The sequence below is a fragment of the Motacilla alba genome, chromosome 14 (genome assembly GCF_015832195.1).
Source record: "Motacilla alba alba isolate MOTALB_02 chromosome 14, Motacilla_alba_V1.0_pri, whole genome shotgun sequence".
NCBI lineage: Eukaryota > Metazoa > Chordata > Aves > Passeriformes > Motacillidae > Motacilla > Motacilla alba.
Window position 1 is genome coordinate 14414211 of NC_052029.1, and position 258709 is coordinate 14672919.

A 258709-nucleotide genomic window follows, 5' to 3' on the forward strand; every position below is an offset into this window, starting at 1 on the left:
AAAGAATGCCAGCTCAGGAGGTGTTCCAGGTGCAGCTGGTGACTTTGTGGCTGATCTTGCAGGGATTTCCCAGTGGTGGGGTGACATCCCCACGCCGTGGCCTGCTCAGTGACCGGTGCAGCAGAGACTGAGGCAGCTGGAACCAAACCTGGGTGTTTCAGGTGAAATCCCAGCGCTGCTGGCTGCGATGGGGACAGCAAATGGGACAGAGGTGAGCACTGAGCCAGCAGCCAGGACCTCTTTGGGTGTGATGGGAGATGGCCCAGATGGGTGCTGCAGTGTGGGTGTGTGGCGTGGCAGGAGCGTGTTGTGGTTTTGGCCGCCTCAGCCGCTCGCTCCAGGTGTTTTTATTGTGCCAGGAGATTTACAGACTCTTGCACGGGGTGTGTGCACTAATGATTTATTGCATGTGGGGTAAATGCTGCATCCCAGCCATCGTGTGCCGCCGGGGGCGGATTGGGGTGGCAGAGCCCCGCACCTGCAGCATCACCTGGATCCTCACCCGGGTCCCCATCTCCCCATCCCAGGGGTTTCTTCACCCCACGTGGTGAATTTAGCCCTGAACTGGGCGCAGCCCCTGTTTGCAGGCTTGGGCTGCTGTGGCTGAACAGGTTGGTCCTCATCATTCCAGGCGTCCCCAGGTGGATCCAGCTGGACAGGCAGCACCCGCTGCAGACACGGCCCCTTCCTGCGGATGGAAGCATTAATTACAAGGCCCTAACGAATTTTCCATTTTTAGCAGAGGGCCTAAAAGTGAGGCAGTGGGGTATGACACTGAGCTCTGCTCCTGGCTCGGGGGCTCCTGCTTCCCACTCACTCCGAGGTGCCACCAAGTGTTCACTGGTAGAGTTGAGGCCTGGGGCAGGCATTTCAGCTGGAATACAACACCCAGACACCGCCTTGCCCTTCGGAACGTTTTCCACCCTCCAGCCACTAGCGATTTGCATGGAGCCATGCACAACGTGGTGTTTTAGAGAGGGGAAACTGAGGCACGGAGCGCTGATGGCAGCTTTGCTCAGGGCTGCTGCAGGAAGGAGTCACTGGAGCCTCAGCGCTGACTCTGACCTCGGGGCTGAGTCCAGGCTGGGCTTTTTGGCATCCTTGGGATGTGCTGAGCACGGCCTGTGGTCTGCCCACAACCGAGTCGTGCTCCCAGCACGCCCCACGCTGCTGTGTGGAAAGTCCCAAGGTGTCACCAGTGGTGTTTGAGACAAACTGGGAGGCTGAGGGCTGTGCTGGTGGAGGTCACCAGGCAGGAGAAGCAGGGCAGTGCTGCCAGCCCTGTGCAGGGATCACCCGTGCTCGTCCCCGTGCTCCTGCCTGGGCGGGTGCAGCCCTGAGAGCCAGGCAGCCCATCCATATTTATGCCTGACATTAATTTCCATCCATTTCAATATTTTATGAGCATAACAATTAAAGAAAAAAAAAAAGAAAAAAAGAAAAGGGTTCAGCGCTCGTTGAGACATAGAAATAATTGGGTGTTGATGGTCCTGGAGCGGTGCCACGCAAACCCCAGGAGCTGCTGGTGCTGCCCATGCCCAGGAAATTGCCACAACGGTGCAGGAACCCAGCTGGCCCCGTGGGTGGGGATGGGCAGTGCCTGCCCCGGGGCTCTGCTGCCTCTGGCCGTAGCCCCGGGTCCTGGTGGGGCTCTGGAGACCCCCCCGGGGCAGCTGGCACTGGGTTGAGCTGGGAATGGATCCAACCTGCCCCGGGCTGGGGGTGGCAGCAGGGGGTGAGGGGTGGGACGGGTCCTGCAGTGGTGGAGCTGAGGGTGGGAGGAGTGGGCGAGGCAGAGGTGGATTTTCACCTCTGGGGTGGGATGTGCTCCTTGCTCCTCCAGCCGGTGTGCTGCCAAGGCGTGGGCATGGTGAACATGGCAAAGGCAGAGGGGGCATGAGGGAGGGAAGGGTGCAGGGCTGATCCCAACCCTGTCAGGGCTCTCAACACATCATTTTGCTCTGTGCCCCAGTCTCTGTGGCCTGTGTGGACCCTGAGGAGTGCACCCGTGAGTGTGGGGCTGCTCCAACACCACCTGCCCCAGGCTGGTGCTCGAGCTGATGCCCAGGGGTAGGTGGGTGCCAGGGGTGACCCCATTCCCACCAGGATTGCTGCACCCCGGGGCTGCTGCCAGGGTTTGGATGTTTGGGGGTAGCCCAGGGGTGGTGTGGGAGGGTCTGTGTTTGGGGTACCCCAGGGATGGTGTGGGAGGGTCTGTGTTCAGGGACCACCCCAGGGATGGTGCGGGAGGGTCTGTGTTCAGGGACCACCCCAGGGATGGTGTGGGAAGTGGCAGAGGGCAGTGGCAGAGGGCAGAGAGCAGTGGCAGAAGGCAGTGGCAGTGACAGTGGCAGAGGGCAGTGACAGTGGGCAGTGGCAGAGGGCAGTGGGCAGTGGCAGTGACAGTGGCAGTGGCAGTGGCAGAGGGCAGAGGCCAGTGGCAGCGGGCAGTGGCAGTGACAGTGACAGAGGGCAGTGACAGTGGGCAGTGGCAGAGGGCAGTGGGCAGTGGCAGTGGGCAGTGGCAGTGGGCAGTGGCAGTGGCAGAGGGCAGAGGCCAGTGGCAGCGGGCAGTGGCAGTGGGCAGTGGCAGTGGCAGAGGGCAGTGGCAGTGACAGTGACAGAGGGCAGCGGGCAGTGGCAGTGGCAGCGGGCAGTGGCAGTGGCAGCGGGCAGTGGCAGAGGGCAGCGCTGCCCGCACAGCCCCGTTTGCCCCCGGGGGTGCCCGCGGAGCCGCGCTCGGGGCTCGGGGCTCGGGGCGGCGCGCTCAGCGCTGGGGAATGCCCGGCACGGTGCCACCGGCCGGGGAGACAATGACAGGGAGCGAATCTGGGTCAGGGCTCTGAGGAGGCTTGGCTGGACCAGCGGCTGCGGGAGCGGCTGGTTCTCGGCATTTCCACGTCCAGAGGGTGGGAAGGGGATGGGGGCGATGCCGGGGAACGGGGGTCCCGCATTGTCCCGCCCGGGAAGAGGGGCGCCTGTCTCAGAGCCGGCTCGGCCCCTCCCTGGCGCTGGCTTCGCTGCCGGTGACAAGGGTGTGACAAGGCAGGAGAGCTTTCCCCGGGATGGATAATGAATGTTTGCCAAGGGCTTTGCCCGCCCGGGGCGGGAGTCGCTGCTGCGGAGGATCCCGGGCAGCTTCCCCAGCGCCGGGTGGTGGGTGCGAGCAGCACGCTGCGGATCGCAGGGACAGAGCCCAGGAAATGTGCTCGGCAGAGGGAAAAAGCTGTGGAAGCCGCAGGTTTGAGGTTTTCCTCAGCGGGGATCGGTTCTGAGTAGCTGTCAGGTGGTCCCAGCTGCCCCTGCACCCACCAGGGAGGGGATCCCATCCTGGGATCACGATTTGGGCTGGAAGGTTCCTTAAAGATCATCTCGTTCCAGCCCTGAGGAAAGAAAGGGCTTTGACTGTGGGGTGGCAAAGAGCTCCAAGTTCCCAGACCGGGGGCTTTGAGCTCCAGGAGGTGGCTGTCCCCAGGCTCATCTGTCCCCTACACTCACCCTGTTTCTGTGCCAGGTTTCTGCTCAGCCAGCCTGGACACCCACAGCCACCCAGGGACCCTGGCTGTGACCTTCGGGGACACCACAGAGCTGGGTGTTCTGGGCCTGTGGCATCGATGCCATTGTCCTGATGTGTGTCAGCATTTCCTGTTCTGCCTGTTCTGCCCAGCACCCTGACAGCCCCTGGGGTGGGGGAGAGGTGCTTGGAGAGGGGAAAAATGAGGATTTGGGTGGCGTTTTTTATTTGGTTGGGATGTGATGTTTAAATCCACTGGTGCAGTGATTTGGGTGTTCTGAGCACTGCATTCTCATCCCAGGGGGTGTGGGGGGCATCTGTGGGGGCAGAAAATCCCTGGAGGGGGTTTGGGACAGGCATTGGGGTGGGGAAATGGGGGCTGTAAGGAACTAAAACTGCAGTGAAGCAGCACCTGCATGAATGGAGGGATGGGACCACATTGGCACTGCTGGAAAAGGAGCAGCCACTCTCAAGGGCAACACCCAAACACATTTTACTGGCACTAAATAAAAAAAATAATATAAAAAATATAAATTTGCAGCTATGAAGTGCACCCACAGGGTGGAATCCCCCTGGACCAGCCTTCCCTGGTACTCTGAGTCCTGGAATTCCTCCGTGGAGTTGTGGATCTTGGTTGTGTCCAGGCTGCCTGCAGCCCTCCCTGGAGCTGGGGCTTTGCTTACAGGGTTTGGAGAGGATTCAAGGTTTGGGGTTTTGGGCTCACTCCCTCTGCTGCTGTCATCCCACTGGATTGTGCCTCTGGAAAAGGTTTTATGGCCGTGGTTGAACACTCCACGCTCCCTCCCTGGGGAGCAGAGCAGCCAGCCGCATCCCTGGGCTGGGGGTCAAGGACCAGGGGGTCAAGGACCAGGCACCATCTGGGGACAAAGGGACACTCAGACCATGTGGGCAGCTCTGGGGATAACGGGGCCGGGTCCTGCCCGGTCAGCGGTGGCGTGGTGAGGGTCACTTGTGGATGGTCACCTGTGGATGGTCACCTGTGGATGGTCACTTGAAGGTCACTTGTGGATGGTCACTTGAAGGTAACCTGTGGATGGTCACCTGTGGATGGTCACTTGAGGTAACCTGTGGATGGTCACTTGAAGGTCACTCAAAGGTCACTTGTGGATGGTCACCTGAAGGTCACTTGTGGATGGGGTGGACGTAGCTCCTGGGGAAGAGCCCGACACGGCCGCAGATCTTCCCCTGCCACCAGTTGGGGTCGGGGCAGTCCAGGACCTCAATGATGTCCCCACGGAGGAAGGGCAGCTGGGAGCCCTCCTGGGCTGAGAAGTCAAACTGGGCTTGCACAAATCGGGGTCTCTTCACCTGCAGGGAAGCTGAGGGCCAGGGTTGGTGGGCGGAGAGGGGTCCCCATCTGCCAGCCCCTGGCCTGGGTCCTGATGGGGATGCTGTGCCACCACGGGATGAGGACGAGCCTCGGGATGCCTGCTTTGGGGAGACAGAAGCAGGAAAAGGGAAGAGTGGAGTGCTGGGGGAACCCCAGGTACACCCCACGGCACAAGACTCCCTGTTCTTGCTGCTGGGACACCCAAGATGGGTGCCCAGGGACCCTTGGAGGCAGCTGGCACCCTCTCCTTCCCAGGTCCTTCCAGGTGCTGGAGCCTTCCCCATCCCAGCTCCCAAAGTCCAGTTTTGCCACCTCCAGAACCACTGCCCCAGGGCTTGGCTTTGCTGGAGTGTGGCTGTGCCCTGTCCTGCCTCTGCCACCTGCCCTGGGCATCACCCCTGGCCCGAGGGACAGGGATGTGTGCCCTGCCCTGCCCTGCCCTGCCCTGCTCCTCTGAGCTGCTTCAGGAGCTCTTCCTGTCCCAGGCTGCTGCACCCTCTCCTGCTCCTCACCCTCCTGAGCCAAAGGGTGCCAGCCAGGGATGTCCCTGTCCCTCTGCAGGGACACTGAGCCTTGAGGGGGCTCACGCAGGGGTTTGGGACCCACAGCCCCATCCATGGTGGTACCTCCTGGGTCTGGTCCTCGTCCCACAGGAAGATCTGCCGCTCTTTGGCGACTGTGGTCACCCTGTAGAAATCCACCAGCTCGTTGAGGGAGTTGAACTTTTCCTCCCAGAGGAAATATTTGCCGTTCCTCTCCCTGAGCACCTTGAAGTGCTGGACGTGCTTCCCGTAGCTGCAGAAGGAGGATGGATGGATGGATGGATGGATGGATGGATGGATGGATGGATGGATGGATGGATGGCACCCTGGGGACATCCCGGCAGCATCCCCTGAGGTGGGTAAAGCCTGGGGGTGCTGGCAAGGTCGGGGTGAGCCCATGGGTCTCACTGCACCCCTCCTACCACGGTGGGGGTGATGGTGGCACTGGGGTCATTCCTGGCCCCGCAATGAGGACCCACAGCTGAGCCCTGCTGCAGCTCACCCCACAGGCAGCCAGAGCTCGGTGCCCAGCCCTGGCACAGCGGGGACTCAGGGGTGGCAGCGTGCCAGCCACGTGGAGGGCAGGTGGCTTCGTCCAGGGCCACATCTGGGGAAGGCGTGGTGAGAGCTGCAGGGCTGGGCACAAGCCAGGGGGCTGCAGAGGCTGGCACTGTGCTCCTGGGGACCCCTGTGCTGCAGGAGGATGGGGCAGGCAGGATGTCCCTTGCTGTCACCTTGCAGGGTGTGCCTGGGGTGACAGGTTGGGGCGCCCCGGGCAGGGGCAGGACCTGGCTGTGCTGCTGGTGACGCGGCAGAGCACGGCTCCCTTTCATTAGGGGCAAGAAACGTTCAATTAGGGATTAAAAGTGTGAGAAAGTGCCTGGCTGGCCTGGGGCTGCCCCCTGCTCCCCAGGCCGGGGCAGGGCAGGCGTGAGATCCCCTGGGACAGGCTCTGCCTGTTGTACAGCCAGGGCCAAAGTCCTGGGGATGCTGAGCCCTTCATCCCTGGGGATGCTGAGCCTTTTGTCCCTGGGGACGCTGAGCCCTTCGTCCCTGGGGATGCCGAGCCCTTCATCCCTGGGGACGCTGAGCCCTTCATCCCTGGGGACACTGAGCCCTTCATCCCTGGGGATGCTGAGCCCTTCATCCCTGGGGATGCTGAGCCCTTCATCCCTGGGGATGCTCCGGGCTTTGCTCCCTGGCCCGGGGGATGCTGCAGCTCGGCCCCAGCCCCTCCATCACCCACGGGGCTGTGTTTAGGGGTGTCCCTGCGAGGGCAGCGGTGCAGGGAGCAGGAAGCAGCGGGGATGGAGGCGGAGCTGTGGAGGAGAGGAAGGAGGGGAAGGTCCTGTGCGAGGCCGTGCTGGATGTGCCGGGACCCTCCTCCCTCCGAGGAGGTCAGGACAAGGCAGGGCGCTCAGCCCTTCCCCAGCACACACGAAGGTGGCCCCAGAGCGGGGGCTGCAGGGACCCTTCCCCTCCTGGCCGCTTGTCCCAGAGGCACTTACCTGACGGACAGGGAGAACTCGCCCGGGGCGCTCTCGCTGTCGCGGATCAGGAAGGCTCCCAGGTGATTGCGCTGGAGCAGCCGCTCCTCTGCCAGGTGCCGGGAGATCCTGCCCGCGTACCACCTGCGAGGGGCACCGGGCTCAGCACCCCCGGGCACCCCCGGCCACCCGGGGACACCCCGGCGCCGCATCCGCAGCCTGCGGGGTGGAGGCTCCGAGGTTCCTGGTGGGAGAGGGGTCTGCATCGGGCTCCTCAGGGGGCTGCGACCCTCCCCCGGCAGTTCCTCCCTTCCCTCCCCCTCGTGGTTCATGCCGGAATTTTCGGGGTGCACCGCGGGGTGCTGTGGGCGCGCTGCCCCCTGCGCGTCACCGACAGCCGCCACCGCATCCTGTCACCTGCGCTGTCACCCCGCGCCTCGGCCCCGCTTTGCTGCCTGTCCCCTCCTCCGCGTCCCTTGGCCCCTGGTGGGAACAGCCCTTCCAGGCGCAGAGCAGCAACCCCTCGGAGCCAGGACAAACCCGTCCCGCTGCAGCCGCAGCTCCCAAGGAGCGGCAGGAGCCGAGTCCCGTGTCCCAGCCCTGTGCCCGGGTATTTCAGGTCCCTGGGCCGGGAAGATTCTCTGCTGCTGTGAAAGTTGCCCGGTGAATGATCAGCCACGGAGTTTAGCACAGAGCCAGCCCTCCGGGTGCTGCACGGAAGAGGCTGTGTCTCGCCCATCCCGGTTGTTATCCCAAGCTGCAGAAGCAGTGGGATGCGCCCCGGGCTGCCCCGAGCCCACGCGCTCGCTCCGGCATTTAAATGTGATTTACCAGGGGCTAAGGATATATAAAACACAGCTTCAATCAGCGATGGATTAGGCTGGGCTTTAATAACGTGGTAATAGGATTGTGTTTAATGCAGTCATAATCCCAGAACGCTTTGTTGTTCCCCAATTATCATTTATTTAGTGGCAGCTCAATGTGAGGGTTGGATTTTTGGGGGTACGTGGGTGTGCTGCTGCCTCCTGTCCCCTCAGGCTCTGGTGACACTGGCAGACTGACCCCCCCATCTCTGTGACTCAGTTTCCCCACGTGTGGGACTACCCTGGCTCGTGCAGACCTTTGGGAGTTGGGATTGCTGCCCGCCTGGTGGGATGGTACTTACGGGTGTGGCTTGACCTTGATGTAGTTTTTGGGGACAAAGCCCTCGCGGCCGAACAGCTCAGCCTTGTACCAGTTCTGGTCATCTTCCATGTTGAGGATCTGAGGAGGGAGAGGAGCAGGGTGGTGTCAGCCTGGCTGCCATACCCCTGGCAGAGGGGCTGAGTGGGACCCCATTGCTGCCCCAGACCCCACAACACCCCCCAACCATCCCCTGGGGAAAAGGGGGCTCTGCCAGTGCTGGCACCCTCTGGGGGCTTTGGGGTCACAGAGCTGGAAGCTGCCTGGTGTGGTCCCAAACCCCTGCCCAGGGAAGAGGGTGGAATCTGTCCCTGGAGTAGCCAGGACACGAGCCAGGTCCCCGCGTCCCCCGGGACGGTGGCAGTGGGTGCTGACACCGCTTCCGTGTGACAACATTTTCCAGCCTCCCCCGCAGAGGCCCGGGGCCGGCACAGCTGTGAAAACAGGATCCGAAACCCCGGATCAGGGCACGGGGAAAACACGCCGGGAGGCAGGGATGGCACGGCAGCTTTGGGGCTCTGGGTTCCAGCCAGGATGTGCCCCCGTCCCCCCCGGGGGGCTACAGGAAGCCAGGGGTCTGGGAGGAGCCCCAGAGGGATGAGCACATGGGCAGGGAAGGGCTGCCCTCACTCCCATGGCAGGGCTGCTGCCCCCCAGGGATGTTCTGAGCCCCCCTGGAGCTTTTTGGGATTCCCAGGTGGAATCTAAGAGCCGACCCCAATGCCAGTGCCTGGGTGGGTGTTTGGGCACGTGGTCCCCGCTGCTGGATCCCTGGGATCTCCAGTGCCCCCCTGGACAGGGAAAATGTGTCCCAGTCCCGAGGGGCTGCCACAGAGCACAGCTGGTGGCACTACAGCCACGCAGGCCACATGCCATGTCCCAGCTGGGGTGTCCTCCTCTGAAGTTGTGCCTGGTGGCACAGGCAAGCAGGGAATGCTGCACCACGCTCCAAAATCCTCGAGGCTGGATCTTTATATCCCATGAGAGCCCCAGAAGCATCCGAGTCAGGGACAAAGAAAGCACTCGGTGTCACCACGGGCCCACTCTGTCACCTCAAAGCAACACCATCCAACCCCCCCGGCTGGCGAGCGTCCCCCGTACCTTCAGGGTGTCCCCTTTCTGGAAGGGCAGCTCGTCCTCCTCCGTCGCCTGGAAGCTGTACAGAGCCACCGACTCCATGGCCGCGGGGGTCTGCAGGAGGGCTCCGGGGCCGGGGCTGCGCGCACGGAGCGGCGGAGCCGGCGGGCAGGAAACCGCGCTGATGTCAGCGCTGCCGGGGCAGAACGCGGGCCCTGCCGCGGCCACAGCTGCCCAGATGTGCGGCGGAGGCGGGGGGGGAGCCGTGCCAGCCCACCCTGCTGCCAGGGGATCCATGTGCCCCAGGATGGCAGAGGGATTTGGCGTTTCCCCCGCGGTGAGCGGTGGCAGCGGCCGGGGTTGGATGGGAAGGGGATGGTGATGGGCTGGGCACGGGGTGAGGATTTTGGGAAGGGTGTTTGGAGAGCAGGGGCAGCGCTGGTGGGGGAATCTCTTCTTGAGGGGCTCGGTGGGAATGGTTGTTCCAGAAGCAAGAGAACGGCAGAGGCGGAAGGAGGTGGGTGGATGCACACACCTGGATTCTTTGGAATTCAGAGAACCCTCCGTGGCTCAGCTCTGAGCATCCAGCTTTCAGCACACCCGATATTGTCTCTCTGGGCTGTGGCCCCTTGAGCGGGTTGATTTTTTCCCAGTTTTCTTCTGCAGGGCTCAGGGAATAAAAATCCCTTTTAGACTAAAAGCGAGCGCTAAAACTTCCAGCTGCTCCCGTGGGCGTCAGGCACGGAGTCTGCAGGGCTCGCACGCCGGGATCATTCCCAGCGGGAAGGCCTCCGGAGCTGTTCAGCCTTCCTGTGAGTGGGCAGGGGCAGGGAGCGCATGGAAAATCCGCCAGACACTGCCTGGCTTTGCTGCGAGGAATCAAACCAGGGACATCTGCGGCGCAGTCCCTGCCCGTGGGTTTGGGCATTTTCCAGCGCTGCTGCCATCTGCCCGGGGTGGGACGAGCCACGGTGCTTGCAGGGCCACTGTGGGGACACGGGCTCGGAGATTCGCCTCTCCCAAGCCTTATTCCCACTTCCTGACTGCATCCGAAAAGCAAACACTCCCTAGCACCCCACTGAGGCCGCTGGCAGTGCCCGTGGGGAGCAGAGAGGATGTGCAGGGTGTCACTGGGTGTCACTGGGTGTCACTGGGTGTCCCCACACACGGCGAGGCACAATCCCCAATGGTTATCCTGGGACGTGCTGGGGACACGGAGGTGCTGGGAAGGCCAGGAGGGTCGGGGAGGCCGTGGGAAGAGGCTCCCAGTGTGCTCGGCTGTCACGGGGAGGAGGGGACTCAGCAAATCCCCACATGCCAGAGAGACCCAGGGCATGGGAATGCAGCAGGAAATCATCCTGGGATGAGCCTCCTCTGCCCCTCAGCAGCCCTGGGGAGGATGGAGCTGGATGTTCCCCTAGGAAAGCAGCCCAGCAGAGCTGCTGTTCCCCCTCCGCTGCAGCCGAGGGCCTGATGCTGTCCCTGATCCTGCCAAGGGATCCTGTCCCTGATCCTGTCCCTGATCCTGCCAAGGAATCCTGTCCCTGATCCTGTCCCTGCTCCCTCACCCCAAATGGACGGTGCAGAGGCCACTCCAGGCCACCCCACGTGCAGAACAAGAGGGCAGGGAGGGGTCTGGGAAGGGGTCGGTGTGGAGAAACCTGCAGCCCAGGAGTGGGTTATGGGGGTGACAGTCAGCTGTGCCAGGGGGGACCCCGGGAGCGGTTCCGGGGTTCGGATTCTGGGGCAGCTGGGAGGCTTTGGGGGCACCTTGGGGTGTCCGGGCTGGAGCCACACGGGGTCCCACAGTGCCTGGGAGGGGACACAGGACAGTGGGGTCACAGAGGGTCCCCAGGCAGGCTCAGGACCGGAGCAGGATGGGGTGCTGCCAGCAGATGGCAGCAGTGCCCCAGGGGACACTGGCGACACTGGGGACACCGGGGACACTGGGGGCAGCGCCTCCACTCCGCCTCTAGTGAGGCAGGCAGCCCCTTTGACACCCCTGTCACATCACAGCCCCTCCCCGGCCCCGTCCCGCTGCCCCGGGCAGGGCACAGGTCCCTTCTGCTCGCTGGTGGCCGCTGGTGGCCGCTGGTGGCTCGCTGTCCCTGGCTGCCAGCTGAGCACGTGTGCTCACAGTGGGGGTGACAGCAGCACCTGCCCCCCAGGAGAGGCTGGGCTGGTCTGTGGCCCCTTTTCGGGGTCGGGAGCCAAAGGCTGCAGCGTTCAGCTGGTCCCCGGTGCCCATCCCAAGTGGCTGTGCCAGCCGTGAGCCGATGCCCGGCAGGGTGGGATCCTGGGGGATGTGTCCCCTCATCCCTGTGCCCTGCACGTCCCCACTGCCCAGAGGGACACAGGAGGTGCCACGGGGTTGCTGTGGGTTGCGTGTCAAAGCTTGAACTCTGGGGTTCGGTACTGAGCTCAGCTCAGCCTGTGAGGAGATCCCAAGGGATCCCAAGGGTCACCCAAAGGATCCCACCCTGCCCTGGGTTGGCCACCAGCCCATGCTGCCTCTCCCTGTGAGCCGGGGACTTCTGTGACCCTGGGGACAGGTGGAGGAAGGTGCCAAGGGCTATGGCACAGGTGGAGGAAGGTGCCAGGAGCTCTGGTACAGGTGGAGGAAGGTGCCAGGGGCTCTGGCACAAGCGGAGGAAGGTGTCAGAGGCTCTGGCACAGGTGGAGGAAGGTGTCAGAGGCTCTGGCACAGGCAGAGGAAGGTGTCAGAGGCTCTGGCACAGGTGGAGGAAGGTGTCAGAGGCTCTGGCACAGGCAGAGGAAGGTGTCAGAGGCTCTGGCACAGGTGGAGGAAGGTGTCAGAGGCTCTGGCACAGGCGGAGGAAGGTGCCAGAGGCTCTGGCACAAGCAGAGGAAGGTGCCAGGGGCTCTGGCACAAGCAGAGGAAGGTGCCAGGGGCTCTGGCACAGGCGGAGGAAGGTGCCAAGGGCTATGGCACAGGTGGAGGAAGGTGCCAGGGGCTCTGGGGACAGGTGGAGGAAGGTGCCAGGGGCTCTGGCACAGGTGGAGGAAGGTGCCAGGGGCTCTGGCACAAGCAGAGGAAGGTGCCAGGGGCTCTGGCATTGCCCTTTCCCAGCTGCAGGGCCATTCCAGGCCTTGGGAGCTGCCTGGAGCTCCTGCTGACTCCCGGCTTGCCCAATCTGCCCAGCCCTGTTTCATCAACATCCTGTGTTTACCTGGCTGCAAAATCCCCACGCGGGAGGGAGGAAGAGGAGGGAGGGGAGCCTCTTCCCCTTCCTCTGCGGCCTGGGGAGCTTTGTTATGGACACCACTCCGGGCTCCCCAGCTCCTCTCCAGCTGCTGCCTCGGTGACCCCTTGCTCTGCCCATGGAGGGGGGTCCCAAGCCTGGCCTTGCCTCCCAGGGGGCTTTGAGCTGGGCCTGGCTGGGCAGGGAGAGGGATGGATGCTGCCCCAGGACACGGCGCCGTGCTGGGGGTTGGGAGTGCAGCACAGCTGGGATTCAGGCTCCTGCCTGGGATGGGGAACATGGATGAATCCTGTAGGATAAAGGCTGCAGCTGCCGGTGTGCCCAGGGATGGAATCAGCCCTTCCAGTGGGGACCCGGGTGTCTCTCGAGCCCCACTGAGGCCCCGTGCAGAGAGGAAGTGACATCCTGGGCTAGAAAATGCCACATCAGGGCTCCCTGATGACAGGATCTCAGCGTCAGCACTTTCCCCCCAGAGCAGAGGCCACGCTGGTGACTCCTGAGCATCAGATCTTGTGTGTGACCCAACTTCTCAGCCCACACGGAGGAGCTTGTGTCACCATTTACACCCTGGTGGAGCTCAGGACAGGGGATCAGACCCCTCTGGATCCCACATTATCCCCCAGGACCTGTAGGAAAACATCTACAGGAGGAGCAGACGCAGGGATAATTTGCCACTCTGGGTCCAGCGTGGCCATGGAAGGCCCCTTGAGGTGCTGGTGGTCTCCAGACGTGGAGCTGCATCTCCTCAGGGTCAGCAGGGCTGGCTGGGGCTGCTGTTGGGGTTTTTGAGCTGGTAAATCAGAGCAGGGCCCGCCTGCCTGTGATGTAGGTGGGTTGGGAAGTGGGACCGTGCTCTCATGGGAGAAGCCTGAGGGCAGGGGACTGGTGGTGGGACCTCACTTTCTGCTTTTGGTCCCAAAAATGGATCTGGAAAAGGACTGGAAGTCATGAAGGTTCGGGTGTGGAATTCAACCCCAAACCTACAAGAAAGGATCACTGAAGGGGTCATCCCAAACAGCCTCCCCAAGAGGGACACAGGCCTGGATGGTGGCTGGGATTGGCCTCCTGGGAAAGGCCAAAGCCTGCTTTGGTGAGGAGGGAGAGCCCAGAGAGAGCAGCCACAGGGGAACCAACAGTGGGGGCTTCCTGGGAGTTCCCAGGACTCCGTTTTGGGCTGCTGGATGAGGTCACTGGCAGTGCCTGGGCTGGGATGGGGGCTCAGGCCGGGATCGTTTACAGAGGTGTGAACCATTAACAACTTAATCATCAGCTGGAGGTTATTTGCCTCCCTGGGCTCTATAAAAGGACCTGGAGTCCATTTCTTGGCTTTGGAGAAGGGAGTGTTTTCTCTTGTGGCTGTGTCTTGGATTACTCCTGAGGTCCTGCTGTTCCCTGGGATGCACCAAGAGCAAAAGGTGAGCTGTCCCTCTGAATAGTGGCTGGGTCTTCCCTGGTGTGGCCTGGAGAGGATGGAGCTGTCCATATCCATCTGGAGCAGGTCCTCGGTGTCCAGCTGGCAGCAGATCTCGTGTGCCCCACGGCTGTGGTGTCCTAGTCCTTGGCTCTGTCCTGGGGCCTTGCTGTGGTCACTGACACACCTGGGGTAACTCTGGGACCTGCTGGGTGCCCTCATGCAGGTCAGGCCCTGCTCTGAGCTGTGGGAGGAATGTTTTCTGCTGAATCCTGCTGTGGAAATGTCCGATGGTGACTCCCGGCATGAGTAACTGTGTCCGGCCTCCAGCCTCCATCCCTGGTGCTGGGCTGTGGAGAAGCCCAGGTCCCCATGCTGAAATCTCCCAGATGTGCTGGTGCTGCAGCTCGGATGGGAGCTGGGAATGCTCTGCCAGCTCTCGTGGGTCCTCAGAATCCGTTCCCAGACAGCTGAAGCTGGAAAACCCCCCCGTGCTGCATTCTGTCAGCGCAGCACGGAGGTGCAGAGGGTCCCAGCACCGCTTTGATTCGCACAGGACACAAATGAAAAGGGTGCCTTTAAGTGGAAGCTCCACAGAAGCAGGCAGGAGGCTGGGATCTGGGTGTGGAGGCTGTTTGCTGTCGGTGTTTGCCGTGGGGGGAGGCTCCTTGCCCTTGGCACGGGCTGGAGGAACCACCCACGGGCAGGGGATCTCCACGGCTCCCGCAGGGCTTGGTGGAGGGGAACCTGGCTTTGGTCACAGCCAGGCTCAGCCTTGAACGGATTCCAAGAATCTCCCCCTCAACAGGAGCATCTGTTATTTTTCTAGGAATTAGAAAGAAAAGCCCACCGCAGAAGGCTGTGCCGTGTGCGTAGGTGAGGGGACGGTGCTGTCACCCTGCTGTCACCGCCGTGACTCACCCGGGGGGGGCTGCGACTCCCTGGAAAAACAACAACAAAAAAATAAATGTAGGGAGAAACTGTGAATGATCGCCGGCTGCCGGTGACGGAGCTCGCCAGCGGGGTAGTCAAATTTCGGTTCCTCCTTAGGGCTGGCTGGTTAACAAAGAAGTTATTAATAACCAATTAAGCCACAGCTCACGTCATGCCTTCCTCTGGAGTGTGGCAAGAGCGGCCCTGGTTCCTCCTTCGGCTCCGTACCCACCCTGCTGTTTGGGGGGACATTCGGGCTGCTGGGGATGGGGACGTGCCCAGGTGACACCTGCCAGGGCCACGGTGACACCTGCCAGGGCAGTGGGGGATGGCCAGCACAGAGGTGACCTGAGGCTGGGGCATGGCTGAGCTGCTGGTGGGAGAGGAACGGCGTGCGGCGGGGATTTGGGCAGTGCCAGCGCAGATGGTGCCAGCCGTGGGGACACGGACAGAGGAGGAGGAGGAGGAGGAGGAAGGTCCCTGCTGGCCAGCGATGTGCGCGGTGCCACATGCCGGGCAGAGCCGGATGCGCAGAGAATCCGGGCACTGTGCTGCTGCTGAAACCGCCTATTCAGGGCACGAGAGGGAGGAAGCAGAGGGAAGAGGGAGCACTGAAGGCCTCTCTGTGTGTGGCCGGACGGATGCAGGTGCAGCTGTGGGTTCCCTGGATGCTCCACGCTGCCCTTCCTCTCAGGGATACACTCCGGAGTCCCCCAGAGTCCCCAGCCCTGCTGTCACTCTGATTTATTCCTCTTGCCACACTGTCCAGTGCTGCCTTTTTTTTTTTCCCCCTGTAGGTCTGTGTGGTTTCTCTGAAGTGTCACCCAGGGTTGGGCTGTCCCTCATTGCTCTGACCTGTCTCCTCAGCTGAGTATCTGCAGGAAATGTTCAGTAATTAGGTAGCTGTGAAAACTCTGCCCAGCCTGTCATCAGCCCCAAAGGATCCATGGGAGAATGGATTCTCTGTCCCAACCCACACCCTGCTGTTCCCTTTGGAAAATCGAGCTGAATAAAGCTGCTGCCCTGGTGGCAGAGCCCTCTCAGGGCACTTTTCCTGAGTGGTGATTTTCACCTGTGCAAGGCAAGAGGAAAAACTGAGTGCAGTTTTTTTTAGGAAGCCACAATAAAACTGATGAATTCCTCCCAAGGGCTGTGTTGGGCTGTGATTTCTGACACATCAGCTGTGGCAATCCAGGGTAATTCCACTGAAGCCTCTCCAGATATCTGTGCATGCATGAGAGCAGGATCTGGCCCGTGTTAAAGGAACACTGCCCAGGGGGTTGCTCCAAGATGTGTGTTCTTGCTTTCTGGTCTCTTAGCAAATGCAGCACTCCTAGGAGGCAATTCTGCATCTTAAATAGAAAGCCAAGGCACTGCTTTCTCTTGAAGTGCTCCTGCAGAGCTGGAAACAGCATTTGCTTCAATGGAAGAGTTTGAGACCCCCAGGAAAACGGGGCTGAGCCCCCTCCCTGTGAAGCTGATGGCAAAGGAACAGCATTGCTTTGACAGGGCTCGTGATGTGAGGCACTAACGTTAGCACAGGTAATAAAAACCCTCCCCATGTAGGTGTGCTTGGCACAAGATGCACTTGCAGTAGCAAGCAAAGCATTTGGCAAAATCCTGTAAAATATCTGTTTCTACACCGTGTTCCTTTCAGCATCTGAAATGCAGATTTGTCATCTTCCTTCCTCCTTCCTCCCTGCTCTTCCTCTCCCAGGCTGAAAGAGGAACTCTGGGTTGTGCTGGTTTTTGGGCTTTGCTGGGAGGGGCTGATGGTGACCACAGGCTGGGCAGCTCGTGGAGCTGCTGCTGAGGTGGCAGCAGGGCCCAGTGGTGTGTTGTGTCCTTTTGTCACATTAAAGCCACATGGTGATGTCCTGCTGTGCTGGAGAAATGGCCCTGCTGGTCCTCCCTGCTGCAGAAACTGGGATTTCAGTGCCATTGCGTGTCAGGGAGGGTCAGGTTGGATATTTGGAAAAGGTTCTTCTCCAGAGGGTGCTGGCACTGCCCAGGCTCCCCAAGGCTGCCAGAGCTCCAGGAGGGTTTGGACAGCACTCCAGGGATGCCCAGGGTGGGGGTGTTGGGGTGTCTGTGCAGGGCTGGATGGTCCCTGTGGGTCCTTCCCAACCAGGACAGGCTATAATTCCACAATTCTGTTCTGGGAGCCAAACTGGAGCCTGTTCTCTGCAGCTCAGGGGCAGCAGGTGCCCAGTCCCCTCCTCGCTCCTCTCTCCCTGCCTTTGCTGCTCTCCCAAACTTCTGCCCTGCCCAGTTCTGCACCCCAAATGTGCCTGTGGGGTTTTTTTAGCATCCCCATGGAAACCGCTTTGGGGTTGTGGAGTGCAGGGCCTGGAGTTGGATCAGTGATTCCCTCTGTCCCCCAGCCCAGCATAGTACAGGCTCTGGCAGTGCCTGGGAGCAGGGGGCTGGAGGCACCACAGGCACAGGATGCCCTGGAAGGGCTCAGGTGAGCAACAGGGGCAAGAGTTTGATCGTGGGCAAGCTCCAGCTCCAAGTGGAGGGGACAGTGTGGAGGGTGAGGTGGCTGGAGGAGCTCAGGGAAAGCTCCTGTTTCTCTCTGAAGCAACAGGAACAGTCTGGACTGGGCACAAAGGATTGGAATCACTTGTGGGAGACCCTCAAAAACAGCTTGGCAAGGGGCTCCAGCCCCTCTGCAGTGTGGGCACCTGTGCCTTCTCCCTCTGGAAACCAGATCAGCACAAATTCTGCATCCCTGCCTGATGCCTGCTTGCTGCTCCCTCAGCTGGGATCAGGAATGCAGCCTCCAGTGGTTTGCAGCTGTGCCGTTCTTGGCTCCCCGGGGCAGAGACAGCTCAGTCAATCATTTTAGCATCTGTTTAAATCTCCCTGAGCACCTCTGGGTGCAGAAGGATTAGGGAATGTGCCAAGTGTCTGCGAGGCTCAGGGGAGGCTTTAGGCTTGAGGGTGCCAGTCCATGGAGAGTCTGGAGAAAGGAGCTTCCCAGGGATGGAGCTTTTGGGAGAAACCCAGGAGAGCTGAGGAAAACAGCACGTGGGTGCTGCTCTTGGCCTCTGCTCTGAAGGATGGTAAACATGAAGGTCTGGAGCTGGGAGCCAACGTGTGGGAAGATAAGAACATCCATCCTGTTTAAAACCAGGTGTCCAGTCCAAAATCTGAGCACTGGCAGTGTTTACAGCAAATGTTTGAGGATATAATTGGAGAGGGACTTTTCACAAGGGTGTGTAGTGATAGGATCAGGGGGAATGGCCTTAAACTGAAGGAGGGCAGAGTTAGATTAGGTATTAGGAGGAAATTCTTCTCTGTGGGGGTGGTGAAGCCCTGTCACAGGCTGCCCAGAGCAGCTGTGGCTGCCTCTGGATCCCTGGAGGTGTCCATGGCCTGGTTGGATGGGGCTTGGAGCAAGCTGGGATAGTGGAAGGTGTCCCTGGCCGTGGGTGAGGGTTTGGAACTGGATGATCTTTAAGGTCCCTTCCTACCCAAACCAGTCTATGATTCTCTGATAAGAGGGATAAGGGAGCGAGCAGACAGAATTCCAGGCCGTGTTCTCCTTGGATTCAGTAATTCTGGGCACCTCCCAAACTGGAGCTGTGTGTGCAAGATGCATCTTGGAAGAGGCACCCTTGAGTGACAGCATCTCCAGCTCCCTGCCTTCCCCCAGGCTCCGATCTCAGAGCAAAACAAGAGGTCCTGCCCTGCCTGGAGGGAAAACACGGGAGTCTCACGTTTCCCTCTCAAGTGCAAGCTGGAAGAGCTGATGCAGACACGCTCTGGAACCCTAATGAAGAGCAAGGCACGGCGTGCTTTTGTGGAAGTGCCTGTCAGTTTTCATTTAAGGGTCAGCTGGTGGCTTCTTGGAGGAAATGGCCTGCACAGCCCAGCCCTTCCTCCCCAAGTGCTGGAGATCCTGCTGAGCGCAAGGAACTTCTCAGCCGAGCTGTGCAGGTGCCACAAACCCTTCTTCCAGCCCACTGGTGACACATGAGGGGTTTTCATGGCATCGGGCATTTTGGGCTTTTTCAGTTTTCACCCTCCTGCATTGGATTATTCAGCTGATGTTTCACCAAAGGCCACTTTCAGTACTGCTAAAATCTGTCGTGCTTGTGCGTGCTTTGCACCCCGTGCCCCTCCCAAAATGCTCTGAGTGACGTGGAAGCATCTTGAGGGACAGAGGAAACTTGCTGTCTGTAGCAACTTGCTCTGCAGTTATTTTTGGTTGAGGTTATTGTGGTTTGTGTCCCAGAAAAGATGGGGCCGTGCACAGCCAGTTCCCAGCAGCACTGGTGTTTGCCTCTCACCTTTTCCTATCAGAGATGTTTGATTTCTAAAAATCAGAAGGCAACAGACCCCTTTGACTTCCTCTCGTGTTCACAGGGTCAGGGAGCAATCCTGCATTTCTCCATCTCAGCCCATAAGAATGTGGAAGCTCGTAGGAGTATTAATTACAGCCAATTATAACCTGCTTGACTGGCTGAGGTGCTCAAAAGGCTCCTGAGACTTGCTGTTGTTGAAGAGGAACATTTTTCCTTCCAAGTTTTTGAGGAGCTCAGAGCAGGGCTGATCCATGGAGCAGCTTGGCTGGGTTGTGCTAGGATTGAAGATGTTCTGGAGGAATTCTTGCCTGCAGTGCTGTGCAGTTTGTTTGCTTTGTGGAGTCCTGATGGCTTGTCATGAATCTCTTCCAGCCCAGCTGGTGAATTTTTTAAATCTGCTTGTTTATCACACAGGGACCATGTATTTACAGCTCTGCAGCATTGTTTAGGGTTTTTTACGGAGTGAAAGTTCCTGGGGAGCCCTGTTGAGGATGAGATGGGGCAGCGGGGACAAGTTTGGAGTCACAACTGTGTGTGCAGATATGAAAGTTTCAACTGGCTCTGTGAGCCTGGGAATGGAGGAAGTTACTCGCAGAAGTGGGAATCAGAAACCCAGAAACTGGGCCAGCTAATTAAGTGACTGGCTGGATGCTGTGCAAACACAAACCAAACAGACAGCTCTCAGTTTTCCTCTGTCAAGGGGGAAAGCTACCAGCTTGTCAGTGATGGGCATCCAGCTATAATCCAGGGATATTGCAGCGATGTTCCAGCCTCTCTGTTTAAAAGACACAAAATACCTGCAGCTTCCAGTACTTGCTCTGCTTTGGGGGGTCACATCTTTGTGTCTGAGAGCAAGGCTCTGAAATTTGAGCCCAAACTGGCTGTAGCTGTGCAGCTCAGCTGCCAGGGTTGGAGCTGAGGTGGCTTTCCAGGCACTGGATGCTCTGGGAGCAGAGCGCACGTGGAGGAAGCTCCCGTTGTCCCCATGATGCCCCAAATCTCTGTGAGCACCCCACTGGGGTGTGACAATGCTGATTTCAGTGTTGGCGCCCCTGGCTCACCCCAGCTAAGGGTGGATGGTTTGCTGCATCTCATTCCTGTGGGGAAGATGGTGCTTTCTGGGGTTTTGTGCTTAAAAATGAAACTCCTTGTGCTGGACTTCAGTGGCGGCCACAGGCTGGGTGCTTGGTAGGTACACATAATTTCCTCCCTCTTCTACCAGTGTACAAAGTCTTTTGCCACCCTTTCCAGCCAAAAATCCCTGTCCCAGCAGGAGAGAGGAGACCCGAATCCCAGAGGATTCTGCAGAGCCAGGAGCATAACTCATGACCTTCCTCAGAGCCAAGCCCACAGGGCGTTTTCCCTCAAGGTTAGAAACAGCTGGGAGGAGTGGGGATAATCCCTGGCCACGTGAGATCCTTGTGCAACTGCACAGGTCATCCTGCAGTTTGGAAGTGATTATGGAGCCTCTATCAGTCTGAGGATGGGCCTGGGGCAAAAGGGAGGGGCTGACTCTCCGGGTGACATTCTTTGGTGGCTGCAGGAATGAGGAGGAGGAATTCTGCTGGGTGATGTTGTCCATCAGCTCCATCCTGGCAGGAAGTCCTCTTGTTGTGACAAGGAAGAAGTCAAGAGGGATAGAACAAACTGTACCGAGCAAAAGGGAATGCTTACAGGCTCTGCCTTGGTGGCTTGCTCTGGGGAGCCAGATGGTGACAACAAATGAGCCTGACTTTGCTGGGCCTGAGTCTGCCACTCCAAGCTGTGCAGATGGTCCTAATGGGTGAGTGCTCCCAGCCTGGAAACAAGCAGCAGATCCAGGCTCTTTAGGTCAAATGCGTTCCTTGTGTCCTATAAACCCAGAAAATTACCTCCTCAGCAGTCGGTGTGGCCTTGCATGGCCCTGTCCTCTCTTTTCTGCTGATGTGGGTGCTGATCTGAGCCTCTGGTGAGCTGGTTCAGGGAGCTGAACTGGCTGAGGAGCAGCACTCCCCCCAAAAAAGTGATTAATCTTCACCACAGGTGGTATAAGCTGGTGCTGGTGGCAGGGAGGAATGAGAAGGGGTGGTGGAGGAAGGGCAGGAACCACAACACCCTGACTTAGGTCAATTAAAACTTGTGGAATTTCACCCCGAGGCTTCAGTGGGATTTAATGTAAGCAGCACAGTAGCCTTGGCTTCTTGCTGAGGCATGGGAGAAACTGCACCTCCGGAGCAGTAAGGAGAAAGGAATGAGGGAAGGTGCCCACAGATGAGAACAGCTCCAGCTTCTAAAGAAACACAACACTTGGTAATTACTAGAACTAAGCACATTTGAACGTCACTGCCTCTTGCACTGTCAGAGCACATTCATTTTGAGAAAATCAGAATGTGCTGGGCTTGCATTCTCCCTTCTCTTTTCATGAATCTGCCAACGTGTTCAGAAAAGGTCTGGTTTGAATACCCATATTAGAGGTGTATTAATTTTGAACTTGTCAAAAGGAATATTTGCATTGGAAACAGTTCTACAAGTTTGTCTGCATCACGAAGGGAACGAACCCCCTCCTGCTGGCTCTGTTCTGATTAGCTTGGGTTGCTTCCAGCTGAACTCAGGCACAGGCTCACTAGGCTCTACTCTCCCATCCTTCTGCTTTTCTCCCTTATTTAAAGATGTTTGAAGAAGCCAGGCTAAATATGATGGGAGCTAAACTCTTATTTTGGTTCTCCTCGCTTTGTAGACAAACTCTGGGAGTGTGGAAGGGCTGCAGACCCCGTGGATCCGTGTGTCTAATTGAAGCAGACAAGACTGTAACTCAGACTTTGCATATTTCAATGAAATATTCATGAATCCAGGAGAGAATAACCCGGGGTGAACATCAAGTTGTATAATCTGAATATATTCTCTATAACTGTCAGCAACACGCAGACAGCTCAGAAAATTCCAGGGAGGGTCTGTGCTTGTTGAGAAACATCTCGCTGCTTTGGATCTAAGGACAATGATGATTGTGTTTGCCCAGACTATTTAATTAGCAGATTTCCCAAATTGGGCTCTTAGGGACTGAAGTCCCCATTTACCCCATGTGGAAGCATGTGGCTTCCCGGGAAGGCTGGGAAGCTCCAGCTGCCACTGGAGTGGAGGGTGCCCAAGCTCCCGAGACACGAGGCAGTTCCTCACTCGGCTGCTCGATCCAGGCTGGAGCGCTGAACATTAAACACGCCTTCATTAGATGATGCTCGTCTCTATTTCTGCATTGATTCCTCTGAAGACCTGCAGGTTAGGAGTGGGAAGGAAAATCAGTAATGGAGCAAAATGACTGTGATTTAGAGATCGGATTGCACGCAGCCAGGGCCATGCATCAGGATAATGAGATTCAGTCTTGTTTGCTTACAAGCACTGGAGACAGAAGCAGAAAATGTGATCCACCAAGCCAGCTCTCAGGAAATGAGGAACAATAGAGTGAGGAAATCAAATTTCAAACGGCAGGGATATATTTATCGAGTTTTCCTTGGGATTTCTGCAGAGCTTTGGGGCGTTCTCTGGGCAGTGTTTTTTCGGGCAGCCGACATATGGCAGGAGGATTAGATCACTGCAGAGCACCGTTGGTTGTGACCTATTTGTTAATGCGGGGCTGGGGTCAGCGACAAGAGACAAATGCACTTGCCACTGTTTGGGGCTTTTCAAGTGCTGCTCCTGTTGTCCCTCACACCGTGGCCAGACATTTGGAGCAAACTCATTAGCTAATTAGTGGTGTGCTGAGCCCCACGTGGGCGATATTCCCATTATGGCTGTGGGACAGGCCCTCCTGAGGCTCCCTGGCAGCTGCTCTTCCCTAGGTTAGTTGGGAGGGCAGCTGGGGGAGGATGTGCCTTCCTCATCTTCTCTAGGAGAGCCTCCTGCATTCCAGACATCCCATTCCTTATCCTCCTGCTCCTGCTCCTTGCCTACTCCCACTTGCTGGGTCCACTGCCACCAGCTCGTCTCTGGTGACCAGTGACAGGACCTGAGGGCACAGCGTCAAGCTGTGCCAGGAAAGTTCAGGTTATCAGGAGAAGGGTTTTCACCCAGAGGGTGCTGGGGCACTGGATGGGTTCCCCAGGGATTGGTCATGGCATCAAGGCTGCCAGAGCTCCAGGAGTATTTGGACAACGCTCTCAGGCACAGGGAGGGATTCATAGAATCACAGAACAGTTTGGGTCGGAAGGGATCTCAAAACCCTCCAGTTCCACCCCTGCTATGGCAGGGACACCTTCCACTATCCCAGGTTGCTCCAAGCCCTGTCCAACCTGGCCTTGGACACTTCCAGGGATGCGGCAGCCACAGCTTCTCTGGGCAGCCTGGTCTAGTGAAAGGTGTCCCTATCCTTGGTGTTGTGCTGTGCAGGAGCACCAGTTGGATTTGATGCTCCTTGTGAGTCTCTTCCATATCCTGAGGATACCCTGGGAGTCTGTGAGCTGCCTTTTCCATGTGGATTGCTCTGCTGGTTATCAGGGTGGTGCCACAGCTCCTGGCTCCTGGTGCCCATCTCAGACTGCAAACCGTGGCCTTGGACTCTGGTTCTGCCAACGCAGCTGAAATGTTGTGGGCTGGGAAGGATCGGAGACGGCTCGGGTCAAGATCCAGGTCCAGCCTGCTCCAGAGAGGGACGGGGCAGGGCAGCAGTGGGAGGTGTTCTGCACCAGCTCCTGGCTTTAAAATCACAGGACACATGCAGCGACCTCCTGTTGCTAATAGGAAACAAGAGACATAAATCCACTGCCACGAGTCTGCTCAGGGGCCACCAGGAGGGAACATCCCTGTGCAGTTTGGGCAGAGCTCTGCTGGTGCAGCTCTACCACTCATGTACCTGCCCAGGGCAGCAGGAATGCTGCACTTGAAGCATTAACATGGATATAATAATAAAAAAATAATTTATTTTACTTGACTGGTTTGTTTTACTCGCACTAAGGGGCTTGATTTGGTTGATAGAGAAATGTTTTTTGGTGGAAATGTGCCAGCTGCAGGAGGTTTTTGCTGGGTTTGCTGATTTGCACACTTAATGATGTAGACAGACACCTGGGATGGAGCTGGGAATGGAGAGGAAGCTGCCTCCTGCTCTGGAGAGCTGTCTGCCCAGATCTGGAAGGAACACAGGCAGGAGAGAAGGCAGTAGGAACAATCCTGTTCTTCCCATTTTATTTTAACCAAGAGCTTTCTTCTCCTCCTTTAGAGCTGTCAGCACCTGATCATTAGGATTAATGAACGTGCCCAGAAACATTGGGTTTCCATCATTGCTGTTTTCTTGCAGAGAAGAAAAGGGGGAAGCATTCTTTCAGCTCCTGCTGATACCATCAGATGTGTGCTGATCCTTTATTTTTTTCACCCAGAATTTAATCCTGCCTAGCTCAAGGTTAGCAGCTAAGCCAGAATCACAGCTTGCTGCAGAAGATTCGGAGCTTCCCAGCTCCCAGATGGTGTTCAAGGCATTGGAATGTGCAGCATTTCTAAACAAGTTGCTTTTAATGCAGCTCACCCGGTGTTTCACTGCAGTCCCCGTTCTTCTGTATTTAAACCTCAAATCTGTGGCAGATTTGATAGTGGCTCCATGGGAGGATGGGCTGGGCTGTAAGTGGTGGATGCTCCATCCATGGAAGTTTCTAAGGCCAAGTTGGATGGGTTTTGGAGCAGCCTGGGACAGTGGGAGATGTCCCTGCCCCGTCAGGGTTTGGAACGAGATGATTTTTAAGGTCCCTCCCCAAACCACTGTGGGATTTGATGAAGTTTGCAGCACTCAGCCTGACCTTCCTTTCACTTAAAAGCAGTGACTCATAAACTGGATTTTGCTCCACATTTCTGTTTTCCTATGCTTTTGTAAGGCACGATTCCTCAGGATTTGGGGTTTTAAATAACCAGCAGCAGTGCCCTGTGCCAGCAGCGATCCAAGCAGAGCTCTGCTATCCAGCTTCTCCCCTGGCCCACACCAATCCCGACTGTCTCCCGAGCAGCCATGTCCCGTTTCCTTGAATTGTCTCCCGGTTTTTAGATGGGAACAAATATATTCTACATGGATGGAGGACTACAATGGGAGCAGTACCCTCCTCCAGCCCGCGTGCCGGACGCAGGTTTAGTCATTATCCCAAGGGGAAGGACGTGTGCTCCCACCCACCCAGACCATCCGGCTCCTCCTGCCACGTTCGTGCCTCTGTGTCCCTGCTGAGCTGCCCTTCATCACCCAGCGTGGTGACCCTGATCCACAAATGTGTCCGTAAAGCGTCCCCTTAGCCATAAATGTGGTTATTTTACACTGGCATCTGCAGCGGGAGTATCTGCGCTGTGTGAGGCAATGGGAGCTGTGCCAGGGAGGTTCAGGTTGGACATTGGGAAGGATTTTCTCATAGAAAGAGCGAATAAATATTGGAATGGGCTGCCCAAGGATGTGGAGGAGTCACCAGCCCTGGAAAGGCTGGATGTGGCACTCAGCGCCATAGTTTAGTTGACAAGGGGGTATTTGGCCACAAGTTGGGACTTGGTCATCTCGGGTCTTTTCTAAACCAATTAATTCTATCATTCTGCTTTGGGGGCTGCCAGCCCACACTGGACCTCGATTTTTGGGGGGCTACCCTGCGCTGAAATGTGTTTCTCCTGGGGGCTGTGAGTGTGGGGGGGGAGTGTGTTCCCCAAGCCTCCTCCTTCCATAAAGGCAGCCCCAGACCTGCTTTAAAGCGTACCCTGATCCATAAGTGTGGTTATTTTGTACTGAGAGTAATTAATTTGTATTTTTTGTCCCGGAATTTTGGGGGATCTCTAGCCCTGAACCCAGTTCCTCCTGAGCTCTGTGAGCACTGAGGGGGATCCCCGAGTGCTCTCCTTCCATCAGACCCAGCCCCGGACTCTCTCTCTACAGCATCCCCTGACCCATAAATCTGGTCATTCTGTAATGACAGACTTATTTTGTATTATTTCACACAGGTTTTTAGGGGGACACCCTGGGCGCTCTCCCATCCAAAGCCGCCCGTGCCCGGAGGCCGATCCTGCCTCGCTCCGCACCGGCGCCGGGTCCGGCTGCGGGGAGCCGCGCCAGGAGGGAGGGAAGGAGGGGAAAAGGGAGGGAAGGAGAGGAAGAGGGAGGGAAGGAGAGGAAGAGGGAGGGAAGGAGGGGACGGGCAGCGCCGCGTCCCCCCCGCCCTCAGCGCGGCCGCGCCTCGGGGCCGCGCGCGGCCGCCGGTTCCGCCTCCTCCCCGCGGCCGCCCCGCCATGTTGGATGGTGCGTGTGGGTGTCAAGCGCAGCCCGCGGCCGCCGGGCACCGGGACACCGGGACACCGCGCCCGCCCCGCGCCCGCAGGTCAGCGCGGCTCCCGCGGGCCGCGGGACGGGGAGGGGAGCGGGCGGGCGGCCCCCGCGGCGCCGCCTTTCCCCTCGGCGGGGCGCGGGGTGGGCGCGGGAAGGGCCCCCGGGGGTCCCCGCGGGGAGGGCGCGGGGCCGCGGTGGCCTTTGTTGTCGCCGGTGGGTGGCTGGGCGGGCGGCGGCGGGGACGGGCCCGGGCCCCCGCGGCCCCGAGGTTGGGCCTGGCTCCCGATGGGCCTCCCGGGGCTGCGGGGGATGGTGGGGCCTGCGGGCTCGGGGGGCTCCCGGCGGCGGCGCTGGGGCGGGGGGGCTCCGGTCCGACCCCCGCCCCGGCGTTGTTCACGTCCATCGTGGCGGGGCGGGGGATATTTTGTTGTATTTTCAGTAATATCGTTGTTTGGGAGGTGTGTGTTAATGCTTTTAATGATTTTTAAGGGTCTGTTTTATATAGGGGGTTGGAGTGGATGGTCTCCAGAGGTCCCTTTCAGCCCTAATAATTCTGTGATTTTCTGTGGTTCTGTAATATTCTCTCTCTCTATATATATATTTACACCGGTACATACTTATACGTATATTTAAAAAAAAAAATTACCTGCAGTACCTGTGATGCTAGAGATTAGGGTTGGGTAGTCAGAGAGCTGTATTACATTATTGCTGTGAAATATATTGAAACAGTAATTATCACAGGCTGCCCGCAATGGAAGTCCCCTATTTTAAAGCCGTAAGGCTTTAATGTAAATGTTAAAATATTCATGTTAAGATTTAAAGCTCTAAGGCTTTAAAACTGGTAGCGTTTGGTCTCAGTTTTATGGGTGTGTAATGCTTCCCCCTCCCCCATCTCAAGACACTGATCTGAAAAGCCAAGTGAGATTTTAAATTTACAGCAGTTGGACATATTTCTTGTTCTCATCTCTTAAGAAAATAACCTGAATTATCTACATGCTCATCCGTTTTCAACAGGAGGCCTAAAAGACTTGTTAGGATTGTGAAGCTGTTGCAGATGTTACAGGCTGTAGAGTCTGACTTGAGGAGTTCAAAATGCAAATCAGGCCACGAGATTAAGTTTTATTATTCTCCCCACTGAAATATGTGTTTTATGGTAATTCAGAACTCTTGCATAATTCCAGTGTGTTGCTGTGTTTGTGAGACACAAGGTCATAGGAAATTGTATTGCTGGGGTGTGAAATGTGGGATGAATGATTTTTTTAAAATCAGAAATATATTGTAATGGTATCTTTAGCAAAATGCAGCCTGTTTAGGAGTTACTTCTAAATATGTTTGTCTTGGCTGATTCTCAGATGTGTTATTTTTGAACAAACTCAAGTGTAGAGTTTTATCGGGAGGAATCAAAACTTTTGATAAATTTTCCTTTATAGGCTGGAAGTAATGGTAAACTAGCTCGACAGAATTTCAGAGATAATCTTACCCATATGAAATATTTAACCACGTTATCAAAAATTATCCAGCACAAATGACCCGTGAGTGTGCATTCCTGAAGGTGGATTCCGATAAGGCCAAATTGACTGTGGGCTCCATTTGAGGAAGTTTGACTTGGGGGTGCTGATTGTAACTTCCTCTGTTCCATCAAGTTACTCTGCAACATTACACCTGTGTCACAACAGCTCTCTGGCACGGCAGCTTGACTTCTGCATCTGCTGAGGAATGGAAATTGTTATCAGCCTTTCTGAAATGCAAGGTGGCACTCGCAGGATCTTTGAATCCCAGATGGGTTGGGTTGAAAGGGACCTCAAAGCTCATCCAGTGCCACCCTGCTATGGCAGGGACGCCTTCCACTGTCCCAGGTTTTTCCAAAATGGGTCCAGCCTGGCCTTGGGCACTGCCAGGGATCCAGGGGCAGCCACAGCTTCTCTGGGAACCTGTGCCAGGGCCTGCCCACCCTCCCAGGGAGGAATTCCTTCCCAAAATCCCATCCAATGCTGCTCCCTGGCACTGGGAAGCTGTTCCCCCTTGGCCTGTCATCCAAGCCCTTGTAAATAAATATTCTCTCCTCATCTTTCTCCACCTCTCCATGGACTTGTCTCCTGAGAAAAAGCAGACTTGTTCCCTAGGTAGAAGCTAAGCAGTGGTGGGTAATATTTGGGATTAAAAAATGCTGTTTATGAGTTACCTGATGGGTGTGGAGGGACCAGAGGAGAGGCCCCTGACTGTCAGGTGGCCTGGCTGGTGATGTTCATGTTGGTTTTCGCTTGCATTATTCCTACAGTCACATTTAATGAAGAGCTCACAAGCATCTGATGTCCAGTATAATGCAGGCAGCAGAAATGAATTCAGCTTGCACTGACCACATCATTATTTACATAACTGGTTAATCATGCTAGTTTTGTTCCAGCTGTCAGCCATTTGATTGCTTTAAAACTTGGAGCTTTTAAGAAGCCTCAAATCTTGGATCACTGCTGGGAAATGCCAAAGGCCTAATTTGTTACTTCATAAAAATGCTGATAGTCTCTCTTGATACAGAAATCGGGGTTTTGTTTCTGTGGTTGTTTTTGTTTTTTTTTCCTTTACAGAGACAGAGAGAGCAATCATTAAATGATAATCAGTTTAGGGGAAATACATTAAAGAGTAGTTATGATGTTCCTGATCTTGCTTTTCTTAGGTCTCATACGTGGGATGGGGAAATGACTCTGGCTTCTGCTTGGTGTAGAAGGATATAAGTTACTCTAATACCTTTCTTTAATGACTGGTACTCAGGAAGCAACTTCCCCGTCTTGCAGGGCCATATTTGCAGAGTGCTAAAGTGTCCCTTGGGATGTTGCTAATAGAAAATGAAATGTGCCTGCTTTGTAGGAACGCCTGTAATGTTCTTTTCCCACTTCGCCTTGCTCTGATCTGTGCAGGGAAAATATCGAAACGTACCAGCATCCTGCTGGCTTAAGTGCTTCAAAGAACAGCAGGTTTTTGTGTGTTTCAGTAGCCTGGCTGCTCATTAAGAAGGCAGGAGACTCCACGGTGGAGAACAACATGGATTGCTGTCCTCTGGAATAAAACCAGCCGGGGCTGATTGTAGGTCTGCTAGCGTTGGTGTGTGCAGGTTTGGTACAGGCTGGGCTGTGCTGAATAACAGACCCCAAAAAGCCCGAGTTAATCAGTTTAGCTGGTTGGTACAGGACTGCTTTCCTGTTCTGCATGGGGAAAGAATTCAGGATGGTTGAATGTGAGTGAATTCAGAGGCTGTGGGCTTCAGGATGGATCTAGAGCTCAGTGGCTCTTGGGCTGAGCCTCTCAGCGAGTGATGCAGCAGGTAGAAAGCTACAGAGAAGCTGGTATTCTTTATTTATCATTTTACAAATAACAGCTTTGTCTCTGGTTTCCAGATTTGGGGTTTGCTTGATTTTATGGTGCTGCTCCAGAGCATTGATAGAGGTGAAGCAGTGGGATCAGAAGGTTTTGTGGTGTTGTCTGTAGGTTACCAGTGGCTGTAGGCAGAGTTTAGGGAGGGTAGCTTAAGTTTTCAAGATTGAACTCAATGTGAATATGTAATAGTGGAGTTCGTATGAATGATGATACTAATTAGAAAATCAGTATAGAAGTACCTTGTGTTTGTTGGTTGCACTGGCCCTGGAGATGTCTGCAGAATTCAGTTTGTAATTCACTATTGTGCCTTTCTATATGGAAATATAACTTTGAGTTATGCTAGCAAGATGCTTTTCTTCTGTATAGATAATTTTCAGCTCATTTTTCTGGTATTGTTACAAAAATTGAACTTGAATTGATCTCAGAGCCGATACCCTGTGTTACATTAATTGTTAATAGTGTGTCTCTCTGTTTCCTGTCAGCCAGGGCTGTTAACATAAATGCCTCTAACTGGTGCCTCGAGCTTGTGTTCAAGGTCAGGCCTGGGCTGTTCACGCCTCCTGTGCCTTGGCTTGCCAAATCCAGCTCTGTGCAGGTGGGGTGGCAGGAGCTCAGGCTCGGACAGGTCCCCGCTGGCAGTGGGAGTGCAGCTGCCTCTGCTCTGGGGCTGGGTGAAACCAGTCCCAGCCCAGGCCTGGCTGCAGCTCCACCTTGCAGGCTCCCCTTATCTGTGTTTGGTGCTGGAGGTGGCTGGGGGAGGTTTGAAGGAGTCTCAAACACACTCTTGTTTTGTTGTTGTGATCCATACAAATTGTTTTCAAGGCGCAGTTTTCCTTCCACCATCAGGAGTGGAAGGAAATTAGCTGAGTATTAATTAGCTGAAATTTGTGCATGAGACCTCTGCAGTTTCCTTCCACCCTCTTCCTGCTCCTGCCTTTCCTTCCACCCTGCTCCTTCTCCTGCCTTTCCTTCCACCATGTTCCTGCCTTTCCTTCCACCCTGCTCCTTCTCCTTCCTTTCCTTCCACCCTGTTCCTTCTCCTGCCTTTCCTTCCACCCTCCTCCTGTTCCTGCCTTTCCTTCCACCCTCCTCCTGTTCCTGCCTTTCCTTCCACCCTCCTCCTGTTCCTGCCTTTCCTTCCACCATGTTCCTGCCTTTCCTTGCACCCTGCTCCTTCTCCTGCCTTTCCTTCCACCATGTTCCTGCCTTTCCTTGCACCCTGCTCCTTCTCCTGCCTTTCCTTCCACCCTGCTCCTGCCTTTCCTTCCACCATGTTCCTGCCTTTCCTTCCACCCTGCTCCTGCTCCTTCTCCTTCCTTTCCTTCCACCCTGTTCCTTCTCCTGCCTTTCCTTCCACCCTTCTCCTGTTCCTGCCTTTCCTTCCACCCTCCTCCTGTTCCTGCCTTTCCTTCCACCATGTTCCTGCCTTTCCTTGCACCCTGCTCTTTCTCCTGCCTTTCCTTCCACCCTGCTCCTGCTCCTGCCTTTCCTTGCACCCTGCTCTTTCTCCTGCCTTTCCTTCCCCCCTGCTCCTGCTCCTTCCTTTCCTTCCACCCTTCTCCTGCTCCTGCCTTTCCTTGCACCCTGCTCCTGCCTCTCCTCCCGGAGCTGTTTTAGCCGTGCTGTCTGCAGTGCCTGCGCCTCTCATGTCACCATACAATAAATCCTGCATGGTCATGAGGTCCAGGAGAGTTTGGAGGGTGGCCCAGGCAGGAGAAGGCCTCTGTGCTGTTTCTGCAGGCTAGGGACAGACCTGGCTCTTTGAGGCTTTTTTGTTTCTCAGAATGCAGCACTCCGTGAACAATACTTGTACAAATTAAGTAATAAATTATGTTTTTTTGAAAGTTCAAAGCTGCTTATGAGTTTAAAACCATGCCAGACACCTTAGTTAGAGATGTTTTACGTTCACCCTACCAGACAGAAATCTGAAGACTCCCTTGCCATGTTTGCTTTTCAGTATTGCAGGAGTTATGGCCGATTTTGGGGGCTGGAGTTTTAGAACAGATTACTTCAAATACATGGTGGAGTCTGGGGGGTCATGGCTAAAATTCAGCAGCCAGACACTGATTCAATCTCTCTCCAGTATAACCTCATAGAGACTCCCCTGCCCTTCTGGAGATGTCACTTACATAATGTGATGGCTTCTAAAAGCCACCTGGGAATTTTCATTATTTAAAAGCAGAAACCCAGGCAGAGCAAGCTCCCTACTTCTGTTGGCTGGGTTTGAGTTTTACCACCAAGAAATGCTACAACACCCGTGGTAGGGAAAAATACCAGCACGGGTGACAGGGTACTAATGATGGCTGGGGTGTTCTTTTACATTTTTATCTTTATTCTCCCAAATCATATTAATTTCTAGACCTAACATCAATTTAGTAGTTTCTGAACCTTTGCAAGGGCAATGGTCTTTCCAGAGCTTTGCTAGAACAAAGACATTTTAAGAATCTTAATAGAGAATCGTATAATCTTATTACAACTGCTCCTGTTTAAATCACTTCCTTGTACTTAAATAACAATCTGTCACCAGCTATTTCTTGATTGTAGTTTTTGTCAGTTGCAATTTATCCCCCTCCCTGGTTCGGTTGAACATTTTTTTTTCCCCCTGATTGTGCAACCTTTAGGTTGGCAAAGCTTCTTTCTCACACAGTTCTTCTGAGTCCACCGGGAGTAATCGCATGAGTAAATTGCTCACTGGTGTAAGAGCTGTGCACTTCACAAGTAAAACCTTTGTGGGACCAACCCCACTGAAACAACTGATCCAGACACTTCTGATATTCCTCAGGGAGAGACCAAACAAAATCTTTTTAAAGGTAACTTCCTCCCCTGAGATGGCAGCACAAAAGAATCCCTCAGACACGTTTCCCTCTAGGTGGGAATTCTGTTCCCAGGAGGTTCCTCGTGGGGATGAGCAGACCCCAAGCACCACCTGAGTTTTGTCATTCTGATTTTTATTTATTTCTTTCTTTTTAGCGATGAGGATTTCTTCAGCCAAATCTCTTGACCCAATTGCTGCTGAAGCTGCTTTTCCACTGACTTTCAGCTCTGTTTGGACAGGGATGAGGCTTGTGACAACAGCAGTAAGGCAGAGATGTTTGCTCTAACCTATGAAATCAGCTAGAATTGAAGATCATTAATTAATCCTTATCTGCAGAGCTGTTCTAACATGCCTGTTCTCTGGTGGGGATGGTCAAGCACAGTGTGCTCTGCCACGTGGTGCACGTAAAGGAAAGCACTTCAATTGTTAGCTGAAAAACAGAAGTTGAATATTTTTAATTATTCACTTAATTAATCAGAGAAACCCTCCCGTTTTGTGCCATTGCTGGATTGTGACTGGTAATGTGTGGTTAGAGGCTCCTGATCAGGCATTACCCTCAATATTCACATCCAGGGAAGATCTGATGCATCTTTAAAATGCCCCTGCCCAGGTATTTAATTATTTGATGAAAACCTCTTTCTCTAATGACCCCTGGAAAGCACAACCTCCCCTCTGTTGTATTATCTAATGAAATATTTGCCTTCTGAGCCCATCCTGCCTTATTGCAGGGGTTTGATTGCTTCTTGCAGTGTTCTGCTGCTTGCAGTGATTTTTTTTTTTAAGGATGGAATGCTTATTACCTATGAGAAGTGTTACTATATTTTGCTGCTGTTGTTGAGCAGAGTTCATGAAGTTAAACTTTGTCTACCAATTTAGAAGAGTTTCTCAGAAAGTCAAGATAATGCCTCTGTTGGAATGTTTTCAGATAAACAGCATAGGTGACACAGACTACTTTTCTTAGGACTGTACAAACATAGATCAGGAATCAATATTTAATTCTGTAATTTTTGAGAATATTTTCAATTTGTGTATATTTTTAAGGCAGAAATTTCTATCTGCTGCTCAGAAGGAACAGCATGACTCTCCTTGCACCAGGTTATGATCGTGGTATTTCATACTTTTTCAGCAGAGCTGCTGCTTTCTGAAGATTTTATTGGTACTTGGGTGACTCCTCTGAAAGATATTTATGTTTATATGTTTGCTGGTTCTCTGGGGAAGCTTTAATAAGGAAGTAAAATACAGGAATGTTGCTAATTGGTTTGACTTGGCTTTCAGAATTCTTGTAGAGAAGCTGAAGTATAAAAGCTCGAGTACAGCAAAATCACTTTTAAACTGCTTTATTGCGGAGAAGCACTGAGGTAAATCATCAAAGGATTTTTAGTCTGCAAAACTGCTTAAGTGTTGTGTTTCAAATTTACAAATCGCTGACCCCTTTGTGAGACACTGAGACAGACTGAAATGTCTGGCTCTTTTTTACGTTTGACTACCTAGTGAATAATCTGCTTTTGCCTGGCCTGCTGCTTTAAACACACTGAGTGCTGCCGTTGCCGTTCTGGTGTCTGTCTGCCAGCCAATAGTGGCTGTGTATATTTAATTTCATCATAATGCAGCCATAGGATGCCTCCAGGAGTATTTACGTGGGCTTTAAAAGCCAGGAGGTGTTTTATGGCCGGAGATTTGGAATTTTGGGGAGCGCTCTGCGTGATGGGAGCTCTGCTGAAACGCTGAGGAGTGAGGAGCAGCAGGAGAGTTTTCTAGCTTGTCTTTATTATCCTGTTTTTCATTGGCTTTCTGGGGGGGTCTGTTCTGCAGGGATCAAGCCAAGTGTGAGCACGTCTTTCACTCTTAGGGGTGAGGGACCTGTTGGTCTGGGGCTGACTGGGATCCCTGGTTTTTGGGGCTGTTTGCTTTCAGGTGTGAGCGCAGGAAACACGCTCCAACATCCTGAATGCTGGAACACTTTTGTTCTCTATGCTCTGTGCAAAATTGTGTCTGGATGCCTTGGCTTCCAGCCAGGCTTTTAATCTCTTCTTTTTTGTGTCAGCTTGGATAGTGTATATAATACTATAGTGCCTTTTCCTGTCCCTGGAAATGCTGATTTTTAGTTTTATTTTAAGAAGGGTTTTCTTTTTCTTATTCAGGAGAAGAATAAACTTTAAAGGAGGAGGAAAGTCTGTGCTGGTTTTTTTTCTTTTTAGTTTCTTGTTGTAGTTCATGCTTTACAGAAAGGCCTGAAATGTTCTGTCAAAGCTTTATCTCTTGTCTCACAAATTCAAAATTTAGAAACGGGGCAGGGCAAGGTGGGGAGCGGTCTCAAGGTAATTTGGAGTGAGAGAAGGGGAGAATTAAAAACACATTCAGTGCCCATCAGACACGTGAAATGGATGTGCCTTTAGATGCCACAAGGCTTATTCTTCCATCCAGCTTGGCCAGTCTTTTGTCAAAACTCCTGTTTTAACTATTTAAATAAAGTACGGGGACTGTGGCATTCTCTCCTTTCATGGGAAAGCCGAGTACAAGAGAATTTAGCCCCGCCTGCCGCTTCTATGCTAAACAGATGCAAATCAGAGCCCTCTCCCTCCAGTTGCCTCTTCTCTCCTCCTGGGTTTCATTGTTTTGATGAAAGCTGTTCTGGTGCCAACTCCCAGCCCAGAGGGCAGGTGAGAGGAATTAAAAAAATCCCAGATTCCAGCTCGGTGATTAACATATCGTTTGGAGCTTGTAATGTCATCCTTGCACACAAAACAAAGTCCCAACAGCTTCACAGAGCAGAGGTTTGTCAGAGAGGCAAACATCAAAGGGGCAAGAAAAGAGGAGTTTATTTAAAATATAGCAGAAAGACTTAGAACATTGGTGCTCACCTATGAGAGCTATTAAAAATTAAAAGAAAAGCCTTTGAAGGCAAGCATTAAAGATTTAATAGTATTAATTGAATTAAGCCGTGGGAGCAGAGGATATGTAGACACATGTGTGAGTGTATGTTCTGAGACATCCTCTGTGTTAGAGCAGCAGTGCTGAGACCTCAATTAGCTGCAGAAGGGCCACCTTAACAAACCCTGGTTATTCCTGGGGTTAATTAGAGAAACCATTAGAACTGGGGGTGTAAACACAAGGAGGGGACTTGGGGAGATGGAAACCTGCAGAGCCCACCAGCCTCGGCATCCCTGGGCAAGGCAAAGCACGCAGAGTCGTTTCCAATCTACATTTAAGGAAAATTTTGTTACTATCATTAAGGCTGATTTTTTTTTCAAGAATGGATTCCTTTTCCTTTGTTGTGAGAGCAGTAACTTAATACTGTTGTACTCCAGCCACAGGTATGGGCTTTTTTTGGCAGCTGAACTTCCATGTTACTTGATAATTTATTTTTTTTATTTTCTTTTAAGAAAATAAAATTTTTCTTTTTTTTATTTTCTTTTAAGAGTGGCTGATTTTGGTAGCTTTTTAGCTTTTCTTATGCATAGAACTTTCACTGTTAGGAAGTCTTCTTGCTGGAGGAAGAAGTTTGTCTGTAAACGGACACAAAAATAAAATCACAGTTCAGTGTGATTGCAGTAACCTGGTGTGGAGGGGTTTTTGTTGGTTTTTTTCAATTTGCAAATTAAATCCTCAATTTAAGGCTTAACATATTTGCACTGTACATTAAAAAGCAGGGAAAAAATCAAATCCTTGTATCATTTCTAGAAAGAAAGAGCACTGAAAGCTCCTTGCAGGCCTGCAGGTGGCTTGCAAGGGAGGGACACATCCAGGGGGAGCAGCTCCAGGAGGATTTGATGGCTCTGGGAATCCTGCTGTTTTCCACAGGATTCCCAGCCCGTGCAGAGGGACACCAGAGCTGAGGGAGATCCCAGTACATTCATTTTTCCTCCTTCAGGGAGGTGGCTTGGCAAGGGAGGGACTCATCCAGGGGAGCAGCTCTGGGAATCCTGCTGTGGAGAGGCACCACCAGCCCGTGCAGAGGGACACCAGAGCTGAGGGAGATCCCAGTACATTCATTTTTCCTCCTTCAGGGAGGTGGCTGCTGGCAGGGGAGGGCTGTGTGAGCCCTTCCTGCTGCAGATGTAGTTACCAAATGATTCAGCACGGTGCCGTGCCCACGGACTGGAGCAATATTGATGAATTCATTACTGCTCTCTGATGGATGTTAATGGGCCAGAATTTCTCCTGTGCGTTTGGACTGGCTGGAAAGCTCTTGGAAAAAAAAAAAAAAAGAGAGAGAAAATGGAGTGGGTGAGTTTTTAAGCCACTTTTGTGTTCTGCTTCTAAATCCAACAAGGGAACGTTTTTAATGACTTGCATGAAAACAATGGTCAGAACAACAATCACCAGGCAGCTCTGGGAGAGACAGGGAGGAGCAGTGCTACGCCAGGGATTTCTTGCATTTTATTCCATATATCCCAGGCCACAATCAGCTGCTTTGGAAACAGAGCCAGGTATTGCCTTTTCCATGTGGGTTCCTTAGGAGATATCTGGAGTCCCAAGGCCGTGATCCAGTTGCTGCTTGCAGGGTATCAAAGCTGAGGGGTAGAAGATGTTCTCTGCAAGAGCTGACTGGAAGAAAATGACCTTTAATGAAGGAACAGGCACAGATGCTTTTGAGTAACAAGTCTTTGTCATCCTCTTTGAAACGAACAAGCTGCCTCCCACTCAAATAATTTTCCGTCTAAATATCCAGAATAGATAAAAGAGTAGGTAGAATTTTACTGCTGGAGGATGGATTCAGAAAACTTGAGGAATTGTTATGCTGACAGCTGAAAATTTCTGTATATCTGCATAGCAGAATGTGGGATTCACTGGCATTTTCAAAGCAGATTTTTTTTTTTCCCTAATTCCACAAAAATCAACATAATAATAAAATAATAACAAATATTTTATATATTACAACAAGGATGACTCTTTTTTTGTGCACGAATGAAGGGATTGGAAAGTTTGAAGCAGAAAAATGAGGCAAAATCCTCATGTCAAATGTGCTGATATTTAAAAAAAAAAATCTTTAAGTGATTCACTTCCATCAAAGCTGAACTTAAAAATACAGCTCAGAATCAGGAACTGGGGCACCACAGAAGTTGACCAAAGAGAATTATTTTTATATTATTCAATATTTTTGAGTTCTGTTTCCTGGGAACCAGAATCCAGTGTAGATCCAGGTTGCTGGTGGCACAGCTCAGAGCTCTGCTCTGGAATTGCTCCTGCCAAGGTGGTGGTGCTGGACACGTTAGACAGGTCTGAGAGGAAGAGGGAGAAGAGGTGGGTTGGTTTGGGAAGGATTTTGGAAACTGTGGTGTGTGCAGTATGAACAGAGAGGAGACAGAAATGGAGGAGTCAGAAGGAAAGCTGAACATTTGGTGTTGCAGGATGGAGCTAAAATCGGGGTGGGAAAAGGGCTGGGCTAAATTTTTATAAAATTTGGTCATTTGAAGAGTGAAGGACCAAATTTCCTCCCAGAATGTGGAATTGCTTTGTCCCTGGGCAGGAAAAGGAGATTTCCCAGAAGCCCAGTCACCTGCTGAACCAAGTCCCAAACCTAAACCATCAATTCACCTCCAGTCTGAGCTTCCCAGCTGCAGCTTTGCCCGGTGAGCTGTAACTGGAGCCTGCTGTTGGAATGCCTCGTTTGGGGTGTTCTTTAGGGTAATTAGAGTGACCTTGGCATTAATTGCTCGGGTGACGTGGTGTGTGAGCAGCCCCAGCCCTGCCTGTCCCCCTGCCCGCCCCGGTGTGTGGGATCAGCCACTGGAGCTGCTCCAGCTGTGCCTCTGGTGTGGGGCAGGAGCTGGAGAATCCCATCCTCACTCCTCCTCTGGGCTGGCTGCTGGGCAGCAGGTCCTGCTCTGGAACCCTGGGCTTGGGCCAGAACGTTCCTGCAGCCGGGGGCAGGGAGGATTTTGGGATGTGTTTCCTACTTTGCAATCTTACAACAATCTACTCACAGAATCCCAGAACGATTTGGGTTGGAAGGGACCTTAAAGCTCATCCAGTTCCACACCTGCTATGGCAGGGACACCTTCCCCATTCCCAGGCTGCTCCCAGCCCCATCCAACCTGGCCTGGAGCACTTCCAGGGATGGAGCAGGCACAGCTTCTCTGGGAGTCTGTGCCAGAGCCTCCCCACCCTCCCGGGAAGGATTTTCTCCTCAGCTCCAATTTCATGAGCAGACAGCTCACGTACCTGGATTTCTGAGGTTTAAAGCGATCTGATGTTGGTACTCTGATAGCTGAATTAAGACATCGTGGTGATTTTTCAAGATGATTGTGCAAAATCTGGTGGCTGTGAGGGAAGGCACTTGAAATTTTATGCCCTGAATGGACATTGATGAATGTAAGCAGGATATTAAATCAATCTCTGATTTCTTTGCAGGCTTGTAGTTTGTGCTGGCAGGAAGCACACTTTAATTAAAATGGAAAAAAATAGTGTTTGGATCTATGGACAGGTATTTCTTGGCATCTTGTACTTCTTAAACAATCCTTTTCCTTAGAAATCAATGTCATAAAATAAAAGTATTAATCCTTCAGCTTCTGCCAGCAGTAACATGGAGAGTTAAACTGTTTCTCCCCCCTAATCTCGGTCATGGTGAGCATTTGCCTCTGGCCTACTGAGTGTATTAATGTGGTTTCATGTCTGGTGTGTGTAGGAGGATGGGAGAAACTGCACTTGGTGACGTTTGCTTCATATTAATAAAAGTGCAAAATCAGTTTAGTTAGTGAAATCATCAGGTAGTTTTAAGTAGCAGGTATCTTCCCAAAATATGGAGTCTGATACATGAGCACACATCCGGGTGAATATGAATTAAAATATTGCAGTTCTGTAGGAAAACACTGGGGCTTAAAGAAGGGAGCTGACATTTTGTGCTCTTGTAGTTTTTGCAGTTCTTCCTGTGTTCAAGCTGATGTGTGAGGCCTGAGCAGGTGCCTGTCACCCCATAACAGCCTGAGTGACAAGGCTGGGCTTTTCTAATTAGTGATAGATTCTAAGGCACAGTCTCTGGCAAGAATATTGGATATCCTTTTCCCCTCCAAAAGGAAAATGTGAAAGGAGAGAAGAGTCTCCTACTGCCCTGAATTCAGTTGAAAATACAATTCAAGTGCACTTGGTGAGCTGTATTTATTTCAGATTGTTACCTTTCAGTCAAGGCACACATTGGGTGGTCTTTTTTTTTCACTCAATTTGTGAGAAAACAGGTGAAATGCTTTCCTTGAAGCAGGTAATCCCCAGAGAACAAATTCCTTTGGGGAGTCTGGGGAGGTGTTCTCACTGCCCTGTTGGATTAATTTGCCTTTGGCATTTCTGCATCAGCGTGTAATGGCCTGACCTCGCACTGGTGTAATTCTGCAATATTCTGATATTCACTGCACACCTGCATGGAGCATAAACTGAGATGTGCCCGTGTCAGACAACACCCTTTTCCTGACCCAGACATGGGGCAGCTGAGAGGTGTTTTAAAAACTTCTATTCCATTTTCAGTCTCATGAGAAGGGTGAGACAATACAGATGTTACAATCCACACCATCACAATCAGAAGTTAACTATTTCCTAATTACAATACACTGAATTGTATTTTAATTACAATATGAGAGTTTCTTGGTCTATCAGCTTTAGCCACACCATGCCGTAGATGCCTTAAAGCCAATTATCTAAAATTACCCCTTTTGGGTCCTACTACAATGCATCTTTCATAGTTCTATTTCTCCAAAGTATTTAGTCTTTAATTTAGTCTTAATACTCTGCAAAGTCTTTTAGTCTTATCATAGAAAACCAGTCAGCCAATTTAGATTGATCAATAACGTCTGAAACAAAATAAAAATTAAATATTCTGAAAAAATTAGTAAGTGAACAACTACAAAAAAACCACATCAATCCTCCCAACATGCCCGCAGTGCAGGTGGCACTGTGGGTGACACCTGACCTGGCTGGAGCAGGAGGAATGTGTTATTTTTAAAGAGCTGTTGTCAAAGCTCGTAATCCTAAAATTAGATCCTGGTGCAGGTCGGATTTGGGTCGTGGTGGTGATCTGCAGGTCTGGCAGAGCTGTCCCCTCTCGCAGCCCTTCAGAGCACATTTACAGCCCCCATGACCATGATTCCAGCTGCTAGGGCCAGGGGAGCTGGGGGTGACAGAGCCCCACAAGGGCCAGTGGGCTGGGGGTGACAGAGCCCCACAAGGGCCAGGGGAGCTGGGGGTGACAAAATTCCACAAGGGCCAGGGGAGCTGGGGGTGACAAAATTCCACAAGGGCCAGGGGAGCTGGGGGTGACAGAGCCCCACAATGGCTGGTGGATCTGGGGGTGACAGAGCCCCACAAAGACCGGTGGATCTGGGGGTGACAGAGCCCTACAATGGCTGGTGAATCTGGGGGTGACAGAGCCCCACAAGGGCCGGTGGATCTGGGGGTGACAGAGCCCCACAAGGGCCGGCGGATCTGGGGGTGACAGAGCCCCACAGTGGCTGGTGGAGCTGGGGGTGACAGAGCCCCACAAAGACTGGTGGAGCTGGGGGTGACAGAGCCCCACAATGGCTGGTGGAGCTGGGGGTGACCGAGCCCCACAAAGACCGGTGGATCTGGGGGTGACAGAGCCCCACAATGGCTGGTGGATCTGGGGGTGACAGAGCCCCAGCAGCTGTGGCTTGGCAGGTCCCAAAAGGACGTGGCCAGGTGGTGCTGCTGTGTGAGGCAGGTTGGAGATTTGCTCCTCGCCCCCCTTCCCATCCACTCTGAGAAATGAGCTCCCCGTGGAGCTCAAATCCTGGGAATTTAAGGAGACAAGGAGTAACAAAAGGTGGTATGGAGAAAACAGAACCAGATTTGTGTCTGTAAATCTCTTTTACAGCTGAAAGTCTGCTCAAGCTGGAGCTCCTTTCCCTCAGTGAGGCTGAGACAGGACTGTAAAAGCAGTGCAGAATCAAACCCTGGCACTCATGAATATGCATACATTTGAAGGAGAATTATCTTTCAGCATTAACTCTTTAAATAAAGAAATAATTTGGCCACCTGCTGTCTGTGAAAGCTGACCTTGTTCTCTCATTTGTAAAAGGGAGTGGAAGGCTTCCAAAACTTTGAATTTTGAACCATTTCCTCTCCTCAGAAATTACACTGAAGACAAGCATTTAAGCTGTGAAAAATGGAACTGAAACCTTTCATCTGGAGTTAACCCTGTTCTCCAAACCCTTTGCCAATCTGTATTTGTAACTCGTTTCCTAAATAATTTTGAAGGTTGAGGAAGGGCATTGATGGGAATTTCAGGCTCTTCATTTTGCTGTTTTATTCCCATGAATTGCTGTTTTCTCTGCTGTAGAATAGCAAAAGAGAGCTAGTAAGTGTTCTGCTTGTTGGCTTTTCTGTGTAGTGCCAAGTGTCTCCTCTCAGTCCTCTCCTCCAAGTGGCCACGATGCACAGTTGCCCCTTTTCCTGTTTGGTTTTGGGATTGCAGTTGAATATTGTATCCTAGGCAGGGGAATGGTACCCTCTGGTCAGCCAGTTGTTCTCTGAGAATAATTTATGAAGAAAGAAAATGATCGGGGAATTATTGAAGTTTGAAAATCTGCCTAGCAGTGTGGATTTAGTATGAGAAAAATGGCTTTTTTCTGCATTATATTCCTGATTTTTAGATGAAGGTTTGTGCTTGGGTTTTTTTCTGGTTTCTGAGCTGTTTGTGGAAAATGAGACCTCTAAAACACAGTGGGCTTGGATTTAGACACACAACGAGCTGTCCCAGGAAAAGCAGGATGTGAATTTAGTGTCAGGCAGCGGGAATCCTTTTCCTTTGCCATAAACAGGAGCTGATTTCTTGTTGGGCTTGGGCTTGTGTGTGCAGGTGTGGTGTCAGTGTCTGTCTGTCAGATTCCTCAGTCAGCACATGGCAGCAGCTTCTCTGAGCCTGATCCTTTGCAGCTTGGCAAGAATTCCCTGATTTATCCTGGAATGCAGGTCCCTGAGCATCACCTGCCTCTGGCATTGCAGCCTGGTGCCAGGGAGAGCAGATCTCTGTGTATTCCCCCCTGAGAGGGGAGGCAGCAAGGCTGGGATATTTTTATGTGGATTGATGTTCTGCAGATTCAGATCACAGACTGACTGAATTAATAACTGTTTTCCAAACCTCCCTTTTCATGCATGTGACTTACAGTAAATGTCTAATCTGGGGATGTATGTTGTCTGTAATACTGTTAATTAGAATTTTATGCAAATGTCTGCTGAACTCCTGATGTCTAATGTTAATTTTCACACTTGATATTAAAAGCTTTTCATATATTTCTGGTGTGTGCTTAGCTGGGCTGTGCAGATCTTTACCTTCAGGCTGATACAAAGGGCATTTTATCAGCGCAGACAAATCCTGGTCGGAGTTTTACATTCCAGAGGTGTGAATTGATTCTGCTGAAAGCCTGTCTATAGGTGGATTTGTGGGGCTGTTTGCTTTGAACTGAGTTTATGAAGGACTTGGTGGCTTGGCCTTGGTCCTGTGTTAGTCTCAGCAAGTTAAAGATGTTTCTTCACGCAGATTTCATTCACTGAGCTTCACCTCTTGTGAGAGAGATGAGGAGTTCAGGCAGGAATTCCTTCTGTCTGCACGCTGTGTGTAGGAAAGCACCAGGAGAATTCATTATTTGTGTAATGGAACTGCTGGAATAGAGAGAAGGGCACAGGCTGCTTCCCTCCAGCTCAGCCCTGGTAACAGAGGTGAGCTTCACCTTGTCTGCACATCTGTTTGCTTTGCCATTTGGAGATACTTCAGAATCAGAGAAAATGGCTTGTAGGGACCAAGGGGCAAAAATGAGGAAGAGTCCCCGAGACTGAACTGTTCAACTTTCACAGAAATCTGCTCAAGCCTTTTTCCTGCTAACCAGAAACAGCTTTAATCAACTGGTCTCACTTTCTGCTTTCTTTGCAACTCTGCTGTTAAAAATGCAAACTCACATTTTTGCTGAAGTTGCAAGTGCATTGTGCTTCCTTGTGGTTTGTTGTGAGAAGTTAATTCACTGAAGGCTCTGGAAAAAAGAGAAATCTAAACTTTCTGTGTAAGAATTTATTAGAATGTGTTAGAAACTGTTCCTCTTTTATGCACTTGGGGTGGGGTGGTCGGCTTTTTGATCTGTTTTATGGTGGTGCTGCAAAATTCGGAATAATCCAGGAGAAGGCTTCCATTGTGTGGTGAGGGAGCAGAGTGAGTAGAGCAGGGACAAAACCTGAGCTCTTGGGTGAGGCTCAGTCCCACTGCCAAGGCAGGAGGACCCTGAACGTTGGTCCAGCTGCATTGGTGAGGGGAGCATCAGCTTTCCATCCTGTCACCCCCTGCGTGTTTATCATGAGGTTTAGAATAAGTTGCTTTTTATGGGCTGTGAGTAGAGTAAGATGAAAACATGTCCATCAAGAAAAGGAAAAAACAAACCTTAGTATTTCTCTCATTAAAGGCCTTGGTTTTCAGAACTCGAAGATATGAAAGTGAAGAATCCCTCAGCGTTGATGGATTGATGGGTTTGAGTCTGTTACAGAACAACAAGTGAAATATTTAATTTCCTGGAAGTGTGTAAATTGCTGGTTTCTCTTTACCCAGTGTGTTCTCTCCCGTGTTTGCTCTGGGATTGTTTTTCCAAAGCGCTCCTCCAGACTTAGAAGAGCTTCCAAAGAAATTCTTCCTTTGGTTTCTTCTCCAAAACCAAGTGCCTGCTTTCCTGGTGGGCTGTAATTGGGAGGGAATGAAGGCTCTTTGCTCTGTTTTTTTAGACCATGACAGCTCTGTGCTGCATTTAATCAACTCCAGAAGTGATCCAGGGTTGGGTTGTACTTGCAAAGCTTAAGAGACTTGGAGTATTTTTCCTGTGCTGTTGTGTGAAGATGGGTGGATTTGGTGTGAGAGAGAGAAAAGGGAAGCAGTCTTGTGTTGTAAGGGTGGTTAATTCTTCAGGGATTTTTACATGTCAGGTATTAAAATGATTTTTCCAAAAGCCTGTGAAGCTGTAAAGTAAGAAACTTGTCTTTGATACATGTGAGGCACTTGCTCCTGTGGTGTACTTGTAAAAAGATTTTGGGGAGGCCTCTTAGCCCTGGCCTTGAAAGAAATAAAACTTTCCTAAGGCAAGAATGTTTTTCATAGATTTGCAGTGGGTTAAAGGACAGGAAATGGGGTTAGGGGTAAATGTTGGTTCTCACAGGGAAGTGTCCTGCCAGAGATCAGTGCTCTTGCAAGTATTCCCTTTAGCAGATTGGCCTGGAATAATAAGGTGACTAAATTGAAGCAAATTAGTCAAATTTGGATTTAATCTTGAATTGAAAGGAATGATGAAAGATTGAGACCTACTGAGGGATAAGGTGGCAGGTGAAATGCATAGGGAGAAAAACTGTGTGTATCCCAAGAAATGGGAGTTTAATCTGTGCATGGAAATGGCTCTGTAGTAATTTGAAGAATTATAACAATGTCATGTTTGAAATCTGGGCTTTCCTTGTCTCCGGTGTCTCTGTGAGGGGTAAGGTTGGTTCTTGGAGTGTTTGGAGGAACATTAATAAAGGACATCTGGATGGGCATGTCTGTGAACGTGGCCAGCTCAGTTCCAGAGTCCTGCTCAGTGTTTGTGCCCCTGGTGGCTCTCAGGGCTGCTCTGTGTTCATGGAATGGCCAATCTGCCACTTTGCTCCAGTAATTTATTCCAAAGCTTAATAGGCCTCTGTTTACTCGAAACAGTGACCTTAACTAAAGAACTGACACAGCTTTGCAGCTCCACAGCTTGTCCTTGCCTTTTCTTGCCAGTCATTTTGGCTTTACAATTCCATTCTCATAGAATTAAGTATTTCTCGGTGCTGTGTGAAAGACACAGAGCAGAAAGTGTGGATCTGCTGAGCGTCGTCAAATGAACAAAGTAAATGCATTGGGGAACAAAAAAAATCCTTCTAATCTGCCACTCATGAAAGGTCACCTTGAGCTGGAGTATGTTGGGCCACAGGGTCTGTCCTGAGACTGAAAGGGCTTTAAAATACCCAGGGTTTCAGAAATGGCTTGGTTGATTTTTTGGAAATTTGCTTGTCCTGTCTGGGTGCAGATTCCTACTGTTAGAGGGCTGCTGGACATGGAATTCCTCATGTGGTTTCATCTCAGCTCTGTAATTTCTGTAATTTAAAGTTCTAGGTAGGCTTGATGTTGGAAAGTAAGTCTCCAGGTTGGACTTTGTTTCTGGTTTGCTTTTGAAATTTTCCCTTTGGATCAGCGTGATTTTCTTCTTGCTTTTGTTTTGCTCAGCACTTCAGGTTTTTAATCTTCAATGTTTAATGTGACTTGTGAGAAGAACAAATTGTTTTCAAAATCAGAAGAAATTCGAGGAGGAAGAAATTAATCTAGGAGCATTTCTCCCAAGTGTGTGTGTCTTGCTGGCTGTGCAGAACAATCAGCCCCAACTAACCCGCTCTGTTTTCTTTCCTCACTCAGGTCATGATTTTCATTTTCTCACGTCATTCTCTTGAGGAGAGGAAATGATTGTAGTGGAACGTGTCACAAGCACGCCACTGCTACGGAGCCTTCGCAGTTCAGAAACGTTCCTGGAAGAGCAAATCTAGCCCTTTGCTGTTTGTGGTGTGGAATCTGTCTTGGTAGAAAGGGAAATAAAAATGACGACTTCGTCTATCCGACGGCAGATGAAGAACATTGTGAACAATTACTCAGAGGCCGAAATAAAAGTTCGGGAAGCGACCTCGAATGACCCCTGGGGTCCTTCCAGTTCCTTGATGACTGAAATAGCAGATCTGACCTACAATGTTGTGGCCTTTTCTGAAATTATGAGCATGATCTGGAAACGACTGAATGACCACGGCAAGAACTGGCGACACGTCTACAAGGCCCTGACTCTCTTAGATTACCTGATTAAAACTGGCTCTGAGAGGGTGGCCCAGCAGTGTAAAGAGAATATTTTTGCTATCCAGACGTTGAAAGATTTTCAGTACATCGATCGAGATGGGAAAGACCAGGGCATCAACGTGAGGGAGAAATCCAAGCAGCTGGTGTCCCTTCTGAAGGACGACGAGCGCCTCAAGACGGAGAGGGCCCAAGCCCTGAAGACCAAAGAACGGATGGCTCAGGTGGCCACTGGGGTGGGCAGCAACCAGATCACCTTTGGCCGAGGCTCCAGCCAGCCCAACCTGTCCACCAGCTACTCAGAGCAGGAGTATGGAAAGTCTGGAGGATCCCCAGCATCCTACCATGGCTGTAAGTACAGCAAACACATCCCAGATCCCGTCCTTTGGAGGGCTGCTCCTGGGGGTGGCAGTGGAAATGCTGCCTGCCAGGGCATCTGGGAGCTCTGTGGATCTGCTCCGTGCTGTTGATGTCTCTGCAGATGCCTGGGTAAATATTTGCTTTGGAGAGGACGTGTATGTGTGGTGATGGAAATCGATTTTAGAAGCCCTGGTTTACTGTCAGTTCCAAAGGTAGCACTGCCAGGCTGCTCGTGTGAACGTGTTCCAGTGTTTGCTGTGGTGGGGAGGGTGTGAGGGGATGTTCTGTTGCTTTCTGGTTTTAAAATGAGTGCTTGAGGATGTGTTCTCTTTGTTCAGGATGGAATCATAGGATGCTTTGGGTTGGGAGGGAATCTCAAGCTGATCTCATTCCGCTCCCCTGCCATACTCAGGGACTCCTTCCACTAACCCAGGTTGCTCCAAGTTCCATCCAGCCTGGTCTTGGATTAAGAATAAATAAGAAATACAGAATATTTCCTGGATAATTTTGCTACTCTATGCTGCTCCTGTTGTACTTTGGCAACAATGCTGCTGTTTAAATTTCCTTTATTGCTTACTCAGCAGTTCTTGGAGGAGGAGTGCTTTAAATCTGTATTTAAATATTTAAATTCTCAGTATTTGGAGGGTGTGTGTGTCTGTCCTAAATACTAAATACTATACTTCATTCTTAAAAAATGAATTCAGTGATGTGGGAAGAACAAATTCTTTCCAGCACTGCTTGGTGGGACTCCCTGTCATGTCAGGAAGAGGCCTGATCTGGCACTAAATCCTCCTTAATGTAAGTAATGATCTGATGAAAGCTGCTTTGGCTGGGATGTCAGTGGTTGTGGTCTAATTCTGAAGGGAAATCTTTTCTTTAAATGAATGTTTAGAGAGTGTGGAGGGCTGTGACTGAGCCAGGGTGCAGGAACCATTGAGCACCAGCTTTAAGAATCTGAAGTTTGTCATGTCCTGGGTCCCAAAGTGCTTCTTAAACCATAAATCCATGAGTGGGGTCAGCCCTGCTGACATTTGCAGGAGGAGATAGCAAAAAATCAAACCAGGATGGAGAAAATCTCTGTTTAAAGCTCTGAAGACAGGCAGAAAAAATTACTTCCAAAAGGAAATTTTTTAACATAGAGGGTAAAAAAAAATGTGAGTGAAGGTACAAAAAATGTGAGAGAAGGTACAAAAAATGTGAGAGAAGGTACAAAAAATGTGAGAGGTTTCCAGCTATGAGAATTTTTGATCTTGGCTTTTAATTAGCAGTAGGATAACAAACATCTTAATTTTTCTGTAATAATAATTTTTCTATATTTATATAGTTTTTCTATAATAACCACGCTCGAGCAGTGTGAATTTTTAAAGAAAACCTCCTCTATTGTTACCTCAGCAATAACAACATTTTTCCTTTTCAAACCTATAGAATGTTGTTGACTACGACAAAAATTCTTGATTTAGAAATAGCTTGAAATACTGATTTTAACCTGGGCTGAAATAAGTGCCTGAGTTTTGCTGAGCACACCTTGGGTTTCACAGAATCATTGCTCCACCAGTCCCAACTTTTAATGAATGCCTGGAACTATTGTTTGGAATCCTAAATGCTGCCAGAGGCTCAGGGGATTCCTCCAGCAGGGCGTGTTCCTCGATTGTTGCTCGGCTCCTTTAGGAATTGGGGTGGGAGAAGGGGTTTGGCTGTTCCTCACTACTCCAAGGGTGGATTTCTGCTCCCTCCTCCCTCTGTGTGTCCTGTGGCAGGATTGCTTTGGAGGTAAAGATTCCTTAAGCTTTGTTTTTTTTTCTTCCTCACCTCCTAAGAAGCTTTAGAAATCTCAGGGTTTTTTCTCCTCCTCCCCCCTCGGTTCTTCCTCTCTTGCAGCTCTCCTGGACTTTTTTCAGCGTGGATCAGCAGAAATCCAGGTGGCTCTCAGGTTGTCCATGTCGGGTTTAAAATGTGTTTCTTGTCTGGTTTAATTGAGTGGAGCAAAGCAAAGCAGCACCTTCCAGAACAGCTGTGCAAAGTCCCTCTGATATTGGGAAACTGGGAAGAGCTTTATCCCAGGAAATAAGGAAGGAGTTTCATTAAAATCCAGACATTTAATCTGTTACATAAATGTAGGGTTATTCCTGTGCCTGCTAGATTTGATGGAAAAGATGCTTTTCATTATTTAAAGTGAAAGGGATTGTATCCATAGTGTGTTCTTTTTTTTTAAAAAAATTACATTTAAATTTAAATATATATAAAAATATAAATAAAAAAATTAAAATAAAATTTAAAAAGAAATAAATATATATTTAAATTAGATATTTATTATTATTAATGCCCTTCTTTTGTGCAGAAAATCTGGATTCAGAAAAAAATCTGTAAAAGGAATGAAGTTCTGCTTCACTCCTGGGAAATACTCCCCTTAGAACATCCCTGAGATGCTGTTGCTGCTCTGTATATTCTGGCAGAATTCTCTTTCGTTCCTCTGAGCCTTTGAAGAAGAGATCAGAGACTTTTAGATTTGCCATCTACAGCATGAGATTTGCCTCTCCAAAATGTCCAGCCACCCTCTTGGCTGAATGTCCGGCACGTCTGCTTAGCAGGCAGAGAGAAATAAAGTCTGGGAGAGTGGCAGAGCACTTTTGCCAGCCCAGGAAATGTTTCATCCCTCAGTGCTTTGCTATCAACACATTTTCCTCTTCTAGACATGCTGGGGGGGGTTTGCACAGTTCATTCCCCTTGCTTGCAGGATTTATGTTGTGTTATAAAATCTCATTTTTAGTGCTCTCTTGCAGAAACAAGAGCTGAGAGTTTGCTAGTTCCTGCAGGACAGCTCACCAGTAACTCCCAGTGGATGCTGGGCTGGATGTGAGGCAGCTCTGTCCCCTCCTTTCAGGGACTAAAAGTGCAGTTTTTGGTTAAATCAGTGAAGCCTTTTTGGGTCAGTTTGTTGGGAATGTTGAATCAGCTGCTCTGCACAGCCAGCACTGACTGAGCCCTGCTCAAACTCCTTCTCTTCTCCAGCTTCCCAGCCCGGGCAGGTTTGCATGGGAACAATTGGATTTTTGCTTGATGTTGAGCCACGAGGGGTTTTCTTCAAGAATTGCTGGTTTCTGTGTCCCAGATTCAACCTTTGTGACAAAACAAAAGCAGTATTGATACCCTGCGTAGTGAGAGAGAATTCAAGATGGAAAAGGATCTCTTGACTGATGGCCAATCATCCCTCCCTGCTGCAGGCAAATGAGGGTATTTTTCCCTGTTTTCTTGGGAATATTTTCACTTCATCTCTAAAAATCCTTTAGAAACTGTGCAAAATGAAATGGTGCAACTTGATGGTTTTTAATAAAATCCTTTCCCCCAAAGCTTAGCTTTAATGCCTTTGTTGGCCCTGAAGATCTCTGTGCTTGGATAATTCCAGGGAGCACATTATGGCAGGTGAATTGTAAAAGTATTTGTGTGGGTTTTTTTCTATCCAGTCTCATAACCTGGAAATGGAAGCCGTGAGAGACACTCAAAAGCAAAAAGCAAAAAGCTCCTCCCAACCTCCATCTTGTCAGCAATTTCTGACATACTGGGAGCAATTGGTTTCACCTTCCAGCTTTAAACCAGGGACAATTGATGCTCAGATTAGGAACTATTAAATATTCCAGGACAAAATGCATAATTTTAATTTATTTTGGAAAATGTGCCAGTTCTGTGGAGTTGCATCAAATCAGGTTTTATTTCACCTTAAGGAAATATTCTTGTATAGTGCTGAAACCAAACTTACTGCGGAGAGGAAGGGATATAAAGCAGATATTTAAAATCTTTTGGAGCAATAGTCCCTCACTCCTGATCTGCCTCTGGGTCGAAATAATTGGGTTTTTGCCTGACATTTGTCACCCAGTTTCAAAAACTTCAGCCTCTTGTTCCTGGCCTTGTTTCATCTCCAGCTGCCAGTGACCACTTAAATAGGATTCTGGATTTATGGCTGCACAGGGAAAAGTAGGATGTTCTTAATTTAGACCTCTTAAGCCTGAGCTGGGATGCTGCTGGTGGTGTTCTAAAACCGAGTTTACTGAGGCCACGCTTTTTAAGAGATCCAATCCTGTTCTGCCCAAGCTGGGATGTCCAGGGGTTGTTTTGGGTTGTGCCCAAATCCTTCCCTTTTTCCGTGTGCTCCAGGAGGGGATGGGATGGGATGATGGGATGGGAGGGATGGATGCCCTGATTTCAGTGACACAAACCCCGATTTCAGTGACACAAATCCCCATTTCAGTGACACAAACCCTGATTTCAGTCACACAAATCCCCATTTCAGTGACACAAACTCCAGTTTCAGTGAGACAGACCCCAATTTCAGTGACACAAACTCTGACTTCAACGAGACAGACCCCAATTCCAGTGACACAGACCCCCATTCCAGTGACACAGACCCCCATTCCAGTGACACAAACCCTGATTCCAGTGACACAAATCCCAATTTCAGTGACACAAACCCCCATTTCAGTGGCACAGACCCTGATTCCAGTGACACAAACCCCAGTTTCAGTGACACAAACCCCGATTCCAGTGACACAGACCCCCATTCCAGTGACACAAACCCTGATTCCAGTGACACAAATCCCAATTTCAGTGACACAAATCCCCATTTCAGTGGCACAGACCCTGATTCCAGTGACACAAACCCCAGTTTCAGTGACACAAACCCCGATTCCAGTGACACAGACCCCAGTTTCAGTGACACAAACCCCAATTCCAGTGACACAGACCCCCAGTCCAGTGACACAAACCCCAGTTCCAGTTACACAAACCCTGATTCCAGTGACACAAACCCTGATTCCAGTGACACAATCCCCAATTTCAGTGACACAGCTGAGTGTGACCTGATTTCAGCAGCACTGCCCGAGGTTGGCTCAGCTCAGCTCGCTGTGCTCAGAGCCTGCTGGAGAGAGGAGATGCTGAAAGAGGCACTGGGAAGGGCTTTTGTGGATCTTGGGAAATGCCAAGTCTTTAACCTGAACCTGGAAAAATTCTGGGAGCAATTTGCTGTAGCTGAGTGAATGAGTTTAATATTTGCAGTGATTGTTCACGTTAAGTTGACTCGTTATTTAAAACCAGTTTTGTGAAGCCTCAGCAGGTTTTTTTTCTGCTCATCTCTTTTGGTTTTTGTCTCCCCTTTTGCTCGGAGTAGAAAATGATTCAGAGGAATTGCTGGTTTGGTTTGATACAACAGGAAATTGATGAAATCCAGAATGGTTTGGGTTGGAAGGGACCTTGAAGCTCACCTCGTCCCAGGTTGCTCCAGCCTTGAACATTCCAGGGATGTGGCAGCCACAGCTTCTCTGGGCACCCTGCTCCATTCAGAACACTCCTGTTTTCAAAGGGTTTGCTTTTATTTAATAATTATTTCTGTAATAATCTGTCCTGCATCTCTGCAGGTTGGAACACATCCCTGCCCTTCCGTCTTAGTCAGGGAATGTAGGGAATATCACCCAGCAGTGAATCTGGCTGAGCAGCCTGGAGAATTCCTGTAGTTTGAGGTGTTGAAGGAATGTGGCAGACTCCTGTCAGATGTCATTTGACAGCTCGATTAAATCCTCTCATCATACATTTATTTTCCTGGTGCTGAGAGTGAAGGTGGGAGGTGCCGCTGGTGCATCCAGACTTTGTAGTGACACTGAATTATCCGACTGTGTCCGTTCACACGGGGGTTGGCATCACCTGAGAGGAAAATGCTCCCAACGAAACAAACCTGAAGGATTTGCTGAGTGTTAAATGAATTTCAGCAGCTCTCAGTCTGCTCGGTGCAGTCAGAATCCTGCAGGAGGGCTGAGCAGCTCCGCCTCGTCACATTCATCAGTGTTATCAACCCTCCTCTTGTACCTGAAGGATTCCTTCGTTCCCGAGGGAAAGGTGGATTACACAATTCCTTCCAGATTAAACAGCTCGTACTTGCCTTTCCATCATTTGGCTTTTTAAAATTATCCCATTTGATTTGAGTGGTTGTTCAGTGGCAGACTGACAGATGGGATCTCTGCCTGCTTCCCAAGTGAATTGCTGTTGGTTTCTGAGTCCTTACCTTGTTATTATTTCAATTTTTCAAGTCGTTTTTGGTTTTGCCCACCTTTGTAGGTTCACTGAGTGTGTGAGGAAGCAGCTTTTCTTCCTGAGCCAGTGTGACTGAGAGCTGAATTCTGCTCTTCAGAATTCCACCTGCAAATCAGAAAGCCTGACACTGCAGAAAAAACCCAGAAATAACAAAAACAGCCCCAAAGCCCAAGCACAGGGTTCTGAATGAAAATACAGTCTGATTTTTATTATTAATGCAGGCTCTGCTCTCTGTGTCCTGTATTTCACTTTAACTCAGCCAGATCTATAACCAGCTACAGAGGCCTTTTAATAGAGCCAAAATATAGGAAATTATCAATAGATGTGTCTGGGAGCTGTCCCAGCCTGGCCAGGCACAGATGGTGCAGCAGAATCCTGCTTTAGTGATTAATTCTTTGAGCAGCCAGCCCTGTGCTCCCTGCAGGAACAGATCCCACAGATTTGCTCCTGGAGGGACTGGGATCCCCAAATTCCCAACAAAGCAGGGCTTAGAGGTCAGAATTGATCAGTTGAGCCCCATCTTGCATAAACATCTGGGTTAGCTGTCATGTGCTGGGGATAAGGGATGCTTTGTGTGGCACCATCCTGCTCCTGAGGCCGTAACCTTTCTGCTGGGTGCTGGGAATTGTGACCTTACAGCAGGATGAGGCCCACGTGGACAGCAATCTTAGGTAAAACTTGGCAGGTTCCTCCCAAGAGTGGTGTTTTGAATTTCTCTTAATCCTTTTCAAAAAGAAAAGAAAAATGCTGGCAGCTTTTTAGTGTGGATGGTTTTATAACACTGCAGAGGCTTACATGGAAAACAGCAACATTCCTATAGTTTGGCTTTTTATTGAGGCCCAAGGGAGAACTTCAAATGGACGTTTTCCCTTTTTATTTTAAGTAAAAAGGAGCTGGAAACACCTTTTAGAGTTAACTGAAAGCCAGTAGAATGAATTGCTGGAAAGCCTGGCAGTGGGAAGGAAGAACCTGTGTGTGTGTGAGCTCCTGGTATCCGTGTGGGGATCCCTGAGCTGCTGCTCTTGGGAGCTCTGGGAGCTCATGCCAAAGCCAAGCCAGCCCTTCCCCTGCCTGGCTGGGAGTGCAGAGCCAGGGAAAGGCTTGGAGTGGGATGCAATCCCTGCTTTTAGCAGCTTTTCCAGGCTGGAGTGCACTGGCTGGGAGTTCAGCAAGTCCTTCGTGTGGAAATGGGAGGAAGAGCACTGGAATCGAAGCCACTTTGCATCATTTTGATTTTAGTGTCACTCTGCTGTCAGGCTCTTGGTTGTTGTGGCATGCAGGGGTGTGAGCAGAGATGGAAAAGCTGGGATGCAGGAAATGCAGGAAATCCCATTTCCCCCCCACAGTTCCAAGCCCAGCAGAGCAGAAGGTTCCTCCCTGCTCCTGGTCCAGGTGCCATCTGTTCTCAGGTGACTCTGCTGGTGTCCCATGTGTCCCAGGCTCTGTTTTTAAACCAGTTAGGACTCTTTCCTTCTCTAATCCCTGCTGCAAAACTGCTCTTCTCCATCTGCATCTCAGATCTATTCGTGGCCAGTTTGTACCATGAATTCTTGCCCCTTTATCTGGAATAGTTTTTCTCTCTCTGGTATTTGAGGTATTTAACACCCATAAACTGCTCCATCTTCTTCTGGCAAAGGTAAACCTTCTCTGGACTCCAAAGGGAAGTGTTTCCACCTCCATCCTGGTTTAAAATGATCCATTTTGGATTAGAATGATTAGAATTAGGGCTAATTTATCACCTGTATTAGGTGAGTGGCTGGGAATCATCACATGCTTTAATCATCATATTTTTAATGTAATATATTGGAAAGGCTGGCAGTGACTGTTGGAGCAGTAAGTACTCATCAACCAGGCTGAATTTAATTATTTTATATGAGAAGGTGTGAAAGAGTAATAGAATTGAGCTATGAGTAGCATCTTAATTGAAGTAAGGTTGGCTTGAGAGCTTCAGGATCAGCACAAGGTGGAAGAATCATTGGGGTGATAAAATAATTTATGTCTTTAGAAGCAGATGGGGTGGGAGGGCACCTCGGGGTGTGGTGGGAAGGAGGAAAGGCCATTCCTTGTTTATGGAGAGTCCCCTTCCTTCTGGCCTGCTGGATGAGAAAATTCCACTTGTTTTGTGATGTCATTTTGGCCTGAAACTTCAGGAGAGAGAGACAAGACTGGGAAGTGTGTGGAGGGTTAAAGCAGTGATGAAAAGGTGGTTTTCAAACCAAATTTGGCAATCTCATTTACACATGCCCAGCTGACCTGGGAGGAAGAAACTTGATTTCTTCGAGCTTGACACACTAGTTTGAAACATTCAATGAAATGTATTAAATGTCAGTATATATTTTGCCAGACTAATCATCATTCCAGCCACTAAATACAAACTTCTTGCCAAAGCAAGGTAAAATTTCAGCATGAATGATTTGGATGCTAAGGAATTGTCTGAGAGAGAGTGAGCACGAAATTGTTTAATTACTGTATAGTGCTAAACCTGCTGGTGGTGTAGGATGGGAATTTCACATGCTCCTGCAGTGAAAACATCACTGAAAGATGGTTTGTATATTGGGAAATTGCATATTTTAGCTGTCAAGGCTGACTGTTCCTTGAAGAGGAGGGGAGGAGATACCCCCAAAAAACCCCAGAAACCAACCAACACCCCCAACCCATTGACCAAACTCTTCTTTAACACAGAATGATCCTGTATTTGTGTAAACTTGGAGTCTGAATAGCTGGTTTGTTTATCCCCAAGCCTGCTCAGCAGTTAAGAATAGTTCTTTATCTTCCCATTAAGACTGTATTATTTTACAGAAAAGTGGGTGGTATCCAGTTTTACCCTGATATTGGCCCACTCCCAGCAGATCCTTAATGACACTGGAAGATGGAAGAAATACCCACAAATGTTTCCTTTGACAATGAATTTTTAAGTCAGGAGCTCTGATACACTCTAGCATGAGCTGGGAGTACTTCTTGATATCACAGCCCTGTAAAAAACTTTGATTTATAGGGAAATTAAGGGAACATTTTTCCCTTAAACCACCAAACTGCCATGCAGAGCTAAATGATCCCCCTCACCCTTGGCAGAAGCTTCACCTCTTCACCGAGGGAGCTTTGCCACCAAACATGAGGTGCAGGAGCCAAGCCTGCTCCCATCCCTGCAGGTTGCTGTGCTGAGCGTGCTGTGCCCCCCATCCCTGCAGGTTGCAGTGTCCCATCCCTGCAGCTTCCTGTGTCCCTTCCCTGCAGGTCCCAGTGTCCCATCCCTGCAGGTTCCAGTGCCCCATCCCTGCAGCTTCCTGTGTCCCATCCCTGCAGGTTGCAGTGTCCCATCCCTGCAGGTTGCAGTGTCCCATCCCTGCAGGTCCCAGTGTCCCATCCCTGCAGGTCCCAGTGTCCCATCCCTGCAGGTTCCAGTGTCCCATCCCTGCAGGTTCCAGTGTCCCATCCCTGCAGGTTGCAGGTTCCAGTGTCCCATCCCTGCAGGTTGCAGGTTGCAGTGTCCCATCCCTGCAGGTTGCAGTGTCCCATCCCTGCAGGTTCCAGTGTCCCATCCCTGCAGGTCTCAGTGTCCCATCCCTGCAGGTTCCAGTGTCCCATCCCCGCAGGTTCCAGTGTCCCATCCCTGCAGCTTCCTGTGTCCCTTCCCTGCAGGTTGCAGTGTCCCATCCCTGCAGGTTGCAGGTTCCAGTGTCCCATCCCTGCAGGTTCCAGTGTCCCATCCCTGCAGGTTGCAGTGTCCCATCCCTGCAGGTTGCAGTGTCCCATCCCAGCAGCTTCCTGTGTCCCATCCCCGCAGGTTGCAGTGTCCCATCCCTGCAGGTTCCAGGTTCCAGCGTCCCATCCCTGCAGGTTGCAGTGTCCCCTCCCCGCAGGTTGCTGTGCTGAACGTGCTGCCTTTGTCTCCTGACAGCGACGTCCCCGCGGGTGTCCTCGGAGCTGGAGCAGGCGCGGCCGCAGACCAGCGGCGAGGAGGAGCTGCAGCTGCAGCTGGCGCTGGCCATGAGCCGGGAGGTGGCGGAGCAGGTCGGTGCCCGTGTAGGTTTGCCAAAGTGTCCGTGCTGGGAGAGCTCACAGTGCAGCCTGGGTTGGATTGGATTTGATTTTGTTTTATTTTATTTTATTTTTATTTTTATATTTTTTTATTTTATTGATTTTTCTTGTTTTTTTTCTTGTTTTATTTTATCGTCTTTTATTTTTCTTTATTTTTATTTTTATTTTATTTTACTTTCTCTTTTTTATTTTATTTTATTTTATTTTTATTTTTGTTTTATTTTACTTTCTCTTTTATTTTATTTTAATTTTATTTTTATTTTTATTTTTATTTTATTTTACTTTCGCTTTTTTATTTTATTTTATTATTTTTTAATTTTATTTTTTCTCTTTTTTATTTTATTTTAATTTTATTTTACTTTCTCTTTTTAATCTTACTTTATATTATTTTTTATTTTATTTATCTTGTTTTATCTTATTTTTTATTTTAATTTTATTTTAATTTTTTAAAGTTTCATTTTAATTTCTCTTTTTTATCTGTTTAATTTTTTATTTTATTTATTTTTTATCTTTATCTTATTTTCATTATCTTATTTTATTTTATTTATTTATATTTTATTTTATTTCATCTCATTTATCTTATTTTATTTTATTTATGGCAGCTTGGCTTTGCTCCAGGTAGAATCTTGTGTGTGGGTTTTTTAAATTTTTATTATTATTCTTAAAATCTCTTTTTAAAGTAGCTTCAGCCTCCGAGCTGTTGAGCCTAGTGGAAGATGCCAGTCACTTTGAGAGAAGATTTGTGTGGGAGGATGTTAATCATCACATTACTGAAGGTGGTTTTAGTCAGGAAGAGCTGAAAACATGACTGCTCCTGAAATCTTCATCAATGTCAGGGAATTCTGATTCCAGTGGAATTTGGAGCAGTCTGTTCGTTTGGGGGGAGTTCTGGAACAGGAGGCTGACCTGACACAAACCACCAGAATGTATTAAAAAACGCTTTAAAGAAATTAACTCCTGATCTGTCACCTGGGTTATGTTACTGTGCTGATTCTTAGGAGCTTCATTCGGAATTTGGAGTAAATTTGGAGTAAATTTGCATTTTAATACATAACAGAGTCAGATCTCAGCTCTGAGGGGAAATTCACGTCAGCCATGCTGTAATGCTTCAGAGGACTCCTGTAATAATTTAGTTTACAGCTCTGTGTTAAGCAGGAGCGCTTGGAAGGGGAAACTATCCCCCAGTAAATTCATCATTATTGAGCAATAAAGGGAGCTGAAATGGAAATCAGAATCTAAGCACTTGAAGGAGCCTCAGAAATGACAAGCTGGGGGATTAGTCAACTTCTGAGAGACGTGAGGCGAGCAGAGCTATGTAAAGGAGTTGAATGTGGCACAGACATTGTAGTTACAGATGTTTGAACCTTCACATTACACCTGGAGCTGGCAAGGCTTGATTCCCCGCGTGCCCCAGCTGGAGGGAACGAACAAAAGCGAGGGAAATGTCACTTCAGTCCCCTGCAACCCTCAGTGGCATCTGAAAAACCATCGTGCCAGTTTAAAAACGGCCCGTTCGCTTGAAATTCCGTGTTTCTAACTGAATTTTTGGGAAGAATAAAACCCCAGCCGGCTGTTGTGGCCCCAGCAGGGTGACAGGAGGAGTCCTTGTGTGGGAGCTGCTGCGTGCGCAGCGCAGGGGCAGGGCTGGAGCCTGCAGGGAGCAGCGGCTCAGAGCAGGCTCAGCTCTGTGTCACCGGTGTTGGTTTCCTTTGCAGGAGGAGCGCCTCAGACGCGGGGACGATCTGAGATTACAGATGGCTCTGGAGGAGAGTCGCAGAGACACAATTAAAATTCCCAAAAAGAAGGAGGTAGTGCCTTCGCCTAAGAAATTCCCGGTTATGCTGCCAAAAGCTGAAATACAGTAACACAAACTTAGCTTAAAACTGAGCTCTTTTATGCTTTTGGGTTTGCTTTGTTGTGTAGCTTAAAGCTTCTTCCACGCGGGTTAAATTTGGAGCTAGTCGATGCAGGCGTGTAAAAGGCAAAATAATAGTAATAATAGTAATAATAATAATTGCTTCTTCACTCTCACGGGTTTGCACTTCAGCCTGGCGAGGCTCTTGAGTAAAGCTCGGCTTCTTCCTGCCCTCAGCACACCACCTTGTTGGACCTGATGGATGCCCTGCCCTCCTCGGCACCGGCCCCGCCCAAAAGCGAGCCCTGGGGACCTCCTGCTGCTGCTGCTGCTGCTGCTGCTGCCAACCAGACGGATCCCTGGGGAGGATCCACAGCTGCAGCCCCTGCCTCTGACCCCTGGCAATCATTTGGTGAGAGCAAACTGCCGGGAGCACTGTCCTTTCAAAGGTTTTGCTGTTGAACCGTGAGCATTTCAAGGTTCCTCAGTGTTGTGCTCGTGTGTGGGTCTGTTTTCATTCATTTCACTAAATTCCTCGTTTCCCACAGCAGTTGCTTTTTTTTTTGTTTAAGCAGTTGGGTTTCTGTGTGTGCAGTTGGAATCCTAAGGAAGAAGAGAGTGGCACTTCAGTTGTCTTTACAGCAAAACCGACTTGTCCAGCTCGTGTCTCACTGCTGGCTGTGTCCAGTGCCATGGGTTTAGACTGTTCCCAGAGTTTAATCTGACATTTAGGCAGGGTGCTGAGCTTAGGAAGGCCATCAGTCTGAATTATCATGTCCATAGTTGCTCCTGGAGAATTGTGTATGGTCGGAACAAAAGGATTAAATTACTTAAATGAAGATTTTTATAGCAGACAAAAAAAATTCAGATTGCCATTTAAAATACTTAGTGTTCCATAGGATTTCCATGCTAAATCCATGGAATATTTTTGAAGGGAGAGGTGCAGTGTTTCACATTTTAAAGAGCAATTAAGCCAAATTCTTGTGTGCTATTTTGGTTTTGTGTGTGTGTGTTGCTGCCTGTGTGGTGGGCTGATGTCTGGGTCAGCCACAGCCTGTCCAAGGAGGTACTCCTCTGAAAGAAAGTGGATGGTTTCTCACAGTGTAACACTTGGAACAAGAGCTGGATCTATTTTTTGGTTGGAATTTTGGACTTTTTTAAAGGGAGGGAGTTTCTCTGCGAATCTCGATGAAGCTTTTCCATGAAGATTGACAGCTTTGTTCTGTCAACAGAACAAAGTGATTCTACAGCCTCTGCTCTAAAATGCCTCCAAGACATTTGCAATCCACACACCCCCATCAGAGTCCTGATGAAAAATTGGAAGTTTAATAATGAAATGCCTTGTTTGGGCATTTTTCCCCTGCTCATGATGGCATTAAAGGCACCTACAAAGCTCCTGGGCCAGCTGCCAGGTCATCATTCCAAGTGTCACCTGGTTTTTTTGGTGATAGGAACTGAGAAAAAGCCCTAAGATTCTGGGCCCTAAGGCCATACAGTTTATTTTTCCATGGCTAAAAGCAACCAAAATCCACTTTGCTCACATCTCCAGCCTGATGTGTCACCCTCTGAGGGGATTTTCCTTGTAGCACTTCCAGCTGTAGCATCTCCTCAGTGCTTCCCAGCTTGCTTTCACCACAGGCAATCCCTGCTTCCAGCCTGCTGGATTCTCCCAGGAACAGTCTCAAAGATGCAGGTTTATGAATTTGCTGGTAAAAAAAATGACTCATGAGTCTGCATTTCCCAAATCCTGCCAGTGCTGTGGTGTTCCAGTGGAGCTGATGGAAGCTCCGGGAAGGGATTTTCCTCAGCATTCTCATTTTGAGTGCTCCTTTTTGGGAAGAAAGGACATTTTGGGAAGCTGCTGGTGATGGGAAATGCTGTCATTAGTGTGTCACTGCTCCTAACTCAGCACTGGGGACAGATAAAGGAAATGGGAGTACTGCTGTGGGAATAATGGGGCTTCCTTGGAGAGTTTTGGCATTTCCTGCTCCAGAGCTGGAGCGACCACGTGCCTGCTGATGAAACAAAACCCAAAATTCCAGCTGGGATTTGTGCCGCTGTGTACAGCATTCCTGATTTACAGGAATATTGGGATGCCAGGGGAGTCTGAATGGAGTTTTAAAAGCTAAAATAATTTTCAGTTGTGATTTGAAACCTGCAGGATATTGAAGGTCAGAGTTGTTGCGTGTGGGTGATGCTGTCCTGCTCTCTTGGGTTATAAAATCCTCATTTGGGAATTAAACCTTTGGTGATGGGATCTGTAGGAATGAAGAGTTGTCAGCATCTTCCAGTAAAAATGAGAACCCTGAACATACAGGCATGGGGTTAAAAATAATACAGGGGTGTCAGTGGGCAGCTTAGATGTGTGTCAGGAGTGCTTAGAAATGGGAATAAAAAAGCACAGCTGGCTCAGGGGAGCTGGTTATATTTTTATAAAATAGCAGTGGGGTTAAAAGACTTGGCAGACATTCCCTCTGAATCTTACAGATTCCTTTGTCCGAGGGTTAATTTGTGTATCTCCCACCTTTTACCTTTGGGCTTTTTATAAACTCACTTTCCCCTGAGTTCATAAATAGACCCTGTGATTTAGGTCACCTCCAGCCAGGGATTGTCACTTGTGGTGGCAATGCCAGCAACAAAGGCAAGTTTATTTTCTTGTTGGAGCTGCAGGTGTTTGTATCCAGAGAGGGGAATTGTTTATTCCTCTGCCTTGCCCAGAATTTCCTGGTGCTGTTGTTGGTCCGAGTGTGACAAATGCTGGGAGTGGCTGGTGCTGAGCTGCTGCTGCCATTAATGCTCAGTGTTAATTGGGAGGAAAGGCTCCTGGGAGGGGTCAGTTCCAGGGAAAGGCTCCTGGGATGGGTCAATCTCCAGGGAAAGGCTCCTGGAGGGGTCAGTGTCCTAGGAAAGGCTCCTGGGAGGGGTCAGTTCCAGGGAAAGGCTCCTGGGAGGGGTCAGTCCCCAAGGAAAGGCTCCTGGGATGGGTCAGTGTCCAGGGAAAGGCTCCTGGGATGGGTCAGTATGCAGGGAAAGGCTCCTGGGATGGGTCAGTGTCCAGGGAAAGGCTCCTGGGATGGGTCAGTGTCCAGGGAAAGGCTCCTGGCAGGGGTCAGTTCCAGGGAAAGGTTCCTGGGAGGGGTCAGTCTCCAAGGAAAGGCTCCTGGGATGGGTCAGTCTCCAGGGAAAGGCTCCTGGGATGGGTCAGTCTCCAGGGAAAGGCTCCTGGGATGGGTCAGTCTCCAAGGAAAGGCTCCTGGGATGGGTCAGTCCCCAAGGAAAGGCTCCTGGGATGGGTCAGTGTCCAGGGAAAGGCTCCTGGGAGGGGTCAGTGTCCAGGGAAAGGCTCCTGGGAGGGGTCAGTCTCCAAGGAAGGGCTCCTGGGAGGGGTCAGTGTCCTAGGAAAGGCTCCTGGGATGGGTCAATCTCCAGGGAAAGGCTCCTGGAGGGGTCAATTCCAGGGAAAGGCTCCTGGGATGGGTCAATTCCAGGGAAAGGCTCCTGGGATGGGTCAATCTCCAGGGAAAGGCTCCTGGAGGGGTCAATTCCAGGGAAAGGCTCCTGGGATGGGTCAATCTCCAGGGAAAGGCTCCTGGAGGGGTCAATTCCAGGGAAAGGCTCCTGGAGGGGTCAATTCCAGGGAAAGGCTCCTGGGAGGGGTCAGTCCCCAAGGAAAGGCTCCTGGAAGGGTCATTCTCCAAGGAAAGCTTTCCAAAGGGAAGCTGCGCTGACTTCTCCTCCTGCTGCTTCTTCTTGCAGGTGCCAAACCAGCTGCTTCTGTTGACCCTTGGGCAGCACCAGCAGGATCCACAGCCCAGCCTCTGGCCAAGAATGTGGACCCTTGGGCTCCTGCTCAGCCATCTTCTACTGCAGCAAAATCTTCTGTGGATCCGTGGGGGTCAGCGCCTGCTAACAAACCTCTCTCTACTTCTGGTGAGCAATATTCTCATCCCATTTCCACCTCATTTGAGTAATGAGGAGAAGTCCAAATGGTTTTCTTGCTTTGTGTGGCTCAAAGAAGCTGGACAATTGGCAGAATTGGCCTTCAGAATAAAAGGGACTTGTAATAAGCAGCAGGAAAAAGAAATTTAAATGTAATTATATGGACTTACAGCTCTGAATTTGTGGTGCTGCTTCCTGCTCTGTCCCTTCTACGTCTCCTCCTGGTATTTGTGGCTGCCTGCTGAGCACTTGGGACTGCTGCTGCTCTTGGGTTTTATCTTTAATTAGACAAGGACTTAATTTCTGGCAATGAATGATACTCTGATTTCACCTTTCCTCATGATAAATAGCTCTGCAGAGGGATGTCTCTGCAGATGTAGATTGACAGGTTGAGCAGCTCGGAGGAGACTTTTAGAGGTGCAAATGAAGGTTTGTTCCTTCAGACTGAGGGTGTGAAACCCTCCCTGAGCCCTGGTGAAGATGCAGAAGGTGCTCTGTAACTAATCCAGCCTTGATGACTGTTAATACCTGGCATTTTCACACTGGCACCGTGGCTACAAGCACCCAAAATGCATTTTCTGCTCCTCATTCGTCCCAGAATACAACAGACAAAGGAATCTGAGCGCTGCAAAAACTTCTCTAAGCAGCTTTTCCTGGGCAAAGGGCAAGAACTGGAGCATTGTGAAATGAGCCTGTAGCCATGGTGGCTCTTTGTTCTTGATAAATATTGGTTTTATATTCAATTTTCACCTTCTCTTGGGGTTTGTCATCTTGTGCTCTTCCTGCTTGAAATGTCCTGAAGGTTAACAGTAAACTAAGAAAACATTTCAGCTAATTAAAAATAGCCACACAAACCTTAAAGCTGTTCAGGAGTGTGTCTGCTGATCACTTAGGTGTTGTTTTTGTGCCTCCAGTCTGAGGTAAGAGCGTGTCCACATTTGGACACGGTGATGTTTCATTGATTGCAGGCTCTGGGTGAGTGCTGGTGCTTCAGCTAACGGGGCTTTGCCATCTGCACACCCTCTGCTCTGGCATTCCTCCTCCTTTCCACTTGGGAAGCAGAAATGAAATCATCCCTGGTGCTGTTTCCCTTGAGGGCCGATTAACACTTGATAGTAGAGGCTGTAAATCCATTTCTGTTCTCTCCTTCCACAGCAAGATCTGCTTGTCTCTAGTGCAGACACTCCATCAGCCAAACCCCAGCGTGCTCAGGTGTGCCCCAAAGCAAACTGCTCTGATTTAGTTGTTCCATGCTGCCAGAAAGGACAATTCTGTGACGTTCTCCTTCTCCCAGCTCAGAGTAGGAGCACTCCCAGCTGCTGCCCTGGAACCTGTGGTGGCTTCTTGGTGACAGGAATGGGTCAGGAATTGCTTCCAGGAGGATCAGCTGTGTGATGCAACTGAAGATGTGTTAATGACAGGGCTGTCTTGTTGTTTTGAACAGGAAGTACATCTTTTGACCTCTTCAGTAATTTGAATGGTACAGTTAAAGATGATTTTTCTGAATTTGACACACTTCGAACTTCCAAAAAGCCAGGTACGAATCAAATTCTTAGCATGTGGACAGCTTGGGTGAGAGTCACGGCAACAAATGTCTCTGGTCTTAAATTTGATTGAACAAAAAAAATCAGTTTTCACAAAGGGAAGGAAGTGATGATGCAGCAGTAAAAGCTCCTTGTTCCCATTTTGGCCTGTGCATGAACTCGTGGGGAATGGGCCTTTTGTAATCCATGGAATTGCACCGTGTGACCTTTTGCTGCACTGACCCAGAAATTTGTTGGACTTCCCAATTCCCAGTGTCCAGCCTGTTTGGAGCAGAGCTCACGCTCAGAGACTCAACCAGAACCATGCTGAATGTCTCAAATGTGTAAATTCCAGCAGGGAGATGAGAAAATCCCTTCTATCAATACTCTGATTTATTTTTTCCTGTGGTCAGTGGTCAGTAAATCAAAGCTGCCAGACCCTGCCAGTGCTGTGGTACCGTTGCTCTCAGGGTGGTTCTGCCTGAAGCACGGCTGAGCTTTTTGAGGAGACAGCCCTGGGTGGAATCCAGCTAGGAAGGGCACAGCAGTGGTGTAGGGGCAGGGCAGGAGCCCAGGCTTTGGAGTATCTGTTCCTTGGAGCCTGTGAGTCCCACCTGGAGCAGCAAAGCTGTGGGAATTCCAGCAGTAGAGCGCTGCAACTCTGACTGTAGCTTCTCCATGCTCTGCTAAAGGACACTGACCTGCTTGCATGCTGAGAGGGTGTAACAGCCTGAAACACTGAGCCCTGACTAACACAACCTTAGCATAGAGCATCTCTGCTCCCACACCCTTCAGGCTTCCCTCTGCCTGCCTCTGAGCATTAACCAGGAGTTCTGTTTGTCCCTTTGTGTTGTTGCAGCTGAATCAGGTTCCACTCTGCCCTCTCAGCACAGTGGTACCACGAGTCCTGATCTCTTTGAGTCCCAGCACTCGAGTGGGACATCAGGCAAACAGAGCACGGCCCGCAAAACCCCGGAGTCCTTCCTGGGCCCCAACGCTGCCCTGGTGAACCTGGATTCTCTGGTGTCCAAGCCACCACAACCTGTTACTTCTCTGAACCCATTCTTGGCACCAGGTTGGTTTTTGCTCAGTCCGTGTTTCTGTTTGAGCTTTCCCTTCCTGCAGGGAAACTGCACAGCTCGGTGCTGCTGGGGTTAAAGATGGCTGGTTTGGGCTTGGTTTTCTTGGTTGCTTCAGCCAACAGATCAGGAGGGTCTCAGGGAGGCGTCCTGGGCTCACCCAGCACAGTGACAGTCCCTGAAAACACAAAGTCTCTGCTCTTGGTCTGCAGCTGAACTTCATTCCAGCAGTTCCCCTCACTCACAGTTCTCTGGGTTAGAAGGTTTGGGGGTGGTAAAAATGGCTGAACTTCAGCTGGATTTTGTCAAAACAGGTAAGATTACCTTGGGAAGGGAACAGGCAGGAGTTTCCTGTGGAAGAAGGTTGGAACTGCCCTTTTCCTGGAGCTGCAGCAGGCACGGGAGATCTCTGACTGCAGCCTGAGGTCCCAGAGAGCAAACTCTGCAGGGTAGTTCAGGGAGCTGCTGGTTAGTATGTCTTAGGCTGCCACAGTGAGCCAGTTTTGATCTGAAAACACATTCTCAGTGTATTGTGGGAAAAAAAAAATTGGCTGTTGCAGTTCTCCTGCAAGCTGGGCCTGTTAGAAGTGAGCCCTTGCTTGGAGCAGACTGAAATGGTGACACCAAACATGAGGCAGATGTGTTTTTTAAAAGCTGGATTTGCCCTGATGTTTTCCTGTGTTGTGCTTAGGGTGCAACTTGGAAATGCTCTTTCAGTATTTTTTTTTATCACCCTTCCAATGGAAGAAAAATTCAGTTTATTAAAATCCCTGAGTAGGAAAAAAAAGCAGTGATTCTGAGCAGCCTTGGCAGGGAGCAGGGAGAGAGAGGAAATCTGTGGATCTGCCCTTCCCGGGTACTACAAAAAGTTTGTGAGGGGTCACTGGGCCATCCAAATAATCCTGGGCTTGTACACTAAAAGGAATTTGCAGGGCTGGCAGCAATCCAGGGAACCTCAGAGGCTGGGAAAGTTGTGCTCTGCTTTTTCGAGCACCGCTGTCATTCGGAAGCAAGTTGTTTACTTTGGGAATTCTTGTCCGAGCTCGGTGCCAGAAACACGAACATGGAGGTGGCTGCTGGGAGCTTGGAGCAAGCACACAAGTCCCAGAATCCCAGGATGGTTTGGAAGGGACCTTAAAAACCATCCCTGCCGTGGCAGGGACACCTCCCACTGTCCCAGGGTGCTCCAAGCCCTGCCCAGCCCGGCCCTGGGCACTGCCAGGGATCCAGGGGCAGCCCCAGCTGCTCTGGGAATCTGTGCCAGGGCCTGCCCACCCTCCCAGGGAAGGATTTCTTCCCAATATCTGATGTGAACTCCCTCTCTGCGGTACAGGAGCACCGAGAGCCTGCAAAGCAGCAAATAAAGCATGAAATCAGTGATGTGGATGTCGTGGCTAGGGCTTTTGCAGGGATCCAGATTTGGAAGCTGTGACTCCTTCAGGGCTGTCGGAGGTGGGAGCGGTTGGTCAGCGAAGGGGTGCTGCAGGCACTGGCTGCTTCCAGGGAGCACACTGTGCTCTGCCGGGGATCAGATGCTGCACGGGGTGTTTTGGGCTCGCAGGGGGTGTTCTTTGGCGGGACAGCTGCCTGCAGCCCCTGGCGTTGATGGCAGAGCCTCACTGTCCCTTCTCTCCCGTGCAGGCGCCGCCACGGCAGCGACTCCAATCAACCCCTTCCAGGTGAACCAGCCTCAGCCTCTGACCCTGAACCAGATGCGAGCGAGCCCCGTGATGGGCAGCAGCCCCTCCTTCAGCGCCGTGCCCCCGATGAGCATGGAGCCAATACCTCTGTCTTCCATGGCCCCCGTGCCCGTGGGCATGGCGCCGCTGCCGGCCATGGGCACCATCAGGATGGGCCAGGGGCTGAGCATTGCAGGATCAATGCCCCAAGCTCTGCACAGTACAGGAATGCCGCCAGCGGCCTCCCAGGCTGCAAATACAACTAACCCTTTCCTCCTATAAAGACCCGATTAAAGGAACTTTTCTTTTCTTAGTGTTTCCAGGCTGAAGTCTTTCCAGCGAAACGAACGTGGCCTGTGTGGACTGAACGGTGTGTGAGAGACTTGGAAGTAGATTTGCAGTTTACAGTTATGATCTTTGAAGAGTTGTCTCTACTTACCAGTTAATCTAAATCTAGTCTTTGCTACAGATGGTACCTTACTTTGGCTTGTTGAGCATCATGTGAAATGTTCGGACTTTTCACCAAAGTTAGATTCTGCCCATTTTTGTTACTTTGTTAATCATTTCAAACACACTTTCTAGGGGGAGAACCTGCCACTGGAAAACTCCCTTGGCTATTTTGTAGGTGTCAGATCATGTGCTGGATTCCTGAAGTTACTCTTCCCCTGCATCTGTCACTTCCTCTGCCCTGAGATAGACCTGAGATTCCGAGTGCTAGTGAATGTTTTGCACATAACTACACACAGTTCTAGACTGTTGGTTCACCCATAGTCCTTACTCTTAGAAGAGACCGACCCGGAGGGCCCAGGGGGGCTTGGTTTTTATGCATTAAACATTGCAAACTCGCACTGCTTTGGTATCTCTGAGGTGTGACTGACAACAGCAAGCTTGTCTCAAAAGGAGAATAACACAAAACCCCAGACAAAACACCCAAGACCATGCTCGAGTCGTGCTGTCGTGTGCAGTGTTGAATTCCTACACTACTCTAAGGACTCCTGGAACTCTCTGTGAGTGGCTGCACTCGTGCTGAGTGAGTGTCCTGCTCTGTGCTTGTCCAGTACCAGCTTCGTTTGGAAGTTTTTTCATGTGTATTTTGTTTTTATTTGACTTACAATGTGAGTTGAAAGAGAAAAAAAAAAATGGAAAAAACAAAGAAAAGCAAAAAAACGAAAAAAAAAGGAGATACAGTGGGACAACTTTGAATTCAGTTTCACCGGGGCAAGCTTTAAAACTAATTCAGGCTTAACCTTGCTATATGCAGTTACTCTTGTATACTTTTGCACATATTTTGTTTAGTACAGTTTCATATTTTGAGTTTGCAGAGTTACCTAATAGTCCTTTTTTTGCTAATTTTTATAATGTGGTTCTTATTTAACTGTCTGGTTTTGATAGATTTATCAAGTCTGGCTGAAAAATTAAGATATTGGCAAATGTCATTTTTATGGTTTTAATGCCCTCTTATTTATGGTTTTCGCTCTTCGTTTCTGTAAAGAGAGTTTAAAAGGGAAGATTAACACTAAAATATTTACTTTTAAATGAAGTATTCATAATGCAAATCAAAAACAAATCCTCGTGACTAATTATTTTTAGATGAATTGAATTTGAGCATAACATGATTTAAGACTACATTAAAAAGAAAAAACACTAAAGCCGCCTTTCCCTTGATTTGTTCCCATTTCCCAATCCCCAGGCTGGACAGACTTTTAGCCTTGATGAAGATCCCAGGAGAGGCTGTTTGGTTTTATTTTCCTTGTAAACCTCGTGGAGCTGTTAGAAATCCTGATGTGCAAGCAGAACGTGTTTGATTTTATCCTCTGATTTTAACTCATGGAAGGTGCACTCCGTTGGATGGCTGCTTCCGTGGCCAGCCGTGCCCTGGGAGCTCAGTTATCCCTTGGCAGGGAATTTTCATCTCCTCACCACACTCGGGGCTTCTGCTGGAGCTCCAGCCTCTCCCAGAAATCCATGGAAAGGGATTTTTCCTGCTGCAGGGCACCTCTGAACAGACTTGGTGACCTTTCCTTAATTTAAGAGGGGGAAAAACCAGAATTTGCCAGAGTTGTGTTGAGGTGGAACAGTTCCCTGTGGGGCTGGAGAGGGGCTGGATCCCATGGAAGGGGGGATCCCATGGAAGGGTGGATCCCACAGAAGGACTGGGATCCACCTCCTGGTGGGAAGAGGAGGCTGAAGGATGATCAGATTGAGGGGACACAGCCCCAGACTGGAGCTGTGCGGGTCAGGGTAGCTCTGGTAGCGGGTGGAATGCTCAGTGGGATCCTCTGGGATCCTCTGGAACTGCCAAGGAACATTCCCAATCCTTGTTTTTATAGAGGAGGGAAGAGGATTGCTGTCCACACCCAGCCTGTCTTTAAAAACAAATCCAAACCCCGTTCCTGTTGCCTTTCAGAGCAAAGAAAAGGACTTTTTTCTGTTGTTGTTGAAGCTGTTGAGAAGTGTAGAGCAGGAAGGGTGTGATTCTTGCAGATGGGGGGAAAGTGCTTTTTTCCAGCTGATCTGTGACAAGATCCCTCCTGGGCTGTTCTCCCAGCTGGATTTGACAGCACTGGAATCAAGGTCACTCGGGGTTTGTCCCTTTGTCCCCTGAACTGCAGTGGGATGGGGCATTGTCTGTCCAGCCAAGAGTCCTGGCCACGTCCTGGGGAACTTTTTAGAGGCAAGATGAGGTTGATAAGAAAAATGTAAAGCGCTGAAATCGTCTGCAGTTGGAGCTGTCTCTGTAAATGTGCTCTGGGAGGGAGCCCTGGCTTAATGAAGCTGCTGAATGGCAAATCGTTGCTTTTCAAGTCACTGCCCCCAGAACTTCGTCCCTTTTATGTGAAACAGAAACATTTATGGCACCACAACCCCCAAGGAGGCTCCCTGAGGAGCCACAGCCCAAATTGTGGTGCTGGAAATCTTTAGGCTGAGACTAGCCAAGCCCAGATCCCAGCCTGGCCCAGGGCTTGTGGCAGGAGCCGAGTTCAGGAGGAGAAAGAGCTGGTTTGGTAAATGTCCCTGGGCTGGGCTGTGTCCCCAGGGGGTGACACGGGGGGTCACTGTCCTGGCTGGGGATGCTCTGAGTGGTCCAGCTCATTTTGTGATGATTTTCCTGCTCTCCGGGATAATCCTCCCTCCCTCCCACATTTCTGGAGGGGGTTTGTGTGTCCCCTGTGCCCCATTTCTCCATTTTCCCCTCTTCTCCTTTTTCTCACTTTGCAAATACTCAAAGTGCTTTTTTTCTTTCTTTTTTTGATTTTTAAAATGTTAGTAGCCCAAAATAGCCTTACTGGTCAAATTGACCAAAGAGAAAAGTGTTAAATATCTTGTAAAAAAATAAATTACCACACACACACACACACACACACACACACTCCTTGGCATAATTTCCCCCCCAGATAAGCTCAGTTATTTATTCAGTTTTATGCTCTAGAGAAACTCAGCTCTGTGGAGGGGGCAGGGAAGGGAAGCCCTGGGGGTTGTGGTGGTTTCAGTTTTTGGGAAATCCCGTAGCCAAGACAGCTCTTGTGCCCCTTTGCTGTTCCAGCTCGAGGTGTGCTCTGTGCCTGAAGGTGGGGAGAAAGAGGAGATTTCTTTTTCCCAGCAGAATCTCACACAACTCTTCCTCTCCAAGTGTTCCAGTATTCCCCAAAGTGCTCATAACCCCGGGAGCCAGCTGCTTTTTCTGGATTTGTGCTGACTATTGCCATTATTTACTGTATAAATAATTTATCATTTGTACTATTGTATCATAATGTCTGTATCTTTGTGTCATTTTCTTTTTCTCCCCCCCCCCCCCCAGCGATGTCACAGATGTGATATTTAAACGATGCCATCAGAACAGTGGAAAGACGAGGGGTTTGGAGGTGACTGGTCAGAATTAAAATTGTATTGCTTCTATTGCAGCCGTGTGGCTTTTTCCAGGCTTCTGCGTGGTGTTTGTTCTCCCATCCCCACCCAGGCCCTGCTTGGTGGAGGTTTGCAGGACGCTGGTGGGTTTGGGGTGAGCCGGTGGAAGGTTTGTGGCAGGAGGATTGAGGGATGCTGCGGATCCCTTGGATGCATCCAGGACTTTTCCCAGGGCAGGCTGGGAGAGAGGAGGGTTTCTGTGGCTCACCGAAACCAGGCTCAGCTGAGACCTTACTGACTCAATAAAAATGGAGATTTGTCGTGTTGCAGGTGACTGAATTCCTTCTTTCAACCTGGAACAGCCCCGTGCAGGGGGCAGTGCCTCGCTGGAGGCTCTGGGTTTGTGTCCAGGCAGGAATGTGGGAAGGCGGCTGTGGAAGGAGGGTTGGGAGCTGGGACAGGGGTGGGGACAGGGCTCACTTCCCACTTTCGCAGCTCAGCCTGGGCTCTGTGGCACGGATCACATGGCAGGGACCCTTGGAAGCCATCCCGGCCTCTAATCCCGGCTGCGTTAATTGAAGGGCACTTCATTAGCAGGCAGCAGCAGGAGCTGCCTCTCCAGAGCCCCTCCAGCCTCCCCGCCTCGTTTGCGGCCAATCAGGCTGATCACTAATCAATGATCACTCATTAAGCTGGAGATGGGGCTCTGGGAAAGGCAGCTTTGGGGAGCAAAGCCTCTGCTTTGGTTTCAGCTGGGGGAAGCTGCTGCCCCAGGAGGGCTCCAGGGTCCCTGGAGGGGCTGGGGCTGTCCTGGAGCCCTGGAAGAGCCCGGGGCCAGGCGGGGCAGGGCTGGGAGCAGCCTGGGGCAGGGGGAGGTGTTGGGGTTGGAAGTGGATGGGCTTTGAGGTCCCTCCCAACCCAAACCATTCTGGGACTCTCTGATTCTACTCCTGCCTCTTGGAATTGCACGATTTCAGCTCAATCCGCTCGTTGTGTGGAAGATGTGGGAATGGCTCAGGCTGGAAGCTGTGGGGACTCTCATCTCTTCCAGAGGAGCTGGGTTCTGCTGGGTCCTGGTGCATTCTGGTGCATTCTGCTGGGTTCTGATGGCAGTGTGAGCCAGGGGAGCCTGAGCTGCCCCAGCCCGTGGTGAGCAGAGCTGTGCCCGTGGTTGAGCTTTCCGCTGACCTTGCAGAGCTGCTCCCCCATCCCACATTTCCTTTTCCTCTTCCTCCTGAGGAGTGAGGAGCATTCATCTGCTCTGCAGAGGAAGAGGACTCTGGATAAGGATTTATCTTTTGGCTTCCCCTCGCCCACGCTGCTCTGAGGTTTTGCTGAGGTTTGTGTTGCCTCTTTGTGCCGGGCTGAGGGTGCAGCTCTGCCCCTTGGCTGCTTTTCATGGGACTGTGGGGAAAGGCTGGGCCCACCTCGAGCTCTGGCTTTGGCACAGCCTCCGCAGCACCCTGCGAGCTGCACTGCAGGGAGCCAGCGGGATCTGTGATCCCCTCACGTTCAAAACTCCCGTTCTCAAGTTAACTTGAGAGATCACCTTTCCCCCATTTATGAGTTGGATTTCCTGAGGTCTGCTGTTTGTCCTTCTTCCCCCAGAACCTGTGAAAATCAGGTCTGCTTTCTTCCTAAAGGGTTTTTTGTGGCCATGGAATGAAATCCATGGATTTTCCAAGCCCCAGGCAGCCAGCTCTGCTGTGCTGTAGCAGCCCTGGAGTCCGTGGGCTGCCTGGGGTTGTGTTGGGTGATGGTGGAGGAGGTTTTTTTTCTGCTTTTTTAATATCTTCATCAGCAAGTCTGGCACTAAATGGAGTGATGATATTCTCTGAGGTGAATTTGGGTACTTAAATATCCTGGCCTGAATAGGGAGCCAAAAATAGGCACCTTCAGCAGTTCCATGTGTCTGCTGCTCATCCCTCTGAAGGACAAGGCTGGATCCCTCAGATCCTGCTGGGAATGCAGCTTGTGTTGTTCCCTCCCTCCCTCAGCCCTGCTTTCCATGCCCCAAGGATGGATTCTGGGGGGTTTGTGCTGTCCTGTGCGCCCCAGCCCCAGGGGTGGGAGCTGCAGGTTTGGGAGTTTTTGCTTCCAAAAGTGGAGGTGGCTCCCGGGTTTGCAAATATCCACGAGTGTCTCAGGACCTGGGGCGTGAGCTCCCCCACGTTTGCCCCCCAGAGGACTCCTCAGCTGATGGAAAAAGCCCTCAGGGACCCCCTCTGCACCCCGGGGGTGGATGCTGAGAGGGGACAGGGTGGGATCGGGGTGGCCTTTGCCCAGCTCTGCTGGGGGCTGTGCAGCCTGGAAGATTGGCCTGGAAAACATCCCAAACCGGAGCTGGTGGCTGCTCCAGATGTGCTGCTCCAGATGTGCCTGGACCAGGGCTGGCTGCTGGGGGGTTCCCTCAGGGGATCTCGGGTCTGAGGGACACTCTGGAGATGTCCCGGGTGGGTTCTCCAGGGCCACCAGCCCGTCCAGCTGCTGCTGGGGCCCAGGGAGAGCCCCGGGGTGGGGGTTCCTGCTGTTCCCCAGGAACGGGGAATGCTCCACGCTGTGGGTGCCAGCCTGGCTGTGCCACTGTCCCACCCCAGCTGTCCTGTCCTGTCACCCCCAGATCTGTGTCCAGCACGGATCCAGGGCCTTTATCCCCCCAAATCTCCAGTGGCACAAATGGGAGAAAACACTAAAAACACATCAAGAACTGGAGCTAAATCCCCAGTTTTCTTCAAACGTGGCTGCTCCATGCTTGTTTGATTTTTTTTTTTCCTATTTTTTTTTCCTGTGGAGCATTTCACAGATCTCCTGCTCCCAGCCCCACACTGCTGCTGGGGAGAAGCTGCTGTCAGCTTGAATCCATCTCATTTTCAGACGGAGATAATTCCCAGCTGCCACAGAGCTGCTGGTGTAAGGCAGCCCGGCAGCCTCCTGTGGATGCTCAGCTCCCTGGCTCAGCCCCGGGAGGTGTTTGCCCCCTGCTCTGGGGACAAGGGGCAGTGCCAGGGCAGCCAGCACGGAGCGACTTCCACGGAGGAACGGGAAAAACTCGGAATTCTTCATTCAGCCCCGGAGTTAATTGCCATTAATCACTTCCAGCGCTTTCCTGACGGTTGGAGCAGCCACGAGAGGGCAGGAGCTGCTGCTGCTGTTCGGCAGGAAAGGCGGTAAATACCAATTCCTAAGGATTGTCCGAATGAGTCTCCTTTTTCTGGAGGGTTTGATCGCCGAGCTGCTGCTCAGACCCTGTCCTTGGCTGTCTCCCTCCCTGGGGAACAGCAGGAAAGCTCCCATGGAGTGAACCCAAAGCCTCTCCAGGCCAGGAGAGCTGCAGAGACCCCAAACATCTCCCAGGCTCCCTGGTTTGTGGAGCCCCTCCTGTGCCAGTTCTCCAGGAAGATTTTTTTTTTTCCCTGCCCATCTGGAATTCAGAGGATAATGACCAATTTCAGTGTCTGGGAGAGATTTCAGGGGCAGGAAGCAGAGCTCCAGCTGAGAGCCTCGTGCTGCTCTTGCGGGGCTGGGAGTTTCAGTGCAGGTTTGAAGAGAAGGGAGAATGGTTAACCAGGCAAGGAGCAGGGTGTTCCAGAGAGCGGGAGCCTCTGCTGCTGGGTTTTACTGGGATTTGGCTGTCCTTAAAGCACTGCTGCTTCTAGGCTTTAACTTCCATGAACCGCCAGGGATCCTAAATCACTTCCTTGTCGCTGCTCCCTGCTCACGGTGTCGTGTCCATCTTTATTCACAGGCTGTCCCCAGGTGCAAAGATTTCAAGCAGGAAATGATGAAGGCAGCAGCAAGGCCATTTCTGGGAGACCTTTCTGAGGGATATCAGTGGCACTGGGCTTGGGGAACTCCAAACATCAGCCCCTGGGTGATGCCCTGAGGGAAACACTCACAGGAAACGTAAGGAAACCTGCCCAGCCCTCGAGGAAGGTAAGCAAAGCTCTTAGATGTGCTCAAGCCATTGAGGAGTCCAAAACCACCCCAAAACCCAGCTAAACCTAGGAAAAAACAGGCAAAAACCCCTAATAATGCAGGTAGCAGTGTGGGATCTGCTTAGAGAGCAGCTTGGACACCTCAAGGTTCTTTAATCCTGTCTTAGGGAGTTTAGGATTTTTGCTGTTCACTGTTTTTAACCTCCCTTCCCCTCAGCTGTCAGGGGGAAGCTGGCTCAGGTCTGGTTGGTCCCCCTGGGGTGAAACAGCCCAGAGCTCCTTGGAACAGGAGGAATTCGGGGCTGGGGAGCAGCAGGATGAGGAGCTGGCTGTGAGCAAAGCCCAGAGATCTTTGGAACAGGAGGAATTCAGGGCTTTGGAGCAGCAGGATGAGGAGCTGGCTGAGCAAAGCCCAGGTTTGGGCTGTGCCAGGCTCCTGTGCAGCTCTGCTGCAGCTGGAATGTGGGCAGGAACTGCTCCAGGGGAAGCTGGGTCTTGGGCAGCAGCAGGAGGTTCAGTGTTTGCCTCCCAAGCCTTTCAAAGGCTGATATTTATTCTGCTTCCCAAACTGCTGAAAAGGAAACAAAATTCCTCGAGTCTCCTCTGAGCCAACAGGAAATGCTTCTGAATTTGGATTCCTTCGTGACTCAGTTCAGAGATTACAAATGACCAAAACAACCCCACTGAAGTGTGGAGTCAACAAAAACAAGGCAGGAGATGAAAAATTATCCCTAAAAACGTTTGGAAAAGTATTTCTATCTGATATAAAAGGTGCTGCTGCTCCCAGCAACGTTCCAGTGATCACTTTATGTTTTCAGAAATTAAATTTATTCCATCCCACTGCGGGTCAGGAACAATCTGTGCCCAGGTGTTTTGTTGAGCTGTGTCCTGGAGGGTTTGTGGTTCATCCCTGGGTGTTTTTCCTGGGATTTCTACACTTGGAGGTCTCGGTGATTCCCTTTTAGGGAGATGGTGCCGTTCTCCTGGGATTTGCAGTTAAACACAAGAGGTTACATGCCCAAAATTAAATAGGAAAATGACTCAGCAATTAGTCACTGCATTGAAACACTTCTTTTTCTCTTCTACCTTTAAGTCTAGCAGAGCTTGGATGATTTAGGGCTTAAAAACATCCTGGCACAAAGAAAGAAACTCCTTTAGCAGCAGAAAGACAAATGAATCTATCGATACAACAGAGTTTATTCAGCCTAAAAGAGCTTAGAGGGGGATGCATTTCACAGGACCGTTTTTGGAAGGTGCAACAATTTCAATTCCTCATTTGCCAAAAAAAAAAAAAAAAATCACTAAAGAGAAACTGGGTTTGCAAAGTTTTAACTGCAGGGAAACTGTTACAGCTGGAAACTTTCCGTGTCATTAATTCTATAAAAAGGTGTACAAAAGGCTGCTATAAAAATATTTTGTTACAGGAGGCCTTACTTTGATACAGTCTGACCCCTAAAAACACTGAATAAAATACAGTAATCATCAATAAAACAATGAATGTTACCAACAACATCAATTTCCACAACACTCCATCCTTCCTGAGAGGATCAGGCTTGGTCCTTACCCCGGATGCTCCCGGGCTGGTGTTTTATGGAGTCACTGAGTTGAAGCAGCTCCTCCCTTCCCTCAGAAGGGGTTGGGGGGCTCAGAAGCCCCTGTGCAGCCCCTGGGGCCCAGGGTTTTGGGGGGCCCAGGGCCTTTGGGGGGCTCAGAAGCCGTGCAGCCCCTGGGGGGCTCAGGAGCCGTGCAGCCCCTGGGGTTCAGGGTTTTGGGGGGCTCAGAAGCCGTGCAGCCCCTGGAGCTCAGGGTTTGGGGGGCTCAGAAGCCGTGCAGCCCCCGGAGCTCAGGGTTTTGGGGGGCTCAGAAGCCGTGCAGCCCCTGGGGGGCTCAGAAGCCGTGCGGCCCCTGGGGTTCAGGGTTTTGGAGGGCTCAGAAGCTGCACAGCCCCTGGGTTCAGGGTTTGGGGGGCTCAGGAGCTGTGCAGCCCCTGGGTTCAGGGTTTGGGGGGCTCAGAAGCTGCACAGCCCCTGGGTTCAGTGTTTTGGGGGCTCAGAAGCCGTGCAGCCCCTGGGTTCAGTGTTTTGGGGGGCTCAGAAGCTGTGCAGCCCCTGGGTTCAGTGTTTTGGGGGCTCAGAAGCCGTGCAGCCCCTGGGTTCAGTGTTTTGGGGGCTCAGAAGCCGTGCAGCCCCTGGGCTCAGTGTTTTGGGGGCTCAGAAGCCGTGCAGCCCCAGAGCTCAGTGTTTTGGGGGGCTCAGAAGCCGTGCAGCCCCTGGGCTCAGTGTTTTGGGGGGCTCAGAAGCCGTGCAGCCCCTGGGCTCAGTGTTTTGGGGGGCTCAGAAGCCGTGCAGCCCCTGGGGCCCGGGCCCCTCTCCCTGGCCCACGTCGTAGCCCAGCTTGTGCAGGTCCTTGGTGATGACGTTGAAGCAAACGGTGACGAAGCCCTGGGAGCGCACGCGGGTCACTGCACGCAGGAGGGGAGGGATCAGGACAGGGGCTGGGGCTCCTCAAAGGTTAATTCGGGGATTGAATCAGCTCTGTGGCACAGCCACAGCGGGACTCACCTTCCCGTCCTTCTCCCTGCGCCACCACCCTGGGGTCTGTGAACTCCGGGCGCCTCCCCGTGAACCAGCTTGGAGGAGGAAAATACAAATTAATGAATGCAAAATACAAAATTATGAATGCAAAATACAAATTAATGAATTAAAAATACAAATTAATGAATGCAAAATACAAATTATTGAATGCAAAATACAAATTATTGAATGCAAAATACAAATTACTGAATTCAAAATACAGATGATTGAATTCAAAATACAAAATTATGAATGCAAAATACAAATTAATGAATGCAAAATACAAATTAATGAATGCAAAATACTAAATACAAATTATTGAATTCAAAATATAAAATTATCAATACAAAATACAAATGATTGAATGCAAAAGCCAAATTAATGAACAAAAAATACAAATTGTTGAACGCAAACCACAAAAGAATGAAGACAAAATAGAAATTAATAAATACCAAAAACAACAAAAAAAAAAATACAAAGTTATGAGTGCAAAATACAAAATTATGAATGTAAAATACAAATGAATGAATGTAAAATACAAATGAATGAATGCAAAATACAAATTATGAATGCGAAATACAAATTATGAATTCAAAATACAAATGATTGAATACAAAATACAAATTATGAATTCAAAATACAAATGATTGAATACAAAATAATGAATGCAAAATGCAAAATAATGAATGCAAAAATACAAATGAATACAAAATTATGAATGCAACATAGAACATAATGAATACAAAACACAAAGTAATGAATTGGGTGGCTGAGATTGATGCAGGCCATGAGATGATTGTCAGTGAGTGCCAGGAGGGTTTTGAAGCCTGATTCTATTATTGATCTAATATTCTAATATTCTATTATTGATCTAATTCAATCAAAGGTAAGTTTTGCCTGAAGGAAAAAAATGCAACTGGTTTCAGACATGTTTTGTTAAATCCAGGTTTTTTTCTGGGTTAGAAGAATCTTTCTGTGGCAGAGATATTGTTGAAAAATTCTTCTTGATCACCCAGAGAACCACGGAGGGTTTGAGACCTTGAATTTCTTAAAAAAAAAATTGGATTGGGAGTTGTTTTTTCATGGGTTTGCTCTTCCTGTGGCTGTCCTTCCAAAACAGCCCCAGGAGGATTCAGGCAGTAATTTAGTGCACTTAGCAGTAATTAATAATGTTTGTTATTTTTTATATTAATATAATATATTCATATGTTTACAGCGTTATATTAATCTAATTAATATTGTTGTTAATAAGTTTATGGAAGCTTTTCAGAGGACCCAGACACCTGAAAATGTGATTTTTACCAGAGAACAGAGAGCTGCTTATGGCACCGAGCAGTGACACCTCTGCACCAGAGGGGTGCAAATGCCCTTGTGCCTGAGGACAGGAGAGAAATTAATTCCTTAATGAATGAAAGTCGTTAATTGTTACCTTGTGAGCTGCTGCAGCCTCGAGGTGGACTCTGGGACAAACATGGCAATGGTTCTTTTGTGCCTGAAACAGAGGAGAGCCCAGAACCTCAGCAATGAATAAAAAGCAGGATTTTTATAGTTATGAGGGCACAGAATTCCTGGCACGTCAGGAACTTTCCCTTCACACAGAAGAGGTTTGTTTGCACAGGAATAACAGATCTTCCTCCATTCCCAGTGTGGGAATGAGAATTTACTGTGTGAGGAGCTGAGCTTCATGTCTGGGCTTTTTACAGGCCAGTTTGGGCTTCACAGGATTACCAAAATGTATTTAACGATGGAAGAATTCTGCTAGAAAACCTCTGTGAACTGACAGGGCACCATGAGAAGGTTTTTGGCAGTTTTTTTTTGTTTCAGAAACAGCAGAATGTGGAGCAGGATGTGTCTGAGCCCTGCAGGTCAGGCTGGCACTCACCTGCCCGGCACAATGAGGACATTTTTGGCAGTTTTTGTGTTTCAGAAACAGCAGAATCACTGGAGCAGGATGTGTCTGAGCCCTGCAGGGCAGGCTGGCACTCACCTGCCTGGCACGAAGGGCACGTGGACAGCTCCATAACCTCTGACCACATCATGGCCAAAGAAGTCAGGCCCGTAGACACTGAGCACAATCTGAGGCCCTGCAAGGAAATGGGGGTCAGGGGGGGCTTTGGCACCGGGGCCAGACCCCCCCCAGCACTCACAGCCAAAAGGGTTGGTGCTCTTGAAGGTGATGTCGATGGGGAAGTTCCAGACCAGCGTGGTGGGCGAGACGCTGCTCTTGGAGGTGATCTGCGAGATCCCCTCCTCCAGGCCCTGCGGGGAGCAGCGGGTGAGCCGGGGGCTGGGCTGAGCCCGGGGGTGGGGACACGGCGACACGGGGTGGGGACAGGGGCGGTACCGCCGTGGGGACCCAGTCCGGGCCGTAGACAAAGGAGAACTTGCAGTAGAGGTCATCGAATCCCGGGAACTGCGGGGGAGAGAGAGAGGGAGGGTTTACTGGGAATTTCTGGGGGCGAGGATCAGGGTGCTGAGGGCAGCCTGTGCCACGAGACTGGGACTGACAGGCTGGGATGGGGGGGATGAGGCTGGGATGGATTTGGGGATGGGATTGGGATGGGTTTGGGGATGAGGCTGGGATGGGTTTGGGGATGAGGCTGGGATGGGTTAAGGGGGATGGGTTTGGGGATGGGGCTGGGATGGGTATGGGGATGGGATGGGTTTGGGGGGCTGAAGCTGGGATGGGTTTGGGGATGAGGCTGAGCTGGATTAGAGGGATGAGGCTGGGCTGAGTTTGTGAGGAGCTATGACAGGAATGGTTAAGTGGGATGAAGCTGGGATGGGTTTGGGGATGAGGCTGGGCTGAGTTTGTGAGGAGCCATGACAGGGATGGTTAAGGGGGATGAAGCCAGGCGGGGTTATGGGGGCACTGAGGGTGTGCGGGGTTGGGCGGGATGAGGATGGGTTTGGTTTGGGGCTGAGGGTGTGCAGGGTTGGGCGGGATGAGGATGGGTTGGGTTCCGGGGCTGAGGCCGGCCAGGATCAGGGGGGTCACATTCTCATCCCGCGCGGGCGGCCGCAGCACCGAGACCGTGCCAGGGCGATCCCCCCATCCCCCCGCGCTGTCCCGGTGTGTTTCCCGCGGTGCCCCCCGCTCTCCCGCACCTCCCCGCTCTCGATCTCGCCGCTCACGGCCAGCAGGAACACGCTGGGCGCCGCCATGGCGGGCACGCCGGTTGCCGTGGCGACGGACGGGGCGGCGCAGCGGCCAAACTTCCCCGGCGCCGCGCTTCGCTTCTCTCCGCGGGGCTCCCGGTCCGCAAAATCGCCCCAAAATCGCCCCAAAACGCGGCCACCCCACCTCCGGAACCCCCGGCAGGGGGTGTCTCCGAGCGGATCCTACCCGCTCCCCTCAGCCGCTGAGCCCGCCCGGCGCTGCCCCGTTATCCTAGCACCGCCACGTGTCCAGAACTTTATTAATTATTATTATTATTATTTAATATCAGCCTGAAACAACCCCAGCCGGGGCTCGGCTTGCCCAGGGGACGGGCACGGCCCCAAAGCTGCCGGGTTTCAGGGACAGCGCTCTGAGGGGCGCACAGGGCGGGGGTTTGGGGTGCTCGGAGCCGGGCGGGATCCCCGGACGGGCTGGGATGATCCAGTTCGGGATATTCCCGATCCTACAATTCCATGTGCGGAGGCCATGGCCGCTAGATGATGCTGCCGGGCAAGGGCCGGAGCAGGAGGTGTCGGCAGGGAGAAGGAGGGAAATGGTGGATTTTGTGCTCCCCGGAGGCTCGGCCCCAGCGCTGAGGAGAGCGGCGCTCCGGCCCTCAGCAGGGCGGTTCCGCCATGGAGAGCGGAGAGACGCCCTCACACCGCTGGTGGGGACGGGGCCGGGCAGAGGAGGGAACGGCACCTGCCGGGTTAATTATCCCGCTCTAATTAAAAGAGGAAAGGGGGAGCTGGGTGTGTAAATAAGGAGGATGGACGTGCTGGGGCTTTGCAAGAGCTGCACCCGCTGAGATGGGCTGATGGTGGCTTGTTCTGGTGGTGGCCACGGTGTGAGGGTGACAGGACGGGGCTGGACTGGTGACACGGTGCTGGCCCAGGGCTGTGACAGTGCTGGACTGGTGACACGGTGCTGACCTGGTGCTGTGACAGTGCTGGCCTGGTGCTGTGACAGTTCTGGACTGGTGACACGGTGCTGACCTGGTGCTGTGACAGTTCTGTACTGGTGACATGGTGCTGACCTGGTGCTGTGACAGTTCTGTACTGGTGACACAGTGCTGGACTGATGCTGTGACAGTGCTGGACTGGTGACACGGTGCTGGCCCAGGGCTGTGACAGTGCTGGACTGGTGACACGGTGCTGGCCCAGTGCTGTGACAGTTCTGGACTGATGCTGTGACAGTGCTGGACTGGTGACATGGTGCTGGCCCAGTGCTGTGACAGTTCTGGGCTGGTGATATGGTGCTGACCTGGTGCTGTGACAGTTCTGGACTGATGCTGTGACAGTGCTGGACTGGTGACACGGTGCTGGCCCAGTGCTGGACAGTTCTGGGCTGGTGCTGTGACAGTTCTGCACTGGTGACGCGGTGCTGGCCCATCGGGACCGTGGCTGTGCCAGGGAATTGCTGCCCACACACACGTGTCAGGGCCATGGAGGCTGCCCAGCCTGGCTGTGGTTCATCCTTCTCCTCCTTTCCGCACCCCAGGCCACCTTCCCCTCTCCCTGAGGAATTTTGGGGTGGTTCATTGCTGCCAGACCCTCTGGGGAAGGGTGGGAGGAGTGGAGGGAGCCCTTCCACATTTCAGTTGGTGTTTTCTCTGTCCGTACCTATTTCAACTCGGTTTTTCAGGCCAAACAAATTTGGCCAAGAGAAGAATGGGACGGGGAAGCAGGAGGGATGGGAGGGAATGCCTGAAATGTTATCCTTTCTCCACAGCCCTTCAGAAATGCTTCAGGGAAAAGAATTCATTTGAACTGAAAATGATCAGGGGTGGTGGGGGGGAAGTAGAGCAGTTCTGGAGCAGCTGTCTGGAGCAGCTAGTGAGGCTGTTTAATTAACACTGCTCTTGGCTACCAGCTACCTTGGAGCCAATTTCAGGACATTTTTGCTGCCTGGCAGGTGAAATACAGCTGCTGGAGGAGTTCTCCCAGCAATAGGAGACCTTCCCCATGGCAGAGAGACAGCAGGGGGGTTATTCAGCGGCCGTGAGTCATCTGTACCTGCATCTGGAAGGACTCTGTCCCCTCCCAGCCATAGCAGGACTTTTTATTCTTCCCTTCTTTGCATGCCAGCCTTGTTTTAATTAGCTGTATTTTTAATCTTTGTGAGCAGAGTGAAATCCCAAGCAAGGAAGTGGTTTTATCCTGCTGGAAAACTTAATTAATGCTCCATCAGAGAGTTTGATTTCCAAGCATGATGAAGGTTTGTGGATGGTGGTGACCCCGTGGGTGTTATTTAGCAATGCTGCTGTTTCTCCTGCCTGTTTAAAACATTCTCCTCTTCTCCAGGACTTGTCCTGGTGCTGTGATTTTCACGGGAAGCCTCCCTGGGGTGTTGGGAGCTGCAGTCATCCTCCCAGGGAGGAAGGACATGCTCCTGCTGATCACTGACTTGTCACCTCTTCCAGGTTGGATCCCAGCTCCTGGAGAGCCGTTCCCAGTGTCCCTGCAGCACTGACCTCTGTGCTGGAGGCACGGAGTGGAACAGCTGAGGGAATGATGTTTGCTTCATTCCCAGCAAGAGCCAAGGGCTGGAAAGATTAAAAAAAAAAAAAAAATTCCAAACTGCTGGGAGCTCTGTCACTGGGAGCTTCTGAATCCAACCCAGGCACTGTGACCTGCCCAGGCTCCGGGTCCAGGGGCTCCCAGAGAGGCTGGAGAGTTGTGCTGAGCCCTTTCCCTGGGTTTTACTGGAATTGCCCCTGGACGAGCCCTGGGGAGGGCTGCAGGGGCTCTCCTGCTCCCGGGCAGAGCTGCAGGGCCAGTGCGGGATACCTGTGGGCTGTATCTCCTGCCCATCACCCCAGCTCTGGGCTCAGCCACTGCGACTGCAGCAGGAGCAGAAAATCCCTGGAAAACTGAGTGGGAAGACAGGCTGTGCTGCAGGGAGGGAGCAGGAGCAGCTCCTTTGTCTCCATTACCTGCTCAAGCCCCACCAGAGCAGCCCCGGGGCTGATCCAGGGAAGGTGGGAGGAACACAAACAACACCACGGTGCCACGGCACAAAAGTTTATTTCGAATCCCAAATATTTATGATCAACACCCGGTAAATGGCCAGTGAAATACATTAGATGGTGTCATTCATCTGCAATAAAGCTTTTGTATTTTTAGAGTTGTTTGCACAGCATTGACTCATCCCTGCCTGCCAGGAGGCTGCGGGGAGCTTCCCTGCCCTTTGTCTTCCCTGCCTTTTGCTCCCGCTGCTCAAACCAAGCAGGAGGTGAGTGGGATCTCCCAGCAGCACACACAGCGGGGTCTTCCTGCTGTAATTCCTGCTGAATTTCCTTACCTGGTGGTGGGAAGGCACCTGGGTGAAGCCGGGTGGATTTTGTGTTGCGTGGCTGAATCCCAGAATGGTTTATGTTGGAAAGGACCTTAAAGCTCATCCAATTCCACCCCTGCCATGGGCAGGGACACCTTCCACTATCCCAGCTTGCTGTCCAGCCTGTCCTTGGACACTTCCAGGGATGATCCCTGTGTCCATGTGGCTGCCAGCCCCATGCCAGGGGCCCTGCTGGGCCCTGCTGTCGCTGCCAAGGAGCTGCAAAGTGCCTGGTCTTCCCTGAAGAATTAATTTGTATTGGAACTCGTTATCATTAGTGAGATTTCTTTTGGTTAACGAGCAAAATGAATTAATGAGCCAGTCAGAATAAATTGACACAGAGGCAGGGAGGGGAGAGGGTGAGGAAGACCTGGGGAGATGGTGCCCAGAGGGACAGTTGGATTTGATAGGGACATAAGAAATAAAAGCAGGGAGAAGGAGGGGATGGTAAACAAGCTCCTTCTCCTGCCAGGCACGGAGCCCTCCTGCTTGTGTCCACTGGCGACTGCATTTTTTGGGAATAACTCAGGTGGGAACTCTGTTTTCCATGCATCCACCAGACCCTGCAGACGTGGCCACGGGCCCTCGGCAGCTTGTGCCTCCACGTGGGGCAAAGCAGAATCAGAAGAAGCTGCTCCAGGGGACTTCAATCGAATATTCAAATCATGAATCTGGATCTTCCCCGGGGTGTGACTTAATGAGGGTCGTTGGCGTTTTCTCCCTTTCATTGTGAACAGATTTATTTTTCACTGGACAGTCCAACATCCACAGGTGGAAAAAAAACAACCCAATGCTACACGTGAGGGACACAGGTGAAGGGTCCTGGCATGAGGAGCAGCCCAAGCTGGGTATGGGGCACTCCTGGTGACATCTCTGCATCAGTCAGGGGAATCGTGGAATTATAGAATGTCCTGAGTGGGAAGGGACCCACAGAATCATCGAGTGGTGCCAAAATCCAGGGGGTGCAGCAGTGCCACTGCACATCCCCCATCCCAGGCAGCCCCCCGGCACCTTCCCAGCCTCCAGAGGGGGGCTGACCCTGTGCAAAGGGCTAAAGCGTTCTGTGGCAGCACCACGATGCTGGAAGAGGATGGAGCACCCACCTGGAGTGAGCTGGAGTTATTCCAGGGGCTCAGCAGGGTTCCAGCAGAGAGACACGAGCTGCTCAAAACCCAAAGAGCCACAGAGATTTCAGCTCCTGTGGCTCTGTCAGGGTGTGCTAAAATTCCTAATTAAGCCCCCTCGTCTGGAGGATGAGGTGGCCCCAGCCATTAAAACCCAGCCATGGTTTGAAAACTTAATAGGGGAAATTTAATGGATGAAGTCAATTGAATTATTCATCCCCAGAAAGCTTGTACAAATATCAAATGCTTATTAGCATTCATGCAACCTGTATGATCTCACAGCTCTGACAGATTAGGGTTGGGGCTAATTGCACCCAGGATGGCGTCAGATTTGGTGCTTGGTATTTTTTAAAGCTTTTTTCCCCTCCCCAGCATGACAAAGAGAATTTCAGATCGATGCCATCTGAGATTTACCCTTGAAGCAGAGCCCCTGTGATGGTTTCCTTCCTCAGCGTGGTGGTTTTTAATCCCTGTTTGGTTCCTGCTGCTCCCAGGGTGCTGAGGTGCTCTGGGCCAGCCCAGATGGACACAGCCCCCGTCCCTGCGGGCTGGGGGTTTGCTGGAATGGAGAGTGCTGGGGCAGAGTGTGGCTGATTAATGGACAGGACTGAATGGCCATTAAAAATGCAAAATAGAAATCGATCCAATTAAATAATCATGACTTGCATTTAGCCCGTGCTTTTCACTTCCGATCTTAAGCGAGGCTTGCAGACAGTCCGGGGGGAAATTGCTTAATGCTGCAGAGATTTAATCAACAAAATTAACACTGCTGATGTTAAATAGTTTCTCTGGTCATGGCCAGGTTTGGGGATGCAGCTGGGGGGTTTTGCACCTGTAAGTCCAGGTGAGCGTCCCCGAAAGAGGCATCAGGGAGCAATCCACGGTCACTCTGTGCTCTTGGGAAATTCAGTCTGAGCTTGATTCTCCCCACGCTGCCAGGATGTTCCTGCAGGCTCGTGGGGCTCTTTTGGGTCCTGATGAGCTTTGAGGGGTTTGGGAAGGGCTTTGGGAAGGGTGGCAGGCTGAGAGAGCCAGAACCAGGAGCAAATATCCCAAATCATTCCCGACACTGCCACGGCCTCAAGCCCTTCCAAGTTGTTCCACCTCTGTCCATCACCACCATCAGCCACCAACCCCGTGGGGAGAGGATTTTCCCCCTGAAGGGAATTCAGGCACAGGGCCAAAAGGGAATTCAGGCCTTTTCCAGCAAAGCGAAATCATCCCAGCAGTAAATGACACCCTGAGTGTCCCCTGATGCTGAGGGACACCCCGGAGCATCCCCCACCCCTCCAGGCAGGACTCAGCCTGGAGCAGAGGGATTCACCTCCCCTCCTTAAACCGCAGCAGAAGCAGTTTGCCATCCTCCCCAAAGCACTGCTAATCATGGATTTTGCGGCTCTTTTCTGGAATTCCTCGCTATCCCACCGAGACAGAATCATTATTTACAATAATTCTAAACGACTCTTAATTACAGCGGCGCAGGTGCTCCTCGGAAGCAGCCGGATCAACATATGGAGGTGAGCTGAGGGATTCTCTGAGCTCAGGGGGAGGTGGGAGAAGCCTCCAGCTCCAGCAGGGATGCTTCACACCCGGGGGGCTGCAGCTTGGAGAGGTTGAGGAAGGAGTTTTCAGGGAATGCCGAGCTCTGGGAGCGGGAGGGACAGCCGGGCTCCCCCCCTGCGGCACAAAGGGAGGCCACGCTTCCAGTTTATACAGTTTAATAGATGTGAAACAAGATACATTTCCTTTGGAGTAATGGATGCATCGATAACAGAAGATAAATGTGAAGGCATAAATATGAGGCGGCACGGAAGGAACCAAACGGAAACGACTGGATGGGTTTGTTCCCCTCTGGGTGTCCACGGGCTCCTTCCTGCTCCTATTTCCCGTGGCCAAGCTGGGCCACGGACACAGGGCCTGCAGGAGGGGTGGGGAAGGAGGGTAAGAAAAAAAAAGCTGCAAAAAAAACCCCCCTCAAAGTGGTGTTAAAAGGTGACCTGGATTCCTCTAGAGGCTTCTGGAAGAGCCTTGGGAAGGGAAGTGTCCAGGGATGGGGAGGGAGGGACAGGGAGTGCAAACTGCCCCGACGGGTCGGAGTTGTTCTGCCACGAGGAGGACAAATCATCACCTTAAATGCTCACAAAGAACATCACCTACGACAGCTCTTTACACCTTTACACACTGTATCAATAATTTACTTAGAACTGCAGTAAACAAAATACATTTCTTAAATAATTTACTATTTATTTGTTCAGTTTTTTTTAATCTCTCTGTAAATGTAGTTATTTTTTTCCTTTTTTTTTCATTAGTTTTTTTTTCCTCTTTGTAACACAAGAAACCATCTTTGTGCATGTTAGTTCAGATTATTGCGACATTTAACCTGAATTTCAGTTAAAAAAAAAGGGGGGGGGGGGAAAAAGCAACAGGACAGTTGGACAGACAAGAAGAATGAATAACTTATTATTGCACTGGCTACAATTCAGTAGTGATTTGGTTTTTTGTCTGTAATTAGGACAACCTCTAAAGTACAAAAGAAAATGAGCGAGACGTCAGAAGCATCAGCTGTGAGAAGAAGCTGGTGGGGTGATGGTGGAGGGAAGGGAAGCGAGGACAGAGGAGAAACATTTGGAAAATGAATGGCTGGAATAATTAATTCCACAGAAAACCCAAGGAAACACCACCCATGTAATGCAAAAAACAGCATCTCTGTTTCTCTATAAAAATATGTGCATTATGAAGAGAGAGTTTCTGTGGGTCTATTTTTTTTTTCCAGGTTTTTTTTTGTTTGTTTGTTTCCTCATTTTGTAGCTCACAAATACAGAATTTTTATTTATAGAACTTGCTGATATACAGACAATGTCCAGCTCCCAGGCACTCCAGCGTAACGTGACAGCTCAAAAAGGTGCCTCAGGAAAAGTTGAGCATCTTTAAAATAATTAAAAAAAAAAAAACCAAAAAACAAACCCAACAAAACAACAAACCCCAAGAGAATCCCCCCAGATCCCAACCACCACCTCAGACCTGAATCAATGTGATCGAGGCCACGGAGAGGGGTGGGAGGAACAAAGCCACCCCTGCATCAACTCCACCTTCCCCTTAGAAAAGAAACCCCAAAACCTCTTGCCAAACCCCCCAAAAACCCCATCCCCAGTTTCGTCCAGCCGCTCGTTTGGTTTCTTCTTCCTTTTTTCACGTGTGTGTGAGTGTGTGCGTGTGTGTGTGTGTGTGTGTGGTTTTTTTGCAAACTTCCACAGCTCTTCCCAGCGAGTGACCGCAGCGAGGGGACAGCCCCGGTGACGGCCACCCCTGAGCCCCGGGTCCCCTCGCTTTGGAACCCCCACACTGGTGACAAGCCCTTGAGATCCCCCCTGTCCCCCATCCCAGCAGCTATACTGGGTCATCCGTGCCTTCTTCTGTGGCAACAGTCACGGGGCCCAAGTCCTGCTTGTGCGGGGGGCTCTTGGCAGTGCCCAGCAGCTCTTTGCCCCCCTCTTTGCCGTTGCCCCGCTGAGTTTTTAAGTGATCCTGTTTCCTCAGCTCGGCCTCCGGCCGCGAGTCCACGGAGGCCGGCGTGGGCTGCCCGCTGTCCAGCAGCTCCGAGAGGCTGCTCAAGGAGCCGCCGTCCAGCTGCTCGAAGGAGAAGTTGGGGATGCTGAGGTGCTCCCCTCGGCTCTCCGGGAGCTCCAGGGATTCTCGGTAGGCCGGGAACTCGCAGGACGGGGTTCTCCTCCGCAGCAGGGTGTTCTCGGAGGGTTTGGTGCGTGGGGCGGCCGCTCCCTCGTCCTCCATGGGAGGATCTATAGAAATGCAGGGCGGGCTCATCTTCTTCTTCCTCCGGGCTCCGTGGATGTAGTCGGCCTCGGGCTGGACGTGGCCGGGGGGCCGCTGCTTGTCCTCAGCGGGCTCCTGGAAGCCAGAGGGGCAGATCTCGATGGAATGCCGCCGCTGCTCGTCGGCCCAGCTGGGCTTGCTGAGGAAGCCCTTGGTGTCGGTGCTGTAGAACTTCTTCAAGTCCTTCTCCCTGCGGGAGAGGCTGCTTGTGCTGCAGTTCTTGAGGGGCACCGGGGACGGGGCCGGGGAGGTGAAGGGCGAGGTGGAGCGGCTGCCGGGGTCCGAGTGCTCCTCTGCCCAGTCTTTGGCCGAGCTGTTGATGTGCCGAACCTCCTCGTCAGCCAGGTCTGAGGGCTCGCCCGGGCAGCCCTCGGGGCCAGGGGGGCTGCTGGGGCTGGGCGGCCGGCTGGGAACGCCGTGCTGGCCACACGTGTGCTTCCGTGCCAGGGGGCCCAGGGGCCGGTGTGGGGAGGATGGGGGGGAGCGTGGAGGGGTGGCTGGGAGGGGGGAATGGAGAGGGCTGGGGGTGAGGGTGCTCTGGGGCTGCTTTGCTGATGGTTGGGGCTCTCCGGGCTCTGCTTGCAGGCTGTCTTTGTGCTCTGGAGTCTGTCCGTCTACCGAGTCCGTCCGAACGGCCTCCTGGAACGGGAGGGGAGGGGAGAGAAGGGGGGTGAGAGCCTGGGGATGTGCTGGGCAGCAGCACCTCCAGTGATGGACACAGAATTATAGGACCACGTTTTGTTGGAAGGGGTCTTAAAGCTCATCTCCTTCCACACCCTGCCACGGGCACCTTCCACCAGTCTGGGTTGCTCCAAGCCCCATCCGAGCAGGGGTGAGGAGCCCATGGCACGAGGCAAAGGGCTGGTGGGTCTAACACAGCCCACCTCACCCCTGCCCCATTGTCAGACCCTCCTGTACAAGAGGATAAACTTTAGGAGCCTTCGTGTTCAGGGCTGGCACCTGCTGGGCCTTGGTCTTGTTCCAGCCCCAAATCCTGAGCCAGCACAACCCATCATGGTGGAGGGCTCTCCCAAATGGAGACTGGGCACCTTCTCCCCACGCCTTAGCTCTTACTTCCTGGAATAGCACAGCCATGAAGATGGAAGCAGGGAAGAAAAGGCCTTCCCACGTGCCATTTGCTGGGAATACATTAAAGTTTACTGCGTGTTTCGTTCCGAAACAGGAATTCCACTTTAGCTCCAAGAAAGGACTGGGAAAGAAGGGAAGGAACCAGGTGACAAGACAGGAGTTACCTGCGGGTGCTGGTGGTCCCTCACCTGTCTGCAGAGCAGCTTGCTGAGAGCAGGAGACCGGGGGGTGCCGTGGGGGGCCGGGCCCTTGCAGCGGTGCCGCCCGTCGTGGCCGGGGCAGCGCGCGGCCGCCGGCAGCGCCTCTGCGGGCACCCGCAGCGAGGAGCTGCCCACCACGGGCTGGGAGCGGGTGGAGGTGATGGATCCTAGGGCAGGACAGAGGGAGCAGTCACTGCTGGGCCTGGGGGCTCGCAAGGTTTGAGGCAGAAGGTTCAAGAGGGGAGTGAAAACAGGAGGGAGAAGGAAAAGCCTGTTGGGCCTGGCTGAAATGCCAGACATCAGCATAAACCTCGGATTGAAAACCTTGTCCCTTGTCCTGTCTGCTGCTTTGAAGCTCAGCAGGGATGGCAGGGAGCTTACAGATGCTGGGGTGTCTGGGCAGGGCTCTGATCCCTTCTAACTCAGGATATTCTACAACTTCTGCAGGCCCAGGGCAGTTCTCCCACCCAGCCCAGCCCAGCCAGCACCAGGGGCTGTCCCCAAGGCTCAGCTCAGCTCAGTATGGTCCCACCAGAGCAAGTGCTCTGACAGCCCTGAGCCGTGGACAGGCTGGAATCTCTCTCTTCCCAAAGCCTCCCAGGCTGGGTCTGAAGGCCATCCCTCCTCCCCAGCCCATCCGTGGTGCTGCTTTACTGCACTTGGGAGTTGTTTGAAAGATCTTCTCTGGTTTTTGGCTGCAGGATTTATCGTCCTCATTAGTTTGAAACCCAGCGTCTGTTCCTGCAGGGCTGCCCAGCTCCGTGTTACAAACACCGTTATCCATCACTCCAAGAGATCTCACCCAGGGGTCAGGCAACTTGAACCCCTGACAAAAGCCATCCAGACACATCACAGTTGCATTTCACAGACAGATTTGTTGGTGGGGACAAAGAAAAGTGAGTGTTTAATAATTTTTCTTTTGGAGCTTCTCTCCAGAACACCACAGAAGGAATTCCCACCCCCACCTCGCTTCTCCCCAAGTGTTTTTTTGGGCTCTCCTGGACCCAGAGATTCAGGCTGAGCCTGTGCTGTTCATGTGCTATTCCAGGCTTTATAAAGTGCTCTTTATGATGCAGAAAAACTCTGGCATAAAGTCTGTCACAAACATGGTCATAAAATCCAGACCCAGTGCTCTACTCCCTGTCCTCAGCTGGAATTTCCTCCTGTTGGACACTTTCCATCGAGCTCTCATATAGGAAACCCAAGCCCCCTCCAAACTGGATGCTCAGGAGCACCGAAGATCTCTGGAGCTGGATGTTTTTTCTCTTGTTTTTCTAGGAAATCAGCAAACCACATCTAAAACCAAAATATCCTGAGATCTGCTCATCCCACAAGACTTTCACTGTGTGGTCAGGGGAGAACTGGGAGAAGATCAGACATCCTGAAGCCCATGGAAGCACTCATGGGAGTCTCCGTGGGCTCAGTTTTATTTGGATATAATTTATGGATCTGTGACCTAAAGCAGAGTTTGGGCAGCTCAGGAGCAGCACAGCTTGGGGTGCTGCTGGCTTTACCACCAGGTAAAAAAGTCATGTCCATCATATCCATCCCTCCAGTGCTCCTGGAGAGAAATTCAGGGATTTAGGAAACATCAGAGAATCCTTGGTGGGCTCTACCCACCCCTGCCAACGCCCCAGCAGTTTTATATGGATATAAATCCTGCTTTACAGCCACTCCAGGGATGAAAAGCAGCCCCGGGAGGCTGCCCGTGAAACTCAACCTCTGTTTTCTTTCCTTCACGAGGAATTTGCAGGTGAAATAATAATAAACACTGAGCAGAGAACATGACCTGGCTCCCAGAGAGTCTGAGCAAACACAGAGCTCCTTCTCCCAAGGAAATCAGAGCAAATCAGGGTGTGCAAGCCCACCGGGCAGTTCTGGCGTTTCAAACCATGCTGGATCAAAGGGAAGCAGGCTGGGAAAGGTTCTCCCTGGAGGGAGCCCCTCCAGCAGCACGTGTGCTTTTAGGGAGGCAGAGATTGTGTTTCAGATTGATTTCCTGCTGTATTTTTACTTTTAACCTAATAACTAATCTCTCATATCCCACAATACAAGCTTTTCTATCCAATTACAGAATTGGATAAAAAACCCCCTCTACCTCCACCCTAAACCCTCTATTTTACTTTACATATATTACTATATTTTAAAACCTTAAACTCTAATTTTTTTATACTCTTCTAATCAAACTACACACTCATAATCTCAATGCTATCATTTAATTTAAAAAACTTCCTCTGCAACTTCAAATTAAATACAATACTCCCTTAAAAATCAAAATCTATCAACATAAAAAAAAAATCTAAAATTCTCAACATCCAAAATTCCAACAATTTCCCCTTCAAAGCAGCTCAACAGAGGAGACAGAAAGGCATTTTCAGGGGAATGTGCTGGGATGCAGAGGATGAATGCCCCCTCAAAGGCTCTGTGATTCCTGGGTTATGGGGTGTCCCCATGGCATTCATTACAAGCCTGGGCTCAGGAAGAACCAGAGAGTGGTTTCTGATCTTTCTGCTGCCAGAGAAACTCCTGCAGCTCTGAACTCCACGTGTGCTGCTGAAAGGCACTGCCCTGAGGCTGCAGCCTGCCTGAAACATGAGGAATTGTGCTGGGAGCAATCCCAGCTCTGGCTTTTATTCCTGGGGATGTTATTGATCCGCAGGCAGGAGTCAGAGGGAATGCACAGCTCCCTTTCCCTCAGCTAAAAACCTGCAGCTGTGCTTGGGAGCTTTGCTTCTCCCCAGACAGCTGAGCTTGCTGCTGGGGAGGTGATGGGAAGGTGGAATTTTGCGGGATGTGGGAAGCACTGTGGTGCTGATGGAATCACGGGGCGGCGAGCCCTGCTCAGGCTGTGTTTGGGTTGGTTGCTCCCCACTGAACCCCCCGTGGCTGTGATCATGGAGTTGTAAAGATTGGAAAAGACCCTGGATTCCACCCATTAAACCAGCACTGCCAAGGCCAGTGCTAAATCAAGTCCCCAGGTGCCAGATCCACAGGTTTTTTGAGCACTCCCGGGGATGATGACCCCACCGCTGCCCTGGGAGCCCGTTCTGATGCTTCAACACCCTTCCAGCAAAGAAATTTTCCCTGAGATCCAATCCAAACCTCCCCTGGCAGAACTTGGGGCTGTTTCCTCCCATCCTGGCCCTGTTCCCTGAGAGCAGAGCCCGACCCTGCCCCATCCTATGCAGAGTGAGAAGTTTCCCCCTGAGTTTCTCCAGGCTGAGCCCCCCAAGCTGCCCCCGGAGCTGCTCCCCTTCCCTGGCCACGCTTCCACCTCCTTCTAGCGGTGAGGAACCCAAAACTTTGCCTCAGAGCGGAGGAATCTGCCGGGGTGGTACCTCTCTGGGCTTTGCAGGGGTAGGTTTCCATCTCCACCTCGTGCAGGGGCAGCGGGGCCGTGGCCGGGGCGACGGGCCGGAACATGTAGCTGTCGTTGGGCAGGGAATGCATGCGGGACACGGAGATCTTCCGGACCGTCAGCAGGTTCTGGGAATCCTGGGCCCTCAGCGAGGCTGCACTGCCCTGCAGAGCGACAGGAGAGGGAGCTGGGATCACCCCTCTGGCCACAGCTTTCCCAGGCATCGTCCTGGGGAAAGGCCGTGAGGTGATCAGAGAAAAAAAATGAGAAATAATCCTTGTCTTGCTGCACCTGCTCTTGTGAACACGTAGAATGTGTTATGGAGACTGTGGTGGGGTCTTTTTGGGCGTGTAGGACTTGTGAAGAGACAGGAAATTTTGATTCTATGTTTCAGAAGGTTGGTTTATTATATTGTGATATATATTATATTAAAAATGCTACACTGAAACTATTCTAAGGAGAACAAAGAGAAAGATGCATTAGAAGGCTAAACAAGAAAAGAAAAAAACGAATAACAAAGGCTTGTGACTCCCAGAGAGTCCGAGACCAGCTGCATCCTTGATTGGTTATTAAATAGAAACAATTAACATGAACCAATCAAAAATGCACCTGTGGCATTTCACAGTAGCAAACAGTAATTTGTTTGCATTTGTTCTTAAACTCCTCTCGGCTTCTCAAGAGAAGAAAATCCTAGCAAAAGGATTTTCATAAAATATAACTACACTATGGTTTCCTAATTAACCCATGGTGATGGTGTTTTAATTAAAGGACCAATTAGGTCAATTTGTATCGTAAGTGTCGATAAGAGCAATGGGTTTCTTAATCAAGATATGATTGCTCAGCCTTCTGTGAATCATGGGGTCAATGCTAATTATTACCTGGCTGGGGACATGTTGCTGTGACACACCCCAGTGGGGAATTTCCAGGGAATTCCTTCCCTTTTTGCTTCCTAGCCTTGTGCTGGTGTCCCCCCTGGGGTCTCACCCTGAGCCTGCAGCCAGAGTTACACTGAGGAACAGCTCAGGATGTGGCTGGAATAAAGGGAGGCATCAATGACCCACCACTAAAAAAGTCAACTTTTTGTCCAAAGCCAACTCCTGGATGCACAGAGAGAAAGGAAAGGCCAGGAAAAAGGAGCCCATTTGTTAAACACGTGAAAAAAGCAGCATTTCTCACATTTTCCTGGCCTGATGTTCCAAGGAGATGCTTTCAGGAGGCCTGAGGGGGACATCCTCCTCCTCAAACAGAGGGGCCAAAACAGCTCCTCCTGGAAATTCTCCCCAAAACACCCTCACGGGGCAGACATTTAAACACATCACCACCACTGCAAAGCTCGAGGCCTCTCTCCTAAAACCTGCAGCATTTTGGGCACCACTGAGCCCAGAAGAAGGAGGCAGAGGAAGGAGGAGACATTGTGGCAGTGAGGCGTGGAGCCTGTTTGGGGGTAGAAAAGGGATTTTCCTTTGTTGTCACTGAAATGGGTCTGCTTGGAAGTGCCCACACAGAGCTCACCACAAACCTTAAACCTGGCCCTGCTCAGCAAATCCATCCTGGGCTCACAGGGAGCTTTAGGGACACAAATGATGTCCCTGAGGTGCTGATGGGGGAGCTGAGAGGTGACGCCAGGACTTGGCCAAGCGCTGGGGGAGCAGGAGCCCCTGGGCCAGGCCCTGCAGCCTGGCTGGCCACATTCCCCTCCCACGTTACCCTTTTATCTCAAACACGGTGAATCCCTCTGGTTCTCCTTTCACATCAGCCTCCAGTGACTGACTGAAAACATTTTCCCAGCTGCATGTCTTAAATTAAACGTGTTTTGCTTTGCTCTGCCAGCAAAACCTGTCCCTGAGATCCCTCAGGTTTGGAGCTCACCAAGGATCTGGTTAAATCTGGTTTTTAACTTGTATTTCTGGCTTGGAAATGTCTTTCCTCAGCTCCCTGAAGGTGCACCCCCCAAGATGAATTACTCCATGCTTTTACCCTGTGGAGCTTGGCTGGGAATGGGGGGGCAGCAGCTATTTGCAGCTCGGTGGCATCCAGCTCTGGCAGCTGTGGCTGTGCCCAGGAGCCCCCCAGGGCTCTCAGCTGATGGATGAAAGCCTCAGCAGCCGGTGCCAGCTGGGCTCTGGCCATCCCAGCTCCACCAGCACGGCCTCACCCGGGCTGGGGGCAGCCAGGGGCTCCTGCTCAGCCCGGAGCCACAACCAGAACAAAAGGTCTCAGCACCTGAACAGAAGGATCTCAGGATTTGGCTCCTAAAGCTCAGCGTGGCTGTGGCTGGAACAAATGAACAGAAAGCCCTTCTTGACACCGGCCACTTCAATTTTTAAGGGTTCAGCCGCAGAGAGCTGACTGAATTAGGGACGTGGGTAAATTTCAAATGAAAGAAGGGCTTGAAATGTGATCCATGGATGGGAAATTTGTTGGCTTCCACCTGGAGAGCTGCTCTGGACAGTGAGGATGGTTTGGAGACATCACTGCTGCTCCTCCTCCTTGCTGGGAAATGCCTGCTGCACCCCAGAGCCTGATCCCATACCCTGGGAATTGGGATGGGACCTGGGCATGGGGGATGAATGGGAGCAGAGGGGGTTGAAGCCCTTCTGGTTTATTGGGAATTTCCCTGGAGCATCTCCTGAATCCCCAGCTCTGGGGATTGCTGGAAGCCTGAGCTGCTGACCCCTCCCTGCCTCAGTTTCCTCAGTATCACAAACAAGTTCTTGCAATAACAACAATAAAATCAAACCTGACACGTTTTTAACACGAGCAAAAGCTCTGCCTGCAGCTCTGGGTTGAACATTTGAAGTCACACCAAGTGCACATTTTAAGGGCTGAAAAGAGGATTTCACTCCTATCCCACACAGGGCTGGCTGCTCTGGGATTTCCCAGCTGGAAAGGACAGAGGCTGGAAAGGTTGTGGGTGTGAAGGGACAGGTTTGGGACAGCTCAGACACAGCCCCAAAGCACAGCACCACGATGGGAGGGACATCAGCCACCTCAGCCTGGTGGCCTGGGCTTCTGGGGGGTGGTGGCAGCACACGGTGGAAGGATGAAGGGGACACTTCTCCCCCTCATCACCTCCAGGGTTAAAAGGAGGCTCTGCCTGGCTCCTGATGTGTTTGGGAAGTGTTGGAAGATGAGGAAGGCCCAAGGAGGATGGACTGTTTGCACCCCCAGCCTGTGGGAAAGGATGTGCCCTCTCTTCCCTCAGTTAGAAAAGCAACCTGTGCATTTCCCTGCAGGAATGTTCGTCAGGAGCAGCATTCAAACAGCCAATTCCCCGTCGCTGTGTAACCAAATCTTTCTCCTCGCCCTAATGGAGCCTGATGGATTTCACAAAAATCTAATTTAATGTAATTTAATCTCCAAGCCCCCACTGATTTCGCGGTAGATTTATTTGTGATTGTGGTGACAAAGCAGTTCCATGTTCACTCTTAATCACAGGCTGCTGACATGGGGTGAGACAATTATCTCACACCCTCCCTCCCCACTGCACTTCTGATTGTTTTCCTGGAGGACTGACAGGGATCAGAGAGCAGGCAGAGTCCGAAAAATCCACCCAGGAGCCCCCAAAAATCAACCCAGGAACCTCCAAAAATCAACTCAGGAACCTCCAAAAATCAACCCAGGAACCTCCAAAAACAACCCAGGAACCTCCAAAAATCAACCCAGGAACCTCCAAAAATCAACCCAGGAGCCTCCAAAAACAACCCAGGAACCTCCAAAAATCAACCCAGGAGCCTCTAAAAATCCACCCAGGAACCTCCAAAAATCAACCCAGGAGCCTCTAAAAATCCACCCAGGAACCTCCAAAAATAACCCAGGAGCCTCTAAAAATCCACCCAGGAATCTCCAAAAATCAACCCAGGAACGTCCAAAGATCAACCCAGGAACCTCCAAAAACAACCCAGGAGCCTCCAAAAATCCACCCAGAAGCCTCCAAAAACAACCCAGGAACCTCCAAAAATCCACCCAGGAGCCTCCAAAAACAACCCAGGAGCCTCTAAAAATCAACTCAGGAGCCTCCAATGATCAACCCAGGAGCCTCCAGCTCCTTGCTGAGGGGCTCTGATAATTCCCAAGTTCTCCATGTCCTAAGCAGAGCCATGGGGAGCTGCAGGTTTACAGCAGCACTGAATTGCTGGAGGATCCTCTGGAAATCCCAAAGTGGGATTAAACAGAACCTGTGAAGGGAATTTATCCCATCCCCTGCTGCAGGTGCCAGGGCTCCCAGTGCCAGCACTCCCAGGATTTTTGGGATTGCTCGTTGGTCCTGCTGCCCTGAAAAATGACAAGGACTGGCTGGGACAGCAGGACAGGGAATTTAATGTGGCTTTTATGGCTCTGAACTTAAAATCCACAACCTGAGAATGAAGTGGAGAGATGGACTTTGAACCCTCCTCTGGAATAATGGCCAGGATAATGTTTCCAGCACCTTCCACCTCCAGGAGCCCCGGGAGCTGCCTCAGGACGTGGGGTGGTGGTGACATCCCTGCTGCAGGGGCTGGGACAGCTCCTTGAGTCCTGTCCCTCTGGCTCTGTGTGGGATCTGCTGGTCAGGCTGCTGGGATCCATCCCCTCCCCAGCCCAGCTCTCACCAGGCCTTGGTGCTTCCCCTTGGTGTGCTCCAGGTTCCCGTGCAGCGCCCGGCTCTCCAGGGCCACGGCCCCGCTCCTGCTCCCGCCCGTTCCTCTGGACATCTCCAGCTCGATCTCAGCGTCCATCTCAGCGTCCTCCTTGGCCTCCTTGTTGCTCTCCTCCAGGTGCTTCATCAGCACCGCCACCACCACGTTGACCAGGACGAACTGGGCGATGAGGACGAAGGTGACGAAGTAGACGGGGGAGATGACGGGCAGGTAGCTGAGGCAGTGCTTGTCCTCCCGCGTGCACTCCCGCAGCGTGTCCTGCAGCAGGGGACACAGGGCAGGCCTTGGAGAGCCTCCTCTTGGGCTCCAGGGGCACAAACACCAAAAGGACACAAAGTGGGGACAACTGAAACAGGTAAGGGAAAGTACGGGGGGGTGTAGGAATGTGCCCCCTATGGACAGGGTGACAGAACGATCCTCTGTCCCCCAAAAAGGAAAGAGCCCAGAATCTTCTCTCATCGATGAGGTGAAAAGCCACCTCAAAGGACCCTGGGGACTTCGCCTCAAGTTTAAGGAGAGCTAATTGGACAGGAGCCAAAAAGTCCCGCCTGGGCCATTGAGTAGAAAAAGAAGAGAACAAAGAAGCTAATGGCTTTTGTGAGGTGTTTCACCAGGAGCACAGACCTGTGCACCTGGCTCAGTTCTTCTGTTTGTTATTTTGCCTTTTATTAAACCTTTTTTTTTGTTTCCAACACTGCAGCAGCAGCCTCCTGCTCATTTTATGCCTCCAAGTGAAGCTGAGCTATCTTGGGTGTATTATGTTGGTGTTGAGAGCTCATTAGACCTGGACAGAAACACCTAAATAGAACAGGGGGGGTCATGAGCTACAGCACCTACAAAGAGGGGAATGGGTTGCCCAGAAGGTTTGGATTTGTCATCCCCTGGAGTGTTTCAGGACAGGTGGGACAGAGCATGGAGCAGCCTGGGACAGTGGAAGGTGTTCCTGCCCATGGCAGGGGGTGGCACTGGATGAGCTTTAAGGTCCCTTCCAGCCCAAGCCATTCCATGATCCTGTGATTCTATGACACATCCCAAAGGCACAGCACCCAGAGCACATGGTTACTCCTCCCAGTAAAAAACCTGGCATAATTTTCCTTCAGTATTACATCCAGGAATAAAACTTCAGGCTGGGTGAGAATTAGGACAAATCTTGAACACACATCTGGCTTTTCCATTAGGAAAACAGAAAAGCCCCAGAAAAAATAGAAAATTAGGAAGTCCCATTTTTGATGTTTTAAGAGGAAACATTTTTATTTGCCCCCAAGAGTTGCCTGAATGTGTTTGAAAACTGCACCTACAGCCCTCCAGAGAGGAGGAAGCACCCAGAGACTGCACACACCTTCATGATCCCGTTCCAGTTGTCCCCCGTGGACACCCTGAAGAGGGTGAGGAAGGCCATGCCGAAGTTGGTGAAGGTGGCGTGGCGGCTCAGGCCTTCACAGGGATTCTCCTCACTGCAATCTGTGGGGCAGGGAAGGAGCAGCACGTCAGCCAAGCCATGCTGGAGTATCCCCAGCAGCCCCCAGAGCTGGGGGTGGCACCCTGAGCTACGTCCCATGGATTTATGGCACCAGGGGGTGGTGACATCCTGCTCAGGAGGAACAGGGGGCACGGGGGGAAAGGTGTTTTCAGCTGGAGAACCTTGGGACAGCACACCAGGAGGTGTGGAAATGGTGGTGGTGGAGTTCTCATCCCTGGAAACATCCAAGGCCACGTTGGACAGGGTTTGGAGCGAGCTGGGCGAGTGGAAGGTGCCCCTGCCCATGGCAAGGGGTGGCACTGGATGGACTTTAAAGTTCTTTTCAACCCGAACCATTCCTTCTGATTTCTGTGATTTTCTTTACTCCTGCTCTACAGCCTCCTTTGTCTGTTTTCCTGTTGATTGTGCCCTTGCCTTGATGATTTTTTACATCCACCACGAGGGATATTTTCACTGAGATAAAGTGGAGCAATTTGACATTTCCCCCCTGAGAATTAATAGCCTAATGAATGCAAATTGAACATATGAAATATCCATCTTCCCATAAAACACAGCCTCGTTAAATATCCATTAGGACAGGCAGCAATGGCTCTTGGTTGGGCATTGCAGCCTTAGGTAATTATTCCGAGGTAAATTGGAAAGAAAAACAAAACCAAAAAAAAAAAGTAATCCAAGAAAAACCCACAAATGACCAGTCCTGGGGGAGAGAGGGCTGATGGTTCTTGTGGCTGGCATGGACTGATCAGGAAAAAGGAAGGAATATTCCCATTAAATTGGGCTGGGAAGCAGAGTCCTGCCCCAGCGGGGTTCCCTGGGCTGGCATTGCCCAGGTGTGCCCAGAAGAGCCATTTTTCACCCCTGTGACTGAACAAACACACCCGTAACTCCAGAGGTGGAGTATAAACCCACACTGCTTCACTCAGGGTGGGTGCAGAACTAATTCCTTCCCCGGAATTTGTGAGAGACTGAAAAATAATTTGGTTTTGGTTGAAAGAATTATTCTGCTCTCAGGCACTTGTAATCTGAGCAGAGGGCTGGGCTCATAAAGGGGATTAATGACAGCCATAAACTCTGCTCAGGAAGGGCCCTTCTGGTGCTCCTGGAGCTCTGATTGGGATGGAAATGTTGAGGATGCAGACACAGCTCCCTCCAACAGCATTTTCCAGGCTGGGCAAGGCTGGGGTTTGCTCTGATTTCAGTGATGGGCACACTCCTGAGCAGCTGCAGGATCCTCAGACTGGAGGATCCATTAATGCTGGACAAGCAGGAAGCACTGGATGCCTCCTGATGGATGGGGAGAGGGGAAGGTGGTGCTGAGAACACAGGCAGAGGAGCCCTGGGAGCTGGAGGAGCAGTGGCAGCCAAGTGCAGAGAACGGATGGGCTGTGGGGGAAGCTGTGAGCAGGGACATGTTTATGGTGGCATCTCTCCAGCAGGAATCTGACCCCCATCCAGCTCTGCAGACTCGTGTTCTGTCTCCAGTAGCAAACTTGAACAAATCCATGCTGGGCGATGATATTTAAAAAGCAAAGAGCTCCTCTGCAGCCAAGGGTGGCGTTGGCCAAAGCCCTGGGTGTGTGTGTGTGTGTGTCAGAAAGGTTCTGTGTTACATCCTCGTGTGTCAGCTGTGACCCTGGGATCAAGAGAAAGCTTCCATCTTCAGAACATGAGTGTGAAGCTAAGGAAGGCCCAAGAATGAGAGAGGGAGAAAAGGAAGCAGGCAGATAGCAAATAAACACCAACCGGATGGAGCCAGCGGCCTCGGGCCCATTACTCACCCAGCTTGCCAAACAATTCCACTCCCAGGGCAGCATAGATAAAAAACAGGAGCATAAAAAGTAGGCCAAGGTTCCCTACCTACACAAGGAGAAAGCAGAACAAGGGTCAGGCAAGTCGAGGTCGTGAATGAAATCACTCCATCACATTTTCAACACAAGCACAGCAGGGATGGGGGGCCGGAGGCAAATCAGATTCCCCCTGGGACCAGCAGCCTGGTCCCTCTCTGAGCTCAGCTTTAGGGGGCCCAGGGAGGTCTCTGTGTGGGGAAAGGAGCAGAAATGCCCTCGGGGGAAGCAGCAGCTTCTCCATCACCCTCCACTCATCTGGAATTTGGCCACCCCAGGGCACTCTGTGGGGCAGGGCTGCTTTGGGAGCTGGGCTCTGGGTTGGCTTTGGGGCCCTTTCCTTTCCTGGGACTCTGAGACAGCAGCAAGCCACGAGAGGAGCTGGTTTCCAAAGGTTTCACAGGCACGGAGGGCTTGCAGGGCTCCAGGGAGAGAAGAACTCCCTGAGCATTTTCCTTTACAGGCCCTTCTCAACAAGAACTTCCCAGATTTCAGCTTTCCGTGTCCCACAGGAAGATCCTGATCCCAAACACCAGCTCCGGCAGCTCCAGGTGCTGCTGGAGGTGTTCCAAGCCCCCAGGGCGGCTGGAGGGGGTGACAAGTGACATGAAAACAGCACAAAAGCTCTTCACACCACCAGCATCACAGCTCTTCGTGCTGGATCTCATCCCAGCACAGAATCCGAGCCTCAAAAACCTCTCCTGGAGCAGATTTTTGGTGATTCAGGCAGAGAACACGAAGGGCAGAGTGACCTGACCTGCTCCCACCTGCTCCCATTTATCTCCGCTGCCACTTTAATCTCTCTGTTAGCAGCTCCTAACTGAGACAAAGCGAGTTCTCTGCACCACCAGCAGGATTTTATCCCCGAAAAACAAGGAGCTAGGAGGTGATCCAGGCAGTCAGGCCCCGGGATTCCTGATCTCTGAGGTGCATTTTAGTGAACTCAGTGTTTGGGAGAGTTTTCTTCTCTGAGGTGGCACAGCCACAGATTTTTTTGTTTATTTGGACTGTGCTTAATTTAATCAGAAAGTTTATCAGTGTGATATCTGTCATTATAAAATTAACACAGCTCTTGCTGATGAAAGAGGGGATTTTTTATATTAAAGAAATGGGAACAGTCCAATCACCTCGTGCAGGCTGTAATTGCTATAAAGCCTAAACTGGCTCTGCAATTTCCCTAACATTATTACAATCCTCCAGGGAATAATAAAGATAAAACAGGGACGTGGATGGCTGGGCTGGGTTATTTCATCTGCCTCTGCTGCCTTCTGGAATAGCTTCTGCTGCTCCTGTCTGCTGGACCACTGATGGTTTGGGAGCCATTAGAAAGGAGCAGGCACAAGCACAAACACCCCACTCACACTGCTGGGGAGGCAAACGAGCAAATAATTACAGGGAATTAAAATAAAAGGGATAAACAAACTTTGCAGGCTGAGGCAACAGAAGAGGGTGTTGGGTTTTGCTCTGAGCAGCCCGAGCATTTTGATGCCTGAAAAATCAGCCTGGAAACTTATGGCATTGATGGAATTCCAAAGAATTCAGGGTAATGTGGGAGTTGTTACCAGGTTATCTGTAAAAGGTATTATCTGCATTTCCACAAAGAGGAGAGGGAAGAGGGAATGGGGAAGGGAAAGAAGGAGGAGGAGGAGGAGGAGGAAGAGGAGGAGAAAGAAGGAGATGAGGAAGGAGGAGAAGAAAGAAAAGGGAAAAGAAAGGGAAAGGGAAAAGGAAGATGAAGAGGAGGAAAAGGAGAAGGAAAAGGAGAAGGAGAAGGAGAAGGAGAAGGAGAAGGAGAAGGAGAAGGAGAAGGAGAAGGAAAAGGAAAAGGAAAAGGAAAAGGAAAAGGAAAAGGAAAAGGAAAAGGAAAAGGAAAAGGAAAAGGAAAAGGAAAAGGAGAAGGAGAAGGAAAAGGAAAAGGAAAAGCCCTCTTCAGCCCATGGCCTCCACCAAGGCCTGGGCATGGAGAAGGACCCAGGCACATTCCCAGGGATGTGCAGGGGAGCAGGAGCTGGGTCAGGGGCTGGGCACAGCCTGGGGGTGTGTCTGTGACCCTGGTGAGTCATTCCCATCCTGGAACTCCAGTTCCCTTTGGAATCCCCTCAGGGATACGTGGTCCATGTCTCTGAGCACTCAGAGCTGCTGAGAGCAGACAGGAGAAGATGGGGCGTGAATCATGCTGCTGGAGGGAATGGGAGGGGGCAGGAGCTTTTCTCCAGAGCTGGGATGCAGCCTGTGCTGGATGCTCCACCAGGAACAGAAATCCAGCTCTGGCAGAGCCTCAGCCCCAGCAGGCCCTGAGAAGGGGTTCTGCTCCAGCAGAACTGAGCAGCTCAGCCCAGGCTCTGGTATCCATCCAGCTCCACCAACTGGGGCACAGAAAGCTCCAGGTATCCCCCCTCTCTGGCAGCCAGGGGCTATCCATCAGGGAAAATGCGGGAAGTGGATTTGTAGAGAACTCTCAAAGCCTGACAGAAGGCTCACCCAGTGTACATCTGAATGCAAACCTTGGCCTGAGAAATGCTGAGTTAGAAAGGCCATGGACTAGGACAGACATTGCTGAGAGGGAAATGGAACTCGAAACAAGGATGGCTTTGAAAAGGATGGCACTGGAATCCTGTGCCAAGGGGCGCTGTGCACCGCAGGGACAGCAGCACAGATGAATAAAAAGTTTTGGAGATGTTCTTGGTGCCCTGCAGACCCCAGAGAAGCCACGAGAGCTGGAGATGCTGGTGAGTATCTGTGGTTCTCCTGGAGCTTCCCTTCTGGAATGCTGGCTGGCAGCGCTGGGAGGCTGTGGGGACACTGGCATTGTCCCCCATGCCACCCAGAGGGACAGGGAGAGCCTCCAGGAGGGGCTGCAGCCTCTCCCAGTGGATCCCAGCTGGATCTGGGCCCTACCACTGCAAAAGCCCTGGAATAACCTCCTCAGCTCAAGGGAGGGCTTCCTTCTCCAGGCACCCAGCTGCCTCCGGGAGAGGCACTGATGGAATTTGTGTCTCCTCTGCCCCTCTCTGGGTGAAGCCACTTCCTCCTGAGCCTCTTCCTGCTCTGACATCCATTGGCATTCCCCTTTTTGATGCACTCAGCTCCCTGGGATGCCTGTCCAGAGCAATTCCTCATCAAATTAAGCTCCTGCCAAGCCTTTCCAAGGCCATGATCCCTCCCCATCTCCCTTCCATCACTCTCCAGCCAGGGCAGTAATCCTGGCAGTGGGATAACACAGCCTGATTTATGCACCAGGCCCAGCAGAAAATGGACACATCTGCCTGGAAAACAGAGGCCGTCTGTGAGAATCCCAGCATTGGTGGAGAGCCAGAACCTTGGAGGGGGGGAAGTCACCTCAGGCTGACCTGAACAAGGTCCCCTCTCTGTGTCCCCTCAGCCCCACAGGGCCCAGCCCCAGGAGCCAGCAGGATTTTGTACCTCTGTGTCACTGAGGGGTCCCTCAGGGATCTCTGCAGCACAGCCCACACCTCCCTATCTCCCCAGATCCATCTCCCCCAGTGCTGGCTGCTCACACATTCCCATTCCTGCTCCCTGAGTCCCTCCCTGTGGCCCTCCAGGGCTGCCAAAGGCAGGTTGCTGGTTTTGTCCCCCACCTGCAGTGGGACAATGCTAGAAAAGCTCTCCAGGAGCTCAAACTGGGATAAGGCCAGGAATGACAGCACCAAGAGGAGATAAACTCCTGGACAGGAGCAAATTCAGGCCCTGCCCTTCAGGGCTGTGCTGGAAGGAGGAGTTCTCCACTCTTTTCTTGGCACAGGCTCCCTGTGGGGGCAGCTCCAAGCTGCTGAAGACAGAGAGGAGTCTCTTGTACAGCCTGCAGGGAATTAATGTGCCATCCAGGGATCAAGTGAGACCAGAGAAGGGAAAACAACCCAGATCTTCTGATGGGGAAGTTCCACATCTTATTGTTGGGCTGGGCTCCAGTGGTGCTCCCCACCAGGAAGAGCTGAGGCAGCTCAGCAGTGACTGCTGGGGGATTCACTTCCACCAGGAGCATTTGAACCCAGATCTGATGGAGAAAGGGACTTTGGAAAATACCCCAAATCTGACAGAGAAAGGGACTTTGGAAAATACCCCAAATCTGACAGAGAAAGGGACTTTGGAAAATACCCCAAATCTGACAGAGAAAGGGACTTTGGAAAATACCCCAAATCTGATAAAGGGACTTTGGAAAATACCCCAAATCTGACAGAGAAAGGGACTTTGGAAAATACCCCAAATCTGATAAAGGGACTTTGGAAAATACCCCAAATCTGACAGAGAAAGGGACTTTGGAAAATACCCCAAATCTGACAGAGAAAGGGACTTTGGAAAATACCCCAAATCTGACAGAGGAAGGGACTTTGGAAAATACCCCAAATCTGACAGAGGAAGGGACTTTGGAAAATACCCCAAATCTGACAGAGGAAGGGACTTTGGAAAGCTGGGAGTGGGAAAAGGACTAAAGGAAAACCATCAAAAAGGAGCCCTAGAGAGCAGCCCTTCCTTCCAAACCCAGCAGGCACCAGGCTTTGGAGCAAGGAAATGATCAGTGATGTAATTCATTATGGAGCCTTAACGAGCAGGAGCTCAGAAAGAAGAGGAAAACGCTTGAAGCAGGTCTTGAAAAGCTGCTCCACACCAAGAGATTAAAGGAGTTCACTGCTCTCCTGTTCTCCAGACTGCAGGAGATTATTTTATCTATCATTGCTCCAAAAAGGAGAAGTGCTACGAGAAAAAAGCAAAATTACATCCAGTGTAAAACCAAACCTTGCTAATTCAGACTAAACTCACCAGATTTCTTTTTTTTTTTAGTAGGAAGATTAAACATGAATGATTCCATCAACAGGGGATGGCTGATTCCCTAGCACTGAATCTCTAAAACAAGAACCAGGAATTGGGAGGGTGGGCAGAGAATCTGACATCATTCCCTGACCATTCTTTCTGTCTGTGCCCTCTCCTAATTTTTTTTTTTTTTTTTTTCTCAATCTCCTTTTTCCCCACAGGTCAGGTGGAGGAGAAGGTCTTTGACCTGGCAGGCAGAGGTTGCCACACCAGGAGCAGGGCAGGAACACTTTGAAAAGAGCAGCTGAAACTCAGTCTGAAATCCCAAAAGAGGAGATTAATCCTGTGACAGTCCTGGATCAAAATGCTACATTCCCCCAGATTTGGGGATAATTGGTTCTCCAAGTGTTACTCAAATTGCTGAATAAAAACCAAATCCAAAGCTGATGAGAATCACCCCCCAGAAATGCAGTGACAGTTCCTTGTCATCGTCAGCCCATAAATGGGCATTCTCCACACACCAGAGAAAGAATTTCCCCCCGAACCTGAATGAATAAACATTAAATTAGCTTTATTTTTTTTTTTTTTTTTGTCACTCAGAAACCACATTCTATGAGGGTTTTCCAGCTGTGGTTTTAGGATGCTAATTTAATTAGGGTAGGAGCTCATGCCCTGCCTTGGAAATGAAAGCTGCAGCTTTATGAAGAGCGATGGTTGTCAGAGAGCTCTTCTTAAAATTCCCTTCTCATTTCCTGAGCATCACTGGAGACCAAAGTGGCATTTTTTCATCTGCACGAGATCTGCTCGGAATATCCCTGGGGGTTTTCCCTTGACAAGAGACCCCTGCTGGGAATGCAAACTGCAAGAACACCCCAAGGAACCCCAAAACCTGGCCAGGAGCCACCCTATTGTTTGTGGAGAGGGGGGACAGAAAACAAGGAGGGAGAGGAAATAGGAGCTGTGGTGGCAATGCTTTGTAAATTGAAAAACAGAGACAAATCCAAGGATTTCTTGAAATGCCAGCCCGGGGGTCAGGTTGGTAAATCCCTGCTTTAGCCTCAGCCCAAATCCTTAAGGAAATCTGGATGCCCAAGGGCAAATGCTGGGGTTAGAAACATCTTCATGGCACTGATGAAGATCAAAGCAAAGGGGTCCTTGCAAGGAAAAGAAATTCCCCATTTTCCAGCTCTCCTGGAATAGATTGTGGGTTGCTTTGCACTCAGGAACTGAGTCCCAGGGGTGGTTTTGGGTAATTCCATGTTTTCTGCTGGGTCTCTTGTGGCCACTCATCCTCTGGAGGAGACTCCCACCCACGTGGGGCCTGCCCTTGGCTGCTCCTGGCAGCCAGGGAATTGGGATGGGCAGGGTTCATCTGAGTTAACTCCAACACTGGACAATCAGAGCTCACACCAGCACACCCACGAACGAGCAGAACACACCTTAAAAAGGATAAAATTAAAAAAAAAACAAACCCAAACACCTTGGAATTCTGATGGAGGACTGAAAGCCAGCAAAAAGCTTCTTTCCTTCTTTTCTCAGATCCATAAAAAAGGGGAAGTGAACACTTGCAGGATCCTATCAAATTCCCTGAGTCTGGAAGTGTTGTTTCTCTGGCAGCTCAGGAGAATTTGGTGATTGGTGACCCCAAATCAAGATTTGAACCCTCAGAAGCATCTCCCCAGTTTGCCTTTCCAAGGCTGCAGCACCTCTGTCAATAACCCTGGCTGTTCCTGCCTCCCAAATAAAACTCCTGAGCTGGAAGCTCCCAGTGCTTTCTCCAGCATCCTTCTCTGTCCCTCCTGGTGTTTCCCAAACTCGCCAGTGAGATCTGGGGTTTGTACAAGCTCTGCCTACAGGAACTTGCTCTCTGGGAACTCTTTTCCCATCGTTTTGCCTCTCCCATCACACACACTCCAGGATGAGCCATGCAAAACTCCACTCCCAAGGCCTGGAGGAAGCTGAGACCCTCCCCGGGTGGCTTCTGGAGGCCACCAAACTGTCCCCAGGCCCCAAAGGCACTTCTGTCCCCAAGGGGAGCACCCTGGGCATGGAGGAATTTTGGGGGCTTACCTGGGGCAGGGCTTGCACCACCGTGTCCAGCAGAGCTCTCATGCCCGTGGCCATTTTCAGCAGTTTCAGCACTGAAATGAGGAGCAAATCCTGCTCAGCAGGGCTGGGGGGAATTGCAGGGAAAATCCAGGGAGGAAATCGAGGTCCAGGTCTGGCAGGGAGGGTTTAAATGTCCCTTACTGCTGTTTGGACACGTGGGGAGTTCTCTGCATCCCAGCAGGGCTGAACATCCCCCGTCAGTCCCAAGGGGAATGCATTCCCACTGCCAGAGGGTTCTGGGATTTTGGGAATAAATTCCTCCCTGGGAGGGTGGAAAGGGGCTGGGATGGAATTCCCAGAGCAGCTGTGGCTGCCCCTGCATCCCTGGAAGAGTCCAAGGCCAGGCTGGGATGGTGGAAGGTGTCCCTGCCATGGCAGGGGTGGAATGGGATGGGCTTTGAGGTCCCTCCCAACCCAAACCACCCGGGAATTCTGTCCATGAAAATGGACAAAAACCTACAAGAACCCCAACGTGCCCAGGCAGGAAAACGGGAGGCACCTCACCAGTGAAGAGCATCTTCCCAAGCCCTAATTGCCATCACCCCCCACCCTGCTCTGGACCAGGATAAAAGCTCAGTGTTCCCAGGCTGGAATGAGAACCCAACCCACTGGAAAACCCCATGGAACCCCAGCTGGTCTCTGAGCTGCCATTCCATGTTCCCCACTGGAAAAGAACCAGCAGGGCTGGAAGGACAAACGTCCAAAGGATTTCCACCACCTCTGGGGTGGCTGGAGAGCCCCAGAGCAGGACCCACCCCTGGCTATCCTGAGCACCCTCATGATGCGGATGATGGTGGGGTTGATGGGAAGGGCAGCGTTCATCTCGATCTCCTCCAGAGTGATGCCCACAATGGACAGCAGGACTATGGCCAAGTCCAGCTGGTTCCACCTACAGAGACAGGAAGGGCAAACAAAATTCAAATTATACATATTTTACAGGCACCAGCAAATCCCAAATGCATCTTTGTCAAATTTAGTTAATTATCTAATATTACTCCTCTTGAGTTTTAATCCAATATATCTTTTATAGTTCTATTTCTCCAAAGTGTTTAATTTTTTTAATAAAACCATCCATTAAAACTTATTTTTATTTCTATTTTTCTCTCAACAATATCTATCTTCTTCTATAATAGATCTAAATCAGTATTTCTTATCTCAAAGTTTATATGCAAATATACACTATATCAACTTTTTATTAAGTTTTAAAAATTTTCTGCAAATTTATTTCCCCCATATAGCCTCATTTTAATTTGGGCCTGTGATTTTTAGGTGGTACAAAACCAGCTCAGAGCAGCTGGCACAGCCACCAAATCTGGGAAGTGACTGGGAAGGGTTTCTGAGCTGGTGAGGCCTGGTGGAGAGGGAAATACTGGGGGAAAAGATGCATCTGGAATTTTGGGAGATTTCCTGCATTCCTCCTGCAAAGCACCGCCAGCAGTTCTTGGGATTTTCAGTTCTTACACTACAAAGTTTGCACACACAGAGAGCCAGCCCTGGGCTCTTCCCGTGTCACCACAGTGCTGCTACGTCTCCCCAGAATCTGGCTCTGAAATGGGGTCAGTCCAGCCCTGAATCCCAAATCCACAGGGGCCCAGAATGTTCTCACCTGTCCTTAAAAAACCTCCGGAAACCAAAGGCCACCAGCTTGAGCAGTGCCTCGAACACAAAGACGATGGTGAACACGTAGTTGCAGTACTTGAGGGCTTCATCCAGGGACTGGAAAGACAGATCCCAGTTAGGCCAGCCCAGTTATCCCTGCCTGGACCCCCATGGAGGGACTGGCAGGGTGAGAGGAGCTCAGAAATTTCAGGAATAAAGTCATAAAGGCTGGTGGAGCTCACTAAATCACCCAGCAGAACTCAAATAAAGGCTTAGCCCCTGAGTCAAACAAAACCCTCCAAAGCACCGAGATTAGTTCTGCTAAAAATGTCAGGTTCAAGCTCAGTGCACAGATTGTTCAGTCTGGGCCAGACAGGAAAAAAATTCACCCCTTCCCCATCTCCTGAAGATTCCTTGGTCTGGAGCGCCCGGCCTCGGGGAGAAGAAAAGCCTTGATGGATCATTTCTTGATTCCAGCCCTGGGGACAAAGGCTTTGCTTAAAAAGCCGAGGAAAATAAATAAACCTTGGAGATGGATGGAACCTTTCCTTGTTGAAAAATGGGGCATCTCCAGAGCTGGGCAAAGCGTGTCCATATTTGGTGCAACGTTGCCGCTGTCCCCGGAGCCGCCCTCGGAAGTCAGGAATCCGCAGTGTTTATACTTGGGGATGATGAGTGTTTATAATGGATTTCATTGGAGCTGGGGGCCAACAATAGCAAAGGAATCTTGTGGGGCCTTAAAATAGACAAGCTGAGGGGGGGAGCAGCTCTTGGGGTGGGGAGGGATTGGGGGACAGGAGGGAGGGAAGGGGGGTTTGGTTTAGTGTAGAGCAGGACTCTGAATTCCCAATAAAAAACGGGAATTGTGAGCATCAAACCAGACAAAAATGGAAATAAATGTGACAGAGGAGGCTGCAGGAAACCCCAGGGCACAGGAAAGCTCTTTTTGTCCCCTCTGTGTGATGCCTGGCTTTGCTGACCCCACACACAGTGAGGTCACCAGGGCATGGCCATGCCCTGGATTTTGGGAATGGGAGCTGGAAGTTTCTTAGGTGTTGGCAACAATCCCTATTTTTGTTCCCGTACCTAAAATAAAATGGCAGCTTAAAAAACACAGGACAATTTCCTGTCCCATCCAAAGCCTGAGCCTGACTTCTGCCACAGCTTGTGATCGCTTGCATTTGGATTTACAACTCTGTGTTAAGTGAATGTAAACCAAGAGTAAATAAAACCTAATCTGGATAAACAGCATTTCCATGGAATTATCCTGGTGTAAAACACACACACACACACACAGGTTACCCTCTGGCTCAGCATCCAGGAGGCATTTGCAGGTTACCATGGAATGCTGGAAAAGTAAATGCTGAGCCAGAGCTTCATCAACGATAGCCAAATGGAGAATTTATGGATGGAAAATGTAAAAATGGATATAAATTTAGCTATCAGCCCCTGTGATTTCTGTCACAGGTGTTCTGAGGGGAGAATGATTTTATAATACGTTAAAAAAGTGAAGATTGTGCTTTTAAATAGGTTTCTTCAGAATTCATTGAGGAAAAGAAACACTCTGCATGCTGTAACTCCAAGTTTATATCCGTTAATGGAATGTTCTGAAACTCTGGACTGTTTTCCAGCGTGAGGCTCAGTCAGGTTTGGGATCAGGGGAGGAAATATTTAGATTGGTCTTTTCCTGGTAAAAGCTTAATTCACTCTCCATTAGCTGGGTTTTTTTTTACCCAAAGCAGGGAAATGGAGGTTTTGCCTGAGGCAGGGACTCCCGAATGGCAGAGCTGGATCAGAATGCTGAGGGGTCCCAAAAACTGGGGAGGCCTTTTTGGGACTACCTAAAACCAGAGGCTAGACAAGATTAGGGGACAGAAAGTATTTCTATTTATTGAAGAGCCTTCAGGTACATTTAGGGCAGACAAAGGCTACACCCCAAAATGGACCACGGGCCAGGGGTTTTCACACTTTTACCCCAAAATGGACCATGAGCCAGGGGTTTTCACACTTTTACCCCAAAATGGACCACGGGCCAGGGGTTTTCACACTTTTACCCCAAAATGGACCATGAGCCAGGGGTTTTCACACTTTTACCCCAAAATGGACCATGGGCCAGGGGTTTTCACACTTTTACCCCAAAATGGACCATGGGCCAGGGGTTTTCACACTTTTATAAGTTTGGGCCATTTGCATATTGGGGGTTAATCTTCCAATTACAGCTTCAGGTAATGAAGTCATTGACCCCGAATTTGCTCCCACAATTCACTTTTGTTTAGATTTCTGGGGCCTGTGAGGTGTCCTTGATTTCCAGGCCTGGAGAGGAATTGTTGTGTCTGCCCAAAACGGGAAAGCAGCAGCTCCCACTGCACATGGAGTTTAGAATTCTACACTAAAGAACTACAGGATTACAAATGCATGGAAAACATAAAACCTAAAACCCTAAAACCTCACTGGGAGTGTCCCCATGGCCAATCTCCTCCCAAGGCAGCCGTGCTGTGCTGGGAGCACTCCTACCTTGGGCTGGTTGTAGTGCTCCATGGACATGGTGATGACGTTGACGCCGATGATGAAGGTGATGAAGAGGTCCAGGTAGTGGCTGGTGCACAGGCTGTGGATGTACCTCCTGGCCGGGGAGTAGTCGGCGTAGTAGGGCCTGCGCTGGGCTTCTGTGGGGACACAGGGGACAGCCATGAGCCAAGGGGGCTGCAGGGCTGCTGGCCACCAGCGCGGGGACTGAAGGTCACCTCCCAGCTGGAGACGGGGTGGAGAACAAAGGTGGACAAACGGTGGGAAGTGGCTGAGTGATCCCTGTGTGATCCCTGAGTGATCCCTGAGTAATGCCTGAGTTATCCCTGAGTGACCCCTGTGTGATCCCTGAGTGATTCCTGTGTAATCCCTGTGTGATCCCTGTGTGATCCCTGTGTGATCCTTGAGTGATCCCTGAGTGATTCCTGTGTGATCCCTGTGTGATCCCTGTGTGATCCCTGTGTGATCCTTGAGTGATCCCTGAGTGATTCCTGTGTAATCCCTGTGGGATCCCTGAGTGATCCCTTTGTGATCCCCGAGTGATCCCTGTGTGATCACTGAGTGATCCCTGATGAATAATTCCTGTGTGATCCCTTTGTGTTCCCTGTGTGATCCCTGAGTGATCCTTGAGTGATCCCTGAGTGATTCCTGTGTAATCCCTGTGATCCCTTTGTGATCCCTGAGTGATCCCTGTGTGATCCCTGAGTGATTCCTGTGTAATCCCTGTGTATTTCCTGATAAATAATCCTGTGTGATCCCTTTGTGATTCCTGTGTGATCTCTGAGTAATTCCCGAGTGATCCCATAGTGATTCCTGAATGATGCCTGAATAACCTCCCTGAGTGATCCCTGAGTGATTCCTGAAATATTCCTGTGTAATCCCTGAGTGATTCCTCAGTGACCCCTGATTGATCCCTGATTAATTCCTGTGTAATTCCTGACCAATACCTGTGTGATTCCCGAGTGATTCTGCCTCCCACCACAGCCAGCGGGGTTTTTGGGATGAGCAGGTGCCAGCCAGGTCCTTCCCTGTGTCCCCCAGTCTCCTCCTGGCATGGGAAGCAGGGGAGGAGCAGGACGGCCACAGGACCCAAAGCCAGGGAAAAGCTTCAAACCCAGCAAAGCTGCAGCTGCAGAAGGGGGCAGAGCTGGGGCAGCACTCATCTCTCCCAATCCTGCACGTTCCAGGAATATCCCAGGTGGGAGGAGAACGTGCCCCAGAGCTCCAGAAGGTTTCTGGGGCCTTTGGAAGGCCTAAGGAAAAGCAGCAGGGCATTCCTGAGGGATGGGAGCACACAGGACACAGCCACAAAGCGCTTGGCTCTGCCAGGACAAACAGCACAAGCTCCTCTGGAAAAAGAAATATACATTTATATTTATAAAATGGATAATTAAACAATATATCTAGGGCTCAGGGCACGGCTGCATCTAAAACCATTCACATGAATTTTATATCTCTGCCTCTGGTTGGGATTCCTCCTTTTTTTTTCCTCTTGGAAATGTGGAAATTTCTGCCTGTGACCAAATTCCTGGGAGTGTTCCAAGGAGAGTGTTTGGACCCCAGGACTGCATTTACTGCCTGTGTCTCTCTCCAATGACAGTGTGACCACAGGGGTGGCTGTGGGCACTCGAATTCCTTTCAAACTGCAGCAATGTAAATACTCCGAGTTTACACAAGGCCAAGGCAGCCTTACTGTGGATTTCACAAGTGGAAGAGACACTGAGGTCACACCAAGTCAGAGCAGGATTGTTCTTCACAGAGAGGGGATTTTGCAAATATTTCAGCAAACTCAGCGCACGGAGAGCTCAGAAAAAGTTGCTTCACCTTGACAATAAGGAGGGAAATCAGTTTAGAAGCACTCAGTGCCCTCCTGAAATCCATCTCCCACTCCTCTCATCCTGCTAATACCTTTCAGATGGAAGGACTCTTGAAAAGTGGGAGTTTGTTGGCTTTTTTGTTGTTGTTTTTTTTGGTGCAGCTGATGCCAGATCAGAATCCAAAACCTTAAAATTAATTGGATAAAGGGAAACAGAATCTGCAGCTCTCTTTCAACTACATTTTTTTTCCCCTGGTAGTTAAAAGTACAGTGGAGGCATTTGAAAAACATTTCCTTCTGACCAGGGTCACCAAGGCTTTTTTTCTGCTCTGCTAAGGGGTGTGGAAAAACAAGATGAAAGCAACCAGAGTTGTTTTTGAATACATTTTTTTTTCCCTGTTGCTTTCATGTGCCTTAATCCTACGAGTCATCTTGGACTGCTGGGGCTGTCTGTGCTACTGAGCTCAGCCTGCCTGAAAAATAATAATAAAAACATTGCAGTATAATATTTATTTCAGCCTGTACAATGTGCTTTCATGTGTTTTCAGGATTACAACATCCTTGTCCTTTTTTTTAAAATTATTTTTAGGGAAATGTCTTCTTGGGAGTGCAAATAACTCCTTGGGAGGTCTGAGAACACTCTTAATAGTTAAATGTTATATTAAGGGACTGTTTATTAATGATGAATGGTTGATTAATGATTCCAGGAGATGAGCAGGGATGGGCTGGCAGCACATAAGGAAAAGAGGCTGCAGGTGGTTTTAACCACCCCTCACCTGCCCAAATGCCTGATTTATTCACCATTCAGCAAAAGATCAGGTGTTCATTCTGTTTTATCAACTAATTACAGAAGGAGCATCACAAGAAGACATTTTCCACTGCCAGGCACTGAGCTGAAAACCTCCTGAATTCCCTGGCAGCATCTGAGCTCCTTCTGTCCATGGGCTGGAGAGGAAAAACCAAGGAGGAAGCAGCCAGACCCAAAGGTGGCTCTGTCCTACAGCACACAGGGGTCCCACAGGTCTCTCTCAGCCCTGCCCGAATTCCTGCTGGGAAAAGTTAGGACAGGCTTAACCCGAGGGAGCTCCAGGTGAAGCCTGGCTCCTTTAGGATGCACACAGCCCAAAGGGACAGGGAAGGAACTCCAGCAGGGGGAAACATCCACGGAGAGCTGGCATGGAGGCGACAGAGGTGACAATAACCACATGCAGCGGGGCCATGCTCGGGGGGACCCCATGCAATGTCCACTGGAGGAGATGCTGCCCATGCCAGGCTGGCAGAGGGAGCTGGGGTGTGCCTGGAGAGAGCTGGGATATGCCCAGGGGTGTGCCTGGAGGGAGCAGGAATGTGCCCAGAGAGAGCAGGAATGTGCCCAGGAGTGTGCCTGGAGGGAGCCAGGATGTGCCCAGAGAGAGCTGGGATATGCCCAGGGGTGTGCCTGGAGAGAGCAGGAATGTGCCCAGGGATGTGCCCAGGGATGAGCCCAGGGATGTGCTCAAGGAGCCAGGATGTGCCTGGAGGGAGCAGGAATCTGCCCAGAGAGAGCAGGAAAGTGCCCAGGAATGTGCCTGGAGGGAGCCAGGATGTGCCCAGAGAGAGCTGGGATATGCCCAGGGGTGTGCCTGGAGGGAGCAGGAATGTGCCCAGGGATGTGCCCAGGGATGAGCCCAAGGAGGTGCCCAGGGATGTGCCCAGGGATGAGCCCAGGGATGTGCTCAAGGAGCCAGGATGTGCCTGGAGGGAGCAGGAATGTGCCCAGGGATGTGCCCTGGGATGAGCCCAGGGATGTGCCCAAGGAGCCAGGATGTGCCTGAAGGGAGCTGGGATGTGCCCAGGGATGTCCCCAGGGATGTGCCCAAGGATGAGCCCAGGGATGTCCCCAGGGATGTGCCCAGGGATGTGCCCAGAGAGTGCCCCAGCAGCCAGGGCTGGCTCAGTGACCCCGGGGAGGCCGAGGGGCTGCAGCAGGGTGGGAGCAGAGGAGAGCAGCCCAGCTCTGGCAGGACAGGCAGAGTTCCAGGGCTCCACAGCCCTGGGCATTCCCAAGCCCTTCAGGAAGTTTTCCCTCTGTTGGCAGCACAGCAAAGAGCTCTGGGCTCCTCCCAGTTCACATTTTTAACTCTTAGAGGGAATTTTAAGCCCCCAAATTGTGTTGAGGGTTCACTGCACACACCCCCACTGCTGCTGGCACAACCAGAGCCGTGGGGTCTGTGGGAGAACCTGGGTGAGGAGGATTCTGCTCCATGGGGTGTGGGCACTGCCACCAGGGCATCCTGGCTCCACCGCTGATCCCAGCAGGCAAAACACAACCTGTGCCTTGGGCTCTCTGGGAAAATGGGGCTTGGGATGAGACTCCCATCAGCCAGCTGGCAGATTTTGGTCATCATGGAATGGTTTGGGGTGGGAGGGACCTCAAAGCCCCTCGGGTGCCAGCCCTGCCATGGCAGGGACACCTTCCACTGTGCCAGGCTGCTCCAAGCCCCATCCTGCCTGGGCACGTTGGGGTCCTTGTAGGTTTTTGTCCATTTTCATAGAATTCCAGGATGGTTTGTGTTGGGAGGGACCTTAAAGCCCATCCCATTCCACCCCTGCCGTGGCAGGGACACCTTCCACCATCCCAGCCTGGCCTTGGACACTTCCAGGGATGTAGGGGCAGCCACAGCTGCTCTGGGAATTCTGTTTCAGCCCCTTTCCACCCTCCCAGGCAGGAATTTATTCCCAAAATCCCAGAATCCTGCCCTCTGGCAGTGGGAATGCATTCCCCTTGTCCTGGCACTCCGTGCTCTGTAAATGCCCTCTCTCCATCAAACACAGACAAGTTTCCCCTTCAGCTGCTGGTTTGAACTGGTGGAAGTGCAGGAGGGGGAAAAAAAAAAGCAACCATCAAACAGATGAAAAAAGGAAAATCCCAGCCTTTCCTCCCCCTGCTTTTAGATGCTGGCTAATACTTGAATCTCACCTCTCTGCAGAGTATTTCAACTTTGCTTGTGGTTCTGCTGACATGGAAATTAATGAAGCCCTGTCCTCCCCTGGCTTAAAAGCATTTTTAGTTGGCATTACAATTCCCAGCTCCAGCTCCTCCATTACAATGCTCTGCATGAAACATTAGAAAGCCCTAATGGGGTTATTCATGCCTGGAACAGAGCAGCTCTGTACCTGCAGCTGCCTGGAAAAAACAAGCAGCAGGCTTGAGAATTCCCTGCTTGGAAACTCGGAACCCTCAAGGATACAGCACCCAAAATTGCAGTTCCAGCTCGAGTGATTCTGCTGGATACAGAGAGGGTTGTGGCACTGAGAGGGTGTTTAAATTCAAATATCACCACGTGCCACCCTCTAGAGAAAGGTTTGCAGTCACTGCTTTGAAAGGCACCTCTGCTGGGGCTTCAAATTTCCCTCACCCTTCCACAATTCCCAGCTCTGGTGGGAAAAGCCTCAGAGGAACAGATTTGTGGCCACTCTCAGAGAGCTGAAATCAGGAAAAAGTATTTCTGAATTCTCAGCTTTTGGGGTCTTCCTGAAGGGACACCACTGGAAGGCACTCTGCTCCCAGCTAGAGCTGGGATTTCCAGCTTTCCCAGCTGTCCCTTGGAGGAACAGATTTGTGGCTACAATCACAGAGCTGAAATCAGGAAAATTATTTTGAATTCTCAAATTCTGGGGTCTTCCTGAAGGGACACCACTGGAAGGCACTCTGCTCCCAGCTAGAGCTGGGATTTCCAGCTGTTCCTTGGAGGAACAGATTTGTGGCCATTCTCCTCTCATAGAGCTGAAATCAGAAAAAAGTATTGCTGAATTCTCAAATTATCAAATTTTGGGGTCTTCCTGAAGGGACACCGCTGGAAGGCACTCTGCTCCCAGCTAGAGCTGGGATTTCCAGCTTTCCCAGCTCTTCCTGCTCTGCTTTCAGCCCCAGTGTCACCCAGACCCTCCTGCAGCCTCTGAAGGCCAGAGCTGAGCTGACAGGCAGACCCAGGAGGGCTGGATTTGGATCCCACGGGCAGAGCAGATCAAGCTGCTCCACGTGTTTTTAATGAAAACCTTCAATCTGGGGAGGCTGCTTTGGGTCTGTGTCTTCTGAGAAGCTCATTAAAAGGCTGAGAGCAGCAGGATTGTTCAATTACATTTGGATGTAATGGATGGAGCAGGGACAGCGTCAGGAAAAATATTCTGGTTTATCTTGATTTTTTTTTTCCTCTTCACATAAAAAAGTTCACTGAGCAGTTCTGCCTTTAAAACCACATCAAATGCATTTCTCAGAGTCCTCACCCCCTGCCCTCTGTTCTCCTTGAGCAGACTGAACCTGCTGCCAATCCCTTCAGCAAAGCGGCCCTCAGATGGGATAGAAGAAATGTTCTGGAAAGATCTGAGGTGGTGACAGCAGAGAACTGGGCTCAGAGGGACCTTTCTGCTGAAAAATCACCCCAAAGGAGGTGATGACTCCCCATCCCACCTGAGAAGAGCTGGGTCCTGCTGCAGGGCTGTGTCCTCCATGGAGCAATCCCTCTGCTGAGCTCCAAATCCTGGATCCAGTCTGGGACTGGCACCCAGATCACTCAGCTGAGGTTTAATCCATCCAGGGCTGTGCTCTCCATGCTCTCCATGAAACAATTCCTCTGCCAGGCCCGAAATCCTGGATCCAGCCTGGGACTGGTGCCCAGGATCACCCAGCTGAGGTTTAACCCATCCAGGGCTGTGCTCTCCATGAAACAATTCCTCTCCTGGGTTCCCAGGCCCCAAATCCTGGACCCAGCTTGGGACTGGCACCCAGGGACACCCAGGGCTTTGTCCTCCATGAAACAATCCCTCTGCTGGGTTCCCAGGCCCCAAATCCTGGACCCAGCCTGGGACTGGCACCCAGATCACCCAGCTGAGGTTTAACCCATCCAGGGCTGTGTCCTCCATGGAGCAATCCCTCTGCCAGGCCCCAAATCCTGGACCCAGCCTGGGACTGGCACCCAGATCACCCAGCTGAGGTTTAACCCATCCAGGGCTGTGTCCTCCATGGAGCAATCCCTCTGCTGAGCTCCAAATCCTGGACCCAGCCTGGGACTGGCACCCAGGATCACCCAGCTGAGGTTTAACCCATTCCAGGGCTGTGCTCTCCATGGAACAATCCCTCTGCCAGGCCCGAAATCCTGGATCCAGCCTGGGACTGGCACCCAGATCACCCAGCTGAGGTTTAACCCATTCCCAGCCTGCCACGGCTCTGCGGTTGCATTTTTGTGTGTGCAGGAAGGGACAGATTCCCCCAGCCCTCAATCCCCAGGGGACATCACAGACAGGGGACAGGACACACAGACAAGGTGCCAGGCAGACAACAAGCCCAGAGGGTGCATTTGTGGCCTAGGCTGGATTTTCCTCCCGTTAAAACACAAATTCCTCCTCCTCTCCTGCTCTGTCCAACGCTGGGAATGCTGACTGAGGTAAAAGCAGGGATCTCTGTCAGCCTTCCCACATTCCTCCCTGCTCTCCCTGGGGTGACCAGGCTGCTCCACAGGGGTGACACAGAGTGCTGGGACACATGGAAGCAGTGGAAGGGACACATGGAAGCAGAGGAAGCTGCCAGCTGCTGTCACCATGCAGATCCCACAGCTCCACGAGCACACACACACTGCCCACAGCCACAGCTCACATCTTTCTGAGTCTGCCGCGGTGTTTTCATCAAATCCATTCGTCACCTCAACCCCCCAGGAGGTTCAAACCCCTCCCAACCGAAACAAAAATACATCCCTTGAAATGGAAACAGCAATTTCCCCAAAGTGCAGCAGATATTTGGGTTCACCTTGTTAACAGCTCCACTTTTAGAGCCAGACATTTTCAGGGAACCTTCTGGAAGCCCAGCACATGGCCAAATGTTTCGCTTCTCAGCTGCTCTATTGACTTGATCCCCTTCCAGAAATCTGTCCTCCTCCCTGTGCGCTCTCCATGAAATGTTACAAGCCTCATCTGTGCAATGGCTGGGCTGAAATAGCTCCTTGGAGGTGGTGGATAAAGAGGGACAATGTCACAGTGTCCATCACTTTGACAGGGACTGGCTCTTTCTGTGTCTGAGCTGTGGAGTCACAGCCAGGCTTTAATAAGATTTATTTCCTAATCAGGGGCTGAGCTGTGCCTCCATACCTGTGCCCCTGTTCTCTCAAAGGATGCTTAAAATTGCCTTTTTTTTTTTTTTTTAATTTCATATAAACTTCGAGTTTATCTGAATGCCTTTTAGGTCAGCACGTTGGGGTAGAAGCTGCACAAGGAGGACCCCTGGGACCCTAAAACTGATTCTCCTCCCTGTGCTGGAAATGCTGCCTTCAGTATTTCCACCCTCACAGTCCCAAAGCTAAATGGGAAAAGGGGAAGGAAATTGCATTTGAACTCTTGGAAATCTCTGGGGAGACTCAGTGTCTGAGCTGGATTTCATTTCGAGCCAGGCACTGAACTCACAACTGGCTGAAATCAAATGGGCTTGGCCCTCCCTGTGGTGTCATTAAGGTCCTGTGGGGACAGCAGTGCCACCATTTAGTGCTGAGGTGTCCCCTGGCTCTAGCAAGGAGCACCAGAGGAGCCGGAGAGGGGCTGTGAGGGACCCAGCTCCTGCCCCAGGCCTGGGGGGATGCAGGGAATGGGATGGGGTTTCTCCCAGCACAGCCTGTGCTGTGTCCTTGGAGCTGGGCTGCTTTTCCAGCTGGAAATGGATATCCATGGCTCGATGTGTGGGACACAAGCAATTTGTCACAATATTTCGTCCTTCCAGGAGATGACATGGCCAGGCAGAGTCACAGCACTGCTGCAAGCAAACAGGGCCAGAAAAGCTCAGCCTTACCTCTGACTAAGCTCATCTTTGATCTCAGTGGCCAAGCCAGGTTTGCTCACTCCTCAAAAATGCCTGGAAGGTTCTCCCTGCTCACTGAAACTTCTGGGAAAGCTGGAGCTGCTTTCCTGGCAGATTTCCTGGGAATACCCTCCCAGGTGCAGCCTGCCCGGGGGAGCTGGGAATGGACAGGTTTGGGGCAGGAAAGGAGCAGAGGCTCAGGTGGTTTTGGGATTTGATGGTCCCTGTGAGATCCGCTGAGAAGAACATTTTGGCTAAAAGCCTTTTTTGGCTAATGGCCCTGCCCCTGGCCAGTGTTCCAAGGACAAAACAAGTCCCAGGACTGAGTCCCAGCCTGGAATGGGACGAGCATCTCCTGTCATGGACATGTTCCCAAGAGGAATTCTCCCTGCAGCCCCGCCCTGGGGCTCCCCTGCTGTCCCCAGGCTCTGTCCATGCCCCCATGCAGGTCTGTGGCATGCGGGGCCATGCTCCAGGGCTCCCAAACAGCATCAGCACTGGTTCAGCTGAGAAAAGAATCCCCAAATCAAAGCCCACCACCATCCTCAGACGCAGGCGGCGCGTTAAGGCATGGGGGAGCCTCGGAGCGGCCTCCAGGCACAGGGGGAGCAGGGAAACTGTTCACCCCTGTGTTCCTCGTGGCCTTGCAGAGAAGACTCTGCTGGAGGACGATTTTCCCCCCGGCCAGGTGAAAAGGTGACATTTACCACCAGGACAATCCCAAGGTGTCACCAGCCCGAGCCTTGAGGCACCGCCAAAGAGGTAATGAAGCAACGCAACCTCGTGAACCCAAACAACAACAAAAAAAAACCCAAAACTAAAAGGAAATCTTGCTTTGGGAGCAGGCAGGGCTCAGAAAGATTTTGGTTTGTAAGGCACTCTACCGACCAGACAGGTACATCTCCTTACTCCTGCGCTTTTTCTCCAGGCGCCGCAGCCGCTTCTCCTCCCGGCGCCGCGCCTCCTCCGCCTCCTGGTGCTGCCGGCACTTGTGGAAGTTCTCCACCACCACCCCCACGAACATGTTGAGCACGAAGAAGCTGACGATGAGCAGGAAGGAGATGAAGTAGAGCAGCATCCAAGGGTTGTGGTTCTGGATGGGCTGGGGGGGAGGGAAAAACGAGGGAGAAGCGGCACAGAGCGGGTGGGTTGAGTCAGTTTTAAATTTTTTGGAGCAACAAGTTGTGTGGGGAGGAGGGGAGGACTGGGAGGAGGATTTTCTCCAAGTGTTTTCCTCTCATTCACCTTCTCACTGACTAAAATTTTACAGTTTGGTGCAAAACCCACCCGAAACTGCCTTACAGGATTTGATTATTTTGGTATTTATTTCACACAGCTCCAGCTAAATCTCAGTGGATGAGCATCATCCCACCAGCAAGATTGTTTCGGCTAAAGATAGGCTCCAGATTTTTAATTTTTTCAAATGTGGGCTCCTCCTAATGTTTCTCAGTTGTTACCAGATCTTCAGAAGTGGGGGAAATGAAGTCCAAAGTGTTACTGTGGCTCTGGGTGGGTCCTACTCATGCAAGACTCAACTTCCCACGGAAAATGCCACAAAACTCACAAACTGAATGCCTTTTCCACAACATTCCTGGTGGTTTCCCATCCTCAAGCACCCTCATTCCAATTCATTCTACATCCTCTGATGCAGGACACGTCAGAGCTTGTCCTACATGGGAAGCAGCCATGCAAAAGCAACTCCAAAGAAATGGAAAACTGGCAGCTCAGTGAGCCAAAGGAACCTCAAGGAGGCTCTACAGCTCTGTTCCTTCCTGGGATTTCAAAAACCCTGGAGTGGCCGGGCCTGAGGCTGGAGAGAGGAGCACAGGTGGGCTCTGCAGGACAGGTACCTGTTGGTCAATGCCCACGGCATCCAGCCCGTCGTACATGATGTTCACCCAGCCGTCCTTGGAGGAGAGGACAAACAGGGACATCAGGGCCTGCAAAATGGACAGAAGGGGTTGGCCTTGCCTTTCAGTCCCCAGAGAAGGAGCTCCCACCTCCTCCCATGGCCTGGCCTGCTATTCAGCCCTATAAAGCACTTTGTTTTCTTCATTTGCAAACAGAACAGCAAGAAATCCAGAGAATAAAAGGGGCAGTTGAGGGCTGGCATCCCAAAGCAGTGGCTTTAGGACAACACTCCTAAAACCAAGGAACTGTGCAACCGTGGCAAGAGATCAAGGGTTGATCTGATCCATTTTTACACATTTAGGGTAAAAGACAGAGATTTCCAGATAAAGCCATAGAATGGCCAAGGATGGAAAAGCCCTCAAACATCACCGAGTGCAAATATTAACCCACTGACAGATGACTGCAACATCAATTTTGGAAACTTCCTATGATGGAGGCTCCACAACCTCCTGAAGCCCCACATTTCAAGTGTCCATCCATGAAAAGCTGGCACAGAAAACCCCTGCAGGGAGGACTTTACCTGCCCCAAATTGTCAAAGTTGTACTTCCTCCGGACCCATTTGTAGTGAGCGTTGGTGCAGTCAGCCTTCGTGGTGATGTTTTTGACATCAGGGCCATCACAGTAGTAGAACTTGCCTTTAAAAAGCTGCATTTGAGAGCACAAATAAAAAAAATTGAATAAAAACCAAGCAGCTTTGAAAAGTCTGTTCTCTGATTTATCTTTCATTCCTGCAGTAGAGTTCATCAGGGAGGTCTGTCTGTTCCCCTAATCCTGAGATCCTTGCTGGGAGCAGCTGCCAGCCCCACCTTGGATCCTTTCTCCTAAAGCCTGGCTCTTCTTCCCAAACTGAAGCAGCAGTCACTTAGAGGGGAGGGAAATACTTTACCTGGACCCCTAAAATCCCAAAGATAATGAAGAAAGCACAGCAGATGAGAACAATATTCCCAATGGGCCTCAAGGAGGAGATCAAGGTTTCCACCACCAGCTTCAGACCTGGGGCTCTGCTGATGACTCTGGAAAAAAAAAACCACAAGACAACAAAACTTTTAACTTTTATGCATCTCCTGTTATCACCCAGCTGCTCCTCCTCGGCTCTCTGGGGCTGGCCCAACCCTCCTCTACCTGCAGGCAGGGAATTCTTGAGACAACCAGAACATTCCCAGTCCCGTCAGATGGAATTCAAACAGTGACAGCTGGGCAGAGTGAGGAGGGGAGACTCCCTATGGGCAGGATATCACAGAGCTCTCACTGTGGGAGGTTTGTACCTCTCTCCAGGAGCCTGATCCCTCCAAGGGCTCTGATCCCAGCACAGGGACACAGGCAGGACCCTCCTTCCTCTCCCAACACGTGAACATCTTCCCAGTGGGCCTGGAGAGCACGTCTGGTGCTCCTCCTGCAGCAGTGGCCATGACAACTTTCCAAACAGAGCAATTCCAATTTGTTTCCTAATTAGTTCCTGAACTGGCTCTTTGCTAACAGGAGCCTGTGATCAGCAGCTCCACAGCCAAAGGGTCAGTCCTGTTGGGAAGCAGATTCCTGGTGTGCTCTGAGGCAGGTTTGGGGTGTTGGGAGGAGCAGGAGTGTTGCTTTCCTGGAGGACAGCAATGCACTGCCCTGCCCTGGGGATGTGGCAGCGGAACCAGCCCAAGCCAAGCTTTCCTGGGAAGGGCCAGGTGGGAGTTTTGCCTGAAAAACACCACAGTTGTTTTTAGGATGGGCTTGTAGAGGGTGAGTCCTTGCAGGGAGCTGCAGCTCACATGGATGGTGAAGCCTTGTGCCTGCCAAGCCCAGAGAAAAGCGTTTTGTGCTGCAGCATTTCCACAGGGTCTTGTTTGAGAGAAATCATGTGGAGACTGAACTGCACCTCCAAAGTGTTAGGAATGGTCCCTGGAGCCATCCTGTGCTCGGTGAGGCCGTGGTGAGAGGTGATGAATTCCTTTCTATTCATAGGATCTGGCCTAGTTATTCTCAAAGACCAATTCCCTCTTTCCCCCTCCCCTTTCCTGATGAACTGCCCGTGTCCTGAATTCTGTTCCCACTTCCGTGGGTCACACATGGGGACTTGTCCAGGGTGTTCTGGGGAGCCAGCACTGCCAGGGCACTCTGGTGCCACCAGCAGAACAGCGAGGAGCCAGAAACACTGATTTTCTGGTCACTAAGGTGACACAGAGCACAAAGAGCTGTTGTTCTTTGGTCTAAAAGATTCCCTCTTCCTATCACTCTCACAAGCACGGCTTTGTCCCAGAAAGTTTCCAGGTTTTTGGAGGTGACTGTCTCATTCCCCTGAAATTTCAGAAAAAAAAGGCTCCTGTTTCTTGCCAAGCAGGACAAAACCAGAAGAGGAGCTGATCCAAATCCCCCCCCAGCATTATCCCTCTCTATTGTGTAATCATCAAACACAGATTATCTTTGCTCCTGTTCTCAGACACTGGAAGCTCTGCCCTCCTGTGCCTGCCTGAGGGAGGAGCTGCTTTGCAGGGTCAGGAGAGCAGGGAAGGATGCTGGAGCTTATCAAATCCTCATCAGCACCTGTTCAACTGCGAATCCCTCTTTGCTGGGGAATGCCTGTGAGGTTGTGCAGTGGAAGAAGGAATTGGGAAGAGTGATTTGGGGAGGGCTGATAAAACTGCAGCGTGGAGGAGGCTCTGACTGACTACCCTCACGCTGGATTCTGACTACACCTCTCACTCCAAACTCCAGCCGTGTGTGTCCGAGCTGGAGAAGATGGATCTGAACTCATTTCACTGCTTTCAAACAGTTTCTCACAGAGTTTAGAGATCCCCAAAGATGCTTCTACCCATGTTGTATTTCAGTTTTTTGTGTTATCAAGCAAGACCTTGTGCATTTCCCAAACTCTGATTTATCAGCCCATACCGGAGAGGTCTCAGGGTCCGCAGAAGCCTCAACACACGAAGGACTCCCAGGATTTTGGCTCCTCCTGCTGATGCCATGGACACAATGATGTCAATGATGGATACAAAGACCAGCACTCCATCCAGGACGTTCCAGCTGCTCTGCAGATATGTGTTCTCCCCAGAGAAAAAGCCAAGAGCTACCACCTGCAGCCAGGAGAAGGGAGATGTCACCCAGATCGTAACTCTGGCATGCTCTGGTCTTTGCCAGAATTTGCTCTGGGCCATGGGATGAAGCTCTAATTACCTTAACCATCATTTCAGCCACAAAGATGGCAGTGAAGATGTAATTAGAGACACTTAGGAATATCCTTTCCTGGAAAACACAGAACAACAAAGAGACACGAGTTAGAAACCCAACATTTATCTTGCAGGGTCTGGTCCTGAGGAGATGGAAGATCTGGATGGGGGGTGGAGGAAGGAGATGCCTCTCACCGTGCTCAGGGGGTCGATGTCTGGTCTCTCCAGAGCTATGGTGATGCAGTTGAGGAAGATGAAGACCAGCACCACGTGGTCAAACATTTTGTGGGCAATGACCTTCTGGCACATCGCTCGGAACCTGGAGAGAGGTGGGAAAAAGAGATCCTTCAGAAGTTTGGGTCAGGAATAGGCCCCTCCTCAAAACCCTCCTGCTGATGTGCCACCAGCACCAGCCCAGGTGGTGAGGCAGCATCTCCACAGGCTTCGGCCATGACTATCATTAATTATTAATTATTACTAATGCTGGCAGAACCACTGACAGCAACGGGGTGAACCACACAGTTCTGCCCACACCGCACTGAAAACTTCACCTCAAAATCAGCAACTGGATTTCTAAAACTCTGAAGGGTTTTTCCCAAGGGGAGACTGGCTAGGAATGCAATATTCCATTACCTCAAACACCTGCTGGGCCGGAATTTCACTGGAATTTCTTACCTGTTCTGTGGGGAGAACAGGTAGAGGGACCAGTTCTCGTGAGTCTTGCACCACTGGGGTTTGTAGGGCTCCAGGGCTTTGCGGATCCGGTAGCAATAACTCTGGATAAAAAAAGAAGGAAAACCTTTTCTTCCTCTTTGATTTTCCTGCCTCTTCAACTTTCACGGTGGTTTTGTGGAAGGAGGGGACAGTTAATGGCTTTTTGTTGTGTCTGTAGGCGGTCACAGCTTTTGGGACAGAGCTGTGGTGGCCATTATCACATTTGTCCAAGAAAATAAGGAGGAAAGGGGTGGAAAAAGGGAAGAGATGGACAGGATAAAGCAAGACTTCTGGGAAGGTGTCATTTCGAGACACAGAGTTGTGCCAAAACCAAAAAGGCCTCAAGCAACCAAAAAGTGAAGTGGAAAACATCTCTTTTTAGGCTTCCAAGATTTCATAACACCAAACAGCTCCTGTGAGTAAAGCCATTCACCTGCTGTGTCTGCAGCTCATCTTGGAGGGAGACAATCCCAGCTGGCCCAAAAATGAGGTATTTTTGGAAAAAAAAAAAAGGAAGTTTTACCTCATGGGATTGTCACAGGCCTGTGGCATTCACATTATTTGAAAAAATTCCTTCACCCAGGATTTTTCTCCTGGGAAGCTAAGAAGCCTCAGAGAAAAGGAAAACAATTCTTATCTCATTTGCTTCTCCTGTGTTTTGCTGCTTTGGAATGTGGTTGGAGATTGTTTACCCACAGGTGGTTGTTTCACTGGATTCTGGTGTGAGTTGTTTTGACTCATTGGCCAACCAGGGCCAAGCTGTGTCGAGACTCTGGAAAGAGTCACGAGTTTTCATTATTATCTTTTTTAGCATTTAGTAAGTATCCTCTCTGTATTCTATAGTTTAGTATAGCATATATTCTTTAATATAATATAGTATTATAAAGTAATAAATTAGCCTTCTGAGAGCATGGAGTCAGATTCATCATTCCTGCCTTTGTCAGGGCATTTCCCTGCAAATTCCACACAGGCCTAAAAAGATCTCTTAAAAGGGATCTTTCTGGAAGCAAAGGCCCATCCCTCAGCTGAGGATAACACATTTCCACGTCGGATTTCCATCCATCCTTTTAGGAATAGAAAACGCACCGAAAACCACGAGTCCCCATCTCCCTCAGGACTCACATCCTCCGCGTCATCCTCGTAGTCCAGCGCGGCGTCCTCCTTGTGCCCGTCCACCCTGAGGAAGAACTCGGCGCCGTGGCCCATCTTGCCGTTGCAGCCGTGGAACTCGGCGGGCAGCAGGGCGGCGGGGCCCAGGCCCAGCTGGCGCACCGAGGGCACCCGCAGCAGCTCGGGCAGCTCCTGGGAGCCGTGGCGATCCAGGGATTCCGCGCGGCGCGGCGGCGAGGGCCGGCTGGGCGTGCTGGACTTGGCGTCGTCCGAGTCGTCGTCCGTGCTGCCCTTGCCCTCTCCGGAGAGCAGCGATTCCCGTTCTCCTGACTGGTTCTTCTTCTTGAGGCTCGGCGCCCGGCCCAGGCTGTTCCAGCTGGAGCGGCGGCTGCCCCAGTTGCTGCCGGTGGCCCAGTTGGCGCAGGGGGAGCTGCGGAGGCTGGACTGGGAGAGAAGGGAGGTGTGGGAATGCATAAAGTCAGGGGGTTTTGGGAAAGCTGCAAAAGGCAGGCCTCAGAGAGGGCACCATTTATCGCCGGCAACACCGTCTCTCCATAAAAATGAACCCTAAGACATCAATAACTGGCATTTGGCTGAACTTTCTGAACTTGCTCACATTCTGGTAGTTTCAGCTCACAACTTCCCTGCCTTCCAAAGGGAACATGAGTCACCCAAGTGCCTGGTGGGAATTGTGCCCTTCCTTCCATTACTTTCCTCCCATTTGCTGTGTGAGGAAGAGGAGTGAATGTTCCTCCTCCACAAATTTCAGTGCGTGTCTTCCCACTTGGGCAGGTACAGGCAATTCCCAGGACGAGAGAGCTTAAGGTCAGTGCAGAAAAGCCAGGAGGAAAACTCCTTTTCCCTCCACAGCTTCCTCCCAGCACAAACCAAGGCAAACTGCCTTCCTCCTCCTCCTCCTCAGTGCAGCCCTGTCTGCTTCCTCTGCCTCTGGCTGGTGGCAGTACCGCGCTCCCTGAGAAAGGATGGGAAGGATGAACATCCCTGTCCAGCAGCTCGCAGTGCCATGAGAGCCCAAGGCAAACAGCAGTCAGCTCTGTTTGCTTTTCAGAGGCATTAGGTTGACTAAGCAGCTTAGCAAGGGGGATGGTGGCTGTGCCTGGGCGTGAGGTGCCTTCACGGTCTGCTGCCTTGATTTGAACATGATCTCGCGGCTCTGGAGCAGAGGAGTGGGACGGATAAACAGCAGCAGAAATCCACTCTGCCTGGTGCCTCTGCTCCCTGGTGTGCCCAGAGCTGCCCTCCCACCCCCCTGCTGCAGGCACGGCTGCCAGAGCAGCAGCTCAGCCGGATCCTGGCATCGGGTGAATGTCACAACCTCTTGGGGAACTCAGTGCCTTCCAAAGGAATCGTGGAATTATGGAATGGCTTGGCTTGGAAGGGACCTTGAAGATCATGTCATGTCATGTCATGTCATGTCATGTCATGTCATGTCATCTCATCTCATCTCATCTCATCTCATCTCATCTCCTCATTCCAAGCCCCCTCGTCCCTTGTTCCCTCGATTTCCTCTCCAACAGGCCTGTGGGACTGTCACCAGAGCTCAAGGGAAAATGCTTCATTCCCCTGGCACGGTGTAAATTCAAGATACAACCCCAAAACACCAGGGGGGCTGCATGTCTCATCCTCACAGAACACCTGACAGCTTCTCCAAGACATCCCAAATGGCTGGTGTGGCTGGAAAAGATCCCTGCTCCTCCTCTGAGGGGGTCAGAGGTAGCTGGACTCATTCAGGTTATGTCTCTCCAGTGAGATAGTTTGGCAAGGGCTTCCAGGGAGGCAGGAAAACGCTGGATCCTGGTACACCCCTGTTTTCCCTTTCCATGGACTCGCTGTCCCTGGCTGTTCTGCTGTCACTGCCCTGCCCCAGCACTGCACACCCCAGCTCTGTTCTCCTCCTGCCTTTCTACTCATTTCCCACCTCCACCACCCTCCTTTTAATTTTCCAGCAACGCCTGTCCCCAGTGTCCCACATGACCCTAAGCTGAGCTCAGCCGGCGCCGATGACACCAAACTGGTGGGATCAGCCCCTGTAAGGGCCATTCCCTCAATCCTTGTGGGTCCCTTCCACCCTGGAACATCCCACCACCTGGAAACCAAGACCCCACAGTGCCCTGTGTCACTTGCTGGCCACAAGAACCTACCAAGGACTTCTGGTCGTAGCCCGTGGGGTCCAGCGAGGCGTTGCTGCCCCTCCTCGAGTCCCCGGGGGCGTGCAGGGAGTCCAGGTGCGGGGAGCACTTTGGGGTGGGCATCGGGGTGGCCGCCGTGCGCATGATGATGGGCGGGGGCATGGCCCCCCTGCCCTCCAGGTGCCCGTTGGGGGTGACGGCCAGCGAGTACATCTTCATCTCTGCAGGGAAGGGGACAGAGCGTCACTGTCGTGTTTTCTGGAAAAAAAAAATCCCTCCGCCCGGGATTTTGCTGCTGGGAAGCTGAGAAGCCTCAGAGGAAAAGGGAAACAATAATTATCTGATTGTGTCTCCTGTGTTTTGCTCTCTTGGAATGTGTTTGGAGATTGTTTATCCACAGGTGGTTGTTCCATTGGTTTCATGGGAATTGTTTTGATTTATTGGCCAATCAGGGCCAAGCTGTGTCAGGGCTCTGGAAAGAGTCAGGAGTTTTCATTATTATCTTTTTAGCATTCTGTAAGTATCCTTTCTGTATTCTTTAGTATAGTTTAGTATAGTATTCTTTAATATAATATAGATCATAAAATAGTAAATGAGCCTTCTGAGAACACGGAGTCAGATTCATCATTCCTTCCTGCCACGGGGCACCCCCAAATACAATAACAGAGGACACCACGTGAGGGAACACTGCTCCTGGGGACCTCCAGAAGCTCTGCCAGCTGGAGCTGTGGGCAGTGAGATCCCCCCAAGGTGTTGAAAGGCATCGAGTGAACACCACGACCTCTTAAGGGGCCTTTGGGAACTCAGTGTCCTCCAAAGGAATTGTGGAATTATGGAATGGCTTGGCTTGGAAGGGACCTCTGCCTCAGCTGCCCCAACAAATGACTCTGCCCCTTCCTCAGCTGAATTCCATCTGCTCCCCACAACCAGCATCTCCTTGGCTGGAACAAATCCTGGTTTAGAAGCATTTGGAGGGATCCTCACAGAGCCCAAGCTGGGAATCAAAGGAAGCAGGAACTGAAGAGGCTCCTGTTTGCCATCATTCACTGTTAAAATGTGTGATCCCTTTTTGTCACCCCTCTGGCTGCAAAGTGAAGGCTGTCACCTCCAATTCCATGTTTTTGGTACACCAGAGCAGTGTGGGCCTCTCCTCAAATCGACTGCCAGACCCTCCTGGAACACAAATGAGCAGCAACATTTTCCATCCATCAAACCTCACCCAAATGCATTTTGTGTGGGAAACCAAAAGGAACAGATGAGAACTTGATTGATTGGAAAAGCTGCCGAGAAGTGGGGTGAGAACATTGCTGTCAGCAAAGCACTCTGTGCTAATGGTGCAGGAGGAGGGAGGAGACACAGCTAAAAATTCTTAGGGAACGTTTAAATTAGAAAAACATCTGTCTAAAGGAAATATCAGTGCTCATTTAGCCTCCTCTACGCTTTGCAGACCCGCTCTGGTGACTTTGCAATCAGATTAATTGCTAAATTAACTGGGTCCTTCCATTGTGGAAGCAGAGCTGTAGCTCCCAGATTCCCAGGAAAATGCAGACACAAAGCCCCACCTGTTGCTCTGAGGTCTTTCAGCTTCTCAAACTCGTCCTCGAAGTTGGCAGATGTCTTGTCCTCATCTGTGTCTGACCTGTTGGCATCTCCCTGCAGAGAGGAGGCGGATAATTAACAGACCCAATTCATTAGGATTCCTCAGCAGCTCAGAGCTACCTGTGCTCCCCGTGGGTGGTTTATGCCAAATTCCCTCTGAGACCACCCTGGGAATGATCCCAGGCACGTCCCTCTCCCTTGTTTTCACTCATTTGGACAGAAAGGACGATGCTGTGGTTGTCACCATGTCCCTGCTGTGTCTCTGTGCTTCCTACACTGCTCCAGGAACAGCAAATCCCAGGGGAAAACATCCCAGAGCAGCTGGAATTGCAGGAATGACTGAAAAAAGCTGGCATGGTGGGGCTCCGTGTTTGCTCTCTCCGTGATCCCTGCTGAAAGCACTTAGGGTTTGATGTCAAAGGGTGTCAGAGGGCTTGAATTCTCTGTTTGACAGCACTTTCAAACTGACTTAGATCTGGAAAGCCTGATTTGCTTTCTCCATGCTGGCTGGGATTGTTTTGGGAAATCTCTTGGCAACCAGAGGCAGAGGGCACGAGGCCAGTCTGCCTGGCAGCCCCGCAGCAGCTCAGGACAGGGAACAGCCACCCTCACCCTGCCTTTCCTCCTGGGACTCCAGCTCATTTTCCCTTTTGGACAGATCTGCTACCAGAAACGATCAGCCTGGGACAGAGGAGCCATCCTCAGGCTCTCCTTGCTCAGGGGGGGATTCCAGCAGAATGCCAGCAGGGCTCTGGCTGGATTCCTCAGGACTGCAGAAACCTGTGCAAATTGACAGCAAAGGGCTGGGTGGAAGAGCTGATCCCAGAGAAAGGAGCACAGTTCCTTGCCTGGTGCCTGGACAAACCCCCCCATTTTCCAGAGGCACGGTGCTGAAGTGGCAATGAACTTCACTTTACTTGTGATTTATTGCCAGGTGCTGCAGCCAGGATGACTGAACGGCTCGAGCTCCCTGATTCATCTTTGTTTCACAGCAGAAACACCAGTGCAGAGTGGAGGAAAGATCTGCACAATTTTGGAAGGTTTGTCTGCTCTCCCAGAGCAGCTCTGGGGGGATTTCAAAATGACATGGGAACGGTGTAAACACAAATATGCAATTATGGCCCTGTTTGAAGTCTGGCTACTTGTACTAAACACAAATGTACTAAAAATGGGTTTGTGGCCATTTCAGTCTGCTCTCTTCTAGGAAAACTCCTGGCAAACTTGCTCCAGAGGCAGATCAAGAGCGGGGAGCAGGCTGAGAGCGTGTGCTGTGCTTCACAGGACAATTTTAGTGCCCTTGCTGAAGCCCTGCTGATGGTTCTGAGTTAAGAGCAGCTCTCAGCTGTCCCAGGAGTCCCTCTCCAGATAAATAAATGAAACACCTGAGCAAATGGAGGAGAAATTCCCCTCAGTGACTCCTGTGACTGCTCAGAACAGCCCCTGTCAGAGGCAAAGTCAAAGAGGTCAAAACAAGAATTCCCAGCGCAGCAGCAGAGCCAGGGATGACAAAAGCAAACCCAGCTCCGGGACAATTTGCCTTTGGTTTGCAACCAGAGCAGCCTGGTTTGGTGGAAGGCTCCCTAGCTGTGGCAGGGGGTTGGAACCAGAACTTTAAAGTCCCTTCCAAGCCAAAGCATTCCAGGGTTCTATGATTTCCCAGTGCAAGGCTTGAGAGGAGCCCTGGCAGCTGAGAAGGGCTTTGTGTAATGCCTCTCCCTGAGACAAGTGACAAGCCCGCAGGCCTGATGTCAGGATTGATAATAAATGGGAGTGGAGAGCACAATGTGCCCTGCAAATGCCACGCCTGTGGTTGCTGGCCCTTGGGGGGAATAATCCAGGCTGGGAAAAGCAGAGCTTGCACACATTTAAATCATGGTCTGTAACAGCTCTGAAAGGAGCCATTAGGGCTGAGCAGGGAAACCACAGCTTGTCTGGAGGAGCAATCAGGCACTCAGAGAGCTCTGGCTTCGCATCAGCACCGGGTTCAGCCTCCCAGAGGGCAGGGGAGGAACAGGAGCAGCTCCCTGCAAAGATCCCTGAGAGGAGAAAACTTCCTTCCACCTCAAGGCATCATCCTAAAGATCTGAGAATTCAATGTCAGGAGCCTGGGAACGGCTTTAGAGCAGCTGTGCTCCTGGCTTTAAATATTCCAGAAGGGACAGAGTCCCAGGGAAAGGACAGGGCTCATCCTGCCTGGTCCTCAGGGCTGGAACTGGCTGGAACACGTGGAATCACAGGACAGAGCCACGGACAGCACAGCCCCAGGAGGGGAAAGTCGTGCTCAGAACCCTGAGCTCCCTTCAGGACAAGGCAACCAGCCCTTATCAAGGGAAGCCAGCTGATTTAATCTTTTTGGATTTTAGTAAAACTTTTAAATGTATTGAAAGCCTGAGTCCCACCAGACAGAAACACAAACCGTGCGATGTATGGGAGATTCGGTGAGTAAAATTAATCCTAAGTCTTTTCTGCTAAACCACACAGCAGACTGTGTAGGAGATCAGAGTCCTGGTCCCCCAGTTCCCATTCCACATCCAGTGGGCTTTAACTGCAAAGATTAGCAAAGATTGATTCAGAAGAGCTTCAAGTGCCCACCACAGATCTTCTGCACCCCTTAAATTCAAATTTAGGGCTGCAAAGATTGATCCAGAAGAGCTTCAAGTGCTCAGCACAGCTCATCTGCACCCCTTAAATTTAAATTCAAATTTAGGGCTGCAGAGATTGATCCAGAAGAGCTTCAAGTGCACCCCTTAAATTTAAATGTAGGGCTGACTGCCCGGCTAGATGTTTTCCCTGCCATGGATTATCCCCACAGCTCTCTCCCCCTCCCTCAGCCTGGATGTCTCACCTCTGCCTGGAATCCTTCCACCAGGATGGCCACCAGGAGGTTGAAGAGCACGTAATTGCCAAAGGTCATCAGGGCCACGAAGTAGAGGGCAGCCCAGGAGGAGGTGGAGGCCATGCCGTTGTAGAGCACCACGTTCCAGTCCTCCTGCGTGAGGATCTGCAGGGAAAGGGGGACCCTCAGCTCCTCCACTGCTCTCTGCACTGAATCCTGCCATTTTCCCTCTCCTCCTGACCTTTCCATGGCAGCTCTCATGAGACGAGGCAGCAGGAATTGCCTTTGTTCAGCTCTCTGCTTGTGATCTCAGATCACGTTGTAGAAATTTGCCTTTTTTTAGATCTTTGCTCCTCTGCTGGCCAAGCCTGCCCTCCCTGCAGGCCCAGCCCAGCCCAGAGAGGACAGTTTAGATCCAAGACATCCCAAGGTGAAGGATGCACTGTCCTAATCCCTTTATTTCCTGGAGATGTTGCCTCCTTTGATAACCATCAGAAGATAACAGACCTGAGGCCACAGATCTCGTCTCCTTTCAGGCTGCTCTTTAGAAGGCACCTGGAGCTGAAGGAAAGGGTGAGGGACAGGATATTTAATGAGATAAATGACATTGGGTGGCTCCAGAGCCTCAGGGAAGTTGTTTCCTTCAGGTAAAAACACTGGGCAAAAAAAAAAATAATCCCCATCACTGCAAAGCTTTGCTCTGAGGGATCTTCCTCAGGGATTTTCACTCTCCAGCTTCAGAAATCCTGGAGACTTAGAAAAATGGATGACAGGCTCATGTTCCACATTAATTCTTGCAATGAAAACGGCCTCAAACCCCCTGAACCAAGGTGGCTTTGGGGACAGGAGTGCTGCACTGAGTCATGCTGCTCAATAACCTTCCTGGGACACAGGACTGAGCCTCTGTGCTCCGTGCCAGCTGCATTTCCCAAGGGATCGGGAGGAGAAATGCAGCAATTCCTGTGTTGGGAAGGGAAAAATGGGATGCTCTGAGGCTGGGGCTGATTTGTCCTTGTTCCTTTGTGAGAATTTATACCCACAGGGAAGGCTCTGGCCTGGTTTCCACCTTGAGTGATGCTACTCTGCCTTTAGAAACTTTATTTACACTTGTTGCACTCAGATTCTAAAGCCTGAGCTTTGACACACAAAAGTATAATTTTTATATTTAAAATATCCTTGAAACAGCATTAACCTTGATTCTCCTGTTGTGGAACCTGCCAGAAATTTCAGGCACAAACCGGGCTGCAGAGAAAACACAACTTTTTATATCAAGGCTTCCCCAGCACCTCCAGCTCTGGCTTGGGAAGGGATTTGTCACCCCCAGTTACACAGAATTGTTTGCAAAAGGCAGTGAAGGAGACAGAGATCTGCAGAGCAGAAGCAGGATGGGCAGCAAAAAGAATAATAAGTGTGGATGCCCTCCTTTTACTGATAAGAGATAAGGACAGTGCTGATTTTGAGTAGATTTCTTCTCCATCAGGGCTTTCAGACCCAGAAACACCATCTCTGCCCTAATAACTCTTCACTCCAAATTTGACACCTCTTGGAAGAGCTTCATGCAATTAAAACTCCTCGAGTTCTCCCTTAAAACACCCCTGAGGACACAGAGCTTACCTGGAACACAGTCACAATGGCCCAAAGTAAGGAATCAAAATTCTTCCTGTCTGGAACCGTGTCTCCCGTGTCGGTTTTCAGGCTGAACTTGCACCCAAAAAGATGCATGCCAAGGATGCTGGAGTGGGGAAAGAGGCAGATGGAAGAAACACCTGGGTGAAAATGGGGTTGCAGGGAGGATTGCAGGGGTTTTATGGACACTTTTCCACTCCCAGGGTTTTTTTTTTTTTTTTTGCAATTCGGTTCTCCTGCCTCACATTTCATTCCAGTTGTCTGCACTGAAGGAAAATCCAGGATCTCCTTTGTCTGGAAAATTACAAACCACGTTGCCAACTCCCTGGTTTCCAAGCAAAGGATTCTGAGGGGCATCAGAGGGTCAAACAGACAGAAATCTTGGAATCTGCACGACTTCCATCCCAAATCTAACTCTGGTATGGTCCAGTCAGTCTCAGGCACTGCTCAGGAGCCTCTGAGGGACAATGATTGACTGTTTGCATCCTTCATTCACCTCTGGAATGATGGCATTCCATGAAAAACGGGCTGGAAAGGGGCAAATATCCCACTGTGAGCACTCCCCCTGATGCCTCAGGTTTTGGCTTTTATGTTTTCAGGTTCTGTGCTGCTTCAGTGTGTGGGTCTGAGCTTCACATGAGGGCATGCTGAGCTCTGTGCACAGAGCAGGGAGACAAAACAATTCCTGCTCCAGCTGGGCACCAAGGACAAATGATCCAAAGCTCAGCCCAGGAGCACAAACAGCGTGGGCTGGAGAGAGAAAAACAAGCAGGGTGGGAGTGCCTGGGCTAAAGCTGGAACTGGACAATGAACTCCAAGATGCAAATGGAGCAGAACTGATCCAAGGGAGAGACCCCATGAGTCGTTGTGCATTTTGTGACCATTTTGGGTTCATCTTGGGTGTAGCCCTGGGCAGGCCCAAGGTGGATCCATTGAGGCCTTTTAATAAATCCCTACTTTATTCTTTAACTCTGCCCAGCCTCTGTTCTATTCTTTAGTTTTTCCAGCCTCTGTTCTAGCCCAGCCTTCCCAAGGCATCCCCCCATCACTGGTGGCGTGTCCCTCTCCCCACCCACCCATCCCCTAAGCAGAACAACGCCTCGAGGAGGAGCTGAAATACCTGAAGAAATACCTGAAATACCAAGAAATACCTGAAGATGAAGATGAAGAGCATGAGCAGCATGCAGAAGGTGGCCACGTTGTCCATGGTCTTCATGAGCACCACGAGCTGGCGGCGCAGGGCGGGCATGAAGCGCACCAGCTTGAGCACGCGGAGCAGCCGGAACGTCCTGAGCACGGACAGGCCCCCGTCCGACTGCCCGATGATCTCCCAGACACTGTGGGGACACGGGGACACTGCTAGCACCAGCAGTTCTGCTCCCTGGCAGCTGAGCCCCCCAGGAATCTCCCCTTTTCCTGCTCTTTTCCTGCTCCTGGAAGCAGCTTCGCTCCCCAGCGGTGCGGTTGCGCCTCTGGTGGCACGGCTCATCTGCTTTACGGGTCAATTCCCCAAAATTTCTCCTTAAATCCCTTTTTTGTCCCCTGAGGTTCTCCATGTCTGCACCATTACAATAATGTGGATCGCAATTTTGTCCCAGGAATATCCATTCCCATGATAGAGTAATATCAGCACAGCTCTATTTGTTAAATCAAAGCATTTTTCTTCTGGCATCTCTTAGGAGAATCAGGGAAACAAAAAAAAAAACACTTCAAGTCAATAGGATCAATATTTTTTTGTCTCTTGAGGTATTTATCTCCCTTTAGAACATCCAGAGGGATTTTTGGGAGGGGTGGTTTGATGAGACCACAGAATGACCTTTGTTCAGAACCTTGAACCTCATCTGGATCAAAGGGTTGTGCCAAGGCCACGCTCCTGGTTTACATCTCTGTGTCCCTGGAATTCTTTGCCCCAAATTACTGATGGAGGGGTGATCAGAAAGGATCCCAGCGCTGGGGCGTGGCTGGGACAGCGTCCCCTGGGGAGCACAGCAGAGCAGGGCCCTCCCTTCCCCTCCTGCTTGCCCAATTCCAGCCCAGCTGGGGTCATCTGGGGAGGGAGGGCACTGCTGGGGTATGGACACTCCCAGGACCCCTTTCCCAGGACCAGCCACGCTGCACTTGAGTGGAAAATCCACCCCAGTGCCAGATGTGTGGCATAAATAGATTTTCCTCTCCATCTGCCAGGTTGATTTACTTTGGACAGCCCTCCTAAGGACAGGAATCCAAAAGTCCAGCACAGTTACAGCACATCCCAACCCTGGATTAACACATGGAATGACAGAATCACAGGTGGGAAGAGACTTCGAAGATCATTGAGCCCAACCCAGCCCTAACACCTCCTCACCAGCTAAACCATGGCACTGAGTGCCACATCCAGTCCTTTTTTAAACACATCCAGGGATGGTCACTCCACCACCTCCTTGGACAGACAGTTCCAGTGCCCAACCACTCTTTCAGTAGAAAACCTTCTCCTACCATCCAACCTGAATTTCCCTTGCCATCCCTGATCCCCACCCCACTCCCCAACCCTCAGCAGAAAAGCCACGGTGGGGGAAGGACCTGATGACCACGATGATCCCGTCGAAGATGTTGTAGGGGTTCTTGATGTAGCCAAAGATCCCAAAGGCCAGGAGTTTCAGGAGCATCTCCAGGGCAAACATGCTGGTGAAGACGATGTTGCTGATCTCCAGGGCGTTGGTCAGCTCGTCTGGCTGCGGGCAGAAAAGCAATGTGGTCAGAGAAAATGGGAAAGGCTGGAATGTTCCTCCTGCTGGGATTTGTGCTCCTTCTGGAAAGCCATGGAGGAAAAAGAAATGTCTGAGGGAACAGCAGATAAACCTGCTGGAGTTCCATGTGAGTTTTACTGTGGATCACAGGATCCCAGCCCAGCTCTGGAGCAGCTGGAGAACAGTTGTGCCCAACCCAAAATAATTCAATCTAAGCAAAGAAGAGGGTTTGTTCACTGTTCCAAGATAGAATTATCCAGGCTGGAATCTGCCTGGATCACTCTGCACTGACTCCAGCAGAACTTTATAGATGCTGATATATGGAAATATAGGATATTCCTATATGTGATTATCACAGCTCTATTCATTAAAACAAAGCATTTTTCTTCCAGACATCTCCAAAGAGCATTAGGGGAAAAAAAATACACCTAAAGTCAGTGGGATCAATAGTTTTATGTCCCTTGAGGTTTTTAACTCCCTTTGGAAATTGCCCCCCAAAGCCCAAAATGGTGTTTCCTAAACCCACCAGATGGGAAGTGCCAGCAGCGTGGCCCTGAGTGCCAGGACTGCATTCAGGATCTCTGAGTTTCTCTGGGTGCACAAGATTTTAATGGAGCTGAAACCCAAGATTTTTCCATGCCCCTCTCCTATCCCAGCACCACATTCCCTCGGCCTTCCAGACATTCCATTCCTTTGCTGGGAAGTGCAGCAAAGCCTGCCCAGCACCCAGGCTCCCAAAAAAAAATGGGAAAAGATGGGAAAAGGTGGGATTGATCTGCTCCCTCCCTGGAGCCGCACCTGGCCCTGCAATGAGCATTTCTAGTTCCAGGCCTGCTCCTTTGTGAGACAAAATGAGCCTTTTTCATTTCCTTTTCCTCAGTGTAATAACATTGTCTGTGAAAAAGTGTGATTTTCATATCTGACTCATCTCCTGGACTGATAATAATTTCCTTTATTCCCCATCCCTCGTTAGGGGGGTAAAATCGGCTGGTTTGGGGGATGTTGCTGCACTACTGGAGGCTCTGGAAGTCATCCACACTCAGCAAATCCAACCCACGGCAGTGGAAGGAGAGGGTGAAAGAGTTAACCGGGGTTCGGGAAGAGCCCACACATCCCCTCCAGCCCGTGGGCTGCTAATGAGCCATCATTCACTGCTAAATTACTCGCTGCAATCGTCTGTCTGCTGCTCAGCCATTTATCCGGGGGGAAGAGCACTCAGAGCTCCAGGTTCTAATCCATAAACTCGGATTGCCATGGGATACGGGGGAAGGACTGGGAAATTTGCAGTTCTTTCCCTGAGCAGCAAGGCCCATCCATCCTATTCCTTTCCCTCACAATGCCAAAACCGCCTGGTCTCACGGTTTGGAATAAAAAAAAAATTAAAAAATTAAATCAAAAATTTTAAAAAATCTAAAATGAGCGAACCAAAACCACTACACAAAATTAGTATTTCCACCCAGTTTCGAACTGAAACCACCACACCTGGGGAGAGACAAAAAAAACCCAACAAACCTCATCAGGGGCTCAAGGCTGCTCTGGGATGGAATTTGACCAGCTCTCCACAGGGACTGATCCTAAAATAGCCCTGCAGGCTCCCAGGCTGTCCTGCTCCAAGCCATGGTGCTGGCAGCCTCCCCGAGCTCTTTGTCAGGCCCTGGCACGTTCAGGGTCCCCCCAGGCAGGGCTGGAGAGGGAATTCTTGACAAGGAGCAAAATAACTCATTAAAGTCTCAGTCCCTGCAGGCACAGCTCCTGGAACAGGGTGTGGGTGGCAGGCTGAGGCTGGGAGATGAATGACAATTGTCAGCAAGGAATCACACAGAATCCCAGGATCACTGAGGTGGGAAAAGACCCCCAGGACCACCGAGTCCAGGCTGGGCCTGATCCCCACCTTGTCCCCAGCCCAGAGCACTGAGTGCCACATCCAGGAATTCCTGGGACACCTCCAGGGATGGGCTCTCCAAACCTCCCACGGCAGTTCCAATGCCTGAAACCCTTTCCATGAAGAAATTCCTCGTGTTGTCCAACCTGAGCCTCCCCTGGCACAGCTTGAGGCCATTTCCTCTCACCCTGTTGCTGATTATCTGGGAGAAGAAGCCACCACCATTCCTGACAGGAATCTGCAGCTTGCTGGGGTTGTTCTGTTTTTTTCCTGCTGTTCCCCAGCACTTTTTTTCCTGGGAAACATGGAAAACCTGCCCACTGCTGTCCCCAGAACCTCGTCCTCTCCCACGGAGCAGCAGCCTCATGTACCGAACACAAATCTAGTGTGGGGTTCTCCAAATGCCCCTTGCTGCTGCCAAGAGTTACAATTTTATCATGAAAATTTGGCTTCCTGGTCATTTCAAAATCCCCAGTCCTGGAATGATGTGGATATAGAAACGCAGAATTGCTAAGGTTGGAAAATACCTCAAAGATCATCAAGTGCATCATGATAAGACAATCCCAGAGCCATGACCAAAAGAGTCAGTGTCAAGTCTAAAAAGCTGAACAATCCCAAAAACACCCTAAGGCAAATAAAGGGAATATTCACATTGTTATTCTCTAAAATACCAAGTCCTTTAGGCAAACCCAGGATTCTCCTGTGGAGCGCTCAGCCAATCCTGAATTTATTTCCCAACTTCCTTTGACAATTTGTGCCCTTTTTTGCTTTGTCTCCAGCGCCGTGACTTTTGCTTCCTCCTGAAGTCTGGGAGAAAATCCGCAGCGATCCGTCAGGGAGGGGAGAGAGGCCACGAGGGACAGGGACGGGAGAGGACAAGGAGGTGGCCTGGAACGTCAGCAGCTGTGCCCAGGAGCTGATCCAGCAGATTGGAGCACGGCAGGACGCCGGGGAAAGGTTGACAGACGGCTGACACTGCAAAATCTCACCTCAGGGATCTTCATTATCCTTTTGGGATGGTGTTTGGAGGCAGGCAGCGCTAATGTGATGACAGGGCCAGCTGTGAGCAGGGATGTTGGAGCGGGATCCTGCCGGGACACCAGGCAGGACCCGCCGGGCACGGACAAGGACGGATGGCCCTGAACGGCGGCCAAGCTCTGCTGGGAGCTTGAGGATTGTTGGAGTGGATGCTGAGGAGCAGATGAGCCAAACATCCACTGCTCCAGCCTTCCAGTGTAATTATCTTCTCCTGACACCAACGGGAGCCCGGGAAACGGGGATATTTTTATGCCTTCTGAAATGGTTTATTGCTCGCAGCGCAAATTTCCCGCTCGCTGACGAGCAAAGATCCACGAGGAGGGTCAAGGAAGGGACACTCAAGATGGATTTGGCCATTCCCCTGCAGTCAGCCACTAGGAGCCACTGTTGATTTTGTCCGAATCAAAGCCAATCCCAGAGCAGGAATTTTTCCAGGAGTCTTTTTCTCCGGGTGAAACAAATCGTTGATTTGCTGAAACCAAAGCTCTTCATGGCGAGGATTATTTTCGTCCAACTTTCTGGCTGGGAGAAAACGAAATTGCAACAACGCTTTCAAATTGCTGCAATGTCTCGTTTTGACCTGCTCAGAGCTGGAAACTTCAGGCTTTTGGCTCAAGCAGTGGTTCTGTCATGAGAGGCAGCTCGGATCGGGATGTGTAACAAAGCTTGGCAGCAAAATGAGGCACTTCCAGGAGAGTTGGTCTAAAGTGGAGGTTTTTGCTTTTTGCCAATTTTTTTTCCCAAAGCCCCAACAATTCTGGCAGGGAAAATACCTGCCCACCCTTGGGCTCCAAGCTGCACCAGGAAAAAATTCCTTTCCCAAACACAAAGAGGGTGAGCACGACCCCCCAGCAGGAGATCTCCACATCTCCACATCTTCTGTGCTGCAATTATTGACCTTTACATCAGTCCAGGATTCCAGGGCCAAAAGGTCACCACGTGGAATTGCAGGAGGATCCAGAACGCTCAGGAATCCCCAGAATATGGGAGAGGATTGGCAATGCTGGCATGAGGATCCCCCAGGCTGGATGTGGAGGCTGGAATGGGAATGGCTGTGCTGGAAACTGTCACCAGAAACCAGCACAGAATGGTTTAACCCCAGGTCCCGCTGGCAGATCCCAGGGAAAGCTCAAAAAAGTTCAGATTTGGGTCTAAACTTCAGAATTTAAATCATCCTTGGATTGCAGGATTAAATTTCCCACTATTCAAGGGAAGGACAGGAACTGTGTGGGATAAGTTTGGGAGATTTCAGCACCCTTGAGTTTAAATAAGAGCAAGCCCTGACTGCAGGCAAACACATCCCCTCTCTGCCCATTTTCAAGGCCATTTTTATGCTGCAGAATATTCCAGCAATTCCAAACTATGCTTTTATTAGGGACAAACCTCAAACAGTTCATTCCAAGTTCAGATAAACAGACAAAAAAACCCCAAAACAAAACAACAAACCCCTTTCCTAAATAGTTTAGGTCTGAAAACCTCAGGAGCTGAGAATCTGCCACTTGTGGTTTTAGCAAGGACCCCAGAGCCTTCCTGGAACCAGGAATCCAATAAAAGAGAAACCCATCATGGTCCAATTATCGATGGCTCCTCCAAGCAGACGATGAAGGGTGGAATTTGCAGCCTCAGATTCTCTTTGTGCACCTGAATTCCTGCAGTTCTCCAAGGACTGGGATCTCTTTGTGCCTCTTTTTCCTCTGCCCACCTTCTCCCTCATCTCCTTTGATTGCTGCATCCACCAGCTGCTCTTTTACATAATTTAGGCTCGGTCCCAGCAGGACAACTGAACACCTTTCTGCTCTGAAACTCAGAAATAATCACACCTGCATCCCTCACCCTGGAGAAAGGGGCTCTTCCACTCCACCTCCTCCTGCCGAATGACCAGGGAAGTTTCCAGAGTTGAAAATGTTGTTTTCCTTCAGAAATCCCCCTCCAAAGCAGCTCAACTTTTCCCGAGCTGGGAGATCTGAGAGTGGCAGAGCCCCGAGGAGCAGTAAACAAACCCAGAACATTGAGTCTCATAAACATCCTTTGCACTTGGCTTGTTTTTTCTCTTAGTCCCGAGCCTAAAGCTGTCAATGGGACTTGCAGCACTTGTTTATGTTGGCTTTTCTGCTTTAGATGTTGCATTCAGCCCACAGAGGCTCTGACCAGGCACAATAATGATCTGTCAATCCCTGCCTGGCTCCCGGGCACTCCTGTTTCCTCCCCTCACCTCATTTTTGGGCAATTATAATTCTCCAATTACCAGGTTTTCCACAGTTCACCTGTCTGCAGCCCCGGGTCGCAGAATTAGAACCCACAGAGAATGCAGAGAGGGGAGAAGGCTCCCAGGGACTTTATGGACCATCCAGTCCCACCTAGGGGCACCTTCCACCAGCCCAGGGTGCTCCAAGCCCTGTCCAGCCTGGCCTGGGACGCTTCCAGGGATCCACAGCTTCTCTGGGAATCTGTGCCAGGCTTCCCCACCCTCACGGGGAGAAATCTGAGCATTCCCAGGAGAAGAAAGAGGGAAGGAGGGCTCTGTGACATCTCCCAGGCCGGCACTCAGGGCTCAGTTACTCGCAGCAGGGACAGGCTGCCCTGCACTCCTCAGGGGTTTATTTCCAGCTGTGTCATTCCCCTGCCTCTGGAGCAGCCTGGGCAAAAAGTTCCTTTTCCAGGGAGTTTCAGGAGGCAGAGGAAGCAGAGCTGTCAGGGGATGTAAGTGACACCCCAGCGAAGATGAAGGCTCCGTTTTGACCTTTATTTTTCTCTCCTCCTTTGCTTGCCAAAGATCAAACTGAGCAATTCTGATATTTCTGAGGTAAGTAAACAACCCAGCAAAGCAAACAAGCAGAACCCCCCGAGCAATTGCAGACCTGGCTGCTTCCTCCTCTGCTTTCCCTGCCTTTAAAGAATCCAACCCCAAAAACCCCAGGAATAACACAAGTGGGCTTTTCAACTCCTGCCTCTGAAAATATCTCCTGTGTAAACCATTTGGATGAAGTTTATTTACTACAAGATTGGACTCTTCATGTCTGAAAATCAACTCCAAGCTGGTTTAGTCCATCTAGACCACAGGAATTGCCTTCCTTTACGTGATAAAACTTCTTTTAAAAAAAAAAAAGGGTTTGGGTGGTGTTTTCCCAGGCTCATGAGCACAGTTCAAAGTTATTTCTGCTCTCTGGCCTTGGAAAGGGATCAGGGACTTGAACCAGGATATCCCAGCCCTGGAAACTGAGATATTTTGCTATTTTGGGGGTGCCACTGCCCCAAATTTAACAGCCAGACACAACCACAACCTCTCAGGAGCACAAGTCCTGCTCAAGAAGGGCTCCTCTGTTATTAAAGCCTCTCCTAAAAGTTGTGGCTTTAAGGAGTTTGTGCTTTCCACTGAAAAAAAAAAAAGAAAGTGTCACTGAGAGATTTCCAAATGGGCTCTGCTTCAAAGTAGGCTGGAAACAGAAGGAAAAAGAGATCTCCTCCTTGTGCCTGCTGATGGATGCTCCCTCTCAGGGTTTGGAATGAAAAATGGGGGATTTATTCCTCAGTCACCTCCACTCTCAGGTTTTATGCCTCCCTCTAAATGGGATCCTTCATGTGGAGCGATAACAATTTAATTGAAGATAACTGATGGTAATTTTTCCTCCTTTCAATTGACCTGCTTGATCTCCTAATGCTCTGCAGAGTTCCTTTTAACTCTCTGCTCCGTGGTTAATGATTCCAAACCCAGATGCAAAACTCTGCTCCTCCCTGGAGCTGCCAAAGGGACATTGAGGGGTGGGGGAAGCGCTAAAACCCAAACCCAGCAGAGTTCAGCTTCTCCTGCAGTGACCAGATTCCAAATTCAGGCACTCCCCACGATTTTTGTGCCGCTCCCCCAAGTTCAGGTTTGGATATTGGGGAGGAATTGTTCCCTCTGAGGCCCTGGCACAGATTCCCAGAGAAGCTGTGGATCCCTGGCAGTGTCCAAGGCCAGGCTGGACAGGGCTTGGAGCAACCTGGGATGGTGGAAGGTGGCCCTGGGGGTGGCACTGGATGGGCTTTAAGGTTTTTTTTCCAACCCAACCCATCCCAGGGTTCTCTGTCTCCAGGCTGGGAGCGTTTTCTCTCCGGAAGAATCCCTGGATGCCACATTTCCCAGTCCTGCAAGAAGAGCCACAGAGCAGAGTTTGTTCTCTGGGATAATCAACTTCCCTCAGAAGCTTCCCTGGCAGGAGATCCCACGTGGCAGAACATATTTGCAGTATTACTTTCCCATTTCTCAGTTTCATTCAGCAAAATGCAATTTCATTTCCAGTGACATAAATGCCAAGCAGGATTAGATCAAGTGCTGCCTGCTCCAGCCTCTGGAGGACGGGACCAGGGCAATCTGAAATGTTATCAGCAGAAGTGTTTGGGAAAGCAGGGCAATCAGCTGGGTTATATCTGGGTGAAGGATCACTTGGAGCGACAGATGGCTCAAAAATAAGCCTTAAAATGAGAAAAACCCACCCAAACCCTGTAAAACAATGCCCCAAAGCAGGCCAGCAGTGCTCAGGTTCAGTTATTAAATGAGAAGTCACAGCAGGAAGGAGCCAGCTCTCCAAATAAGCAGGGAATGGCTCCAGCAAAGCCCCAGGAGCAGCTGGGAGAACTGGACTCTGCACGCTGGTGCCACTGTCAGGAAAAAGGGAAAATGGGAATGTGGCTGTGCTGAGGCCAGGGAGTGTCTCCTGTGCTGGGTGCAGGGATCACCCTCAGGAGCATCCACCAGGAGATGCTCTGGCCTCTTCCCAACATCCCAGAACCTGTTACTGGAGCCTTTTCCCTGGAAATAGGAGCAGGTTCCTCCCTGCTGCCATCCCACCCTGCATGGCCTTGGCTCCTTTAAAAGGCTCTGGCCAAAATCCAGGGAATTCGTCCAGCCTGAATCATTCCCATCCATATGCTGAGCAGCACCAGTGGATCTGCTGGCCAGGACAGCTCAGAGCAGGCTCTGGCCTGACTCTCATCCAAGAAATTTGGCTTCTCCCTCACCATAAAAAAATTACATTCACACAAGGAATTCTATCCACACGGTTCCTGCCCACTGCAAAGCTGTTCTTGACCACGCTCTGAGCTGAAGTCAATAATTAATGGCCCCAAAATCATCAGCACCGTGCCTGAAATCAGCTTTGTTTGGCTGGTTAACCACAAAGAATGAATTTTTAAAATATAATGCAGCATTTCTAGTGATTTATGGTCCTTTAAAATACATAGATTAATAAATATGGCTTTATATTTAGGCTGACGATATCTCCAATCTCATTAATTCAACAGAAGAACGAGGCTCTACCTTTTCCTTTCAGGTGTGAGCCGAGTCCTGGGACATGAAGAGCTGGAATATTTAAGACTGGGATACACACAAAACCCATGGAATATGCTACAGCCCCTTGCAGGCAAAAAAAAAGGAGCAACAGAGACCCAGCCTGGAGGAATCTGCACAAGAAATGAAGGTTAATTATGGATTTTCCTTGGGAAAATCCTCCAGCCCCACCCCACAGCTGCCCAAGAGGATCACAGGTGGCACCACATGCGCCGGAGGTGGCAGGACACGCACACAGAGAGAGTCAAGAACCATTTCCCAACTCTTTGATGACACTTCAGCAACGATTCCATGATCTTTACCCAGCTCCTGGCTCTCTGAAACGCCGGGATCAAAGACCTTTGGGTCGTCATTAGCAGGCAAACCCAATAGAAGTTGTTTACTTCGGCCGAGTTAATGGCACTGGAAATATTTAATCAAAAAATGGACACACTCCCCCTATTACTGCCAAGATGATTCAGAAGGGGCCACTTAAATCTGGTTTGTCAAGCCATTACTCATCCCCTGCTAATAGAGCTTTATGGAGAGTCCCTTTGAAAAAGGCACTTTGGTGATCCGCGGCCATCGGGAGATGAAGCGCACCCGGGGAGCACAGCAGGGGCTGCTGCTGGGGAGGAAGGTGGGGATGTGTTTAGTCTGCGTTTCAAAAAAAAAAAAAAAACCTTGGCTTAGTCATCTGCGCAGCCCAGGAGAGGAGCTGGAGAGGCTGGAGGGGGAAATGAGTTCAAGGAGAGGGTAATTGTTGAAAAAAGCACGAGCCAGCCGCTGGACCCGACCTCCGAGGGCCCAAGTGGGACGTGAAGAGGTGGGAGAAGGTTGGGAGAGGTTTTAAAAGGTTCAAGGGTCTTGGAATAGGAGGAGGAAATGAAAATGTTGGAGGACAGGAGGAGGAAAGCTGGGGGTGTGTCTCGTTTGGGCACAGGGAGTTTTTTATGGGTTTTCCTCTGGGGAAATGAATCCCAGAATGGTTTGGGTTGAAGGGACCTTAAAGCCCATCCAGTGCCACCCCCTGCCATGGGCAGGGACACCTCCCACTGTCCCAGGGTGCTTCAAGTCCTGTCCAGCCTGGCCTTGGACACTGCCAGGGATTCACAGCTTCTCTGGGAATCTGTGCCAGGGCCTGCCCACCCTCACAGGGAGGAATTCCTTCCCAAAATCCCATCTGTCGCTGCCTTCTTGTCAGTTTGAAGCCATTCCTCCTGTCCTGGCACTCCGGGCCCTTCTGAAAGATCTCTCTCCACCTTTCTTGCAGATTCCCTTCACTGAAAAGCCACAATTCACTGACCCCAAATCCTCCTCTCCAGGCTGAACAATCCCAATTCCAGCTGATCCAAATTAACCAGGGGCTGTTCACTTCCTCAATGCCAGGAAACCTCTGAGCACCCTGACGTGGCAGCTCTTGATCCTGCCTTAGAGCCTGGGGATGGAGCAGCTGAGCTGAGCTCTATTTATTGCGATTTTTGTGACACTGGATCAAAAAGATCCCTTGGGATCTTAGGATCCAGGTCATTCCTAGGGTGGGAAACTCACGTTTTCCACAGGCTGATGAAGTTCAGGGACATCCAGTGGGGACAGCACAGCTGGAGGAACCTCCAGCCCTTTTATCTCCCAAGACTGGACTGCCCCAAGTTTGATAGAGCTTCCCAAGGAGAGAAACGCTCCCAAATTGCTGAAGATCCCAAGGTTTAACAGCACAGAAATGATCATCTGCAAACCCACATCTGGAACCCAGGCAGCAGCTCCTCCCTGCTCAGATCAAACACAGAGCCAGGAGAACAAATCCAGGGGAAATCCACCTTTCCTCCCCTGCAGCAAACCCAAACCAGCCCCAGCAATCATCCTGAGCTCCTTTTTGTCTGGGAAAGCACAAAGCTGTGAGAGCCCAGGGTGCTGCAGCCCTCAGCCAAGGCAGGCAGATGGGAACCTTGCTGCTCTTCCCCGTGAATTATTGATCCCTCCTTTTGGCCACCAGCAGCAGACTAAAGCAGCAATTAAAGCCCCTCCACCAGGATCAGGAAGGGAAAGCAAAAAGACAAAAAGGTACAAAAAGCAGAGCTGTGTTTGCCAGCAGCCTCCAGCACGTGCAGCTGGCACTGGGAGCCAGTGGCTCCCCAGGAGCTCCTGCTCCACTTTAGCTCAGGAATATTCTGGAATCGTGGAATGCCCTGAGCTGGGAGGGACACGCAAGGATCAGTCCAGCTCCTGCCCTGCTCAGGCAAAAATCCCACCCTGTGAATCCCTGGAGTCCTGTCCCCATGCTCTGGGGCTGTGCCCTTCCCTGGGGAGCTGTTCCAGACACCCTCCAGGGAAGAACTTTTCCCTAAAATCCAACCTAAACCTCCCCTGGCACGGCTCCAGCAGGGAGCAGAGCTCTCCCTGACCCTCAGCAGAAGCTGCAGACCACTTGTGCCTGAGGAATTTGAAAAGAAACATTAAAAAAAAAAACCACCCCAAAAATTATAAAATAAATAAAAATAAAATAAAGATTGAAGAACAACGATAAAAAAATTAAAAATAAAGAATTAAAAAAAACCCAACAACAAGCACGGACATCCCTCCCGCTCCCTGATATGAGAGAAGCTTGTTCTGCTGACTCCAGAGGTCAGGGAGGAATTCCAAGGCACAGAGAAGGACTCCAAAAGTCAGGAAGGAGTTCCAAGGACAGCAGAGATCAGGGAGGAATTCCAAGGAAAAGGGAAGGACACCAGAGGTCAGGGAGGAATTCCAAGGACAGCAGAGATCAGGGAGGAATTCCAAGGAAAAGGGAAGGACACCAGAGGTCAGGAAGGAATTCCAAGGACAGCAGAGATCAGGGAGGAATTCCAAGGAAAAGGGAAGGACACCAGAGGTCAGGGAGGAATTCCAAGGACAGCAGAGATCAGGGAGGAATTCCAAGGAAAAGGGAAGGACACCAGAGGTCAGGAAGGAATTCCAAGGACAGCAGAGATCAGGGAGGAATTCCAAGGAAAAGGGAAGGACACCAGAGGTCAGGGAGGAATTCCAAGGACAGCAGAGATCAGGGAGGAATTCCAAGGACACCAGAGGTCAGGAAGGAATTCCAAGCTGCCCCGCAGCACAGTGGGATCACCTGGACACTGCACTGAGTGAAAGCCTGGAATTTCCAAGTGGGAGCAAAAAGCAGCAGGAGAGCTCAGTGAGCCCTGCTCCTCATCACCTGTTTGCATCCCATAATTCTATCCAGGCTCAGGGTTTGCACCTGGCAGAATTTCTGGGTTTCAGACTCTGGAGATGGCCCAGAGCTCCCACATTTTCACCTTCTTGACAAAAAACCCTCCAGTGAAATGAAATTCCATGAAACCACCACCGATGTTCACAGAAATCGCTGTGCTGACTTTGCACCGTGCTTCTCTTGCCATATTTATTCCTAACATTGGGAAAAGAACAAAAAAATCTGGAAAACAGGACTTCAAACAGAGGAGGTGACTTTCCATGGGATTTTCCTGGCTCCTTTTGCAGGAATGATGCCTCAGCCCCAAGCCTGCCCTGGATTTCAGTGTGGTTTGATTGTTATGGGAACAAAATGAGACAGGAAAAAATACAAAATCAGTGGTTCTAATTTGATATAATGACATAAAATCGCTGCTAAAATAATGACATTCAGCTGGATTAGCCCTAATAACAGCAGCACTAATTAAAATTATTGCAGTTCAGTATTCCTGTGAGCTTGGTGAACACCTGAGACTCTCCCCAGGCAGGAGTGGGTGAGTTTGGTTTTGGGGGTCGTTAGTTCAGCCTCGGTGAGCTGGGAAAAGGGGCTGTCAAGGAACACTAATTGCCCACCACTAATTACAGCAGCAATAACAACACCTCTCCAGTCACCCCCGCTGCACGCCCCTCACCCAGCTGGGGAGGAGATGGCAGCAGGGACAGCTGTGACAAATAAACAAAGCAGGATTTCACCGGATTCCCCATCCCTGGCAGCGCCCAAGGCTGGGCTGGACACGGCCTGGAGCAGCCTGGGGCAGTGGAAGGTCCCTGCCCATGGAACAAGATCCCTCTCAAGGTCCCTTCAACCCAAACCGTTCTGGGATTATTTCATTTGCAACTTTCTCTCTTCCATGCCCCAATCAAGTTTTCTTTTTTCCCGGTTTTTCCCAGCCCTGCCGTGGCTCTGAGTGCAGAAGTGAAGCAGGAAGAGCCACGAGGAGCAGGCACAGAACCAGAGCTGCTCCAAACCCCTGCTCAGCCCAGACCCCACGGCTGCCCCGGGGCCTGGATCCACCTCCTGCTCCCAGGACAAAACCAAACAATCCAAATCCTCCAGGCAGGGATGGAACAGGCAACACCAGGTCGAATTTGAGAGCGGGAGTGAAAGAATTGAGATTGCAGCTCCTGCCTGGTGGCTTTCATAAACTCCTGAAGCTGCGCCACCAGCCCTGGGCAAACACCGAGCCCCCGAGGAAGCCACGAGCTCCCAAAACCCCTTGCCCTGATGGGAATCCTCCTCGTGGGCTCCCAAAGCAGGCAGACCATGCTGAAAGCTGCCAGATGATTTTATTTGTGGCATCCACAGCGGATCTGAAGCAATTATTTGCTGGAAGCCAGGCTGGAGGAGGTGGCGAGTGTTTCCATGGCGATGAGCTGGCATTGCCTTGGTGACCACGGGCTGCTGGTGCTGCTGAAGCACCCTGACCTCTGCACAGCTGAGCACAGCACGGAATTTCCTCCTTCCCTGCCTGATGGTGGCTTTTATTGGAGCTCAGCCCCAGCCAGGAGTTGCCTCAGGTGGTTGCGCAGAGCCGGGGAAGCATCCTCAGTTCATCCTGAATTAACCTGTCCCTCGGTCAGCTGCAAACCAAGCCCAGCTCCAATCCTGGCTGCTCCTGAGCCTCAATCCACCAGCTAGAAAACGAAGCAGAGGAGACCCAGCCCTTCATTAGCCCAGACATCAAAAGCAAATTAATCTATCAGCGTTTAAAGCCTTTAAGAGAGGTCACGCTGAGAGACAGATGTGTTAACAGGGTGCAGGAGTGGCTGGCGCATCAAAGAGCAGCTTTGCATTTCCTCCCAGGTGAGGAGTTCATCCAGATTTCTGTGGGAGAGTCAGAACCGAGCGCATCTCCCTCCAAACCACCTCCAGATAAACCATCAAAGCCTCATCCTGAGCTCACATGGCAGGAAATTGTTGCAGCTCTGCCTTTGAGAGCTCCCGCTGCTTCCTCTCCCAACTTTCCTGGTTGGAGCGACTCCTGCGATCCCCCTGAAGCATTCCTCGAGTTCCTGTTCAAATCCAGGCCCTGCACTCCACAACCCCGAAGTGGTTTCTATGGGGATGCTAAAAAAACCCCAAAGGCACATTTGGGGTGCAGAGCTGGGCAGGACAGAAGTTTGGGAGAGCAGCAAAGGCAGGGAGAGAGGAGCGAGGAGGGGACTGGGCACCTGCTGCCCCTGAGCTGCAGGGAACAGGCTCCAGTTTGGCTCCCAAAACAGAATTGTGGAATTATAGCCTGTCCTGGTTGGGAAGGACCCACAGGGACCATCCAGCCCTGCACAGACACCCCAACACCCCCACCCTGGGCATCCCTGGAGTGCTGTCCAAACCCTCCTGGAGCTCTGGCAGCCTCGGGGCTGTGCCCATTCCCTAGGGAGCCTGGGCAGTGCCAGCACCCTCTGGGGGAAGAACCTTTCCCTAAAATCCAACCTGACCCTCCCTGGCACAGCTCCAGCCGTTCCCTGGTCCCAGGAGCTGCAGATCCCGAGGAGTTTCCCCTCAGCTCCTCCTCTCCAGGCTGACTGAGGCACAGAAGAGTCCACGGACACGGCCAAAACTTCACATCCTGTTGACACAACTCCCTGGAGCCACACAGAGCTCAAAGCAGAGTGCAGTGACCCTAAAGACACACAGCCACATGTTCTAACACGTCCTTCTACTCCAAGCACACCATTCCCCAGCAGATTTGATATTTTCCAGGCCAAATTCCTCGTTTAAACAAAAGCCAGGAGCTATTTTGTCTCGTTTCAGCAAACCTCCCTTAAAACCACCCAGCCAGGAGGACTTCACACTTCAGCCACAGGAGTGAGGAAGCACAAAGGGACAGTGCCAGCGTGGCAGGGGACACTGGGCAGAGCATCCCTGCCTTCAGCCACAGGAATTGGGACGTCTGGAGAGCACAGCAGAAATGTTCTGGAGCATCCTGTGCCTCCTGGTGAGCGCTCACCCCTGGGATTTGAGCACATGGCTGCAGCCAGCCTGCCCAGTGCCACTCTGATTTTTTTAACCATCCAACCAGTCCCCCAGGCTCCCCAGCCTGCATTTCCCCTCCCCATCAAACAAGGGAAAAGAATTCAATTTGGGGTTTCGAGAGTTTCCAGCTAAGATACACAATTAGAAAAATATTCACTGCAGATGATGATAAATAACCCTGGGCTGGAGAAGCTCGGCAAGGATCTGTTCTTCAGGCGGCTGTGATGACACAAAGTCTTCTGCAGGGCTGTTTTACAAGCTTTCCCCTGAGCCCAAACTTGTTAACCTTCATTTCCCTGCCTGTTTGCAGAGGAGTGACAGCTGCAGCCATAAATCCAGCACTCAGGTTTCCTGTCAGAGTTAAAAAATCAAATATGGATGAAACCCTCTGCTGTTACACCCTGACGAGCAAGAAGGAGGGGAAAAAAAAAAGAAAAAAAAAAAAAGGAGTGGGAGGAAATCCACAGCTTTAAAATAATTTCTGAAATACAAAAGGACTTGTGCAAGTCAGGTGGGAAACATGCACGGCATGGTTTCCTTCCCTCATTACCTGTCTGGAGTCTGAGCCTGCCTGTCCATCACCCTCCCCAGGTTCAACTCAGCCTCAGGAACAGGGAAAAGCTGCTCTTGGGAAAGGAAGGAGCTGAGGAACATCCCCCAGCCATCAACCCCCTCCCCACTGCAGCCAGGGAGTGATTCCTGCTGCTCAGGGGTGCCTGTGTGTGCTGGGAGCCTGGCAGGGATGCGAATCCCATCCTTCCAGCCTGGAAAGGGGGGACGCAGCCAGGGAGACCAGCAGAGAAATGGGAACAGCCTTTTAGGTATCTTTCAGAAGTGTTTTTGGGGGCGATGAGTTGTTCCCTGCATCACCTCTGGCTCCGATGCTTCCAGAGGCACAAACTGGGGTTTCTGGCTGTGCCCCCTCTGCAGCTGAGCCCCCCTGGCACACACAGCGCTGGGACCTGGCAGCAGCACATCAGGAGCTGCTCCAGAGCCACCCGAGCTGCTGATCTGTGCTCCTGGCAGCTCCCGGAGCTCCAGCACCGGGAGGGCTCTGCAGCACACAGGTCACTGGGGGGAGATAATTGCCCAGCAACCCACGCCGTTCTCTGGCCCAAAATCATCTCCGCAAACGACTTTCAACTCTTTGTCCTCCCAGCAGCAGCGACCGGGCCAAACGATGCCCTCAGGGTGGATGTTGTGCCCCTGAACCCCTCAGGAATGAAAGGGAAATGCTGATTCTCTCCCATATCCTCTTTTCTCCCCAGAGGTTTCATTTATTCCCGTTTATTGATCGGGTTTGAGGCAGCTCAGAGCTGGGAAATTCCTGCCTGATGTGCCTGGGGAACAGAGAGGCAGGGATTTGTGCCCCTGATCCCAGCTCTGCTCCAGGTGCAGCTCTGGGAGCTGCCAGCACCCCCTGGCCTCCCATCCCACCCCAACCCAAAGGAATGAAGCAATCCATGTATAGTCATGTCGAGAGACAGGGAATTACAGGATCCATCTGTCTGCAGCAAAGCCAATTCCCTCTGGAGCATATAAAATTAACTCCTTTTTTTTCCCCTTTTTTTTTTAAATGTTGCTTTCTCTGTTTTACTACAGTCCCAACTTTCAGATTGGTCTGCGTGTGGGACAAGGAGAGGACAAGGACAGGGAGAGAGGAGCAATTCATCTGGACAGGGATCAGGCAGGAGAGAAAACTCCTGGGAAAGTGGTCTCCTGGCCCATCCTCCCCGCTCTAAAAAAGCTTTGCCACCGATGCTCCGAGGGCTGTGCACTGTGTTTTTCCCAAATTGGGAGCCAGGCTGTCTTTAGGGCTGTAAACCAGACAGTGCAAACAAAAATAGAGCTGGAAAAAGAATGCGAGCAGGGATGCCAAAGCTCCCTCATTTCCAAGAGTCTCGCTCCTCTCACATCAGCTTTCCACCCCACTCCTAAAAAAGCATCCCCATCCCGGAACACAAAGCCCAGAAGGAGTTGCAAGGTGACATTTTCACTTCATTCATAATTCTGGGAGATCTCACTGTCCCTGGTTGAAAGCTGAGGAGAATCCCCAGCTGGGCTGGCAGCAGTGGGGAAAGGAGCTGCATTGTCCCCCTGAGCATCTTTAATCCACACCTGGCTGCTCCTTCCGTGCCTCCCCAAGGTTTTTCCCAGTTTAATCTCCTTTAGAGGTGCAAGGCTCTGTTCCCATTCCCAATCTTATCATTCCTTGCAATAACTCAGTCACTAAAATTGGAAAAGACTTCCAAGGTCATCAAACACCCCTAACCCACACCATGAAATGCCACATCCACTGATTTTTCCATCATTTCCAGGGATGGTGACCCCACCACTGCCCTGGGCAGCCCCTTCCAGTGTTTAACCTCCCTTCCAGTGAGGAAACATTTCCTAAAATCCCACCTGGCACAGAGCACATTGCAATCCTGGTCTCAGGGAACAAAAAAAACCCCAGCAAACACAAGATGGATGCAGAAGCATCCTGAGCTGATGGTGTTCCAGCAGCTCCATCCCTCCTGTGTCACCCCAAGCCACTCCTTGCTTCCCAAGGTGCCGAAGTTTTCCTGCCCCAGCCTTTCACAATCCCCTCTTGCTCCCCCTGCTTTTGTCCCTGCTTTTCCCAGAGCCTCCCGGGAGGATGGGAGCTGCTGGAGGGGCCTGGCTGGGGCGCTGTGACATCTCTGGGGTCCCTGATCACAGCTGGCACCGGGCAGACCCCGGAGCTGTGCCTGGAACTTGTCCTTTGTCACCGAGGGGCTGCCTGGGGAACACGGGTTTGCTCCCCTGCTCAAAGCCACCCTCACCCTCCTCTCCCAAAGCCAGTCCCAGATGGAAACCAGGGATCTGGCTGGCAGGGGAAGGCCCAGAGCCAACAAAAGCCCCTCTGTGGTGTGGAAGTCACTCCACGCCCGTGTCCCAAAGCGGCCACACGGTGCCAGCCCTGCCCGGCCTGGGGCACATCAGAGCCACTGTCCCAGCACCAGGGCCTGGCTGGGGCTTCCACACATTCCTGATGGAATGCAGCTGCCAGGAGCACTCTGGGGGCTGGATCCTGCTGGGTTTATTTTACCTGCCAGCTGAAACTCAAACGTCCTGGCTGCAGCCGCCAGCTGCCAGCCCCGTGCCACCCCGGGCTCTGGAGTGGGGTTGTGTGGGATCAGGGCACTGGGGATGGATCCAGACGGGAAAAAAAACACATCTGGGGGGTCCCGTGGGACTGAGCACACCCCCACTTTGCAGGCAGCAGGGAAAGCTGGCACTGTCACCTGCCTGCCACTGTCACCTTCTATCCCGACCCCTCACCAGAGAGAACAACTAATGGCACAAGTGAGGGGAAGCAAGCACTGGGAAAGGGGCCTGCAGTTCCTCAGGGAGCTTGGGGATATTCCCGTGGCTGATGAGCACATCCAGAGGAAGCAAAGCCCCTCCTGCCCTGGCTCTGCCCCGGGTGTCTGCCCTGGGGTGAGTTGTGACCTCAGCCCTGCCCTGCTGAGGTGCTGCTCCTGTCTGCTCCAAGGCCCAGGAAGGGAAGGATCTCTGGGATCTCTTTCCCTTATATAGTAAAAAAAAATATCCCAAGAGAAGGAAAACAGAGCAGGGGAGGAGCCCTCAAATTGGAGAAAAGGGGGAGAGAGGAGGCTCTGTGTGGAAGGCCGTGGTTTATCCATGACCATGATCCAGCAGCGAGCCAGGACACCTGGATTTTCCCTGCCACCACTTCCTGCTGCCCTGCCTCTGATCCCTGATTCCCTCTGAGGTGACAATGACACCTTCCCGGTGGGAATCTCCACGTGGGAGCTGCTGCTGGCTCTGATCAGGGGGGATCCCCAACCCGGTGCTGACCTGACAGCAGGAGGGCCTGGATGTGCAATGAAAACATCTTGGGGCACTAGAGATGGAAAACATCCCTTTCTTCCCAAAGTTCCCCAGGAAAAGCCCTTCCCTGAGGTGGAGACAGAACCAAGGATGTGGAAAAAGCTGAATTTCCATCACTGATGTGTTCTCCAGTGATCCAAGGCTTGGGGAGAGCTGTCCTCTCTCTGAGGGGATGAGAGGGAGCAGGGAAGGGAGAGCTCAGAATGAGCTGGCACAGCCCAAACACAACCCGAAGCACTCCTGAGTCTCACACCATTCCTACAACAGCCACAAATGCACTGGGCTGAATTTTCACATCCCAGCCTGGGGCTGGGGGAATCAGTTTTCCTCAAATCCTGCCAGTGTGTGAGTCCTGAAAATTGGATCCTGCAAAAATCTGGAAGAGAGAACAAGTTTTGCCGGCTGAAAGCGTGAACCTCAGCTCAGGGTAGTATTTTATTGACTCACAACTCAAAAGGAATCTCAGCAATTTGCTTCAAACACTGCTGAAAAATCCTGCTCTGCTTTCTGAGTAAGTGCTGAGCTTTCCATGCCAAACCAATTTTTCAGGCCAAAATTGACAAACGCTAAAACAGGACGTCACTGCTGAAGCGAGCGCTACCTTCAATCACACAGAATGACTTCTTACTCCAGAATAATAAAATGTTCTACTCAAAACCAACACTCCTCTCACTCTGACAAGCCACGGACCACTGGGTGCACCTCAAGGTCAGCTCCTGCTCCAAAGGCAGCTGCTCCCAAAGAAACACGCCATGGATGAGGGATCAGAAAAGCAATTAAAAGCTCTTTGAACAGCAATAGCTCGGAACAAATACTAATTTGTACTTCTCTGCTGAGGAGAGAATATAAAATAACGTTTCTAGTGCCATTTGATGTAAATGGAGCTTTTTATGTGGAATCATTACAAGTATCAACAGCTCCTTCAGTGAATTCTTCTGGGAAGCTGAGTGGGGGGCTCGTGGATCATTTCCCTCTGCAGGGATAACACCAGCACCTCTCCTGGGCAAATGAGGTGCTCTGTCCTTCTCCTGGACAATCCCAGAGCTGGGGATCGAGGCAGGCTGAAGGAGCAGCAATTATTTCCTCAGAGCACTCGGCGATGCTGGCTCTGGGGCAAAAAGGAATCTGTTTTCCACTCGGAAACATCCTGGGATAGGATCCCTGTGCCAGGTATCCCAGCCCAGCAGCCCAAAGGTGGTGCCTTTGGAGTGCCCTGCTCAGTGCTGCAGTGCCGTGGCACATCCTCAGATCCTCTGGAGAGCTGTCAGCTGCAATGAATGCAGAACAAAACTCATCCAATGTTCTGAAATGGCCTGGAAGATTAATGCAAGGATTGCTTCCCCCTTTGTACTTGGCTCTCCTCATCCGCGGGAGCGCTCCTTGTGCTGGGGATGGACGGATTAATGAATTAATAGAGAAATAAATAAAAAATAAATGAATAAACACAGCACTGGAGGAGGAAAAAAACCAAAAAAACAGGGAGAGCTCCACAGCAGGCAATTAACCTTTGAAATCCAAGCTGTGCTGCTGCTAATGAACAGCACCCTGGCACCTCTGAGCTCCCAGCCATGTCCCAGGTGGAGCTGGCCCTGAACCCTGCGGATGTCCCAGGCAGGATCTGACTGCTCCCAACGCCTGGATTGCCAAGGAAACACTTCCCATCAGCAGCTGCCCTGATCTCCTGCCACCAAGGGGCTGTGCTGCCCTGAGAAAAGCTCTGCTCAGCAGTTCTGGCGTCTCCTCACCTTCCCCAGGAGCTGTCACAGGGCAGGATCCCCTGGAGGGTTTGGAACAATGGTTTGGAAAAATGGTTTGGAACACGTGTTAGGGAGAGATTCTCCCCTGGGCAGGCCCTGGCACAGATGCCCAGAGCAGCTGTGGCAGCCCCTGGATCGTCCAAGGCCAGGCTGGATGAGGTTTGGAGCACACTGGGATGGTGGAAGGTGTCCCTGCCATGGCGGGGGGCAATGAGATGATGATGTTTCAAGTCCCTTCCAACCCAAACCATCCCATGGCTCCACGACTCCACCCAAGCTCTGTGCTCTAAAGGGGGTGGTGCCATTTAGCCAAGAGCAGTCTGGTGAGCAGCCAGGTGGGAATTTCACATTCCCATAAAAACACAGCCTGAAGTCCTGAGGGGCTTTGGGTGTGGCCAGGGCTCTCTTTGTCTGGTGGCAGTACAACCCCAGCTCTCCTGATCTCTGCTCCCTCTGACAGGGACACGATCCAGGGAATGGGATGGAGTTGTCCCACAGTAGGGTTAGGCTGGATTTTAGGGAAAGGTTCTTCCCCCAGAGGGTGCTGGGCAGTGCCCAGGCTCCCCAGGGAATGGGCACAACCCCGAGGCTGCCACAGCTCCAGGAGGGTTTGGACACCACTCCCAGGCACAGGGTGGGATTGTTGGGCTGGATGGTCCCTGTGGGTCCCTCCCAACTCAGGATGTTCTGCGATTCCAAAGACAGAGAAGTCCCAGGAACCCGGTGGGTTTTGCCTCCAGCCTGGCACTTCCAGCCACGATTCCCTGATCCAGCAGAGCTGGACAATGATGCTCCACTGCCTCAAGAGGGCTCCGTGAGACTTCTCTGCAGAGCTCTGCCGCGTCCCAGGGTGAGAGGAGGAACAGCAGCAGGACCAGCCCGGCTCCATCTCCCCTCAGAAGCCCTCACCCTTCCCACACTCACAGCGCTGAGGCTTTGGCTCTGATCAGCTCCGATAAAAATCGATTTTCTGTGTCCATCTACCTGCAAAGCCACTGGGGACTACGGAGAATTTGGGGGGGGGGGGAAAGGCAAAAATCCATGAGTAAATTTTATAAAAGGGATTGGGCATTTCCCCATGGACACTGAGTTTGGGATGGGCTTCCCTGGGGCTGCTGCTCTGGTTTGTTTGCAGTTTGATCCAACCAGACAACGGCCTAAAAAAAGTGGTGAAAGTCGAGAGCAGAGAAGCTGCTGAAGGTGTTTCACTCTGAATGAATGGTGGGAAGTGTTGGTGGGACAGGTTTCCTAGAGAAGTTGTGGAAGTCCCATCCCTGGATGTGTCCAAGGCCATGTTGGAGAGGGAGCAGCCTGGGACAGTGAAAGGTGTCCCTGCCCATGGCAAAGAACTTTAAAATTCCAAACCATTCCGGGATTCTGTGGTTGTGTTTTGCAGGGATCCAGCAGAGCCCTTCCCACGCTGCCACCAGCAGAGCACAGGCTTCCCTGGATTCCCTAAAAACTGCTGTTGGAGTAACACGGAACAGCTTGGCGGGAGCAAGGGAAACAGAGGAGAGCCACAGAGCAGCTCCTAAATCCTTTTAACTTGGGGAATGGCCTCTGGATTTGGCAGGATGGAGAAGACAACAATGGCAACACCCACACCTGGTTATGGCCTGGAGAGGCTCAGAACTTCCCACCTGGAATACTCTGGCAGCACCCAGCAAGCTGTGATCCCACTGTTTTTCCTGTTGGGCTCATGACCCCAAAGGGAGCCATTCCCCCTCCTTCCACCCCAACACCACGCTGTGGCTCTGGGACACTTTGCCCAGACACCTCCTCCTGCTCTCCCCACGAACCAGCCCCAGCCCAAGCCTTGCAGCCAATTCTCACACGAGGGGGGCTCCCAAATCCCCCCACAGAAGCCACGGAGTTTTGTGCCAAAATCCAGAGCAGTTTCCTGTTGGATTTGGACAGTCTCTCAGCCCCTGGGACACCGTTGGGAGGAGAGGTGAGGTGTCACCAAGTTAGGCTCTGACACTCCACGCCTCATTATCCCAGTGTCCCAGGCACGTGGGAGAACTTTTCCAGGTTTCACTTCCATTTTCCTCCCTTTTCATTGGGCATGCCTGTGAGCAGAGCTGGCAGGAATCTGTCACTCCGCAGCCAAAAAGCTTCGGAATCTTTATTGCCATTGGCTTTGAGATGCCCTAAAGCCAAGCTTTTACAAGGTAAAATCCAATAAAAGCCAGCCAGCTACAGCTCTCCTTTGTTAGCAGCAAGGCTGTAATTATCCCAGCTCGCTTTTATGGGACTGATTGGGGACACACTCCATGTGATCCTGGATTTTCTCCTGCTGCCTGCCTCAGGTTTTCCCCAAGCTCCCATCACGGCAAAATCCAAGGGCTGACAAAGCTGTATCCACCTGACAAAAGAGTATCCATGCAGAAATGAGGGATGAATGGCCTATTCAGAAGGCACTGACAAGGTGTATTTCCCAATTTTAGAACTTCTTGTGGAACAAGGAAGCAGGATTCAACAGGGAGCTGACAGGGACAGCTCAATCTCTGCTGGATTTGGACACTTTGCTGTAATTCTGATTTGTCGTTGCATGGCTGAGGTTGTTTTAGCTGAGTCCTGGTTTTGTATTTTTTTTTTGGAAAGAAAATAAGTCTTAGCCTAAAATACAGGAGGTTAAAGCACAGGAGTGGAGAGAAAATGAAGTAACAGCACTCCAGAGGGTTTTTTGTCATGGTCCTGAGCAGTGCTTAATCCTGGGAAATGATGGAGAATGAGCTGCAGAGCCTCTCTCTTGTCCTGCCTTTGGGTGGATTATGCTGCTCTGCCTTTCCTCCTCATTCCCAAACAGACAGACCATGGAAGAGAGGAGGAGCAGCCTTAAAAATAACCCTGACCTGGTCATGACCCTGCAGGGAAGGTTTTGGAGAAGCACTGGATGCCTTTGATCCCAGAAAAACAGATCCTGGCCTGGTTGGGATGCATTTCCTGCACCTGACACAGAGGTGACACGAGAAATTCCCGAGCACGCCTTGACTAAACAGTGGAAAATCCCCATTTTTTCCAAGCAAGAAAAGCCCAAAAGAACAGAACTTTGCCAGGGTGACCAAGTGGAGATGCTCTCCTGTCTCAGCTCCCTGTCCCATGGCACAGCCCCTCCAGTCCCAGGCTGGCTCCAGCTCCAGCTCCGCTTCCTGCCATCCCAGCACTGGGAAGAGCGGCACCATTCCTCTTCCCTCCCTCCAAACACTTCAATAACGTCCCATTCACGCCCTGTGAGAGCAAATTAAAGGCTTTGGAGCCTTCAGGGACACCCTAATTTCTTTTTCTTTGTTGCTTTTAGTATTGCCTGATAGTTTAAGTCTTATTTGAAGGTTCAGATCAAAGAAGAAATTTCTGCCTGGGTTATCTCCAGCACGACCATCAGACCAAAGGTATTTCCACTACAAAAATTCCTGCTCATATGAATAATTCCCAGCCAACGAGCAGCCAGGCTCTGAGCAGACACATCCAACACACACATTTCAGCTCTGCACACCCCAGCAGCACTTCCAGGTGTCCCACACCCCAAAGGCTTCTCCTGCTCCTCACGGGATCATCTTCAGCCCCATTTCCAGCCACAAAAATCCTCATTCCTGCTGACATTGCTTTAGAGCCACCCCAAGCCACCCCTCCAGGAGCACCCAAACCCCGAGGAGCCCCTGAGGCCACTCACCTGCTCGTGGTACTCGATGCCCATGCTGAGGGTGTTGATGAGGATGGCGATCATGATCCCGCGGTTGAAGTATTTGCTCTCCACGATCCTCTTGAGTTTGGTGCCGAACGCCTTCCAGAGCTTCATCACCTTGTTCCTCTCCTTGGCCTTCTTCTTCTTCCTCCTCCTCCTGCCCCGCTGCTGCTGGAGCTGGTCCCGGTGGTCCCCGTGCCGCAGGTCCTGCGTGAACTCGTAGACGCCGTTGCTGTCGGAGTCGCCGTTGCTGTCGGAGTCGCTGAGGGCGAACTCGGGGTCGTCCAGGAGGCTGGCACAGAAGGGACAGTCCTGCAGCTCGCAGCTCAGCCCAGGGCCACCAGGGCTGGGCAGGGCCCCGGCCGCGCTCAGCCCCGACAGCCGGCTGGGTGTCCGGCGGAGACCTGCGGGGACAAGGGCACCGTGAGACACCGAGAGACACCGAGAGGCACTGGGAGACACCACTGAGAGGCACTGAGAGGCACCACTGAGAGCCACCATCCACTGAGAGCCACCTTGACACACTGAGAGACACCGAGAGACACTGCTGAGAGCCACCACTGAGAGACACCACTGAGAGACACCACTGAGAGACACCATGAGACACTGCTGGGAGCCACCAGACACTGAATGCCACCATGCACTGAGAGCCACTGCAAGGCATCACTGAGAGCCACCATGCACCAAGGGCCACCGTGAGACACCGAGCTGAGAGCCACCAGACACTGAGAGCCACCATGCACCGAGAGCCACCGTCAGACACTGCTGAGAGCCACCAGATACTGAGAGCCACCACTGAGAGCCACCGTGAGACACTGAGACACTGCTGAGAGCCACCAGACACTGAGAGCCACTGTAAGACACCACTGAGAGCCACCATGAGACACTGAGATCCACCATGAGACACTGCTGAGAGCCACCAGACACTGAGAGCCACCACTGAGAGCCACCATGAGACACTGAGATCCACCTTGAGACACTGCTGAGAGCCACCAGACACTGAGAGCCACCACTGAGAGCCACCATGAGACACTGCTGAGAGCCACCGAGAGCCACCATGCACCGAGAGCCACCGCTGAGTGCCACCACACACTGTGAGACACTGCTGAGAGCCACCATGCACTGAGAGCCACCATGAGACACCACCGAGAGCCACCAGACACTGAGAGCCACCATGGGCCATGAGCCACTGCAAGACACCACTGAGAGCCATCGTGCACCAAGAGCCACCGTGGGCAGCCAAGAGCCACCGAGTGTCAGGAGACATTGTGCACGAAAAGCCACCACGGACCAAGAGCCACCACACACTGGGAGCCACCACGTGCCAACGTGAGGTCATCCCCCCTTGTCCTGTTGTCCCCTGGGAGCAGAGCCCGACCCCCCTGGCTGTCCCCTCCTGTCAGGGAGTTGTGCAGAGCCACAAGGTCCCCCCAAGCCTCCTCTTCTCCAGGCTGAGCCACCACAGGTGCTCCTCACAGGAATTATTCTCCAGACCCTAAAAAAGCCTTCCATCCCTCTATCCTCCCAAGCAGCTCTGGTGGTTGCCTCATTTTCCCCTCTTGGTCCCTTTTCGCACCTTCTACCCCCTCCATGGGCTCTCCATGGAGTGTGGCCCTCATTTTGTGTCCTGGGCTGAGGGAAGAGTGACGGTGCCATCCCTCCCTTTCCATTACTCCTGATTATCCCTGAGCAGCTCCCATCGTTAACGAGCTCTGAGCGCTATCAAGCTGTTCCACCCAATTTAGCCACCTCTGCCGTTTAATTCCTAATGAGGAGGGAGAGGGAGAAGGGACCAGAGGTGGCTGCTCGGATCACAGCTCCGAGAGTCACCGAGTCCCCTCAGTCTCCTTCAGCCTTTAATAAAGCTCAGGTGGATTCGCTGCCTGAGGCACAGGGCTGAGCATTCAGGGGGATCTAAAATCAAACACGTGTTTTGTGGTGTGAGGAGAAATGCTGGTTGTCCTGGAGCCAGGGAATGGAAGGACAGGGACAAGAGTAACTGGGATGATTTGGGTGGAATGGCACCCAGATTTTATTTCCTCATATTTAGGAATCCAGTCCTTAAGTTTCCTCATATTTAGGAACCTTATTCTCAGTCTCCTTATATTTAGCAACCAGTTATTAATGGCATGAGCACAGGATCCTTCCCACAGAATTCCGTTTAAGCACCAATTCCTTGAGATTCAGGGACATGAGGCAAAGGCACAATTTTCCCCTCTCACAGAACCATGGAAAAGACCTCTAAGCTCACCTCTAAGTCCATGAAACCATATCCATAAGCGCCACATCCACGTGGTCCCTGTCTGGAGGTGGGATGGCGACCACTGGGATCAGTTTTGGGGAGCCCAGGCTAAAAGCAGTGGCTGCTCCTGGCTCTGAGCCCTGGAGCTTGGAGCTCACCCAGCAGCAATGCTGATCCCAGCCCCGGCTCCAAACCAAGCCAACGCATCCCTTCGCTGGAAAAGCGGGATGTGACAAGAGTCAAAACACATTTTCCTTGCCTGAATGTCACGTGGGTATCAGTGGCCTTCAGAAGGGCCTTGGAGGACGGGCCTGGCTCCTGGGCATTGCGTCACAGCCACCACCAGGATGGGGAATGTTTTGCCCCTTGCACGGTGCTCCTGCTCAGGACTGAGCCAAGGGGGGGAAGGCTCAGCCCAGCCCCGGGAGCAGCACAGGGAGGGGGTTTGCCAGATGGCTTTTAATGCTATCAAAGTGTTAAAAATGATATGAAAAGCCCTGGCGCCGCAGATGTCTTCAAAATACCAGAGTCTCCTTGGCTGCCTGCTAAAATAACCTCCAGCATTGCAGGGCACGGGAACACGGGGAACAGGCTGTACTCGGAGCTCTTCAAATCCACAACAAAAGAGGCAGGAGAATGCTCTCTCCCACCACTGCATCCTTCCCAGCAGACACCAACCTGGCCTCCAGCTGGGGCTGCGAGAGCCCGGGCTGTTGCTGCTCCTCAAAGCTCTCAGTTAGCACTTCTGTGCTCTCCCTGCACAAGCCTTGCACTGAACACGCTCTGCTGGTTGGCTTGGGAGAAGAGAGAGAGAATGAAAGGCTCTTTGTGCCCTCAAAAAAGGCTGAGGGAGGGTTGGGAGAGCTTGGGATTCGTGCTCATGGCTCCTTTGCTGGTTTTTAGGGATGGAGAAATGGGAATTGGGGGCTGTGCCTGGCAGAGCTCCACCCTGGCACTTAAAGATCATCCCGAAGCCTGGATGTCACATCCAGCACCCCTGGAAGTCACATCCAGCACCCCTGGTGCAGGACTGACCCTGACTCAGCCCTGCAGGAGTGGCTGAGTGGGAAGAGGGGCCTGGAAAGAGGCAGATCCATGGAAGGGAAGAGCTGGGCACTCACAGGGTCTCCAGATCTGCCCCGAATCCCTCCCCAGCCCGTTTCCCTCAGGGGATGGATGAGCAGCCTCTCCCCACCTCCCAGCCCTTCCCAGCTGTGAGCACACTTCTAGAAAAGAGACAAAACAATTCCAGGAGATTTGTTTAAAGCATTTTGGCATCCTCTGGGCTGAAATCCCTCTGTGGAAAGAGGACACTGTAATTGCATTATTAATGACAACTCAATCTAATCCCAGCTTTCAAAGAACCACCCCAGGCTGCAGGAAAATCTCCTAAATCACTGAGTTGGCTCGGGGATGTCACAGTTGGGACTGAGATTTGGGCCTTTCTTCTCCTAAAAAGGACCCCAGCAGCAAGCAGGAGGATCCAAACTCTGACTTCAACATTTCTCCTGCTCCTTTCCTTCCCAAATTCCAGCCTTCTGCAGAGCCTGGGTTTTTATCTCAAGGTAAAAACACATTCTCCTAAAAACCTTCATTAATTGGCACAGCTAACGATGAAGCAGTGATTTATAAAAAGTCCTTGCTGAACAACAGAACTGTTGGCAGTAACCTTGCCCCCCGTGCCAAGCTCCCGAGCGTTCGGAAGCGTCTGCCCGAGGCAGTTTCTATAAACAATCCACTTTTACCCTTTTGTGTGGTCCTTAAAAACAACAAAATTAACAAAGGCAAGCCTCCCGAACTCTCTGTCAAGCAAGCTTTCCTGTGACCACCCCCCCAAGCCAGGCTTGGTATTTTTCAGCACATCCATCACCAGGGTAAATATTTGTGTCCATGCAGACGCAAATAAACAGTTTTGGAAAACACAGGCATTGAAAAAACCAAATGACGAGTTTGGCTTAAAGAGATTAAAACATAGAAGCTGGATCTTTGTGACTTTTCACTGTTGGAGGGCTTAAGAGTATTTTGCAGCTTTTAGCTCCAGCCACGAGGACTGGAAAAACATTTTATAAAATAGAAATCCAAGTGTTGCGTGTAATCACTGCTCCAGTGGGTGATTTATGTGTGAGGGGAGATAAAACCTCCCTGGCTGTGCTGGGGTGGCTGCATCTGTGCAGAGAGGATGGGACAGAGGCGCTGAACAGCTCCCCAAAATGCTCCCCAGATTGAACGGAGCCCCAAATCTGCAGGAAAACTCAGTTCCACATTTCTTCTGCACACAGGGAAAGCCTGGGATGTGCAGCTCTGCTCCTGTCCTGCCCTCCACACGTCCTCTGAGCACTGAAACCGCTGCTCCTCCTTGCCAAAAAGAGATTCAGAGGCTCCAAGGCCCATTGGAGCAGAACTGGAAATGTCTGGTTCGAGTTCTTTCGGTGCCTGCCGGTTTTAAACGTCTCAGTTTGCTTTATCTTATGCTTCTCCTGCAGATTCCACCTGCTCATCCTCTCCAAGACACCATCTCCCAGCCCCTGGGGGTTCTCTGCTGGAGCTCCAGCATCCACTGGAGGTGTGATCCCAGGCGCTGCAGAGCTCTGGGTTTGGGTGGGAAGAGTGGGAGCACCTCCAGGATATCACGAAGCACACGAGAGCTCAAACCCTGATTCTATAACCGCAGCAAAGAGGCCTCCAGCAGTGGCCTGGATCATCCATGATGGTAAATCCAAGGATTTACCCATCCCACAGCACACTCCCAACCATCCCAGCCCTCAGCACCACACATTAAAACCTCAACTCTCGAGCCATTTGCCCTTCTCCTAAAAAACCCCAGCGCGGTTGCCCTTACCATGCTCTCCCACCAGCTGCTGCAGCTTCCCATACGAATCCAGGCCCAAACTCCCCGGGCTGTTCCCCACGGCCGCCGGAGAATTCCCGTTCTTCTTCCCTTTGGGCAGGGCCGCCGAGCCGCCCCTGCCGCCGGGGGAGGGCAGGATGGTGGGGTAGTTCATGCTGCCGTGGCTGCCCAGCCCAGCCAGTTTGCTGCCCACGGGGCCGCTGGTGGCCCTGCAGCCGCCGGGAGGCCCCTCCACGTGGCAGTCGGCGTGGTAGATGCTGTGCACGGCCCCGGCGGGGCCCTGCGGCCCGGGCGAGGCGGGCGGCGGGAGCATCAGCTGCCGGCCTGGCTTCATCACCTGCAGCTCCAGCTGGCAGATCTCGGGGTTGGCGCGAGGCCCCCGCGGGCTCCCGTTGCTGATGTGGTAGTGGTGGTGGTGGTGGTGGTGGTGGTGGTGGATCAGGTGGTGGATGGAGGTGATTCTCCTCCTGCTCCGCTGGCTCTGCCCGCCGCCGCCGCCGCTGTTGGGGTTGACTTTTTTCCGGCGTTTGCTCTGCCAGTTGTTGTAGAGGCGGACGGTCCTTCTCTTCACCTTCCTGAAGATGTGGCAGATGTACTTGAGCAGCTCCTCGTAGCAGCTGCCCGGCTCCGAGAAGCTGGCGATGGTGCTGTCGTTGGACAGGTAGCGCGCCCGCTGCTCCTGCATCAGCTGGTTCTCCCGCTGCTTGGTCTCCGAAAACTGGGTGGCGATCACCACCAGGCACAGGTTGATCATGAAGAAGGAGCCAACCTGCGGGGAGAGCAGGGGAAGGAGTCAGCAGGGGTGGCGCGGAGCGAGGGGAGCTCCTCGCCACCGCACGCGGTTCTCGGCACTCCCGGGATTTCCAAACGTGCCAAATCCCAGGGGCTGCTCGCCAAACGTGCTGTCAACCTGCGCCTGAGCTGCTGAACCTGCTCTGCAGCAGGATCAATCATTTTAGCAACAGCCTTCTCCACTCTCCTCTCCTCCAAGCAGGGACATTTGCTAACACAGGTGTAGGAAACACACACAGCGCCCAGCACAAGGTGGCTTTGGACATTCACGGAGTCACAGGATGAGCCAGGCTGGAAAAGACCTTTGGGATCATCGAGTCCAGCCCAACACCTCCTCATCAACCAAACCATGGCCCCGAGTGCCACTTTTCCCCTCTTGGTCTCGTTAAACACATCCAGGGATGGCGACTCCACCCCCTGCCTGGGCAGACCATTCCAGTGCCCAATCACTCTTCCAGTGAAGAATTTTTCTTGAAATTAATCCAACCTGCAGGGAAAGATGATTTCAAATCCAATTTGTGCTGGTTTGAAACACCCTCTTCTCTTCTTCAGTCCTTTCACACCCCAAAAGAGTGTGAAATAATTTTGGGGGTACAGTCAGGGCCCACGGATCTGTCACCTTGTGGCTCCCTGACACAGAAAAGCATCTCCAGGACACTCAGTGCTCCCGAGGGGCTGAGTCAGTCTCTGGGTGAGCTGATGTGTTCTTGGGTGACACCAAGCTCTCAAAATCAAGTCCCAAGGTTGAGAACGTGATGCGACCTAAAGCTGCATCCTCCCCTCAGCTGTGGAGCCCACAAAGTGATTTTTCACCACTCGGGTTCCTAAATCAGCCAGAGGGAAATGTCCAATGTTCCCAGCAGGGAATTGGTGCCCTGAGGGGTGAAAAGGGAGTGACCTCAGGGCAGAGCCCTGGGCAGGGATGGATTGAACCTGGAATTGGCTGGTGAATGCTCAGGGAAGCTGTGTGGAGATGGTTTGTGGTGCTGCTCTCTGGAGTGTAGTATCAGCCTGGATGCTGCCACAGAAGCAGCAGAGGTGCCTTTCCCAGCTCCAGTGACTTGGGCAGGAGTCACCTTCTGGCTTTTCCACATGGATCCACTTGGAGAGAGCAGCTCAGTGGAGTGGAGCATGAATCTCTGCTCATGGCCCATTGCTCCAGCTCAGGAATCCCTGACAGCTCCAGGGCACTCTCACCCTGCTCTGATCCAGGTTTCCCACTGCTGCTGGCAACTGGTTGGACTTCCCAAGGCCTCCAAACCCACCCTGACAAGGACAGGGTTACCTGGAAGGACTTTCCATTCACAAAATCACTTTTAAACACTTCCATCCCATGTCCTGCCTGAAATCTTCATGGTACCTTCCCCTCCTGCCTTAAATATTTCAATTTTCCACTTCCTGGAGGAGGTTGTGGCCTTTGGAAAACCAGAACCTCGTGGAGATGGACTGGCAGCTTCTGGAGACAACCCCAGCACCTCCAGTGGGTGATGTTTTGTTTTTAGGAATGTGAGAGCTCTCAGAGGTGCTCTGCTGCTCTGTGAATTGTTATAATTTAAAGGGTTTCAGGTGAAATTCAAGAGTTTGAGGGCTCTCCAAAAGGACGAGGCTCCCTCTGGCACACTGAGGAGGTTAAAGGAGGAAAAACCTGGATTTTTGGGCACAGGCACATCCAGGTGACAAGATCAAGAGTGGGAGGGCAAAAGGGAGGGAAAACCCTGAATCCTGCCTGGTTCTTCCCTGTGGAAAAAACCAAAAAAACAGGGAACAACTTCACCCCCCAAGGACAAGGAACAGGAGAATCTGCCAAGTCATACTTACTATGATAAGCAATATAAAATATATAAAATTGTAAAAAGAGTGTGCATCCATCACGTAATACATGATGTCCACCCATCCTTCCAGGGTTATCACCTACAGGGAGACAGAGAAAAAGAGTGTGAGGACAAAAGTCGCCCCAAAAGTTGTTAAATATCAATTTTCCCGTTGTGCCAGGTACCCGTCCTTCCACAGAAACTCTTGGGATCCATCCCAAGTTTGTTTGAGAGAGAAGGAGTGGGGCCAAAGGGCTGGCCTGAGGTTCCTACAGGAATCTGGTACAATTAAAACCACGAAACGTTCACATAAACCACCTGAAACACTGGTTCTGAGGCAAAGAAATTCCAAGGAGGGATTAAAATCCCAAAAAAAAAACCTCCTTTCCCCGCAGAGATCTGGAGTTTCACCTAAAGCTGCTGGTTTTGTAATGTAACCCTGAAAATTCCCACATTTTTAACTTCATTTTGTTTCTGCAAACCCAATTTCCTCGTTGATTCCTCCTGGCTCAGCATTCCAACTGCACCACCACTATCATAGTGGGAGAGCATCTGAATGGAAGAGAGGCTTTAATTAAATGTAGACTTGATTTAAGGCTCGTTTTCTCAGCCTTCCTTCCACTAAAAAAAGCAGCTGAGGGTTTAATTAACACCACCCAGGCTGTGTGCACAGCAAAGCGAGCTCTGCCATGTAATTTACACTTCTTATTTAGATAAAATACCCCAAACTTCCAGTGCTGGCTTGCTACTAGAGCTGAAATTCCACGCTGGAATTGCAATTTCCATCAGAATCCCAGCTGCTGTCTGAACCCGCTCCCAGGGACATCCCCCAGTCACCACCCCACCTGAGCCTGGGGGGGCTTGGCAGACCCCACAATTTCAGTGGCATCATCCCTGATTTAAGCCACGTTTGCAGGGAAGGAATTGCTGTGGGGAGAGAAGGCTCAGGCCTCGTGGGTGTAGGGGACTTTCTGCCTGGTGTGTCCCCAAAAGCTGGTCCATAAACCCTGAAGCAGGGCATAAAACCTTGGCACAAATCCACGAATTCCCTGGGTGTTTTTTTTTTTTACTCAAGGAACGGAAGGAAACTCCTTGATAAGGATCTTCAGGACACATTCACACAACCATCAGAACCCACAGAGCAGCTCGGGGCTGCTGCCTCTTTGGGATTTCTCACCCTCGATTCAAAATGCTGATGTTTTCCCAGCGATTCTCTGACCTTCTTCCCGTGTGGAAGGTTCACCCCCGGCGTGTGAGGAGGCAGCACAGCTAAAACCAACCAAGCTCCTCTGCCAAGGAGGAGATAATTTGTGGGATTTGTCCCTGCAGCTGTTTCCAGTGTCAGGGCTGTTAAAGGCTGGTGGGGATCAGGTCTGGCACCTTGGCTGCTTCCACAAACTGCTCCCACCTCTGCTGCTCCTCTCATCCCTCAGCTGCTCTTCCACATCCCACCCTCGCTGACCAGCCAGCCCTCAGCAAAGCTTTGCTTCCCGGAATTCCAGAATTCCAGAGTGCTTCGGGCTGGAAAGGACCTCAGAGCCCATCCATCCCACCCCTGCCAGGGCAGGGACACCTCCTCCCACTGTCCCAGGCTGCTCCAAACCCCATCCAGCCTGGCCTGGGACATTTCCAGCTGCTCTGGGAATTTCATTCCAGCCTCTCCCCAGCCTCACAGGGAAGAATTTCTCCCCAAAATCCCATCTAACCCTGCCCTCTGCCTGTTTAAAACCACTGCCCCTCGTCCTGCCACAAACCCCAGAGGACTCTTTATCCATCACGAACCCCGGGGATCAATCCCTGGCAGGTTTTTATCCCCATTTTCCCCGTGGTGCTGTTATTCCCACGGGCTGGGAAGGGGTTAAGCTGCCTGGGTGTTCATCTGTGAGGAACAGCCCAGCAATCAAAGCCCTCCTGCCCTTTCCTGCCTCTCCCTGAGCGCATTTCCAGAGAACAAAGTCCTTTTGGGGCAGGTCCCTTGTCTGGGAGGGCTCTGAGCCTCCCACAGCCACTGTAGGGTCACAGAGAGCAGAGGGATCACGTCAGGAGGTGACACGAGGTGACACCAAATCTCTGCCCCTTTCCCAGGAATTGTTCTCCTCGTGCTGCCCAGCTTCCCTCCCTCCCTCCCTCCCTTCCCTAGAAGGTTCTCCAGCCGTTCCCAGGGAGGGATGAAAAACCAGCCCAGGGACCCCAAAAATATGGGATGCACCTCTACACTGGATTTGGATTTAGCTGGAAATCCTCAAATGTAACGGATTAAACCCATTAAACACAGAGAAAAAAAATTAAAAATAAAAAGGAGTCACCTGAGGGCTTCTGAGCCAGCACTGAGGGCCCACCAGCCCTTGCAGGGCTATTTTTGTTGCACGAGAGGCAGCATTTCCCACAAGAATCAATCAACAGCCCCTGTTCCTCCTCTGGAGGGAGAAAATGCTCATCCAGCTCTCTGAACAGTCCAGGTGTAATTAGAGTTTGTGTTATTTACTGCTTGCTTGTAAAGAGGGGGATGCAGGAGGGACAAAGAGACCTCTGGTGTTGGACACTTGGGGGGTTCATTGCCGGGCTGCCAGGATCCAGGAGCAGCAGCCCCCCCGGAAAAGAGGAGGCTCCCAGACATCCAGCAGTGTTTTTAAATCCCAAAGCTCTGGGGAAATGCAGGACAGCACGTGCACAGCCACCTGCAAGGGCTGGGCTCCCCCCAAGCCTCATTCCTGCTGGATTTCAAGGACTTCCCGAGGTCATCTTCCCCTGATCCAAGGAAAAATGCACATCCCCAGCAAGGCCCTGGTGGAAACGGCAACCAGAGCACCAGCACCTGCCAACAGCTGCTTCATAACCCCCCAGCTCAAGCCTTTGACTGCTTTTGGAAGCCAAACTGGGGCACCTGCACAAGGTTTGCTGCTTGACCAGCCGAGTTCCCATCCCTGGAAGTGTTCCAGGCCAGCTTGGATGGGCTTGGAGCAGCCTGGGGGACTGGAAGGTGTCCCTGTCCAAACTGGAGAGTTTTTTTTTCCCAGCCCAAAGCCTGTGGGATTCCATGGACTCAGAGGGAGGACCAGCAGCTCTCCTTGTGCCCCCAGGAGCTCGGGGATGGTTTTTTCAGCACTGCTTTGCTAATTCCACGGAGGAGAAACAACTTTCTCCTCTCTTCATCCCCACTCTGATTAATCCACTCCACTGCCCTTCCAGGCCCTCCAGGGACGTCTCCCAAAGCCCTGGAGCACCTTCCCGGTGCTTCCCAATCCGGGCAATCCCTTCTCACTAATTCAAGGCTGCTCAAGCCCTGCTTGTTCACACGGAGCCCCATTAAAGAGCCTCTCCAAAGGCTCCAGCTCAAAGGCTCCCACCACCACAGCCCACAATTATTTATCAGCGAGATAAGAGGGTGAGAACTCGCTCCTAATTCTGCTCTGATGGGAAAGATGCGCAAGGCACAGGAAAATCAGCAGCTGCAGGGCCAGAGCCGGGAGATCCAATTAAGATGATTGGCAGGGTGGTGCTGGAGGTGCTGCCCCTGCTCTTCACCTGGGGCAGAGGAGGTACCTGGGAAAAGGTTTCTGCCTTGCCAGGAGAACAGGGCTGTCCTCTCACCCCACTCAGCTCCTGGGTGATGCTCGGGTCCTTCCCTGCTCCTCCAGTTCTTTACCCTTTCCCCAGGGCTGGGATAAATCATTTCTCTCCCATTAATACCAGTAAATCTCTCAGTTTTGTCCAATTCTGCAAGAATTTAACAGAAAACTCCCTCAGGGGAACACACAGACAGGTTTTGATTCCACTGACGCTTGGCTTGAGCACTCCCTGAGCACCTGACTCACAGGAGCAGGATGAGTGTGGACAAAACCCAATCAGATTTAATTTTTTTAGGTCTTTGCTGATTCTGATCCCCCTGCTCTGCTCATGCCACAGTAATTTCATCAGCTGTAATAAAGATGCTCGTCTGATTTATAGGAGAGTAATTGGGGACAGAATCAGATCTTCTAGGCAAGCTAATCAGAGTCAATCTAAAACTCCAGAGTGAAAATCACGAGGGAAATGGAGATTAAAGATGCTGGCAATTAACTCAGACCTCCTCAGTGCTCCCAGGGAGGCAGCAGGTTGACACTGCTTTTTCTGGGGTCACTTCAGAGCTTGCACAGAACCATTCCTTTTATTGTGTCGAGAAGTTTTCATCATAAACCCTCTTTCCTTTGAGCTCTGCCAAAATCTTTGCAAGTTCTTGGCTGCGGCCGACTCGAGAGCAGGACGGGTTTGGTTTTTTTTTGCTCCAGTGTCAGATAACAAAGAGCAAAAGGAATCATCCAGGGGAGAAAAACCTCGTTCAAGCTCCAACTTCCATGAGTCAAGGGCTGAATTCCTGGCTGGTAGAAAGCACCAAGGGCTGGTGCCAGAGCTGCAGCTCCAAAGCCACCTCCAGGTGCCACGGATCAGTCGAGGGAAGGTTGGAAAGTCGCCGCCTGGGAAGATCAGAACCCGGAGCAGAGCTCACAAAACTCCAGCCCAGAGCTGTCTCGTGGCAAGATTTCCCTGCTCTGATTACTTGAGCAAACTTCATTTGGAGTGACAGCCTCCCTGAGCAAGCACCCAAAATCAGCATCTCTCCCTTATTAAAATCCTGATAAAACACAGCTCTGGCAACCAGAAATTCCTTCTGATTCCAGGATTGCAGCTGCTGGCTGAGCTCCGTGCCTGGCTGAGGCAGGAGATGCTCTGGAAACCCAGAGAAACCCACATTTGAAGACTTCATCTTGACTGACATCTCTAATTTGCACTCAGCCGCTTTTTCTTAGGCCTAAATTGAGTCCTTTGGGGGGAAAAAAAACGGGAATTATCTGCATCCAAATCAATTATCCTGAACCCAACAGCAACTCTGAGCATGGCCATGAGTGTTTGGGGTCATTTACTTTTTATCTCCTCATTCCCCTGGCCCTGCTGCGAGGCTTTTTGATATTTTATTTTCATCAAACTTATCAAGATGGGATCCAGTGCTATAAATTGTGAGAGTTATTAATTACCCTGATGGCTTCAGGAAGTTTTATAAGGCCTTTAGCCTCCATTTCTGAAAGCCTCTTATCTGAATTCCACCCTCTCGGGCAACATGGATTTGGCTCCCAAGCACTGCCCAGTGAATATTCCAGGGAATCTTCCACAGGCAGAGCGAGCTTGGCAGATAATCAAATCCCTATTTTTGTAGCCAACGTCACAATTTTAATTATTTCCTCCCGAAACATCTCGTTAAGGAACCTCTGTGGCCAGAAAAACAGGTTTATTACATTGAGAAACATCCTTTGAACAGATGCTTTTCCTTTCACTTCGAGGCCTTGTCATTTCTTTATAAATGGAGCCTTGCAAAGCAGGAATCTGCTCTGAAAAGTGGCCCTAAATCTGGGGAAAAAAAAGGAAATTGTGCTTCTTTCCATGTCTTGGGCTTGTAACCTGTCAAATCCGGTCCTATAAATGCGATGTCCGGGCAGTGCTGGCAGCTCTTGGTGGATTTTGAGAAGCACAGTGGGAATTGAAGTGTGGGGTAAAGCCAGACACGTCACTGATGCTGTTGTTTGTCACCCAAACCCTCATGGAATGGTAGCTTTGGGATCAAAACCAGCCCAAATCCCAGTTTGGCTCCAAAGGAAGGTGAACTGTTGTTTCACACTAAACAAGGCAAGCCCTTCATCTGACAGCAAAACCTCCCTGATTTCCCTCAGCTGCTGCTCCAACAAATCCCAGCCCAGCCCATATTCCCGAGTTTGAGGTGCTGGGGTGATGCTCCCGTGTCCCCAAGGACTGTGAGAAGGGACCTTGGCACGGGGAAGGGTTTAACTGTTCAGCTGAGCACTGGGAGCCCCACAAATCCGGATTTCTGGGGAGGAAGGGTTTGCCACGAGGGGAAGGGAAGGGAAGGCAGGCTGAGATCTTTGCTTCCAGCCGAGGGGATTTTACAAGCGACTCCAAACCATTTCTGGGAGGATCAGGGTGGGAAATCAGGGGGAAGGAGCTGCACCTTCGGCTCGGGGGAAAGGCCACAGAGCAGATTTGGGGCAACCGAAGCAAAGCGAGATTTCCCTGTGAGAATTATGGATTGATGGAATATCCTGAGCTGGAAGGAGCAGAGTTCAGCCCTGACACCCCAACAACCCCACCCTGGGCATCCCTGGAGTGGTGTCCAAACCCTGCTGGAGCTCTGGCAGCCTCGGGGCTGTGAGCATTCCCTGGGGAGTTGTTCCAGTGCCCAGCACCCTCTGGGGAAGAACCTTTCCCTAAAATCCAACCTGACCCTCCCTGGCACAGCTCCAGCCGTTCCCTTGGATCAGTTGTTGATGTTCCTCACAACCAGCAGCTTTTTGCTCTCCTGACTGGACTCCGGTTCAGGCCAGGGCCTGCTGCAGGACCCCTCTTCCTACTCCAAACACAAGAATCCATGACTGAGGTTGGATGAAACTCTCCCAAAACTCCATCTGCAGGAGGTTTTAATTCCATCCAGCACCCCCACAGGTCATGGGACCACTCCTGGCATCAGGGTGGCCTCTCTGCCCTGCCCTACACGACACAACTCCTCCCAACCTTCAAAACAAAGATTTTCCAAAGGCAACAAATCCCTCTTGGAAGCACGCTCCGAGCTGCTTGAAAAGGGCTGGGTATTTTTAGCTGGGGTATTCAGCCTGAGAGCTCTTCAAATGCAGCAAGTGCTGTTTATTTGGCTGACCAAATTAAAAAAAGCAACAGCAACAGAGCTCAAACCCCGTCATTTCCAGGGAAATATTTTCGGTGATCCAAAACAGATTCGAGTTGAGTGACAAAGCATCATCTCCAAGCAGTGAGAATGAAAAGCTCCAAACTCGTTTCTTGCCAAATTCAGCACAGAGAAGCGTTGCTGACACGTTCTCCAATTTAAAGGCTGAGCCATTGGAGGAAAAAAATTCCTTTTGGTCCCGAATCCCAAATTTCTCTGCTCAATGAACGCTGAAAACACGGGCACCCAGTGTGACAGCTCCTGAAAACACAGCCCCAAAATGACTTTGGGCACAGCTGGAAGCCTCAGACCTTTTCCTCCCGTTCCAGCTTTTTGGTTTTTTCCCTAAACCTGCAGGACTCCTGGGAGTGGGGAGCAGAGCAGGGGATTAACAACACCTTTGGACAGTGCTGGAGCCAATGGGAAAACCATTCCTCTTGGATCTGCCTGGGCTTGCTTTTCCCTTCAACTTTTGCCAGAAGCATCACCCCTGGAGTGAAGAGTGAGTAGAGGCCTTGCTTCCCTGCAAATCCTACGCGAAATTATCCACTCAAAGTTTCTCTGCTTTGCAAAGCAGCCGAAATGTCTCTTCTCACCAAACTTTCAGCTTCCCAATCCCTTGTTATTTTATCAGGATTTCTCCACTCAGGCCTGGCCACCCCGAGGCTGCAGGTCAGGGAGGTGGGAAGGTCGTGGTTGCTCCCCTGGGACTGTCAGTAATTCCAATTAAATTGGACTTTGTTGAGGTGGGTAATTCATCATCTGCCGTGTGACAACAATACCTGTAATTACTGCTCGGATTGTTGGGGCTGGAATTCATGTGCAATAAAGGGATCTTCGTATCATGCCAAACCTCACAGTTAATTTAGGTTCCATCTCCTTTCATTTAGTCTGTAATAAGCTAATTAGTTCACCTAATTTGCCACAGAACGTGCCTTTGTAACAAATACAGACACGAATTAGCCTCTTGCACAACAAATGGGGGGAAGCAAAACATGAATCACTTTCAGGATTACATAAGGAATTATCATCCCTTACAGCACTCAGGGATGAAGCCATTCCCTTGATTATTTTGAATTTTTTTATTTGCGCCAGGCTCTTCTGTCTCTGACTCCTCCTTGGAAGGTGGACAACACATTTCCCTGTTCTCCTGCCGTCACCTGTCCTGGCTCTGGGAAGTTCAGGGTCACTCCCACTGAAAGAAATGTCTTTTAAAAGCTCAGTTCTGGCAGCTGGAAGTGCTCACCCATCCTTGGGGCAGAGTTTGCTGGATGTTCTGAAGTAGAAATCTTGAGACTTTTCTGCAAACTCTGATTTTTTTTCCTGCTTTTTGTTTGGTTTGTTCATGGTCTGAACGGTACCAAACTGCCCTTGGAAACTCCTGGGCACTTCCTGCACTTGGAAAGTTCCTCCTGGATCTCCCCTGCGGGGCTCATTTCATCCCTCTCCCTTCTGACAGCTCCCAAACCACCTCAGATCATGGAATCATGGAATGGCTTGAGTTGGAAGGGACCTTAAAGCCCATCCAGTCCCACCCCTGCTGTGGGCAGGGACTCCTCCCACCATCCCAACCTGGCCTTGGACACTCCCAGGGGTGAGACCACCTCTGCCAGGGCCTCACCATCCTCCTGTTCCTTCCCGTGATCCCATCCATCCCTGCCCTCTGACGGTGGGAAGCTGGTCCCCCTTGTCCTGGCACTCCAGACCCTTTCCAGCTCCTGGAAGGTCACCCCTGGGCCCCTCTTTCCCAGGCTGAACAGCCCAAGATTCCCAGCTCATTTGGGATAAATCCTGAGGGATCTCTGTCCAGTGGCCACCCGGGCTTGCCACAATTGCCACTGGAGGTCTGCCAGCCCTCAGGGCTCTGTCCCCATCAGAGCTCCTGCCCGGTGCCACGGGCTGGGTTCATTATCCTGCAGAATAATGGCTCGGCACGAGCAGCCCTGTCTCATCCCAGTAACTCAACCCCAATCCCCGGGGAAGCTCAGAGCTCCTAAATCCATCAGCTGCACTTTCTGCACTGCTTCCTCAGAGCCCTCATCCCGTGCTGACCCGGTGCTGTCCTGCTCCAGCTATTAATTGTGCTACCCAGCACAATTCCATGGATTTATGTGCTGAACCTTCCCCGCTTCCAGCAATTGTTTGCATTTAGCACCTCACCTCCTGCACTGATGATTTCCCACAGCCAGGCTGAGCCAGCACCTTGCTGCCTCTTTACCTGCAATTAAATCATCCCCGGCTCCTAAAAATGAGCCCTGACTTCCAGCAGGAATAAACGCATGGGAAGAGGTTTTGGCTGGAAATCCTCTGGAGCCTTTGGATGGCCTGAGCAGCGTTAAAAGAATCATTGACCTCCTGGCAGCTGCCCAAACCCTCTGAGGACACGAGATCCCACTCTGCCAGACATTGTGCCGCCCAAAGGAATCAGCTGAAACCTCTCCTGGGGCTGGGGGGTCCTTCCTGAAATTCAACTGGGCCTTTCAGGGATGAGGAAATCAAATGGAATGAAGATCTGCAGCCTGGAAAATGGCTCGGGAAGGGAAAAGAGAGCAGGACCCCCCTGGAGAAGCTCCTGCTCCTCCTCAGTGTCCTTTTCCTGCAAAAAGGAACCAGGTGGGATCTCCCGGGAACATCCCTCAGATCCATCAAAGAGCAGGAAAAGGAGAATTCCCTCTGCCCTTCACCCAGCGCTCACTAGCAGCCAGCAGCTCCTCTCTTCCTCGCTAATTCCAAAGCAATTTCCCAGTGGGAAAACTGGGATTCAGGTCTGCCCTGAACCCCTCTGGATTTGGTTCTGAGCCTCTGGCACCAGCACTGTGAGCCAAGGACAGCTCCTGAGGAGCAGGGAAGGTGCTCAGAGCAAACATTCCCCACTTTGCAGCCCCCAGGTGAAAGCTGGAAGTGATGAACTTCATGGATAACACGGAACTGGGAGGAAATCCATAAATGAAGCACAGAGCTCTGGATGAGTAATTATTCCTCATTAACGAAGCTAAAAGGAGAATTCTGCTCTAGGAACAGATGTCACCTCCACTTCAGGGGGACTGAATCAACCAGGGCACCCAGCCAGAGCCAAGGAAATGCTGTGACACCAGGAAGTGCCCTTTAAAAATGGGAAAGAACACAGGGATCTTCCAGCTGGGGCAGCCCTGGGAAACCACAGCCTCTGGACACGAAAATCCGTGGAAAATCCTTCCTTTATGAAGAATTTTATCACCTGTAAAATCTCCCCCAGTCTCAGTGAGAAGCACTTTGGTCTTTTCTGAAGCGCCTCAAAAGAGACTGAAATTCCCTAGGGGCAGAATTTCCTCTCAGGAATTTTGGCCAGAACTGATTGTTCCCCTTTCCAGCAATCCCAGGCTCACCCTGGGATTTAAAACCAAGCCTAAGCCATGCCAGCTTCCTTCATTTTAGCACGAAATTAAATCTTGCTTCAAAACCTCAACGGCGCTTTCAGCTTCCTGATCCAACAATGAGGACCCTGCTCCCAAAAATCCCTGGGATTTATCTGGTCTGCAGAGGTGGAACTTGCCATGAGTTTCTCTGCTTCCAGAAGTTCTTTTCAAATGATTTCAAAATAAAAGTTTCATCTCTCCAAGTGCTCTCTTGCACCATTTATTGCCTGATTCATTCATTCCCTGTTTCTTTATTTCCAGTTTCGCTCAGGGCTGAGCAAATTCCTTCCAGCTTTGCTGCACTCACCAAAACCTTCCCGACAGCAAAAAAATGACACACCCAAAACCAGGAAAAAAAACAACCAAACAGGAAATCAACAAAAAAACCCCAAGAAAAACGGGGAAAACCCCCCAATTTTTGGGAGAATCCTACCTGAAAAATAGCAATCCAGGCATATCCAATATTATCAAAATTGATGGCCCCGTTGTGGGGGTTCACGTCCCCGGCCATGCAGATGTTGTAGTACTGGTTCCAGTTGATGCAGGAGTTCCTGCTGGGCTCGGGGCTGGCCAGGCTGGGGCTGTAGGACTCCATGCTCAGCGTGCACTCCACCTTGGACTCCTTCCTGCTGGGGATGTTGGAGCACCTCTGCATCCCGTTCTCCCGGTGCGAGGAGCAGATGAAGGGGTTCTCCTCCGCCTCGTCCGGCCGGTAGTAGGGGTGGAGGAAGGTCAGGTTGTATGTCCTGGAGGAGGGGGGGAAGAAGGAAAAGGATGAGGGGGAAAAAAAGGGTTCATCCCTGATTTTAGCAGCAGGAAAAGGTGCTGGTTGCTATCCCTTTGCCCTGTCAAAACTGCAGCCCCTAAAATCAAATTTTTTTAAACACCCTGGAAGGCCCCACTCAGTAAAGATCAGTCTGAGTTGTATGTCCTGGACGAGGCGGGGAAGAAGGAAAAGGATGAGGGAAAAAAAAGGTTCATCCCTGATTTTAGCAGCAGGAAAAGGTGCTGGTTGCTATCCCTTTGCCCTTCAGAAAGTCTCTGTCAAAACTGCAGCCCCTAACATCAAATCCTTTTACACCCTGGAAGGCCTCGCTCAGTAAAGATCAGTCTGAGTTGTATGTCCTGGAGGAGGGGGGGAAGAAGGAAAAGGATGAGGAAAAAAAAAGGATCTATCTCTGATTTTAGCAGCAGGAAAAGGTGCTGCTTGCTATTCCTTCGCCCTTCAGAAAGTCCCTGTCAAAATTGCAGCCTCTAAAATCAAATTTTTTTACACCCTGGAAGGCCCCGCACAGTAAAGATCAGTCTGAGTTGTATGTCCTGGAGGAAGGGGGAAGAAGGAAAAGGATGAGGGGAAAAAAAAGGGTTCATCCCTGGTTTTAGCAGCAGGAAAAGGTGCTGGTTGCTATCCCTTCGCCCTGTCAAAACTACAGCCCCTAAAATCAAATCTTTTTACAGCCTGGAAGGCCTCGCTGATCTCCCAGCAAAGATCAGTCTGAGTTTCCCCAAGCAAACAAAGCAGGAAAAAGCATGAAATGAGAGGGGATGGAGAGAAAATCCCAGCAGATCAGGTTCTCCCCCAAAATCCAGGGAGATTCTGGGCTCCCTGGAAGGATTTGAAGGTATTTCTTTGGGTGGCAGAGCAGCTGCCCCATAAATGTGTCCCTCGGGATGCCTCTGATGAGGGGCTGAGCTCCCACAAGGAGAGACCCAGCCAGAGGCCATCTCCCACTCCCTCTGTACCTCCATAAAAAGAGGAAACAGCCCAAATTAATGGGGAAAACCACGTGCTTGCTGCATTTCTGATGGAACTGGCTTGGATAAAGGCTCTGTCCCAGCCTGGAACTGCAGCAGGGCAGGAGCTGCTTTTCCCCGAGTCGTGTCCCAGATCTGGCACTTTCTGGGCCTCGTGGTGAGAGCCTGCAGCACTCAGGAGCTGCACTGCTCCAGAGCCAGCTTTATCCAGTGTTTTCCCAGCTCCAGGGATCTCAGCTGCTCCATAATCACCCCGAGATAAGGGAGAGGCAGCACACACATTATAAAAGACGTGGGCAGAAGATAACCAGGTAATTCTTCCAGCCGGGACAGCTCTATTTTTATCTCTCTCTGAATGTCCCTATCTGGTGAAGAGATTTGGCTTTAACAAGTGTTATTCCAGACAATTGCTTGGAATTGCTCCCCAAAACCCTGGAGCCAAGCAGGAATTGCTCTGCAGCTGCACTTTTAGGAGAGAACAATTGCTGCAGGCAGAGCTGAGGGAAATCAGCCCCCAGCCACTTCCCTGGGGAGTTTGGTTCTGTTCCATGATCCAATTACCTGAGGTGGTGTGGAGGGCTCAGCAGCTTCAGGAATGGGAGAGGGAAGAGGAGCACGTCCTGGGAATTGGGAATTCTTTGTGCTCGGCAGCTCCTCCTTGCACACCCCACAGCTCCAGACTAAACTGTGACATCACCTGCGCTGTTTCTGGGCTTTGGATTCAACAGAAACCTGGAAGATGTTTTTCCTCCCCAAGCCTTTTCCTCGCCCTCCCACCGGCTGCTTCCCTGGGAGGAAATTTCCATATGAAACAGGCTGGAGACCGGGCCAGGAGCTGCAGCAGCCGCGTTTGGGAGAACATCAGACACCACCCAGCAGTGCCACACACAGGGAGGATTAAACACAGGATTGAAACACACCGAGATGCAGGAAAATCGGGAAGAGCTCGAGAATTTGGGAAAAGAAGCAAGGAGCAGAGAGGAGACACTTGAGAAGTGACTTTAACTCCCAAAACTACAGGATCAGTACCCATCCCACTGGAATGAGGCACCCGCAGTTGGAGAGGCTCTGTGCATCCCAGGAGTCTCCATTTGGGAAGTTTTGGGATGAAGAATGGCTCCCTGAGGACACAGAGCCCCGGGCTGGGCTCGAAGGAGCTGCACAGAGGAGATCTGGGCACGGATCTGGAGCAGTTTGGTGGCTGGGGAGGAAAATCCCAGCAGGAGAACAAAGCCCAGCTCTGCTGGGAGGGGTGGGTGAAGCCTGGCTCGGTTCTGCTGCTGCCTGAAGGATTTTATCCTCCCTTTCCTCTGCTCTCCTCGCTTTTGCAGCTGCCTACAAAATAATTTCTGAATTAAAAGCTGTCCCTATGGCAAAAGCAGTCACCTGGGGGGCACTTTGTGCCCAGCCTTTCCCTGTTCCCGGTCCTTCCCCCTGGGAAGGAGCCACTCCTGTGGGAAGCTCCAGCACCACCCAGTAAGGGGGCAAGAGACCCAAACTGGCAGCAAACTCTGCAAATTTCAGACCTTTTCTTAAAACCTTTTCCCTCTTTTTTTTTTTTTTTTTTTTTTTTTTCCTGGCAAAATCAAAAGGGGAAAAGAGGAAGGAGAGCAAGAATGAGAAACAAAAATGCTGCAGAATGAGGGAATCCCCGATATCCCCCAGATAAATGGATGAGTTCTGCCAGGGCCTTCCACTTCTTCCTGACTTCCCTGTTCCTTGCCAACAGGTAGAGACAAATCACTCATTAGTGCTAATGAACCCACTAATCAGGAGAGCTCTGGGGGAAAGAGAGGAGAAGCCAAGCCCCAGGGTGGATCTGTTATCCCATCAGAGAGGATTAACACCCCTTTCCCAGCAGCTCTTCCCAACCCTGCTCCCTGCACATCTCCTGGATTCCCCTTTCTCTGTCCCTCTACGTGTCCCCAGGAAGGACAACAGAGGGGCAGGAAAATCCATTTTCCCCCCACTCCTACTGGATGATCCTCTGCTCCAGCCTCCCCCAGGGGAAGTTTTCCCAGCCCATCCGTCCCATGCACACATCCCAACCACCGGAGCACAGCTGAGCTGGGGGAGCAGAGGGAGAAGGTGGCAGGAGCTCAGCACTGGGGGTGAATTCCCTGCTCTCCCTGCTGAGCTCCACCAGGAGCAATCCAACACCTTTGGGACAAATTCCTGAGCCCGCTCCCAGGAGCTGAAGGCAGAACAACTCCGAGTTAATCCACACTGAGAACTCACACCACGAGTGTCCCGAGGCAGCGGAGAAGCACAAAACCCTCCACAGCTCCCTCCCCTCTCCTGCTTCCGAGCCACTGAGTTCCTTGAAAGGCTCCCAGCCTGGAAAGCGCTGCTCTGCATCCCAGCACACAGGAGCAGCCCCAGGAGAAGAGCCCAGACGGGCAGGGCCTGACCCAGTTCCTTTATTTCCACCGGGAGCAGCTCAGGAGGGTGGGAAGGAGCCCGAGGGGGAGAAAACCATCCTGGAGATGTCACCCAGGAGCTGCTGGCTCTGCTCGTCCTTCCCACCCCGGCTCACCAAACCTTCCTCCTTCCCACCAAAGGATCCTCGGGGAGTTTCTCCTGCAGCTCCCAGTGCCAGGATCTCCTGGCATCGCTCACAGCCCCTCCTGGAGCTGCTGTCCCATGCAATTCCAGGTTTTTTAGGATCACTTTGGGCGAGGAGGGAGAGGTTCTCCCATGTCCCAACGAGCAGAGACCCAATTCCAACCCACTCCTGCAACAGCCCAGCAATTCCTTCAGAACCCCCACTAGAAATCCTTAAATAACCTCATTCCAGCCCAGTAACAGCACAGCTCTGAAAGACAGAGAGAGAAAAGCAGAAATTCCCAATGCACCTCCAAAAAGTCCCCAAATTTCTCTCACAATGCGCTCGACATAAAAATAGTTGCTTTACTCGGAGCTGCCAACTTTCAAGGGGGATTGAAAAGAAAAGGTTTCCATGGGGAAAGAAGAATGATGGCAAAAATCAAAGTCAGTCCTTCCATCTGATGCCTCTGGAAGAGCTGAAGGCTCAGGAAGCTGCAGGGCAGAACACAGCAGGGTTTGAAGCAGCTGCTTGGGAGCTCTCTCACACCTCCTTTCATCCAGAAAATGTAGGGTTAGGACCCTGCCTTGCTGGCCCCTGGATTTTGTCCAGATCCTCAGTTTAAAGCAGTTTTGGTTTCAGCTGGGAGGGTTTGGCAGCAGCACCAAGGGGAGACCCTCCAATAATTCAGGTTTTCCCTGTCTCCAGGGCTGTGGAGGAAATCAGAGGCAGGATCTCAGCCCCAGCCCCTCCCAGCCTCCCGAAGGGCTGGGAAAGCTCTGTGCCCTGAGGAATTGTGGATTTCCCACCCCTGGATGTGTTTGAGGCTGGGCTGGAGCAGCCCGGGGCAGGGGAGGGTGTCCCTGCCCATGGTAGGGGGTGGAATGAACATCTTTAAGGTCCTTTCCAAGCCAGCCCATTCCAGGATTCCATGACCTGTCCAACAGCAGGGAGATGGAGCCCTGAAGTGTTTTCCAGGTCATTCCATGCCCTTTTTCCCTTTACAATTTGCTGCTGGTGTGTTAACAGCTGCTGCAGGGGGGAACCATGCCCTGACGCCTGGGTTGAGAGAATGAGTCAGAAATTATTTAAGAAATGGGAATAGTTCCATCTGGATTCCCTAAAACTTCCCCACCGAGCTCCAAGAAATAGGGATAGCTGGAAATGCAGCGACTGGAACCTTGCTGGATTTCTCTAAATTTAAAATTAATGCAAAAAGCCCAACCCAGCAGCAGCACTCAGGGTGAAGGCACCAGAGAACCCCGCATTTCTCCTGCTGACACTGAGCTGGAAGCTGGAATATTCCTGCCCCATGGGCACCCCCGTTTGCCCAAATTCCTTTGGAATGCACCTTCCATCACAATAAATCACAGGAGTTGGGCAGAGCCTCCCAAATTCACCTCTCCCAGCTGCTGGGGGGTGGCAGAAGCCATCCCAGAGGGAAGGAGGCGATCCCAGACAAACCCCTTCAAACACAGCTCATCCCAAAACCTTCCCTGACAAGGAGCAAGCCCTGATGAGAAAATCCTGCGACCCTAAAACTTCCCCACCGAGCTCCAAGAAATAGGGATAGCTGGAACCTTGCTGGATTTCTCTAAATTTAAAATTAATGCAAAAAGCCCAACCCAGCAGCACCAGTCCGGGTGAAGGCACCAGAGAACCCCGCATTTCTCCTGCTGACACTCAGCTGGAAGCTGGAATATTCCTGCCCCATGGGCACCCCCGTTTCCCCAAATTCCGTTGGAATGCAGCACCTTCCATCACAATAACCCAGAGCCCAAGAGCTGGGGGGTGGCAGAAGCCATCCCAGAGGGAAGGAGGCGATCCCAGACAAACCCCTTCAAACACAGCTCATCCCAAAACCTTCCCTGACAAGGAGCGAGCCCCGATAAGAAAATCCTGCGAGGCCTCTGATGCTGCTAATGGCCATTACATAACCGCTGCTTAATGCCTGCGCTTAGCGAGCGCTTCCCCCGTGGTTCATCCCGAAAGCTGCGCTTCGCAGAGAGTCACCGAGCGTTTAAAAACCCCGCTCCGAGAGAGCGAGAGGGGCTCGCTGCATTAATTACAGCGACGGGGCCACCCAAGCAGGGCTGGAACGGCACAGTTTGGGCTTGGGAAGGGCAGCTCCGGGGTGGAGCTGAGCGTGGAGGGGTTTGGTGAGCGGGAAGTTGATGCTGGGGGTGCGGGAGAGGGTTTGGGGTATCGGGGGTGGGATCGCACCCGTGGCTGGCTCATGGATTTTCCATTCTGCTGGGACGAATAAAAGCCACCAGAGCTGGTCCAGAGGACAGGGAGAGGCTGAGGGAGCCCCAGGATGAGCGGTGAGAGGCAGGAGCAGGACCTGAGGGATGATCCGTGCCTGTCTTGCAGACATTCCAAGCGCAGACAGCAGATGATTACCCAGGGATGTAATTACAGGCTCCATCTCCTCTCGCAGAGTTAGAGCTGCCCTAAGAGCTGGGCTGGGGCATTTCCTCACCTCTGAGCTGCTGGCATCTCTGACAGGAGCCTTTGGAAGGATTTTTTCCCAGGGAAACCCCCCTTTTCTGTGCTGGCTGCTCTTGGTTTTCATCCAGGTGTGTCCTCACTCCGGGAAGGGGCAGGGGCACAACAGCCCCAGCTCAGGGAGCAGCAAGGGATGGGACACCCCAAAGCCTGGGACGCCCCAAAGGCATCCCAGCTCCAGCAGCACCTCCTCGATCCCGCTCTGAGCCCAGCAGGAAGAGCCCAGGGCTGGCAGCAGGGTCCAAAGGATGAGCCAGATCCAGGATTGATCCAGAGAGCTCAGGAGCAAAGACAAACACCAGCAGCACAGCCCAAGCCAGGACTAAGAGCCTGGGCTGGGCTTAAACTGATCAGCTGGGCCTTGGGCAGGGCTGGGGGGTCCAACTGAGGCTCAGCAGGGCCATGAAGGTTTATTATCAGAGGGGCTGCTCCACACAACTGCCCAGCCTGGAAGAACCCAAATGAAATTTTGCCTCTTTCAAGTTGGGTTTGATGATCCTGGAGGTTTTTTCCAGCCTTAACAATTCCATGATTCCAGGCCCTGCCCGTCCCCAGTGCCTGTCCCACGCTCAGAGCTGTGTCCAAATGATTTGAATGCTTCTCACATCCAGTTTCTTATCTTAAATCCCTGACAAGGATTTATCTCTGGGTTTCAGCTGCGTCTCCCAATCACCAGCCCCTGCCAGGGGTTGGGGTGTGCTCGGTGACCTGAGCTGTTTGGAGAGCTGGGAGTTTGTTCTACATCCCCCAGCTCCCAGAGTCAGGGATCTCAGGCAGAGCTAATCCCATCCTCGTCCTTCAGGTGCAGCAGGAATTCACAAAACCCTCAGGAAATTGCTGACAAATGGGATTTTTTTCCAGACAAAAAAAGGACCCTGCTGAGCGCTGGGATTTTTCCAGCAGGGGCCGGAAAAAATCCCCTGCTGGAAAAGGAAGAAAAAGGGAGAGAAATGTGGAGAAAAAAGGGAAAAAAAAAAAAAAAAGGTAGAGAATTTTTCCTTTTGTTGTACTTACATGGCAAAATTCCTGTCTAGGAAGCACCTGTTCCTCAGCAGCCCTGCCCAGAGCTGGACCCCGACAATCCCAAAGATGAAGAAGACAAAGAAGCAGAGGAGGAGGACGTTGCCTAACATAGGCAGAGTGTCCAGCAGCAGCGTGACCAGGATCCTCATACCTGGGGGAGAAGGGAAAACCACGTCAGGACGGGGACAAATCACTATTCCCACCTTGGATGTGCAGCCAGGGCAGAAAAATCAGGATTTGGTGTTTTCCCCTAAACGCTGAGGCTGAAAAGGGAGGTGAAAATGCCAAAGGATTGGCAGGAAATGGGAATAACAGCGATATCCAGAGGGTGGATCCAAGAGTGGGATTTCCAGGTGTTTTCATTCAAGGACACACAACCTGCAAGACAATTTTTCCTGGAGAAATGCTCCCAGGAATCGTCAGCCTCTGGAGGAGTTGTTAAAATATGGATTTGTAAACATGGCAAACTCCTCTCATGGATCACAGGAATTGTCCCCCTGAAAACCACAGAGCCTGGGCCTGCACCACAGACAGTTCCTTTTCCAGGGAGAACTCCTCTCCTTGCTGGAAACGAGGGGAAATTTCGGGGTTTTTTGAGTATGGAAAGCAGGATGCTTTCCCTCCAAGGAGGTTACTGCCTCCAAGGAAAGCTCTGCTCCCTTTCCCTCCTCATGCAGAGGCTGTGGGGACCTTCCCACCAATCCCACACCTCACACGAGGCTCTCCATGAACCCCGAGTTCCTCCAGCCTCTGGCGCCAGGGAAATGCTGATTTCCATGCCAGATATCCCACCTGGAACTTTCTGACAATGGGGTTGGAATTCCTGGTGGTTATTCCCAAAGGGGGTTGGAATTCCTGGTGGTTTTCCCCAAAGGTGATGGGAATTCCTGGTGTTTATTCCCAAAGGGGGTTGGAATTCCTGGTGGTTTTCCCCAAAGGTGATGGGAATTCCTGGTGTTTATTCCCAAAGGGAGTTGGAATTCCTGGTGGTTATTCCCAAAGGGGGTTGGAATTCCTGCTGTTTATTCCCAAAGGGGGTTGGAATTCCTGGTGGTTTTCCCCAAAGGTGATGGGAATTCCTGGTGTTTATTCCCAAAGGGAGTTGGAATTCCTGGTGGTTATTCCCAAAGGGGGTTGGAATTCCTGGTGTTTTTTCCCAAAGGGGGTTGGAATTCCTGGTGTTTTTTCCCAAAGGGGGTTGGAATTCCTGGTGGTTTTTCCCAAAGGGGGTTGGAATTCCTGGTGGTTTTTCCCAATGTGTCCTGTCACAAAATCTTGGAATACCAGAGTGGGAAGGGACACACCAGGCTCCTCAAATCCAACCCTGGCCCTGCCCAGCACTGCCACCCCCCTCGGGCCAATCCCACATTTTCCTGGCAAATCCATCTCAGGAAAAGCAAGGACACACTCAATCCCCACCGGAAAGATGGTGCTGGGATTTTCTCCCATTTTTTCCTCCCCTCTCTCACTGATTTCCTCCCATTTTTTTCCAAAAATGGGTAAAATTTCTCTCCCCGTGCCAGACAATTTTTTTTTCTGCTCAGCTCCTTTTGGTATTTGGGGTTGTTTAATGGCATCATCCCAGAGATTGAATCCAGCTGTTCTCCAGCCACCCCAGGCTCTCCTTGGAATGCTGAGTGTGCCATGGGAAAAGAGCATCACCGAGGCTGAAACGAGGAGCAGGATTTTCATCCCCATTCCGTGGGATGCCTGGTCTAAACCCCCCAGCAGAAAAAATAAATTTTAAAGATACACAAAAATAAAATTAAAAATAAAAAGCCCACCCAAAATATACATAAAAATATATAAAAATATATAAAATATATAGAAAATAAATATAAAGATAAATAAAAATATATAGAAAATAAATATAAAGATAAATATTTAAAAATATAAAAAGAAATATTAAAAGAAATCTAAAAAATAAATATAAAGCAGTGAAATGGATTTGAGAAAAAAAACAACCTAGTGACCACTGCTGAAAAAAAATCCCTGACTGCAGCCCCTGCCAAGTGAATAAATTGCAGGAATTCCATTTTCCAGTGGTTTGGAAGGAATAATTTCTAATAGAAATGATGTTTTTATTGGCCAGGGTTCTTCTTTCTTTTCTTAACAAACTGCATTGAGCTGAAGGAATCTCGTGGGTGAATTTATTGTGCCTGGAAGCCACGAGCGGATGGTGCTGGCTGCATCCCAGGGAAGAGCCCAGGAATCCCAGGGAGAAATCTCCAGGCTGGTTCTCCCTGTTTCCCTGCATTTAGCACCAGGTTCATCTCTTCTGGTCCAGCTGTAAATTTTATCTGCTGGAAAATCCCAGTGCCAAGTCCCAGAGCTGGGAACGGCATGGATGGTGCTGAGGTGGAAACTTCCCTGAACCTCAAATCCCAGAGGGAAACTTCTCTGGAACCTCAAATCCCAGAGGGAAACCTCTCTGGAACCTCAAATCCCAGAGGGAAACTTCTCTGGAACCCCAAATTCCAGAGGGAAACTTCCCTGAACCCCAAATCTCAGAGGGAAACCTCTGGAACCCCAAATCCCAGAGGGAAAAATCCCTGAACCTCAAATTCCAGAGAGAAAGTTCTCTGGAATCCCAAATTCCAGAGGGAAACTTCCCTGAACCCCAAATCCCAGAGGGAAACTTATCTGGAACCCCAAATCCCAGAGGGAAACTTCCCTGAACCTCAAATTCCAGAGAGAAAGTTCTCTGGAATCCCAAATTCCAGAGGGAAACTTCCCTGAACCCCAAATCCCAGAGGGAAACTTATCTGGAACCCCAAATCCCAGAGGGAAACTTCCCTGAACCTCAAATTCCAGAGAGAAAGTTCTCTGGAATCCCAAATTCCAGAGGGAAACTTCCCTGAACCCCAAATCCCAGAGGGAAACTTATCTGGAACCCCAAATCCCAGAGGAAACCTCTCTGGAACCCCAAATCCCAGAGGGAAACTTCCCTGGAACCCCAAATCTCAGAGAGAAAGTTCTCTGGAACCCCAAATCCCAGAGGGAAACTTCTCTGGAACCCCAAATCCCAGAGGGAAACTTGGTTGTGCTTTCCAAAACCCTGGCAACAAAACCTCGTTAGGAAAACAAAGCTCCAAAGGGTTCCGGGCCCCTTTTGGCCTCTCTTTTTTGCGGCCTTGTTTTTATCCAAGGGCCTCACTGTGCACTTCGCTGCTTTTGTTCCTTGTTTTCCAGAAAAAAAAACAACCCTGTGGAATCGGGAGTTCTGAGAGACATTTCCTGGGTGTAAACATCCCTCTGTTCCCTCACATTTTGCTCAGAATCAAACCCCTGCTGGGGGAGGTTGCTTGGCTGTCCCTGGATGTGCTGAATCCGGGCAGGATTTGGGGCTGGCTCACTCCAACAGAACAGGAAATATCCCTTTTTTTTTCCTCTTTTTTTTTTTCCCCAGGATCCCTGTGATTTCCACACAACGCTGCTGCTTTTGGATTGAGGTGGATTTGGGTCGGGAAAGGATGGAATTGCTGTGGAACGAGCACCTTGCAAAGGCCGCCTCAGCAGCTGGCTGATTCCAGCAGGGAATTATTCCAACGCGGTGCCTCGGATTTAAAATTGGATTTAGAAGCCAAGCAGCTGAAGCCACTTGAAAATGGATTTAGGAGCCACTTGAACTTCCTATCGAGGATGATCCCAATTTTGTTTCACATGGAGCAAACCCTCCCTGGGGTTTTAGCAGCACGGGAAGCTCCTGAGCTGCTAATCCCGAACATAAAGTCCTGGAAAGATCTTCAATCACTGAGGAGGGAAAACCAACCCAGCAGGAAGATCCCTCTTGGAAGTGACCTTTTCCCTTCCTTTGGAGGAACATTGTTTACCTTACGCCACCAGAGAGCTGTTTTCCCTAGAAAAGTCACAAAAACCTTGGAAAACAGCTCTGAGGGTCAGTCCCCTGCTCCCTTGCCCTTTGCTAACACCCGTTACGATAATGACGATCTCTAACTCGCCATTACAAATTAAATTAATTGATTTCCTCTCATTAGCCACGCAAAGCAGACAGCCAGGTGTGTGTGTGAGGGGTTATTCCCAAGATTTTCCAGTTTTCCCAGGCTGAGCTCAGAAATCCAGGTGTGTGTGGGGGTTTATTCCCAAGATTTTCCAGTTTCCCAGGCTGAGCTCAGAAATCCAGGTGTGGGGGAGGGTTATTCCCAAAGTTTTCCCAGATTGAGCTCAGAAATCCAGGTGTGTGTGGGGGTTTATTCCCAAGATTTTCCAGTTTCCCAGGCTGAGCTCAGAAATCCAGGTGTGGGGAGGGTTATTCCCAAAATTTTCTAGTTTCCCAGGCTGAGCTGAGAAATCGAGGTGGGGGTGGATTTATTCCCATGGTTTTCCAGTTTTCCCAGACTGAGCTGTGAAATCCAGGTGTGTGGGGGGTTTATTCCCAAGATTTTCCAGTTTTCCCAGGCTGAGCTCAGAAATCCAGGTGGGGTGGGTTTATTCCCAAGGTTTTCCAGTTTTCCCAGGCTGAGCTGAGAAATCCAGGTGTGAGTGTGTGTGGGGAGGGTCATTCCCGTGGTTTTCCAGCCCCCCGGAGCCGTGCCCAGCTGGTGTCACTTACTCGGGACCCTGTTGATGGCGCGCAGGGGCCGCAGGACGCGCACGGTGCGGATGGCGGAGAGGCTGACGTTGTGGCCATCCAGGGAATATTCCATCATCCTGCAGGGAAAACAGCAAAGCTCTCAGCGTGGAAGCGCTGAGGAAAAGCTCAGGAAAAGCTCCGCTGCCTGCAAGCCCAGGGCTGCTGGGTTGCAATTCCACGGGTGCAATTCCACGCGCCTGGAAGCGCCCAAGGCCAGGCTGGGTGGGGTTTGGAGCAATCTGGGATGGTGGAAGTTATCCCTGCTCATGGCGAGGGTGGGATGGGATGAGCTTTAAGGCCCCTTCCAGCCCTTACTGCCAACACAGGGAACACTTTGGGAAGCAGGATTTTCCTTTCAGGATGTGAAGAAACCTCCAAGGAAGCTGGAGAGGGAAACTCCAGCAGTAATTGTGGTGATGGGACAAGGGGGAATGGGTTCACACTGAAAGAGGGGAAATTTAGATGGGATATTGGGAAGGAATTCCTGCCTGTGAGGGTGAGGAGGCCCCGGCACAGATTCCCAGGGAAGCCGTGGCTGCCCCTGGATCCCAGGGAGTGTCCAAGGCCAGGCTGGATGGGGCTGGGAACACCCTGGGATAGTGGGAGGTGTCCCTGCCTGTGAGGTGATCCTTAAGGTCCCTTCCAACCCAACCCATTCCATGATACCCTGACTCTCCAGGACAAGGAGCTGCTCCCCAGCTTTTCTCTCCTCCTGTGACCAAACCTGAATACCCAAACCAACAAGAAATGCACAAATCGCTTGCTTTCCATTTGATTATAAAGAATAAAGAACGTTTTCTCCTTGATTCTTCCTCCCCACTCCCCCTAAACATTTTGGATGGATTGGCACTCAGTAGATGACTCCCTGCACTGGAAAAGGGGAGGCACAAGGCTCTGGGATGTCTTGTGCCATCAACAGCTGCCAAACCCAAAACTTATCCTGGGACCCTGCAAGATCTCCAGGGACTGGGTGGACCAGGATGCCAAGAGTGGGGTCCTGTCCTCACATCCCACCTCTAAATCCCAAATCCCTTGGAAAAGCCCCACAGAAATCTGCTGGAGCTGGGAATTTTGGCACTTGGTGGGTGATTCCCTACCCTGAAAAACAAGAGGCATGAGACTTTGGGATATCTTCTGCCATCAACAGCTCCAAACTTTCAGCTGTCAAATCCAAATCATGTCCTGGGAGCCTGGAATGTCTCCAGGGACTGGATGCACCAGGAACCTCTGGATTTCAGCTCTCCTGAACACCATCCCTGCCGCTGGGGAAAAGCTTTCAGCTCAGCTGCTGGGCTGCAGACGGAGAGCCCGCCAGTTCCACTGGGCTTGAAATGTTCCAGGGAACATTTCTGGGGCGAGGAAAACATGAAAGGACTCTGGGAGCTGGAAGGAACTTCAGACACCATCCGTGCTGGAGGCGGGAGCTGTGTTTATTTTGTAGTTCCCCTGCTCCCTTTGGAGCTGCTGCTGAGGCAAACCAGCTCCTGTGAGGAGGCAGAACGGGGGCAAACAAAGCTCTGCTGATCACTTGTTCCCTTTTTATCACAATAAACCTCGGAATAACTTCAGCACATCCACCCCCTGACTGGAAAAAGCAGCTTGGTTATTCCAGTGGTGAGTTCCCTGCTGAAAGCAGCTCCAGTTTTAGGAGCACACGCTGGATTGAAGGGTGGTGGTGGTGAGAGGTGGATGCCAGCCCTCAGCACAGCTTCTCCTCCTCCAGGGATACTCCCAGCTCCAGCCTCTCTTTGGAGAGATGGGAAATCATATCCCAGGTATGGCTCAAATCCACCAAAACCATCTGGAGATGGTCCAGGAGCGGCCAGGGAAGGTGGGAAATCATATCCAAGGTACAGCTCAAATCCACCAAAACCATCTGGAGATGATCCAGGATTAGCTAGGAAAGGTGGGAAATCATATCCAAGGTACGGCTCAAATCCACCAAAACCATCTGGAGATGATCCAGGATTAGCTAGGAAAGGTGGGAAATCATATCCAAGGTATGGCTCAAATCCACCCAAACCATCTGGAGATGGTCTGGGATTGGCCAGGGAAGGTGGGAAATCATGTCCCAGGTCTGGCTCACATCTGGAGATGGTCTGGGATCAGCCAGGGAAGGGGTTTTTCTTCTTCTCATCTCCAGCCTGAGTAATGCCACACCTCCAGCGGGGTCTCCTGCTGTTTTCATCCTCCCCAGACATGGAAGGTGGGGAAAAACCTTGGAAAACTCCCAAATGGCCTCACCAGCTACTTTCACCCTCATTCCAACAGCAAAATTCCCGGTGCCAAAGCTGCCCCTGAGGATGAGCAGAGGGCTCAGCCCTTCTGCCTCCATGGGGTGCCCCAGTCCTGGGTTTGGGGGAGCTCTGAGGAGCTGGGGATTTTCTGCTCATCCCACAGATCCAACATGGAAAAACACCCTCAGCTCCTTGATCAGAATGCTGATCCTGAGTTTTCCCTTCTCTTCCCCTGCCACTTCTCCCTTAAACACCACAGCAGCTTTATAGGAAAACATAATTAAGGTAAAAATAATTAATAATTAGGGTTTTTTTTTTTGCTGTGCCTGATGTTCCTTCTCCAACTGCACCCGAGTTCCAAGGAAGCTCCGCTCAGGAGAGCTCATGTTTTATTCAGAGCACTAAAACCATTCCTAATTGTATTCCAGACAAATAACACAGAGCACAACAAAACCCCATTAGTGCAGGGAAGAAGGCACAGCACTAATGGAAAGGGAAAAACGCCCCAACATATTCCAAGGATGTTTTAATTAACCCCGGGCTGGTCATTAGAAACGCAGGACTTCAGAAGTCAGGCAGTAATTAAAGCTTTCCATCCCTTCCCAGGATGTACCGAGCAGGTAGGAGAGCCTGGGCTTCCCAAAGCTGTTTATTTACAGGGGAAAAAAAAAAAAAAAAAGAGTTTGAGCTTTGCCAAGCTTTTACTCCACTCAGTTATTCCCTGTGGGGGTGAGGGAAGTGGTGTCAAAAGCAAGAGGATCATCCTTGGAGCTGTTTATTAACACATCCTGCACAAACCAGCAGCTGGGGGAGATGGAATGAAGCTGTAAACCAGGAGGAGTTTGGAATTTGGGTGAGCTCCCAGCCAGCTTTTCCCACTGAGATTTCAGCCTTCCCAATGGGGTTTTTGGGCTGAGTTCTCCTTGTTCACCCCATCCCTGCCTCACTCTGCTGCTGGCATGGGGCAGGAGTGGGGCTGAGCTGAGTTTTTTTGGAGACAACAGCACTGGGACAGCTCAGGATGCGTTAGGATTAAAGGATTGCTCCAAACCCCCACAGCTCTGCCTGATATTCACAACCCACCCCCAAACCCCGCGTGGTTTTGAGGTGAGGATTAAAAAAACCCAGATTTGGGAGATTCTGCCTGCCGAGGCATTGTGAGAACCAGCCAGGACAAGGCATGGATTTGGCTCCCCGGGATTTTCCAGCCCTCAGGATGAAGGGATGAGGTGGTTGCTGACCCTGCCATGACGATGAAGAAGTCCAGGCGGTTCCAGGTGTCTCCAAGGTAGCACTTCTGCCCGAAGATGCCCAGGGCCACCATCTTGATGACCATTTCCACAGCAAAGAAGGCGAAAATGAAGTCATCGAATGCCTGGAGAGCAGGAAAAGAGGATTTCAGTCAGCCCTGAGTGCTCCCAGCACGGGGACATTCCATGTTCCCGTCACCAAAGTGCCACCTCCCAACTCCAAAATCAAACCTTCAGGGTGCTGGCAGCTCCTGGCTCATTCCAGGGCTTGGGAAGTGCCCCCAAGTTTTGTTCATCCCCTGATAAAGCATGAGGGTATCACAGGGCTGGAGCCCCTCTGGAGCCAGGCTGGGAGAACTGGGAATGTTCACCTGGAAAAGGCTCCAGGGAAACCTCAGAGCCCCTTTCAGGGCCTGGAGGGGCTCCAGGAAAGCTGGAGAGGGACTTGTGTTAATTAATCAACTTTCCCTTAATAAACTATGCAGAAATTTGGCTCCGTAAGTCCAATTAATTCAATTACTGACATCCAAACTCCTCCGTAACGAAGTTCAGGCTTTCCCACCTCACGTTCTGGGCTCCCATCCCTCCTGCAGGCTGTGACAGGGGAAGGATAATGGGGATTTTCCAGCCCTTTCCTGCCTAAAACCTGTCAGGAAATTTCCAAGGCCAGGTTGGACGGGGCTTGGAGCAACCTGGGATAGGGAAGGCATGGATAGGGATGGAGCTGGATGAGCTTCAAGGTCTCTTCCAACCAGTTTGGGATTCCACGGAGGATCCCAGTGACCTTCCCGTGTGGCTGGGACATTCCGAGGGATGTGGGATCCAAAGGAGCCGAGCAGGTTGGTGATTTGGGGTCGGGAGTGAGGGAAGTCATTCCCAGCCTGAGGAATGTGCAGGGAGCCGAGGAGCTGCCCACACAGCAGGTGCCCTGGGATGCGCTTCCAAAGCTGCTCCAGCGGGCAGCGAGGGGACGCCAGGAGGGACAAAGGACAGGCCTGATGTCCCCTGAGCTTGGGGCTGGGGCTCTGCATGGGGGAGAATTCCCAAATGACTTCTCCTGCTGAGGGGAGCGGGATGGGCTCATCCCGCGCTGTTTCCTCATGGAGAAGGGAATGGAGTGGCAGAGGCAGTCCTGGTGCCACATGGCATGGAGCAATCCCAGCAGGAGCTGCCTGGGATGGAACTGACAGAGCGAGGGAGGTTCCCCTCCATGGAATCCTGGAATGGTTTGGGTTGGAAAGGAGCTTGAAACTCTTCCAGTGCCACCCTGCCATGGGGGGACAACTTCCGTGGGAGCTCCCAGCCCTGTCCAGCCTGGCCTGGGACACTTCCAGGGATGGGAGTCCGTGAGTTCTGTGGTGTCCAAGGAATCCAGTGGGATCTGCCCTCCCACTTCTGGGCCCTTGTTAAGGATGGAGAGAAAGGATCTGGCTGGGGCAGATCCAAACCAGCCTTCAGGCTCACCCCGAGCAGATCCCACACAGGCCAGGCTTTGTGGAAAACCCATCCCAGCTTTGTGGGAAAAGGAACCGGATGGGGCTCCCATCTCCCAGAGCAGCCATCCCACCCCTGCATCCCACAAATCCCAGGGACCTGGGGCCGTGGGGTCCTCACCTCCAGGATGGTGCAGCGCTCCGACTGGCACTCCACGTCCTCGCAGGGCTGGAACATGCCCAGGGTGACGCAGTTGAGCAGGATCACCAGCATGCTGACGTGCTCGAACCAGGTGGCGCCGGGTTAAGGACAGCACAGCCTCGGCAGGGGACACCTCCAACCCTCCTCCCATCCAAAACCCTTCTCCCGGGCTGCTCCCAGCTCCAAATCCCGAGTTTCAGCAGGGAATCACCCCACAGCAAGAGAGCAACGCAAGGGCACCACCACCAGAACTGTGCCCAGTTCCTTGCGCCGAGCCTGCTCCCCTTGATTCCCTCTGGAGTTGGGGGAATGAGGTCCTCTCATTCCAACCCCATTCCCAAATCCCAAGGAATGACAGATTTCACTCTGAGATCCAGATCCTGATGGGAATGAGGTTCTGACAGATTCCACTCTGAGATTCACATCCTGATGGGAAAGAGGTTCTCATTCCAACCCCATTCCCGAATCTCCAGGAGGGACAGATTCCGCTCTGAGATGGGAAAGAGGTTCTCATTCCAACGCTATTCCCAAATCTTAGGGGATGCAGATTCCACTCTGAGATCCACATCCTGATGGGAATGAGGTCCTCTCATTCCAACCCCATTCCCAAATCCCCAGAAGGGAGAGATTCCACTCTGAGATTCACATCCTGATGGGAATGAGGTTCTGAGAGACTCCACTCTGAGATCCACATCCTGATGGGAATGAGGTTCTCATTCCAACCCCATTCCCACATCTCAAGGAATGACAGATTTCACCCTGAGATCCACATCCTGATGGGAATTAGTTCCTCTCATTCCAACCCCATTCCCACATCTCCAGGAACGACAAATTTCACATCCTGACGGACAATGACAAAACAGAGCCAAGCTGGCGGGGCCAAGGATGGGAATGTTTGGATTCAGGATCCATGGAAAAGGAGGAAAGGGCTCCCAGCTGGATGTCTCCAGTCTCCAAAATTCCCTCATATTCCTTACAGGAACCGCCGGTGCTCCATTAACCGATAATTAATTGGTCTAAGTAGGAAGTGGTGATTTGCATCAGTGCAAAATAGGCCCAAAGTTGCTGTTTGCTGCTGGCAGGACAATTAAAAATCCCACAAAAAGATGGAATAATTCCACAAATTAAGCAGGAACGAGAGAACTGTTCCTAGGGAAAATAATTGGAAACATCTGGATGTGAATAAACCTTTGTGCTTCCAAAGGCGCACCTGGGGGAGGCAGAGAGAGGCGCAGACATTGAATTACTTCTGATAACAGCAATTCCTGGATAAAAAACTGTCCATGTTTATTCCTTAGGAATATTTTTTATCTGGGATTTTATCCCTTCAGGTTTTTATCCACTCAGGATAAAATTTATTGCAGCAGATCAGAACTTCAGTCTCAAATTGGTTTTGCACATCCAGATGGAAAAAAAGAAAAAAAAAAAAGGCAAAAATCAGTGGGGTCAAATCTTGCAGTTCCCTAAAATCCAATTCTGGTAGGATGGGAAAACCCCCAGAGGAGGAAAAAAAAGGGAGGAAAAGGTGAAAAAAATAGCCCTGGAGCAGCACAAAGAGCAAGGATGTGACCGGAGAGGGAATTCCCACAGAACGTCCTTGGGGATGTTCCCGGGGCACTCTTCCAGCAGGGGAGTCAGGGAAGGTGAGGGATGGCACAAATTCCTCGGGGATCCTCCCGGCAAATCCCCTAAAAACGGGAACTCGGCAGTTGCCATGGCAACGGCGGCTCGGGAAGAGCAGGCAACTTCCCAAATCCTTGGGAAGGGAAAGAGCCAAGGGGGATCCGCGTTGGAGCAGAGAGGATCCCAAAGGGATTGCTCAACGCTTCTTCCTCGGGCAGAAATTCCAGGGAAAAGACATCTCAGAACACCTGGGCCACGCTCAGATTCCCAGCTTCCCAATTCCCAGATTGATTCCCTTCGGGAAGGGGCTCCTGGTTTCTTTGAGGCATCCACAGCAGCTCTTAGACCGAAATTTAGTCCCGAGTTTAAAAGCAGCACCACAAAAGCCAGGCTCTGCCCCCAAATGCTGCTCCATTCCTGACGCTCCTGACTCTCCCAGGGAAGCTCCCTGCCAGTTTCATGTGGGATTTATGGAATTTACTTTCCCATATTATTATTTTTAAGCCACCCAGTGGATTTTAAGCTGTTATTTTCCACTGCCAAATCCACTGGAATCTGGCAGCCTCCTGGTTATTACGGATCTCCACCATCCCTCTCCCAAATCCTGCAAATATTCCTGCAATAAACATGGCAAAAAAAAAAAAAAAAAAAAATCTGGGATGGCATCACCACTGTGACAAATCCACGGCTTTCCTCCCGTGCTTGGAACGAGGGACACAATTCCCAAACTTCCAGGTGCTCCAGAGGGAGCAGCTCCATTTAAAGAATCCCAATCCCAATCCTCCTTCCGTGTGGGAGAGAGGCTGGAGCCACAGGCCTGACACCCAGGAACTGAACAGAAGCAAGATCATGGCACTATTTTCCCATAATCTTATTATTTTTAAGCCACTCAGGGGATTTTGGAGACTTAACCCATGATTTTAACCCCTGGGATTTGGCGGGATCCTGGTTATTATGGATCTGTCCCGAGGCTGAGGAAAATCCCGAAGCCCTAAATCCCAGTTTGGTTCCAAGAAAAAAACCCAAATGTTTACGGGAGGAGCCGCCAAGGGAAGTTTCAGTTTGGGTGGTTTGAGATGTGAGTAATGCACGGAATACAAACACAAATCCTGGGAATTCCTGAGCGTTCCAGGGATGGCCTGCTCCTCCGAGAGCAGCAGGATCGGGTGGGGAATGAGGGAAGGGGAAAGGGAGAAAAAGGGGGGAGAAAAAGGGGGGAGAAAAAGGGGGGAGAAAAAGGGGGGGAAAAAAAGGGGGGGAAAAAATGGGGGGAAAAAATGGGGGGAAAAAATGGGGGGAAAAAAGGGGGGGAAAAAAGGGGGGGAAAAAAGGGGGGGAAAAAAGGGGGGGAAAAAAGGGGGGGAAAAAAGGGGGGGAAAAAAGGGGGGGAAAAAGGGGGGAGAAAGGGGGGAGAAAGGGGGGGAGAAAGGGGGGGAGAAAAAGGGGGGAGAAAAAGGGGGGAGAAAAAGGGGGGAGAAAAAGGGGGGAGAAAAAGGGGGGAGAAAAAGGGGGGAAAAAGGGGGGAGAAAAAGGGGGGAGAAAAAGGGGGGAGAAAAAGAAATTTATAATAGATTATAAATTATAAAAATTTATTATTTATTCTCATAAAGTATAATAATTTATTATTATACTTTATTCTAAGTTGTAATGCTTTATTATAATAATTTATTTTAAATTATAATAATTTATTATATAAATTTATTTTAAATTCTAATAATTTATGGTTATAATGTACTATAGAATATAATAATTTATTCTGAATAGCTTGTTTTAAAATTGATAATATTTATAAAATAAAATAGAACAAAATCAAACAAAAATAATAGAAAAGCCAGAATAATAGGCAATAGTAATATACAATAACAACATGCTAATAAAATAGCAGTGCAGATAACGATTATGGTGATGATGATGACAATTAATAATTATAATAATAACGATGATAATGACGATGATCACGTTAATAACGGCAAAGCAAAAGGATGAACAAAGCACGGGGATGATCCAGAGGAGGAGCCAACCCAAGGCAGGGCCGGCTCAGCCAGGGAACAGCAGGACGGGTCAGGGAGCAAAGATCAGAGCAGAACAAACCTGGCAGAACCCCCCAGGGCAGGAGGAGCCAGGGCGGGAGCTCACCCTGCCCTTCCAGCCGGGATCACCGTCCCGCCTTCCCCCGGCCGGGATTTGGGCTGGGGAGGTCAAGCCTGGCTTGGGATTTTCCCGAGGCTGGCTCAGCATCAAGGGCAGCAGGAGCCCTTCAGGCTCTGCCAGGTGATGCTGGATTGGCCCTGGTGTGACACCGGGGTCCTGTGAATGTCACCTGGTCCCAAAATTGCCACCCTGCTGTCCCCAGGGGAGCACACAGCCCAGCCTGGTCCCAAATTGCCACCCTGCTGTCCCCAGGGGAGCACACAGCTCAGCCTGGTCCCAAATTGCCACCCTGCTGTCCCCAGGTGGGCACACAGCCCAGCCTGGTCCCAAATTGCCACCCTGCAGCTGGGCTGGCCCTGGGAATGAGCGTGGCTGAAAGAGGTGACAAGGGGCAAAAAAAAGGGACAATAATAATGCCAATCGTTCAGGAACATGGGGGTTTGGAGGCAGGGTCAGCCCACAGCAGAGCCAAATGTCACCTGGTGCCAGAATTGTCACCCTGCTGTCCCCAGGGTCAGCCCACAGCAGAGCCAAATGTCACCTGGTGCCAGAATTGCTGAGGACAGCCCCAGCTGTCTCTGGGAATGCGTGTGGCTGGAAAAGGTGACAAAGAGCAAAAAGGGACAGTGCCCACCCGGCCACCCCAGGGCACACACCCGGGGACAGATGGATTTATCCCGTGCCATTCCCAATGATCCTTCCCAGTGCCCACCTGGCCACCCCAGGGCACACACGCAGGGACAGATGGATTTATCCCGTGCCATTCCCAATGATCCTTCCCAGGGCTACCCAGCAGAGAAGGATTTTACAGCCACAACTGAGGAGAAGGCAAAGCCGGCACAGCCTGGCCCCAAATTTCGGACAGGGGCAGGGGGGAGCTGGCAGCATTCCCGGCTGGAGCTGGATCCACAGCAGCCCCACGTTCCTGCTGCCCTGTCCACACCATCTGCTGCAGCCACGTGCTGGGCTGCGGGAGACAAATCCCCGCCAAAGCCGCCTCCAGACAGGGAATGCCCTTTTCACCCCGGGAATGGCGCTCCCAGCTCCCACTGCTCGTGCTGGCCCGGGGGACTGGGATCACCTCCAGGCCCTGCCGTGCTCCAGGAGCTCCTTTCCCAGCTTTTCCCTGGCTCTGGATGTGCAGAGCTCAGTCACAGCCCCGACCCTGGAGCGCAGCCCTCGGTGCTCCTGAGCTGGGTCTGGGGGGGAGTGTGGCTTAAAGAGGTGACAAGGGACGAGAGGAAATAGGATTTCGGAGCTTCCCAGCTTTCTGTTCCCTGCCTGAGCACCCACAGGACACATCTGGATCTCGGGGTGTCTGTGAAGGGCCAGGAGTAGGATCCTTCCAGCCCAGGAGATTCCAGGATTCTGATTTTTAGGAATTTTCCATGCATGATACTCCTATGATCCTACAACCCTGGCATTCCTCATGATCTGCCCCCTCCATGCCCCCCTTTCCAAGGGAGATCCTGGGATTTTTTTTCATTTTGATTTTAATTCAGCTGGGGAAATTCCAGTGCCATTCCCAAAGAGCAGGAATCCCGGGATGGATTTGCACCAGCAGCAGCATCCACCCCTGCCAGGTTCCACCTCTCCCATCCTGCAATTCCATGGACTGACAAACCCAGAGGGTTTGGGCTCGGTTTATTTTTCCCCTGACTGCAATAGTGACCAAAAGAGGGGAAAATAAACTCAAATTCCCAATCACAGCCTCCACGCTCCCCGTGGGATCCCTGGCACATCCTCCTGAGGAACAGAGGCAATTATCTCTTCAGGATAATGGAAGCAGCTTTGATTCCAGGGGCAGTTTGGGCTGACATTTAAACGAGCTCAAAGTTAAGCCCAGCTTTATTCTCGGCTGTGATTTTTGACTTGGTAGTGCTGGTATTCCCCAAATTCCCACGAGCTCAGCAAGGATGGAGTGGCCTGGGATTGGGCAGGGGATGGAGAGGCCACGCAGGGTCCCTGTGCCACATTCTGGGGACAGAGGTGACACCTGGGATCACCCCAGTGCAGCACTTTGGGGTTTTCACCCTCCCCAAACCCTTCATACTTATGCTGAGTGGTTGGATATCCCCTGATAAATCCAGGTGGGATGGAAATCTCATTTTTTCCATCCCATTTCCCCATCCTGGATTAGCTGGTGAATGGAAAGAGCTGGACACATCCCACTGAAGCTCCAAGGAATCCCAGAGATCCTGAACCCCAATCTTGATCCCCCAAAAGGGACCAGAGCCTGCAGCCCTGGGCATGGGGTGCGCCCAGTGTGGGGTCCCACAAATCTTCCACCCGGACACCACTGAGAAAAGGAATTGCTAGGAGCTGCTGGAGCTGAACCACCTGGAATTCCTGCCTGGGGAGTTGTTCTGGTCACAAAAACCGCCTCTGTCCCTGCTGGAGGTTTGGATTCCTGGATAAATATTTCCCAGGGATTCCCAGGTTCTGCCTCCTTTTCTCAGGCCGAGTTTGGGATGGCTGAATCCGCCCAGGAGCTGTGACACATCCCTGAGCTGCAGCAGCACAATCCCAACATAAACACATTCCCACACATCCCAGAGATGTTGTTTCTATCCTGGGGATTCCCAGGCTGCTGTGGGATCCCAGACAGGCTCCTGATCTTTAATTCTCTGTGTGAGTAATGCCTTTCCCTGCTCCTCACCCCAAACGCTCTTTCATCCTCTCCCTGTGCTTCTCCTCCCTCCGGATTTATTCCCTTTTATCCCAGCTCTGCCCGGATGACAAACACGGCCCCAAGTGCCAGAGGAAATGAGGCACGGGCGGATGCAGCAGGGATATCCCAGATAACAACAGATCCCACATCCAACCTACCCCAAAACCAGGGAATTGGTCCTGAACCTCCTCCCAGGAGCTGCTCCACAGGGAGTGGATGCAGGAATTTGGGGAGAAATCCACAGTGGCAGCTGTGAATCACTGGGTTCCCTGCCGGAGGTGAATCTTTGGCAGGTTCCAAATGGACGAAGGATGAATTAATTCAGGGAAAATGAGGATTGGGATGGTTTTATCCCAAAGCTCTGGGGGTTGCAGGATACGGAGCATCCAGCTAGGATCATCCAGTCCAGCTGTGCATGGATCCCACCTGGTGGATTTAACTCCTGGATTTAATCTGTCACCAGGACAAATCCATGGACTCCCCATCCCTCTGCTCCACCTGAAAATGTTCCACCAAGCAGCAGCAGCATTGTGGCTCCCTGGATATCCCCAAATCCCATGGAGAACACCCCACTCAGTGCTCTGGCAGCTCCTCGTGCAGAGCCCCCCTGGAATTCTCTCCCACCCAGCCAGGCACTGGAATCCCACCTCCAGATGGGATCGGGATGTCACAGTGGGAAGAGGGAGGAATCCCTGGAAGTGACTTTTGCAGCCATCTGCGACCCAAGAGCTGTCCTGGGTGGCCACACCAGGAAAAGCTCTCACCAGCCTGGATTTCTCCCTGTGCTCTCTCTTCCTTCAGCCTCCAACTGGAACATCCCCAAAAATGAACACCAAAAAACCATCTCAAGGTGCAGCTGGCAGAAGGGAAAGAGCCCTGGCCATCCCTTTGGAGCTGAGGGAGTGGAGCCAGCAGATTTTTGGGCCACAAGAGGTTCAGCTGTGGAGTTTCTAACCCGAAATTCCAGGTTTGCATCTCCAGGAAAAGCCAGCTGGAAAAGAGGGATGCACATCCCACTGAGGGCCTGATCCAGATGGTTCTGAGCAGGACGGGCTGGGAGCTCATCCTGAGGGGAGGAATCTGGGATAAAAATGCTGCTGGAGATGGGATTTCCTTCCCAGCTTTCCTTCGCCACAATTCCCAAGTATCTGTGCCCATCACAGGCATGAGTTCAGTCACTCCATAAATCACCCAAAAAAAGCTCCTTTTCCCCATCTAAAACCCACCATCCCAGCAGCTCCTCCCCAGTGACACCAGCAAGGCCCAGCCCCATCCATTCCCACTCCAGGCTGACACGTGGGACTCCCCCCAGAAAGCCTGGAATGGCTCCGAGCTCGATTCCAGCCCTAATTCCAAGGGAAGGTCTCCCGGAGCTCAGCTCCAAGAGGTTTTGTAAACAAAGCCACCAAACAAAAGACTCCCACAGCTCAGCATTAATGGAAAAGTTATTGGGCTGCTTTTTCCCCCCCCTTTTTTTCTTTTCACACAGCAATAAAAGAAAGCTCCTGACAAAAACTCCCCCTGCAGCGTTTGCAACCCAAACAGGCGAGGCTGCGGTGCCACACGAGGAGCGAGGAGTGGGAGCTGCAAGGAGGTGACAAAATCCCTTTTCCCCACCCTTTTCCCAAAGCTCTCCTACCTCAGGTCCCTCAGAATCTCCAGGATTTCCCTGCAGGAGGTTCCTGTCCCTGCCAGGAGGAGCAGAGCACGGGATGAGGAAAGAAATGTGGGGTTGGGTCCAGAGGAATTTGGGAGTAGCTTCTCCCTCCTCCTGCTAATAAAGGCCCTGGCACTAATTAAGGCCCTGCTTGTTAGCAGGGGGCTCAGGGAGTGCAGCTGGCACAGCAGGGCAGTGCCAGGGCTGGGGGTGTTTCCTTAGGGAGGGATCGTGGCAGGCTTGGTGCCTGAAATTGGGGGAAAACCCCCAAAGCATCATTTATAAAATTATTTAGAATTTTAATTTATAAAAGCTTTAAAATTCCAGGGATGTTTGCTCTGGAGAGCAACAGGTCCCAGCCAGGCCTGGATGAGCCAGGCTTTAAACTGGGATGGAAATCCTGAGGATTTGTCCCATCTTCCCACGTGTTTGCATCCTGAGGCTGCTGCAGGGAGCAGATTTGTGCTCTGAGCACTGATGGATATTTTAATGTTGAGCTGTAACCCTGAGTGATGGCACTTCGGGTTTAGTCCTGGCTCAAGCACACGTGTAAATCCAACCAGAGCTGGCCCAAACCCAGCAGAGCACTTAAACCAGCATTTCCCTGTGGATTTCACCCAGGTTTAGAGCTGGAAATGGAAGGTGAGGATGAAGCAGCAGGAGGGGAGGATGTGATGGAGCAGGAGAGGAATTCCCAGGAAGCAAAGAAGGACAGGAATTGATGGCCCAGCAAAGGTGAACCTGGATTTCTCAAGTTCTGCCAGGGCACTGATCGTTATCTCCATTTCCTCCTTGCAAAGAGCACTGCTGGGGGGTGATTTCCAAGAGGGAATCACTCCAAGCTGTCAGCTGGAATTTGGGAATTCTGTGTGCAGGAAGAACAACCCAAATCAGGGTTTTTTCCCCCCTCTCAGTAACAGAGCAAAGCTAAAACAAGGCTGGGAATCAAAGCCCAAGGAATCCCTGGACTCCCAGAGCTCCAGGCTGAGCACAGCCAGCCACAAACACGAGCTCCAATCAGCAATTCCCACCTCAGGCTGAACTTTCTGGAGCTGTCTGTGCCAAACTCCTTTTCTCAGATAGAAATCCCAACATAAGCCAGGTATAAATTCATTTCCAAGCACAGCCAGGCTGGGAAAAATCCGACGAGGCTCCGGGATGAAGCCACGAGGGCAATCCTTGGAAAGGCTTTGTGCTGCTCCCCGGGGAGAACACGGCTCATGGATTTAATTCCAACATAATGCCCCGTGTTCCAGTCATTAATAAATCCAGGGAATACCTCATCCCGTTTCTCTGGGTTAATTCTGGGAGGTTTGAGCTGCAGGGATCCAGGGTTGGAGCTTGTGGCAGAGACAGCACCCGAATTTCCTCACGGGAATTTCCACCTGAGCTCCAGCCCCCAGTGCTGTGTCTGAGCTGCCCCAGGAGCTTTTCCCAGCCTGGATTCTCCCAAAATCGAGGCCATTGGGAAGTGCAGACCCTGGCACACTTCAGGTTTTTGGAACTTTTCCGTGTGTGGCTCCTCTGGGATTTTCTCATCCAACCTGGGCGGCTCCGGCCCTGCTGGACGCCCTGCAGGGCCCCAAACTCATTTAGCAGCGTTAATTGCAGCCCTAATGAGCACGGATCCTGCCCTCACCGGGGTTTGGAGGTCACTGCTGTCCCTACAGACTCCAGGTCGGATATTCCAGACTGGCTCTGGACCCAGGAGGAGTCTCTGGGGATTTGGGATGGAACAGGACAATCCCTGTCCCTCCCACTGCTCCAAGGCATCCAACAGCAAATCTGAGGAGATTCCCGTGTCCTTAGTGTCCTTATCCGTGCCCTGAACGAGGTGGGAACAGCCACAGATTCCTCCTCTCCTGGCTGGAACAGCAGGATCTGACTTTTCCATGTTTCCCATTGCAAATTCCAGTTTGGAGAGCAGGACCTGCACGTCTCAAGGGCTTCAGTCCCCAGCCTGGTTCTGTCCAGCTCAGGGAATCCCGGGATGCTTTGGGTTGGAAAAGCTCATCCAGTGCCACCCCCTGCCACGGGCAGAGACAACTTCCACCATTCCCAGGTTTCTCCAAGCCCATCCAGGCCTTGGATTCATCTGCCCAGTCCTCCTCCAGCTTCCTACCCCACCCATGGGATCCACAAACCCACTTCCCACCGTGAATCCAGCAGAAAATTCCCCAGCCTCGAGCAAAACCCAAACCCTTACAACAACGGCATCACCACCACCACCACCAGGAAAACCAGAATTCTTCCCAAAAAAATTCCTCAGATCCAGCTGCAAGCAGCAGAAACCCCTCAGCACTTCATGGGAATTTGCCACTGCTTCTTCCAGCCACGAGTTAGATCCCAAAATCCCCTTTTTACCACCCAGGATGTTGCAGTAGCTGTAACACCAACTCACTCCCTGCCATGACCCGATGCTTCCCAGCTGGAATATTTCTGGATTCTCCCTCTCTGATTGTGCCAAACAACTTCCCCAGCGAGGAAAATATTTTGCTGTCTTCAGACTGAGCGAAAATAACCCTCAATTCCCTTCTCAATTAGGGGAGGGCTGGAATGGGCAGTTAATTGGGCCTTTCTTGCCTCAGATGATCTCTGGGAAGCAGCTCAGTCCCACAGGAGCACTGGGAAGCACAGCCAGGATGGGATAATGGGGCAGCTCATCCCAGAGGGGCTGCACAGGGAAGGGGGAAAGGGATTTGGGGGGAAAAATGGGAAAGGAAAAGGTGGGAAAGGCTGGAAGTTCATTGGATGCTCCTGCTCTAAAGCATGTGGAGGAATAGACGAACTTGGAAGGAAAAAAAAACGGGAAGAAAAAACATTTCCAGGGGGGTTGCACAGGGAAGGGAAGAGGGATCTGGGGGGAAAAATGGGGGAAAAAAAGGTGGCAAAGGCTGGAAATTCCTTGGATGCTCCAGCTCTAAGACATGTGGAGGAATCGATTGAATTTGAAGGAAAAAAGGAAGAAAAAACATTTTCAGGGAGGCTGCACAGGGAAGGGAGAAAGGGATTTGGGGGAAAAATGGGAAAGGAAAAGGTGGGAAAGGCTGGAATTTCATTGGATGCTCCAGCTGTAAAGCACGTGGAGGGATAATTTAACTTGGAAGGCAAAAATAAATGCCCAGGAAGAAAAAGCCATTTCCAGAAAAAGCAGATTAGAACCCGTTAATTGTGACGGAGCTAAATTTGGGAATTAGCCTTTTGTCTCCCAAGAAACCCTCGGAAAATATTGCTAGGGCCAGTCTCCAGTGGCCACTGTGCAGTCACTCAGCGTCCCCTGGGTGGCTCGGTGCCAGCTCGGGAGGTGCCACCCACGCTGCCTCCCGGGCACCCGCCAGGCCCTGGCTCTTCCTCCCCTGCCTGTCAGCTCCTCTTTTCCCTCCGGCTGATGAATAATGGGAATAAAAACCAGGGAAAAAAGCGGCGTGACAGTCAATTACTGCCTGTGATGAACCACCACGAGCAGCTCCTGCTCCCAGCGCCGCTGGATGCTCCCGTTAAACAAACCCGGAGCGCGGGGCGCCCGGCGCGGGGACGGGGAAACAAAGGAGCTGCTGATTTATCTCCCTGTTCTATGGAATCCCAGCTTCTGCAATGTCCACGAGTCCTGCTGGATCTGTAGGGAAGCCTGGATTATGGAATGTGAGCGTGGATCCTCTCGGTGGAGGGGCTGGATGGTGGGGGAAGGAGCAGCTCCGAGGGTCACCCAAAATGGGCCAACCCAAAGCAAGGGTTTTTGGCAACGCGGTGCTCGGGCCTGGTGGTTGTGGTTTGTTGGAATGGGGTTTTATGGGATATTGGGGTAAATTTGGCTGGACGAGCTGTGGCTGCTCCGTCCCTGGAATGGCCAAGGCCAGGTTGGAGCAGCCTGGGACAGTGGGAGGCGTCCCCGCCCTGGCAGGGGTGGCACCGGATGATTTTTAAGGTCCCTCCCAACCCAAACCATTCCGGGGTTCTCTCAAGGCCCTCGAAATTCCCTGATAATAAATCAGACAAAAGCTCGGACTCCAAACCCCTCCCTGTACTGGATTTTTGGGATTTCTCTAATCCAGCTGAAGCTCAGCTATGACTCACATGGGAATTCCTGCTTCCCTGTTTCCAGCCCCGCTCCTGGATGGATGAGGGTGCCAAATGTTCCCATTTGGGGTTTTCCACCCTGGCACCATCCCACCCTGCTGAGTGAGAGCCACGCCCTGGCATCAGCACAGCCAAAACATTCCCAACTTCCCGAGGCATCGGAGGGATTCCTGGGAATGCTGAAGGAGGAGCATCCCTCTCCTCCACAGCAACCCCACGGGGACAGAGCTGCCTCCAAATCCCTGTCATCCCTCCAAATCTCCATTATCCCATGCAAATTCCTGTTCCAGCTCCATCAAAGCATCAGGGCAGGAAGGAAATGAGGATTTGATGGAATTGGGCTTGCAGCAGAGCAGGGACAGCAAGGGCAGGTGCAGATATGGATCCTCCTCCCACCTCCTGCGCCTCAGCAGCATCCGCAGATCTCCCTTTGCCATCTTTTCTGAGGATGCTTTGTTCAGGGGAGATTCCAATTAAACCTAAACTCTGCCTGTGCTTCCAGAAATCCCAGAGCCTGCAGAGAGGGAAGGACAGCAGGAGGACAAACCGCTCCTGCTCTGGATGGTGGCCCTGGAGGTCACCTTGGCCCGCTGTCCCCAGCAGGATGGAGCTGCTTTTAATTCAAACCTGGGAAGGAGGTGCCGGGAAGATGTGGCTGCACCATGGAAAGGGAATTTTGGCTCAGAGGTTTTCCCCAGGGATTTTTTTGCCCTGAAACCTCCAAAAGCAGCTCAAGTTCTCTGCAAACCTCAAGTCCAGTTTGCCTTTAGGATGAGCCTAAATCACCAAATGAGAGAATTTTAAATAGGGGGGGAAAAGCTGAGCTTTGCCCCCCGAGGTTCGGAGCCCTCCACAGCTCCCATCGATTCTTTGGGAATATTAACATTAATATTAATAATTAACCAAGTCCCACTGCTTTATCTCTCCTCATCCCCTGCAGTGCCATGTCCCCGTCTGGCAGATCTGAAAGGAGCTGGGAGTGACAGAAAACTAATCTGGGGACATTTGGGGACAATGTTGGAATAGATAAAAGCATCCCACTCCTTGCTTTCTCCAGCTCCTGATTTATTCTGTCCTCCCATTTATTCCGTTCCCACATTTATTCCGTTTTCACGTCTCCTTGCAGCTGTTTTGCCACGACAAACTTGCATCTTCCCCAAAACACAGAAACACGAGGCCCCTTTGAATCAGGACTCAACAGCCCTTTGAAGGATTAAAAATGAAGGAGAAATCAAGGAAAAATCGGAGTTTTTTTCTCCCTCACAAGTTCTCCCTGCACATTAAATCTCGGATGGAGGCCAAGGTGGAGAGGGAATATTTTGATTTTAGGGAAAGTGGTGCCAAAGGAGATGTGGCTGCTGTGGGCTGGCCAGGGAAGAGCTGAAGAAATAATTTGAAAGAGTAAAGCCAGACTTAAACTCAATCCCCACAGGGTAAATCGGGCAGATCAGGAATCTGCTGTGCCTGAGGGAAATTAGGAATTCCGAGCCTGTTCTCCCTCTTTCCAGGCTCCAGAAGAAAACATGGAGCGCTTCCTGCTTCAAAAAATCCATCCCTGGAAGTGTCCCTGGCTTCAATTTTGGGAGCTGGTGCAGCTGTGACAACACTGAGACACGTTTGGATGGGAGTGGTGCCTCCCTTCCCAAACTGCCTGGGAGCTTTGGGAACGCAGAGTCCTGATCCCAATCCTTGGATATGGGATCTCATTCAATCCCTCTCTTTTTGTATTTTGAGGGATTGGCAGGACTGGGGAAAAAAAGCCCTGGAAAATGACACATTTTTAGATCCATGAGGAATTTGGACTTGCAGAGCTTTGGGAAGGTATCAGAGCAGTTTATGGAGCAGCAGATATAAACCCCATCCCGGGATTCCCTCTCACCAGGGGGGAATTCTGCCTTGGGCCTTTCCTTGTCTGGGAATCGTGACTTATTGGGGGCTCTGTTACAAGGAGCAGCAATTAAATCCCATTTTTTCCCAGGGACTTCCTTTCCCTGCCGTATTCCCAGGGCTCTGGCACATCAGCACCTCCGAGCTGCCAATGGGTTTATCCCACAGCACCCTCTGGAAAGCTCCTTTCCTGGATTATCCCCTGGCTCAGCACAAAGGAACTGGGACATAACGAGGTTGAGTGATTGGCACAAGATTGCCCAGGGAGCTGATTATTCCTGGGGTTTTCCAGAGGGCAGCACCTGCAGGAGAGGGATGGAGGGATGAAACTCCAGGGGGATGCAGTTCCAGGGGGATGCAGTTCCAGGGGGATGCAGTTCCAAGGATTTGGCATGTGGTGACGGAGATGGCCATGACAATCCAGGTGACCCCACTCCGCTTTCCATCCCACCCCTCAACAAAGAGCTCTGCACATCCTGGGCAATCCTGGGATGGGCAGAGCAGCACAAGCAGGGAATATGGACGGCTTCAAATCCAGGGACGAGGCAAAACCCACGGGAAAAGGCTCTGCTTTTCCAGCCTGGAATTCCAGAGCACCTGGAGAGCAGGGGGCTGAACTCAGGACTGCCCAGCCCGAGCACCAAAATCCTCCTTTGGTGGAGCCTCGCTCCGGGTTCAATCCAATATTCTTTGGGAAGCGGAATTGCCGGTGTCGTCACAGCCTGCCCTGATTTAATCACGTTAAAAGCCACGGAGACGGAATTATTTGGGATTAGGGATGAATAAGGCTTTTAAAGCCCGACTCCAACCCTCCCGATCTGCTTACAAAAAAAAAAAAAAAAAGCCTTCCAATCAGGAAAAGTCCAATTGCTGCTCCCAAATGCACTTTAAACCAATCCAACTTCCAAATGCAGAAGTGTTTGGAGCACGGGAAAGCTGGAGGAGGAAAGGACTCTTCCCATTCCAGAGCATTCCTAATCCTAGGACATGGAGCAGGTAATTCAGGTCAAGGCTTAAGACATTAAACCATTGCTCCAAAGCTTGGGATTTAACGAGCTTTGGGACTTAGCGAGCGAGGGATAAGCAGCAGAAGTTTAAATACTTCCAGGGATATTCCTCTTCCATGGAAAACTACACCCTGGGAAGTCTGGTAAAACGGAATCCTTCATCCCTTGGGGATGTTCCCTGGGAAAGGAGAACTTGAGGATGGTGGGGGGTTTGGGAAGGTGATGCCCACACCTGCAGCACCAAAATTACCTCCCCTCAGCTCTCGTTTTTTCCCTGGAATTCCAATTAATGAGGAATTTATCCTGAGCAGAGCTGCCAGGTGGGCTTTTCCTGGTCATCCAAACGACTGGAATACTCGGAGCAGCCCCTTCCCTGAATCCAGGGAGAGGCAGAAAAGAAAAGGGAGGAAAAAACCCGTCCTCGTGTGTGGGCTGCTCATTCAGATCCCGGAAAAATATCAGGGGGTTAAAGGAAAAATGTCATCGCTCCAAAGGGGCTCCTGGGGAGGAGCGTGGGAGGGAAATGCTGCTCCTTCCATCTGCTCTGAGCACGGAGCTGGAGCCAGCTCCTGCTGTGGATCCCGGCCCTGCCTGGAGCTCCGAGCTGCTCCGGGAAGTTTCCTTGGGAGCTGCCACTCCAAGGGATGTTTCCTGCCATGAGCACGAGGGCAGGGAGGCTGAGGAGGCTCCTTCAGCTCCCTCCTGGAACTTGGGAAGAGCTGTCCCTGCTGAGGGTGAGACAAGGGGTGTCCAGGTAGAGGATTCCCATCAAAAAGTGGTGGTTTGGGTGGGGAAGGAATTAAAGCCCATCCAGTTCCAATCCAAACACCTTCCCCTGTCCCAGGCTGCTCCAAGCCTCATCCAAGCTGGCCTTGGGCACTGCCAGGGATCCAGGGGCAGCCACAGCTGCTCTGGGAATCTGTGCCAGGGCCTGCCCACCCTCCCAGCCAGGATTTCCTTCCCAATATCCCATCCAAATTTTCTCTCTTTAAATTTAAATCACCCCTTGTCCTGCAAGGAATCCAACTCCTGCCTCTCACAGGGAATTTTACACTTTGGATCCAGCCTTTCCCCATCCACACCTCGTGTGGACATCCAAATCCATCCCCTCATCCCATGGGAAAACCAAGGGTGGAAACTCCAAAGCCTGCAGCTCACTCTCCAGACGTGTCCTCCAGAAGCTCTCCAGAGTTTACTGTTCCAAGATCCCAGGATTCCAAAGGTGGTTTCACACCAAAGGAAAGAGGAACCCGTTGGACAGCCCCGAGCTGTGGCTCTGTCACTGTCACCATCCCGGGAATGCTGCTCTCCGTGGGATCCTGGAGTTACCCCCCCTTCTGCTGCCTGCTGGAGCTGCTCCAGTCAACAGCAGCCTCTCCCAAACTCCCCGCTCGGCTGGCACAGGCTCAGCCATTCCAGTGACATTTACTCCCACCAGGATTTGGAGATCAGCTCGACATTTGAGATGATTCCTCCCAAAAAACATTCCGGTGCCTGCTCGCTCCCAAGGGCTGCTGTTCAGCCGAGCTCTCCAGCACGTGCACCATGGTTTAGGCTCAAGCCTGTCAAACGGAGCCCAGGATAAGCTCGGTTTATCTGGATCCCACCCTGGCTGCTGGTTAGGGATGATCAGGCAGCAAAGCTTTGCTTCCCAGAATCCCGGAATGGGTTGGGTTGGAAGGGACCTTAAAGCCCATCCGGTGCCACCGGAATTGGGCGGGATGTCAGGGAAGGAGGGAGAGGGAAGGGGTGGAACTTGGAACTTGGGATAGTGGGAAGTGTCCCTGCCCAGGGCATGAGATGATCCCTAAGGTCCTTCCCAAGCCAAACCATTCCCTGATCCCACCGTGCCACAGCACACACATCCCAAAATCCCATCCCAGGGATCTGGGAAATGTTGGGCTCCTGACATGATTTAAATGACCAAACAGGAGGTTCCCATCAGCAGATTCTGAGACTGCAGAGAAGGGAAACAGCACCAAAACAGCAAAATCTGGATTTGCGGGAAGGAAAACCCAAAGGAAACTCCCTGAGGGAAAAGCTGGGTCTGGGTGGCTTCCAGCTGGGAGCCAAATCCCACAGTGGGAACAAGACTCCAATCTGGGATCCTTCAGATCCCCTCCAACCCAACCCAGTCCATGATTCAACTTCCTCCTGTGTTCATCCCAGGATTTGGGATGCCCTGGGGGCACAGTGGGTGCAGGAGTGGGGCGGATGCAGCGAGGTTGGAGCCATGGATCAATCACCAACAGCTTCCCAATGATTCCCAACAGAAAGGGACAGGGATTGCCAATGATTCCCAGCAGAAAAGGACAGGGATTGCCAATGATTCCCAGCAGAAAAGGACAGGGATTCCCAATGATTCCCAGCAGAAAAGGACAGGGATTCCCAGCAAAATCCCAGCTATTCCCAGCTATTATCCCAGTGGGGTGGGACATGATTCACACGACACAGCCTGGGGATCACCAGCCCTGCCCCAGCCCCTCCACGAGTTCCTTTCATCTGCTGCTGCTGCAAAAAAGGACCAAAATCCCAAATAAAGCTGTTTTATGCCCAACTTGCTGCCAAAACCCCATTATTGGAATCCTCTGCTTTCCCCTCCCTCTGCGCCCGCCTGTTCCAGCTGAGTGAACAAAGGAAAATCCAAATAAAATCAAACGAGCGAGCCTGAGACAGAAATGGGCCCTTTCAAACAAACCCAGCTCGATGGCTTTAAGCCCCAGACAGAGCCACAATGGGATGGCCTAGATTCCTTCCCCAGCTCCTTTTTTCCCCCCTCTGGTTTCCTGGATTGAGAAAGGGAAGAGAAACCCTCCTGTAAAAACCTTCCCCGGGAGCAGACGGACAAATTAATAAATTGAGGAGGAGAAGGAGAGCAGAGCTGGCCGGGAGCTGCCACCGGCCCCCACGGATTGCACACCGAGTTCATTTGCTCCCCCTTCTGCTGGAAAACCTCTGGCATTTTTCCCGCTGTGTCAGTCATTCCTGGGGATGGGGAATGCTGGAGGTAACCCCAAGTTCAGCCAGAGCAGCAGCCGGGGGAATCCAAGCTCATCCTTGGCAGCCGGGGCCAGGCTTAGCTTACACGGTAAATCCCAAGGGTTCCCCCCTGCCAGCTCCCCCATCCTGGGGGATACTTGATCCCTGGGACGTGTCAGAGCTAAAAATACCCCCCTGGCTGTGAAAAAAACCGGGAAAAATCCTTGGGGACGGGGCTGTCCCTGTAAGGCCGTGGCCGGATGGGGGTTTTGGTGTTTCTCCCACACACCTTGCCATTCCCAGCTCCCGCCGTTGCCAAGGGAACGCTGCTGAGGCGCTTCCCAAGGACCTGGCAGCTGCCAGATTGGAAAGGGCAACCCGGGAATGTGGGCGAGGCTCTGCGGGTCCTGCCGAGCTGTCGTGGGTGGGAGCTGCACCTGAGCATCCTCGGGGTTATCCCGGAGTGAGGCACCCTCAGATCATCCCAAAAAGTGCTGCGGGATGAGCCTTGGGATGCTTGGGATTTCCCTCTTGGGTTCTCCTTTCTGGTCCGGTTAAGCAGGAGGTCACCCTGCTCCAGCCTGGCACGGTGAGGAATGAGCTGCCTGCAGGCCACGGGGAGGAAAGGGGTTTTCTTTGGGATATTGGGCTTGGGAAATGAAAAGGGGCCAGGGAAGGCTTCGCTTGAGCCTTGCCAAGCTCTGGAAATTCAGGAGAGCAATTCCAGGGTTTCTTCATGGAGCAGCCTCTGGAGGCAAATCAACCAAGAGGGGAACAAGAGGGTCCAGCCATGGATTTATCCCAGAGGATGAGGAGCTTGCAGGGTTTGGAAAACCTCAAGGGAAGGGGTTCTGTCAGGGAAATCCAGCTGGGATTTCCTGGGCTGTGGGAGCCGCAGGATCTGTTAAGCAGCAAGGAGTGAGTGCAGGGCCGGGATGCCCTCAGCCACGGAAAACCGGGAAATCCCATCAAAACAAATCCACAGGATTTCAAACAAATCCCAGGAGATGAAAGAGAGGGAGGGAAGCAGGTGATCCATCAACCTCGGGAAAACCCAGCAGGAAAACCAACACTGCCCAGGGAGCGCGTGAGGATTTGTCAGGATTGGAGCCTGAGATCAGTCCTGTTCTCCCGGCCCTTCCCTAATCCCACACCTCCCAAAAGGCTCGTTTGGAAAAGCCTGGCAATCAGCCCCCCCAGCCACGAGGAACACCAGGAGCAGGGATCATAAAGAACCACCTGGAGCCCTCGGGCCCGGCGCTGCCTCCGGAGCCGCGCCCGGCACGCGGCTCTGCCGACCCACAGCTGTTCCAACAGCTCGGGAGCAGCTTATCCCAGCCATAAAACATGGGGAAAAAAAACCTGGGAGCAATATCTCTGCTGCCTTCTCATCCCTGCCGCTCCGGGGGAACAGCTGAGAAACAGCTGAGTAATTGCCAGGAGCAGGGATGGAGGATGGGAGCCACGGAGCGGGGAAGCCCTGGAAGATGAGATGGGAGTGGGAATCTGGCTTGTGGGGGCTGCATCCTGCTCCTGGAGGAGGGATCCTGCCCCTGGAGGATGGATCCTGCTCCTGGAGGATGGATCCTGCCCCTGGAGGATGGATCCTGCTCCTGGAGGAGGGATCCTGCTCCTGGAGGAGGGATCCTGCCCCTGGAGGAGGGATCCTGCTCCTGGAAGATGGATCCTGCCCCTGGTGGATGGATCCTGCTCCTGGAGGAGGAATCCTGCTCCTGGTGGATGGATCCTGCCCCTGGTGGATGGATCCTGCTCCTGGAGGAGGGATCCTGCCCCTGGAGGAGGAATCCTGGTCCTGAAGGATGGATCCTGCTCCTGGAGGAGGGATCCCCCCAGATTCTAAGTTGGGAGGAGCAAATTGAGGGATGTCCATGGCTGGACTGGTGAGTTGTTATCCCAGGATAACACACAACTCGGGAAGTGGCCATGGAGTGATGGAATGCTGGGGTGAGGGTGGGATCAGTGGAAAACGCACTGGAGAGGGACCCAGCCGACACAGAAAGGTGGGAAAAGCTGGGAAAACACAAGTTGGGCTGCACGGGGAAAGGAGCAGCAGGTTCATGGCCAGAATTCCAAGTGGGAATACAAGCCCTGCTTAGAAATTCTGGGTGGAAAGGAAGAAGATTTCTGGAAATCCACCAGAGGAAAACGTGGCCCTCCAAGAGTTGTTCCGTTGTTTAAACTCCCTCTGACATTTACTCACTCTAATGTCAGCTCTCCGAATCCAAACATTCCAACGGAATTATTTCCCAACCTTTCCTCTGGCTGCCCTGATTAAGGTTAACTGCTCCCTCTGCTCCAGCCCAGCCCCACGTGAGCCCGGTGGAACGAGGCTGGAATTCCAAGGGAAGCGGATCCCGGCACTTCAGGGGCAGAGAGTGACCTTTCCTCCAAGGAGAGCTGGATTTCGGGCACACAAAAAACTGGGAAAAATGGCCTGGAAGGGCTTGGATGGGTGGGACAGGTAGGAGAGCGCAAGGTGGAAACTTTGGGAATGCTGGAGGGAAGAAGGGATGTGGGAAGGAGTTGCCCTGCTCAGTCTGGGAACACAGGGAGCGGATCATTGAGGTGAGCTGATCCCTCTGCTCCAGAGCCATGTGGAATGAGGCAGGAATTCCAAGGGAAGCAGCTCCTGGCACTTCAGGTGACGATCCAACCCTTCCTCCAAGGAGAGCTGGATTTGGGGCACGCAAAAAGCTGGGAAAAAAAGTTTGGAATGGGCGGGACGGGTGGGGGAGAGCCTGAGCTGGAAACTTTGGGAATGCTGGAAGGAGGGAGGGATGTGAGAGGAGCTGCTCTGGGAACAGATGGCCTTTCCATGGATAACGCTTTATCATCAGGGTTATTTAAAGGAACTGCCCAAATGCAGCTCCCAAGCCTTGGAAAATCGTGTTTTCCAGGAATAGCCATGGGTAAAAGGGATGGGAGCTCCTGGCAGCCCCTGACAAGGAGATCTCATCAGCTGAGGCAGCTCTGGTGAGATATCCCAGGAATATTCCAAAAGCATGGCTCTGGGACTGGGAGGGATGGTGGAAAGAGACTTTTACCCGGGTCAGGGCAGGAGGGAATAAACAGATTTAAATTGGATTTGAGGAAGGAATTCCTCCCTGGGAGGATGGGGAGGGGCTGGGATGGAATTCCCAGAGAAGCTGTGGCTGCCCCTGGATCCCTGGGAGTGTCCAAGGCCGGGATGGACAGGGCTTGGAGCAGCCTGGGACAGTGGGAGGTGTCCCTGCCATGGAATGGGAATGGATGAGCTTCAGGGTCCCTTCCCACCCAAAGCATTCCATGGCTCCGTGATTCCATAACATCCCACGATTTAGGGAACCCCCAAATCCTCTGGGACTCTATGGAAGTGTCCAAAGAGAAACGCCAGGAGCAAGCCAGACTCATCCCAGCATTCCCAGAGTAAGGAAAATCCCAATCCACAAAGATGGAACAGCAGCCTTGGGCACTGCCAGGGATCCAGGGGCAGCCACAGCTTCTCTGGGAATTCCATCCCAGCCCCTCCCTATCCTCCCAGGGAGGAATTCCTTCCCAAAATCCCATAAATCCACCCTGCCTTCACCACTGCGGGCTCATCATCCCTCCATCCCTCCAATTTTTGGAAAACCAGGAATTTTGGGGATGGGTCTGATTGATTCCGTCCCCTCGGAAGCAGCAGAGGTTTGTCCCTGTGGATTGCCAAAGGCAGCTTTGGATCCCAGCTTGGGTTGGGAATTCTCCCCTCCACCCCAGCCTGGCTAATTACTGCACCCCTCTAATTACCCCTCGAAGGTTATCCCTCATCTAAGTGTAACTTGCAGCGCATTAATTAATTAATTAATTAACTAATTAACGAGCCAGGCTGACCAGCACCAATTGTTATTCCCGGCAACCTCCCCAAGCCCCTGCTCAGTAGGATTCCAAGAAAAGTGAATTTTCCCATTAAAATCCACTCCCTGGAGGAAAGAGGGATAAGCCCAGCCTGGGTGTGCCTTGGAAAGAGTTGAAGCGGGAAAAAGATGTTCCCAAACTCGGGATCACCCCCTGGAATGGCACAGCCAGGATGGTGCTCCTGCTGCTGGCAGAGGAGCTCAGAGCACCCAGGAAAATCAAAAAATGAGGGAAAAATTGGGGAAAATCCATCTGGAGGCCAAAGGGGTGGGAATGGCTGGGATTTTGTGGTATCCCAAGGCCCCCGTGGATCCTGGCCGGCGGCTCCGTTGGGAATTTCGGCTGTTTGGGAAGGGATTGTGATGAGTCACCCTCCAGCCAAAGTTCCTGCGGGAGGAAAGGGGGGGCCCAGCAGGGAGATTTCCAAACATGGCAATGTTTATTTGGAATTCGGGCTGAAGGAGAGATTCTGTGAGATCCAGAGGGAAGATTGGCTGGGGATGAAACCCTCTGGCTACTGGATGTCACCAGAAATCCAGGGGAAAAAAAAACTGGGATTGCTGCAAAGCCCAGAGCACACGGGGACAAAAATACCTCCAGCAGTGCTTTCCCTCTCCATGAAATCCTGGAATTACTGAGGTTGGAAAAGCCCTCCAGGATCGCTGATCCCACCTTGTCAGCCCAGAGCAGCGAGGGCCACATCCAGGTATTCCTTGGATACCTCCAGAGGTGGGAAATGCTCAAGAAGGGGCCACCAGGAGTGGGAATTTCCCACTTTGGCCCATTCCAAGGGGATTCTGTGCTCCTGATGTTGGGAATCACCTCCACAGCTGGCCCTGGGCCTCTCCCAGGATTCCTGACCTGAGTTCCTGTTGTGCTCATCCCACCACGAGGCTCCCAAGCCAAGCTCAGCAGCAAATCCTGGCTCCAAGGCATGGAAAAACGCAGGCGGGATAATGGGAGCAGGGAGCAAACTGCAACAGCAGCCTCAGCATCGTCCCCATGGAACACCAACATCCCCTATGGAACACCAGCATCTCCTGTGGAACACCAGCATTCCCTATGGAACACCAACATTCCCTATGGAACACCAGCATTCCCTATGGAACACCAACATTCCCTGTGGAACACCAGCATTCCCTATGGAACACCAACATTCCCTGTGGAACACCAGCATCCCCTATGGAACACCAACATCCCCTATGGAACACCAGCATCTCCTGTGGAACACCAGCATTCCCTATGGAACACCAACATTCCCTGTGGAACACCAACATTCCCTGTGGAACACCAGCATCCCCTATGGAACACCAACATTCCCTATGGAACACCAACATTCCCTGTGGAACACCAGCATTCCCAATGGAACACCAACATCTCCTGTGGAACACCAGCATCTCCTGTGGAACACCAGCATTCCCAAGGGAACACCAACATTCCCCATGGAACACGAACATTCCCCATGGAACACCAGCATCTCCTGTGGGACACCAGCATTCCCCAATGGAACACCAGCATTCCCCAATGGAACACCAACATCCCCTATGGAACACCAGCATTCCCCATGGAACACCAACATTCCCTGTGGAACACCAGCATTCCCAATGGAACACCAGCATCTCCTGTGGGACACCAACATTCCCCATGGAACACCAACATTCCCCATGGATCAGACATCCCGGCTGCCAGCAGGGAGCAGGACAGGGAGAAGGGATGGAACACACAGGAAAATGGGATTACACCAAGGAAACGAGGACTGGAATTTCCTTCTCTGCTGGGAAAAACCCCTCGGCCCTAAAATCTCTTCCAGTGCATCCCAAAATGTGAAATCCAGCCGGGAATTGCAGGGTGGGAACACCAGGGATGGTTCAGGCTGAGGTTAAGGCAGGGACTGAGTCATTCCAGCAGGAACTCCCAGCTGGGAATATCCATGAGGACAAGGAATCAGCAATGAGCTCTCCCGGTCAAACCAGAGCAATCCCAAAAGGAGGGGTTGAAGAGGAGAAAGGAAACCTCTGGAAAAATCCTGTGTTCCCACATCAGGATGGGTCCAGCTCCAAAGGCGGGAATATCCCAGCTCCAAGGGTGGGAATCTCCCAGTTTGCACAACGGAATCTCCCCTACTTTGATATCCCTGGGTTTCCCACACATCAGGAGCGCTCCTCTGCTTCCCAAAATCCTAGTTAAAGTTCCAAATGGATCCAGCTCCTTCTCCAGGGGGAGCGTGGGACAGCCCTGGTGACACAGAGTGTCCCATGTCCCTGTGTCCAGGCACACCCGGATGGGATCACAGCGGGATTTGCAGCAGCAAAAGGGATTGATTGGAAAAAAATCCCAGAATTCCAGAATGGTTTGGGTCGGAAGAGACTTTAAAGCTCCTCCAATTCCATGGGCAGGGACCTTCCACTATCCCAAATTGCTCCAGGCCTCGTCCAACCTGACCTTGGACACTCCCAGGACGGGGAATCCCCAATTTCTCTGGGAATCTGTGCCAGGGCTCCCCTCCCAGCCTGGCACACAACCCACGTGGCATTCCAGGAGGATCCACACAGGGACACACACGCTGATATTCCCTGGATTCCGAGGCTGGCCCTTCCCAACTGAGACCCCCAGAAGGTCTCAGGGAAGCCCCAGCAGGACCTGGGTGACTCCAGAGGCGCTCTGGGATGAGCTTTGCTCCTTCCCACCCAGCAATTCCCACCCCAGCAGCATTCCATGAGCTGGGGGGGGCCGGGATCAGCTGCTCCCATCCCACGCCGGGGTGTGGACGGTGGGAATCCCGCTGGGCTGGGCCTGCCCTTGGCAGCGGGAGCACCGTGGGGACATTCCTGCCCTGGCTCCCGTCCCTCCCGTGCAGCTGTCCCTGCCCAGCTCCCTTCCCCGGGATCAGCACGGGGCTTTGGGATGCTCCCGGGGAGCAGGGATCCCACCGCGCCCTGGCTGCCGAGCATTCCCGCTGTGCAGGACGGCTCCACGTGGGATGGAGACCCCCCGCACGCAGAATTCCCCCTGCTCCAGCCTCTCCAAGATTTTTCCAAGCTGCGGAAAAGAGGAGCTGCGCTTTGGATCCCAGCTCCAGCTTTGGACGCAGATATCTGTCCCCTCTGGCAGGGACACCTTCCCCTGGGCCAGGTTATTCCAAGCCCAATCCTTCTCTCGTTCCAAATAATTCCGCGGAGCCCACCAGGAATGGGTGATCAGACAAGGATCTCGGTGTATCTGATGCTCCCGTCTCGTCATACAGGGATGGCCGAGATATTCGGGGCTTTTTGATGTAGAAAGGCTGAATTTTTATTTACCTGGCTGATATTTCTATTTTATAAAAGGCACTGTGTTAAATTCAGTTAACAATCTACCAACATTTAGGTTTTTGGTTAGGAAATGCCTAGTGTATATGTTTAATAAACTTTTCTCTTTCCAGACAGTGTATATTTCTTAAAATGAATTTTCCTGGGATAGATTTTTAAATTTTTAGGCATAAACTGTTTTTCTTACAAGAATAAATTGTTACAAAAACTGATTTTCATTCTTAGAATTTTTTTCTTACGGAAACTTCATAGGTCAGCTATTAACTCAGCTAAAATAATAAAATCTAATTTGATAAAACTTTTACAGAGTTTTATATTATTTTAAAAATATTTTAAAAGTTACTTATATTTATAGTTATATTTACATTTAATTTATATTTAATAATTTATCTTTATATAAAACCTTTTTAAGTTTTCCACGACAGAGCTGAGTGCCCTGGGCCGGCTCTGCTCATCCCCCCCAGCACATTCCTTTGGGGACACCCACGGAGCGGCGATTCCCGGGATGGAGGAGGGGACAGGGACACCAGCAGCTGGCCAGGAGCCACCCCGACACTTCCCACATGAAAGGCGAGATTCCAGGGCCGGGGGGAGCCGGAGCCTCGCTGCGACCTTGAGATTTTCCCTGGCGCAGCCGAGGATTAAAGCGCCCACTCAGGTTTCTGCGCCCGGGACAATTCCAGAGGCTCCGGGCTGTGCCAGGGGCTGGGAACGGCTGGGCAGGTGGCGACGGTGACAGAAGAGCCTCATCCACATCCCATCCCATCCCATGGATCCCATCCTATCCCATCCCATCCCATGGATCCTGTCCCATGGATCCCGTCCCATCCCATGGATCCTGTCCCATGGATCCTATCCCATCCCATCCCATGGATCCTATCCCATGGATCCTGTCCCATCCCATCCCATGGATCCCATCCCATCCCATCCCATCCCATGGATCCCATCCCATCCCATCCCATGGATCCCATCCCATCCCATGGATCCCATCCCATCCCATGGATCCCATTCCATCCCATCCCATGGATCCCATCCCATGGATCCCATCCCATGGGTGCTGCCTCCCCCCAGCCCAAGGTATTTGGGATTTGCATCCCATCCCAAATCCAGGGATAGGGAAAAGCTTTCCCTATGGAAAGAGGATGGAGCAGGGAGAGAGGCTTCCCTGGGGGCTGGGTACAGGAATTCCCATCCTCAGGATGACTTTTATCCCTTTAGGATGATTTTCCCATCCCCAGGATGATTTTTCCATCCTCAGGATGATTTTTATCCCTTTAGGATGATTTTTATCCATCCTCAGGATGATTTTATCTCCCTCCCAGCCCAGATTTTGCTCCTGGGTGACACCTCCCCGTTCCTGCCTCAGAGGTGCCTTTCCCAAACTCTCCCTCCCTGCAGCACCTCGGAATTCCATGGAATTCTCCAGCATGGGATTTTCCGTGCCCTGTTTTAGAAGCCAAGCCAAAAAAAACAGATTTTAGATCCCTTGGAATTCTCTGATCCAAGCCTACCTTTCCCTCTGACTCCTGGCAAAAAGCAGGCAAATCCTTCTGCTGCCTCCATGCAGAGATCTCTCCTTAATTCCCACTAATTAACAGGGAATTCTGCAGGTGGGAGCCACCCCTGTGCTTAAACCCAGCTTTAACCTCATCCTTTACATCCGGGAGGATTCCTGGAATTTTCAGGGATGGGCACAGGAACATCCAGGCACGGTCCTGTTCCCGCTTCCCATTCAAATCTCCCTTCAGAGCAACAATTCCAGCTGGGAGCAACTGGGAAGAGGCAAAACCAGTGGGAGGAGGAGCTGGGATGCCAGAGCTTCATCCCAGGCCTTTCCCACGTCACACCTGCCACTTCCCAATCCTTATTTTACCAGGAGAAATGGGAAATGAAGGAAAATCAGCAGCTTTGCCAACTCTGCTGGGCTGGAAAATGAGGATGCTCCAGGAGCCAGAGGGTTTGGAATATTTTTCCTTTTGCTCTGTTTTGCTGACGGGAAGATTTCTCCTCTTGGAAATGGATTTAAAAATTAAAACCACTTCCCATTAATCCCACAAAGTGGGATCATTCCAAGTGTTGCCTTATAAGTCCCTGTTTTCCAGAATTTTACGGCTTGGGAATGAACAGAGCTCTCAGCTGGATTTTCCTCCATTTTTCCCAATTCATTCCTTAACTACCTTTAAGCCGTGCAGGAGGAAAATGTGGGAATTTGCTGCTGCTTCCTCCTCTCCCAGGGATTCCACAGTGCCCCAGTGCATCCCAATATTCCCACTGGTGGGACATGCACACTCCTCACACCCCTCAAATCCAACTCTCAGAATTCCCTTTTTTTTTAAATTCCATAAAAGTGTCATTAAAAATTATTTTCCCAGCATTTTCCCAGCACTTCCCAGATTTCCAGGGCACATTCACTTCTTTCCACTCAGCAAGGAAAATCAGAGGAGATCAAAATGACAGCCTTGGACACCAAAGGGTTTCCTGACATCCAAAATCGCTGGCTTTGGGATTTTTTTCCGGGACAGAAATGCTGGATCAAGCATTTTCCCTCCTCTGGGTGCCAATCCAAAGGGATAAAGCTGACACAAATTCCATATTTATGGCTCGGAGCAGCTGGAAACAAATTCCCTGGATCCAGCAGCTCCTGGAGAGTCTGGAAGTGCTGGGAATGGGGATTAATTATCACTAAAATATTCCCAAAGAAACCCTGGATCATGGAAATGCTGGAATTACCCTGATCCTGCCCTACAAAACAGCTCCCAAACTGCTGCTCCCACCTAAAGATCCCTGGGGGAGCTGGGAATCCAGGCCTGGATTGGGAATCAAAGGAGATTTTCTGCTGTTTCCCAACCCCTTTGGATGGGAGATCAGCCATGGAATTGTTGGATGCCCTGGGGGACACCACAAATCCAGGGAAATGCCAGCAGCTGCGAGGCCGGATGAGGCCAGGAGGCTGAGATTCTGAATTTTGGGGTGGAAATGTGGAAGATGCAGCAGCCCTTGGCAGAGCTGCATTCCCAACCTTTCCTCCATGGAAAAGGGGGATTTGGGATCCCTGGGATCAGGGATCAGCAGCTCAGCTTAGGCTGATCCCAACCTTTGATCCCAATCCAAACATTCCATCCTCTTTTCCCCCCTCCTCAGCCTTAAATCCCACGGGATTTAAGATGATTCCCAAAAATCCCAATAGGAATAAAGCAGGATTTTGGTCGTGGCCAAGTCCCAACATGTTTTAAACTCTCCTATTCCTACTGATCCCATCCCTTCTCCTTAAAGGAGAGATTTTTACCGGGAAAAATAACATGGAAAAATAGCAGAGGAGAAATTCCTGCCTGATGAGCACCTGTTTTTTCTTGGAAAAAGCAGAAATCCCTGATTTTCCAGGAGAAATCCCTGATTTTCCAGCAGACACAGGGAATGTGCTGGTGGTGGTGTCATGTCTAACACAAAGTGACATCAGGAAATGTTTTCCAAGAGCAAAAATATTCCTCGTTTTCCAACTGGGACAAAGCCTGGCCTCGTTTCAATCCTGCTCTGACCTGGCTGTGACCAGGGGTTGAACTCCCGGGAAAAGTGGAGCAGGGAGAGGCTGGAGAGGGGATGGAAGGATAAAGGGAAAGGAAAAATCAGGTGGAAGTGTCCCAGGGGAGCAGAGATTGGAGATTTTCTGGGATTTAATGGACACAGCCTGGGAAAGCAGCAGGGAAAAGCAGAAATCCCACATCACCCACAGCACCAGGGATTGTTTTCAGGGATAAATATCCCATTTTCAGGAAAAATGATCCAAATCCAGCATCTCCGCAGCCAAAATATGACCTTTACCAAAGTTTAAAACCAACCGAATCAAATTCCAGAAGCAATTGGCTTCCCAAGCGTGAGTTATCCCTAAGGAAAACCTGGATCAGCAGGAAGCTCCAATACCAAACAGCTCCACGTGTCCTGGAGCGGGGATTTCCAGGGCCTCTGAACCCAAATATTCCCAAAATGCTCAGCACCATCATCCCATGGGAGACAGGAGCCAGCCTGGAATGAGCCCAAGGCAGCTCCCAGCTCCTGCTCCACACGGATCCTTCCCACCCACAAAATTCCAGCTTTTCCCAAAGCCACTTCTGCAGGATGTGTGGCAGAGCATGAGTCAATAACATCGGACTTTAAGATGCTTTTCCTTCTCCAAACCAGCCAGAAAATTCCCGAGAATGGGAATTTGACTGAAATTTAACTCTGGGATGAAATTCCCAGCTCATTTGAAGCAATGAATTCCTTTCAGTGCCCACTCCTGGGATCTCAGAAGGATTTGGGAAGTGATCTGAGGTTCCTGGAGAACGGGATGCTGCACGTCCAGCGGATATGGATGGGACTTCTGTGCCAGAGGGAAAGTTTAGATGGAATATTGGGAAAAAATCCCTGGTTGGAAAGGTGTTGAGGACCCAGATTCCCAGAACATCTGCGGCAGCCTCATCCCTGGAATTGTCCAAGGCCAGGTTGGACACTTGGAGCACCCGGGGATAGTGGGAAGGGTTGGGGTTGGAACAAAATGATCCTCAAGGCCCCTTCCCAGCCAAACCCCTCCGTGATTCCATGAATCCTCCAGTGGCAGCCGACCCCAAAGCCCACATCCCCATCCCTGTCGGATCAGCCCGGTTTTTCCGCATGATCCCGTTATTATCCCCGGCAGAGCCGCCTTTCAAATGCCAATTCCCATTTCCTTCCCTGCCTTTCTAATCCCAGGGTGCTCCAAGGATCAATAGGCCAGGGATGCAGAGGAAGCTGCTCCCAGTCCAATATCCAATAATTATTGGATAACTCGGCCTCCGACGTGGGTGGGTTGCCAGGTTATGCCAGCACAAAATTCCATTTCCAGAGGGAAAAAAATTCCCCCGGGGATCGGGATTTATGGCTGGATATTTCCATCCCGTGAAAACAGGGTCAGGAAGGATGGAAAAGCTTTGGTTTTCCCCCTTCTCTTCCTGCTTTTCCTCCTGTCCCCTATGACACGAGGACCTGATACCCATGGATACAACACCGACAAATCCAGGATCAAACCCTGCCCTAATGATCCCAAATCCACCACCACAATCCAGGGGATGATCCCATTGAACTGGGAAGTTTTGGATGCTGTCATTGATCCAGACTAATTCCAGACTGGCGTGGAATTGGAAGGGACCTTAAACTCATCCGGTTCCAATCCCGACACTTCCACTGTCCCAGGCTGCTCCAGCCTGGACTTGGACAATTCCAGGGATCCCGGGGCAACCACAGCTTTTCTGGGGATCTGTGCCAGTTTCCCTCACGCACTCATGGAGCAGAGGGAATATTCCTCTTCCTTTCTGCTCCAACTCCAAAAAAATCAGGGAATTCTGGATGCACCATCTGAGCAGGAATTCCAGGCGTGATCCCTGCAGGTGCTGGATTTTGGATCGCACAAAACACGGATCCATGGAGAGATCAGCTGCCAGAGGGGGCAGCTTTGTACAGCCACAAAAAAAAATGGGAAAAATGGCAAAACTCCTAAAAATGCTCCAATCCCAGGAACCCCTGCATTCCAGAGGTTTCTCCTTTCAGCTTTCCAATACAGCCATGGCGAATTCCAAGCAAATTCCAGGTGGGAGTTTGACAATGACAAAAGCACTGCTTGGGATTCCGCATTCCCAAGGGCTCCTAATTCCAGCTGGAAGCTGTTCCGGGAGCTTGGAGCTGCAGAAATCCTGGGATGCTGCCACTGTTTAGATCGGAGCCCTGCTGGGAGGTTTCTCCTGGAAAAGCCCCATATATGGATGACCCAGGGAGCACAAAAGGCAAGGAAGGAGCAGGATTTGGGATTCCCCAGCCAGGGAATGGGGCTGGATGTGTCCCCCAGCTCCCTCCAGAGCATTCCAAGGATTAACAGCTTCTCCCTCCTCCCAGATCCTGATAAAGCTGCCGAAATTCCAACGTTTCTACATTTCCCCTTGATCCCAGGATCCATAAATATCCCTGGCATTTCCAGTGGCACATCCTGCCTGTGGAAATTGGATTGCAAAGGAAAATTGGCTGGAGTTCCTCGCTGAATTCCCATTGTTATCCATCTTTTCCGAGGTCCTTTCCTCCAAACCCTGTCAGAACTCCAGGTGGGGAGGCGGAGTGAAGTCGTTAGGAAAGATTTCCTGACAAACCTCGGGAACACCAAAGGGTTCCGGGCATTTTTCCCCTTCCATTGGATAAGCCCTGACATCTCCATGCTCTTCCCCAGCTTTTCCTTGGAGCCAATCCTGCTCCTTTCCTGCCCAGCACAGGGAAAGGCCAAGGATTGTCTGGAATCACGTGGTTTTATCCAGGATTCATCAGATTTTGGAGGAATTTTGCTTAAAGAGGGAAAAATTTAAATGTTCCCGGAGTTCTTTTTCCTTTAAAAGCTTCCTCCCCCCACGGGAAAGGGGAATGGCTTTAAAACGGGAGAGAGAAGGTTTCAATGGATTTGGGAAGGAATTTCCAGCTGGGAGGGTGGGGAGGGGATGGGATGGAATTCCCAGAGAAGCTGTGGCTGCCCCTGGATCCCTGGAAGTGTCATTAGAGCGATCACTGTCCCTGTGCCAAGCCAAATCCATGGATTTCTTATTTTCCTTATCCCAACATGAGCCTTTCCTGCTTAACACAGGGAGGATGGAGCATCCAATCATAAAAGTCCAGGAAAAAAAAAAGGAAAAACATCAAAATCACAAAAAAAAAGGAAATTGAGATAAAAAATAAAAAATTATGGATTTTTCTATTAAATACCTGGATAAAAAAGGCTTCTGGGAGTCCTGAGCCACATCTGGGAAGGGCTGGAATCTGCCTGGGATGTTTGGAGCTGGCGCTGACGTGTGGGATGAGTGACATTGGATTGGGAACACGGAGTGGGATCAAGTGATCCCAAGAATTTATTGGGAATCAATGAGGCTGCACAGATTGAACAGCACCGCCGCATTCCCATGGAACTGCAAATGGATCAGGAATGCCGGGAATATCCCCCCTAATTCCCCTAAATCCTCTTTCTTCCCTCTGTTTAGTGTGGAAAAGCTGCCTTTTCCAGGAGCCTGACTGGTTCATTTCCTCGAAATTAGGGGGAAAGGGAAATTGGAATCCGCACAGGTCATGGAAAAAGATCTCCAGGATGGAGGGGATGGAGCCAGGAAGCTTTGCTGACTCCCTTGATTTTTCAGGAATTTGGATTTTTGATCCTTGGCCGAGGATGTTGGGAGAAGGATGGGGGCAGGGAGCAACTCCCGGATTTATCTGGAATTCAAGTGAAGTCAAGGGCACAGGACAAATTCAAGCAAAATATTCCTCACATTCCATCCTGCATTTCCAGCCTGGTTTTTAATTCCAAATCCCAAAAAAAAAACCCCAAAAAAGCTTTAAAGCCCCTCCCACACGGAATGCAATCGCCCAGGGAGAAAAAAAAGAGGGATTAGAGCCGGAGGCACACGGATATGGATTATTCCATCCTTTGGCAAATGGAAAATAAATCATCCCATTGGAGCCAGGGCCACGAGGGTGAGGGAAGGGGAAGAAAAAATGGGAATGATCCTAAAGGGATTCATTCCAGAGCATCCTTGGGATGGGACTTCCTGCAGAACCGAGTGCTCCCAGAAAAAAGTGGATTTAAAAGGGAAAAAAAAAAAAAAAAGAAGAACAACCAACAAATTAAATGGAAAAATCCAACAATGGATAATTAGCAGACGGAAAAGCAAAGCTGCAATTTAGGTGTCTCCAAAGGGAAATCCCAACAAGTGGCTCCGTGGATTTATTTTCCCTTTTTCCTTTGATCTCGCTGGCTGGGAGGAGAATTCCTACAAAAGTGGAGCAACCCAGAGCAGGAAAAACCCCGAGCGGAGCCGTTCAGAGTCTCCCCCTCTGCTGACCCCTCTTCCCGCCCCCGGGACTCATTAAACAGGGAAAATCCCGCGGGATCCGAAGGTTCTGGCAGTGAGCACGCAGAGATGTTTTCCTGAGCAAATGTTGGGCCATAAATAATGGATCAGGAACGGGGCCGGAATGAATGGATTTATCCCCCCCAGAGCTCTGGAGTCAGAGGAGGCCGGGATTTCAGTGGATTCCAAGTAATCCAAGATTTTTCAGGAATAACCTTATTTTCGAGGCTTTTCTTTTCCAGGCTAAATTCTAAAGTTGGGTGTCTATTCCCAAAAAATTCCACATCATCCTATTCCCCCCAGAATTCCAACATCGGGGCCGGCAGCGCTCCGGGAGTTGTGGGACAATTGTGGAATGTGGGAACAGCCCCCAAATCCAGCTCCAAACTGATCTCCCTGGAAATCACTGCTGCACCATTCCCGGGGGTATTCCAGAGCTTTTCCCATTTTCCCAGCAACGCACGTGGAATCCTGTCCTTGGATTTTCCTCCCGGGATGTCAAATCCTTCGGACACTGAGCCAAGGGTTTTCTTGGAGTGACCAAATCCAGGGGTTTCTGGGATTTGGCCTGGTCCAGGCTGCACTGAAGGCTTTGGATCTGGGTCAGGATTTTGCCCGAGCCCCTTTTCCCAATGTCCAATCCATTCCTACGGAATGTGGACGCACCTGCCACCAACTCTTCCCTTTGAGGTGACATCCAGCCCCGTGTCCCTGACTTCCTCCGGAATGATTTCCTTCTTCATGAACAAAAATTCCATCCCAACCCGAAATCCTGATTATTCCAGTGGGGAGGAGAAAGGATGGGAGAGGGGGAAGTGGTTTTCCAGGAAAATCCCGGATCCGACAGACTTTGAGCCACCCTCATTCTGCCACTGGAATTTTGCTGACCTCATGGATCCCACGGATCCCATGCCGTGTCCCATGTAACAAATCCAACTTGGATTCAAGGGCATTCCCAGCTGGAATCTGCTGGAACAAGGTGTTGGGATAAGGGAGGAGATGCCTCTTGTTTGCTTCCACTGATTTTCCAGCTTTCCCTGTAATTCCCACATCTCCTCGTGACCTTCCGTGGAGGACAGGCACGGACACAAGAAGAGCTCCCTAAATTCCATTAACTTCCCAAAAATCCCTCTGCCTTTCAGTGCAGGCCGCCTGAATTCCCAAATAATGAAATCTCCCGTCAGGATGATATGATCCAAAGTGACATTGGAGAAAGGAAGGGGGGAGGAAAAATAAGGATTAAAAAGGGAGCCAGGGAGAAATGGGTTGTCCTGGCAACTGGCGATTCCTTCCCAGCATTCCCAGATTATTTCATGGAATGAATGTTTTCCAATTAAATTGATAAAAGGTGGAATTTAGCCGAGGGTGACCACTTAAGCTTTAGTTGGAAAAAATTCCTTCTCCGATAATTGGAATGATTTTTTTTTTACTGTGGAAGGATTTAATCACGGCCTAGATTTGCTGGAAAAGCAGGAATGCCATCTTTTTTTAAAATGGAGCCAATTTATTTTCCCTTTAAACAATCCGAGAGGAAACAGGGAATAAAGCCTAAATCAGCACCTCGGATTAGGAAGGAGCAGCTGTGAACCTCTCCCATGGAATGATCTAATTCCAAGGTAATTATCCCGGATTTTTAACGCTCCGCTAAAATCCCAACATCAGCATTTTCGGGATTGACAGGCTGGGAATTCACGCCAAGGAGCCAAGTGGGAACCTGCAGTGCTGCCCAGCTTCTCCTCCAAGGTCAAGGATGCCGGAACATCCTTGGAAAAGCTGCCAGAATCCATAAATCTCCCTCAAATCCAACCTTTCCTCTCCAGGCACCGCCCGGAATCCGGCATGGAATGGACACGGAGAACAGCAGGACCACACCAGCTGGGAGGGGGATTCCAGGAATAATTTTGGGAAAAGGAAGAGCAAGGAACACCAGATTGGGTTGTAAATCCCTAAAAATCCTCCTGCTGTTGGAATAGTGCTGATCCTCCCGGGATTCCAGGGTGAATCGAGCCGGAGCCTCCGGAAAGGCTGGAAAAGTGTTTGAACTCCAGGAGCTCCGAGTTAAACAGTCTAGATGAAGATCCAAACATTCCAGGCTCCCTAGCAAAGCCATCCATTCCCAAGAAGCCTTTGGAAAACAAGGAATCCACTGGAGACGGCCATGGGACAGGAAAACATGGATAACGACTCCGAGTGACCTTCCCTGGACTGAAAGAGAAAGAAACCAAACTTTCCTTGGAAAAGCAGCTCCTCGGAGTGCTGCTCATCCAAAGAAATCCATTTGGATCCAAAGCCATGTGGATCGGGAAGAGGGAAGAGCTCAGGCTGGGAGGCAGGAATTTGATGGAATTTTTATCATCCGAAGGTGACGGAAAGCCAACACAGGAAGGGAAGGGGAATTTTTCAAAGGAATAAGCAGATTCCCCTGGTGCCTCATTATCCTGCCACAAAAGTCCCACTTTTCCCAAGCTTTTCCTCCCAAAATTCCAAGGTCAGGGGGATCCCCTTGTGTCTCATTAACCTGCCACAAAATTCCCCCTTTTCCCAGGTTTTTCTCCCAAAATTCCAAGGTCAAGGGGATGCCCTCGTGCCTCATTATCCCACACCAAAAAATTCCCACTTTTCCCAGGCCTTTCTCCCAGAATTCCAGCTTCAAGGGGAGGGTGAGGAAGAGGAGGGTGCAGCAAAGAGCATGTGGGAGATGAGGGCTGGATTTGGGATGAAAAACTCCCAAAACAAGACAGGATCAAGTTGGGAATTTTTACTCCAAGCATTCCAAAAAAACTCTCTGGAGTAGCAGGAATTTTTTTTTCCCACTAAAAATTCCTGGGATGATGGAAAAAGGAGCTTTTTTGTGCCCTTCCAAGGCGGTGGCCTGGGAGGGATCAGCGCCATCCGTTGCCATGGGAATGATATTCCCAGGAAACGCTGCTGGAGGTGGAGAGGAAACCCCAGAGATCCATTAGCAACAGGTCGCCATGGCAACGGCTCCAAGCTCATTAATTCCTCCTTTCCTTCCCCCCCATCCCAAAAAAAACCAAACCCAAACCAAGTTTTCCTGGGCATGGGGTGGAAAATCCTTCAGGAGTTTCAGCGGGGACGTGCACGGATGAAGGAGCAGCACCAAAATTCTCACTCGTGTCCCCAAATTGCCTTTTCCAACTGGGATTTCAAATAAAATGAGGATTTTAGGGATAATTCCTGGTTTTTGCAGCCTGAGAGATGCTCCCAAAGGGAAAAATGAGATTTTTTTCCATGAAAACTGAGGAAAAGCAAAAAATTCTGTGGTTCTCTCCCCGCTTCTGTCCCCTCATGTTCTGCCAAGTCCCAATTCCTTGGATAAATTTGTTCTCCCTGGATTCAAACTGGGAATTCCCTCCTCATCCTTAAAAAAAGCCGGGTTGGGTTCCAAGAGGAGCAGGATGTGGAAAAGATGGGAAAAGGGAGATGAAGGAGGATGAGATCCAAACTCTGGCTTGGAATTCCCTCCTGGCATTCCCAGGAAACACCAAGCACTCCTGGAGAATCCCCTGGCTGGAGCTTTTCCAGCACTTCCAGGAAATCCCGTTGTCCTGTGGATATCCCAGTTCAGGTGGGAGAGGGATGGTGGGAACCTGACTTGGAAAAGACAGGGAAGGAAACGGACTTTTGAGAAAAATATGGAAAATTCGCTGCTCTAACAGTAGAATTCCTGGGAATGAGGGAAGAATTGGAGTAGAACTCTCTTAGGAGCTGCTAAAGGCAAATTCCCTGGAAATTCCACACGCTGGGATCAGGCAGCACAGGGAATATTAAAATATTCCCGTTTCTCCAGCCCACTTGAACTTTTCTCCATCATCACCTCTTGTTCCCAACTGGAACTGGAGGGACAGCAACACTTGATCCCTGAATTACAAAATTCCTGGGAAATTCTGTCCCTTCCATCCTTTTTTGCCTCTTTTGATCCCCAAAATTCCAGGCAGGATTCAATCCAGGGAATTTGTGCTGAGCTCAGCTGGAAAAGAGCCTTTTCCTCCTTTTCCTTTTCCTCCTGTTCCACAGCTTTTTCTCCAAATTAAACCTCTGGAATTCCAAAACCTTTCCCAAATCAGAGCTAAGCCCAACCCCGCTCCTAGGATTTTTCCTACAGAATTCAAGGAATTAGGCAGTGCTTGGAATATGAAGTGTTCCAGAGGAGTTCCATAATGATTGGGATTTCTCTCCAAGCCTGGTCTGGGATACGAGGGATCCTCTGGAACATCAGGAATGCTCAGGGATACAAGGGATGCCCTGGGAATCCAGGAATGCTCTGGGATAAAAGGGAAGGAAGGTGGAAAATGCTCAGATCCCAAGCACTGATCCCAAAAAGCATTGCTAGAAAATCTGGGATACCTGGATCAGATCCAAAGGATTTGTGTCCAGCAGTGGCAGATGAGGGGAATATTCCAGGATCCATATTCCAAAGGCTGGGAGGAGCTTCTGGCTCTGGCCTGGGCCACCAGTTTGGGAACTGGGATGGAGCAATTCCAGCCATTCCAAAGGGAATCCAGCCCCACCCCTTTGGTGGGAATTCCATCGTTCCTGCTATTGTCCCAAACTTCTCCCGCCCTCTGCAAACAGCATCTGGAAATTCAGGGATTCACCAGGATGGAAATCCAAGCATTAATTCCACATTTATCCAGGTTTCTTCCAAAACCTAGAGCGATCCCATTCCTGGTAATATTTATGGACTGGTGAGAACTTCCATGCAAAAATCAAGTTTTTCCCAACATCCAGTCTACAGGAGCTCAGGACAGGCTCCTGGTGAAAAAATGGAGCTTTTGGCTTCCCAACCCTCTGGAAAGGGCAGCACATCCCAGAATTCCAGAGAAACCAACCCCACGGGATGCACAGCCGGATCAAGCTCATCCCTCTTGGCAACCCCAGCCCTGGAGCCTTTTTAGGGATTCTGGTCCAGCATTCCCAGGCAGACAGAATCCCAGGGATGTCTGGAGCAGCAGGAATTGTTGGCACTGGATCGCTCCAGGAGCCATTGGAAGGTGCAGAAGTCCTGGAGAACATCCAGCAGGAGCTGGGATCAGGACACACTGCCAGGCCAAGAGCATTCCCTGATTCCTGAGACTCCCAGATTCCCAAGTTTCCCTCTTCCCGAATCTCCCTGCTCCCAACTCTCGGGAGATGCGGGGTTAAGCCTGGCTTAAACTCGGGCCTAAAGTGACTTCAGCAGGGATGATCCTGCTTTATTTGCCCCCAGCTCTGTTCCAAGGGATGCTGGAGATGGATTTGGGATCCCTCAGCAGGTCAGGATTTGGGATTAAACAGCCCCATCCCACCTGAGCTGGCAGCCCCTGGAATGAGCCCTTTCCCAATCCCAAAGGATTCCCACTTGTGGCACCAAATCCCACATTTTGCTTTGTCTCCCGTCCTTCCCTCCCTGTCATTCCCAGTAAAGGAGGTGTCAGTTCCTCCTTCTCTCCACATCCTCAGAGACAGGAGCAGAAATCCATGGAAACACCTGTGTTCTGATCCCAAATCTCCCAGGAATTCCCGGGACAGCAGGAAAATCCAAACAAACAGGCGGAGAGGATCAAAGAGTTTGGGTACAACGAGCTCCACACGAATCCCACGGGATGCTCTTCCCAAAACATCCCTGTCCGTCACATCCATCCAACATCCTCCATCCCTCGGGAATGGGGCTGATATCCCAAAAATCCACGCTGCAACTCCTGCTTCCAGCAAGATCTCCCAGGATTTTTGATACCCGGGCAAATCCTCCCCGCTGGGATGGAGGGGAGGGATTGGGAGCAGTGACCCAGCTGGAATTCCTGCCTGGAATAGCTGCACACACTCAGAGCCATCCCATTCCTCTGGAATTCTAGGGAAAAACAGCCAAATAGTGGGAGCATTGTGAGCTCACACAATTCCCATCTGTCCGTGGAAAGAGGGAAAATGAGATCCCAGAGCCGAGCATTTCATCCGCTGCCAAATCCCTGCTCCTGCTGCAGTGCCCAGACCGGATTTTAATCCGGGAGAAAAAGAGGGAAAATTGTCTTTTCCAGCTGCTTTTTGTCAAAGTTTCACAGACCGCTCTGGAGTGACCATTCCCGGATTTCCAGGGAGGTCAGGAAGAGCCCTGGACACGGAGCTCAGCATCCTCTAATTCCCCTCCCTTGCTGCTACAGGAAAAGGATTGGAAGTTCTGGAATTAACTCCTAGCTGGGATCATGGAATAACCCCGGAGTAACTTCCCTCCTATCCCAGGCAGCAAAATATTCCCTCTAAACTGTCTTTTCCTTAAAATCCCAATGATTTAGGGATTGGGGATTTAGGGATTTGCCCCAAGCAGCAGCTGCTGCTTCGAGAATTAAGAGCAAAATCCGAGTTTCCAACATCTGTGTAAATATTCAGAAAATATTCCTTGCATGAGGAATTCCAGCCTTGGAATGCTGGGCAGGCGCTCCAGGGGATGGAATTCCGAGGGATTAAAGGAAAACACACCTGGGTGGCTTTGGGTGGGCATCCCTGGGATTCCTCCTGAATTTCCAGCAGCCCGAGGAGATTCCAGACTGGGAACCAGGGGGGAAATCCAGGGAAAAATCTGCGTGGGCAGCAGGAATTCTTGGCTGCAGCAGGGATTGGGAAACAAATCCCAAATCCATGCAAAAACAGGGAGAAAATCCCAATTCCCCGTTTATTCACTGCAAACAAGAGTGATCCCACTTCCAATGGAATTATCCCACCTGGAGCTGGGGAAAGTCAGGATTCGGCTGCCAAGGGATCAGCCCGAGCCCCCAAACACAAAGCCAAGGGAAAGGAGAGTTTAAATCAATCTAATCCCATTTTTCCATTAAAAAATTCCCTAAAAAACAGCAACACACCCCAGAGAAGCTGGATGATCATTCAGGAACTATCCACAGAAAATCTGGGATCCCACTGCCCCAGATCCAGCCTTAGGGATGAGCTGGAGCCTCGGATCTGCTGCATTCCCAGTTCCCCTCCTGGGATACACAGGTCCACATTTCCAAGGAATTTGCCACCCTGAAATGCTGGGAAACACACCTGGACTCAATCCACATCCCAGAATTCCGAACCAAACTCCAAACTGGAATGGGATTTGTTGATTCCCAGCAAATTTGAGGGGAGGAACTGAAGGCAACTGGCAAAGCCAAGCGGAGTCTGGGATTTCCGTGGATCCATGCATCCATAAATACCATGGAAAATGGGAATTAGGTGCTCTGAAATTAGTCTGGAATGGGAATAAATTGAGGAGATTTCTCAGAGATTATGAGGAATCCTCAGGAAAATCCAATGGGATGCACTGGAGGGGATTTTCCAGGGAATATCCAGCCCAGCAAAACACATCACTTAAAATAAATCAGGGGAAGAGGAAAACCAGCCCCAAAACCACCCTGGAATCACTGAATTCCTATTTTCTGTGAAAACCCCTGGATTTGGGGACGTATAGACGGATAACTCTGGAATCCACTGGATTCCACGGATTCCATGGAATCCATGGATTAGGATAAAGGGATCCTAGAAAAGCCAGGCTTGGAGGCAGATTCCCAGTGCTGTGCTTCCCATCTCTCCATCCCATTTTCCCAGTTTTCCAGAGGGAAAACCCCTGGGATTGATTCCAAGCTTTCCTCCACATCAGAGCCCACCCAGAGTCACATCCATGACCCAAAAATCCAGGAGATGCTTCCAACCCCTCCCGAGGACATCCAGGGATTCATTCACCCCTTCCTTGCTAATCCCAAATATTCAAGGAAACCCCACTTGACATTCCAGGTTTCCATGGATCCACTCGGGAAAAGCCAGGGAATGACCCTGAGGGGTGGCAAACCCCAAATCCCCACGAGGTTTGGAACAGCACAAAACGCCACCCACGGCCCTCCAGAAATAAACAGACGTAGGAGATCCAATCTGAAGGAAAATAAAGAAGTTTGATCCCAATTTTATGTGGATTAAAAAAAAACCAAAGGGGAATTCAAAGCACAGCAGGGAAACGGAGGGAAAATCCACCTGGGGTTTTAGGGAAAATCCCATTTGGATCAGGGCTTGTATCCCAAAAATGATGTTTGGGATGTTTGCCTGTTGTGATCTGTGATTTTGGGGTGGGAATTGGGATTGGAGGTGACCCTGGAGCTCGGGAAGAGATTCCTGCACTCAGAAAATCCAGGATTAAATTCCAGGAATGCCACTGCACAGCAAAAGCGACAGCAGAGTGTCCCTGCTCGGATTAATTGAATTAGCAGACTCCTAATTAGTGCTCCCACCCCCCAAAATCAGCACTTTTCCCAACTGGAATACGTCATGAACCCAAACCTCTGGAAGCAGAGGGGAGGAAGAGCAGGATCCTTTCCAGGATCCCTTTTCCAGGCTGTTCTCAGCATTCCCGAAGGCAGCAGCACCACTGGAGCCTGAAGTGCAGCTCCTCCACGTGCCCCATCCCCGTTTTCCCGCTGATGCCTCCGGCTGGGAATGTTTCCCGGGAACGCTCCCGGCCCCGTAAACTGATCCTGCCCCACCTGTCCCCTCCAGAACCCGGCTCCAGCTTTTTTTAGCCATTCCAAAGCCTCCCAGCGACCCCCTCCTGCTTAAGCTCCACACAAATCACGTTTTTTGGGAAGATTCCCACCTGCTCCAGGCCACAGGGCTGGGAGGGCTCCGATTCCCAAAAATATCTGGAGTGGCTGGCAGCTCTTGGAAAATCTGTGTGGGAAAGGGAGATCCCCACGGGGTTTATGGGATGGAAGCACAGTGGGAATTTTGGGTGCCTCATCCGAAGGCAGCTCCATTCCCAGAACGTCCCGTGGGATCAGCCTCAAGGAAAGGCTGGAAATTGGAGCTGGAGGAGAATTCCTAAACCAGCAAGCACAGGAAAAAGAGGGATATGGGAATTGGAGGGCACGGAGTGAGACCTTCCCCTCTTCCCACCAAATAAATCCCAGTGGGAACAAGGGCAACTTCCCTGGGAAAAAACAACCAAAAAGCCCCATCCAAAGAGGGCACCTCGGGAAGATCCAAGGATTTTGGGAGCATTCCCAGCTCCCATCCCTCCCTTCCATAAATCCTAAGGAAAACCCAACACCCTTTTTCCTGGTTTGTGGATTTGTGCTTCGGGAAGAGCAGGAAGAGAATCTAAACCCACAGAGCCAGAAACTCCCTCTGTGGGATCTTTTCCCTCTGTGGGATCTTTTCCCTCTGCGGGAAAATCTCCCAGGAATTCCAGCCCTCACTGCCCTGATGCAGCCGTGCTCCTCCTCCAATCCCCTCATCCAGCTGCTTCCCAAGTGTCCCACTCCATGGAATTTTTCCCAAGCTCCTGGTTTCCAGGTGCCTCTGGTTCAACACACCCAGACCCAGATCCTGCTCTGAGGCGGCTCCGAAAATCCCAACCCGCTCTTCCTGAAAAACTGAATCCAAGGATTTGATTTTGGAGACTGGGAAAATGGGAATAAATCCCAGCAAGGAGCTCGTCCCTCCTGCTGCCATCCGAGCACACCAGCACTGAAATCCTGGGAATTCTACAGAATTCCTGCTTGGCTGTTAACAATCCATCCCCATTTCCAGCTGATGTTTTGTTGGATGGGGAAGTTTGGGAAAGGAAGGTGCTCTGCTGGGAATTCCCAACAGGAGAATCCAAGCCAAGCCTGAGCACACCTGAACCCTCTCCCAAAAAACCTGCCTTGGAATTCTCCACCTGCCAGAGGAGATTTCGGGAATGCAGAATCCAGAGACTCCCCCAAACCCAAAGGAAATGACCTTTCCTCCCACAGACTCCCAAAGTTTTCCCTCACAAGCACCTGGATTAGGGAATAAATCCATCCTGACTCGCTCCTGCCTGTGACAACACAGTGCCCTCCCCAAGGCCAGCTCCGTCCCATTTTTTCTTATGGAATTATCATTCTGTGGAATATTTAAGCATCAGCTCCTCCTTTCACCCTCGCACGTCCAAGTTCTCCCCTCAGGGCTGGAAATCTCAGCTGCACTTGCCCCAAATCCCTTTTTTCCAGCATCCAGGCTCTCGGGAATGCTGGAATGAGCACCCAGGAGGGCACTGGTGATGTTAGGCCTGGCTTAACCGGCAAGAAGCACTTTAGGAAGAGGAATTTAAGCCCAGATTTGCTGCAAGCAGAGACTTCACCCAACGAGAGCAGAGCCAAGGAATCAGCTGGGGCCAAGGAGCTCCATTTTCCAGAGAAAAGAAACCAGGAAAGGGATTTTTCCTGATTAAATCCAACCCTTAATGAATGCCTGAGCGTTTTTAGGAATCACAACAGGACCAAAGTTGGTCAACATTTTGTGGAAAACAAAAGGAGCCCCAAATCCATGAAAACTGTGGCATTTGCCCTGCGAATATTCCTGCAGCTCCCAGCCGGGGCAGCATTCCAGGGAGGAATGTGCAATTCCTGCTGGGCCGGCTGCAGGGGAGAACCAGGGGTTTGTGTGGGGAGCTGAGGCAGATCAATAATCAGCTTATTAATAAATAATGGGGTTAATAAATTAATAAATAATGGGGAGAGAAGCAGGCAGGGATGGGGGGCAGGGAAAAGCAGGAATTCTCCACACAATGCCCGTGCTAAAAGCTCACTTCCCAAAGATTCCGGGCACAAACTGACAACTCTCGCTCGCACCCAGCATTCCGGGGAAAATTCCATCTCCTGGATGTCACGAGCCAGAGGAAAACGCTGCTGGATGATTATTTAACATTCCTAAAGCCGGGAAAGGACACCGGGAACGGCGGAGATTTAAGGGATTCACTGTTCCCTTCCTTCCCTGCAAGTTGCAGCAGAACAAAAGCGGAGGGGACTTTTCGGGAATGTGCCTTTCCCAAAGCAACTCCAGCTCCATTTTTCCCCGTCGGGAAAGCTCCCGTGCACTCGCGGCTCTTATATAAACAGCGGAGGGGCTGATCCCCCCCGGCACTGCAATAAAATCAAGGTCGCCTTTGGAATTGCGAGGATTCCCATCCCGGCGAGCCGCGAGTGGAGTTGAGGGGTTTTTCCCGCTGGGAATTTCGGGGGGCCGCGGCTCCGCACCCCCCGAGCGGCTCCGTCCTGCCCGTCCCGGACACTCGCACGGAGCCGCTGCGGGACCTTGGCGTGTCCCCAGCACGGGGGACACGGGGGACTCTGGGGACACGCTCCCTGCGTGTCCCGCTGCCACCAATCCCCCTCTCCGAGCCGGCACTGGGGACACACCGAGGACACGCCGCTGGCTCCGTGGCATCCCCGGGCGCCGCCGGCAGCGGGGACGCGCAGCTCCGCCGGGATGCTCCGGCCACGGGGAGGGTCCCGGGGGTGTCGCGGTGTCCCGAGGGAAAGGATATGGGTTACAGACCAGCCTGAGGCACCAGCTGCGCGGGCGGGTGGTTTGCTTGAGGCAGAAGAAGGCGGTGGGTGCCAGCGCCGGGTAAGGCACCTGCTCCTCCTCCTCGGAGCCCAGCTCGGCGGGCGGCTCTCGGCCGGGGGAGCCGCTGCCGGAGCCGGAGCCGCTGCCGGAGCCGCTGCCGGCATCCTCGGGCGGCTGCTCGGCGGGGCGGCGCGGCGCCGGCAGCGCCGTGATGGGCACCCGCACCTCGGCCGGGCGCGGCGGCTCGCGGCTCTCGCCGGCGCTCATGGTCGCGGCCAGCGGCACCTGCGGGGCGAGGGCAGCGGGTCAGGGCCGGGCCCGCTCCGCCGCGGCTCCCGGGGATGCTCCGCCGGGTCCCGGCGCTCCAGCCACAACAAAGGCGGGCGGGGGGAGGTCGAGCCTCCGCCCGGGCGCGGCCGCTCCCGCCCCCCACGGCGAGCTGGGGGTGCCCCCCGCCCTTCGGGGACCCCCCGGAGGAGCGTTCTGGGGTCGGATTTTGGGGGATGGCGGATTCTTGGGGGGTGTCCTACCTCAGTCGGGCGGAGCGCGATGTCCCCAGGGGCATAGCCGTGCCTTGCAGCTCACATGGGACCGGCGACAATCGCGGCTCCGGGGGGTGGCCGAGCCCCCCCCTCCAGGCACGGTGGCACCCCCAAAATCCAGCGGGGGGCAGGGAGGGGTTGGGGCTCGGCGTGCGGCGCCCGCCCGCGGGGATGGAGGATGGAGGAAGGCTGGGGAGAGGAGGAGGAGGAAGAGCAGGAGGAGGAGGAGGTGACGGGGGCCCTTCCCGAGCCTCTCCCGACGGTAAATCCCAAGGAGCGAGGAGGAGGCAGCTCCGCCGAGCTTCGCCCGTGCCCAACAGGAAACTTCGGATTTACCGGGGGAGGAGGGAGAGCGAGGGGAGGGGAGAGCGGGGGCGGCGGGGGCGGGGGCCGGGAGGAGCCGGGGCAGCCCCGCATCGCCCCCTCCCCCGCCTTTGTTCGGGCTCCGCGCGGCGCTGCGGGACGGGAGGGCACCCACGGGTGGGGGGCAGCGAGCCGGGGACCCTCCCAAAGCATCCCCGGGCGGGCGGAGAGGCTTTGGAGCGGGAGGCGCGGGCTTGGTTCCGCTCCATCCCGCGAGGGCTGCGCGGCTCCGGCATCTCCAAGGGGGGGGAGATCCCAAAAAGGGGGGGTGCGCCCCTAGAAAGGGAAATGGAGTTCAAAAAAGGGGGATCGCCCCTCCCGGCGCTCCCCCAGCCCCGCTGGCTGAGCCCAGGTTGGAGGTAGGAGCGGTTTAATAACTAAGCTCGGCTCTAAGCTCGCAGCTCAGCTGCTCCGGGGTTTAACTCCCAAGAAACAGCTCAGGGAAAAGTCCTCTCAGGCTCCAGCCCTTCAGCTCCGCTCGGGAAGTTTTATCCCTTTGAATTCCTTGGAATTTCGTGAATTCTCTCAGGTCGGGGGTGCGGGGATGGGATTGAAATCCGGGAGTGGATGGGTTCCCGTCCCCTGGAATGTTTTCAGGAGTGCGCGTTCATTATCCAGCAGCACATTCCATTTGCAAATGCAGCTCCCGATGCTCTTCCCGGTTAATAACTGGGAATTGATTGGGAAGAGAGGTCAGGCGGCTTTCAAAGCACCCGAAGCTGTGCCTAATGGGGCTCCTAAAGAGCTGGGATGTAGCGGCGATCCCGAGGTTTTATGGGATGTTCCCGGGTTGGGATGAACAGGGTGTGGCGATTTCAGTGTGGGATACAAAGGGAAAAGCCCCGCCAAGGAGAGAGAGGGGAATGGGAAAGACCTCGAGGATGGAATCCAGGCATTCCCCAAAATTCATCGGGATGATCCAGCCTGTGTGCAGGGCTGCTTGTGGGAATGCCACGGGGATAGGAAGGATATGGGATGATGGATTGGGATGAGGCACATGGGAAAATCCAAAGGGAATCACCAGGATCTCCTTCCAGTTGAATTCTGCTTGAATTCCTTCCCTGGGGTTGAATTCCCTCTGTTTCCTGCCCTTTTTGCCAATGTCTTCCGTGAAAACCGGGGTGAGTTTGTGGGAATTCTGAAGGATGTGGGGTTTCCAGCTCACGTGGAGGTCTCAGCCTCATTGTTTCCTAAACTTTGGGATTCCTGACTCTGGGAAAGAGAATTCCAGGATGATGAGGAGGCCACATCCCTGGAATTGTTCAAGGATGGGGCTTGGAGCATCTTGGAATAGTGGAAGGTGTCCATGTGGAAAAAAATCAACTTTAACTAATTCCAACCCCATGGAATTAACCCTGGAATAAAGAGAGCAAGATCTGCCCTGCTCCTCCCAATTCCTTGTGGGATCCTCAGGAATTACGGAAGGGAATAAATCCTCATGTCAGGAAAGTGTGGGCTCCTTTCCTCCAGGGATGGATTTGGGGATGGATCCAGCATTCTCGGGAGCATCCCGCTCTCCTGACACCCCGCTGGAAAGCTGGGAATTTTACTGCCTACCTTTGGGATGGGGTTGAGGCATCTCTTGTCCCCTCCTTCTCCCCATTCCCATTTGACTCCACCTCCTGTTTCCCTCTAGAAGTCATTGTCTGGAGCTGGAGAATTCCAGAGTGGGAAACTCCAGAAAAGCTCCACCAACTCCCAGCCAATCTTCCCTCTGGAATTTAGGATTTGTCCTAATTAGCTGGGAGCAAAGTGTGGAATCTGCAATGCAATCCCTGCTTTGCACAATTCCCACCTTTTCCTTTCCCTTTCCCTTCCCCTTTCCCCTTGGTGGCACCAAATCCCAAATCCGAGTGAAGAAAATCATTGGAATTGCTGCTAATTCCTGAAATTAATTATCCAGGATGCTGATGGAGAGCTGGATTTGTTGGAGGAGTTCATCCAGCCAGGGATCCACCCAGGAAATGTTGGGATGAATAAATTCAGGATGTTTTAGGAGGAATCATTGAATTTGGGATCTGTGGGGCCTCCCAATTCCTTTTCCATCCCAGAAGTTGTTTGGCTTTTCCCTTCCAGCCTCAAAGTCAAATCCAAGATCAGGGAATGCATCCAGAGGGGAATTTGCATCCCTGCTAAAGTTTGGGATGGAGCAGGGAATGTTCCAGCTGAGGATGGATCAGGAAGGACAAACCACATTCCAAAGGTGTCAGGGAACAACAGCCAGGATTTGCTCCTGCTCTGGGAGTAACATCCAGCTTTTTCCTCGATTTTTTATGGATCACTCCTGGCTCCTTTAATGCTCTGCTGGTTTTATTGGGATTTATGACATTCCCACCTGGCCTAGGAGGGAACAGCCAGGAATTTCTGATCCATAATCACATCCCAAACTCCTGGAAGTTCTGAGGGATCCGAGATTCATGTGAGGGAACAGCCAGAGATTTCTGATCCTTAATCACATCCCAAACTCCTGGAAGTTCTGAGGGATCCAAGATCCCGTTCCCGACCCTTTTCAACCTCGGGAATGTCGCTTCCTGCCTCCATTTGTCCTCCTGGAAAAGGGGTTCGGGAAGAGCTGGGAGCAGGATCCCATCTCCATCGATTGTGTGCCCTCTGCTGGCAGCCTCTTTTCCAGGGAAAAACGGGAAAGTCCCGCTGGGAAGGATTTGGGGCTGCCCTTCAAATATGGGAAAATCCTTGGGTACGATCTGATCCTCACGGGAATTTCCATCTGTTCTTCCAGGAGCAGGGAATGAGCTCGTGGGTTTCCTCTGGGGCCGGCTGGATCCCGCAGGAGCTCCCGAATTCCCTCCTGAATCCAAATCCCTGGAATTCTCTGCTTCCAAGAGCCCTCAGTATCACCCTATCCCGGAAATAAATGAGGAAAAAGCAGGGATTTATGGAATTTATCCCAGCTGATATCCAAGATCAGTGGGAGAGCCACGGCAGGAATTCCCTGTTTTCCAGAGAAGCTGGGATGTCCCATCCCTGGAAAAATCCCAGGCCAGGTTGGGTGGGATTTGGAGCACCCTGGGATTTGGAATGGGATCAGCTTTATCCCTTTCCCACCCAAACCATTCCAGGGATTTTGGGAAACGTGGGAAAACCAGGAGAGGGAAATTTGAAGGCAACGCTGGTCTTTTCCAGAAAATCCCTTTTTAAGGGAATTTTGGATATTGGGAATAACCAGAATCAAGCCACCTGCACTTCCTAAATATTCCCTACAAAGCTCCTTCCCTCACCCAAACTTTGCATTCCCGAAATTCAGGTCGGCACCTCCAATTCCCAGAATTCCACTTCCAGGCCGTGATTATTTTTTGGGAAGCTCAGCACTTCTCCGATCGGAATTTCCAGCCCAGAATGAGGTCAGGGAACCTTTGGGCCAGGTTAAAAACCTCGGAAAAGTTGGAGTTTATTCCTGATAATCCTCAGGGATGAGTTCAGGGAGGAATTCACCTCCTTGGGCCAGGGGGGAATAAAGTAATTTAATTTCTCTCGGTTATCCGGGAGATTCCTCGGCCTCCTGGCCTGGATGTTCATTTTTTTGGGATAACAAGGAAGGAATGAAGCTGGAAAAAAGGGAAATAATCTTTTTCGTGGATGATTGGGATGAGCTCCTTATCTGGCCTCTAAAAACCGGGAGCAGGAGGGGTCAAACGAGCCCAAATGATTTGGTGATCCCGAAAAATGAGGTGAGAGCTCCGGAAGCTCCGTTCTTGGCCAAAATGTTCCCCTTTTTTGGGGACAGAAATGAGGAGAAGCAGCCCCAGCTCTGAGGGCCCCTGGAATTCCTGGTGCAGAGGGGCTGCAGAGCCGGGAATTCCCTCACAAAACCACAGAAAACCAGGAAAACCGGAGCCTCCAGCCCACATGGGGATGAAATCCCAGCTGATCCCAGCTCCAGAAGAGAAAACATTTCCCGTTCCAGAGCTTTCCCTGGGTGCTCCAGACCCTGAGGGAAGGACACCCCAGAGGATCCGAGCTCATCCCAGCAAACCCAGCTGGAAGATTCCGGAAAATTCCCCCTGGAGCATCTCCCATCCCTGTGCTGCTCTGGCCTAAAATATTCATGGGAGGCCTCAAAAGCCCAGCTTAGCCTCTAAAAGCCTGGTTTAGCCTCCAAGGCTTGGCTTTGGCTCTAAAAGCCCAGCTTTGTAAAGCCCGGCTTTGGCTCTAAAAGCCTGGATAAGAACGAGTCTTTGGGAATGATCCAGAGGCTGAAAGGAGCCTCCCCAGAGGGAGTTTTAGCCAGGGAAAATTGGGATAACGGGGTTAATGTGGGATTGGGAGAGGCAGGAATGAGCTCCCTCCAGGTCACGGGAGGCTCTTCCCATTCCCATCCCACATTCCAAGGAATATTCAGGAATTTTCCTTTTATCTCCTTTGCTCTCCTCCTCTTTTCAATGTCCAGCCAGGCCCAAATTCCCTGGGGAACAGCATTTTCCATGATTTTCCCTAAAATCCCAGCATTCCCAAAGAATCCGTGGCTGCCTCATCCTGGGAATGTCCAAGGCCAGGCTGGATGGAGCTTGGAACAGCCTGGAATTGTGGGAGGTGTTGGGATGGAACTGGCTGAGCTTTCCATCCCAAACCATTCCCTAATTCCAGGATTCCAGAGGCTCAGGATTGCCCTGCAGGGGGGCTTTCATTCCAGCAGGATCCCCAGGGAAAGCTGGAGCAGCTTCCCAAGATTCCGGGCTCTCCTTGGGCTTCATTCCTGGTTTATTTCCCATTTAAAGGGGATTTTTGGGATATTTTGGCTCCAATAAATCCATCTGGTGTATCCCAAAGGAGATAAGGAGTAGCAAAATTCCCAATCCAGTTTCATCATTACTCCTGGTTTATGGCTAAATCCATGGATTTCTTTTGGAATTCTCTCTGGGGAGAGAATTCCCAAATTTGCCCAGCCCAGTGTTGCTTCTGGAGTTTGGGAATCATCCCCAAAAATCCAGATTATTTGACTTTTTGTGGATCAGTTATGGAATAATGTCAATTCCCATTCCCACTCATCCCACTTCATCCCAGAAAACCCCTTCCCGTTTTCTCCCACAATTCCATCCCTTCAGAATCCACAAGAGATCCAACTTGGGAATTTTGCCTCTTTTTATTCTTTTTAATTGGATTTTCCAGCTGCATTCCCTGATTTTCCCTCTTCCATGGGCTTTGCTGCTGGAAGGGAATCCCTGCTCCACTCAGGAATTCCTGAATTCCCACCTCGGGGCTGGAATTCCGGTTGCCCATGGCAACCTCTCATTGCCAATGGAAAATCCTCCTTAAAATTCCTTTTTCCTCCCAAATCCAGCAATTCCGTGTTTTTCCCAAGAAGAAAATCAGGATTTTTATGGATTCTTGACCTCCGAGCTCCTCTTATTCCCTTTTTTCCTTCATTTTCTTTCACTTATCCCCTAAAATTCCTTTAGTTTCCAACGAGCTCCTTGTGCCGCTGATTATCCCACAGCAAAATGATTCCAAACCCTCTGGAATCTTGGAAAATCACCTGGAAGTGTGTGAACTGGGAGCAGCTCCCTGGAATTGTGCTCCACTCCCAAATATTCCCATTTATCCACGCATTCCATGAAGGAAAAATAAAGGTGCGGGAGGGGTTCCCTCAGGATTCCCTCCCTGGGTTTTTCCCGTTTTTTTTTTTAAGGAATGCCGACTTGAAACTCGTGGAGTGTGAAATCCTGGCTGGGCGTTTCCATGGGAACCAGCCGGGTTTTCCTGCCGAGGATTCCCGCTGACCTCACTCCCGCTGGAATCTCTCCCGCTCTTCCCTCGGATTGAATTCCCGGTGTTCCCACTCTCCTGGCTTTTCCTCTTTGCATTCCAAGGATGGAGAATTCCCGGCATTAAAAAAAAGTGGGATAAAACCACCTTTTCCTGTTTTTTTTCCCAGGAAAATCCCCTCAGCTGGATGGGAATGATTGAAATCTCCAGAAAAGATGGAGAGGGAATATTCCCAAGGGTATGGAATGATGGGAAAAGGGGGAATAGCTTCCAACTGCCAGAGGACAGGGATAAATGGGATATTGGGAAGGAATTCCTGGCTGGGATGGAATTCCCAGAGAAGCTGTGGAATTCCTGGATCTCTGGAAGTGTCCAAGGAAAGGCTGGATGAGGATCGGGATAATGGGAAGCGTTGGGGTTGGAATGGGATGAGCTTTAAGATCCCTTCCAATCCAAATCATTCCTGGAGCAATCCAGGATCATCCTGGCTGACCATTCCAGAGTCAATCCCACAAAAAAGGGGGATTTTAGGATAAAAAAAGAGATGGAAATGGGAGAAATGATCCATCCTGGGGATGATTTGAGCAGCAGGAGCCTCCAGGTTCCTCCTGGAATGGGAAAGCTTTTCCAGGAGGCTCCTCTTGCACTCCACATTATCCCAGGAGAAAAAGAATTCCTCCTTCTTTCCCATAAAAATGTTTTCCAGGCTGGGATGAAAGAATTCCAGTGTCCCCATCCATGGCAGGGCTGCAATGGGATGCTCCATAAAATCCCATCAATCCAAACAAATTCCATGAAGGAAATTCCCTTCTCCCGTTTTTCCAGCGGTGCTTTCCCTTCCTCGAGCAGGAACAAAGGGATCGAAAGCTCCCGCAGGAAGAGCCATCCCGAAAAGTCATGGAAAGGGCACATTAATAAGGGATGAGCCAGGAGGAGGCAGAAATGCAGGAAGAGCAGCAGAGCCTCATTATCCCAGATCCCAAAATTCCTCAGGAGGCTCCGGCGGAGCTGAGCCTGTGAATATTTTATAGGGAAGCTCCCGTTCCCTTCCTGCTTTTCCGTGTGGCCTCTCCCGAAAGAGCGATTTGCTTTGGAAAACAAAGAGTGTTCCCTGAGTGGAAAACAAGGAATCCCACAAAACTCCAGGCACAGCGCTGGGATCAGAGCCAGCAACACCTGGAATATTCAAAATCCCCCCTTCCTTCCCCAAATCCCAGCACATCCGACTTTTCCCTTTATCCCGGAGAATCCCCTGCTCCAAATGCCGGGAATAAAATCCCTGTGTTCAAATCCCCCTCCAGCCCGGATAAAAATCCCTCCCCGGGGCACAGCCACATTCCTTAATCCCAAAATTCCCTTGGATGTGTCCTCTCCCCTCCCGTCCCCCCACACCGGGAGCAGCCAGCCGGGAATGTTGGGATTGGGATCGCTCCAGGTTTTTTTCCCTGCTCCAGACGGGGAATTGGAGCTGCGTGGGCGAGCGGCTCCTGCACGGCAGCAGCGCCGCAGGCACGTGGAGGAACGTGTGCCGGGAACAGCGGGAACAGGGGACACGGGAACACCGGGATGAGGGGACACCTGTGTCCCTTCCCCTCCCCAGGAGGATCGATCCATCCCTGATCCTTTTATTAGGCTGGAAAACTGGGAAAGACGGGAGGGGCGGGCTCTTTTCCCTTTCCTTGAGCTGTCCCAGGGATGATTTTTGCATCCCTCATCCACCCTTCCCAAATTGCTGCCAGCATCCCAAAAAATCCTCTATCCCTTTTTTCCACGAAGGAGTTAAATAAATGACACCCGCACTTCCCTACACAGCAAATCCCAGAAATTCCATCAGATCCCATTTATCCTCTGAAAAGATCCTAAACCCAGAAGAGGCCTGGGATGATTTGCATTCCAGGGATTATTCCAAGAGCTAATCAGCTCGGGAGCGGAGTGTGGGGAGGATTGGGAGCAAACAGGATTGGAGGCTGGAATTCTCCCAGCGCTGTTGTAATCCAGCAGGGATATCCATAATCCTTCCCAAAATCGCCCTCAAAGCTCTGAGGTGCTGGGAGAAGCTGGAATCTGAGCAATAATTCCCTCCAAATACTGCTTTTCCTTGTACATTCCCAGTTTTCCAAAATGGCAGTGATTCCCCTCTGCGGGAATGGAGAGGTGCTTTTAAAATCCACCTGGAGCGTGGGATTCCCTGTGGAACTCCGGGAATTCTGCCCACACCTGCCAGGTTCATCCCAAAGTTCTGCCAGCTGGAAAAAGCACCTTTCCCAAGCCAGAGAATTCCACAAATCTCATCAAGATCCACATCTCCTGCGGGAGAGCCAAACGTCCCTTCCTCTTTTATTACCCTTTCCCTTTTCGCCAACAGGACCAGAGTCACTGGAAAGGCCTCAACAATGAATATTTGGGAATAAAAGCAGAACAAAGAGCGCAAATGTGTTCAATCGAGCAGCCTAAAACCAGCGGGGGCTCTCTGGAATTTTCCGGGGGAAACTAGAACGGCTGGAACTGGGATGAAACCCTGTCACCCCCGAGCCTCCTTTTTTTCCAGGCTAAACAACCCCAGCTCCCTCAGCCATTCTTCCAAATATTTGTGTTCCAAGCCCTTCATCTTGTTGCTCTCCTCTGGGCACGTTCAACCTCAGCGATCTTCCTAGGGTTCCATGAGGGCCACCCCGGCCGCCATGACACCTCCCTCAGGCACCTTCCCGCCTTTTTCTGTCACCATGGCAACGAGCAGCCCTCAGCACGGCCGGACCAAGGGCAAGGGCCAGACCCTCAGCGCACAGAGGAGAAAAAGGCTCTGGATTGCCCACCCCTGGCACTGAAACCCTGCTCCCAGGCTGCTTCCCACACACGATGCTTCTGGAGGGCTCCAGAAAGCTGAGAGTCGGCTCTGGTTTCTCCATGTTGTGCATCCTAAAGCTGCCTGGGAGAAGAAATTTCGGGTCGGCTCCGTTGGCACAATCCCTCCTGGCACAGGGCAAGGTCTTTGTGCGCCGAGGCTCTGCTGCAGCCAAGGAAAGCTCCTGGCTCAGGGTCACCTTTGCTGCTCAGCCAGACAGCCCAAGTGCCCCAGCCGCCGGAAATTGCCAGATCCGGGCAGTGCCGCTGCTGGCAAATGCCAGACCTGGGCGGTGCAGGCACCGGCAATTTGCTGGATCTGGATTTCTGGCACCGGCAAATTACCAGACCTGGGCGGTGCCGGGAAATTGCCGGATTTTGCCTTTCCGTGCCAGCAAACTGCTGGACTTGGGCTGTGCTGGCACCGACAAATTTCTGGATCTGGGCTCTGGCGGTGGCAGCAAACACCAGATTTCAGGCTCCAGGTGCTGCTAAGCACCGGATCTGGACCCCTCCTTTCCTTCCTGGAACGAGGTGCCCTCACCGTCCCAAAATCCCTGGCATTTCCCCTCAGCCCTGCGCAGCTCGCGGCCTCCACCGCCGCCTTCCCAGTTTAACTGCAACCGCCTTCCCGTTACCACGGCAACGAGCCGCGTGGGGGCGGGCACAGACGGCTCATCCGCCAATCAGCGCCGCGCTCAGGGCAAACCCGGTTTTTTGATTGGTGCGTGCAGCTGTCCATCAACAGCCCGGTCGTTGGTGGCCGCGGTGAGGGGAGGACGCTCGGGCGGGAGCGGCGAGCGGCGGAGCCTCCGCCATGGCGCAGCCCGACGAGCCGCATCCCCCGGTCGTTCCCTCCTGCCCGCTGCCCAGCAAGATCTGCGATGTGGTCCCCAGCGAGAGGCCGCGCTCCTGCTGCGGCATGGCCATGGCCGGCTTCCGCACCGCCAAATACCAGCTGCCCGAGTGGCACCGCCGCAACATGGGCGTCTGCTACGAGGCGCTGACGGCGGGCGAGCAGGCGGAGCGCGGCCGCGACGAGGCCAAGCACCTGGTGAAGCGAGCGGCCGCCAGCGCGCAGCGAGCCCAGGGACACTCCAAGGCCACCCTGGGCCAGCGGCTGCAGGACATCCACTTCTGGAGGGTGGAGCTGCAGAAGGAGATCATGGAGCTGGACGCCGAGACCAACCTGCTGGCGGCCCAGAAGCTGCGGCTGGAGCGGGCGCTCGATGCCACCGAGGTGCCCTACTCGGTTGTCATCGATAACCTGGAGTGCCGGGAGCGGCGGCAGCCCCCGGACCTGGTGATCGATGAGGTGGAGAGGCAGCTGCTGAAGGTGAGCAGCGCCGGGGGTTGGTGACAGCCCTGGCGCTGCTGCCGTGCTGGGGACGGCGCTGAAATGAGGAGCAGCATGAGGAGGTGAAGCTGCGGCTGCTGGAAGTGTCTCCTGATATTCGGGGTCTGGAGCTCCTTCCTGCGCTCCCGGTGTCACTCCAAGGATTCGTTCGAGTCCTTGCTGTGTTTAAAAAGTGTTTCAAATCACTTTGGAAAGTGTGGCTGGAGGAGAGCAGATCCCTCCCCCACTCAAACCCCAACAAAACCGACCCAGAGTTTTCCTGCACCAACACAAAAATCCTATTCCGGCATAAATTCCTTCTATACTCGCCTTGAAATTCCCCTCCTCTCTGCAGGTTACACGTTAAAACTCCACAATCCAGAAGTTCAGGAATACTGGGATATTCCTTGGCTGTTCCCATGCTCAAATTGTCCAAATTTTGGCAGTTTCTGTCAGTTCTCCCCAAGTTTTTCCAAGCTGATGATCCTGTCACCGAGATTCCTGTCAAATTCCAGTGTCATTCTTGTGCTGGATGTTACCAAAACCACATTTTCCATCCTGGAATCACACCTATTCCAATATCCCATACATTAATTAATGATTATTCACCTACAGCCTCCAATCAGAGCCGATTCATGATCAGTTACTCATTAAACCAGAGGATTAATGTTCGAAAAATATAGATCAGAGTGAAATGTTTAAACCTGGTAGGGTTTTTGGGATTATCCTGGGAAGAACCAGGAATTTCTTGATCCCTGTGGATCCTTCCCAACTCAGGATATTCTAGGATTCCACACAGAAGGCATCATAGGATTTAGGAATATTTTGAATGGGAATTTGGTGTAATTTCTGATTTATAATCAATATTTAAGAGGTTTTTCCAGTCAAAAATATAAACAGGGGAGAGTCGGTGTAGGATATTTCCATGTGGGAATTGCTACAATTTTTAGGTTGGAAAAGACTTTGAAGCTCATCAAGTCCACGGTTCCAGGCACGGGGATATTCCCTGATTTTCCCTGTCTTAAAACTGAGCAGGGAATTAATTTATTCCGTTTAATCTGATGGGATCGTGGAATCCTGGAAAGGTTTGGGATGGATGGGACTTTAAAAATCATCAGTTCCCACCTCTTCTCTCTATTCCCACTATCCCAGGTTTCTCCAAGCCCCTTCCAACCTGGGCATTCCATGGATGGAGCAGCCACGGCTTCTCTGGGAATCTGTGCCAGGGAAGAATTCCTTCCATAACAGGATAGCACACAGATTTTTCCACGGAACCCACAGAATTCCCAGGCTTTTGAAGTATTCCAGGTTTCTCAGCCTCCATAGGTTTAGAGCTGAGTTCCCTCAGGATCTGGTGATGCCAAAATTCCAAGTTTTACCAGAACAAAGTGAGAGTAGATAAGGAAGCTGAAGGATTTATCCCCAAATTGCTCCTCAGGATTGTGTTTCCTGCTCTGGATCCATGGAATTCTCCCTGTTTTTCTTTAGGAAGCGGATCTGATCCGGGATATCCGAGATCTCCTGAAAAGAACCATCATCCAAGCTACCACCCAGATAAGGTAAAACATTTCCCTGGATTCTTCAGCCAAATAATTCCTGGGATAAAGGTGGACACAGCCCTCAGCCAGGCCAGGCTTCCAAGCTCAGGGAATTCCATGGAAACCCGGATTTTCAGGTAGATTTAGATTTTCCTGCTTTCCACAACTCTGTTGGATTTGTTTTCCGACACTAAATTCCAATGCCATAAAAATATTCTCTGGATATCTTCTTGGGAGTATCTTTGTATCATTAAAGGGATTTTTGGGACCGAAGGAGCTTTCCAAGAGGAATTGTTTTGCCACCAGAGGTCAGTGTGAACTTTAAATCTGGAATTTCTGTGCCGGGCTGGGTGCTCCTTGCCATTCCAAAGGATTATTCGCTTGGAATTTCTAACAGACCCTTTGGAAAGATGTACTGGTATCCTAAATTCCATCAATGTAAAGGAATTATGCTGGAAGCTTCATACTTTAGTTTAAAAAATCCTTCAGTCTGCTCCTGTTCTACCTGATAAAAGAAATGCTGTTTTTTAAAGAATGGCTGTAAATGCCAATTAATATAAAGTAGCTCTGTTATATTAATTGGAGCATGAGAGGAGCCTAATGAGTTTAATTTGGGGGTTTTAATAGTTTTAAGGTCATTTTAGCCCCATTTTAATCCCATTTTAGCCCAGTTTTAGCCCATTTATTCCCATTTTGGTCTCATTTTGCCCCATTTATTCCCGTTTTAGCCCCATTTAACCCCATTTTAGTCCAGTTTTAATCCCATTTCAACTCCATTTTATTCCCATTTTCCAAGAGAATTCCCAGTTCCTTGGCTGAGAGTGACACCTGGCGTTATCAGCTGAAAACAACCCACAGGCTTTTGAAATTAGAATCATTATAATTATAATTATCTGTGCAATGTGTCACTCTAATTAACAACAAAGCAGCAATTTTAATCTGAATGTCATTAAAGATTATCCAGTTCCATGGGCAGGGACCTTCCACAATCCCAGGGTGCTCCAGCCTGGCCTTGGACATTTCAGGGATCCAGAGGCAGCCACAGCTGCTCTGGGAATTCTATTCCAGGGCCTCTCCACCCTCACGTTGGAATTTTCCCCAAAATCCCATCTCAGACTCCTCTTCCAGACACCCTCACACTGGAATTTTTCCCCAAAATTCCATCTCAGGCTCCTCTTCCAGGCACCCTCACAGTGGAATTTTCCCCAAAATCCCATCTCAGTCAGGCTCGTCTTCCAGACACCCTCACGTTGGAATTTTCCCCAAAATCCCATCTCAGGCTCCTCTTCCAGGCACCCTCACAGTGGAATTTTTCCCCAAAATCCCATCTCAGTCGGGCTCCTCTTCCAGGAGAGGGAATGTGGGAAGGGAGAGTTTGGGCTTTTCCAACCCGCAAGGAATGTCACGGTCTTGCTTTGCTTCCCTGTGGAACACAAAGGGTGGAGCTGTGCTTCCCAAAGAGGGCTGGGTTGGGAATTCTCTTGCTTCCAGTTGAGCTGGGATCCCAACTTTCCAGATCCAACCGGATCCAGAAGGAGAACTGCGAGCTGGACTGGTCGGATAAGGTGGAGACGTATCACATCGACGACAAATGCGTCGGCTACTGCACCGACAGCACCAACGTCCAGTTCCACCCCAGCTCCGTCAAGTTCGAGGAGAAGTGAGTAATTCCCTGCATCCTCCTGGAACGGCACCCCTGGAATGCCCAATCCCAGCTGGGACTGGGCATGGGAAGAGCTTCAAGGCAGCTCCATGGATGGAAAGGCTGTGCTGGATGTCCTGTGTGGAATATTTGGGTTGGAAGTTTCTGGAAGCTCATCCGGTTCTGATCCCAACAGCTTCCACCATCTCAGGTTGCTCCAAACTCAATCCTTGGGTTCTTCCAAGGGATGGGGCAGCCACGGCATCTCTGGGAATTCTATTCCAGCCCCTCCCCAACCTCGCAGGGAATTCCTTCCCAATATCCTGTCCATCCCATCTCTCCATGTGAGGCCATTCCCTGGGTCCTGCCCCTCCAGGCCTTGTCCCCAGTCCCTCTCCAGCTCTCCTGCAGCCCCTTTAGGCTCTGGAAGGGGCTCTGAGCTCTCCCTGGAGCCTTCCCTTCTCCAGCCTGTGAAGATCCTGTTGTTTTTATTTCCAGCCTGTAGATCCTGGATATATTCCTGAGTTTATTTGCCAGGACTGAACTGGACAATAAAATGTGTGAACATTTTGAGCAGCTTTAGCTCAAGATGGAAGCACTTGGGCTGATTTTATCTCAGGCTTTTGTTCCCTCTGAAGCCACAGAAGTGAGAGATTATTTATTTGGGGATTTTTTATTTATTTATTTGAGAATTTTTATTGACTTATTCAAGGATTTTTTATTAATTTTTTGGAAGATTTTTGAGGCTTTTTATTAATTTTTTTAAATTGATTTATTAGAATTTTTCTTAATTTAGTCAAGAATTTGTCTTAATTTATTTGAGGATTTTTATTGATTTATTCAAGAATTTATATTGATTTATTAGAATATTTTATTAATTTATCCAAGAATTTTTATTCATTTATTTGAGGATTTTAACTGATTTACTTGAAGATTTTAATTGATTTATTTCAGGATTTTTATTGACTTGTTATTAGTTTATCCGAGAATGTCTGTTAATTTATTCAAGTACTTTAACTGATTTATTCGAGGATTTTTATTGATTTATTAGAATATTTTATTTATCTAAGAATTTTTATTAATTTATTTGAGACTTTTTATTAACTCATTAAAGGACTCACTCTGTTCCTCACGACAAATCCACCCCACAAGCAAGAGCCGAACCAACCGGAAGCCGACCCCGCTTTCCCAGAGAAAGAACCATTTTTCAAGGACAAAATTCCCAATTTACCCCCTTCCTTGTTCTTCCAGCGCCTCCACACCGAAGTCCTGGGCCCAGTTCAGCCACGACAACATTTCCAGGGCGGAACAGGAAAAACTGGCGTCGGTGCAGCTGCGATCCCTGATCAACAACATCATCCACGACGCGTCCGAGGACCTGCGCATGCAGCGCGCCGCGGTCAGCGAGGCCTTCGACAGCCACTGCAGGGAGCTGGATGATGCCAAACTGCGCCTGGAGCAGCACCTGCAGCAGGTCCGGGGCATTTCGTGGCATTCTGGCGTCGTTAAACCGAAAAAGGATGGTTTCATCCACGTAGGAGCGAAATATTTTTGTGTCACGTTAGGATGCGGGGAGAGGTTTTGGGGTTTTGTTGTGATCTCGGTGCTTTTTGGTGGGATGGTGTTCGGGTAAACACCTTAATCCTGAAGGAAACGCCTTAATCCTGAAGGAAACCCTTTAATCCTGAGTGAAACGCCTTAATCCTGAGTGAAACCCTTTAATCCTGAGTGAAACGCCTTAATCCTGAAGGAAACGCCTTAATCCTGAAGGAAACCCTTTAATCCTGAGTGAAACGCCTTAATCCTGAGTGAAACCCTTTAATCCTGAAGGAAATGCCTTAATCCTGAAGGAAAGGCCTCAATCCTGAAGGAAACGCCTTAATCGTGAATGAATCGCCTTAATCCTGAATGAAACCCTTTCAACCTAAATGAAACGCCTTAATCCTGAATGAAATGCCTTAAACCTGAATGAAACACTTTAAACCTGAAACACCTTAATCCTGAATGAAACACTTTAAACCTGAAGGAAACGCCTTAATCCTGAAGGAAACGCCTTAATCCTGAAGGAAACACCTTAATCCTGAATGAAACGCCTTAATCCCTGAATGAAACCCTAAAACTGGCTGATCAGGCAGCTCGGGTTGAGCCAGGATTCCCAGATTTTTCTGGAATGCCAGTGAAGTCAAGCTGGCAGTTGACTTCAGCCTCCTCCAACGTGGAGCAGCTCCTTCTTTTGTGGATTTTCCATGGAATTCTGTGCTCTTTAAAAATGATTTACTGTTTTTTTTAAATTATGTCCTGCTCCTTCTTTAAAAAGTTTGAGATTAAAGATTTTCCTCATCTCTGGACCGAGGCCATTGGAAGTGTGGGAAAAAAGCCATTCCTTAGTCCCTGGTGGCAATT

General features: G+C 51.4%; 5 protein-coding genes across 10 annotated transcripts; 2 read left to right on the plus strand and 3 right to left on the minus strand.

The window, feature by feature from the left end:
• Positions 1–4573: 4573 nt before the first annotated feature.
• On the minus strand, positions 4574–9363 carry LOC119707178 (GRB2 related adaptor protein). Of its 3 annotated transcripts, XM_038151761.1 has the most exons (5): positions 9178–9363; positions 8060–8157; positions 6916–7038; positions 5492–5660; positions 4574–4966 (listed from the first exon to the last, which is right to left on the minus strand). In XM_038151761.1, the coding sequence occupies exons 1-5, from the start codon at positions 9253–9255 to the stop codon at positions 4658–4660; spliced, it is 777 nt and encodes a 258-aa protein (XP_038007689.1). In that variant the 5' UTR covers positions 9256–9363; the 3' UTR covers positions 4574–4657. The 3 variants fall into 3 exon arrangements, with proteins under 3 accessions (XP_038007689.1, XP_038007688.1, XP_038007687.1); XM_038151760.1 differs by having other exon boundaries at positions 4574–4963; positions 6916–8157; positions 9178–9228; XM_038151759.1 differs by having other exon boundaries at positions 6916–8157; positions 9178–9228.
• A 16806-nt stretch (positions 9364–26169) lies between these two features.
• EPN2 (epsin 2) lies at positions 26170–70734 on the plus strand. Of its 2 annotated transcripts, XM_038151199.1 has the most exons (9): positions 26170–26332; positions 45867–46640; positions 56623–56735; positions 58478–58570; positions 58855–59029; positions 62374–62547; positions 64001–64093; positions 64939–65154; positions 66800–70734. In XM_038151199.1, the coding sequence occupies exons 2-9, from the start codon at positions 46046–46048 to the stop codon at positions 67117–67119; spliced, it is 1779 nt and encodes a 592-aa protein (XP_038007127.1). In that variant the 5' UTR covers positions 26170–26332; positions 45867–46045; the 3' UTR covers positions 67120–70734. The 2 variants fall into 2 exon arrangements, with proteins under 2 accessions (XP_038007127.1, XP_038007128.1); XM_038151200.1 differs by lacking the exon at positions 64001–64093 and having other exon boundaries at positions 26171–26332.
• A 4670-nt stretch (positions 70735–75404) lies between these two features.
• On the minus strand, positions 75405–80546 carry B9D1 (B9 domain containing 1). Of its 2 annotated transcripts, none has more exons than XM_038151226.1 (7): positions 80300–80546; positions 79536–79604; positions 79339–79450; positions 79179–79275; positions 78621–78683; positions 77180–77247; positions 75405–75601 (listed from the first exon to the last, which is right to left on the minus strand). In XM_038151226.1, the coding sequence occupies exons 1-7, from the start codon at positions 80354–80356 to the stop codon at positions 75420–75422; spliced, it is 648 nt and encodes a 215-aa protein (XP_038007154.1). In that variant the 5' UTR covers positions 80357–80546; the 3' UTR covers positions 75405–75419. The 2 variants fall into 2 exon arrangements, with proteins under 2 accessions (XP_038007154.1, XP_038007155.1); XM_038151227.1 differs by lacking the exon at positions 75405–75601 and adding an exon at positions 76847–77079 and having other exon boundaries at positions 80300–80488.
• A 6430-nt stretch (positions 80547–86976) lies between these two features.
• On the minus strand, positions 86977–243193 carry CACNA1H (calcium voltage-gated channel subunit alpha1 H). Of its 2 annotated transcripts, none has more exons than XM_038151115.1 (35): positions 242851–243193; positions 242298–242605; positions 197829–197940; positions 196206–196339; positions 192707–192804; positions 188125–188284; positions 180736–181048; positions 170188–170280; positions 167569–168346; positions 162476–162891; positions 138552–138703; positions 137144–137329; positions 135981–136098; positions 134376–134531; positions 131494–131584; positions 129944–130152; positions 127794–128225; positions 126633–126733; positions 126153–126276; positions 125965–126033; positions 125680–125864; positions 123692–123818; positions 123325–123450; positions 122744–122833; positions 121803–121995; positions 112246–112397; positions 109739–109848; positions 108888–109021; positions 108094–108164; positions 101188–101266; positions 99269–99390; positions 97882–98187; positions 93270–93453; positions 89920–90098; positions 86977–89281 (listed from the first exon to the last, which is right to left on the minus strand). In XM_038151115.1, the coding sequence occupies exons 2-35, from the start codon at positions 242585–242587 to the stop codon at positions 88199–88201; spliced, it is 7173 nt and encodes a 2390-aa protein (XP_038007043.1). In that variant the 5' UTR covers positions 242588–242605; positions 242851–243193; the 3' UTR covers positions 86977–88198. The 2 variants fall into 2 exon arrangements, with proteins under 2 accessions (XP_038007043.1, XP_038007042.1); XM_038151114.1 differs by having other exon boundaries at positions 121782–121995.
• Positions 243194–252603: 9410 nt separating this feature from the next.
• TEKT4 (tektin 4) lies at positions 252604–258068 on the plus strand. The gene is made up of 5 exons (XM_038151646.1): positions 252604–253126; positions 254615–254685; positions 256181–256324; positions 257558–257840; positions 258057–258068. The coding sequence occupies exons 1-5, from the start codon at positions 252608–252610 to the stop codon at positions 258066–258068; spliced, it is 1029 nt and encodes a 342-aa protein (XP_038007574.1). The 5' UTR covers positions 252604–252607.
• Positions 258069–258709: the final 641 nt, after the last annotated feature.

What these genes read in the sequence shown, in the direction of transcription:
- LOC119707178 (XM_038151759.1), bottom strand. Translation starts at nt 7,226, where the DNA reads ATGAACCACGAGGGGGAGGGAAGGGAGGAACTGCCGGGGGAGGGTCGC. An exon ending in GAGTTCTCCCTGTCCGTCAG is followed by an intron (nt 5,661 to 6,915) that starts GTAAGTGCCTCT and finishes CTCCTTCTGCAG; the next exon opens with CTACGGGAAGCACGTCCAGC. An exon ending in ACGAGGACCAGACCCAGGAG is followed by an intron (nt 4,967 to 5,491) that starts GTACCACCATGG and finishes GTCTCCCCAAAG; the next exon opens with CAGGCATCCCGAGGCTCGTC.
- EPN2 (XM_038151199.1), top strand. Translation starts at nt 46,046, where the DNA reads ATGACGACTTCGTCTATCCGACGGCAGATGAAGAACATTGTGAACAAT. An exon ending in AAATTCCCAAAAAGAAGGAG is followed by an intron (nt 58,571 to 58,854) that starts GTAGTGCCTTCG and finishes TCCTGCCCTCAG; the next exon opens with CACACCACCTTGTTGGACCT. An exon ending in TGACCCCTGGCAATCATTTG is followed by an intron (nt 59,030 to 62,373) that starts GTGAGAGCAAAC and finishes TTCTTCTTGCAG; the next exon opens with GTGCCAAACCAGCTGCTTCT.
- B9D1 (XM_038151226.1), bottom strand. Translation starts at nt 80,356, where the DNA reads ATGGCGGCGCCCAGCGTGTTCCTGCTGGCCGTGAGCGGCGAGATCGAG. An exon ending in CGGACTGGGTCCCCACGGCG is followed by an intron (nt 79,451 to 79,535) that starts GTACCGCCCCTG and finishes TGCTCCCCGCAG; the next exon opens with GGCCTGGAGGAGGGGATCTC. An exon ending in GAGCACCAACCCTTTTGGCT is followed by an intron (nt 79,276 to 79,338) that starts GTGAGTGCTGGG and finishes ATTTCCTTGCAG; the next exon opens with GGCCTCAGATTGTGCTCAGT.
- CACNA1H (XM_038151114.1), bottom strand. Translation starts at nt 242,587, where the DNA reads ATGAGCGCCGGCGAGAGCCGCGAGCCGCCGCGCCCGGCCGAGGTGCGG. An exon ending in GAAAGACCTCAGAGCAACAG is followed by an intron (nt 130,153 to 131,493) that starts GTGGGGCTTTGT and finishes CCTTCCCTGCAG; the next exon opens with AGATGAAGATGTACTCGCTG. An exon ending in ACGAGGATGACGCGGAGGAT is followed by an intron (nt 126,734 to 127,793) that starts GTGAGTCCTGAG and finishes TTTTTTATCCAG; the next exon opens with AGTTATTGCTACCGGATCCG.
- TEKT4 (XM_038151646.1), top strand. Translation starts at nt 252,608, where the DNA reads ATGGCGCAGCCCGACGAGCCGCATCCCCCGGTCGTTCCCTCCTGCCCG. An exon ending in CAAGCTACCACCCAGATAAG is followed by an intron (nt 254,686 to 256,180) that starts GTAAAACATTTC and finishes CCAACTTTCCAG; the next exon opens with ATCCAACCGGATCCAGAAGG. An exon ending in TCCGTCAAGTTCGAGGAGAA is followed by an intron (nt 256,325 to 257,557) that starts GTGAGTAATTCC and finishes TTGTTCTTCCAG; the next exon opens with CGCCTCCACACCGAAGTCCT.